Raw genomic sequence first — 274,456 nt, forward strand, 5'->3', positions numbered from 1 at the left:
TAACTCCATAGGATTGGATACATATTTTTGAATTGATCCCGAAAAAGCAGCACCCTGACGTTAAATATTTAAGTTTTCTTTGACGCAAAAATTGGATTTTTCGATAGAAATTACGAAATTCCTGTGTTATTTGTTTGTTTTCTTTTACGCAAAAGTCAAAAATTTAAAAAAAATGTTACGTTTTTCTTAAAAAAATTGGTAAAGAGATAATTGTTTTAGCTGTGATTTCAAATTATTTTGTATGTTTTATCTTGTTTTCCAAGTAAAAAAAAAACTCTGTTTATAATTTCCAGTGATCCTTTAGAAAATGTTTTTTCCTTTCATTCTTTTCCGCGAATTCGTGTTTTCCTTTCGAGTACGAAAAGCGTAAATATTTACCCAATTTTAGAATTTGAGAAAACTCTTAACAAAAAAATATGTATACAGATTTCTGTCATTGTTAGTTAGATCTGAATTTTTCATGGTTGTTGTTTGGTTATGTCTATTTTAGTGACATCGGCAAGATTTTGTTATCTATTAAACTGTGAAAAACATACAGAAAACTCCCGATCATCCGACACTCACGGGACCGTTTTGGCATACTATGAAATAGCCTTTTCTCTGATACGCATTAGTGCCAGACTTGACAAAAAACTAAAACATCGTAGGCCTACTATCAACCTCGAGAATTTCCTCGATATCTTCCACGAACATTATATTTAAAAAATATTTGATTCGTAGTTTTTTCGATATTTAGTGTGTGCAACCGAGTAATTTGCTGATTTTGTTTGACATGTTATATATTAAAATGAATGAACACAGGTTGTCTATAATTAAAGTTTGCATATTCTGAGCTGTCTATAACCTTAACTACCCATCAGAAGCTATGAAACTTGAGAAAAATTTCTAGCGAAAAAAAACCAGTTAGATATTCGCTACTATGGGATGTTTTCTGTACAGATTGTGGTGTAGTATTTTGCAAAAATGTGGTACCAAACCATTTCATGGCTCGGGTGTTCAAACATCGCCAGCAGAACCATTTTGGTTCGTATTTCTAAACTGAAGAATTTGGTGAGAGTCTTATGAATACGGTGATTCCACACCTCAAAGCTATGCAGAGATATGTTGACTTTTAAAGGGCTTTGAAAATTTTCCCCATCCCTTCACCCTTCATAAGACATTCCTAGAGTTATATAATTTTCTGATGGGTAGTTAAGACTGTAGACAGCTCAAAACATGCCGGCATTGATAATTGGCACCCTGAATTTTCAAAACGTATATTGGAGCTGTGGCGCTCACTGTGTGGAAACCGGCTAGCGGTGTTTTCGCGTGGAAATCCTCTTTAGATTATTCCTCCTTATAGGAAGAATAAACGAAAATAAATTAATCAAAAGGGAATAATTAATTAACGAAAATAAATTAATCAATCTATATTGAGTTCCAGAATCGCGTGGTCACGTCTTGTTGATAGTGACATCGATCGAACAGCATTTTACTGCTAAACTTATATACAGTGGAACCTCGTTTAACGAGCATAATTTGTCCCGTGAACGTGCTCGTTGTCCAAATCGCTCGTGTACAACGAATCGAACATACGTATAGGGAATAATGTAAATTCGGGGATGATTCATTCCACAATTATTATTCACTCACATAAAACGGACTAATAAAAACGGCTTTCATCAAATATAATGCAATACAATAAATAAATTTATTTAATGCAATTTAATAAATAATGCAATAATACCATAAAATAAATATACAATACAATAATTTTGCAAATTAACCTACTCTTAACGACCAGAGAGAGGAGGACTATTTTTTCGAACACATTGTACTCTGCTGTCTCACCAATATTTTTCTTTTTGAAAAGGAATTTGAATCAATGCAATGACGCTTGCTTTTGACTCCTTTTGATAAATTTGATGGAAATGGGAAATTGCATTATCATTGGACAAATCCATTATACGCACACCGCTACATCTTTACTTGGGTGGTTCTTTTTTGCTCGGTTTCCCTCATCTCTCTAATCTTATTTGAAGTGAGGGACTCTTCCGCAGACGAGAACCCGTCCATAAGCTCTTGGACACAATGGAAATCCATCAGTTCGTCTGTGATCAACTCCTGGCTATGTTCCTCCATTAGTAGTTCTTGAACATCGTCCTCATTCACCTCTAGTATCATGGCCTTTTTCAAGAATGTCCAACCTCTTCGACACTTGAATGTTCATGAGCTAACCCCGTCAAAGTCACGTTCAATAATGCAATCAGCCCACGGTTTCACGGTTTTCTCCAAGCAGAATTAAGGGTCTTTTTGATGACCCCTCCTCTCAGGCTATATTGATGATGTTGATGCAGTGTTCACGAAGTTTTAATGATTTTTCCAAACTCTTCGGAGGGTAAGGTTTGGTCGCTCAGTCATCTCGAAGCATCGCTGAAATAGTGCCTTTGGTGCAAAGCTTTTTGAAATTGAAAATTACATATTGGTGATTGTCGATCGGAAATTTATGGAGACTGTAGGAGAGAATATTACCCACACACAATTTCACAGTACGTGTGTGGGGGAAAACGGAATACCATCGGCTCAGTTGTGGTGAAGTGAAACTAAATAAACAAAGTGCAAAATTTTTGCTCGTAATGCGAATCAGCTTTCGTTAATCGAATCAAAATTGTTTCAATATTTTTGCTCGTTATGCGAATTACTCGTTCATCGAATCACTCGTTAACCGAAGTTCCACTGTATATTATACATTATAGAAATCTTGAGTGCGAGTAAGTAAAGACGAGTCCGAATTGCAAATGAAACATATCCTAGCGCGACATGCAACCACAGAAGGTTTCGAGTTTCTTCCTCGAATTCCGTCGAATTTGCAGAAATCTCTTCGCTATCTCTCGAAACTCGAGGCAGCAATTTCCACTCAAACATTTCTTGATATACGAGTAGATGCCGGGAATTCTTAAGCACATTTCCAAAGGTCCGAAATTGCAACTTCTCTTTAACAAATCGATGTAAATTTTCACAACTGCCACGTAGTAGATAGACCAAAATTATTGAATTTTGCCGATGTAAAACATACTGTATTCGTTCTCCTATTTCTATTTTTTAAGTGTTATCTAGTGATTATCTAGTTTTTAGCAATAGTGTTAGTATGCCTCGACCTTGATTGGTGTTGTGTAGGGCTTGCGACGGGAGTTTCCCTATTCTAGGGGGATAGTAGCTTATAGTTTCAAGTGTAAGAGGTGTTTGGGTAGGGCAAGGATGGAACTCGAGGTCGAAGCGTAAAGAAGAGACTTAGGGTTGTAGAGGATTCGTTTATAACGGAGCCACCTATCGTCGAAGGAACAATCTCTACGAACAACGACAGTTTAGAGGGTGTATAGGTGGTCGAGAATGATGTGGAGGGGGATAGTGATAGGGGTTTAATCATCGGCGATTCTATGGCTAGGGAACTGGTGAACAGAGTGCGTAGGGATTTTCGGAGTTTCGAGCGCTGTTGTCTTCCTGCGGGGGGGGGGGGAGAGATTAGCAAGTCATGACGGATAGAGAAAACATATCCATATTTATGCCTTTAGTTTGAATCTGGAGAAAATTTCACACGTTTGAAATTTATATTTTCATACCCGTAAGGGACGGTACTGTCAATTTTTTTCAAAAAACTTTTTTCGAGGTATTAAACATTTTCCATGTTTATTTTGTAGAGCTGTGGTTCTCAACCTTTTTTTGACTCGCCCTTTCAAGTAAAAGAATTCTATGGTGGAGCCCTGTAGGCCAATTTTTTAATTATTCATCAAAGTGTTACTGATTTATTTTTACTATTTAAAAATATTTACAATTATTTTTTTAAATTTTAGTTTTTTTTTAATTTTCTTCGAGCGGCCGCGAAGTCCCTGGAGAGTGCACAAGGAAACCCTAAGGGCTCCGCGGAGCACCGGTTGAGAACAGCTGCCATACCATATATAATTCATGTCTAACACTTCAACATGTTAAAAGTAACTTAAAGTAATCAATTAGTATGGAATGCCTGTGAAAAGAAATTGCAATCGGATAGTAAATTTTAGTTAATCAAAATATATAATATAATATATGACATCCATTCAAACTAAAAATAAATCTCAAATAAAACATGTATTTCTCTAAAGAAAATGCGGTATTTCACACCATCGACTCGAAAGTGTTTGACATGATAAAAATCATGATATTTCTTCAAAGTGATCTTTGCCCTTGTATTAATGATATCTCACCCCATCCGATATCTCTAGAGAAACCCTTTAGAAAGTGCTTACTGAATAATATATTTCATTCCGTTATAAAATAAGTATGATAAATTACGGTCAAATCCCCACATACATCACACACCACAGTGGAATAGGACGATATATATATATATATATATAATATCCATGTATCTCTTGCATGAAGTATTTGCGGGTATTTCCATTTTCTGGTGTGTAAAAATTTTCACTTTCGATCCTTACATTTAAATTTCTAATGATATCTTTCTTTTGAATTTTCTACACTGTCTAAAATATTTTCTAGAGTTATAAAATTTTAATTTTTAAAAGAACCTTTCCTCTTTTAAATATTTTACATCAATGCCATAATATGTCCTGTGAATGTATTAATAGTGTTCTTTAAGCTTTGCTGATGAAAGAAACAGATATGTTATTGTTAAATTCTCATGTGTCGCACATTAACGAAACTTAAAAGGATGAAAATCGTAAATTTTTAAAACATTTTAGTTCCGTTATCAACGAGTGTTATCAATGCGATGATACAGACACAAAAGATTTTACAAATGAAATTATTATATGGATTCTAGTGAAAATTAAAACCGTCTAAAAAACAAAATATAAATTTACGTTACAGCTGCTATTGAAACCTGAAACTAAAAACATGTGCATAAATATTTCTTTTAACACTCCAATAACAACGCCTTCGCACTATCCAAGTAATGATCGAGAAAAGATTCGAATCTAATATCATTAAAATTATTTGTTAGATCTCTAGCAGCTTGGTATATGCTTTAAAACCAAGATAATGAAAAAACTCAAATATATATTCATTCACTAATACGCTCTTAAGACGGAAAATAGTGTCAATTTTTTTCTATTTTTACACGTGGGAATAAAAGATACTCATCTACCAAATGAAAATGAAAAATCTTTCAAACTAAAACTTCAGGTTAGCATTTGTTTAGATTTTTTGATAGAAGTTCATGTTAAATGTCGAAACCTGGTCTCTTGCAATTGCATGCTTTTCAAGTGGGGGAATCAATATCATTGTATTCGTGAAACCCGTGAAAGCATTGGTACAATTTTTTTTGAAATTGGAAGCCGTTTGACAATATCTTTTTGAAATGCTTGAATTTGTTATTTTATTGATGTGCAAAGATTCATTACCAAATCTGTGGAATAGCTGAAATGAAATAAGTGATGGCATGGTTCGTAATTGGGTTTAAATGTTTGAGAAAGGCTTCTAGGACAACATGTATAGTCAGCCCGAGAGAATCGTTCGTTTTTCTCTCCTGATCTTCCTAAATGCTTTAACCGGCCAGCAGAAGTCACTATACCCCCTGTAAGATGACCTATCCTTTTTAAAAAAACTAGGCTTTCTTCCGACTTTCTGTATGTGCAAAGGGGGGGGGGGGTAGGAAAGTATGTTTCATTGAGAAATCAGTTTTGCAAAATACCTGGGCTTGTCATTGCTACAATAAAATGCTTTTAAGAAGGCGAGATATCCCATCAATGCCGCTGGGAAGGTTGAACTGTCTCAATAAAAATACTGTCCGCAAATGTCACCACTCCAAATTCTCACTATATCTTTTCCTTATAATATGAAGGCCAAAAAATATTTTTGAACTTCTACTCTTTTTCTGTTTGAATCACTTTTATACTAAAATGATCATTTTCAAACGAATTAGATTCTAGAACAGCAGCAAAGATACCATGGTAACAATCGTAAACATAAATTATTAAACAGATATAGATTCTGAAAAAAAATGTCTAATTGCATGCATGTCTGATAATGCAATGGCTATATTTAAACGCAAGAAAGTGAGTCTTTTATTATCTTTGGATATGCGTGCTTAAGTGTAATAAAAGACTACAGCTCTTCAGTCTTATCTATTCTATATTTAACTCTAGAAATTTTCGAAATGCTACTTATATTCGTCGATTAATAGATTCTCCTGAGCAAGTTTATACGAGTAGTTCATTAACAAAGACGAGACAACATTCTCTCTACGCTGATAAGAAAAAGAGTTCAGTTCGGATGATAGATCGGGCATTATTTCTGCAGAACAAAGAATTGAAACTTATTTTCTATAGGCATTCAGCATTAACCAAGAGAATTTTCTGGAATATAAATCATAAAAATATCAATTTTTTAATATCATTGACGTTATCTATGATGATATGATCTATGATGTTAGAAGTTTGTTTCCTGTAATTACCCAACGCCTGGGCGCAAATGCGAGCAGTCTTTTCTTACGAAAAAAGTCTTGCCACAGCGAAAGTACAGAAAAGTATTCAATAAAAATTTATTATGTCATTTCCTTATTCCAATTGGTAGCACAGAGTATAAAACTATCCTTTTCGGAAAGCGAGGGATTAAAACTGTAGCAAATTGCCTTAAGGGGTCTCATGCCTTTTAACATGGTGAAAAACTATATGCTCTAATAGAAATATGATTAAAAATGCTAATTAAGTATTGATTTATTTCAATTTTTTTACACATGTTCTTGATTGTATGTGCTATCCTATGCTAGTATAAAGTTTTACATATCTTAGATATTTATTTTTTGTAAATTTTCGAAAAAAATCCATTAAAAACGGCTTGCGTATATGATGAAATACCATGACATCATGTAGTTCGATAAAAATTGATTTGAAATAAATTATATTGTCCGGTTCATGAAATGAAGCAAAAGGTTGATATTTCATTGACTCAATCTTATTCAAAATTAAATTTTGAAATTCAAATTTTAAATTTTAAAATTTTCTAAATTTAAAATTTAATTTTAAATAAGATTGAGTCAATGAAATTTCAACCTTTTGCTTCATTTCATGAACCGAACAATCAAATTCAAATTTTAAAATTTAAAAATTTCTAAATTTAAAATTTAATTTTAAATAAGATTGAGTCAATGAAATCTCAACCTTTTGCCTCATTTCATGAACCAAACAATATAATTTATTTCGAATCAATTTTTATCGAACTACATTGATGTCATGGTATTTTATCATGCGCGCAAGCTGTTTTTAATGCATTTTTTTGAAAATTTACAAAAAAATAAAAATTTCCAAGATATGTAAAACTTTATAATAGCATAGGATAGCACATAGAATCAAGAACATGTGTAAAAAAATTGAAATAAATCAATACTTAAATAGCATTTTTAATCATATTTCTTTAGAGCATAGTTTTTCAACTAAACGAAAGACCCCTTATGAGACCCCCTTAATGGCGATAGACAGGGTTTATAGACAGCTTAAGAAAGTTTGTCGTTGTATATGCGTGAAATCCAAAGATATTTGAAATATTTTTAGAATATGAGAAGCTCTCCTAAAAAATTAGGAAAAGGAAGGCACGTGTGACTAGTTTAAATAAGTAATGGATGTGATATCTTAAATCAGAATCGGAGGAAAATCTGATGAGGGTTCTCGTGGGGGAAAGTGATTTCGGTAAAGATATTATAGTAAATACAGAAAGTGAACCTTGAGAAATTCTTTAACTCTCTATTTGAATGTTATGGGTTATATGTGGCTGTTCATTTCCTCAGAACTTCGAGCTCTGACAGTTTTGGCGTGACGATATTTTCTGCGACGACAAGGTAAATACAAGTCTGCAACAAAAAATTCTTCGGAAATTTAAAGACAAGTTCAAGGATTCGAATCGAGAAACTAAAAAGAACTTTTCATTTGGAAAAGAAGCGATCAAAGTTTCCAACTTAAACCGTTTTGTTTTCTACATTTTCTTATCTCGAGTGTATTGCACGGTGATTGTAATATTTAAACGGTTTTTGGATTACTCTAGATAGGAAGCTTGTGGAAACGATATTTCTTATGAAAGGAACTGTTGTCATCAATGACCTTCAGGAGACTAGATAAACACTTCCGACACAATTTTCCAATAGTAAGTTTCTCTATATCAATGTGATTGGAAGTGAAGAACGTCTAGTATACGTTTATAATTAAAACAGTTGAGATGAGATACTGTGAAAGTGTGTTGAGGGAATGCCAGTTTACCCGTTAACTGCTCAAGCAGCATTAGAACTTGTTGCTCAAACAGAAAGGTGGTGTTTCGGTCTATATTTCTTCCCTGAATGCATACACGGTTGCGCCAGTTTGAAGCAATTACTTCCCTGCATCGAAATAATTTAGTAGAAGCCTTGCATGTCTAGGTATGTGCCGAAAAGATGTGCTGCTTTCAATTCTCCAAATTCGCAGGGAATGAAGTAATGTTAAAATGTATTTTTGTAATGTTGTCGGTCTGCAGTGATAAACTTTCTCTATACCTGCCAACAAGAGTTTGCGTTGAGGTGCAAAATGCTACAAAAACCTGTCAGTTTTTTAATGAAAAAAAATTTCACTCGCTCTGGCAAACAAATGCAAAATAGAGAACGAAGACAGGTCAAAAATATTCAAATACAAAAGCTTTACACGAAGTTCCAAGTTGGTGTTACGTGTTTTCGAAGTGCAACAACAACAATAATAAAGAAGACGTGAGATCCAACGCGTTTTTTATCAAAGAAAATTTCCGAAATAACAAACGTATAGGATTTGCATAATTCTAAACCATCCTGTTGAAATATAGCTCTCCCCCCCCCCTTTTTTTCACCTTTTCATGATATAAAGGGTACAGTAAATAATCCAGCTGTTTTCCTATAACTTCAAATATCTTATGTGGTCTTTCCACTCCACATACTTCTACGCTAAACACGAAACAAGCATCCGGTATTTTATTAGTTTTCCGGGACCAAGCGACAATTTTCTGTGACTTAGAGACTCGAAATATTTCCTTTTACAGCGATAAAATACCTTCCTGCGTAAAAGTACTTTGTTTGAAATATTTTGAAAGCTAACATTTTCTTTTGTTAAACCAGGCCATCGTTTTGAAGTTATTAAAATCCGGAAGATTATCATAAAAATTTTTAATCAATAGCTTGAACTTTGGCTTCAGTCACAAGGATAGTTATCATCAATGTAAATATTAGACTTGAGTCGAAACTAAATTATCCAACCCTCTTAGAAAATTCAATATATTTTCCTCTATTATTATCCTTTTGTAAAATAGTAAAATATTAATTAAATTCGGTACTATGCGTTAACATCGCTTTAGAAAATTTTTAATTTTTATCTAATGACTGCGATAAAGAGCAACAAAAACAGAAGTTTGCTTTTGGCAAGTTCGAGTTGGTTTCTTCGTTGTATCTTTACAACTCCTAGGATATTAGGAAAATATGTTTTACGTGATTTTTTATACCCTGAAGAAAATTAAGAATTTTACTTCATGTCACAACATGCGTTCGTTATGAATACATCAGTGTAGGTGAACAAAAGTGGAATTAGCTACTAATTGGGTTCTTCGGAACTAAAATAATGTCTTTATATTGTATCACATAATTCGAACCATTTATTTTTGGTGGTAAGAAGATTTCTTTCGTCGACAACAAAACAATAACCTCCAGACTCACATTGCCTCTGTATTTATTTGATTTTCACTTTGGTTGCGGTTGGTTATTGCTGACTAATTTTCTAATTGAAGAAAAATTGTTGTGCGCTGGAATAACTCGTGATATATTTCTCCCAACAGGGCAGAGCTTGACAGAAAAATTATAGGAACAAAACGCCAACAAGGAAGTTCAACCACTGCTACACCACACATGCACCCAGCCCACACACCCCGCGGAACCCCCAAAGAATCGGTACATGCGGGAATGTGCGTGTACATGTAGTGAAACCTGACGTGAAGTTTTTTTTTGTTTCTCTGTAATGCTTCTTATGTGTAGTGCTGCCATCTGCCACCAGTTTTTCTAACTATGAGTGAAGTGTTATGATTGAATGATTTATCGTTGTAGGACTGTTGCTCTCTGTGGCGAGACTTTTTAACGGGGAGATCGGCTCGCATTTGCGCCTTGAAGTTGGGAACCACAGAAAACCAACTTCAGCCGACCACCACTGTGGGATTCGAACCCGGATCCTCGCATCGCGAGTCCGTCACTATAACCACTCGACCACCGCAGCGGCAAATGTGTAATTATTTGGAGGTGGGTGGGTTTGAACCCATGTAACCCATGTAACCTGAACTCTTCCCATCTCTAATCCCGTATCTTACCAACCCACCATTATAGCACTAAATAGATAATAACTATAGATAATAAGTAATTCTTTTTATCAATATACAGGACGGACGAGAAGTCGTGGCACCTTTTAAAAATTAACAAATCAAAACCAATTTATATAAAATGGTGAAATTCGCACTAAAATACTTATCATAGTGTAAGAGAGTTTTTTTTCATAAAATTTAAAAAAAAAATTCGCATTTAACTCACAGGTGCCACTCTAAAAGGAAAAAACTCAACATAACATATAATATGCAACACGAACAGTGCAGAATTAATGTTTATGGCAATGTGCATTGCAAAAAACTACCATATGTCAACATGAGCACCCTTTCACCCGTTTATGTAGTACTAGAGCCCAAGTACCCTTTATGTAGTCTGAGCTGAAAAAAGTGCTCATATTGAAATGTGATCATTTTGTGTAACGCAAATTGCCATAAACATTAGTTATGCACTATTTGTATTTAATTTCATGTGTTATGTCGAATTTTTCGTTTTGCAGCGCCACCTGTGAGTGAAATTTGGACATTTTTTAATTTATCAAAAAAAAACTCCAGGTCATGGTAAGTATTTTTAGTGCAAACCGCTCCCTTTTATGTGAATTGCTTGATTTGTTATTAATTTTTTTTAAATACGTCCAGGACTTCCCGTCTATCCTGTGTGTGTGTGTGTGTGTGCGTGTGTGCGCGTGCGGGCGTACCTGATGATAAAGTCAAGCCATCAAAATGCTGGGTTACATTATAGTAATTTATGCGCGAAAAGAAAACTTGAAAACTTTGAGCTTTGAAGTGAAAAATCTGAAGCAGAGTTTCATTATGCAAAACCTTGACTTGCTCCTGTATTCTTCGGTTTTCTTTGCCTCACTTTTCCCAAATCATTACGCTGATGTCGATCTGGTTTTGTGTCTCAAGAAGGGGAAGTGCATCAACAGCTATTTCCTATTGTTGCTTCAAACGATAAGAAAAGACGGTAGAACAAAACGAGACTAGATTCCTTGATCTTTAAGAGTCTTCCGTTTTTAAGTTTTGTGAACTTATTAAAACTCCGCTCTTCACATACAAATCTCACACGACAGACATTTGGTTCCAAAATGTAGCTGTTAAGCGAACGGAACACGGAAAATTTGCGCTAGAAATTAATTGCTCGCCCAGATAACGCTTGAGCAAAGGAAAGAAGCCTTTTGGCTTAGAATAGTTCATATGAAAGAGTCGATGTTGCTGGGTAGGATCCACGATTGTGCAGTTATCATATTAAGAATCAGTGAGAGATTCATTAAAGTTCCCTCCCACTAAAGTCTTCACCGTTTTACCCCGAATTTCAGTAAATAACCTCCGGGTAATCTGCATTAAAGTGAAAATATTTCAAAAACTACATGACTACTCTCAATGTATATACGATCGAAATATTTGAATCGGAGTATTTATGATGGAGTTCCTAACTTACATTGAGCAGCTCACATTCCTACTCGGGGAATATCAGGCATGCATATTCAAATTGCCTTTTGTAGGTTTATTGATAAGAGAGACATTTAAATGTAGCAGCAAAGGTCAAGCACAGTTTCAATGTTGAATACATCTGGAGAAAATTGATATTTCAGTTTCAGTAACGCAAGGTATTTCAGCTAATTAGATTTGTCCCTTAAAGTGAGGCTGTAAAATCTTGGTGAAACTACTTATCTTACAGCCAACTATTACCTAAATGATAGAAACGCAACAATACATCAAGTTCTGAGTTAGAATTCCATTAGGTGGGGAACAAAGTTAAACAACAATAAATTTCTTACCAGAAATTTATTGTTTGGAAAAAGGATACAGAAAAAAACGCAAGAAATATCTTTTCGGAAGAAAGTCATAGAAGATTATTTCACGATCATCCCACCAGGCAGACAATATGACCTTTTGGGTGTCAGTATGCGTCGGGCGACCCTTTTTTACCCTCGCACCGGGCAATTTCCAGCTGGATTGTCGAAGGGAATGTTCATAGTAGAAACTGTTCTGGCACTTACAGAGTGGACTCTTCTAAGACGGAATTTATCGTAGTTGCACACCTGAAAGCACTAAGTTTGGATTTTCCGTGGAGCCAATTAATGTGACGAATTTACGATTTTTCAACAGACATTTTACACATCCCATATTCTACCTAAATATTGCAAACAATGAACAAAATTTCGCGTACTACTCTAGAACGCACTTTACCGTTTCCAAAACTATCGCGATTATGCAAATTAGACTGTAAACACGACTACTGCAGCTCGTCTGGCGCTACCTATCATTTCAGGCTCACCTAATATTTAGACGTTTATCTATTTTTGAAACCATCGAAAGCAGCTTTAAATTATCAAATCCTTAAAATGCACTTTTCAATATAATTGTGAATTTTTTATATTTTATTGAAAAGAATGTACTTCTATAATCCGATTATTTGTTAATTATTGCCTCGCTCATTCCATTGGGGAATTAGATTAGAAGAAAATGGTAGTAAATACCTATCTAATTCAAAAATATCATACATCACTTCATGGGCTCTAATTACAAATCGTTAGCAAATGACCTCCGAAGATATAATTAAACATGTTTTTTTGGTAATTTCTGTAGATTAGTGAAATACCTGGCGATAGAATGTTCTGTGTATCAGAAGTCTTTCCTAAAGAATAAGACTTTTACCCCATTTGTTTATCGAAAAGTCACTCGTTTTAATTAAAGCCACAATATCTCTTTAATGCAACCGCAACAAATAATAATAATAATAATAATCAATAAAAAGGGGATCAGCTCCCCAGAGAAATTAATTAAAAGTAAATTTTTTTTGAACTGGTAAAAACTGGTATTACAACAAATGATGCTGAGTAACTCAAGCTCATATTAAAAGTATTATAATTATACGAGTTGGATTTGTGGTTGCAGGCCCAGTCTATGAAAAATAATGCCAAAAAAGTTGTATGAAAATTTGTACACTCAAACCCGTTTTTGTGCGATTTTTTTTGTGCGGTCCCTATCCACCGCACAAAAAACAGGTTTGAGTGTATTTATAGATAAAAAGTATCTCAGAATTTGATCGTTGATCATTTTTGTCGCACCACGGTCATTTTCTGCACACGAGGGCTAATTAGACCGGGACCTACAATTTATTGCTGATTCCGAACGGCAGGCTTGTCTTTCATACTCATCGAGAGGTTGGTGCGCTAACCCCTCGATGGGGGACTCCCTGCGGTAGCAATTTTTGCTGCGGTCAAGTCGCCGTTTTTTGTTGTACCCCTGTGTCAGGAAAGTTTTCTGACAAGGACGAACTGGGTATCGAACTCGCGACACCTCTAAACCTCCTTTGGTACTTTAAGCGAGCATCTTATCGACCGGGCTACCGCGCCCCTCAGAATTTGAAGAAATTAATTTTTTATAAGCAGGAGCTGTTTTAAGTTATTGACGGTGAGTGTGCCTCAATTTTCAACTCATTAGAATCAACCCTCGGTTTACGAACGTATACGTTCCTTAAGTCCATTCGCAAAGCGAAACAATTTCTCCCACAGAAAGCAATGTAAAATATTTTAATCCATTCCTGGATACCCCGAAAATTCCAATTTCTTTGAGTGTCAGTTAATTCTGTACTGCATATTAGTGTTAAACATCTACGAAAAGATTCTTTGGTGTATAGCTTCTTAACATTTAAAATGACCCGTTGATCCTTGGGATGGAGAACAGGAGTCATTTTGGGAGGTAGGAGCTTTACTCAGATGAAATTTAATCATTCAACCAAATCTTCTGTCAAATAAAAAAATCGACATGTGGCCACAGGCATCTAAATTATGGCTTTTTTGGGATTTAGTCCGTTTTGCATGTTTGTCAGGCTTGCGGTCGCCTGTATTTTAACAACAAAAATATAATACGCAATAGTTTAGAGCTTTTAGCGAGAGAATCGCCCCATATTACCTCTTGTCAAGAAAACATAGTCTTATTTCAAATAAGTCCAGTGATTATGTGCCACATACATTACTTTATATAGAATAAACTTATTTTCCGTATTTACTCACTTTGAAATCAGTCATCGATAATGACTCTCTCTGTATGAAGAGAGAGAGAGAGAGACAGAGTATATAGAGAGTTTATATATATATAGATGAATTGATTTCCTGAGAAGAGAGACGAATTCACGCCAAAGCGATTTCATTTAACGCTTTCGGTGCTTTTCAAGGTTATAAGGGACGGCACCAAAAGCACCTTTTGATTATTTGATTCGTCTCCAAAATCGAAGAATCTCCTTGGGAAATTAAATTCACGGGTGGGTCCCCTGAGCAAAGCAGCAACTCAGGTCTCCTACGATTGACTGACGTGCCAAGGTGCTGTTAAGTTATTTGAAAATTTCCAGGAAATTCCACTGTTAGATTTTCATTCGAACTGAAAATGAACTGGATAAATGAAAAGTCAAGAAGATATGAAAGTCATCATCGCGGTTTTAAGCTCCGGGAGAAAATGGAAGAGATCTTTGATCGCGAGATTACCTTGCTTCAATAAACTTGTAAATTCGGTAAAGGTTTTTGAAGGGATTTTAAGATATCAGTATTTTAAGATATTTTAGTGTTTCATAGGCTGCTTGGAGGGATCTCCGACAGCAAATATTCGTATAAATCACGTCTTTTTCAACTTATTTTGATTTGTTATTGAAGTTTTTTAGAAATTTTCAAGTTTTTCATTTGAACCATACATGAACTTATATTGAGCTATGCACGAATGTGTTCGTAAAATTAATTTTTTTGAACTGCAAACCTATAACTTATTTATTGAAAAGTTGTATTAATTTTGAAACTAAAAGAAAATTATATATAATAAGTAACAGAATTGAGAAAAAAAATATTTTACTTATTTTTAGAGTCCATTCATTCATATGACTCATGAGTTTCAATAACTCATTACCTTTTTCGTTTTGATGATATGTTTATCTTTCGAGATTGCCACAAGACGTAGCATGTTGAGCCAAAACCGGCGAGGAATCGATTGAATATAACGTTTCCGTAAAAAGCGGAGAAAATAACACCAATTAACGTCATTGAGATTTACTGCTAACTACACCTCGATATAAAAGCTCATGAACAATTAACTTCCTCAATCTAAATTCGTCTAATTATTTAAGAAAATAATCCTAAACGTTATATAAAAGGCAATAAAATCTGTATGGAAAATGTCGGAAAATCTTGAATGAACATACAGGGTGATTCTGAATTCATGGTGCAAACATTAAAGTGGGATAAAGCCCACTAAAACAAACATTTCTCGTCAAATGCTGCATTGGAGCAAGTATTCAAGTATTTGGGCTCCAGAAGCCTGTTTCCATGCTATTGAATTAAGTTACATTAATGAAAACAACAAAGAACTGCAACCAATTTCTTATTTAGAGCAATCCTTAAATGCTTTAAAAAAAGTTACACGTATGGCACGCCACTTCAAATTAATAAACCAGTCGAGTTGTATGCTTCCGAATTCGGAAGAAAGATGGCAACACTATTTAAATACATAACAAGCATTCCTACGAAGTAAATTTCACGTTAGGTTCACAACACGTACATTTCAACATCTACTCATTCATTAGAAATTCCACAGAGGAATATGAATATGGACGAGGTGCGTGAGTGGTTTAGTGTAGCATTCCTTAAAACTCATTACTTAAATGCCGATAGATGGCGGTGAATAACACGCTTGGCAAATTTCAAATAGCCTGTCTTTGCCTCATCGGAATTCGTAAATAGGTCCATCATGTATTTTTCACTTCAACCGCCCCTTTGGTCTACTCCCCTCCTCAAGGGACGATATCACCCGCCTTGGGAAACACTGCATTTAGAGGTACAACAGTGCCTTTTGAAATTTAGAGGTACAACCGTGCTTCGTGTGAAAAAAGACGCCTTGTAAAGAAGGCACATATTGATTAAACGCCTATAATTAATGCTGGGAATTTTTCGCATTTCTTGTGTTCTTTCTTCCTAGAAGCACTCTGATTGAATAGGGCTTAAATAAGCCCTATAAACGCATCACTTACGTCCACATACGAGAAATTTTTGTTTTTTTAAGCGTGCTCTCTCGCCTCCTTGAAGTTCGTTTGTACCATGAATTCAAAATCACCTAGTAGAATTGTATTGTGACTTGGCTGATTCAGCAATTTCGAAACCCTTTTATTATATTCAAAAAAAAAATATAAAACAATGTTAAGAAAAGTTTGAAATAAGAAATAGACAACGGCGACAACTTCGGAAACTCCCCGGAGACAAGGCAACCTAAGACACTTCCTCCCAACCAAAAAAACTATACATATATACTCTACGAAATCAAATTTTTACATTTTCTTTCTGGGTCAGTGAATTTATTGCAGCAAAAACATATTTATTCCATTCTATTCTTGACTCTGGACCTATCCAGGAATAAAAAGAAGCTTGGGGAAACTTTAGAAACCTGGACCAGCAGCCATATTGCCTTGGAAAATATTGCCTCGAGAGCACTTTTTGAAATATCCCAGGGTTTTCTTTTGTTTTCTGTTTTTTAACTGCTGGCAGCCATGTTTTTGAATTTCTTGTTTATTGTTTGAACTGTCTTAACTTTTTTTTGAAATAATGGAGCAAAATGGAGTCCAAAGTTTCTTTTTTTTTTTTTTTTTCTGAATCAGATTTTATGGAACTATAAGCCGCTGTGGTGGTCGAGTGGTTATAGTGCCGGACTCGTGATGCGAGGATCCGGGTTCGAACCCCACAGTGGTGGTCGGCTGAAGTTGGTTTTCTGTGGTTCCCAACTTCAAGGCGCAAATGCGAGCCGATCTCCCCGTTAAAAAGTCTCGCCACAGAGAGCAACAGTCCTACAACGGTAAAATCATTCAACCATAACACTTCACTCATAGTTTGTAAAACTGGGGACAGATGACAGCACTACACATAACAAGCATTACACAGAAACAAACTTTACGTCAGGTTGCACTACACGTACACGCACATTCCCGCATGTACAGATTCGTTGGGGGGTTCCGCGGGGGCGGCGGGGGGGTGCATGTGTGGTGTAGCAGTAGTAGGTAGGGGCTTGGGGATCCATGATGTTCTTAAGTCAGCCACCTCGTTGGGCAATTTGCCTGTTGTGGCGTTGTATTTGTATAATACGCATGTATTTAGATATTTTACACTCTATTGGGTATTGATTACGCAGTATGGCGTTCATAAATTCTATGCATTCATCACAAACGCTGCTGTGTGAGTTAACCATGAAAAATGATTATTCATGAAAAACAGATTGACTAACCGATAACTCATTCGTTGCCGAGTTCGTGAGTATGAACACTATGAATGTCATGAAACCCTATGGCGGTCTAGAAGTACGAGTATGAATTTTTGTTTTGATCATTCAAGGTACGAATCTGGCGGACACCAGTCTTGTCCTCGAATTATCTCAAAGTTAGCTATCAGATAAGAAATGATTAATTTGAATTTTCAGATAATGTCAGTCAACCAAAAAATTGTTGGATTTTTTTTAGTTTTACATCATTTCTGTTCTTCGAAGGAATTTCATGCCATGGCAAGTCAGCCTTTTTGAAAAGAAAAACCACTCGAATATCTGTGATTCGAGTGGTACTAAGTGGTACTATATACAGAGTGATTCAGGAAAGATAGGAAAAACTCTTTAAGAGGTAATAGTACACACCAATACAAACAATTTTCATCAAAGAATGCATGGGCTAACATGAAACGCGAACACACTAGTGAGTTTCGAAACTGCCGCTCCGCAAATATTAAAACGGCATTCCTGTTGAAATTTATCGGGAGAAAAAGAACACCATACACACACACACAATGCATGCAAATGTAACCTGAGGAAGAAGAAACCGTATGCAAATCTGCGCCACAGTGAATAAGAGGCAGGGATGCAGCCCTTTGTGACAGTACAACGCCCGAGTACCGTGGTGGTAAGATGCTCGTTTACAACCGTGAAAGTTGCTGTCACGAACCCAAGGTAGGATATAGATAAGATATTTCCCTATCGAACTTGAGGCAACCACCTATAGACATTGTCTTCATTTCCAACCCAGCTCGTTAATGTGCAGTAAATTGCAATATAGCGATATGGACAGAGTTGGTGTTTGGTGAAGTAGCCCTGTGAAGTTATTCCAGCCTGCAACTATTCTAACAGTTGTAACGTACGGGATAATGGCGCACTTTAGTAATACTGAAAAAGCAGACATGCATGAATGAAATGGATGTATGCGTGAAGGAAATTCATGCCTGCTTTTTCAGTATTACTAAAGTACGCCATTATCCCGCACGTTAGAACGGTTGCACGCTGGAATAACTTCACAGGGCTGGCGCAGCACCTCCTAGAGATAGAAGTCCTCTGCACTGTTTGCCATAAGCGTCATTCAGACTACCTAACAAGTTTGCCACATTTTGAAACAGAGCATCCTATTTCGTTTCTTCTTATTTTGGCGTAGAATCTTCCTGATTAGCTCACAAATACCGCATAGTGATTGGATGTGGGGCATCGAAATCGCCAATTTTGAGCCGATCATTTCTTTTCCTTACAACGATGATACTGGCACAAGCAGGGAATTTTTTCCCCTGAATATAGTAATATAATATGAAGGAAAATGAACTACTGACATCACAAGCCGACTGCGGAGGCCTATCTCTAGGAGGTGCTGGCTGGTGTCCGCGCCTTTTATTCACTGTGACGAAGATTTGCATACGGTTTCTTCTTCTTCCCCAAGTTACATTTGCATACGTGCTGTTCTTTTTCTCCCAATAAATTTCAACAGGAATGCCGTTTTAACGTTTGCTGAGCGGCCGTTTCGAAACGCGCTAGCGCATTTGCACTTCATGTTAGACCATGCATTCTTTGATGACAATTGTTTGTATTGGTGTGTACTATCAACTCTCTCAAAGTTTCTCTCATCTTTTCTGAATCAGCCTATATAAGTAATTCCAAGTAGTATCGTTTAAGGCTGCCGGCACACTACGGTTCGGCTGGCGCGGTTGATCTTATCAGCAACCGTGGAATTTCGCGTGAAACACACACTGCTGTTAGCAACCGGGGTTTTTTATTTTTTAATGTCACGTGACATCTCGGGATTGGCTAAATTATTTTCGCCAAGCTGAAGTTGGCTCCAGTTAGCATGCAAATTCGTGCTCCCCCTCTTAACGAATACTCCCTCTTTAGGTCTGGACACACATATCCGCACCGTGCCCGACACGTGCGTCGGCCGAGTGTAGGTCATCACGCGGTCAAAGAATAATTCTTTGCTAAGCAGTGCAGCCGTTCACACATATCCGCACCGTAGCCGAGCACCGTCACCGCACCGCGTCCGCACCGTCACCAACTAGTTTATTTTATATTTTTACGCTGACGGTGCGGTCTCGGGAGAGAGAGAGAGCGCAGATTTTTTTTATAAAAGAGGAGAGAGCTCATTTATTTTATGTCGCTTCTCAATTTTCATCAATTGCTGAATTATTAATTCCATTTATTTCTTGATTTCAATCAATTTCTGCATTATTTCTTTTATTAATTCTGAATTTTCAATAGTTCTGGAATTATTTCTTTCAATTATTTTTAATCCATCGATTCTAAAGTTTTCCTTAATTTCGGAAACGGTTTCTCACATTCGTTTAAAATTACCTACATTAATTTTTGTGTTAATTCACATTTGTGTAGTTATTTTTTTTTGTATGGGGGTATTTCTTAGCGTTCGTGTATATTCATGATGCCGATTCCCTCTTCCCACAAAATATATGAAATCTTGTTAAAGAGAGGGGGTGTCCTAAACATTTTTCGTGCCCCGAAATTGTTTGGACGCACCTGGCCCCGCTTCTGTGGTACTAGCGTAATATGTAGAAAACATGTGGATAAGCATATTCACAACTTTGATGGGAAAACAAAGTTTAAAATTATGTTTCACATTGCATATAACGAAATTTTGCCGGGGAGATTTTTGTTAAAATAATAATGTAAACTTGGAAAACTAACTGGGTTTAATTTCCGATGCTCTATAAATGAATCATTGTTTTGGTTTTAACATAAATTATATATATAAATAGAAAACGGTTCGAAAATTTATGGGGTTTTTCTTATGGGGAAATATAGGAGGCATTTTAAATTTGGTACTCACATCAGATGCAACATGTTAAGCCATAAATGCTTAACCCATGTCCTGTGCTCCAAATGCGGCCCTCGGAAGCATTTGATGTGGCCCGTGACAACAAAAAACAAAACAAGGCTCTCGAGTGGCCTCAAGCACATTTCAAAATCACTTGAGCGACTAACGGCACACCTCCAGTTCACTTTAGTGGATCGTGATACATTTGCAGATTATCCTATTTGAGTGGTTAGTGGCACATTTCCTGATCTCTCGAGTGGCCCGCGGCAAGCTCGCAGATCACTTAAGCGGCACGTGCCACTTCTTTTTAGATAATTTTGGAGGATCGAGACTCATTTCTGGATAACTTAAGAAGCCTGCGAAATATTTCAAAACAATGAAGTGGCCCACACCTTCCAAAAAGTCGAGCACCTTTGTGCTAAATATCTGACAAAGGTGTTTCAGCGACTGGGACTTTGGCAATGAGTGCTTTAAATTACTATCGAATACTGGTGAGGCTTTATCATTGAATCAAGCCCCGGCAAACTAAGCACCCCAATTGTTATTGATTTTAATATCCATTTGCCATCTGCGGAGCAGCCAATTTTCAGTTTAGAAGATTCCGCGAACACACACACACACACAGAGTAAAAGATATGCTCGCTCTTTCGTACAATATGCTCCTACTGAGCTGAGATACACTTCTCCGAGGTGTTATCGGAATTTGACACCACCTGCCCCTACAGATGATTATATTTATGATGGCCGTTGACTCTGAATAAAAAAAAACGAGTGTGTAGGTGAGGAAGAGAGTACCCCTCTCCCCCACAGATTGTTTTAATTTCTATATGACCTTTTTTTTTTCTCTCTCCATTTTTATCACTCCGTAAATAATCTCCTCTCTCCAAACTATAAACAAGAATGCATATAGTCAAACTAAGCAAATGGCCGTCTTTTTATTTTCAGCTGCATTAAATAGATCCTATCCTTTTTTGCGGGTTTGTCACATACAAAAAATCTATCGGAGATCAATCCAAAATAAAAAATTTATATACATGTATAGATTATTTACAGAAATATTTAGAACAATTAATTATTGTTAATTTACGCTAGGGTTATTATATCCAAATCACTCTTATTAATTAATTTACTGAACATTTTGATTACACCGAACCGGCTGCGTTAAAGACTTGAAGCAATCGACACAGCTTCGTAGTCAGCATACGGCAGCGACACGGGCAACACACGGAAAGGTGTGGTCTGAAGAGGAACGAGCCGAGCCACGGCCAACTGACGCCCGAGCTACGGTCCTGGCACGGTGCGGGTATGTGTGTCCAGACCTTTTTACGGACAAATAATAATTTAGTTGTATAATATATAAAAGTATGAATTTCAAACCTCTTTTTAACGGTCACCCATTTTACATGGATTTAATTTTTTTGTCCTGTCCGTGTTCACAAAATGGAGGGGGTTTTACTGTATATACTAATAAAAATATTCATGTAATGAAATTTAATTTTCTGTAACAATATTTGCCGTTTGAAATTAATTCAAAGTTGAAGAAAGACAGCCTACAAGTTGACCCATTTTTGATGCTTTTACGATTCGTGACCAAATCGCACAAATTTTTTTATATATCATGACTGGAATCATCATAATTAATTTAAATAACATATATTAAAAACTATTTAAATAACATATTTTTGAAGTTTAAAAAAATTGGCCATGAATTTAGCACGTTTTTCTTCGTAATTAAAGTGAATTTCCAATTAATTAAATTTCTAATTAATGGAAATTAAACATAATAATTGTAATTTTGGGAAACCCCATATGACCAAAAAAAAAAATCAAGAAAAAAATTATTTTCACCTATTTAAAAAAATATATATTTCTTTTGATGGTCAGGAAAAAAAAATTCAGATGGGAATCGAAATAAAATTTCTGAAAATTTAATGTTTTAAAAACTGTAAAAAATCAAATTTTAAAAAACATTATGATACAACATTATGAAGGGTCGTCTTAAGAGTATAATGGGCCCCCCCGGGCCAAGTGGTTTTTAGGAGGCCCTACATGGTAAATCCTTTAAAATTTCAATCGGATCTCATTTTTGGGAGGCCCCTCTTCTCTTGAGGCACCCGGGCCGTGCTCGGGTGGGCCCATGCGTTAAGACGGCACTGACTGATGCCCCGAACTCCGAGCCAGACAGGAGCGCAAATGTTAACCCTTCATCTCTCCTTCAATATTAAAAGGGGGCGCCAAAATGCGTGCTTGCCCCGGCTGACCACGCATGTCGTTGTGGCCCTGTTCATCAGTATGTATGTTGCAAGGTTTAAGGTACATACAGGGCCGCAGCTGGATACTTTTTTAACTGGAGCTAGCAAGCTTTTGGCGTCCCCGTATAAGGAAAGGTTAGAAGGAGTGGTGTTAAAGGGGCAATTCGGCGCCCCCTCTAGTTCAGCACTCGATACAGTGGACCCGCTCTCCCTAGATGCGACTTTGTGTGTGTATGTAAATTAAAAACTGCTTGAAAAGAACGGTAGGTGTGAAAATTGTCTTGGTGCACTCTTCGATATTACCCGCATACAACGTTTTGTCTAAATCAGCGGTTCTCAATCTTTTTTGACCCACGGAGCCCTTTCCAGTATGTAATTTCTATGGCGCAGCCCCGTAGGCCTATTTTTTATTTATTCATCAAAGTTACTGATTTATTTTTATTCAAAAATATTAATAATTATTTTTTTCAAATTTACTGGTTCTTTTTTTATTTTCCTCGAGGGCTGCGGAGCCCTTGGGAGTTCACACGGAGCACCGGTTGAGAACCGCTGGCCTAGATGGTTTTTTTTTCATTGCAAAAACAACAGATAGACAGCCACATTCATATACGATACAAAAATAAATAACAAAAAGACAATAATGAAAGCAAAACACACAATGCAGCTCTTAGGGACATATTTCATCCCCGGTTCATACTTAGGCTTTTAATAAATGTTTCAAAAGTTTGATACGGGAAATTTGCAAATATAAAAATATATTCCTTCAGATGTCTGATTATTTTTACTTCTAATTTTTTATGAATTTATTATAAATGGTTGGGCCCCGTGGTAATTTGTACTCTTTTGGATGAGATAACTAATTGGTTTTTTGTTAAAACGTTATAATCGGGATCCAATGCATTTCATTCAAGTGTTCTAAAATATACATCTCGGTTTTAGCGTAATCACGTTAGTTTATGAATGTCATTATAACCGAGTTTCAATGTATGCTCATGTAGGAAAGCAAAAAAAATTCACTAGTTAGAAAAATTTAATTTTTTCTTCATTGGTTTTTTTTATTGTTATCAGTGCAAAAGCGCCAAACAAAGAATTAGTTTCCGTCGCATGGAAATTCACCATACAGTTCCTCGAATTTGTCTTCCCCTCTCATTTTTTTATGGCAGCCTGAGAAGGAGAGCAATTCCTTTGTCCAGTGCATCCGAAATCGCATCACCCTCCTTGTCAAACCACTTAATAGACAATGGAAGAGAGCAACCGCAGGTCCAGCCGAACCGTCATCAGGGAGCTCAAGCCTTTGCAATACATGATGGCAGCTTTCCGGTTACCCCAACCGTCCCAAAAAATGTGGATTTTCTCGGTTGAAAAAACCGCGCTCAGCGGTTGCAGTTGTATCTGTGCGTTGACAGAATAAAACTATAGATGATGCCTTCCCCCCCAACCTCAACCGCGTGCAACCGCGCCGTAGTCAGGTCCCAGCCTAAGGCTTGTTGTATCATATCAAAGGTCTCTGCTGTAGTTTTTCCGAAAAAAAAAATTTCTCGACGCCAAATTCTTGCTCTTTGTGATGACAACGTCTCAAAAATTGCAAGACGCTGGGACTAGGAGTATAGACAAAGGAGCACGAAGGACAAACCTCTCCATAGACTAACGACACTTGATGCGCTCTGGGTTTAAAATTCTTCCCAAACCAAGACATCTATAAAGGAAGTTATTTCTCGATGCTTTACGCGAAGGTAACAATCCTATTAAAATAACAATCGGTAGCAAGATCTCTAAATACATAACGCGCGTGTGTGTAGGATGTTGCTATTTTGGTTCCCCTTACGTTATTAAAACAGCATAGAAATGTAATTGGACAGGTTGTTTTCTTTAACATGTAGGCTATTTTAACACAAACTCGTCAGTTAACTGCGACACGGTGAATACGGCTCTCGCTGTGTTACTCGTAAAAATTGCATTGCAGAGAACACGTTCTTATCTATACGAATGTTTTTAATAGCTGGCTGATGCGAAGAGATGTATTTAGGAAAGAGAGAAAATTCAACTGCCCATGTGCGGGGAATCGAACCCACATCCTCTCACTTTCCGGGTGAGCGCCCTAGACCATTATAGAGGCAATCATTATCTTTCCTTGCAACTCGTGTGCACTGAACGGTTTACGGAAAATTCACCGCCAACAATTCACCGCCGGAAAATTCACCGACAAAAATTCACCGCCATGCAATTCACCGCCGAAAAATTCACCGCCAGGAAAATTCACCGCCAAAAAATTCACCGCTAGGAAAATTCACCGCCGAAAAATTCACCGCTAGGAAAATTCACCACCGGAAAATTAACCGCCGGAAAATTCACTGACTAACAATCCACCGACAACAGTTCGATGAAAGCGATTGAGCGATTGAGTTACTGAGTCAGTGAGCGAGGGAGTGAGAGGTTGAGTTACTGAGTCAATGAGCGAGGGAGTGAGCGAGCGAGCGAGCTACTGAGTGAGTGACCGAGCTATTGAATCAGTGAGTGAGTGAGCTACTGAGTGGGTGAGTGATCTAGTGAGTAAGTGAGTAAGTGAGCTACTGAGTGGATGAGTGAGCTACTGAGTGGATGAGTGACCCAGTGAATAAGTTTTAATTTATTTAATAATAGATTTTTTAATCATTTGTGACACTACTAGGTTAAAACTAATTCACTCACTCCCTCACTCACTTACTCACTAGGTCACTCACTCACTCACATACTCACTAGGTCACTCCTTCACTCACATACTCATTAGGTCACTCACTCACTCCTCTCTCACTGACTCAGTAACTCACTCACTCACATACTCACTAGGCCACTCACTCACTCACATACTCATTAGGTCACTCACTCACTCCTCTCTCACTGACTCAGTAACTCAATCGCTCACTCCCACGCTAACTGACTGGCATCGAACTGTTGTCGGTGAATTTTCCTAGTGGTGAATTGCATGGCGGTGAATTTTCCTGGCGGTGAATTTTCCTAGCGGTGAATTGCATGGCGGTGAATTTTCCTAGCGGTGAATTGCATGGCGGTGAATTGTTGGTCGGTGAATTTTCCGCACACGGCACTGAACGGGACCGTACATAGGCGGTCGCACCTAACTCAGGCCAAAGCTCCAAGGAAAGATTGCGGTATTCGTTACCTCTGTAGTCTAATGGTCCAGGGCGCGCTCACCCGGAAAGTGAGAGGAGATGGGTTCGATTCCCCACTTGGGAAGTTGAATTTTTTTCTCTTTCCTGAATACATCTACACATCAGCCAGCTGTTAAAAACATACGTATGGATAGCGGAGAGCGACATCATCCTTGGACGTTCTTGTCTTTTTAAATCAAACTGGTAAAGTAGCCTTAAAACTGAGTTTTATTACCCTAATACAGTTTTGAATTGGAAAATAAGCATTATATAAAAAATGCATAGTAATTATGTCAGAAAATTCATAATCATTTGATCATTCATCCCAAACGTATAATATCGAGATAATGAAAAATGTTTCCAGAGTAATGCAAACACAGATGTCGCGTATATATTTCTGAGTAAAGTATTCACGCGAGTATAAATAATGTACAAGAAATATCCGAGGCAATGTCATTTCTAATTAGTCAATGTAAGAATTCAGTATTTATCAAAGACATTCCTAAAAGAGACTGCGTCGATGAAAATAACTGCGGGGCATGTGATTAAATGTAAATTAGTTCAATCAAAATGACTTGACGAAGATGAATCGTTATAAATACTCTCAATCTGGTCTCGAACCCGATAAAGAAAGTTTTCTCGCCCCAAATTGCAATAAAAATAATCATCTTCATCTTATTATACTACTTGATAATTAATTCTCCCGAATTAACTGGGTTTCAATTTGATGCAAAAAGAGATAATAAATCATCTTTTATGTCATTTATTTCGTAATTCATAATTGTATTTGAGGTTTTTTACTAATTATTGTTCACCGTTTGACGACATTGGCATTTAAGTGTCCGATTTGATTACTTTCATTAGTTTTTCATTATAAAAATGCTTGAGATATTGTTGCCAATTAATCTTTTCTTGAAATAAAATGTACAGTATAATGGAGTCATACATAATCCATTATGATGATAAAGTGGGTATAGTGTTTGGTTGGGCTAACAAAGTGATAGTGTTTTCATTGTTATTATTTTTATTACTTTATGGACCGTCCTTGTCGGAAACTTTCCTGCCGTGGCGGTACAACAGAACCGGTGACATTACCACAGAAAAGATTGCTGTCGCAGAGAGTTCCACACCAAGTGTTTAGCGCACCAATCTCTCGGTGAGTATAAAAAGGCTGCCGTTCGGAATCGGCAATAAATTGTAGGTTCCAGTCTAAGTAGCCATCGTGTGCAGAAAATTGCCATAGTGTGAAAAAATAATCAAATTATAAACTTTATGGACTTATTTTTAATTGTCTGGAAATATACAATTTCATGGAATTATAAACACAGAATATAAATTATTACAGAGGCATACGTGGGGAGGGGAATTATGCCCCTCCCCAAGCCAACCAAAAATTGATATTTCGGTAAAAAAAATTGAAATATCTAAAGAAAATAAGTTTTATATGTGCTACTTTAACTAATTTCTGTTAATTTCAATGCTTTTTAAAGGGTGATAATTCAAAAATTTTCAGGAATAAAATTTTTGTGCCCCCAAGTCTTTTGTGCCCCCCCCCCCCACAATGGTCGATCTCGCGTATGTCCCATATTTATTACATTAAACATGTTGTGAGATTATGGGTTTTATTACGTCGTCATGGAAGTTCTCGGTAGGTACTTTTCGCAGATACATGTTTCAGCTGCTGATGTGCCTATGTTAAAATAAAATAAAAATAGTAAATAAATAAATGTTAATATAATCGTTTCTATGTGTGGAAAAGTTGAAACCAGTCTGTGGCTTTTATCGTAATCGTTGTATTTGGAATATTTTTTCAGGGTGATAAATAACAAAATGGTTGATAAAAATTTAAATTTTGGTCACTTATGTATTAATATCACGGTTTTTTTTCTTCTTTTTTTGAAAATGATATTGCTTAAAACTTGTATAAAGGGGGATGTTACTGTACGTGAATTAACAGTCCCGTAGTTTTGCGATATTTTAAATCTGAGAATTCCAGTCCGGAAGATCAGAATCGAAGTGGATGACCTGTCATAAGAGTCATAATCGAAGAAAACTGAAATTGACCATTTGAAAAACTTAGTATATACTGTATATATTCTCAGCATTTCTAAACTATATAATTCTTAAAGCTGGTCAGAGAAAAACTGAATTTATCGATATAGTAGGTGGCATACATCTGAATCGAAAAGGACTTTTTAAACCCTCTATATTTTTTTGGTTACCTAAAACCAACTCAATGGGATGTTTTATTGCATCTAAAGCTAGGCATCTATCTTTTATTTTGTTCTTCTCTTTCGAAATTCCTTATATGGAATTAATGCTGCCGAAAGTTAGATAAACGATGTTTTTGCCTGAATTCAGGCTGAATTCAACGAGAATGGAATTTTGCAAACATCTGAAAAATAGTTTAAAATTGTGGGGGGAAAAAATATAGTGTACCTCTCGGAGCACAACCAACTGAGGCAAAGTCTTAAACTTTTTTCTCTCACAACTCTCGAGAAAAGCTCTCTGGATGATCCAATAATGTGAATATGTCAGTTTGAAGATATCATTATTTCTAAAGATGACACCTACACAGGAGTGACATTTGTGATTCCTACGTGCAATAAATTCTAAGACGAAACACCCTCCAGGCTTTTTGCTCCTCTTCACGCTTCAGGAACTCAATTGCATCTCGAAATTATTTCTTAAATTCATTTAAGATACATCTTACGCATCTTTGAGAATCAAAACTCAATATCTACCATTCGAGAGAGAGAGAGAGAAAGACAAGATCCTTCTCGAAACATTTTATTTCTTGACTTTTCCAAAACACTGAAAAAACTTCACGTTAAGGCCGCTGTCGAATTTCAGATATAGATTTATATAAATAACTACGTATTTTCTGAGGATTTATATCTTCAAGTATTTCAAGGAAATTTTGAAGAATTCTATTGATCGAATATGGTATATGTAATTCGAGACAGTTGAAATAAATTGTTATTAACTCTATTATATTTTATACACGACATGAAATCTTTGAAATGAGCGCTGTGTGGAGAACATGTATTTCTCTTTCCATGGGCGTAGATACGGGGGGGGGGGGGCATCGTATATGTGTATATATGAATTGACATCATCATCATCATCGTGCCCCCCCCCCAGACTTTCAAGTCTATCTCCGCCTATGCTCTCTCTCTCTCTCTCTCTCTCTCTCTCTCCTCACATGAAATGATGATTTGATAGTTGGAATATGATATAGTAGGTAAGGTCATTGCGACAGTGAATTATATTTATCTTTTAAGTACGAGCTGCAGTTATTTCCATAAATAGAATCACTCTCATAAAATGGCAAAATCATTTGAAGATTCTGATTTCTAATTTACTTTGTGAATCTGTATAATTTTATACGATGAAATTCTCTATTCAAAATTTGATATAATATTCAATAAAATCGCTGAAATTGCTCACATGTTCAATTCGATAATAAAGTACAGGATGATTCTGAACTCATACTGCCAACTTAATTAATTATAGAGCACACTGAAACAAACATTTTTTTTTATCAAGAATGCATGGCTGAAGTGACGTGTTTAGGTTCTAGCCATATTTAGGTGCTATTAGATGAAAACAGCATCAAAACTGCAACAAATTCCTTTATTTGTAGCATTTCTCAGTTCCTTATCCATAATGTCTTATTAACCCTTTCACTACCAACTTTAGAACCTGTATGGGGCATATATGTCTCAGTGGAAGTGAAAGGGTTAATGATGCTTTATTTCACCGATAGAAGGCTTTGTTTTTCTTGGTATGATTAAAAATGGCATCACAGAATTCATAAAGACATTCATCATGTGCGAAACTACAATTCTTAGGATTAAAATTCCAGTAGAGAGACATATTTTAAGAATTTCCAGAAGAGCAGTGTTTTTATCGATAAAAATAACGCACAATGTGAATAATGAAGTTTAAAGAATTGAATATGTGTTTGTGGTGTTGCTGTCACCTAATAGTGTCACTAACAGCTATACATTTTTGACATAAAAATGTTTGTTTTGGTACGCTAATGATAAATTTCTTTCAAAACACGCCATCTCTATACATCTCGATTCTTTCCTGGAATAGTGCAACAGCATCCGATCAGCCCACAAGCACATTCAAACGGCCATTTACATTACCAAGCTATTCCCACACTCTAATGATGTCAACGCCACTGCAATACTCTCTCACAAAGACGTCACAGACAAATTAACCGTATCCTGTGACGATGAAGCCAAGCGTTCGTTCCATCGGAAGTCCGATAACAGATGGAAGATTCTGAAAACGGGATTAAGAGAGAGAGAGAGAGAGCTATTGAGAGTAATTGTTCAATTCTGTTTGAAGTGACAGTCATAGAATTAACCAGGAACAATTTCACGCACAATGTAATTTACATGATGTACGGAATATACGTAGCACTAGTCACACAGCCCATATAAACAAATTGAGCTTTTACACATGATATAAATAATATTTATTCTGTTGCAGCCTATATTTCTGTCTTCCTAGACATTCAAAAAAACTAGGACTTACAATTTTTACAGCCGATTAAAACTCACCCGGTTGAAAACGTAGGCTCGTGTTCCAAGTATAAATCGGTATGGTGGACTAATAACTATTCCGCTGAACCATATTAATGTATATAAAAATATTTTGTTAGATTATTTATTAAGGTTTATATGCTAGCTGCTGGTTAAAAACTCCTGCCCTAAATGGGTCTCAGTAATTTGGCAGGCATCCCAATATTGGGAACCATATGAAAACTACTAAGAGTTGGTGGTGGCTGAATGCAAATGAAATGGAATGACAATAACACCCACGTTGCTTACTTGTGAGAATGAAAATATGACGAGTAGCCCACACCACACATAGTTCATTTAATTTTTGATATATTATGTTGTTAAAGGTTTTCAGTCTTTAACACCCGCCTACGTGCTAAGCCAGTTTCAGACCGACCGCACCGCGCAAGAATAGGTTTTGGACGGCAACATCACCTTCAGCCACAACTCAAAACCGGTTTTTGAGTGGCTTGGTGCCCGTATCGCTACGGGTGTGGAACCGGCTTTACAATTAGGATTGTACGGGCACTTGGAAATTATTTTAGTGCCTATTGTTATAATTGGGAGACGTAACCACAATCCTGAAAATGACGATGAATAGTTGAAGTGGTCAGAAAGAGTATTGATCAGAAAGGCTGCTGTGGCAAATTCTTCAACCGCTTGACGAAAATTATCCTTTAAACGGCTCTTGGAATGTTATTATCCAGTTCGACAGATAACCCTTGGCATGACAGTGAGGTTAGCGTTTCAAAACGAGAATTTTGTGAATCATCTTTGGAATCCACTTTCATCAAGGGTTTCCATGGCCATACGCGGCACACCCCCTTTTATGCCACTACGGTCACTGAAAGTCCCTGATGATACACATAAAGCATGAAATGACACATCTTCAAATTCTGTCATATTTACACATGTACTACTGCCGTACAATTAGTTTCAGTCCCATAGCATTCAGTGCCCAGATACCTAAAAAGCTGCTCTATAGAATGTTAATCTCGCGACTATGGAGAAACTTCTGATTCTTCATTTACAAAGATGCCCAACAATGTCATGACAGCCCAACGATGTCATATGGGATGACCTAATCAAATATTTATTAATATCTAATCGTTACATAATGTTTCAAAGAATAGATTGAGTAAATTTCTGATAAAATACTCAGAAATTTTTCATTATATTTATTATTATTATTATTTTGCGTCAGTGAAGATCAAAAACGATAGAAATCGAGGACATATAGATAATAAAAATAAAAATGATAACTCCCTCTTTTGTTTTAGCAGCTGATAAACACAAAAAACCTGATAATAGATATGAAACGATTGTAGAAAACAGTGGTTTGTGTTCAATGCGGAATCATTTGAGAATATTGGTACTCGAACCTGTCACACATTCCAAGAAAACGTAGCATTTGTTTTCAGGCGCGCAAAGGATTTTCACTCCTCCATAAAATAAAGTGTGTAGCAGAAATGTTGCCTTCGTTACGTGTGACGTTTCTCCTACAGACGTTATGGATTATCCACATTACAGGTCTGTATTTAGAAATGTGTACGCAATATAATTTACAGAGCCATCACATAATAAGTTGAATATATATACGTACAGTATATTTCATTTTTTAATTTTATCTTGTCAGCCCAACGCATAGAGCCACCTATTCCAGACACGTTTTCGACATTCGTCGAAGCTGATCTTGCAAACAGAGAAGCTGATGTTGAGCTTTACTTTGACCGGAAAAGCAACAGAGCGGCTGTTCACTTTTTATCGCAAAATGAAATGTTCATTCAAATCTTTTACTTTGATCAGGATATTTTCATTAATCTTGAAGGTAAGTGAAAATAATATTATTTTGAATATTTTCACCTGTTTTTGATCACAATATAAAAAATCGCCAAGCGAATCAGGTAAGAAATTTTTGACGTGCCAAATAAGCTTCTGGCACTAAAAGTGGTAAACACGGATCTTTGTAGCAACATCTTGAATATTGATTATTAATTCAATTAGTTAATATTTAATTGGTTTTTGTTGTTATTGTTTTTTTACAAATCAGACAAAATCAGATGCTCTGTGAAACCTATCAGTTCGAATCCGAATGAACTTTTCTTTCCATACGAATTAGACCGTCAAACAAAGAAGAAAAAGTTACTTTCTGCGAAAGAATTTTTCAGATTCCCTAGTCCAGTAAGTACCAAAAGCCTTCTAACGTCCATAAATGAGTTCTAACTAAACGTTTCTTATAAGACATTTTACATATATTTCAAGACATAGGGTGGCTTGTTAATCTCTCGATGTGGGAGACATTGCTCATATGCTGTACGGTCATTTTGGTATATGCTGCATCTCCTCTCACACAAATACAGTAGAACTTGATTAATTCGAACGTTGTTAATTCGAAGTTTTACAAACTCCCTTGAGTTAACTCAACTTAATGTTTATATTTCTTGTGTTTAATTCGAATTTTTTGGATAATTCGAACTTGAAGGGGAAAAAAATCATGATTTTTGTACTAGAAAATTTAGTTTGGAAAAATTCTACGAGAAGTCAGACTTTGGTTTTTCTTGACCAAGTTGTTAGACAACAAATCCTTAAAGACAAATAAAAATTTGAAAATTTTGTTTTCCCCTATTTCTTTGATAATTTAATGCCTATTTTGACATTGTTCAGCTGGATTGTGCATCGAAGAATGCATACCACTTAATACCGATTATTTTGTTCAACCTATGGATCAAGGTGTACCATTCAAAATCCGAATATTTTTATTACTTTACATTGTAATTAGTTAACGAAAGTATATTTCCCTGATAGTATAAAAATGATAAGCAAGATTAGGGAAACAGTTTTGTAACGGATGATTATGAACTGTTTCCATAAATCATTCTTTGAACATGGTCAAGAACTTCTACAGTGACGCTGATTGTAGAACAGTGAAAAAATGCAGCAGCTAAGACCAATTATATATATTATAATTATAAATTATTAAAAGTTGGGAAACAGTTCGTCACTGATGATAAAATTTTTAATAATTTATAACTATTATATATCCTGTGTGAATGTTGATGATTAAGTTTAAATTTATAGTCATTTTATGGATCCAGGATAGATTAATTGGATAATTCGAACTTTTTTCCAGTGACTTTGGACTTTGTTAACCAAGTTCAACTGGAGTAGGGTCTCTCGGAACATCCCTTAGTACATTCGACCATATCGACCTTAGTCAGCACCTTACAATCTTTTTTCGTCTTATCAACTCTAAATAATTTGAGAATTTATTGCGGATCAGAGATGAACTATTGAGATATGGCGGCGCCAATCGGCCAGAATATTGCCGATCCAGCAGCTCCATCATCAATAGTGGGTGATGGCAAAGCTGGCCATTGCTATCCGCATATGCTTATTTATTATTTTATAATATATTGAGATAATTTATTTCTTTCAGAGTTTAGTCACAGTGTACCGACACTGCTCAAATTCTTGCCTAAATATCACCAATAACCGAATAACTCTACGTGAAGGATGTAATGTGAATTAGTTCATAAAAATTAAAGTTGTTAACTTGTAAAATGTTCTTATTTGAAGACAACAAAATAAGGCATATACATAGTTGAGAATTTTTTCAGAAAATGGTTCAGTATGGTGGTATAAAGCTCTGATTTCGTGTTACCCAATGAATATTTCCTGACAAAAATCATATAAGTTAGAGCCACGTAAAAGATATGAATACAAGAAAGGTCACGTCAAATTGCGAGAAAACATAAACTGCATACTATTGGATCAAATTATGAGCCTCGAATTCTATTTGAAAAAAAAAATCTTTGTTTTTAAACCACGAAAAACGATGGAATCTATAAAACGTCTGAAGAAAAAGCGATTATCTTGAATTTAGAACGTTCTTTTCTTGATAAAACATGCGTTTTTTGAACAAATCGAAGGCCATTAAACCACAAAATCATTAAATTACCTTTAATTGACGTTTTTAGGTTTTTCTTTCTTATGAGGGTATTGCTTCAAGTCTTGAGATTCCTTTTAATGGATGGATATGTTGTCGAAATGTTTCCGTAAAGATATCGATTCTATTTAGTTTTGGATAATCGGTTTATTCAGAACTATAGAATAGCAGCAGATCAAATTGTTTTACATCAAATTCCGATCGATTACTCGTCGGTTTTTCCTAGTTTATACACAATGTACTTTATTCAGTACATTTCTATGTATATAGTATAGATATCGATCATAAAGTTTCAAGTTTTCATTCAAAGTTATTTTCTGCAAGCTGGAAAGATATGCTCGAGAACAATGGCCTTATTTGGTTTTAAATGCTATTACGCCATTGGGGGTTAAGTTCTTTTTTTCATTTAATGCACTTCAAAGCTTTTAGAGATGAATCGTTGCTTCAAGCCATGGCTTTTAGTGCGGAAAAGCTTGCGGTTAGTTCGTATCTTTTAGAACAGAAAAATACTTTCAAAGATTAGTATTATTTCTTAGGCCAGTATTACACTATAAAAGCGTTGTAAAACTATTTTATAAAACTTTTATAGTGTAATCTCGGCCTTACTATTCTTTTCAATCTACATAAATCTCATTCTTTTACTGAAGCAATTGTTAAATTCAATTTTATTTATCAAGACACGAGAGCTACTTAATTTTGAATTTTTGCGATTACAGAACTGCCATGTTTGAATTTGTCAAAGATCATATTAAATTCGTCAAAAGAAGATTTCTAGAGACATCTGCAGCGATATTTCTCGCAAACGGAAATATCCATCATAATTACCCGAAAACTTGCGTGCTTCAAAACTGAGTAGTTAGGATTGAAAGTTTTCTGAGGGTAAAGTCTCAATTTACTGGTTATAGGTCATACTACCATGACATGGGATAAATGAATTGACATTCTAGATCTTGACAATCACGTTATTCCTACACTCTGACAGTTTTACTTAACTGACACTTGAGTTGTCCAGTTGCAAAACTCGTTAAACGCCAACCAGTTTTTTTTTTTACAGAAAGTGAAAAAGGAACGTTTTTAGAGTGTATTTTTTGAGCTGACACTTGTTAAAATGTTAATGTTATGCTGTTAAAATTTGAAATTTCAAGCAGTGAGCTCGAAAAATGCACTTTACAAAAGTTCCTTTTTAACTTTCTGTAAAAAAAACTCATTGGCGAGTTAACGAGTTTTGCAACTGGACGACTCACTTGTTCTTAATCATTTTATTAGCAGGCATTGAAGAAAAATTTTGAGGGGTAATTTGAGGGGTATTAAGCAAATTTAAGCAAATTTCCCTATTGTCAATATTTATAAAAATATAGGATGTTGCACTTCAGCAACACGCTGTACTTATATGATTTACATAGAATAGAACAGTATAAAAATGTCATTTGTTGTTTGCCAACTTACTTTTTTACCATTGTTGAAGAAAGCTCAGCAATACGTGTGTCCTCCACACATGGTATTTCCCTCGAAAATTCATGGGTCAAAAATCGTGTTTGCTTGGCTTGTCAAGAAATAGGAGACGAGTACATTTGAGCCATTCTGTTGGTAATTATAGAAACTTCATAAACATATCACAAGTAAAGATCGCATGTTTAAAGTTGCTTAGAAGCATCAATGCAGAAAAGATCTCAAAATATACAATGCTTTTATTTGAAAAATATAAGAAATATGTTGCTGTTTTAAGAGCAACACCGCCAAAGAAACTATTAAAGGAATTGCAATGCATCACCGTTCTGTAAAAATGGTGCCTTTATGCAGTGATACCATGACAGGTTTTAAACAATTGTGGCCCGTGATGATTTCTGATCTTGACCCAATTGACTAAACTAGAACAAAAATTCAGTTCAGACTGAATCCAGCAGCTCATATGGCATCGGCTTTGCAAGAAATATAAAAAAAATCGAGCCGCTGAACCTATACGAGTTGGAAAATATGTCGCACCACTCAGTGTCGCGGTTGCCTTGAAATCATTCGGAATCAAGTAGGAGTGCTTTGAGAAATTCGATATTCTCTTACTTAGATTTTTGAGAAATCCCTATTATTTTTATTTATTTATACAATATTGTTTGGCCGAGGCCTATACAAGAGAATGCGGTGATGGGATTTGACATAGGAGACGATTGATGTCACATAAAAAATCAAAAATTCAAGAACAATCTACAGTATTTGATGGAAAGTTATTCCATTCAATAATTGTTTGGGGGGAACTAAAATTAAGCAATCTGTGGATGCAAGGAAAGGTCTCAATTTTTGAGAGTGATTGAGCCTATCGGAAAAATGTGAAGACTTGATTAGAATATGGCAAGCGTCAATGTTGAAATAGCCGTGGATAATTTTAAAAAGTAGGGTTGGGCGAGCGATATATCTACGGGAGGTAAGTGGTAGGATATTAAGTTGGCGTTTGAGATGTGTGATAGAAACAGAGGCAGTTTAAAATAAAGCGGGTAGATTTATTTTGGATAGATTTCAGCTTATCTATATTGGTTTGAGTAAGGGGGTCCCGAATTTCGCAGGCGTATTAAGAGGCCAGGAAGGATATAAGTTTAGAAGCATAGATGCCGGAGATAGTGAGTGGAATAGTTAAGGTTACGACGAAGGAAAAAAAGTTTTCGGAGGCATTTTTGAAATATATAATCCGTGTGGAGGTTCCAATGGATGCCGCCATAAATTATCATACCCAAGTACAATGGGAAACCTCTGTGATTAAAGAATTATTAATTGAGTAAGGGAATTCAAGGGGAGATTTTTTGCGGCTAAGTTTCGTGAAGACTGTTTTAGACATTTAGGGGTAGTTGCCAATACGAGCACCATTCCATTCGGGTATAGAGTTGTGCTGGAGAAAATCTTGTTGGGTCTGCTGTAAATCGTTTGATAAATAACGCAATCATCGGCCAAAAGTCTGATAGAGCAATCAATTGATATTGGTGCGTCATTAATATAAATCATAAATAAAACAAAGGGGAGAGGACCGATACTTGAGGCGTGCCAGACTTGACTCAGAGCTATGGGGAGATTTGGCCCTTGAAACAGACAAACTGACTGCGATCAACAGGGAAGGCCTCCACCCATTTAAGTAATTGAACACATAGGCAAAGGTTTTGGAGTTTGAGAAGTTTATTATGGGGCACCCTGTCAAATGCTTTGGAGAAATCCAAGTATATGATATCAGTTTGTAGGGTGTTGTCAATACTATTAGATAAGTCGGGAATGAAATGGGCTAATTGGGGGAAAACAGATTATGATGATCTAAAGCCATGTTGGTTGGGAAAAAAAGAAGTTGATTGAGTCAAGGTGTGAACGGATTTTCTTGGCATTTATGTGCTTAAAAAGCTTCCCTCTATTCTAAAGGGAAATGAGAAAAATAAACCACTAGAGAGTATTGTTTTTTTTTGCTATTTTAAAGATGAAATTTGGTGGTGTTACTTCATGTGGCTGTATATCCTCGAATGACGAAATGTACTAGATAAATTTTATCACATCCCGACTACATTGTTCAAGGTTAGAAAGAAAGAGGAACTACTGTAAGAAATCACAAACAGAATAAACTATTCTGTCATTGTTGTTTCAAGCTTCAAACAAAACAGTTGTGTGCAACTTGTTGAAATCTGTATTGTGTTAATGATTGTGCTTACGAAAAATTTTCTAATGAGCGTTTGACAACGTCTTTTTGGAATGATATAAGAGCCGCCACGCTCTCTTGCCAAACTAAAAAAAGAGGAGTCAAGTTCATCGATCAAAGGATAAAACTTCATTGTGTGAATTCATATATGCTTATTATTAATCCTAAAACTTCAAGGATTACGGCTGGAACTTCACTATAAGCTTGATATTTACAGAGCAGTTGAGGAAAATGGAGGCTATACGGTATCATGAAATTATTGATGAAAAACACCATAAAAGAGATGATTTTGATCATTTGTGTAAAAAACTATTTATTCAATTCGACTTATTGTCAACTCACACGTGCAAACCCATGAAAGAAAAGCGAAATATTCTGTCTATATCGTCTGTCATATTTCTTCTTGAGCTGAATGATCAAGAGTTTTCTGGAAGAGATGAGAAAAGTTTGTGTCAGAAGACACATTAAAGCATTCATCTCATCAGTGACAGTGAAGCACTACTACTGAGTAATTTACCCATGTTTAAAATGCACAAATATTTCCATGAAGTGTGCAACACAGGTGAAAGTCAAGACTGGTCGTCCACTGGAAGCTACTACAAACGATTATAAGTCACGGAACAAGTTACGTATATGCGCAAGATAACTATCCCAATGCAATATTATACAGGGTGTCCCATGACTCCAAATGCAGCCTTTATCTCATCAACCGTTCGTCGTAGAGGCATGGTTTTAATTTTAAAAAATGCTCAAAATGTGTTCGAGAATCAGTACCAGTTTCGACAGTGAAAATGCAGTGTCATAAAATAAAAAATCGAAATTTTTAAACGGTCCCCCTGTCCTCTAACTTTTTATCAGAAAGCTGTTGCCCTTTCTCCTCTGAGGCCAACAAAAAAATTTTACGTTCCTAAGTGCAGTTTTAGTTGAGATATTTTAATTCAAAAATCGAAGAAAAGTTGGGAACATCGTAAACTCACGGACAACGCTTCTTTCCCTCATTTATGCTGTTCTTTTCTAACTTTTCTCTGTAATTGTGAATTCTAATATCTAAGCGAATATAGTACTCAGAAACTTTGATTTCTTTTGTTTTTGCGTCAGGAGAGACATGGCAATAACTCCCTAATTGGAAGTTAGAGAACAGGGGACCGTATAAAAATGAAGATTTTTTATTTTATGGCACACTGTATTTTCACACTCGAAACTGGACACAGCGATTTCTGAACACATTTTGAGTATTTTTTTAAATTAGAATCATACCTCTACGACGAACAGTTGATGAGATAATGACCGAATTTTAGGACTTATAGGACACCCTGTATATATTATATCCTAATGCAACTACTATCAATAGGTAGACGAAACATGAATGTTTTCTGTAGATTGCATCATCTTGGTCTGCTTTTGTTTCCAAGTCCAGCACAAAAAGGTTACAAATGCGGCACGATATTGGCGCACTCCATCGAATTCGCAGTTGCTCGTGAACCATAAGTCTGATCAGGAGGAAACAAGTGTAATACGATAGCTTTAGAACCCCCTCTTAAGCGCACATGTCTTCATAATCTCAAAGTACTGAATCTATCCAATATTTTTTGATGAAATCTGTAAAATTCCTATCTAGAGATAAATCGATTCTAGATAAATCCAACGACAGCAGATCCAGGTGAATACGTCTTCCATTTTAGTTACCAGAACAGCTGGATACTTCAAACCCCCAGAAACGAAAATGAATCACACTTGAAACTCTTAAGCCTCATTTACATGGGAAATAAAAAATACCGGGAAGTCACCAGTTACGGATATCCGCTTCAATCCGTTTACATGGCGTTTATGCCGGTATTATTTTTTTAAATTTAAATTCTAATTTTATGATTATTATTATTGTTACAAAACATACAAATCAAACAAAAAATATCTATCAAGGGATCCTATAGGATCCATACTGGTGGACACACAAATTTCATAAGGGTACAGTCATTTTCAGTAGTTGAATCAAGTATATAATTTATATGTATAACGATAAAAAAATGAAAAGCTAACGAGAAGGAAAGGAATTATAGACACAGAAAAAAAGAGGAGGGGGAAGAAAACAGAGAGTAATATGTATGAACAAATAGGTAATGATTTGCACAGATAATGATATTTATTAGTGAATCTAGTGTATGCAGTGAAATTAGTGTGTAATCGTGATTAGCAAAAAAATAATAACAACATTTTGTTAGGTGTAGGTATCCCCTCCCCCTTCTTTCCGGAAGTTGTCACTGATCACGTTGGTTGAACGGAAGTGGTTATATAAGCCCGGATCCTGGATGGGACTCTTTTGACCAGTGTCCGTCCTTCCTTTTTTTTCCCTCATGAGAAAAAAAAGTTGCTATGCAGGTAATAATCACCAAAAAAAGAAACCCCACCCCCAATCTTACACATGTAAACGGGGCTTTATATCTTTGAAATATGAAGCTATGTCGGTGTTAATAGTCACAATGGATAGATGAAAGATATAAAATTTTCATAGATTGCATCTGCAGCTCTTTACATGAAAGTAATTAAACATCAAAAGAATTTGGAATGCTATACATTTCTTACTTCTCGTACAATCCACTAGTTATGAATAGATCGTACAATAAGCGTTACCCCCACGAATAATGCTGTGAATTTCATTGATCCAACACCTACCACGAAAGACGATGGCTCTCACGTCAAAATTTACGGCCATGTCAACGACACAACCCACCCCCATTATTTTATTTTATTGAATAGCATATAAATGGTACAAAAAAACTCTTAGACAAATCAGTAATCCATTGCCGTATTTTTTTTCACGCGTCTGTAAATTTTAACTATCTAGTTTTATTTCGTTTTTTAATGCTCAAAATAATTTTGTATTCTGAAAGACTTGAAAATATAGGTTCGAAATATATTTTTAACATAATTTCTCTCTTTCCATTCATTTTTCATCAGCACTTCTGACAGGTACTTCTTTAAGAATCACAGAACAGTACACGCCCATTCCCAGTGAAGTGAACCACAATAATGAATGGTTCGCAAGTTGATATGAAACTGCCAATTCCTTGGGAATTTGTTCTCGCGATGGCGACTCGCTCTGAGAAACAATTACGCAGTTTTATATTTATCATACCGCATTGGATTTTGACAGAATGAAGTAGAGTAATGCCTTTTTCATTGTCACAGTGAAACCTCTCCATTCATTTCTTAGAAAATTGACGACAGGTGGCCTTCCGGAGAGGTAGGTGATTCTTCAGAAAGAAGAGATATAAAGGTAAAATAACACACATAAGCAGACATTTACATGAGTGGCCTTTCATGTGTTGGTTCCACTGTATTATCATTTCCTTTAATTTTTTAACAATGTTTAGTTGTTTAGAGCTTAATTTTGTTCTTAATATTTCTACATTTATTTAATGCCAACGATATTGCCTTGACATTCGTTGAATATTTCGTTCATTTAAGGAAAGTACAACTAACACGCATATTCTTTACCGAATATCTTCAACCTGTTGCTCACAGAAGTGCCCAAAATTGCCCAATACGCTTGAACTTGATTTTTTTTCCTTTCGTACTAATCGGCATCCCAATCAGACATCTTATTCAAGTGTTGTGATGATTCGATTTCAATCGTATTGTATCAGAGTTGCCGAAGATTATGGGTTATGATGATGGGGCTAGGCTAGACACATCTGCAATCTGTTGCTTGCAATCAGAGAGACGTTTTCTTTGATGTAGCAATAGCCTGATCCACACCAAAGGCTCTACGCCACGTCGAACCGCTCAAAAACCGGTCTTTGATGGTAAAATCACCTCAGCCACACCTCAAAAACTGGTTTTTTAGCGGTTCGGCGAGACGTTGCGCTGCGGGTATGAATCAGACTTTGGGGAAACATATTACTTGGGTTTGTTTTCTGTATTCTCAAAAATGCGAGGGTGCTTCCTGCAACAAAAAAATCTTGTAGCAACGGGTGAAGTCCTGTAATCATTTCAAAAAATTCACACATCCACACTCAATCGATGCTGATTTGAAAAATAGATGGTGACATATATCAAAGATATCAACAGCATTTCAGCACACCGTATTAAAAATGTTAGACATGATTTAGGTTCTTGTGGGGAAAAGACTGAAGTAGTAGCAATGTCGATACATCGGGTTTTGTGCGCTTCTTATATATTCGTATTGCTGGTAACGCCTGAGTTGAAAGACATGTATAAATATTCAAAATGAATATATACGAAGCCAGAACTATACAAACTATTTGAATAGTTATTATTAATAATTTGTTTTTAAGTCATATCAAAATGACTTCTCACATTAAAATTTTCATTTTTTGAAACAATTATTTTTTTTAATAATCAACTATTAATAAAATAATTTTTATTTAAAAAAAATTATTTTCATCCAATGTTTAGGCGCCTATACCCTCTGAAACAGACGGTAGTATTCCAATGTACATCTACACAGTGAATATGGACCTTCCGTTTTATGAAGGGAAAGACTGTGAAATCAAATATATGTTTACACGTTAGTATTTTTATTGATTCATTTTATCGATTTATTCATAAATATTGGAATTCATTTTAGAAATAAATTCATATCATTGAAATACCATCTATATGAAAAAAGTAAATTTAAATTTGTCAAAATGATTATTGTAGTAGAGAAAGAGCTAGAGCTGCTGCTGCCATCTAGTAATATATTTCAGAGCTGATATTTCTCTGTAATTTCGTATATTTCGATCTGATTATATTTCTGCTAATAATTACAGGTGTATTTTCACGGCTGTTAAGCGAGCTATTACGTGAGTGGAGATACGCCCTCCCCCATCGTCAATGACGAAACCGACTGATCTAATGAACAGGGCGTCCATAATTAAAAGACCCTATTTTAAAGTAGCCTACAGACGAAACCAGTCATCCGAAAAGTTTGAAATTTTTTGGAGGACTTCATTTTTTTTAAGGGAAAAAAAATTGGTTGCACATGTCGCCACCAGAGAGCGTTTCACTTTGAAAATACCTGCAGTAAACATGTAAATTCATATGATGTCACGCAGCAGCAGTTATAAAACCTAGAAACATTCGCGGAGATCTTGTTTCTCAATGTGTTTGCTGCTCGCCATGACGGTAAGTTTACAAGATCGCGCTTTCTTGGTCAAATTGTTTTACCGAAACAGCAATTCCGCAGTAACTGCTCTACGGAAATATCGGACTTGGAAGAGGATTCGAAAAGGTCCAATGAATGTTAAAACCTTCGCAGTATGATAACAAAATTTGAAACCACAGGATCGTTGGCTGTTCGTCCTGGAAGAAAACCTGTTTCTATTGACGCAGAACAGGAGGTTTCGCTTCAGGTGGAAGAGGACAGAGCTTCAAATTCTTGTGATAGCACTAGTGTCAGGCGTATAGCACAGGCATTGGATAGGCCACGTTCAACTGTCCATAAGATCATGCGGAATATCCTCCGATATTATCCGTACAAACTTTCACTTGTGCAGCGGTTGCTTCCTCATGATTATGACGCTCGACTCCGGTTCTCACTGGAGTTTCTAGCTGGCGTTGAGGTCGATTCAGAATTGTTTTGGAATATCCTCTGGACAGACGAAGCGCATTTTCACTTGGATGGTGCAGTCAATACTCACAACTGCCGAATTTGGGAACCAGAAAATCCACACGCTATCTCAGAGGTTCCGTTGCATTCACCAAAAGTGCGGTATGGTGTGGATTTACTGCATCATTCATTCTCGGTCTCTACTTCTACGAGGAGTTACGTTCTACAGGTCCAGTGACATTTCCGATCAACGGGAAGTGATATGCATTGCTGTTACAAAACGAAATTGTTCCGGCTCTGCAAGCACGTCACTGCCTTTGCAGACACAATCTTTATACAAGACGGAGTTCCTCCACACATTGCGGTGTGTGTTAAGAATGTTCTTAAAGTGCATTTTACAGAAGAACGTGTCATCAGACGGCACTTCCCTAATCTATGGCCTCCCCGATCTCCGGACCATTATCCATGCAATTTTTGGCTTTGGCGGCATTTGGAACGTCTGAAAAGTCGGACAATCCAAGAACTTGAACTTAAAGGCAGCATTTCACGCCACGTGCTGAACACTCCCCACACACACTTCTGTCAATTGTGGATGGCCATCATGTGGAACATGTTTTGTTGTGGAACATGTTCGTAAAGTGTGGCTCGTTATTGTATAACCACTTCTCTTGCAAGGACGAGTAAGAGAAGTGTCGTCCAGAGCTGTTTGAAATAATCATATATAAACTTACTTCATTTAACACAGAGGTTGTGGAAAATTTCTTCCACCTGGAGTAACCATTACTTATTCTTTTCAATTTAAAATAATACCATAAGGTGTTGTTTGATGAATTAATAATACACAAAACAGGTAAAAGGAAGGTTAGTGAATGCTAGAGAAGAGTGTTGGTTAACAACAAAAGAAGCTAATCTTTTTTTTTCCTCTTCAGTTTAACTTGCAAATACAGATTCCAGTTTTAGAAATTTATCGCTGGGACTTGAGCTGTATATCGTGGAAATTTATGGCCAAAACCATCTGTTGTTGAAAATATGTCTTCTCGGAATCCATAAATAATTCCATTATCTGCGAACTATTGCCAGATTTATGAGAAGGGAAGAAGTTTCTACGAATCGTTATATATCTTTAAAATCTTTACGCACAGGGGCGAGATGTCTTGGCCCGGACCAAATGGAAGAAATACATTCGAACTCTCCCCTTTTTCCTTTCCTCTTATCAAGACACACTCCATTGGTAACCCTATATATAAACGTTTTTTTATTATTTTTTTTAATTGCTTTTCTTCTTCCCTTACCTCAGTTTTCCTTTACATTTCTCCCTGGCTACGGTTTCTCGAGTAAAAAAATGTGTTATATACAGGGTGAATCCGACCTATTCTGCCAAACGAAAGGGGGCTGATAGGCGAGCCCAAGTGGATCATGAAACATCCCACCAACCTTATCCTACTCCAAACTGTTTTCGAATTATGGAGGATAATCGATTATGAAAAAAATATGCGTTCGCACTTTTTTACGAAATGCTCCGAACAGCACGCCATACAGTTAATATTAAAATCCACTCTATCTTAAGAACTCTCTCACATTTCCATCAACTCTCTATTTTATGAATTTCATTTTTCTTTCACTATTTATTTTTATTTTTAATTCTATCAGCCACCTCCCAGTTCGTTGTAATCAAAAGTAAACTTCAATTCGGACATTTTAGGAAGAAGGGTTCTATCGTTTGCGGGGTTGGCCATGGACTGCAGATGCGTTGACAACGCAATTCACTTTTTGTGCATTATAATTGGTTAAACTGGTGATTTCAGAAATGGTATGATGCATTAGGTTATTGATAGACCATTTTTAAGTCGAGAGTTGATCGAACTCTATTTCAAACAACTGCTGTTCGTAGACTTTCCTCTTCGTAATGTCAACAAAACGGATAGTGCTAGACAGTGGACTGTGACTGACTCTCTCTTCTTCAACACACACACACAGAAAGAAATTACCAAAAAAAATTACATTGAGTACGCTAATCAAAGTTCAGCAAAAGATTGTTTCTATTACGGCAAGTAGTTCCAGCGGCGTTCCACCATCCTACAAATATTATTTTCAGAGAAACGAGATTCACGTGAAATGTACGTGAATCTCACGTACTGTAAAACTACATCATTTCTATGGAATCTTATACTTACCAAAATGTTGCGATGAAGCGAACAAAAATAAGTGATTTTTATGGAAATCATCAATAGTGACTAGCTCATTTTTTATTGCCCACTTTTTTTTCATCGTATCTCTTATGTTTACGAACTTTCGATTTTACAAACAAATATTATCAAGTCGTAAAAACGAGCGTCGACTATAGAAGGATGAGGACTCTTCCACTACTTGGTCAAAAGTAAGATCGCGGGCTAAAAAAAGTGATAGGCTATTATTGTTGTATGCATCAAATTTTACATGCATTTCGTAGTACAGTAGGAGATTGAATCTTTAGATTACAAGTAGAATATTGTTCATAATTTTCAGGAAATTATGGCATGGCAAACTGTGACTCTGAAAAATGCAGTTCAACTTTAATAGGTATTTCTTTGAGTTGTGCCTCATCTGGAGATGGTCCCATACAGCATTTGTACAGGTTCTTCAGATTCGAAAACCGAATTATAGATGAGAAAGTATTTGAAGTAAGTCGTTCCCTTTTTTATGTATACAGTACTTGCAAATTTTTAATTTTTTACTCAATAGTGTTCAGCCGATTCTCCAACGAATAAGCAAAATCATCAATGTTTAAGCTCAGATTCTACTCCAGACTTGAACAACCGGAAAGTTCCAAAAGTTCATTAACCCCTTCCCTCTCACGCCGGACTGAGTTTTCGCCCTCTATTTCTAGTGCCCGAGATATTTCCGGGCTGGCGTGTTTAAAGTAACGCACCGAAAAGATTAAAAACAATCCATTTCTTATACCCGGAAAAATTTTTATTTCTTATTTTACACGCCAGACTGTTTATAATGTTATCTACTGTCCGTACAAATGACATGGTAGATGTACAGTGCCATAGCAAAGTTGTGAAAAAACCTACAGTTGTAACAGGGTTACAAATACAAATACAACGCCACAACAGGCAAATTGCCCAACGAGGTGGCTGACCTAAGAACATCATGGATCCCCGAGCCCCTACCTACTACTGCTACACCACACATGCACCCCCCCCCCCCGCGGAACCCCCCAACGAATCGGTACATGCGGGAATGTGCGTGTACGCGTAGTGCAACCTGACGTAAAGTTTGTTTCTGTGTAATGCTTGTTATGTGTAGTGCTGTCATCTGCCCCCAGTTTTACAAACTATGAGTGAAGTGTTATGGTTGAATGATTTACCGTTGTAGGACTGTTGCTCTCCGTGGCGAGACTTTTTAACGGGGAGATCGGCTCGCATTTGCGCCTTGAAGTTGGGAACCACAGAAAACCAACTTCAGCCGACCACCACTGTGGGGTTCGAACCCGGATCCTCGCATCACGAGTCCGGCACTATAACCACTCGACCACCACAACAAAAATAGGGGAGCAGTAGATAGTGTAGACAAATATCTTGAAGATTACTTTATTGCTCGAAAAAGGGAAAAGAAATACTATAAGAAAATATTTTTTCATCTGTTAGATCAAATTATTTTGAATTCCTATCTTATTTATAGAAAACAAGGTGGGGAAAAATCCCATTTGATGTTTCGTTTCTCTTTAGTAGATGAACTTATTGAAACGTATCGGTCATCAGACACCATTACAAAAAGAGGCCGACCAAGTTTAGAGGATAACCCTAACGGTTTGATTGAAAGGCATTTTCTTAAACAAATACCTCCATCTGATAAGAAAAGGCAACCATCAAGAGAATGCAAAGTCTATTGTTCGAGAAGCGATGCAAACAATAAGAGATTAGGAAGGAAACTCGGTACTACTGTCCAGATTGTGACGTTGAACTTTGCATTTCATGCTCTGAAATTTATCATACAAAAAAATAATTGATATTTATTTGTATTATGTGTTTCATAAAATTTTCTTTTAATGTTAAAAACACATATTGTTTATTTTTCCTACTTACTGGAAAGCCAACATTCAGTCACAATAACCCTGATTGTTGGTTTTCCCTGAAAATTGAAATTTTCTTGATTTCAAGCTAAACAAAAATTCCAAAAATTACAAATGAATACATATATTGTTCATACACTTATTATTATACAATTTTCCTTGAATAAAAAAAATAGACACTTTTATTACTGTTTTCTTGAAAATTATGCGATCGTTAAAGGGGTAAAACCAGCGCCATCTTTAGCTCTGCTTTAGAAGGTGATGGTTAAACACGCGACTCATATAAAGAGGCCATTTTCTAACCCCCCTTAACGTTAGTTTTTTAGCTGCTTAAATAATGCTGCATTTTTCCAACTTCTTGCGCATGAGGTGCCCCAGTAATCATTTTTATCATTAACACCTCTTCTAATAGAAGTTCCCTAGAACACATTGCTCAAAATATTTACAGAGCTATACGATAGTGTTCCTCGTGGAATCTTTTGATGATGCCACGCAAAAACTCCGTTGAAAAATGCTGCTTCGGGGTTAAAACATCTATCAGCGTACTGTATGTTGGGCGAAAATGAATAATACATACTCCCGAAGGTCTTGGTGTGATACACACGCAACTGTGCAAACTACCATTATCACTTTAATGAATACAGCGAGACAAAAAATTGTAAAAAGTGAAACGTAGCGACTTCCTTTTGTTAGTCGTAGATGCCGCTACTTTTAAAGAATTCAAATTTTGTATATACGAGAGAGAAATCGAAACGTAAATTTATTTATTTAATTTTTTTTAGATACCACCAGGTGTTTACTGCGATATGCCAAAGACTAAACCATTTCCAATGTTTCCTAAAAAATTCAGTTTCTTTTATGATGTCAGAGAAAGAGAATATGATATATCAGATTGGGTCATAAGTACTCGAATGACTCGAAAAGCAGTAAGTTTATTTAGTCATCTTTTTTAAGTGCATAATGAAAAGCCATTTCTCACTCGTATTAGTAAAGTTGAATCTTTTTCGTCTAATTTTATTCATTTCCTTTATAGGTTTCGTATGTGTATAACGAATCATTTACCGTCGATACTTATGAAGATTCTACTCTGGCGAAACGAAAAGTGTGCGATTTAGCTTATGGTATGAAAAATTTAAAATTTTTTGAAGTTTTTCCCCTAATTTGTGGGAATCTTATCATATACAGCAATACCTTTGCGTTTCAATTCAGGATTTTTTCTGTAGGATTCGGTTACGAGATAACCCCAAACTCAAGCACATGTAATCGTGGGGCTTGCCTTACTAACTTCGACTTCAGAGAATCGAGTCAGCTTCCAAATATTCTGTTTCCTTGTGCAGGCTGCAAAAACGATGTCATTACAGAAAAGACAGTGTACATTGGCAATGTAAGTATCTATAGTATAAGTATGTAAGAACAGATCACATCAACATTGACTTATTTTATAGCTCATGTGTTTTTACGTATTTATTTTCATCATTTCATCCCAAACACTACGGTACGTATGCACGACGGTCAAGACAAAAAAAATTGTAAAAAGTGAAACATGGCAATTTCCTTTTGTTACTCGTAGATGACGCTAAGTTTAAAGAATTTAAATTTTGTGGAATAGTACGTAATTGAAAGTAAATTTATTTATTTAAAATAAATTTTCGAAAATAATGCACAAGGTATGAAATCGTTGCGGAGTAGATAATAGCAGTGTCGTCTTAACGCATGGGCCCACCTGGCACTGCCCAAGGGCTTCATAATAGTGAGATCCATATCGATTTTCAAGAGTAATATGTTAGATTGAAGGGTAGGTATTTTTAGCCAGGTAGGGGACCTAGAAAAATCACTAGGCCCGATAATCTATGATGCTCTTAACGCGGCCCTGTATAAATAGGCTGCTGTTTCTGTGAAATTTATGTATGTTGTCGTTGAAGATTTGAGGAATCACCGTAATTGCGCGCCTTTTTTTTCTTTGCTTTCTTAGTACGCCATTTTGAACTACGCAATTTTAGAAATGTCGTCCGCATGCAACTGGAGGACTGTATAACTTTTTTTTGACACAAAATAAAGTGTTCTGGACATCCGGATTCTGCCACGAAGCTGGGCTGGAAGAGTCTCGTCAACGGGATAAGTCCAGTGGCAAAGTTCTGGCGTTCATTCATTCATGTATAATTTACACTCATGCCCATAAATTGAAGATAATGCCAGCTCCGGCAAATAAAGGTTCAGAAACAAAACAAACGTTACTTATTCATAAAGCCCATTTATTAAACAAAAGATAAAAGAACAAAAACGATGGTGTATGTATAATACCATTCATAAAAACTACGATTTTTGCTCCCTGGAGCAATTGCAAAAAATATCTCCTTTACAAAAAACTTACTATTACATGGTTGGTATGATGGTTAATACATTGTATGTCTCCCATGCGATGAAATACAACGCCTAGGCATGCTGAGTATCAAATTATCGATCTGATCTTGGGGAAGATCACTCCACTCAGCAAGCAATGCTCTCCGAAGTTCCGGTACACATGTAGGAGGTGGTTGACGGGCTGCAACTCGTCGGCCAAGTATGTCCCACACATGCTCTATCGGATTCAAGTCACGTGAGAATGCTGGCCATTCCATACGGGTTATATCCTCAGATTCAAGGCATTCGTTTACGATGTTTGCTCGGTGAGGACGGGCGTTGTCATCCATAAACACAAATTCTGCGCCCATGGCACCCCTAAACAAGCGTACATGTTGTTCCAGAATGATGTCTCGATAAATTTGGGCTTTCATGGTTCCGGTTTGAACATGCAGATCTGTTCTGGAATCCAGTATAATTCCACCCCAAACGAGCAATGCTGCACCACCGTAACGGTGTCGTTCAATGATGTTGTCTTGGTGGTAACGGGTACCTGGTGTTCACCATATGAAAGTTCGACGTGAATCAGACTGCAAGCTAAACCTGGACTCGTCGGAAAACATCACACAAGCCCACTGTGACGATGTCCACATTGCATGCTCTCTACTCCAGGCTAATCGCTGCCGACAGTGAGTTGTCGTGAGCGGAACACATCTGACAGGCCTGCGAGCATATAGACCAATGTCTCCCAAACGTCTGTACACGGTTTGCCTGGAAACTGTGGTACGCGTGGCTGCAGATAGCTGACGAGACAGGTCGGATGTTGTGCTCCGTCTGCTTCTTTTGGCAGTTACTGCCAAATACCGGTCTTCAATCGGCGTTGTAACTCGGAGGCAACCTGTACTGTAACGTCTACTGACATTTCCGTCATCTTGGAATCGTTGTCAAAGCCTTGAGATGACACTTTGGGCAATTCCAAGTTCCTCGGATACTTCCATCTAAGTACGCCCACATTCCAGGCGGCCTATAATTCCACCACGTAAAAAATCATCCACATGCGTCCTCTGTGCCATAACTATTCGCTTATGGCACTGAGCGCCTTACACAACTCTTGTGAACAATTTTACTTCTTTGTCACCATTCCTTATATACCCCCCTCTTACACTCTCGTCATTGTGACGTACTATCGGCATCATCTGGTGGCTTCCTGAAATTTGCATATCATTCTTGCAGATGTGTGTGATAATTCTACAGGTGAAATTTTTACTTTAGATTTCGATTTCCGTGTGATTCTGAATTATCCTTAATTTGTGGACATGAGTGTATTTGAAGAATTAAAGAGATCACCTGGAAAAATGAGCACATTACTGAAAGAAGGTTCTGACGTTGAAGGTCAAGTATCTCTCTGTTTTACATTTTTATTACTGATGAAACGTGAGAAAATGGCCTGAAAATTACAGGTAAATGAGAGAAGTACTTCCCATGATTATCATCCAAGTATATTATCGGGGTTTTTGCAATAGCAAAAAAAATATAAAAAATAAACAAATTCACAAAAACCAATCATACTTTGCTCGAATATAGTCAAATCCCTTTCTCATATCAATGCATATACGAACTGTGAGAACATTGTGACTTCTCTTAGTAAGTACGAGTGGAAATTGCCTCCTCATGCATCATGCCATCCAGGAATGATTTTCACTGCACTTCGACCTAATATTATAATTAAAACAGCCTATGCGATAACCCAACTTTATCTCCCTGAAAGAACTTTCTGTATGCAGAGTGTACTCAAACGATTCACGAACTGAACAAATAATTTTTTTTCCTGAAAAAAAAATTCCGAAACGTAAATAACGTGTTCAATAAGAAGAGAGAGTAAATAGAAAATATAAAATTGTGTAAAATATCACATTTTTTTCATTACAGGCAAGTAATGCCTGTTATATAATCTACACTTGATAAAAAGCTATTATGCATTATTTATGAGATATCTTACGTACTACATAGGAATATGTCGTTTTGCATGACTGCAATTTCTAACAATCATTTGTCTTGTTGTCTAGAGATCATCAAATAACCTGTGGTACGATGTTTGGTCAACATCAGAGATAGATGAGTCGAGTTTCCATATTGTCCGAGATATGTATTTCACACGGGTGAGTTTTCTTCTCATGCTCTTTAAATAAAGTTACTCGAATTCATGCAATTCAAAAGCGTTATCGTAAAAAATAACCATTGATTACAATTAATGAAAAGTAATGAGACGTAGAAAACCATTGATGAAGATGCTGCACGTTCTAGCATATTGTAAGAAAATATTGCTATACACATTGGCATTTTTTTTTCAGTCACCGTTTTTGGTCAGCACCATTGGCGTTTGGTATTTTGCCTGTTGTGGCCTTTGTATTCGTATTTGTGTATAAATAAATTTGTTATTTTTTTCTGCAGAATCTCATGAAGAAAAATAACGACACACCAAACTATAGGTTATCTCACTTACTGGAATACGCTTATGCCCAAGACAGCATAAACAAACAATATCAAGTAAGACGTGATTATTTATTTTTATTTTTTAATAACGTGATCCTCACGTATTCCCAAGGGATCAGCATGATCCGTCCAGAGAATTTGTTAGCGTCAGTAGACATTCATGCCCGAACCCAGACCTGCACAGTCAGAAGCTAGCTCCCTAACCACTCGACTGAAAGGCGGCAGGAAATTTCAATTAAGAAAGAATTCGAAGAAATATAATAGTCAAATTCGGTTGTAACGACATCGAAGATTCCGTGAAATTTTGTCGTTATAACTAAGGAGTCGTTACAACCAAGGTTGACGTTTTCAAGACATTTTTGATTTAAAATGTAATAAGATGCTGTGCAAATACTGTGCATGAAGTTGCAATTTCATTATGACTAGGATGACCATATTTGATCGATAAAAAATACAGGAAATTAGGATCATATATACGGAGCATATATACGGAGCATCGCTGACTCTCACCAAAAATGTTGCCAACTGTCGGCAAAATTACCAAATATTGCTTATAAACAACCTTTATAGAGAAATGCAGTGCCACAGCTAGTCTGCGGTGATCTAAAATGTATTTCGCGGAAGGAAAAATGAGCATGGCAAATATGTCAGATGAATTAGTCATATTCATTATAATGCAGTTTGTAAATTATGCAAATTACTTTTTTGCCTCTCTCATTCTGTTAAAAATTTGAATAAGAGCAATCCCCTAATTAAAAAAACAGGACATTTTTATTTTTAAAAAAGAATCAGGAAGGGAAAAATTACCGGAAAATATGGAATTATCACGTATACGGGTTGTGTTAATGAGCTTGTTGGAGCGTCAAACATGTAATAAATCTTTTTTTGATGTGAATAGTCTTTTAAATCATTTGACGATATACCGTACCGCAAAAAAGTTGTGTGACGAAATTCTTTAAACACTGATATATCAAGAAATACGCAACCCAAAGCAAAAGCAATACTATCGTCAGATGCAAATGACAATGGTGCAGCCCCACTTCGGTTTCAATATCTCTTCCCGTCTGGGCACCAGGCCCGCTGCCCTGATTCGTAACAAATTGTTTTCCTCTATATCTCGAGCAGTTAACAACGAAAATAAAAGATATTTGTATCGTTTGTTAGCTATTCCAAACACCAGGCACCTGAACCTAGGGGCTGAGACCATTTGACGGCCCCCCCCCCAATAATTTTTGAAAAACAATGCAATGCACCTTCCTTCTCCTGCGTACGCGCTTAGGTCCCGTATATACGGGACGACCAGCAATTTTCAGGCCATCCAATGTTTTCTTCATGCGCGCCCCTGATTCCAAAGACAAAGCCGATGACAGTGACATATTATGTCAGTACCTACCTCGCGAATCAAGGCACAAAAAACGTATTCACGTCAAATTTAAGGTTGGTAAAATATATACATTATTAGCTGTTACCCACGGCTTCACTCGCGTGGATTTAGTAATCTGAAAATTGCCGGTGATGATTTCCCCGTATACCATTTCAACCACTCATAAACCCATAGACTAAAGATATAAATCTGAGATCTTAACTCAGATGGTCCTAATGAAGATATTGACTGAAAATTAATTAATCAATTAATTAATTGATTTTTGTTATTTGAGGGCAATTTCACATACAACAAAAACAAATTAATCAATAAAAAAATTTCTTTTCTTTAATAGTTTTATCTCAGGCGTGAAGAGGGGTAAAAATACTATTTTTAGAGGTAGTTATACATTTTTATGCAAAACTGCCATTGTCTAGAGGGTGCGTTTTCATTACATTATATTTAAATAAAATATTTGCCATAAATTCCTCATTCTGAAAAGCATATTTTCTTCAAGTTGAGCGAAACTCGAATAAACTCACTAGCTCGCCAAATCTCGCCAAATCTTGCGGAGACGTATATTTCAGTTAAAAATTAATAAAACTCATTACTTCAATCATTTATTGCCAAAAATTCTATTAAAACATTTAATAATGGCTCATGACATTTGAATTTTACCAAAACTTGGAACTTTAATTGAGTTAAATCCAAAATGGAATCGTTAAAAACTGAGACTACGTCAGAAATCCATTGAATCGCCAATTTAATATTCCAATTTTTAATTTATAAGAAGGGGAATCAGCAAAAAAGTATTCCCTTGTGAAAGGATACTGGCCCCCCCCCTTTCCTAAACCGTTCAGAACATCCGAAAGCTGCGCAAGTGTTGGCCATTCTAATCAAAAATAAGACAGCGCGTGTAGATCGTCATACGAATAGCCATAAGGAAAGCATTGAAAGCGAGATTCCCTGACCAGCCTTTTGACCGGAGTCACGTGACTCAGGATCTTTGCTTCACATTGTAACCCCTCGCGCGCTCTCTATATTATTCTTACTCTGTGCATAAACCCCTCGGGGATGAATTTTTAGAAATCACGTCTTAGTAGGTATCTACATTATAAAATTTAATATTGACTAAATTTCATATTTATCGTTTTTGCGATTTCGGCTCAGTGATGATTGCCTCCATATAAACCATGAACCCCCTCCTCCTCTTTAGGGGGAGTGAATTTTGAAAAATCAATTCTCGACGTGAGTCTCTACATTACAATACAAAAATACTGACCAAATTCCATATTTATAGTTCCAGCGGTTTTGACTCGGCGTGAGTTCTCCATCTGAACCCTCCATGACCCCTCACGGGCCAAATTTCGAAATAAACTTTCTTAGTGAGTCTTTACGTCATGAAATAAAACCACTAACTAAATTTCGTGAATGTTACCTTTGAACACTTTAGGAGCTGCATTTGAAAAACACGTCCTTAGCTAGTTTCTACGTCACGAAATAGAACTTCTAATAAATTTCATGAATAGCTTAAGCGGTTTCGGTTCGTCGTGATTTCTCTATGTTAACTTTGAACCCCTTTTTACCCCTTAGGGTTCGAATTTCGAAAAACTCTTTCTTAGTTAGTCTTTGTGTCATAAAATAAAACATCTGACCAAATTTCATCGGTTTCAGCGGTTTCAACTCAACGTTATTTTTCAGTTATCTTTCAACCCCCTTATGACCTCCTTAGGGGTCGAATTTCGAAAAAAAAACCCCCCTTCTTAGTTAGTCTTTACGTCATAAAATAAAACTTCTGACCAAATTTTATGAATTTCAGCGGTTTCGGCGTGGCGTGATTTCTCTATGTTATTTTTGAACACTTTTTTTTTTGTCCCCCTCAGGGGACGAATTACGAAAAACACCTTTATAGTCAGTCTTTACGTCATGAAACAAAACGTCTGACCAAATTTCATGAATATAGTTTTAACTGTTTCGGCTCAGTGATTTCTCCATTTTAACTTTGAACCCTCTTTTGACTCCTTTAAGGGGTCGAATTTCCAAAAAACCCCTTCTTAGTGAGTCTTTACGTCATGAAATAAAACTATTGACTGAATTTGATACTTATAGCTTCAGCAGTTTCGACTGGGTGATGATGAATCAGTCAGGACATGTTACTTTATATACACTGAAGAGCCAAAAAAACTTGTACCCTGCCTAATATCGTGTAGGGCCCCCGCGAGCCCGCAGAAGTGCCGCAACACGACGTGGCATGGACTCGACTAATGTCTGAAGTAGTGCTGGAGGTAATTGACACCATGAATCCTGCAGAGCTGTCCATAAATCCGTAGGAGTAAGAGGGGGTGGAGATCTCTTCTGAACAGCACGTTGCAAGGCATCCCAGATATGTTCAATAATGTTCATGTCTGGGGATTTAGGTGGCCAGCGGAAGTGTCTAAAGTCAGAAAAGTGTTCCTGGAGCCACTTTGTAGCAATTCTGGACGTGTGGGGTGTCGCATTGTCCTGCTGAAATTGTCCAAGTCCGTCGGAATGCACAATGGATATGAATGGGTGCAGGTGATCAGACAGGATGCTTACGTTCCTGTCACCTGTCAGAGTCGTATCTAGACGTATCAGGGGTTCCATATCACGCCAACTGCACACGCCCCATACCATGACAGAGCCTCCAGCAGCTTGAACAGTCCCCTGTTGACATGTAGGGTCCATGGATTCATGAGGTTGTCTCCATACCCGTCCATCAGCTCGAAGCAATTGGAACCGAGACTCGTCAGACCAGGCAACGTGTTTCCAGTCCTCAACAGTCCAATGTCGGTGTTGTCGGGCCCAGGCGAGGCGTAAAGCTTTGTGTCGTGCAGTCATCAAGGGCACACGAGTGGGCCTTCGGCTCCGAAAGCCCATATCGATGATGTTTCGTTGAATGGTTCGCACGCTGATACTTGTTGATGGCCCAGCATTGAAATCGGCAGCAATTTGCGGAAGGGTTGCACGTCTGTCACGTTTAATGATTCTCGTCAGTCCCGTTCTTGCATGATCTTTTTCCGGCCGCAGCGATGTCGTAGATTTAATTTTTTACCGGATTCCCGATATTCACGGTACACTCGTGAAATGGTCGTACGTGAAAATCCAAATTTCATCGCTACCTCGGAGATGCTATGTCCCATCTCTCGTGCGCCGACTATAACACCACGTTCAAACTCACTTAAATCTCGATAACCTGCCATTGTAGCAGCAGTAACCGATCTAACAACTATGCCAGACACTTGTTGTGTTATATAGACGTTGCCGACCGCAGCGCCGTACTCGGGTATGATTGGTTCCATATCTCTTTATTTGCATACGCATGCTTGTACCAGTTTTTTTGGCTGTTCAGCTTATATGGATAAAAGTAAATGCAATGTCTGAATTTTGTTTTCCCACATATTTTAAGCTAATCAAGACAACATACTTCTCCTTGAACCATTACTCATTTACTCGAGATTGGAAAACTTTCGATTTGAGTGTGTGCTACCCCAAAGAAAACAGGAAGCCAATTGAAATCAAATTTTCTGGTAAGAAAATAAACTATACTCATAAATTAAGGACTGATTAATTTGCCTGTCAAATGAAATTTACACATTTCACATATATATATTTACACATTTTCAGGTGTCACCACACCGCTTCTATGTGAGACAACTCGAAATATTTTAAAGCTACTGGTTATTTACATTGTTCATGTTTCCAGCAAGTGCATTTCTGTTTTGCATTAAAAAAAGGCGACAACTATATGATGTGCATATGTCAAAGCCCGAAGTGCGCCCACTTCGCGAATTAGCTGAGAGTTTTGGAAAAGTACGAATTGCAGATATGATTCGAGCTTTGGCCGGCCAATTTGCGAAGTGGCCGGAGAACCCTAGCCAAAGTTTGATTATGCTGGTTTAAGCTTTTTTTCATCGCCAACATGTGATGCATGGCCGTATATAGTAGCTGTATTGGATTAGTTCCTCGTGACGAGAGAAAAAAAGGGAAATTTGAGAGAAAATATATATAGTAATATAGACATGTAGTTTTTCTGTCAAATTTTGAAAAATAATGATTACCGCATCGTGACTGCGGTTTGATAAGTTGTCATAGCTAATGTGGACATGATTATCACAAAAAATACGCTAACTTGGTGATGACCCCCCCCAATCGTGTCTTTTGTTATCGGACTTTGACCGGACCTCCTGCCACTTCGTGAATAGGCTGGCTAAAATCCGAAATTCGGGATTGCCGGGTCAATTTACAACAGAATAAGCCAATTCGCGAGCTGGCCAATTTCTTTTTTTTCTTCTTCCGTTTTCGAATTCGAATATCTCATTGAATATTGCACTTGGAAACGTGGAATGTTTTAGTTGGCATGAGGAGATACAGGGCACCAACTCTTTCTAATTGGATTTTTGGGCACGTGAAGACTGTATAAAAAGTTAATTTTTGTATTATTTTGATAACTATGCAGCCCCTTGCAATATGAATGATGTATCTGAGTACTACACGTCATTTGCGTACTTTTTATAACTGGAAGTATGCCTCTAGGATCAACGGTTTGCCAGTAAAATGCCATACGCAATGTTACCTATGCACCCTGTATACAGGGTGTTCTGTCAATGGACCGACAAACTCGGAGGGTTATTGATAGACATTAAGAGGAACAAAAATTTTCAATTTCACATGGTGTCGCAAACCACGTTGAGAGGATGAAAATCGCGAAAAACGCACGCAGTCTCTGAGTTCAGAGGAGACGAAAGGTGGATGCCAGTTGATCACTGAATGCGTTCGTGAGTTCACTCACCGTATCTGACGTAAGCAGCATCGCGAAACGCATGCGCTGGGGTAGGATCACGCACTGCGGACGACGTAAATTAGCGCCATTGCGGTAGTAAGCATATGTAGCAGTTAGTTGTCTGTTTCAATGAGTATTGTGATGGCTGACTATACAAACGACTGTAGACTGTGCAATGATGTCAGCGGCCACCACCTCCAACAACTCTTGCAATTATTAATCAAATAATCTACTTGTAGTTATTGTACTTTTTGTCGTTCCAACGTGACGTCGAAACCTACATGCGTTTATCGTGATTTTCACCCTCTCAACGTAGTTTGCGGAACCATGTTCCATTGCAATTTTTGTTCCTTTTGATGCCTACTAACAACCCTCTGAGTGTCGGTCCATTAACAGAACACCCTGTAGTAATACATACAGTTATTACTATAGTTGAAACGGAGGCATGACCACAGAAAAAGATTGCAACGCAGGAAGTCCCACACCGAGGGGATAGCGCACAAATCTGAGTATAAAAACGCCGCCGTTTTGAACCAGCTATTGTATGTACTGGTCTAATTAGCCTTCGTATGCATAAAATGACCGTGGTGCGACGAGAAAATTATCAAATAAATATAGTGTCATTCTTAATGCAAACAGAAACACTCTTTTAGAAACATGAAAAGTGTCATGTATCACTTCACTTGTTCAGTAGTGTCACTTCAAAAGTGGGCGTATAAATATGCAATAAAAAGATTACTTTTACTTAATCTTTTATGTATCATACGTAAGCTATGTAAAATTTATGCACTTTTAAATTTATCAGTAAAAAATACACTCTACTTTTTGTGTGGTTTTTTTTTGTTTTTTTTTAGATTCGTCCTCTGTTATTGTAAATTCGTTGCTTTACCAGAAACTTATTGAATCTTTGACTTCCACGCTTTTGTCAGTTACGGATCTTCCAGCTACACGTCTGTCTGAATTGAAAGTAAGTTATACAAATATAGTAGTAATCTACATCACTAGCGCGGTGCGAAGCATTTGAGGCATCAATAATATGCCCTTTGAATAGTTATGACAGCTTGAGACATGGAGATTAAATTTTAAAAATGGATACAGTATTTATATATGGTCTGCATTTGTACATATACAGGGTGATTACTTAATTCCTCTTGCCGCATTTTACTGGCGAATCGTGGATTCTAGAGGTATACTTCCGATTAGAAGAATTATCCAAATAACGTCATTCATGTTGCAAGGGGTTGTATAGTTATTGAAAGACAAAAGTTAACTTTTTATTCGGGCACCATGTCCTCAAAAACCCAATTACAAAGTTATTGCCTTGTCTCTCCTGAGGCAAAAAAAAAATTCGTGCCCTATGTGCAATATTCGCAGAGATATTTGAATTCAAAAATCGGAGGTAATTTGGGAAAGAACAGCATATAAACTAATGGACAACGCTTCTTTCCCCTGATCTATGCTGTTCTTTCCCAACTTCCCTTCGATTTTGTAATTCAAATTTCTCTGCGAATATTGCACTTAAAAACGACAATATTCGGTTGGCCTCAGAAAAGACAGGCAACACAACTTTCTAATTGTACAACCCTTTGCAACATGAATAACGTATCTGAATTCTACAAGCTATTTGTATGTATAATTTTCTAATTGTAAGTACGCCTCTAGGGTCAACGATCCGCCAGTAAAATGAGGCAAGGGGAATTAAGTGATCACCCTGTATACAATTCTATGCAGACAAAACTGTTCGCTCTCGTATTATACGGAAAACATAAATATACAGCAATATATTGGACTCTTCAAAGTCTGATTTTTAGGATATATTTCATGACAGTGAACGAAAGAGTACAAAAGCACAAATTATTCAACGTAACGGGAATTTCTCATAATGCGCCACAGAATTGAGTTTAATTACATAATCTGAATAGTATTTTATATATTATTTCGTTCAAATTCCCATCATTATATGCTTGCCAAAAATAAACATTGATTTGATTCATTCGCAGCCTCTACCGGCCTCAGAAGATCTGATATTACGAGGATATATTCTTGAAGATCCAACCGTGCTTGGTATAATTATGAGACTTATCTGTTGTTTTAGAATATAATAAAAAATATATGAATTTTATTTTTGTAAATAAGTGAATATGTATACAGAGTGCATAAGAAAGTTAGCATAGCCTATAGCAGTGGTTTTCAACATTTTTAAGCCCGCGGTCCGGTTTCATTCAATTTTGTGAGTCGAAGGCCCGGTCAAACACACGACCAACGGGAAATGAATGAGGAAAAATTAAACGGTTAATCACTTGCGGCCCTGCGCTTGAGAAACACTGGCCTATAGTTATTAAAATAAAAAAACAACTTTTTAATATTGTCACACCCTATCATAAAAACCCAATTAGAAAGTTGTTGCTCTGTCTCCCCGAGCCCAACAAAAAAACTTCCATGTTTTCAGGGGAAATATTCGCTTAGTTATTTGAATTTAAAAATGAATGAGAGAGAGAGAATGAGAAAAAGAACAGCATACATGAAGAGTAGATGGAGCTTATCCGTTAGTATATGCGGTTCTTTCCTTCTTTTCAGCGATTTTTAACTTCAAATATCTAAGTGAATGTTAAAACACATGGATTTTTTTTTTTTTTTTTTGGTCTCTGGAGAGACAGGTCAACAACTTTCTTATTCAGTTTTTTTAAAAAGGACTGCCGTTTCGAATCGGCAATAAACTGAAGGTCCCGGTCTAATTAGCCCTCGTGTGCAGAAAATGATCGTACTGCGACAAGTAACAGGGTGACCGAATAAAAATTTAATTTGTGAAAGTTATTTGATAAAAGTATCTGAGGTCTATACATTATTTAGATACTTTTTCTAATTAAAAGTATGCTTCTAGGATCAACAGTTCGCGATTTATTCCAGAATAAAGGGACTCTCCTATGCACTCTGTATATGTCGATCGGAATAACATTAAATTTACTGTGAAAATGAAAAAGCTACCTTTTGACGAAGATCAAAATGCGGTATCCGTTCTTAACTCAGCGTAATATCTCAATTAGGCTGGGATTACACTACAAAAGTTTCATAAAAGTTCTTTATAAAACTTGAAAAATGAAACCAATGAGCGCATCGGTTACATTCGAATGTAATCAATTGGTTTATTTTTATTTATTTGGGTCTTTCAGAAACAACTCCTCGTGTTCCACAGAGTATGCCACGAGGCTTACAAACGTAAGTAACAACAACAAACATGTACGATTCAAGAAACTCAAATTTGCAATACAGCGTAATACAAAAAGAAAGTATAAATCAGATCAATATGTACAAAAAAAATAACATACGGATGCAATTCGAAAGCGCAATATAGCACCAGTGGATGCCACATGGTGTCAATGCAATGTTAAAAAAAAAATTACAATACATACATGAATAGAAAATATACGACCGTACATAAATATATATATATATGAAAATAGTGAGAAAAGAAAAAAAGGAATTAGTAGTTAAATGAGAATTTGATTAATTATTCAAAAATCAAAAACAGCACTTGCAAAGAAAATGAGAATGTACACTAGTACAGTGTACTAGTACGCACTATGCGTACTCTTGTACGCATTTTTGCGAAAGTGGCTACTACTTTTTTCGCATTCTACGATTTTCTTTCGCATTTTGCGAAAAATGCGACCGTAGCTTAAACCCTGTAGTACACACTGTATATACACTGGATATACAAAAAATAAAATAGAAACCAATTATTTTTTCGCAAAGATTTTTTGTACATATGTTTTTAGAATGCGAAGGACTTCCTTTGATCTGACCAAATCGAATTGGTTTATTGGTTGTTTTTTTCAAGTTTTGTAAAAGATCTTATGTCAAACTTTTATAAAATTTGAAAAATTCAACCAATAAGATTATTGGTTGCATTTGCTCGAATGTAACCTATGAACTTACTTTATTGGTTGGATTTTAAAATTTTATAAAAGGGATTTTATTAAACATTTAGGCCCCTTTCACACGGAGCGGATGCGGACGCGGGTCCGGATCCCCATGCCCTTTCACACGAGCACTAAAGATGCTCGTGTTGAAAGGCGAGGGTTTTGTGTTTTTTGAAATTGACAATTTTGAAATTTGTCCATAAAAACTATTTTTTTTTACAATTTTTGTAATTATTTCTCCTTCACCACTGATTCAAAGTGCTCATAGGCAGCCTAGAGCCATTCTTTGGTGGTTTAATCTAGAACCTCATAGAATATGGGTATAAAGATGCCTTCAGTTCGATCCTCACAAGCAGTCGACGGTAGAAAATATCTTTAAATATTTTCAAAAGATTTTGAAAAAAAAATAATCGAAGATGTCTTTTTGGAAAATATGAAAGAAAAATTCCAAAAACATCCAATGATGTTCCAAAACAAAAATTCAGGAGATATCAAAGACTGCAAGTAGAGAAGGGGGGGAGAATATATATTTCCCATTTTTTTTGGCAGGTTTTGTTTTATAAAATTGTAAAGTATGGACAAAAGGCAGTTGAAGTTGCTATATCTCCTTTACCTCAGAAGGAAACGGAGGGATAGAAGTATGTGGGTACATCCTATTGATGAACAGGGACCTTCATATGGTGTTTGTAAGGGTATTTATGGCAAATAATTAAAGAAAAAAAAATTCCATGCAAAATCATCTTTAAAAGTAGCCAAAGATGCGGAAGAATTCGACTCGGACCCGCGTCGTGTAAATAGCTCCATATAACCCAATGTACAAAACTTGTATGTGCGGATCCCGCAATTAGGTTTTGACACAAGCGGACGCCATCCGCACCCGCATGAACACTTCGAAGATGCGGGCGCATTCCGCATCGTCTGAAAGACTCCGTATATACCGATTGTTAAAACTTCTTCCGGACCCGCGTCTGCATCCGCATCCGCTCCGTGTGAAAGGGCTCTTATAGTGTAATACCGGTCTTAGGGAAGGTTCACACTGGTGCGATACGGCAAGCGTAACTCGACGCGAATCGGTTAAAAACTTAAAATTCAAGTTTTTTAACCAATCCGAGTCGAGCTGCATGCTGCACCGCTTGCCGTATCGTGCCAGTGTGAACCCTGCCTGAGTATATATATAAAGAGATTTCAAACTTTTGATTCCGTTTGTTTATTTAAAAAAATTAATTAGAATTATATGATATTGTTTTTGTAGCCATTATTCCACTACTTGATACGCATAAAAGCATTTATTTTCTGTGACACCGAACAAATCATTTTCAGTCCAATCAACAAATCACTCAATTTTCATACCTCTTCGTGTATCTTTCTTCCTTCTAAATATGTGTGTTAAATCTTATTTCTTATTCTATTCACTGATTTTTTTTCTTCTTCAGGATGGACAAAATTATCAAAAAACCCAGTAACGATGGATCAAGCTTTTTCTAAGATTCAAGATTTAGTGCAAAATAAAAAATTCACCTTTACAGTAGAAGCTGATAAAAATGTAAAATTTATGTATATTTTTCTTCTTTGATGCTTCACTCATAATTTAATCACACAGATTTTTTTTCTGATAAATCATTAGATTTGAAAATATTAATTCGATGGAATTCTTCCTTCCCCAGAACAAACTCACATATACAGTAACAGATTTCAAGGAACCAGAAGGAGGAATTTCGAATGACGGTAAGCGTTGATTTTAAATTTACACATCTTAAATCATGTTCGGAGTGTGTGTATATACTGTTCCGTTTAGATTTTTTTTTTCATTTACAGGACAACCGGGGACATTTTACACCAAAGGTAAGACAATTTATCTATTTTGAAATTTATAAAAAAAAACAAAGCATCTTTGTCAACCAAGGCAACTCTATAAATTCAAATCTTAATAAATTCAAAATTGATAGCATGTATGAAATACTGTTTCCCTATGACTAAGAACAGTTGACTTGAAATACTGTATCAAGCATTCCTCTAGTTCCAGGACAACTTTTTTACACATATACATTAATAAAATGTACGAGAAGAATCAATTTCCCAGAGTTATTTAGGATTACATAAGACGAGAATATAACATTCCAATAAAACCAGTAATTACTGGATTTAATAATTTCACTGTTTTTTTCGAAGAAATGCTGCCTGCCCTGAGTGGATTTTTTACCTTAATAAAGGAAAAAACCAATGTGTGATATAAAATATTAGAATATACAGGCTGTCCAAAATTGTTTGCACGGCGGATATCTCTGCAAACGTTTGACTTTAAAAACATACTTTCAATTACAAAAAGTTTTAAAAAATGACGTGAAATTACTTAAAATTTCAAAAATTGTTTGATTTGTCGTATACATAATAAATAGAAAATTTAACTTCTTATCCTGCGTGCTAAAGCTTCCAATTAGTGAAATGAAATGCGGCTCTCTGAGAAGTCATTTGCAAAAAATTTCATATTTTTAAAGGCAATATTAACAAACTTTGAATTTTCAGTATTTATTGCCTATGGTTTACAAATTGGACAAAACAGACAAAAAAAATTATAAACGAACACTTTTCGAACCAAAGGGATATGAATAACCTTCCATGGGTCGTATTGATAAATTATATAGAGAAGTTCTGGGCAACATACAAAGGTATATTTTACAACAATTGCTGCAGGCAAGTCACACCAAATATTTTGCTTTAAAATGTTATACTATAGTCTGATGTGTTAAAATACAGATATATTTTCCTATAACAAACATATAAACAAATTTTACTCCTTAAAATTTACAATTTCATTAACCATCGAATGAAATGAACCGCTCAATATCTGCTATTTCCAGTATACGATCTTTTATAGCCTTTTTAAACATATAAAATGATTGCTGCTGTCTAATAATGTCATCAAATTCTCTACATATTCTTGGAGCAAGAAAACATATTGATTTTTTAGGTAATGGTATATGATATAAATATTGTGATCTCATAGCGTGCTGCTTCTTTGTATATATATATTCACTCAGGAATACCAATCAGGATTCTTATACATGAATAGTAAAACTTTATACAGATAAAGTTGACGTATATTAAATTGGATTAATGATACATTATTATGTGAATAACTGTTGGTTTGTAGAATGTCACGTCGAAAACTATCATAAAGATTGTCTATAGCATAGACTGAATTTTTATATGTCCCCCCCCCCAAACTTGTAGTCCATATAAAATATGTGGGAACACCCATGCAAATAACACTTCTTTCAAACTTTGGTGTGAGATGATGACCTTTAATTTATACGTCATTGCTGTAATTGCTTGTAATTTATTGACAATTTGATCAGTATGATCATTTTAGGTTAGCTGAAATAATAATTCCAAGATATTTATAATCCTGTACTCTTTCAATGTATGAACAGTTACAAATAGTATTTGAAGGAAAGTCGTTACATTCATGAAATTTCATTAAATCTGTCTGTATGCTTGAGTTAGTTAAATTAAAAAGAACCCATTTAGTTTTGTTAGCATTTAGCCTAAGTCGAAGATTTCGAATTTTTTTATTTATTGTATAGATGTCTTTTTCCAAATTTTTTATCAGTTCTTCAGTTGTTTCAACGGAGGAAACCAGAACTGTATCATCTGCGAGTGAAACAAGTTGACCAGAAATATTGATATTATGAATTTCATTAATGTGAATAGAAAAAAGTATTGGGCTCAGGACCGATCCCTGAGGTACGCCTGTATCTATTGCCCTTACCTGACTTATCGCATTGCCTACTTTAACGGCCTGTCTTCTATTTGTTATAAAAGATCTGAACCAATCGAGCGGGAGACCTCTCACTCCAATATTTTTTAGTTTTTCCAATAAGATATCCCAGTTTACCGTATCAAACGCTTTACTGATATCTATAAACACAGCTGCTACTTTTTTGTTTTCATTTATTTTATTTTGTATATATAATCCATTAATTTAATCTCTCTCTCTCATAGCCATTTCAGTTTTCCTTTTTTCCCTGAAACTAAATTGATGATGTGAGTAGAAGGCAATGGCATGTAAATAACTATTAAGTTATTGTTTTACCCATTTCTCTAATAATTTCGACATAATAGGTAAAATCGAAATTGGTCTGTAATTGTTCATGTCATCTTTGTTACCTTTCTTGTATATATAGGCGTAACAATCTACTTTTTTAGTTCATTATAAAATATTCCAGTATCTAGAGATTTATTAATCAAATGGGTTATTTGTGATGGGTGGTGGCGATAGATAATTTTAATCATTCTTGGTGTTGGATCATCACTTCTTGCCGGCTTATTAATATTAATTTAGTTAATTAAGCTTTCAGTTTTTGGCAAGTCAATTTCATGAACAATTGAATTGAGTTGAGAACTTTCGTTATTTACAAAGTCATTTATTTGATTGTCTACTTCAGTATCCTTCACTCGATTTATGAAATTATCCTTAAAATCGTTAGCTAGTTTGTTTTGATCATCGCAATTGGGTAATTTCATAATTTTTTTGTTGTTTACAAAATGGTTTATAAATTTCCACTGTTTTCTTGTATTTGATCCCAAACTGATAAACTTTTTCCTAAAATAATCATCTTTCTGTTTTTTGATTACTTTCCTTTAAATTAATATTATATTGTTTATATTGGATTTCATAATCATGTCTGAATGGATTTTTACGATGCTTCATATATAGTTTTTCCTTAATATTTATCACACACACACATTTCAATTAGGTCATCCGTAATCCATTCATTAAGCTTTTTTTATCCTATTTCTATCTTTAACATAGTTTTTTTATAAATAAGTTTGAATTCAATTTAAGGATGTCAATAAAACGTATATAAGCCTGATTTGTATCGATTTCATCGATGACCCGCGTGAAATCAACACCCCTAATAAATCGTTACAATAATTCATAATTTATCCAAGTTTTTTCTATATAATTTGAATTGTTATCGTTATTATATGGTGAACATTTTTTTATGTAACCAACTAGTAGATGATGATCAGTAATTCCCGCATCATATACGCCCATTTTACACTGAAAATTATTTTTTAGCGAACGGTAAAAAACATGGTCAACGTCAGTTGAATCAGTAAATCCGATTCTTGTAACACATTTTTCAAATGAAGAAAAAACCATTTAAACAGAATAAATTCAAATATTCATTAATATGTATGTCAAATTAATGCGAAACGTAAATTAAATTCAAAGTTGAAAATGAAGCTTTGGTGCTTTTTTCCTTAGATTTCTTCAAAAAAGTTCTATAACTTTTTTGTAAAACATACCTATATACTCTATGTCGCTTTTATACAGGTGCCATGGCCGGTTTAGGAATAGCGATGACACTTATTGGTGCCTTAATAGGAGGAATATCCGGATTAATTTACTTAAAGAGCCGCTCAAAGTGATCCTGTGCTTCAAGTGAAACTACGAAGACATTTATTTTCAATAAATCGTTTATTTTGTTTAATTAAATGACTCAAACACTTACTGTGACGTGCATAATTATTTTGCCAATCTATACATATAAAATAGCATGTCCTTAGTGATTTGCCTGACGGACTAATCCATCATCGCCGAGCCAAAACCGATGAAGCTATGAACACGAAATTTGGTCAGTAGTTTCATTTCATAACGTAAAGACTCTCTAAGAAGGGTTTTTTTTTAAAATTCAACCATATTAAGGGGTTCATAAGAGGGTTCAAAGATTATGTAGAGAAACCATGCCTGTCGAAATGGCTGAAATGAAAGAGATAAAATTTGGTCAGTATTTTTATTTTGTAATGTAGGGACTCAAAAAAAAGGGGTTTTTCAAAATTCAACCCCCGGTTTTGTTCAAATGCTATATGGATCAATCATCGCTGAAGCCATAAATATGAAATTCAGTCTGTTGTTTTATTTCATGACTCACTAAGGAGGGACTTTTCAAATTTCAACCTCTTTGGGGGGTCATAAGGCGGTTCAAAGGTTATATGGGGCAATCATGGGCATCGAACTGAAACCGCTGAAGCTATAAATATGAAATTTGGATAGTATTATATTTTATAACGTAGACACCCACTAAGACAAGATTTCTGAAAATTCAACCCCCAAGGGCATCATGATAGTTTTAAATACCATTGTATGGGGAATCCTCGCGAGCGAACCTACGGGTAACAGCCAGTTTATATATACAGTACCTTCATAGTAACTTATTCACCATGGTCATCTATTAATGGTACTTTTTCCGGAAACTGATGTTACTTATCACCAGGATGGCAAGTAGTTCTTATGAGATATAGAAACACTTAAATAGCGCCTAAACCAAAATAAAACTGCAGGCAACGCTTGTTTTTACAAACTCCGACGGAATTGAACAATGAGTTCGTAAATGGGAACACGTTCTAAGAAATGGCGTATATGTTTGCGACTAGAGGACAAGTACGCAAAACGTGTCGGTTCGTAAAATCGAGCGTCGACTGTTCTTGTAATGGGTAAGTGCACCTAAGGCAAATATCCCTCCTCCATCTTAGAGCGACCGTTTGGTTTTTTTTTTTCAATGTGGCGTTCAATCATTAAAAAAAAGTAGGATAGGAAACAGCGATTGTGGCTATAGCGATAAGCGCGGGTTTCAAGAAGTCCTAGAAAAAAAGTAATTCCGGAAAAGGCGTATACATATATAGTCATCTCTTGACGTCATCTGTATTCCTAGAAGGAAAATGCCTCTGATCGGACAAGAACATGACAAGAAATGAGCCAGCTCTGAACTTACCAACCTGACTTCCCCCCCCCCTTTATGAAATGTTTGTTAGCTTGAGAAATCCGAAACCTTTTCTAGTTCGAGATTTTGGTGATTATGAATCCGACTGCCTGATAACTCCATTTAAGTTCACCTCATGCATTTTAGAATTCAAACAATACTTGAAATACATTAGAGAACACAAACCGCAGTAGAATAAATATGCTTTTAAAGTTTAAAGGAATATATTTGATGGTGTGTAAAAGTTTTAAACCATACTATTACTTCTAGCTCATGTTCTAATGGTTTTCTTCAGTTTTATCCATATTTACACACTGCATAGTACAATTGAAACATGACTCATTCGGCCAGTATGTGAGTGTGAGACGGCCAAACTTTTCCGAGCCCATACCATTATCAGGACACATACGTGTCATTTAACATCATCGAAATCCTCATCATCCCCCAGCTTTCGTAGGGGACGGACGCACGTTTCATGCGCTCCTGAAAAAAGCCAACTTCCAGAGAGAAGGTACGTTTGAGAAAACGTACTCAGTCGGATCCAAATGAAACTAAATGTTAATTCCTCCTTATTTAAAATTAATTCCCCCTTAACGTGTAAATAGTGTCTTCCTGCAAAATGTCTGACTTTAATCTCGACGAAATTCCCGTCTGCTTCTACCACGAAATAGTGGAAAGGCCTGACAACAGTGGCTGGCAGAAACTAACAGAGGATTTCCGGAGCTTGAAGTCAACAGCTGAGCACGTCAACAGTATGCGAAAATTCTTCGACACCATTGAAAAAACCTACGAAAGCCTGCTATGCGCTAACAACATGGCAGCAAAAGTTTGCAACATAGGTTTCACGTAGCATTGCTCTCATTTAGGGTTGCCAGACGTCCATATACATGGTTGTTACATAGTTTGAGGAAAATCTCACAGCGTGCCAGAAACAAATTTTTAATTAAAAATATTGAATTAAGGTGCACCGAGATAAGTGGAGTCCAGTATGATTTGTAAACTTCAGTTAGTTTCTAGAGACGGTCCTTAGAGGAATTTTTCTTTTTTTTACTTTATTTTTGAGTAAAAACGAGCTTGGTGCTCTATAAAGCTATAAGACAATTCCATATGGAAACGTTGGTTTTGTGATCATTTTTTTTTTTTTTTTGCTACCTCTTGTGCTATTTCTATTTTGACTACTGTATTTCTGAAAGCACGCATTGGCCTAATATCGATATTTTGTTACCCAGCGCAAGAGTCCGACATTAGGCTTCAAATTGATCACGATCGGTCGCATGATCGGCTATCGCGCCCGAACGGCATTGCTGAAGTGTTGAAATGTTTTATTTGAATTAGGGCCGTATTCACGGACATGGTTTAAACTGCAGTCACAATTTTTGGGTAAGAGATCAACATAGATTGATTAAAAATATGGATTTCACCAATCCGTGTCGATCTCTTATTGAAAAATTGTGACAACAGTTTAAACCATCTCGGTGAATACCGCCCTTAACAATATATAAATGTACAGACCTGTCAACCTTCAGGAGGTAAAAATCCTGTAACTTACGAAAATCCCACAATCCACTTAAAAATTCTGCAAACGTACTTTCGCGTGCCAATTTTTTTTATGGCTATAATAAGAACTAACATAAGAAGTAATACATAAGGTGAACATATTACCCGTATTTACGGTAGCATTTATTATCTGACTATTCTAAAGCAATATCATTTTTTTTCGAAAATGCTTCCTTGAATTTCTGATGTTTACTCGACATTTATGTTACAAATTTTTATTGTTGTTAACCTTTTTTTGTGAAATCATTTTAATTAATCGAGATTTTTATAGAAGCCGCTCCCCCAATTTCCCTCTCATCGGCAATTTTTAGCAATAAAATAGGAATTTGGCCTGCAACTGTTGATGTCCCGAGCAGTGAGCCGTCATGACAAATAAAAGAACAGATTGATCAATTTATTACTAATAATAATAAATGATAGATAATAATAAACGACTGAATTGATAGCATTTGAGAAATAACATGAGAGCGGACATGCGCCAAAGGGTGCGGTGATTACTAGATTAGTTCTGATACTATTATTTTTCAAAAATAAGTACCTAAATATGGAAGGCTGTAAGCCAGGGGTCTTCAACGCATGGCCAGATTTGGCCCTCATAGCTTCCCGTCGTGGCCAGCCGATGATTTTCAGAAAATGGTTGATATTAGAAAACATTGAAAAACTATTAATTCTAGAATTGATGAAAGAAACAATTTCGGAATTGATGAAAGAAATTATTCTAGAATAAATGAAAGAAATTATTCCAGAATAAATGAAAGAAATTATTCCAGAATTGGCGAAAGAATTTCTGAAAGAAATATTTATAGAATTTGCGAAATCAATAAGAGAAATAATTTCGTAATTTCTGATAGAAATCATTTCGCAATCAACAAAAGTATAATTACATAATTATTGAAAGGAAAAAATTTCAAGATATTTTGAGAAAGAAAATAATTTCAAAAAATTACCAAAATAAATAATTAAAGAATCATTTAAAGTGTTTTCAGATTAACATTAATCTCGTAATTAATTAATTTAATCAGCAATTAATCAAACTTTTTTAGAATAAGTGAACAAAAAATAATTTCAGAACTAATCAAAATTGATAATTAATAAAAAAATAATTTCAGAACAAATAAGTCTTCAATTATTTTTCTCCGGGTTTAACTCGGGGCCCTATTGGCCACTTCTATTAAGATGTTACTAAATCACAAGATTTGGTGGCCCGCAGGCTTAATGGGAAGTTTAAATTGACCCGCCGTGTCTGAAAATTGAAGACCCCCCCTGCTGTAAGCTGTTACTTCTACCTAAGTACGGAACCCCTAGAACAACACTTTGCCTAAAGACCCATGCCATGTTTTGAGACAGCCTTGAATAGAACCAGGACAATTAGAGGACAACAGGGGAGTGTAGGGAAGCTCAATAAACTCGAGAACCCAGGGGTCTCATGACAAATAAAAGAACAGATTGATCAATTTATTACCGGAGACCGAACTAATTTATAAAATTTTTGTTCACTATAAATTTACTGAGTGAAATAAGTAGTGAGTGTATTGCTCCTCGATAACAGTGGAGAGGCGCCTGACAATAAGACAAGGGAACACGAGGAGAAAATATTGTCTAAAGGGGGAGGGGACGTGGACAAAAAAAGACACTGTATAGCGCTGCGATTCCTAAACTGTTTTAGTTCACGATGTCGTTTGTGTGTATCAAAATTTTTACTTGTCCGAAAACTTCGCTCTAGTTCAGGGCTGGACGAAATTTCAGGCGCCGGGTCACCACGGTGACAAGAAAATCTGTATTGCCGCTTAAATTATACTCTGAAGAGCCAAAAAAAACTGGTACACCTGCCTAATATCGTGTAGGGCCCCCGCGAGCCCGCAGAAGTGCCGCAACACGACGTGGCATGGACTCGACTAATGTCTGAAGTAGTGCTAGAGGTAATTGACATCATGAATCCTGCAGGGCTGTCCATAAATCCGTAGGAGTAAGAGGGGGTGGAGATCTCTTCTGAACAGCACGTTGCAAGGCATCCCAGATTTGTAGCAATTCTGGATGTGTGGGGTGTCGCATTGTCCTGCTGAAATCGTACAAGTCCGTCGGAATGCACAATGGACATGAATGGGTGCAGGTGATCAGACAGGATGCTGTACAGGACGATGATACAGGATGATGATACAGGACGTACCTGTCACCTGTCAGAGTCGTATCTAAACGTATCAGGGGTCCCATATCACGCTACCTGCACACGCCCCATACCATGACAGAGCCTCCACCAGCTTGAACAGTCCCCTGTTGACATGTAGGGTCCATGGATTCATGAGGTTGTCTCCATACCTCCATACCCGTCCATCAGCTCGAAGCAATTGGAACCGAGACTCGTCAGACCAGGCAACGTGTTTCCAGTCCTCAACAGTCTAATGTCGGTGTTGTCGGGCCCAGACGAGGCGCAAAGCTTTGTGTCGTGCAGTCATCAAGGGTACACGAGTGGGCCTTCGGCTCCGAAAGCCCATATCGATGATGTTTCGTTGAGAGTGAGTGAGTGAGAGAGAGAGAGAGAGAGAGAGAGAGAGAGAGAGAGAGAGAGAGTGTGCGTGCGTGCGTGCTCTAGTTGAAATATCATTAAAATATTATTTAACCATGATGAAGAAAAATGTTTGAGATTTCGTTGACTAAATTTTATTTAAAATATTTTAATAAATTTTAAAAGAAATTACCTTTTTTTATTATAACCCAAGTACAGTATTTTTTTTTATTAACGGATATCCAATCTTTTAAGAGCGGAACAGTTACCTTCGTTTTGAATCAATTTCTATTTAATTACATTGATATCACAGAACTATAGCTGTAGAAGAGCATATTTTTCTCGTCAGAACCTGATTCTGTTTACATAGGACATGCGACCAGGGCCGCAACTGGAGGAGGAGAACAGGACAGTCTGGTACCCTGGGCGCTGGACAAGAAGGGGCAACAAATTCATCCTTTAACTGTTTCATCTACATGCAAGGGGCACCGAAATTCCGGCCTTGACAAAGTGTCTAGTAGCGGCCCTGCATGCGAGTTCCGGATTGTGGTTCCAATGCAGATATTATAGGAATCATCACCACGCTTTCGAAACTGTAAACGATCTCTGCAAGGAAAGACATCTAGGCCAAAACAGTTTTCGGCAACAATAAGAAAATCCCTAGAAACTAGCAAAACCTGTGCTGACGATCTTTCTCTGCAGGGTTGGATCTTCATTCCTACATACTACGCAGTCGCAGAAGGCGTCAACTGAAAGGGTCCAATTTTTAAGGGCGCCAACTGAAGGGGAGAGGCGATTTTTTATCACCAAAGTATTATTCGCTTACACTTGAAAAATGTCCAGAACCGGCTCTGTTTCTCCGGTGTCTGTTTGTTAAATCTGGAAGGTACTTCCCCGAGGATACTGCCCAAGAAATATCGAAGTAGTACTTTTGGTTTGCACTGAGGTCTTTTTTTGTCAATTTCGAGCAGAGACAAAACTTGTTGGAAAATGGCTGATGTCATAGGCACCGGGACCTAGGGGCTGAGGCAATTTGAGCCCCCCCCCCCCCCAGTAAATTTTGTAAGGGGGTTGAGTCCCCCAATAATTTCTGGAAAAACAATGCAATGCTGCACCTTCCCTCTCCTGCGTACGCGCTTGAGTCTCGTATATACGGGACAACCAGCAAATTTCATCACCCCCTATGTTTTCTTCATGTCGGCGCCTCTTTCTGATCTATAGGGAGAATAACATGTTTGTCTTATAATTCTATCACTTTGGTCCCCCTCCAAAATAAATTTCTGGTTACGACGCTGACTTCAATAATATACCTTCTTCTAATTACCAAATTTCGTCCTTCTCAGTCGTTATTCTAAGGAACAATTATTTTTCTTGGCACTCTTTTACTTCCAGTGAAGTTTTGACATTTTCGTATCCCGGTAAATCCGTCTCCCAGATAATCCACCCCCGGATAATTGAGGTTCTATTGTACTTTGATTAAATTTTGTTACAAACGACACATATACAGTGCAACTTAAGAACTGTTTCAATAAAAAAATGATTGTGTGAGAAGATAAAAATAAAAAGCTGAAATCATTGTGTTATATATTGCATAGATATCCAACTCGAAAGTATATATATAGGCCCCCATCTAAGAAAAAATTATTTTATATTTAATTGTGTGTCTGGGCTTCACATATCTCTAAGCAGACGGCTTTTAACCACTTTGCTCAGCGGAACCCTTGAGGCCCCTTGGCTGCTCGAGGAAAATATAAAAAAAACAGTAAATTTGAAAAAAATAATTATAAATATTTTTAAATAAAAATAAATTAGTAACTTGGATGAATAAAAAAATAGGCCTACGGGGCTTCGAATAGAAATCATATATACCAAAATTATTCATACACTTTATTTTGCTTGGTTCTACTCACTTATTCAGTTCGCTGAGAGTGTACATCGCATTTCATTCCAATCCGCCATGTAACAAAGCGTAATTGGCCGTCGGCCGTATAAAGGTACAGTCGTCCCTCCGTATTCGCGGGGATTACGTTCCAGCAATGACCCAAACCCTAAAATTTGGTGTTCTTTATGCATTTCATTTTTACGGTATCTGCTTTGTGTGGAAGTAGAGAGGGGGGAGGGATCCAGTGGTTCAAGGCGATGCTTTCTGTGTGTGTGTGGAAAGATCAATATAATTAATGTCTGTTAGTCGTTTTTCCTAAATTCCAGTTAATTTGTTAGAGTATAGTAACAAGGCAACCTTTATCAATTTTTGTACTTGTGAAAAACGTACCAGAGATGGGCCTATATTTCATGGAAACAATCCAGTGCCGATTTAAACTTACGAAGCCTTTGCTATGTTGCTCATAATGAACTTGTCTTACAATTCTAAATCTTGATCATCTTCATAAGGTATCGCTTCGGTTTCAGAAACAGTCAGCTCTATTAATACCTTCCGTGTCGATTTCTGTGAATTTCTATTAATTAGTTCTCTACATAATTTATTTTATCATACATTTTTCTTATATAATTTCTTTTATCTACATTAGCGAACATTAACAATCCAGAAAAAGTGTTTTCGTAGTCCAAACCAAGCCTTTTTTAACATGTTAACTGGTTGGGATTTTACCCCACTAGTGGGGATAAAAAATGGCCACTGGTGGGCCAAAGCCCTTTTTCTGTTTTCTGAAGCAGCTTCAATTTCAATCCCTACTAATATGATGGATACTACTACGCCACTATTATGAACTATGTAGCGACCGTTTTGGTCGTAGCAATTGAAACTTCGTACATACGCTATATGGTCCATGGGAAAATGTAAAATGCAGTAAAAAAGCTCCACTTTTTCTCACCTGTTGGTCGAAAAAAAATTTAACTGTTTTTTTTTTTATTTCATAAATCTCTCTCCATGATCTCATTAAGATATCCGAAAAATTTGGTTGCATTCGGATAAGAAAAACTACTCAGAGTACACACACGGGAACTTCAATTATAATCACATTGTACTAGAAAAGTTTTCGCATAACTTTCACACCATAGCTATCATTATTTAATCTGCAAATATGTGAGGTATTGATGAAAAGAATAAATCACATCTCCCAGTATTTTGTATGAACAATAGAAAAGCTTGGACCAGGCCATTTTATAAGAAACTTTCACTGGTCGGTCACTTGGGAAAAAGGGCACTGAAAGGGGAATCAACTATAGAGTCAAAAGCGTTCACGTGGGGGGGGGGGGGGGGGTACCATTCCAAACCCCCCAGATAATCAAATTAAAGTATTCTCAAGTATTTTCGTAAGAAAAGGAATATCGAATGTGTGTGTGAAAATGATTTTTTATGCTACCTTAACCAATTTTTGTTAATTTAATACTAGTATTTTTGAAGGTTAGAAATTCAAATTTTTTGAAATTACATTACTTGTGGCCCCTCCCCTCCAAATCTAGAGGCTAGATACCTGTCAGCACATGGGTAAAAAAAGGACACCTATGAATTGCTAGAATCTCATTAACCCATTAACGCCGGTTGATAAGAAAATTTGCCATTCTAAAGTTTAGGTTTTTCTTTGCCAATAAATGGTGGAAGTGGTTCCACTCATTTTTTGTTTTTAAAAAAAATCAGTCGTCGTTAATGGGTTAAGTTTGTACCTAGTTGGGCAGAAACATTAAATCATCAAGTTCCATAGATTTATTTGGTTGCGATACATAAAAAAATATTGAGGATAAATAATTATATGAAACCACACACTCATTTCGAAGTTTGAAACATTCGTTTTAGAACTCCTTGAAATATCAGGCTGACTCATTACCATTTTTGACAAAAGTATGACATAAGCATTATTGCTATGCTGTTCCCTATCCTCCAGCTTTTCCATGATTTCCGAGACACCACTTGGAGCAGCAAATCTGTTTCTTGCTCAAAGATGGATGACAAGTTCACTCTTCTTCATAGGAGCATTAAGACGCCTTGATGTACCGCCTTGGTATATCAAGCGTATTCTGTGGCATCAGTCAAACTGGGCCGTGAATGGTTAACCGTCTATTTTTACCCATTTATTTCCCATTAGTCGTGTGTATTACGAGGCCTTTCACTCTCAAAAAAGAAATTAGCTGGGCTGCGGGCTTCAGAAGGTTGACAATCACGGTAATATGGGGCAATAATTTGCTTTGGATATGGTGATGTAAAAATGAAATACAATTAGTGTATATATCGTAGTAGCTCGTGTGTTGAAAATGTCTTTATGAACAGGGCCGGAACTAGGGGGCAACTTCTCCAGGCGGAAGAATTTTGGGGGCAGCAGTTATAAAATTATCGAATTTTATAGTTGGGGGCAGCAAAATCCTGTTATCAGAGGTTTCGACATATGAAGAAAACATTGAGGGGGGCATGCTGAAAGTTGTTCCATGTATATGGGACTCAAGCACATACGCGCGGGGGGGGGGGGCATTCCATTTTATATTAATTACAGGGAGAGCAGTAAAGCAGTGGTTCTCAAATATTTACTCTTTTGATATGATAACGTTTATCCCCAGAATAGTTCGAAAAGAACCGATTCAAAGTACTGAACAAGCCCACATCAATGTAGATTAATGTGTGCTGACCCATCTCACTACGACACCCTTTAAAAATTTTACGAATTTAACTAATTATTGGCAAAAAGATTTTTGGAAAAAAGTAGTAATAGAATCAATACATTTTTCGCACACTATATAATCTAGACCAGATTCTTTAGTGACCCTGGAATATTCTAAGGGGGCTGATGGATGCAAACCAAGTAGAAGTAAAGTTACAGCAAGTGATTAAGTGGCCTCGCAGAGACTTTTGAAAAAAGCATAGATGTGAAGAGTTTAAGTGGAAACAAAAAGGAAAAGTATGACTGCTTTTAGAATCTAGTCTAACAACTTTTAGAAATCCCACAAGAGGGAGCTTGACGGGCACCGGAGGATTCAGGGATCCACTCTTACATATAAAATTTTTCTACAAGAAATTTATTAAAAAATCAAGTCGATGAGTAGCAAAGTTCCTTGGTCTTGGGTCTCTTGGATCTGGGGCGTGGGAGTGGGCGGGCAAGAAACATTGTTAAGCATGCTTCCCCTGAACGCCTCTAAAATTTCCTAAAAAAAAATCGAAACTCTGTTATTAGCTTTTATTTAGCATTACTGTACCTTGATAAATTGATTTATCGCATAAAATATAGATATAAATACTGTAGATTTATTGAGATCTTCAACAGAAAATACAGAGGAGCGAGGAAATTTTGGATGCTCATAAGAGCCACCGATTCAGATCATTTCAGACCATTGTTGTCTAATTAGTGCTCTGCAGAAACCTGGGGTTCCAGATTTTTTTTTGGGAGAGGGGGTAGTGGTAGTGGGATGTTCTGTTGTATTAAAAAATTCTCAATTTTTCATTTGCGCAGCAGCAATCTAAATAGTACAATATGATTATAATTAAAGTTCCCGTGTGTGTACTCTGAGTAGTTTTTCTTATCCGAATGCAACCAAATTTTTCGGATATCTTAATGAGATCATGGAGAGAGATTTATGAAATAAAAAAAAAACAGTTAAATTTTTTTTCGACCAACAGGTGAGAAAAAGTGGAGCTTTTTTACTGCATTTTACATTTTCCCATGGACCATATAGCGTATGCACGAAGTTTCAATTGCTACGACCAAAACGGTCGCTACATAGTTCATAATAGTGGCGTAGTAGTATCCATCATATTAGTAGGGATTGAAATTGAAGCTGCTTCAGAAAACTGAAAAAGGGCTTTGGCCCACCAGTGGCCATTTTTTATCTCCACTAGTGGGGTAAAATCCCAACCAGTTAACATGTTAAAAAAGGCTTGGTTTGGACTACGAAAACACTTTTTCTGGATTGTTAATGTTCGCTAATGTAGATAAAAGAAATTATATAAGAAAAATGTATGATAAAATAAATTATGTAGAGAACTAATTAATAGAAATCGACACGGAAGGTATTAATAGAGCTGACTGTTTCTGAAACCGAAGTTTATACAAAACTTGCATACGTTTATCGCACTCACAGAAAAAGTGCTTTTTACATGAGACGTGGATTCATTGCTATATGTGTAGTAGCAGGTGTAGTGAGTGACAGCAACGACTGATCAAATTTTAAGTTATTTCTTGACTGTAGACTCATTGATACCATAACAATGGGAAACTGAAGCAATGAAGCAATATTTCTTTGTCAATATTTCTAATTTTCTTTGCAAGTTTTTCACTCTCAGAAACATTTAAACGCAGTCTTGAATAAATATTTTCAGAAGCACCAGAAAAGTATTTACAGGGATTTTTTTTAAACGTAGATAGCATTCTATAAATAACTTTAATTGATTTGCAAATGTGTTTATACTAGTAAATCGATTGTATTTAGCTATTGGGGTAATTGTGAGCAATACCTTTTGAAAATTGACTTTTGTCTGTTCTTTTTGCTATCTGTCAACTTGGATATACATAGATAAAAATCTGGGTTTGCAACTGGGATGTGTTGCAATTTTGGTGTCATTTGATCTGTCATTTTCATAGTATAATTGTATTTATTTAGGGGAAAAGAAAGAATCAAGAGACTTACTTTCCCAAGTTTTCCTGTGCTGGTGCAAGTGGAACCCCCAATGAATTTACACCAACCCCATACCTACTTGCATTCAAGGTTGTAAAAAACACGGGGTTTTTGGGCAAAATGGGGGAAATTGAATTTCCTATTTTCATAACCTCAAAATATCTAATTTAAACATGTACATCCTTTGTTTGCATCTTACATTATGTCTAAATATACATTTTTGGTCACATTACGCTATGTATTTGATTAATAAAATTGACCATACGACAAAGGAACAATTATGAAGTACGAAAGCCTGGTTAACCAGGCTTTCATACTGGGGGGGCTAACGTCGTAAGAGCTATTAGCTGAGCTAGGAGGCTGTCCATGCACAGTCCTGTTCCGCATTCATACAAATGCTCTAAGTAAGGAAAATGTCTGTCCTCCGTAGTTCAATGGTTAGAACACTCGCCAGGAGAGTGAAAGATTGGTGGTTCGATTCCCCACAGAGGAATGTGAATTTTCCGCTTGGTTATCCAGGCTTTCGTACTTCGTATGAACAATGGAGAGTGACAGTTTCTCTCTATAAAGGGAATAATTGCTCACACACACCCACTGCTGCATAATTGTATCTGGACCTCGAGTTATATGCAGAACTGCATAAAGAAAATTGTTTGTGGTAAAATAAATGAATTTTGATAATGAAAATTCTGAGAAATCAGGATGGTGCCTGAATTTTTTTTCTCTAAATTTTTCAAACCCAGCAGATAATATATTCAAAAGTGTTCTGATCCTTCAAAAATAAAACCTTTAGCTATGTAACCAGAACCATAGTTTTTTTAATTGAACCCAAACTTTCAGGAGCTAGTCACATGCTTCTCTTTTCCTTTAATTCCTCACTGTTGAATATCCCTGCTTCATTAAATTCTGAAATATTTTTAAAAGAACAGTAATAATTAAAAAATGATCTGGTTAAGAGGAGGAGATAGCAGACATTCTGAGGATTCATCTCTGGAGGTGTTTCCACTTGTCCAAATTAGCCATTTTTGGGGACTTGAAACTACACAATAACTTGAATTATCATTAAATACAGATGTCAATATTATTGTATATTACTATCACTTTATACAAGACAGCCTGTCATGTATAGCAACAGACCTGCAGAATGCCTTCATCTGGCTGTCGATTTTAACAGGCCAATTTTCGGCGTCTGGCTTATATTATGGGCATCTTGAAAAATCAAGCTAAGGCTTATTTTCTGTTTAGGTCTTATTTTCATAGAAAAGCTATACTTTTTGTTCTGTTTCACTTGAAGGTGTTCGTTACCAATGTTCACAATTCAAGAATCCCACAAAGTTATTTTCTTTTCTTTATAAGCTAATTTTATTTTTGTCTTTTGATATTTCAGTTATTAAAGTCTGATGTACCTTTATAAAACTTAAAAAAGTAATGTAAACATGTAAATATTTTTTGTGTGAATGAAAATTCAGTTTACATACGTTGGTTTACTTTTTCACAGATGCTTCAATTTATTTATACAAGGATTTGTGTGTGTGTATTAAAATTATCGTGTATTATAAATAAGCAATAATTTCTTTGGATATGTTTATCACATATTAGGTGTAATATATGCATTATATATCTAAGTTCATGGTTCATTTTGTTTGTGGTTTCTTGTAAGATTTTAATATGTGAATCTCATACATAAATGTTTACATAAAAAAATTATAAAAATTATAAAAATTATAAAAAGTGTTTGTGATTCCAAGAAATTATTTATCACATTTTTGTTCCCAAAAAAATCTTTTAACAATAATTTAAAATATACATATTCTAAACACTGCCCTATGCAGCAATTTTTGGAATACTATACATAAAAACTAACCTTAAAATAAAATTTTAACCTGAAAGCAACACATTTTCTTCGAAAACAATTTTTCCCCAAAAACCTGGGTTTTTTAGCCTAAAAAACCCAGCCCGGGGAAATGGCTATCTACCTGGGGAGCAAATTTGACAACCCTGCTTGCATTGGCTTTATCAACTGTGGTACGAAACTGAAGAACGGAATATACAAAGCTCCTAAGTCAACACAAGTTATTTCTATAGACACAAAAAATGCGTGTCTGTAAATAGAGGAAGAATGAAACTTCATAGACATAGTGACAAAAACCATTTCAGAAGCAAAAGTTGTAAACTGAGTTCTTGTCAAACTTGCAACTAAAAAATCAATAAAGATAGCAACTAACGAAAGTTGTCTCGTCTGGAAGAAATTTCGGAAGAATCGCTACGACATCCACCTTTCAATGGCCCAATATATATTGATTGGAGATAAAAGTATAATTATAAGTGAAGTCCTGACATTTTCATCATCTCCGAAGTTTGAGTGTCTAGGAAAATTCACATTTCCTTCTGTTTATTTGCCTCATATAATGTTCGTTGATATTTACTGGATGAAGTAATTACATTGAGTTTTTACATACTAAGGTTGTTAATTAGCTTTGTACTTTGAGAATAAAATGTTTGGACTTTTTATGGTTCAAATAAAATTTTTCACTTTGTTCACGCTTTCATTTATGATCAACATTTTGTGAATGGTTTCAAAGTACAATCAGACACAGGTTCCACTTGCCAAACTCATCAAAGTGGAACCTAATTAATCTTGAAAAACTGAAGAAAAATAAGTTTGAGCCCGAAAAAAAAAAACCATGATTTACCAAACCTGCTGTCATATTTTCAAACATTTTTATTGAATTTTCCAACGTGTGCTGGATTGAATTTGCCCTAATGAAATTAGCAGTTTCACTTAACCCAGTTGGTGTGTGTGTGTGTGTGTGTACCTTAATTTTTCCAAATTTTTTTTCTAACTGCCATTTTTTACACTGAACTGTCACTAATTTATTACGTTGGCATGAAACATCAATCTGATGTAACAGCAGCATCATACCAACATCAGAAATATCGTAATTGTCAGCCAAAATTTTTTTCCTTGTAGGGTGATACAATGCATGAAAATTTTTTTTTATTTTCAGAATTTTTCTTCAAAATTCGTAATTGTCAAATTTTTGCTTTTCATACAATGGGCTGAAAATTTTTTATTACGATTTTTTTAAATTAAAATTTGTTAATTTTTTGTAGAAAACCTTCACATGCCACACTTGGTGCCATGATGTGCCACCAGAAGGAGGTTGGTCACTTCTATTACTTCCAATTTCTTACACTTCTGGTATGTTTCATTTTGCTAATTGCATCCATGTTTTTGGCCAGTGTGTTGTTGACCAACTTATCATGCCGCACCCCTTGCAAAAATTTCAATTCAAATTTCCACACCACCTTTCAAAAGTATGTGAAATCAGTAACTCGCATCAAATATTTTCCAGCTCACACCTGATTAAGAACACTAGCCTTTAGGCAAAGTAGAGTAACTAAAACTTCCAACTTGTAACACCTTAGGAAGAGTAAAATCATTATTTTGAGGTTGTGATTAACATACAGGCACAGAAACTAAAAAATTCGTTAAATTGGATCTTATTACATCTGTGTCTGACTACATCCACACTTGCTTAAAAATATTAAGGGAAAACAACAAACCAAAGACATCTAATAGACCACAGAAGCCAAGACACCTTTCAAGTAGTGTTAACTGGAAATCCCAGTAAATTCTGTATTTTACACAAGCAAATACACAAGATGTATACCAAAAAACTACATGCAACAGTGAATTTTATTGTAGTTATTTTACAGCAATGAAAAATGTAGGGCTTTCGCACAAGTGATTCTTTCCATGAAGCATGTACAATGAAAGCTTGTTACTGCTGAGTCCCTTGAGATGGGAACTGTTGAAGAGCAGTTTTGACCCTGCGAAGAAAAAAAAAATTGATAATGAATAGAGCTGGTTTGATTAATCAGGACGATTGATCGATCAATTGTTAATCACAGTTAAAAATTTTAGTTAATCGACTCAATCCATCCAATTAAAATTTGCATAAAAGTTTGCAATTTAACTTGATTTGTATAATGAAATTGATTATATGTCTCAAATTATGTACCTATAAATATTGAATTAGCCGGCATGCCGTAAAACTTGAGGGACAGCAGCTTTTTGAATGTTACGGGTCTGGTTCATTCCCAGCATGCCAGGAAAAGTGACATTTAATAAAGATCACAGTATGTATTCAGCCAATTCAGTGACTTTTTAAAATAAAGATAGTTAAATTTTTCAGAATCTTCAACTCAAATTTCTCGGCATGCTGGTGTTCCTTGGCTACTATGTTGTTCATAGTCAGCCCTCAGTATTCACAGAGTTCCTCGCAAATAATGAAAACCATAAAATTTTATTTTGTACACATATAATGAAAAGAGCAGGGTGTGCTCGAGGTACAAAGAAGCATCACGGAAGGGGGCGATTCTCTGATATAGCTTAATACCTCAGTAATGTCTTATTGCCTCATTTCTTTATTTAATTTAATGTGTTGGAGTATATTGGCAATGTTTCATATACCAAGTTTTCGACATGTAGAGAATCTGTGTTACCATGTGTTATTTCTATGTTGTGGTAATAATCCCTTGATCATTCAAACTTGCAAAGCACATCTGCCATGTTGCTCATAGTGAACTTGTCTCCCACTTCTTTTTTGATCTTCCTATGAAATCTGTGAATACCGAGGATCAACTGTATTCTCTGGGCTACCATAACATAGCTGCCAACTTTTGAAAATGAAAATTCGGGAATAAAATCCCTATTCAAAAATTTAAGTCAAATAAAATAGGGGTTTTACACATATGGAAGTTAAACCCTTGGGAATAAAATCCCTATGCAAAAAAAAAAATGAAATTGAAGACCAAAACTTCAATGGTGATCTAAAAAGAAAAAAAAATAGTGTGTTCAATCAGAAACAATGTGAACAAAAATTCTGCACGAAGAATGACCCCAAAATCATCGGAGGATGGACAAAAAGCGTCAATTTTTGAAGAACACAGACTTTTTGTGACACTAGCTTGATGTTTTTTGATTTCGCATGGGTGATGATGTCAATCTTTCCACCATGACCGACGTTTATGTCTGTGACACAACTTGTACAAAAAAAAAAAGTCAGAATTTTCTGGAACGTTTGATGAAAGGAAATTCATCGGGGAATAAGTATCTTTAAAATTGATTAAATATTTTTTTCTTATCAAGTATTCATGTTTTGTTATCACATGTATGGGATTCTTCTTAAATGAAGTTGGGAATTTTTAGGGACAATTAGAGGGATCTTGTGATTTTCGTAAAAATTCAGGAGATTTAAGAATTTTTTGGGAGGTAGAGAAATGAAGCTAAAATTCGGGAGACTTGGCAGCTATGCCATAATTTCTAGTATTCAAATAATGTAATCATAAATGAGTCACCATTCATCTTTCTATAAATGCAAAAGATACTGCAAAAATTTAGAAAATTAGAACATGTATCAATTGCTTATTCCAAAAATTGTGCAACAAAACTATAAACAAACAAAAAATATTTTTTGCATAACTATCATTTTACATTTAAATCACTGAATGAGAAAAAATTCTCCCCCCCCCCTCTGACCATCACTCATTAAGTTAAAGCATTGTGTCATCCCACCCCATTAGATAATTATTTCAAATCAATTATTTAATAAGAAAAAAGGATAAAGGCATACTTATCAAATAAAGTTGTATCAGTTGTGGTAATAAGTTGCTGAAGCAACTGCTGAACTCCTAACTCTTTTAATTTTGCTTGGCGTTCTAAAGCCCCTGGAAAAATAGTAAACCCTGATTTAAATTGTTTGTCTCTTCATATACATTACGAAAAATTCAACTTAAAAATGTAGCATCAAATACTACAACATTTAAAAACATAACCACCAAGAACGCATTAGAAAGTAATAATTAATACTGTGTATATAATAGAATCAAATAGTCATCACAAAAGTCTCACAAAAATTTTGAAAAAAAAAATGTATGTATACACTAATAAAATTTCAAACAACCCAACTCAGTTTTAGGTAAAAACAACTATTTGTGCGTAAATATTTTCATGACAATGTTCACAAACGTACAACTTTTTGTCGATAAATCGTTCAAAACATCATCAGGTAATAATTCCCATAAGGTTTTTCTATTGGATGTGTAAATTTGGGTTCCCCCCCCTAAACATAATACAGTAAAACCTCTCTAATCCAGATAGATCCATCCGAACACTCTTGCCTTTTTTTTCTCAACCAAGAACTCGTGTTTTTTCTATACCTATAAATTTCATTTATGCCATTTTCTTTCTTTTTTGTACCCCCCCCCCCCCCCAACAAGATACCCTCTGTGGCTTTCAGGCTTCTGGGAAAGATGAAACAATTTTGAAGATGAAAAACAACACTCATGTGTCTCAATGAATGATTAGTCAAAGTCAGTGTTGATCAAAAAGAACTTTTCTTTCTTTAACCCTTTAAGTGGCAGTTAGAAAAATCACTAAACACTCCTTAAAAATGCCATATCTTTTTTAATGAAGCAGGCTTTCTTCTGATTTTCAGCAGGTGCAAACTAAAGGGTATAGAGAAAAGTTTTCCATTGAGAAATCAATTTTACAAAATGTCTGGACTTGTCAGCACTAAAGTAACAGGCTTTCGTGGAGACGCAATATCTCGCCATTGCCACTTAAAGGCTTAATTTGTTTCTCTTCGCTGTGTAGTTAACCTTAGTGTTCTAAAACTTATCCAGCACTTCATTATTCTTTGTGATTAAATGTCAAGAGATATAGCAGGTACAAGAACAAGCGGATACAGGCTTTTCGAACAACAGGGGAGTATCCCGCCTATGCTAACACAAACTTTTGCGGAAAATGGAAGTCTCTCTGGCAACCCCCCCCCCCATATTCACTTATGGGTACAAGCTGCAAACAGAAACGCCAGTATAAATGTTGTGAGAATAATATGGAATCAGAAAAACTTTTTACAATCTTCAGAAAACAAAAATCATGCTCAAAGAGGCATATTACCACTTTAAACATGAAAACTTAGAAAATAAACAAAACTGGATCCATAATCCAGAATGACCTAGGTCTTGAGAGTCCAGATTAGAGAGGTTCTACTGTATTATTAAAAATTATAAGAATAAAAGAAATAAAATATACTATATGCACATAAATAAAAAAGTAACCTTCATCTTCCTTCCATATCAAGTTAGATATACAGAAAGTTGCAGCAATCTGCAGTTTCACATTTGAATGCATCTGCAACAAAAGAAGAAAAAAAATATATATATATAGTTTTTTAATATTCAATACTCAATTATTAAATACAATCTACAATTGATTATTATTATTGAATTATTTTTATTATTTTCAAACTACCAAAGTGTCTGATATCATTAGAGTGAAGCATTTTTCATAACATGAATACATGCTTTCAATGTGCTTTAAAAAGCAGCTGAATTTGTATGATTTTAAGTGAAAACATGAGGGTGATAAATATTGGTCATTCATAATTATACCCTTAACATACAGGCTTTTGGCTATAAATTTCAATGATATACAATTGAAGTGACAGCAATACATCTAAAAAAAAGTAACTGTTAGCAATGAGATTATAGAGAGGGAAAAGATTAGTGCAGCAAAGGATTTCCATTCTTTTCCCTCTTCTAGCTTACCTTCCTCTATGCATGTAATACTGTATTATGTTTTACGTAACATCCCTCAACGAGGGAGAAAAAAAATTATAATGCTGAGGTAAAGGGGGGAACAATTCCAAAAAAGCAATTTGCTCAATAGAGTTACTAATGAAGCGTCTCCCATACGAGAAGGGAAAGGAAAAGAGTAAGAGCTCGAATATATTTCTTACATCTGGTCCAGGCTAAGATATCGCACCCCTGTGCATAAGGGGGGCTAGTGGTTTATTCACATACCAAAAAATTAGTCATTTTAGTGCTAAAAGGGTATAAAACACATTGAAAATTTATCATTGTTCAAACAAAACTTCTGATCGGAAAACAGTATGTTATAGATGAATAAATAATTAAAAAGCAGACTTTTTATTTTAACTTGTGACTGGTGATTAGCTTCAATTTTTTTATATTATGCTTTTAAAATCTAAGTAATTTTAAAAAATTCATGATCATATACTTCTTAACCATACATACACCTTGTAAACATTGTTCTAGAGAATTTTCAGGGTCATTATACTGTAGAACTGGTTTGAACAAGTTACACTGCTTTAAAAAAATGTTAGAAATTTCAACATAACTCAAACCCACTTTTTTTTTATTTAACATAAATTTCACAGAAAGACTGAAATTTATGTTAAATAAAAAAAAAGTGGGTTTGAGTTATGTTGAAATTTCTAACATTTTTTTAAAGCAGTGTAACTTGTTCAAACCAGTTCTACAGTATAATGAACAGAGAAGTACTGAATATACAGTCATGATATATGAAGTCATGAATATACAGAACAAGTACTATAGCACTTGAAGCTAATGGAAACCATAAGTTACTTTTTTTTTGAAAAAATAAAATCTTAAATGAACTAATGGCAATATTGTAAAATTCTCAAATATCAATTAATTTATTTATATTTCAACAATAACATGATCAGCACGTATTCCCAAGAGATCGTTACGATCTGTCCAACGAATTTGTTAGTGTTAGTATAGACATCCAGGATTCGAACCCAGACCTGCACAGTCAGAAGCTAGCTCCCTAACCACTAGACTGTCAGCCAGCATTTAAAACTATTTCTGATAATTTAGCAAATATTTTACAACAAATATTTGTTTATGAAATACCAGACAACAGTAATTTAGAGGAGAGAAGTTAAGTTTTATTCTTGAAAAATGTGGCACATATATTAACCCCTTAATGATCAGGAACAAGATATCTAGTCCTAAAGCAAATGCAAAAAATTCATTGCAGCTCTCCCATGAACGGAAATTGTGTTTTCCCCTCCCCGTTCTTTCCATACTCCTGTGTGTATGTTAAGTGGTTTTTTCTCACATAATGTATCTTTCTGTTGTACATAAACAGTAAAAGTTTGTTATAATAATAGTTCACAATAACAAGGAAAATTGTTATTCCTTCTCGTTAAAAGCAAATTCAAATCTATTTTTTGCTCTGTCAGGTTACAAAATTGTAGGAAATTTCTACTTTATCTACATTAAAACAGCTTTTGGAATTAGATCACTGCATTCTAATGTTAACAAATGAACAGAACTCATCATGAAATTGATTTATGGTCTCACTGCAGTTAATTCCCTTAAGACATTTTTGTGCATTGAATTTCATATTATAAAACTTTAATTGAGGATGATGTCACTCCCGGGTTAATATATGTGCCACATTTTTCAAGAATAAAACTTAACTTCTCTCCTCTAAATTACTGTTGTCTGGTATTTCATAAACAAATATTTGTTGTAAAATATTTGCTAAATTATCAGAAATAGTTTTAAATGCTGGCTGACAGTCTAGTGGTTAGGGAGCTAGCTTCTGACTGTGCAGGTCTGGGTTCGAATCCTGGATGTCTATCCATATCAGCTGGCTGATATGGAGATATATTTTGGAAAAAGAAAATTCAACTGCCCCTGCGGGGAATCGAACCCACATCCTTTCACTTACTGGGTGTGAATCCCCTAGACCACTAGACTACAGTGGCAATGAATATCTCAATCTTTCCTTGGAGCTCATGTGCACTGAAACTCAGGCCAAAGCTCACAATTGCTGACAATGCCACTTATCGAGGATGATGATATCCTCGGATGAGTCGCCATCTGGTGGCATTGTCAGCAATTGTAAGCTTTGGCCCGAGTTCGGTCCAACAATCCATGTATGGTCCCGTTCAGTGCACACGAGCTCCAAGGAAAGATTGAGATATTCATTGTCTCTGTAGTCTAGTGCGTTCACTCGGAAAGTGAAAGGACGTGGGTTCAATTCCCCGCAGGAAAAATAATATTTTCTCTTTCCAAAATATATCTCTACATCAACCAGCTGTTAGAAACCTTTGTTTCAAAGCTTTTAGTCGATGAAATAACTAATTATGAAGGATAACTTTTTGCAGAGCAGTTGGAGAAAATTAGTAACAAAATGATCAGCTCTTCAAAAAAAAATGAATTCCATAAAAAAATATTTTGGCCAAGTCCAAAAATTATGCCAGCTACAGTGTATAAGCAATATCTCTGTTTTCAACAAATCCATCCATCAGCAATATTCTACTCAGACAAGCATTATCCAGAAAAAAGTCTATGCACCAATATTATTGAAACCTGGTTGCAAATCATTCCTTCTTTTACAGACCAGAGATGCTGATGCGATATAATGCATCAAATACCCAGAATTTCAAAAAGGACGAGTTCTTTCCAAGAGAAGAAAAAAGCATGGAGAAAACCTCTGTAAACACACATACCTTTCCTTCCCCCCCCCCCCTTCCTACCATAATCGCATTGCACTAACTCATGATCTTGAAAAGTAATTTTACTACTTAAGACATAAGAACATAAGCACATAAGTACATAAGAAACCCACGAACTATCAAAGAATAGGCTGAAGAAATATCTGGAAATGTCCCTTAATAAGAGGATATATAATTTTGAGAGGCTAATTTTTCAATTCCTGAATTTTTTCTTCTCCAGTGGGTTATATATTGCAAATTACTGTAATTCTTGGCTGTCTACCTGCATTCAAAGACAGCATATTTACAATGTAAATTGGCTTTGCTTCCACAAAATTGCAGATTATGCTTGTCTGAGATGTTATGCTAATTTCCATGCCATTAAATCTTGAAGCTAATTGGCTCCTGTGATCACATATGACCAGGAATTTCCCTCTAAATACTAGTTTTGTGCTGTGAACATTTGCAACTTCACTTCCTCTTGTGCTCTCTTCTAGTTATGATCTGAGCGAAATCAAGGGGCTTTAAGAACTTCCCAATGTTTAGGACGTTGAAACAGATTGAATGCAGTAAATCTAGCCTTGGTGGTTGCCTCACCACTCTTGCTGTGAGATCAAATGAATATAAATTCCTCACTAATAATCCCTCTGATGCCTCCATTGTGATCATGACTTGCTTATGCTGTATGTTGATCATAAAGACACAACTTCTAATAGTTTTCCGTTCAATGGTTTCCAGAACTAATTGCGGATTGATTTGACTACACTATATCTCCTCCTGAAGATTCCTGTTCTCCATGTGGTGTCTGTGAAAATGTGATGCAAATCAGCGTGGACTTTCAAGCCATTTGACGTGGTTGTGGTGCCATGGAAAGGTGGTTCCAGAGCAGAAACGAACTTCCTGAAATGTTTTAGTCAGATTGATGTTGATTGGGTGAGATAAGTCTTAATTTACCGTGATAAACTTGTGATATTTTATTAACGCTAAGCTCTAAAATTACTGCATTGTGTTTTGATTATAGAAAGAAAATTTAAATTGTTGATGTGACTTCATTTTTTTTATTTTTTATAAAAGCCCTATTTGTTGTGATTCCAAAACGGGCCTTGTTTTGTTTATATGATGCTTAGAATCAAAGTTATGATCACTTTAGTGTTGCGTTTTTACATACAAGTAATACGCAAATAAAGACTTTGAACGTGTTTTACGAAGAATGCTATTTTTGACATTTTACTTGACTTTGTGACATGATTTGTAAACATTGGTGCATTGTACCCTTACAAAATTTCAATGTAATATTTTGCTATATATTGTTGAGGTTATGAACCAAAATCTAAGGTCTGTCACATATATTTTTCGAATTACAGTGTTTTATAGACAAAATGTAGGATGAAATTTCAAAAAATTCACACGTACTTAAACATATATCAGTGTAACTTATGAACTTATCATGCAATCTTTTAAATTTTGGTTCATAAGCTGCAACATTACTAGCTAAATGCACTTTGAAAATCTCAAAGCATTTCATTAATAAAATTTTTTGCAATCGTGTTTCGAATATCACATGAATTTTGCCTAAAATTTGACATAAAAACGACTTTTTCATAGAAAATATAATAGATAGACCCAATTTTGTCAATGTTTTCATCATTTCAAGACACTTTACGTCAAAAAATGTATTTAAAGTTCACTCCAGAACCATTTTAAAGAAAAGTGACAAGAAAGGTAGTCGGATACCTTAAATTAAAGGTAATAAATATGATTGGAAAATTTTGTGTTATTTTTTGTTGCCGTTTGTCAATGATCTAACTTGGGGAAACAAAATTAAACTGGGAGTTCAATAGTTTTGTTCACTAGGTTGTTGTCATATGCAGTTGCTGGTCATGACAGTTTCAAAATGCAAAAATCTGGATTTGACACCCATGAGCAGTGGTGGTTGGCTAAATATGTTTTTCTGATGTTTCCCATTTTGAGTTGTATATCCCTTTGAAAAAAATTCTGGGATGACAATCAACAGACCTGCACTATCAATGTACATTAAATTAGGAATCTACACAATAATTATGAGGATAGATGGCAACACCTATAGAATACAGAACACCCCTAACAGACCCCTCTCAGAGTTGTGTACTGATGAAATGCATTTGACCCATTATTCATGCCAATCTGGTATAAAGGCAAAATGGGTAAGAAAAACAATCAATGGAAAAATTGTGGTAGCCTAAGAACATCAAATAAATTTGACATAATTTTTTACTTAGACAAAAAATCTTAAGGTTTTTGGCACTTCTCATACTAATATAGCTTGTCTTTAAGGATGAAAAATAATTACACTGCTCAAAACTGATTTTGTTCTCAAAGATATATCACTGATTTTAAAATGATTTTGGGGCACTGATTCCAAATCTGGCATTGGCTTTGTTAGATTGGCTCTAGTTTTTGAGATAAAATGAAAATTAAATTTCAATGGTAATACATAAAGGGCATACATAGTTGATAGTATGCATTACCTCAAAAGCTAGAGCCAATTCGGCTAAACCAACACCAATTTTGAAATCAGCACCCCAATATACCTAAAACTCTGCTCTTAATTAAAACTCGTGTTCTTAAATACCTTCTTTAAAAACTTGATTTTTTTTAGCAGTGTTATCAATGACACTATATAAAACATTTCAAATGTATTTCATTCTGACCATATATGAAGTGAGTTTCTTGAGCACATCTTCATTAGACATGATGAAATTTTTGGCAAAATCCCCATCAGCTATATTAGCTAAGATGCACAAAGCCTGTTCCTTGACTTCAGCTTTCTCATCACCTTCCAGGATAAGAATCACAGCTTGCATCACTTGTTTTCCATGGAGACCCATGATATGGTCAATATGCTATAGAATCAAACAAATATATTTGAGAGTGAAAAAGAAACTCAAATTTGTTTCCATGATTCTTTCATAATATTCTGTTCAGGTGAAATTTGAAAAAAGAAATATGCACAATTTTTTTTCCAATATTCAAATTATAAAATGCTTACAACCATCTGCAGTGTTATCTTGTCTTAACAAAAATGAAATTTCTAAAATTGAAAACAGACACACATAAATTTATTCCCCAAAGAACAACTTTGAAATAGAATAATTAAAATAATGCTGCACCTCCAAAGACCTGAAAAACAGTTATGAATTTGATTGAATGTTTGATCTAGAAATTTTTAAAGGCATCAAAAATCAATAGCAAATTGCCATTGTGTCCATAACTCTATATCGGTATCAATATTTTTCCAACCCAAATAAGAACATGCTACTGTACACACAGCATGTGTAATATTTTTCACAAGTGATTAATGGGAGCCTACTTAAGTTGTCGACTTTTTAAAGGCAAATGATATCAATGGTCCCTCTACAAGGTGTATAACTAAGAGGGTGTACAGTATTTTACTGGCAAACTGTTGAGGCTAGAGAAATACTTCCAACTAGAAATAGTATCCAAATAACGTGTAGTACTCAGATATGTCATTCATATTTCAAGGGGTTGTACAGTTATTACAATAAATATGTTAACTTCATATACGGACACCCTGTGCTCACCCAATCACGAAGTTGTTGCCCGGTCTCTCCTGATGCCATCTAAAAAAGAATTCCACATTTTTAAAAGCAAAATCCGTTGATATGTTTGAATTCGAAAGATGGAGGGAAGTTGAAAAAAAACAGCGTTAAATGCTGATAAAACAGTTTACCCGTATTTAACATTGCTTTTTCCCAACTTTCTTCCATTTTTCAAATTTGAATATCTCAATAAACATTGCAATTAGAAACGTGGAATGTTTATTGGTGACATCAATAGAGACAGGGCAACAACTTTCTAATTGGGTTTTTGGGCACACAGGGATGATATAAAAATAGTTTGTTTTTTTTTATTTTGTATATACTATATAACTCCTTGCAACATGAATGAAATATCTAAGGTCTACACATTATTTGGATTTTTCTTTGATTTCACTTTTTCTAACTTCAAGCATGCTTCTACGACCAATGGTTCACCAGTAAAATGCCATATGCCCTGTTACCTATGCACCCTGTATGAGTGGCAATGCTTTGTTTTATCGTGGTTATGAAAAATAGTCATTTTATAATTTGAGGTTGAGAAAAGTTTTAAACTACAACTTTTATAATTTCATAATTTCTTATGGCAGTTATGGGAAAAGGGGAAAATTATCTTGAGAAAGTACTGAAAGCTGTAAAAGTATCATATAACTGCACATGTAATAAACACTCGCATTAACATTTAGTAAACAAATGAGAGACTAAAATTTTAGCGGACAAAAACACGTACATTAATGAATACTACAATACTCAATATTTAAACACAGAAATCAGTTACATAATAAGCATCCACATCAACAGCACACAACATAAAGTATATGAAATTATGAGCTCCCAGGGGATCTATTGTCTGTCCGAAGCACGTCCAAGATGCTTCACATTTAAATTTCTGCTTGCAACACATATTTTATTCCTAAATGTAATACTCTCACACAATACGTCTTCCAACTTTTTTCCCCTGCACAACTTGTGTGTGTGTGTTGTCACTCTACACACAAAATTTTGATGTCTGCACAGAATCAAACTAATATGCTATCATATATATATATATATATATATATATAGCATATTGCTCCCAATATCATTCAACTTCATGTTTACAATTACAAACTTCTGATGCGAGTGGTAATATCCATGTTTTTAAACTAATATTATGAAATTAACAGATGTTGTGCAATTGAATATTTTTGAACATACTTCAAGTTGTATATTTTAAAAAAAAATGTATATACTGAACCAAATACTTACTGGCTTGGTTGAGAGCAGATTACGAAGCAAACCCAATGTTTTCATCAGAACATTAACATCAGAATCAGTCAAAAGATGGAATATCTGGTCACTCCCAAGTGATGAAAGAATTTGGGACTTTATCTTTTGATCAGCTTGAAAAGCCATGTTCATGAGTGCCCAAACACCATTCAGTCTCAAGGCTGGTTCTTCTCGACGTGTAAGACCACAAAGCAGCTCCACTGCACCACACTCAAGGATAGGCTGAGTAGAAAACCACTGGAATAATTGGTTTTGCCTTCATACTTATGCACAATCAATACCACAAAAGAACTTACGTAAAACTTATTAAAAAAAAATACCCAGTTATTTCTAAAAGATGGATACATATAAAAACATTAACTTGAACAATATCTTGATTTCACAAACACGTACAAAAAACCCCTTGTCCTTACACCAAATCAATGTATAACATATAACAAAAAAAAATTATCTTCCTCACTGACTGTAATCAGAACAAAAAAATTGCAACAATAGAAAGATCTGTTAAGTATTGAGAATTTATAAAAGTATTTTTTTACATTTTAATAATTTTTTAGAAACTTTCTTTTGCATCAATCAGGGTATAAAATAGTACATTCTAACACTTTAATGCAAATTTCACAAAACTAAACTTTTGTCTCATAAAATGACCTTTCACTTAAAAGTTAAAAAATCATGCTAGTAAGTTAACTCATTTTTCACAATCAATGAATGAAAAAACTATTTGCCAGGTTTTAAAGGTAATGAAACAGTATGATCAATATAAAAACTAAAATACCAAATGATAGAGAATCTAAGTCTACAGAATCACATATAAATGAAATTTTCTCTGAACTCTAATTGGTGAAACACATAAAAGTAAAAAAAGAAAACAAAAAACACTTCAAATACAAATACAATTGCCATAACAGGCAAAATGCCAAATGAGGTAACTGAGAGATGCCCAAAAAAATATGGATGTTAAATATATCTAAACAGCAACCCAATAAAAGAAAAATTATATTGAAAAACAATAATTATGATAAAATATAACACTCTGTGTATGAAAAAAAATTATGATTGCAGAGATGCCATTGATGCATTATAACGCGTCAAATACCTGGAATTTCAGAAAAGGATGCATAAAAATTTCGTTCACACATCCTCAGGGACGCGTTCTTTCCTAGTTCTAAGAAAAAAAGTAGAGAGAAAAACCCCCCTTTATTTTTTTTTCTTTTTACCGTATATCATGATCGTGGGACTTTGAAAAACTGGTTTTACTGCTTTGTAGACTACTTGTATTGATATACAGTCCGGTTGTTGGAAAATAAAATGAGGGATATCTGGTGGCTTCCCTGAATGGGGGTCATGTACAGAAGTTTCAAATTTCGGATTTTTTATTACCCTGCAGATTTTATCCCTTCTGGTTATATACGGGAAGTTACAGTACTTTCGTGGCTATCGGCTGGCACCGTGTCTATACGGCGTAAATCCGTCTTGTTCCTACAAAATTGCGAATGCATGTTTTTTTTTTAATCGTAAAGGATCGGAACACCCGTTCAAATTGTAAAACCTTCCCGATATCGTGGACAAAAACCAAATCTAAAAACTTGACCTTGAAGTCCACAGTTTTGTCATCTAGCTGCTATGCTGTAGTCACCGTTTCATACTGCTAAAATCATAGGTGTATAAGCAGAATCGGCTTTTGGAGAGGCACAAGGATCTAATTCTTCCCAGATAGTATAAAAGAAATTATTTTATTCCAATATTTTAATTCTCTACAAAAATCTTTTTCATTTTTGATCTCCGGGGAGGAAGAAGCCCCTTATAACCTTCTCCAAATTTTGGTTTTGGTTAAAATCCGTGTTTGGAACTTGCAATTGCGCAATGGTAATCGGCTAAAAATGTGATTTTCTAAAGATTTCAAATTTCGAGTTGGCTATTCCTTTGGAAAAAAACTTCTGGTTGCCATGGCGATCAAACAGACCTACAACACAAATATGCATACATTGAACTTCAAATACATGCATTACCAGTTTGGAGGATAGATGCATGGCTGCAACTGGGAGGGGGAGGAACAGGCGGGCCTAGTGTCCTGGGCTCTGGACTAGAGGGGGCACCAAATTCACCCTTTATAACTGCTTCTACATTACATGGGTGTGCCAAAATGTGTACTTGCCCCATTTGAGAAAGTAGAATACTAAAGCAATAATATTTGATAATTAGACTGAAATCCCAATTATTATGCAAGTCAGGCATCTTCAACCATTGCCACACTGAGGGCTACATCCGACATTTTAATGAGGCCTGCAGGCAACTAAGCTATAGTACACGCATTATCAAACAGCTCGGTGGGTCAAAAGTGGCCTGCAGGCCATGCATTGAAGACTTCTGATGTAACAACTTCTTAATAACTTATATAAATAATATTATGAAATAAAACCCTAATAAATTATTCAGATTTAAAAATTAAAGCACTCAGAATTGATATGAATATACCAATACAATTTGAAAGAGCAAGATTTAGGGAGTAGATTCATTTTCAAAACATTTTGCTTCTTAGAAAGACATTTTCATTAAAAAAATTTATATGTTTTACGAGTTTCTCAGCATCAGCTGCACCATCAATTACCAAATTTTTTGACAAAATAATCTCTAATATTTACTCTTTCATTTAAATAAACCTTATCATGTTTTTGGTCTTATTGATTGAATTTTCCTAAAAGAAAAAAATTAAACCAAACATATTCTTTTGCCTGTTGTGATAAGCACATTCTTATTTCAATATTCACAATCAAAATTTCTAATATATTATCTTTTAAAAATTCATCAAATTGAATAAGAAATTTACTTCTTTGCTTGGTGAAAACTCCAAAAGCAAATTGCACAATGTACTTGATGCAACTGTTAGCACATCATCTGAGGCATTTTGTAAAAGTTTCATCAGGGGCCTCCAGACTGCATGGTCTTGAAATGTTGTTCTCAATTGTTGCACAGATCTCGACAAGCTATGAAGACACCGTACAGCTGCTAATCTCACCTGATCATTTGGATCAGATAAACCACACACAATATTGTCCATTATAGGATCTGTGTCAATGATCTAAACAAAACAAATACATAATGAAAATTATACCTTCATTTAAATGTTGGTTTTTTACAAGTATAAAATTCATTAACACAACAATCAGAAAAGTATATAGGGATTTCTGTTCTTTTAGATTCCCTCACACACTATGAACAAATTATCATGTGAATGGTAGGTCAATTAAGTTCTAATTAAAGCCTAAAAACAACCGCAGTGGTCATAGTGACTGACTCGCATCACGTGATGATCTGGGTTCGAACCTCACCAGCACCACAGTAGTGTTCAACTGAAGTTGGTTTTTTGTGGTTCCCAAATGAATGCGAGACAATCTGGCCATTGATAAGTCTTGCCACCGAGAACAACAGGCTTACAACAGTACAAGCATCCAATTATTAGACTTTACTCCTAAGAATTTGAAATACAGATGGCAGCTCTAAAAAAATCAAACACAACATTGATTGCACTCGGACTGTTAGGTACCAACACACACTTCTGGCACAACTCAATCGGTAGTAAATTTTCTTTGGCAATAGACCGGAGTTGTGCTTGTATTGAGAGAAAGAAAAGCCTAAAAACAAACCAAAAAATTTTCAAAAAATCATTTAGTACACAAAAAATTAATTAGCCTGGTCATTTAAAGTTCTATCAGCACTATAACCTAAAAACCCAATTAAAATATGTTGAATACAGTTGCATGAATATTTATTTTACACCAAAGAAAAACTAATTCATTTTATTCATTTATTAGGGAACATTTTGTGGGAAGCAGTGTTTTACTGTTTACAAAGACAAAACATCTAACAGAATTTTATTAATTAACATATTAAAAAACTAGTTGTACCAAACTTGTGTTGTCATCTTGTAATTGTAAAAAAGTTATAAAGCCTTTATACTCTTCAAAATACTGACACCCAACAATGTATGTAAGGAAAGTGTGTTACAGGGATGAAAAAGAAAGTGGTAATTTAAAATGTTATTAGTAGTTAAAGGGGTAACTGAATGATTATTTAAATAAAATTTTTAAATAAAATGTAAATACTTTGATTGGAAAACAATTTTGGCCCAATTAATTTTATTGTCCACCTGTTTATACAGCATACCACAAAAACATGTCTATAGTAGAAATGTACTAGTTACTTGCGTAATTTTCCAATTGAGTACATAGTAAACAAATGATAATGAAGCAATTTGTGTATTTAGCATGGCTGGATAAGTATATAAACTACTGAAATGGATATTGTGCTTTTGGTCCCAACAATATCCACATACACAGAAAAGTTAAACTTTGCATTAATAACTTTTCACATAATTCTGTTTGCATGTATTAATTAAATTAAAAAATACATAACTAAGTATGACTATATGTTCTAAATATATATCTAAAATATGATTAGGAGGTTGCAATTCCAATGAGTTTCAAGTATCAAGGTATTAAATTGAAAATAATCAGTGAGAAATAATGACAATTTAATTAAATTAATAACATTTATTAATTAAATGAGTAACAATATTTGAAGGTAAAATAACAGATCAGAAGGATAGTCTTATTATAATTAATTAATATTATATACATATAAGTTAAAATCAAACTCAAACAAATTAAATGGAACTAATAATTTTTTTTAAATTAAAGTTACCTCTGTACATGATTTTTTATAACCTTCATTTCATGTACAGTTCAGAGATGTCATTGACGCACTATAACGTGTCAAATACCCGAAATTTTGGGAAAGGACGCATAAAAATTGGGTCACACGTCCTCCGGGACGCGTTCTTTCCTAGTTCCAAGATGGAAAAAGTATAGAGAGAAAATCCTCCAACCTTTCCCCCCCCCCTTTTTTTCTTCTTTTCAGTCTTGTCACGATCGCATGCGACCTTGAAAAAGTGGTTTTACTACTTCATATACTGTACTGTATTGATATACATGCAGATTGTTGATATTTATTTTCCCTTAATGAGGGGCTGCGTACAGAATTTTCAAAGAGAATTTCGGAAGTACTATTCCCCTACGGATTTTCTCCCCTCCTGTTACATATTGGAAATTACGGTACTTTTGCAGCTATCTGGCGGCATTCAAAGACAGTGATCTATACAGCATAAATTTGTATTTGTTCTAACAAGATTGCGAATGTGCATTTTTGAAAAATCTTAAAGGATTTGGAACGCCTGTTCAAAGTGTAAAACATTTTCCGAGATCGTTCAAAAAAAAAGTGAATCTGTATAAAAAGTCTACCTCGAATACTCAGTTTTGTCATCTAGCTGCTATGTGGTATATATATATAGTCAGTTTCGCATCGCAAAAATCACTGGTGTTTACGCAGAATCTGCTTTAAAAGGGGCAGAAGGATTTTTTCCACAGAAATTGTAGATTATTATCACTCAAAAAGAATTTTAAATTAACATAGTATAAAAGACTATTTTCTCCAATATTTTAATTTTCTACAAAAATATTTTTAATTTTCTTGGGGCTGGGGGCCTCCATACTCCTACCCCCCACCCCCGATTTTGCCTTTGGTGAAAATCCGGGTTTGGAACCCACAATTGCGTAGTGGTAATCGGCTAAAAATATGATTTTCTAAGGTTTTCCTATTTTGAGTTGGCTATTCCTTTGAAAAAAGCTCTGGTCGCCACGAAAATCACACAGACCTACAACACAAATATGTATACATTAAATTTCAAATCAATGAAAAACCAATTTGGAGGATAGATTCAGGGCAGCAACTGGGGGGAGAGCAGGCAGGTCTAGTTCCCCAGGCTCTAGACTAGAGGGGCACCAAATTTACCCTTTATAAATGCTTCTTCTACATTACAAAGGGTGCCAAAATGTGTGCTTGCCCCATTTGAGAAAGTATCTAGTTGAAACCCTAGATAGATGGCACCACCTACTGAACACAAAACACGCTGAATGCTGGGGGGCACAAACACACTTGAGTTTCACCAACACAAATCTGACATAGCTCCCATATTCAGGTGTGAAAATATGTGGCAGTTAAATGACAACAGATCAGAGTGGTGGACCAACAGGGAGGAGAAATAAAATCATTCTACCAAGAAATCGCTTTGCAAGGATCTTTGCTCGTATGAATAGGGAATCGGAAGAGAATCTGAGAGTATGTACTGAGAGAGAAAATCTCATGCTTTTTAAATTTAAATCAGAAGATATTATTGAAAGAGCTAAGATTTTTTTAAATAAATGAAAAATTAGAGAATTTATAGATAGATTTATTAGTAAATATATAAACGTGTGCCTATAACTTTTAATTATAGTGGATCATGCTTATAACGTTCTTCAAAAAACTGTCATAAAAAAACATTGTAACCAGGAAAATACATTAATTCTTATTAAGATTTCCCGTTTAAAGTTGAAAAAATGAAAATCATGGAAATGAATTACCTTTTGGGTTAGACAATACTATTGAAAGCCGACGTAGATGAACCCAAAATTGCAAAATGACCACAGCTATACACGTTTCGGAACTATATGAAGTTCCTCCATCAGTATAGCAGAAACAAAGAAAAAAAAACTCCTTATAGCGGGAGTTACTCGCTGTTGTACAAGAAAGAGTCAAATTCAAAATGAACCGACAACAAAAGAGTAGAGGAGGAGGATGGAAAAAGAAAAATGGCAGAGCCAATCGCAAACGAGAACGTGATAGTGATGCTGATGGAGAAGAACCATTTAACAGCTCATCCATAGCCCAACACTGCTGGTCCTTTGACCATAAATTTGACTTCCCTTCTGCCAAAATCATTCAAAAATGCCCTTCACTGGCTGACTTGGACTTCAGGCCTGTTTACACGAGGCAAGTGCTTTAGTTGGTAACTTAATTTTTAGTTGCCAAGTACGATACAATGTATGCAGGCGATAAGGGCTGTTTACACGGCTTTAGTTGGTAAGTGCACAAGTGATTTAGTTGGTGAGTGAGATAAGAACGGTTCTATTTTTTCCGGTTAAGTAGACGTATGCGCATGCGCCAGTGGGCATGACCTGCCGCGCTGGAGGGGTCTTTCTGCTCTCTCACGGAGGGGTTTATTTTGATCTCAAGCACGAACCTGTTCATACTCTGTCTTCTCCTGAAGTTTCGCTAGAATTCCGCGGAAATATTGGATGGTGAGGTGGCCAGAGGACACAAGCTTCAAGTTTGTTCAAAAATATCTTCGCCGTGAATGTTTGTTGAACTATTGAAATGAAAATTACCATAACAAACAAGCTAAAAATTATTCAATGTTGGAAAAAGCTATGGAATATTCTGTCGATGTGATGTCAGGAGTTGAAAAAAATTGAAGATTCAAAAATATATATCAGGTGGGGAGGATTTATATATTAAAAACTGGAGGGGAGGGGTGTTTCGAATATTTCTCTCGTCCAGAACGAATTTGCTGCCATCTGTTGTAAAAATACATGATCAAATATTTAACATAAAGATGTCATCTCTATAGATTAAATTAAAAAATGATATTGATTTCGAAAATTTGGAAATAATTTTTGTTTAATGAATTTTTATTATTTAATTTTTAACCCTTAGAATTTCCTACGAATGCCAAGAATCTTCTCCCATATTTTCGGCTTACATAATTCATAATTTATCTCCTCTTCAACTTCGATTAAAATATCATATAATCAATATTTAGAACTTAGAGGAGAAATAGAGAAATCTTATATTTCTTCTCGATGACTTACATAAGTTTATAATATGTTGTGTATTCTTTTTTCCCCTGTGGCGTCATCTCTCGCCCCCCTTACGTGCACCTCCTGATGAGTGGGTGGCAGAGGCAAAAAAAGGGGACAAGCGAACTGTTTCCCTTGCGTGACCTACTTCTTGCTCAGTGTGTTGCTCTCGCGCAAGTGAGAAAAAAGTTTCTCCTTTTTTATTGAATAAATTTATATTCTTTAAAAAATATATCATATAATGTGGCTCTGATCACAGTATTCTTAAGTTCTACCTGATCGTCTTCATCCATTGTTACGAAAGCTATGAGCTTTAAAAAAAGCACCTCTCTGAATGCCAGATAAATAAAAAATTATTACTATTATACTCCCGCGCATTGCGTCTGTGTCTCTCTGTGGATTTGAGTAGACTGAAGCGCGCATGCGCTAACTGCGCCCACCTCCGTAAAAATTATCCAATGAGCGTCTACTTACCACTTATCGTGTGGACAGTTTCAAGAAGAATCGGTAAGTTAAAATTAAGTTACCAACTAAAGCACTTGCCTCGTGTAAACGGGCCTTTCTTTGAATCATTCCACATCAACAAAAACCAGTTGGTCAACAACCTAACTAGCGCACCACCCTTCTCAAAAATCTGGCAACAGTTTCTTCTCCATCAGCATCACTATCATATTCTCGTTTGCGATTGGCTCCACCATTTTTCTTTTTCCAGCCTCCGCCTCTACCTTTTTGTTGTCGGTTCATTTTGAATTTGACTCTTTCGTCTACAACAGCGAGTAACTCCCGCTAAAAGGAGTTTTTCTTCATTTCTGCTACTGTTGGAGGAACTTCATATAGTTCTGAAACGCATATAGCCATGGTTTTTTTGCAATTTTGGGTTCATCTACGTCGGCTTTCAATTGTACTACCATGAAAATCAGTTGTACTAAGTGGAAAAATTTTCTAAATGGGAATGTTATAAGTGGGATCAACTGTATATTTGGTTTAGATTTGTTACATGTGCTACATTTCCATATGTTAAATCCTCATTAATGGGCTTCTTTGTAAGCTTTTCCTACTAGTAGACAATGAAAGTAAATGAACCTTTGGATAGAACATGTTTTTAGAAATGAATCATTTGATTCACAAAGATACCTCCTTTTCCTACCCAGAACATGGTTTGCTGCTGTGTCTCAACGAAGAGATATAAGTAGGTGATGAAAAGCCTGGGGTATGATAGAAAAAAATTCATAGAGATTACCAGTGAATTATGGGGAGGGGGCATACTTTTTTTCAAGATAATTTTTTTTGAGAGGGACCCTCTTTCACTCAAAAGGGACCCAGATTTTTTTAATACCCTGGATCCTGGAACCCAGGTAAATTAAAGTACAGTGGCATCTCTGCAGTTGCATTCATAAAAACTCAGACGACCTTATTTTTATTAAAATATTTTAATATGCATGGGTACAATCTATATAAAGCATAGATTCGATTCTTACCTACTAATAAAATATACAGCTGAAAATAATCCTGTAATTAAATCATATACTTTGTTTATAACAAAATCACTCAGACTTACCAGATCAAAAAAAAGAAAATCTGACGATTCGCAAGAATTATCAAACCATAAAAAATAAACATGATAAATAACATTTTTCAGTATTTGGTATTGCACCTCATGGCTTTAATTATTGCACTGCATCTGCAAGGCATTGAGTCCACCGAATCCGTCAAATTTTTTATAAGTATTTTTGCCATTCTCGCAGCAAAAAATTGAAATTTTTCATCTAGATTAGAGAGAAAATTTTGTAGCTTCACAGTGACGTTTAAGCACCTGTCATAGGTTCTCCAATGGATTTAGATCAGGTAACATTGATAGCCATTTTAGAATTCTCATTTTTTTTGGCAGTAAACCACGACTCCGTGGTTTGAATCATTATCTTGCTGGAAAATTCATCCTTGAAGCATTTCAGTTCTACTTTAAGGTAGCATGTAGGTATTTAGAATTCCCAAATATAGTTTTTGGTCCATGATGCCTGTTATTCACACCAAAGGACCAGAACCGGATGATCCAAAGAAGCCCCACACCATGATGTTACCACCACTATGTTTAACTGGAGGAAACATATCTCTTGTTGAATCGCTGGTTAACTGGCTGCCCAATATATTGTTCACTCGATTCAAACATTTGGAACATGGACTCATCACTCCAAGCAACCTTTGCCCATTGTTTAGGAGTCAAACTTTGGTGCTTCCAAGCAAAATCAAGTCGGCTTATCTATTTTTAATGAAAGCAAAGGATTCTGTGTGGGTCTTCGACCAAAAAGATGAGCTTCATAAGAGGTCACTTGATTGCAGTGATACTGATAGAAACTCCATAAACTGGCTTGGAATGCTTGGTTTATCTCCATTGCACTCTTTACCAAATGCAGGGGTGGGAAGTAACTAAGTCCATTTCGGAGCAGCTTTGGAGCAGCAAAATTCAGGATTTGGAGCAGTTTTGGAGCAGCAAATTCAGGATTTGGAGCAGCAAAATATGGGATTCGGAGCAGATATTTATAAATTGGAGCAGTGAAATTAACAAGAATATTTTCGTTAACCCTCAACCCTTTTCAAAATAAAACTGCACTGTCTTTTGTTATCAAACATCTTTTCGTCAGCTTGATTTTTGTGTTTTATGCTTTTGACACCTTGTTTGAAAGAGCGGCTATCATAAAATTTTTTGCACCCGTCTATTTAAGATGATTTTTGCTTACTGTGGGCACTATTTACTGCCTTGAACAGCAGCACTTCAAATGAGCTAAAAAAATTTTATAAGTTTTTAATTTTTTTATACTTGGAAAGAAATTGTTGCAAAATGGGAGAGAATTTTGGAACAATCAACTCGATGTTTGGCGATTCAGAACTCATTATCTGGCGAGATTGGCGATCGGACATTCGCTATTTAGCGAGATTGACGATTTAACGTTCGTTATTTGGCAATATTGACGATTTAACGCTCGTTATTCTGCAACATTAGCAATTTAACGCTCGTTATTCGGCAAAATTAGCGATTTAACGCTCATTATTCGGCAAAGTTTCTAAACTAACATCCGTAATTCTGTGGACATGCGCTTTTTACTCCCGGAATGAAAAATTTTTTCACGAAACATCGGGATTTAACACAATGACAATCGACTACAGTAATTTCTGCTGCTTCCAGTGACAACTTTTTTTTTTAAACGGAAACACTAGAAACAGAAACACTGAAAGGCATTGCAAGCCATCTTCAGTTCCACGATCACGGACAATATCGGGGTTTCGCGATGGAAAACCCGATCAGGGGCCGATAGTTTAAGTATAGTGGAATAAAACACGCTCTTCTCTCTCGTAAAGAAACGTTTCGTGGCTAGCAGGAACAAAATTTTTTTGGCGTCCTTTCCGAAATTCCGGGCATACTGAAGCAAAATTCGTTATTTGGCGCAGAAAAATGCGAAAATACGCTATTGGAGCAGGATGGCGCAAGATATTAGTTTTGGCGCAGTGCGGCGCAATTGGCGCAGAGTTCCCACCCCTGCAAATGTTGTTTTATCAAACAATCGATTCTGGAACAAGTTCTTCTTGGGTGACCAGAACCAGACTATGTTTACCTCACTTGAAACTGCTTCCAAACATCACATATTGTCAATTTTAAAACACTTAGAAGTTTAGAAATAAAAATGTGGCTTTGTCCATCTTTGATAAATTTCACTATCTGTTCTTTTGTTTCCAGAGAAATTTGTCTTTTATTTCTCTGGCTGTTTCCCTCACTTCCAAAGTTGCAAAAAAAAATATTTTAAATTTAAAAAAATAAAAAACAGCTCCAGAAACAAGAAAAAAATCACACTGTTCTTATATACCCTTTCTTTTCCTATAAAATTGACTCAGTTGTAAGAGTTACGTAAGTAGACATACAACGTAATTTTGATTTCCATAACATGATTTGCCTTTCATTTCAAGGGGAAGAACCGATCATCCGATTTTTTTTAATGCAACTCTATCAACTGATTTTCTATGCACTCATAAGACTAATATGGTTCTAAAAGTATGAAAAAAAAATTTATGCAAATATTTATTAACTAATATAACTAATAAGGATTATCATAATCAAAACTACCCATAATTTCTAACAGTCTTCAATATCCGTCAGAAAAACAAGATACAATATTTACAAAATTACTCCCCTTTTTCCTTATTTCTTCATCATTAGCTGCCAAGGAAGAGAAAGCTTTGAATGCTGCCCTCTTCATAGAATGAGACATTTGGTTATCATCCTCTGCCTGTATAGTACAAACCAAAAAATATGTAACCACAATATAATTAAAGCAAAGTAAAATTATTTTTTTTAATTAAAAAAACCATATCTGAGGGGAAAAGAATAAAAAAAATTAGGAAATTCAAATAATAATCTAATGTATAATGTGCCATACTTTTAAACGTACAAATTTTGAAAACACCAAACAATAAATTTTGTGTTTTCGCTCTCATTTTTACATTACTCTTTTTACATTAGAATGACATTATTAACAACATGTTGGAATCCCATAAATGAATCATATGAAAAAGAACACAAAATTTGATATATAAAGTTCATACTTTTGCAAAACCATTTGATGGACTAGTTGCTTCTTCATTAGATGACTGGTACTTGAGAAGTTCTGAGAGAGTTGGAATAAGGTGGTTGCTTATACTAGCAATCCTCTGCAGTTCTGTGTCCACTTCAGTAAGATAGGCCAGTGTTTCAGCACCTTCAACTCGCTGATCATCAGGAATGTCTTTTTGACACATTCTAACAAGAGTTGGCAAGGCCTACATTGAAAACAATAACTTTTTCTAGATTAAAGAAAAAACTTTCAACTTTATTTTTCTATTCTCATTTTTTTTCAACAATTTTTATGGGAGATGGTAAGAATGATTTACAAAATTACTAAAGACAGACATACAGTAACACCTGTCTTTTAATGGAACCTGTATTAAGCAGAAACCTGTTTTCAACAGAAAAAAAAATTTTGGTCCTGTGATTCCAATGTCAAAATACATACTGGAAAACTTGGATAAAACAGAATGTGTCTAATGTGAAAATGGAAAGGAAAATCGTACCCTCTTAATGGAAATTTTCATACAAACACTTAGTGTTTCACTACCAATAGATCATACAAAATATGTTACAGTGTTCTACCGAAATTTTTCAATTCCAATCTCTGCTTGCCAATGCGAATTCAACATCATACACCCCTACACTAGCAAAAAACTGTTCTCAGCTATAGTTGCTTCCTGAAACTGCAACAAAATTTTTCAGAAAAGCATACTTTTCTGTGGGAGAAACCAGTGCAAGGGTTGAATTTCCAAATGATATGGAAGACTTAAAAAATTGCATTGAGGCTGCTTTTTGTGATTGCAGCGCTGAGAATTACATGAACATGCAATAACAATGTACAAACTGAATCTGACACGACAGATACTGACACTCTCAATGAAAATTTTAAAGAAGGTCAAAAAAGAGTATGAAGATAAAATAACTGTCATTTCGGAAGAACAGCGTAGGATGAAGTCTTATACAGATGCTGTCAAAACCTTGAAAGAACTGCAGCATGTTGCTTTACAGCAGGGGTGGCCACTGTTCAAGGGAAAACAATAGTCAGCTGCACCAGAGGTCTCAGCCACACCAGTAAAATGACCCATAAAACTCCTCGATTTGTGTCCACTACAAGTAATGTGGTGGAAACTGGAAATTTAGTCATTAAAATTTTACCACGGGCTCCACTTTTTTCATAAACTGATATGTATCCATTATTTTTCCTGGTTCCCAGCAAGTAGATGCAATGTGTTAAAAATTTGTTTCTTTTGCAAATTAGTGTATTCAATTACATCTATAGTCTGAATTTTACAGACAAAGCATTTTTCTGCAATCATTTTTATCCTTTACTCCTGATTTAGCAACAGACGGGACTACACAGGTCAAATAGATGCTCAAGGAATTGATTCCTGCAGCGGTAGACTTCAAGGAGTTTTATTACTGGGATAGAAAGCGTGCGAAAAGCCAGCCATGTAGATAGTATTGACAATCAGGGGTAAACACGTGATGGCACCAAGATTAAATGGACAAGCTTCGCCCGAATCAGGCAGAATACCTGCAAATGTGAAAGGATGAGCACATGCACCATTGATAGCCTCAAATGATTGTTTTACTGTTTGATACCAGGGAAATTTTTTTTTCTTTCAGTTTGTTAGATTTTGTTATGTGTGATTTGTTTTCAGTTTTTATATAAGGCTGGAGTAGAGATAGGCCTAGAAAAAAAATGCATAAGAACAGTCAAACAGAGAAATCAATACTACCTTAAATACAATTCTTGAATCATCAGCAGGTAAAGCCCCAGCACGAAAAATATATGCCATACTGAAAAATATAAAAAAAAATCATGTCATATAAAAATAAGATTTGAAACTATAAGTAACAAACATTACGAAATATGTAAGTGTACTTTAATTTGAATACTTTGCACTTGATACATGGAACTGTAATTTGAATACTTTGCACTAATAATTTGATAAATTAGATGTTTAAAATTTATATATTCAACTACAACCACATTAAAAGGGTCTGCTAGTTATAATTTTTTAATAATTATAATTTGATAAAGAACTCTCTCTCTAATGCATTAACCAACCACTATAATTGATAAATTTATTCCGAACATTAAAAGCCAGTTTTTAAAAAAAATGAACCAATTCAACATCATGAACTTAGCAGTTTCTGAGACTTATACCAAGTGGGTGTCTGACATATACCAAAAGCAAAATTATGTGACTTTTCTGCTACCTTTTTCATTCAACAAAATGAATCATGCTGAACTGTTTTCTTATATCAGTGGTTCCCAAACTGTGAATCGAAATCCCAAGGGGGTTTGTATTAATAAACCAGGGTGTCTTAATGAAATGGGGGCACGCAAATGAATTCACAAAAATGTTTGATAAAAAATCAATTTTAATCTTTTGCAATTTTCAGCGAGGCCTGCTGATGCCAATACCCATATACATATATATGTTTTGATCAACTGTACAAATCTTTGACACTGGAGGGGTGCTGCAGCTCCCGTCATGTTTCCATGTATCTCTTACAACACAAACAGAAAGCAAATTTCTCTGAGTCAAACCTTGTTACTAAGAAGATAGAATGAACTGAGGAAATTATTTCACTTGGACCAAATTTCTTATCTGATAAAATTTAAAAAATTTATTTTAACGATTTATTTATTAGCAAATACAGATTTTTTTTGTGAACGAGGGACAAAATGACGATTGTCTACCTCCGCTCATCTGGATCCAGTCCCAGGACTGGAGCCCTCCCTGTCAGCCCTACCCTTGTGGGGGCTGTGACAATAATACTGCAATAGTAGTTCAGTTACTGTTACTTCAAAGACTTCAGAGATGCGTCACAGCCAACCCTTCCCCCCACCCCTCCTCTAGGAAATAACATGTGATTCTGAGACCACCACTTTAAAGGAAAATAACTGATGTTGGCAGATCCAGACAAGCAAAGAAAAAACAAGTTATTTTTTGTTAATCCAGGCTAAATAGCTTTTTCTCTCCTCACACATATAATATCTGCCCCAATGTAGCCTGGCTACAGATTTACAGATAACATTGTTTTCTTTTGCTCCTCGCCCATCTATCCCCACAGGGCAAAAAAAAGAGAAAAAAAATCGAGAGAGAAGAAAAAATATTGAATACTACAGCTTCTGAAAAGACTAGATTTTAGGGGGAAAATCAAAAAGTACTCTGGAGAATCAAAAATCTCTGACCTTGGCTCAAATTTTGTGACTTTTTCTGACTTTTGTCATATTTTTCTTCATTCCTTGACTTTTCAGTGATGGTAGACACCCTGCTTATTAATAATAATTAATTTATGATATATTATCACATTTTAATATAAATTCTTTTGGGTTGTTTTTTAACATATATACTATCAACATAGAGGGTGGGTAAAAAGTTTAAAGGAACTTTAAAAATTCATAAAAACTGGAAAAATAACCGAAATAAAAACGGTTTGCAGGGTTAGCATCGCTAGGTCACTGGAATTTTTTAAGACCGGAAAAAAATAAAAAAACAACCAATAGGTGACGCTGACGTACACAAGTCAAAGAAAAGATACGCAAATAACGAACAGAATGCCTCCAAATCGTTTATTACAGTTGCAGAGATGACACCGGACTTTAATTTACCTGGGTCCCATTGAAAAATTATCCTGTAATCCAATAAATACAGATACTTTGATGCAAATGATGCTATCTTATGTATATTTTTTTTCTTTGTTCTTTCCAAATATAAACTTCCAAATAGAAACTTCACAAATGCAAGTTTTTCAAGGCTGGGATTATACTATAAAAGTTTAATACAAGTTCATTTATAAAACTTGAATAATTTAACCAATAAGGTTATCGGTTAAACTTGAGAAAATGCAACCAATAGCCTGAATGGTTGAATTTTTCAAGTTTTATAAATGAAATTTTTATAGTGTAATACCAGCCTTAGACTTGACACATTTCTTTCTTAATCGATTATCCAAAACTCAAAAATGGTTTGATATAGGACAGGGTGTTGGTGGAGTGTTTCATGATCCACTTGGGCTCGTCTATCACCCCTTTTGTTTCGTAGAATAGGTCAGATTCACCCTGTATACATACTTCCCACGTTTATCGGGATAGAGCCCTACCACCCTCCACAAAGAAGGGCTATGCTAGATATGTTACAGTGAAAGTGATAAAGAGCTGTTATTGTGAATAATCACCAACTATTTTGGTAAATTTGATAAATTTTGCTCATATACTGCAAATCTATCACATCTGTAGGTCATTATGCATAATTGTCAAAGATGGTAAATGTGATAAATGAGTCATTGTGTTTAAATTATGTGTGTAAATAAAGTTAACAAAACAAGACCAACAATAATTTTTTTATAGTATGTTTCCCATTTACTTAAATTAGTTTTCATGGTAAAATGAATGTAGTACTGTACATTTATCGCTTAACTGCTTTGTGGTCGAATAAAAATAATTGTGATCAAATAATACAGCAATATTAAAAATTGATATCACTTCTGTAATGTTGAATTTTTTTTGCATATTTAGTTGATCTATGAAATGATTTCGTTTCTATATTTACACTTTACTTACAACGGACAATATTTACACAATACAAACGGGAATGCTGGTAGAGGAAAATGTGGCCCGTGCATGGCGAGACACAGACACACGCATCTGTGAGTAGGACATAAACAACATAACGAGCCAGATGCCTTTGACTCCCGATTTCTGTTGTGATGCCACCAGCAGAAAATAGACTAATAATTATACAAGCTGGGAAGATACGCCAGCGCCATCGTGTGGGCAGCACTGCAGTACCCCCCCCCCCCCTGCAGTCCGAAGGACGAGGACAGAAGAGAAAAAAAATAAAAGTTTAAAAGTCACGTGCTTCGATGAACGTAGACGGTTTTTCCAAATATTTTTGCAGGTCGTTGTCTTTTTTAGGATGCTTTTCGGAACGATGGAGGAAGTTTTTGGCACGGATACATCTGTGTTTTTGTTGGTTGGCTGAGGCGCACTGCCGGTGAGCAGAAAGGCAGGTTTTAACCTGTCGACCGATACAGTGGAAGGTTTTCCTTTTATGAGAAGGCAAAATGTCTTCTCACCACATTTCAGCACTTTGTACGGTCCGTTGTAAGTGGGGACGAGTGCTCGTTTCACTGTGTCTGACTGCAAGAAGACGTGGGTGGTGTTCTTCAGTTCCGAATGTATGTACAATCTCTTTTCACCATGCGCCGTTGCAGGAGTTGGTTGTAGCTGCTGCATCTGGTCCCTTAGAATGGACACAAATTCTGTGGGACACGGTATGTTGTTACTGCTGTTGATCAGATCGCCAGGCAATCTGAGCTCTGTGCCGTATACGAGTTGTGCTAGTGTGGCTTTGAGGTCTTCTTTGTAGCATGATCGGAGCCCTAACAGGACTGTTGGAAGTGTGTTCACCCAGTTTATGTTTGGCCTAGCTATCAGAGCTGCTTTCAGTTGTCGATGAACTCTTTCTATCATCCCGTTAGCTTGAGGATGGTAAGGTGTCGTCCTGATGTGCTGAATGCCAAGGAGTTTGGTGAGTTCGTGAAAGATGAAGCTTTCGAACTGTCGACCTTGGTCTGTTATTTTGTTTTTGACTCTGTTATCGGTTTCGGAGCAGCTAACTCAAAAGTGCTTTCACACATCACGAACCATAACGATACATCACGCACGTTTGAATGGTGGTATAACTACGGCACTCACCTCTGCAATGGTGGTTTCTTTTGCTTCACGTCCGATGTCGCCAATCTTTAGTTGATCTATGAAATGATTTTGTTTCTATATTTACACTTTACTTACAACGGATAATATTTACACAATACAAATGAGAATGCTGGCAGAGGAAAATGTGGCCCGTGCATGGTGAGACACAGACACGCTCATCATTGAGTAGGACAACATCAACAATACGAGCCAGACGCCTTTGACTCCCGATTTCTGTTGTGATGCCACCAGCAGAAAATAGACTAATAATTATACAAGCTGGGAAGATACACCAGCGCCATCGTGTGGGCAGCACTGCACATACATTGAAGTGTGTGGAAAAAAACAAGCACAGCAGCAGGTTAATAATGATTTTTATATTTATATACAATTATATTTTGGTTTCTTAGAGCTTTTCCTCACAAATTTGTGGGAGAAATTAAATTTTCTCCCAGTTTTTAAACTAAGAAAAATTGTCAAAAATCTACAAGTTCCCATAATATAAAAAAGTTGAGGTATTTACAACCCATTGTGAACATGATATTTATGGGTTGAAAACGTAAAAATTATGTATAATCACTGGTAAATGTGATAAATGTAACAAAATTTATCAAACTTTATCGAGATGATCCAATATTTTATCACTATAACCAACATTTTATATTGAGACATGGCCTTTGGGAAGGGGGGTTAAATGCATGATTTGTTTTCAAGCTTTTAGGCCTCAGGCCCTACAGAGCCTTAAAAATTACATATAAAATAAATGCATTCAAATAATATCACTTTTTAAATATATAACTACCTTCTTTGTGATTAAAACTACAGTTACAAAAACTCAAGTTGCAAACTTCAAGGCTAAAAAAAAGAAATGCCAACAAAACAAAAACAAATTGGTGAAATCACTGCCACACTTGTTCTGCAAAAAACAAAGTTGTCATTATAAGTGGGACATCCACCAGCAAATTGAAAGTATGAAATGGAAAGAATGACATCACCTTATATACAAAGGAAATTTTGAATTTTTATCATGAAATTGGCTGCAGTACTGAATGTTTAAAGGACCCTTTGCACATATGCAAAGCTATGCATTTAAAGATTAAGTTTTTCCCTCCACAGAGTTTTTTCCGGACTTGATCAAATATTTCCATATTTCCCTATATTTTGCCAAATATTTTACATTTTCCCTGACTTCACTTGGCTATTTTTCATTTCCTTGAATTTCCAGGTCACTCAGGTTATGAGTTTACTACTTCTATGTGAGTTAATTTTTCCCAAATTTGTAAAATCAGATTTTTTGTCTGTTGTTCAAAAAATAGGTTTTCTAAAATTTTTCCTGGAGTTTTAAGAAAAACAAGATCAAATTATATAAACAGAACACTTCCTGTTTATGTTCTTCTGTAGCTGGTATCACCCAGCTAAAAACATACAGGGTGGGCAAAAAGTCTGCAGAAACTTTAAAAATGAATAAAAACTGGAAAAATAACAAATAAAAAACTGTTTGCAGGGTTAGCATCACTAGGTCACAGGAATTTTTCTAAGACAGGAAAAAAAATAACTAAAAAACAGTCAATAGGTGGCGCTGATAAAAGTGACTGGTGGAAACATGCAAATGAGATGACGGTTATAAGAACTTACATTCCTAATCCACAACCAGTTCACCGTTGTAAACCGTATATATGTGGACCTGCTGCACTCTGCTGTTGCTGGATTTGTGACTCGCCTGCAATGTGTTATACCCTGTGGTGGTGGTCATGTGGAACACATACTGCTGTAATAAACAATTTGGAGGCATTCTGTTTGCTATTTGCATATCTTTTCTTTGACTTGTGTATGTCAGCGCCACCTATCAGCTATTATTTAGTTTTTTTCCTGTCTCAAAAAATTCCATTGATCTAGCGATGCTAACCCTGCAAACCGTTTTTATTTCAATTATTTTTCTGGTTTTTATCAATTTAAGTTTCTATAAACTTTTTGCCCACCCTGTACTAAGTGTTTTTTATGTGGTTCACTCTTATAGCTGAAGAATAATTTCACCATAATTAAGACTCAGATTTCACTTACATAACATTTTTCCATTACGGATAAAAAAAACTAATGTCTTTTAAACCTACCACTTCGCAGATGCCAACTGTATATCACTTGGCTTGTCTCGCCCCATAAGCTTTATCAATATATCTGGAATGCACTGACCATTGTTTTGAGCTAGAAAAAATAGTAAAAATTTTTTTAGAAATTATAAAAGTTAGTTATATATGCCATCAATAAAGTCTGGAAACTTTGCTGATAAATGCTTTTATGAAGATAGGAACACAGAAATTTTTAAAAAAATAGTCAAATTAAAATATACATATATATTCTCAAATTTATTATTTAGTTTTTGATTTACACGTTTCAGAAAAACTGGTCTCTTGTTTGCAGAACAAGTGCTCTACCAACTAAGCTATGAAGAAAGAATTCTCCCCCTTTGAGCATATGTATATGGTGAATGGCTCCATGCAATGGGCAGCAGCAACATTCTTCTAATAGCTCACAAATGACATCAGGGCCACCAGATGACGACATGTATGCAGAAAGACATCACTCTCCCCTGTTAATACAACAGATATGGAAAACTGGCTCAATGAAGAGATATTGGTTTTACAGGGAAGAAAAATTCATCCCTGTCTTCACGGGGACTCAAACCCCAGTCTTTCATTTGCTGATCTGATGTCCTCTGCGAGCTATTAGCAGAATGTTGTCGCCATCCATCGCATGGAGCCATTCAGCATATATATACTCCAAGCATTTTATCTGTTTTCATAGCTTAGTAGGTAGAGCACTTGTCCGTAATTGAGAGACCAAAGTTTGAGTCCCCTTGAGGGCAGAGATGAATTTTCGTTCCCTGTAACACAGATCTCTTCATTGAGCCAGTTTTCCGTATCTGTTATACAAAATTATGACAATTGGGTACTGTTGCGATTTACTGATTTTGTGCTGATAATAGACAAAATGGGGGTGGGAGTTGTTATGGGAAAAATTCTGTTGTTTTGTTAAGAAAAATGTACTAATATAATAGAAACAAGATTTGTTATTTTACAGGTACCATATTATATACAGGGTGATTATAAAAAAACTATCCCGACATATGGGCCCCTAACTATCATACCATTCACAGAAACAATGAAATTTTGGCATAAGGTATTTTGAGGTATGCGCTCAAGAATGATATGGAAAACAACAGTGTCACTAACAGTTACGGTTACAGTGAGAAAATTTCGAAAATATCAAATGGCAACACCAAGTTTTTTGTATTGGAATGTGATCTCCATTGTGAAAAACCCTAAATAGCGTTCGAACAGCAACTGTAGCATGAAAATCACCGGCGGTAGATAGGCTAAAAGTGAGGACAACCAATAAGGACAGTGAAGCAGCATAAAATAAAGCATTTTATTGTGTTTCACAAATTTTCCACATGACCTTGTGGAGGACTAATCAGGCTGGGATCTCAGCCAAAGAAACGGTGTGACGAATGAAACGAACATTAATGCTGTGGTGCACGGCAAAGTCCTTTTTACTTTTTCCTTGCCTAGCTCCGGGGATTTTCGTGCTACAGGTGCCATTCCAACGCTATTTAGTGTTTTTCAGTATGGAGATCGCATTCCAATACAAAAAAACTTGGTGTTGCCATTTGATATTTTCGAAATTTTCTCACTGTAACCGTAACTGTTAGAGTGACACTTTTTTTTTACATATCATTCTTGAGTGCGTACCTCAAAATACCTTATGCCAAAATTTCATTCAGTTTCTGTGAATGGTATGATAGTTAGGGGCCCATATGTCGGGATCGTTTTTTTTATAATCACCCCGTACATAGAATGCATAAAAATTCTAATTTGTATAATATAAAATGTTTACCAGAGCCAGTCATCTTGCTTAACATCTTGTAGGTGAGCAAATGAGGTTGATTGTGTTAATTTCTGGGCTAGAAGCTAGCAACAATTTTATTGGGTTCAGTTTACTTGTTCTGATGGATCAGATAAAAATAGTAAAGTATAGGAAACAAATATTGTGGAGGGTTCCTAGAGTATATATACAGAATCAATCATTTAAACTTAAAACAAAATAGTTGGTTTTTCCCCCCCCCCCTCTTTTTAATAAAATTCCCAGTTGGGAATTCAGAGCTATGTGAAAAATTATTTTTTCTCTGTTTTCTTACATGATTAATAATGGTTATATAATTATTTTTTCTATTTTTTTCTTATGTGAAATGGCGTATTGCTAAAACTTATATGAATGCACAAAAACTGATAATCAATATTGATGTGCAATCCATGATCTGTATTCCTAAATTTTTCAAAATTTAGGAATACTTTCATAAATTTTTCAATAATAATATTTCAGGGCTCCCACTCAAAAAATGAGAAAAAGTAGGAAAATGCAGGACTGAAAAGTAGGATGGGGGAGGGTAACCCCCTTAGACAGCATAATGGAAAAAAAATCCCTAAAAAAAATTTTTTTTGCAAAAAAAAAAATTTAATTTTGTGTGTGTAAATTAACTTTTTTTTTCAAAGCACTATTTCAGCTTCCTATAAGATTGACTCAAGCCAAAGCAAAATGACAAATGACTTGGTTAAAAAACCAATTTTCGGCCAAAACAGTGCACTAGCAACCACAGATAATTCTTTGCTGTCTCTCTCCTCATATATATTACATTCTTTTTTGGAGTCTTCCAAAGTGCAGAGCTTGTCAACTCTCTTCGACAATGCACAGCAAATTTTGAACACGTACATTTTTTAAGAATGATGCTCGTTCGAGAACACTTTAAAAATGCGTAGATTATGTGTAAATGTAAATAAGGCAAGGTGAACCAGATAGTTTTACTGCATTGTCCATTATTTTTTAAAGGAATTGGTTTACATTTTACTGTTCAATATGCCAGTGTAATCATTTCTGACAAATGAAGCACTTCCATTTCTAGCTCTTTGCTGAGCATTGTAAATATTGTTTAAGCCTCAAAAATACAGAAGACAACTGGGAGAAGACTATTGGGAGCATCAGAATCACGAAACCTAGAATAGGCCTATGTATCCAACTGCTTTGAAATGCAAACTGTTGTTTCACCTATTTGCACTATAATTTTGAATGGTGAATGTTAGTTAATGTCCAAGACCATGAAGTGATAAATACAAAATTATTTTCCCATCCAGACAGAAGTTTTTAATGACTACTATACTTGTTGAACCCTCAAACTAAGGCAAATGAAAAATTAATCAACCAAATGGTCCTCCCTCCATAAATAAACTTAAAAATGATAAAATTTCTGCTTTGGCAGAATCATTAATTGCATTCTCTAACATTTGTAATATATTTGGCAATATATGAATGATTTCCTGCTCAATTCAAATCAATTACACAAATTTTGTCGATAGGATTTGGTAAAAAAGTAGGACAAAAACTAGAAAGTAGGACAAAAGTAGGACATTTTACCAAAAAGTAAGATGAGTGGGAGCCCTGATATTTTAATAATTTTTCATTTGTACTGGTTTTTTTAAGCCATTAAATTTAATGTAGAGAATAAAAAAATTGAAAGCTATTTTTGGAAAAAAAGTTATACAAACATGTTGCAACAACTTCTGCGACTTCTGCATTCTGGAAGCACAAATTTGCCAAGCACTTCAAGCTAGGCATCTGAGCCTGTAAGAAAAATGTTGAATTAAATAAAAAAAATTTGTGCAGATATTCTTGAAGCAGCATTCAAAAAGTATGAAATACAAAATATTGATGAAATGCACACTCATTTATACAGACAACATAATGTAGCATCCTACTTCATTCATTCTAGAAATCTTCCACACTTTTAATTAAGTTATTCAATTTTGTTCAAACTAAAATGTCAATCAAATAATCATAAATTACAGTAGCCATCGCTTATAAGAATCAAATCAGCAAAACAAAAACAAAATGCTGTTTTAAAACAGGAAAATTATAGGATATAACAATCAGATTTCCGTATATAACAACCAAAAAAATTATTTTTTTTCCTCAGAAACTGCCACCATTCATCTCAGTAGTGAGAACTTTTTATATTATCCATAAGGTTATTGAGAGGACTATTTATTGTCACTTTTACCTTCATCATAAAACAATGCTATATTGACTGTAGGATTTCTTCCCCCCCCCCCCACCTCCAAACAATGATTACAGCTTTGTAGTGAAGTGAGCTACTCTACCTTCCATGAATGACAGAACTTATCCGCAAAGAGGTTCATGGTTTAAAAAAAAGTTACTGATAAGCGGATCTATCTGGAGCAGTGTTTTCCAAAAGTGAGCAATATCGCCCCCTGGTAGCGATAGAAAGGTGCAAGGGATGGTAGAAGCTATGGGTATAACATAGGAGTTGGCTTGAGTTTGAGAGCGATGATTGAAAACATTCTGAAGAGGGGGTGGCAATGGACCAAAAAATTTGACAACCTTTGATCTACAGTTATGTACTTGGACAATAGTCATGCCCCCCCCCATATCCTAGAGCAGAGCCCCTAGGGGTTGGAAACTTTGGTGGGTCCCAGGACCAGACACATCAAGACTATAAAGAATTTATAGTGTGAAAAACAAAGTGATGAGAATCATTCCGGGTCCCAGGACCGGAGCCCTCCCTGTCAGAGGGGGGGGGGCGGGGTATGACAATAGCACTACAATAGTAGTTCAGTTACTGTGAAGCATTTTAGTCAATCTACATTGACAACGAAAGATCTCTAAGAGCAATCATATGCTATTGCTATAGATTTAAAATTTTAGGTATTAACATATTTAATAAAAAAATTATTTTTTTCGGTTTTCACATGAAAAACAATTTCACCTGAAGGCTACCCCACCCCTTGCATATTTCAGTGGTAACTGGAAGAGTAACAGCAAAAATTCCTGAATATAAGAATCAACCACTTATAAGAATCAAAATTGCTGAAAAAAACGTGATTCTTATAAGTGGCGGCTACTGTATTTCATAATTTTGCAGTCTGAGGGTTAATATTCCAGTTTGCAATCATGTGTGCATTTGAAAAAAAATAACGCTAGCATTTCATGAGAACCAGGTATTAAAAAGAACAAAACTTGCCTTATAAATGTTTGAACACAAAATTGAAGAAACTGCTTCCACAGCGCCATGAGAACACAGAATATTCTGCTGATGAGATGTCTAACAAAAAAAAACTAGTTAAAAATAGAAAAACTCTTAATTCATATTTTGTAACTCTTGAGTTATAATTTATTAACTAAACACAGAAAAAAGACTTAATGTGTTTCATATTCTATGTTAATGCGGTACATAACGTGATTCACGTTTCCAAAAAATTACGCTCATTTCTTCCATATGCATCCATCTTGCTGAATTTTCTGAGCTTTTATGAAGGAAAATACTCATTTTGCTGTAATGATAGCATAAAAACATATATATACAGAGGAACTTGGATAAATCGAACTTGGTTAATTCTAACTTTTTGGGCAATTCAAATTTTAGGAATTCTCCTTGAGCTTCCTATTTAATTTAATGTTTGAATTAATTGTTTAGTTTGAATTTTTTCCTCAATGTTTTGGATAATTCAATGTTTGATTCAGGTATGTATCAAACAAAATGTCTCTTATCTTTCAGAATTCCTGGCTAACTTTGTCAACTTTTTCTTTATTCCCTGGTTTACTGATTTTTCCAAAATATAACATGTAGCCAACATTGACAAAATTACAATTAACAAAATCTAAACCCCATAATTACTGCTGTTGGGGCTCTAAATAAGAATCAATGTTTTCATTACCAATTCCACACACACACTGGCTTTTGTCTTTCTGTGAGCTGCTGGAGTTACACCGGATCTTCGATGATTTCATTAACTCCTGCCAATGGTAAATGCCCATGCTACTATACTATTCAGGAAATATGAAAGTGTGTTTGTGGTAATCAACTTCTTAACAAACGGAAATTGTCAAAAGCCGGAGTGCGGTAATCCCAGCCATTTGTCTGGTCAAAATGTTTTGGAGATTCATACCTTTTATAACATCATTGATCATTTATTTTGGAATATCAATGTAACTTAGCAATATTTTTCACCATTTCCAAACGAGATTCTCACACGCATGTTCAATTTTATAAAAAAGAAAAGTTGTGGTTGACTGACAGATGCACAGTTAGAAGTAAAAAATAAAGTCACATTGAATCTTCTCATGAAAAGGATGAAAACAAGTATAAGAAAGCAGCAGAGATCCCTATTCCAACACTTTCACAAGCTACAGACATTGTTAGGAAAAATAAGCTGTTGAAGTTTGAAAATCACATCTTTCATTCTCTGAACCAATCTGAAAATTTTGTACAATGTTTAAGAGCATCCAGAAAAAAAACAAATAGAAATTACAAATTTACAAATGAAATTGTTTCGAGATCGTTTACATTTTATGTGAACACCAGTTGCAACAAGGAAATTGGCATAATAAATGATAACATTCGATGCATTTTTATATAATTGTCAAGAGTTTTTGTGAAAGTCTACTTATCTTATATGAATGAATTGGATAATTTAAACTTTTTTGCTGTCTTCTTCAGCTTCGAATTCACCAAGTTCGACTGTATATAGACTGTCAAAATTCTATATAACTGATACTGTCAGAAGAACATTTGCATAGGAGAACTTTTTTTAATTAAATAAAACATCTCAATTTCTCCTTTTCATCCATTCTTTTCTTTGCTCCATTTTATTGACTGATCTTACTGTGGAGCAAATCTTTTTGAAATTTGGTATCCCAAATAGCCAGATACTGTTGACATTCTTTTCTCACTGTGAAATTACATTACAGCCTATTTCCCCATGAATTACTTACATGTAACACTGATTGAAAAATTTTGAAGCTGATTTCTCATAAAGGAAAGACATAAGTAGAGATATAACAAGGTCTTCATGGCGAGAAATCAATAATTAAGGCGATTTCTAAATAAGAAAGTATCAAAAAGTTTTATTTTGTAATAATAGTCTGTAGGAATTAAGATATAACACTATTACAGAGCTGCCATAAGGACCTTAAGTGGCAATGGCGTGTCACAGTAAGAGTTTTTTTTTTTTTTTTTTGGTGATTATATGTGTGATATAGTTTAATGTTTTTGATTACTGTTATTCTGGTACATTTATGTCACTTCAAAGTGTATAAAAATGCCATTGTGTTCGGCAGTCAGTATATAAAAAAAATCAGCAAATAATATTTTATCACTCTTAAAAAATATCTTTATTCAGCATGCTGTGACAAAACTTTATAGGTTAACCTGCATGATGCAAGATCATCTCTCTAATACAACCATATATTTCTTGTTCAATTAAATTAGAAATTTCACACAAGGAATGTTTTGGATTACCATCAAGTTATTTTTGTTCAATTTCAACATTCTAAAAGAATATTTCTATTGTGTGTATTTTCAGAAATTTTGTTAAAGCAAATGATATGCAGGGTGAAAAAATTGTCATACCTTGCAAATAGAAGACATTATTGCCATCACACTCTCTCTCATAGCAACAGAAGGGCTATGAGCCATTTGGATCAAGCATGGAATTACTTTATGATCTGTGTACAAGTTTTCAACAGGAGCTTTATCATACGAGAGAATTGTACGCAAACATCTCAAACAAGATTCCACAAATTTGGAATCGGAATGAAAAATTCCTGAAAAAATTTAGATAAAAAAATCGTTATTAAAAATAAAATATTATTTCATGACTTTCAAGCTACATATATTTCCTTTAATTTCATTTGCATAAAATTATACTTTTCCATTATCCAATAATTTCCATAGCATCTCAGATTTATTTGCCGTCTCTTCAACCATTTCCATCAGTTATTTTTTAAAATTCTTAGACTACTGTCTTTTTCAAAGTATAAAAAAAACTTTACTTTTGAAAAACTCATATCAATCATTTTATTGCAGGCTGTACCCAGGGAGTAGTTTTCCCTTAGACCAGGATTATATAAGAGTTTCAGAAAAGTTATTTTATAAAACAAAAATTCAAGCAATAAGTGCATTGTTTACATTCAAGTGAATGTTAGGTTGAAGGTTACATTCAAGTGAATGTTAGGTTGAAGGTTACATTCAAGTGAATGTTAGGTTGAAGGTTACATTCAAGTGAATGTTAGGTTGAAGGTTACATTCAAGTGAATGTTAGGTTGAAGGTTACATTCAAGTGAATGTTAGGTTGAAGGTTACATTCAAGTGAATGTTAGGTTGAAGGTTACATTCAAGTGAATGTTAGGTTGAAGGTTACATTCAAGTGAATGTTAGGTTGAAGGTTACATTCAAGTGAATGTAACAAATAGGCTTTTCGGATATTTCAAGTTTTGTAAAAGATATTTTATCAAATTTTTATTGTGTAATCCCGGTCTAATACATAAGTCAGATAAGTATTGTGAACAATACTGTATGGTGTGTATATATACACTTCTGGCACAACTTGATAGTAAATTGCTCATGGCAATAGATGAGAGTTGTGTTAAAGAGTCTGTTAGACTAACTGAGATAAGTATTGTGAACAATACTGTATGTCAGTTGGTCTAACAGACTCTTTAACACAACTCTCATCTATTGCCATGAGCAATTTACTATCAAGTTGTGCCAGAAGTGTATATATACACACCTAACAGTTTGAGTGGGTATATACAGGATGATTCTAAATTCATGGGACAAACTTTCAGAGTGATGTAAAACACCTTTAACAAGCATTTTTGATTGTAGAATGTGCAGTCGAATCACAATAGCATAGGTGATAGAGGGTGTTTTCGGTGAAGTGCACTTCACCAAAAACAAATGTCATTTTTATGACAGATTTGTAGCTATATGCACCATCAACCATTCATGGGCCATTTATATGGCATTTGGTTTTTATCGTGAGTATCAACGGCCATGAATACAATGGCTCCACGCAAACTTCATACTTTAACTTTAAAATCAAAAGTTGAAATTTAAAAAAAAAGAATATGGATTGCAAGGAGCACTATTTCAACATTTGCCAAAAATAAGGAAAAAATTTTGTCAGCATTTGAATCTTCTTATGAACCAAGCAGAAAACGCATAAGAAAATCAGACTTCAGTGCATAGGCGGAGATACGGAAGGGGGGGGGGTTACGTATCAGTCGACGACTGATCTAATGTATATATATGTATAGATGAATTGACATCATCATCGTGCCCCCCCAGCAATAATGACCTTGCCCCCCCCCCCAGACTTCCAAGTCAATCTCCGCCTATGCTTCAGTGACGTAGAAGAAGCAACTCTTTTGTGGTTCAAATCCGCTCGATCTCACTCAATCCCATTATCAGGACCAATAATTCAAGAGAAAGCAAAGGTTTTCGCAAAAAGTCCCAATCAAGGTGATTTTACTGAGAGCAGTGGATGGTCGACCCGATTCAAAGAGCACCATGGCATTGTTTTTAGGAACGTTTATGGAGAGCATATCTGCGTCTCAAGAAACTGTTGAAAATTGGAAGAATGATATTCTGAAACCAATGATAGAAGGGTATAAAGATGCAGATGTGTGTGCAATTGTCCTTGTCTTATCAAGAAAGTGAGTTTACGTGAAACAATGACGTGGATTGTAAACTATATGCAATTGTAAAAACCAATGGCTTTGATGAATTTAAAAATGCGAGATGCATCGCAATGGGCATTCAAAATGTCGCGAAGTGAAAGATGACTATGACCAAAAGTGGTCGTAAAATGATGACAATGATGTGAACAAGTAAAACATGAGCAATGGTCAATGGACTTTGACAATGAGGGCACTCTGGTTGACTATCTCGTAATAATAAATATGATTGCCTGAGGCGACTGTGTCCTATGCATAACCGGGCAAGCAGAACTTCCTCCTTTCGGTTAGTTCTGCAGCTCGAATGCCAATGGCAAAGTGTGGGCTTGATGGCATGAAGTTTATTATTTATTTGATTGTTCCAATGATCCTGCCAGTGGCGATGCAACACTTCTCGGAGGATTGAGAAGTGGTCAGTGGCAGGTACCAGAAGGCTATTGTTGTTGTCGTCGTTGTATTAGTTGTTTGAGCTGCGTTGTCTGTTTCTCATTGCCCGGTATTCCAACATGACCTGGTACCCAGTAAAATTTTACTGTGGTACCGTGATGGATGAGGTGATGCAGTTCATGAAAAATGGCATGAATAAATGGATGAATGTGAAAAGTAAAAGAACACAGTGCCTGCAATGCGCTGAAAAATTTGTTTTAGATGCTTTTGAAATGATTGATTCTGCATGGAAGTCAGTCATGAGTGGCATGATTCAGAACTGCTTTCATCATGTTGGTTTTTGTTACGAGTCTTTTGTAAAACTATAATTTAACGGAAGATTCCTCTCAAATTACGTGTGAACAAAGCATAAATAACGCTACAGGTGATTTTATAGAGGATGAATTTGTGAACATTGACTTTGGTCTTGTAACTTCAGGGCTTTTAGAAAACGACAATATTCTAGAATCAATCAAACAGGAAGTGCTTCATGTTCCAAAGAAATAGAATCACAGAAAGTTCAGATGAAGTATCTGCACCATCTCTCCATAATGCATTAAAAGCTGTAGATATGATGCATTGATTCCTACGTACTCAGAAAGAAGCCAAACAATCGTGGGATAAACTGAACAGTGTAGAAGATTTTTTTTTTTCTCTACGGAAAGAAAAACAAATATACTTGATTATTTTTCCATGAGGTAAATTTTTTATGTTTTGATTCTATTATGAAACAACCCTGAATTAAAATTAATGAGAGAATTAGCATTTTATTTAATGGAATTGTTTGAATGCATATAATTATGCACACAAGAAAGATCTGACAAATATTGAGAGCAAAACCCAGCTAACTCGACATCCGCTTAAGTCGACATGTTTGTTGATACTTTTAGAGTGTGGAGTTACTGAGAGTCTACTGTATTTTGAATCAGCAATTAGGGCATAGAATTCAAGGCTTTATACAAAAAATAATTTGTTTTTAATCAGGGGAACACTTGTGCCACATTGTAATGCACTGAAAATACTTAGTGCAGTTTAAGTTAAGTGCTAAGTTCAACTCCCTATATTATTCTGCAATTTCTTTCCATGCACAAAATCCAGAAATAGAGCAGTTTTCTTTCTGCGACTGTATCTAGGGATTAAGTTCAAGTCTATATTTACCCGTAAGATCTTCTACACTTCTTTTAATCATGAACTTTACCACATATCAGTAACATGCATACCATACCAGGTTACTTTTACTTCAATATCATTAAAGTTATGTAAAGGAAAAACAGAATTTAAATATTTTGATTTAAATCAATGATTTTTTTTTAATCAAGTAATTTAAATAGTGATATCAAGCTGATTTAAATAGTGATATCAAGCTGATTTAAATAGTGATATCAAGCTGATTTAAATAGTGATATCAAGCTGATTTAAATAGTGATATCAAGCTGATTTAAATAGTGATATCAAGCTGATTTAAATAGTGATATCAAGCTGATTTAAATAGTGATATCAAGCTGATTTAAATAGTGATATCAAGCTGATTTAAATAGTGATATCAAGCTGATTTAAATAGTGATATCAAGCTGATTTAAATAGTGATATCAAGCTGATTTAAATAGTGATATCAAGCTGATTTAAATAGTGATATCAAGCTGATTTAAATAGTGATATCAAGCTGATTTAAATAGTGATATCAAGCTGATTTAAATAGTGATATCAAGCTGATTTAAATAGTGATATCAAGCTGATTTAAATAGTGATATCAAGCTGATTTAAATAGTGATATCAAGCTGATTTAAATAGTGATATCAAGCTGATTTAAATAGTGATATCAAGCTGATTTAAATAGTGATATCAAGCTGATTTAAATAGTGATATCAAGCTGATTTAAATCAGCATACACTGATGGGAAGCTGTCTTTTTCCCACACAGGTGCCATTTTGTTTACTCACATAGGGACACTAGGTTAGGTCGTTTTGCTCATGGTTTTTTATAGGCTAATTGTTTATCTTTGAAATTGTCAAAAAGGTTCTTTTTAGGACCAACTAAACTTCTCTGCACGGCTGGAGTATGTTAGATATATCTCAGTATCCAAAATTTCATTGCATGTATGTACAGCTTTCCAAAAGATAAGTTGAAAAGAAATTGCCCTTATTTCCCATTTTGTTTTTTTTTCAAGAACTTGCTGAACGAGTTCATTATAGTTGGTCATCCATTTGCAATTACCTTTTTACTGAATGGAACCTGGATAATTAAGCAGACATTTCACAATTAATTTGCCCCCGACAAATTATCTTAAATTAGACAAAATATACCATCTTAGAATTGCATTAGACTGCCAACAGAAAGCTTAGGTGAAAATAATATATTTATAATAATAAATTAATAGTAAATTACATATAAATTACACATAAATTACATATTATATATTTGCCGCTGATGGCTAGTGAATCTGTGCATTTTTCAAATTTTTTATGGCAATTTTTATTGTTTTTAATCCAAGATGGCAATCACAAAATGCAATTCAGCTATTTCCATTGGAACTGGAATACTGATTAGTTCACTTGTTTACATTTTAGACATTGCATCAAATAATCAATTTTTAATCATAAATTTCCCTTGTTGTATTTTGATATAAACGCTGTTTGAAAGGCTTCCTTTGATGAGTTGGTTCTCATATCATTGTGGCTAATTTAGCAACGCCGATGATGACCTGAGTCATGACAGGATCCTGAGTGAGTTGTAATCAAAATACTGTTAGTTTTTAGGCGATTCTTTTAGTGTAAAATATTTTTGGTATTTTTTTTAACTTTGTCTTAACAAGGTTTAAATGTATTTGATGTTATTGTCATTATCTATCTTCATATTATCCCGTTAATTTTTTAATCTAATATTTCACCCTAAAACTTGAATATTGAATAACAAAACTTATTTTTCTTTTCGTCATGATTATTTTATCTCAGAAGCTAATGATGAAAAAATTATATCAAACATTTATTAAGAAACTAATGTAGTTGTACAAGGATTAAACAAGAATAATAGTAAACCCCCTCTTGATAATCACCCTTTTTACCCAGGGCCAAATAATAGCTTCCCTTGTATATAATAAAAGTATGTGTTTCAAATACCTGATTAACAGTCACTTTTTTTTTATGGATGAATATTTCCATCCCTGGTGTTTCCAAAAGAGTTTTATTGTACTATGTTTCTTTTAGTATGTCTACGTAAAAAATTAATTTTAATTAACTATGGGCATAAATTATTGCAAAACATCTTATCTATGTTCATAAAACATTCACATCCATTTTTTTTAAACTGATACAACTCTTTATTTGGGAAATTTCTTAAATCATCGAAAATATTTGTTTAATAAACCCACAGTTCACTGCAAGTTAGCAATAAAAAAGTATCATGGTGCTTATATTTCAATAGCAAATCACTACTCAATAAAAAAAAAATTGCTAACTTTTTTTTTGGTATAAAACTTCAAATTTACTGAAACAGAGTTAATATTATTGAAGTAAACTACTGCCTTTGAAATCACTCAACCTTTGAGAAGTGTGCTTATAGCTCCAGCATCAATAACTGCTTTCACATGTTCTTCTGTGCCTTTGGCAATACTGCCAATAGTAATAGCTGTTTCAATGAGCAAAGCGGGTTCAGAGCTTTCATCTGAAAGAATCCGAATCAACCTGTAGAAAATAAAACAGATGTTAGTTATAAAATGAAATATAGAAATAGAATATTAGTCACAAATGAATTTAGATTAGTCACAAATGAATTTAGATTAGCCAACACACTCAAGCTTACACACAAACTCTTTGCCAATGCACTCAATCTGAACTATTTATATTAACTACTTATTGAGCAATTCTGTACCTCAGAGCCAGAGGAATGCAAATTAAAAAGCCTAATCATTGCAGGAGAGGCAAAAAACATTTAACTTTGAACATTGAATTTGACAGAATTTTAATCTTTTCTGTAACAAAAAATACTAATTATCATGCTTTACGCTTCATGACACAGACAAAATTTTAAAATTCAATGTGCAATATTAAAAACCTGAAAATAGCTGTTATGTTTCGGTTCCCAACAATGAGACATTTCTTTTTAAATTTAAAAAAAATATCAACATGCTGCATCATAATTAATGCTGTGTCTACAGCCATAATTATTTATTGAAAAGCTATGAAACTTTGAGATTATCTTGATGAAAATGTTTGAAGCCCATTCAAAAACTGAAAGCTGAGCATATGGCTTTTGGTGTAAGTGTGGTGTTCATAAAAAGATTCATCGGCAAAGCAAGATCTTGTCAACTCTGCATCATACTCATTAGAGAAGAAATGATGAAAAAACGCATTTTTGAAAACATTTTTCTTTTAATTTCTTCCCATTTCTTACATTAAGCGGTTATCAAAATTCATTCGAACTTTCTGATTTATATTTAGGACTCTAGTTAGCTCAGAACAGGGGAACTTTGATCATGCACACCCTGGTATAATATTAAATATTATTAAGCTATTAAGATTCAAAATAACTATAAAACTAAGATAATTTCTGATCCTGGATGAAATATTTGAAATGATTAATGAGTGAGCATCTATCCTGCATACAGTATCTAAATTTTTTTAAGCATAAAAATTTTCCAAGCAATCAATGAACGAAATTTCGGGAAAAGTTTTTCTGTAAAGTATCTAATATTTACAAACAAAGATAAAAAAATGACGTTCATGACCATTGATGAATAAATATTATCACCCTCTTATGCCGTGAATGTGCAAATTTCAGAAAATTGAAAAATTACATTTGCATGTTGACTCCATTCATGTTACTCTATGGATGTCATTTTCCTAAAATGTTTTGCAACATGTTTTTCAGTAGGGGATACACATTCACTTTTCTTGAAAAACTTAGCTTTAGATAGCAAAATAAGCAGCCACCCCAGCTGATAAACCAAAAATTTTATCCAATTTTGACCACACCAGCTGATAAACCAAAAAAGTGAACATTTGCACATTCATGCCTGTCATAAAGGGGGATGACATCAGACATACTTGAAAAGAAGCCCTTGTTGAATAATCATTGATTTCTGTTTGTTACTACCAATTGCAGAATTCTTCATAATCCTACAAAAGAATGAAAAACTCAGTTAAAACCAATAAATTTCAACTTAAAATTTGATGGCAGTGATGGTATTTATACCATGTGGATCATTAGGGAAAAATATTCATGTTGATAATAATCATTCCACATTACTTCATCGATGTGTTCATGTTTTTGCTCTTCTGTATACGTCAATTTACTTCTGTATTTTTCTGTGTACCACCTAATCACCAAAAATGCTAATGAAGTTATCTATACTGCTACTTTCTGTGTAATATGTACAGCATAGCTGCCAACTTTTGAAAATGAAAATTAGGGAGATTTTCGCGCAGACCCGTATTTTATAGTAAAACCACTCCCTAATAAGGAATTTTTCCGAATAAAATAGGGATTTCCCACACATAAAATTTAAAACATAGGGAATAAAATACTTATGCGAAAAAACAAGTGAAATTAGGGCCAAAACTTCAATGGTGATCTAAAAATATATATACGGTAAAACCTCGATAAGTCGTCACCTCAAGTTATCGAAAAATTATGACGGCTTAAGCGGAGTTCCGTCAGTTTTAATGTGCAATGTTATGAAAATCGTATAAATTTAAAGTAATATGGCATTTATTAAAGTATATGAATCAAAATAAAAATACTAATAAAATTTATAGATTTCGAAAGAAAAAATATCAATTTTTTACATTTTTTATCTGTTATTACTTGAATTGTGGTAAAATGTACTGGTACACTTTCATATATACTAGTAATTTTTAATTTAGACTAACAGAGCAACTGTTTGAATAAGTAGCGTTTCTTCATAACAGAACTCCCTATTGCACATTAATTTTACATATACATCAAATTCAATTTTAGTGTTTGAATTCTTCATCAGTAGTTCATGATGCAACTGCAAAGTAATCTCGAACACTTTTGACTTGGTGGAGGGGCCCTGGGCAAGGAAAAGTAAACAGAAGACCTCACCTTGGGAAAGAATGTCTAATTTTTTTTCAGCAAAGATATTTTGTTTAAATTTCAAGGCCTAAATTAATTAGTGGAGCCCATGCTTTCTATGATTATTTACTATCTGTGCCCGTTGCACTTTGACTTTGATTAATTTGATTCTTCGATTTACATAATTTTTGATTTCCTTGCAGTATATGTAATCTTTGACACATCAATAAATTTTGGTTTTGCTGGAGATGCCTTGGGGGGGGGGGGGGGGCAAAGTGCTTACATTGCTTCTTGGGACAGAGCTTGGGTGTCTCACAGTTTGTCCAGTTTCTCCAATGGAGCCCAGGCAGAAATGAGATCTAGCTTGAACAGTCCCCAACGTTCCAAAAACCTTAGTCGGCAAATGAACTTCTCCAGCGTAACTTTCATTACTTAAACTGTTCTGCTTGGGTATTCATAGGATTTTATGGTGACTTAAGCATATGGCAATGCTGTTAACAAGCTCTTTTTTTTATATAATAGGGGCCATAAAAATAGTCTGTGTTCCTCTTTCTCAAACTTTTTCATAGTGACAACTTAACCGAAATTAGAGACGAGTAAACGAGGGTTTAATAACATTGTGGTCTATGAGAGCTGGAAGGGTCTGAAGAAAAATGACAACTTATCAGGGTGAACACTTAACCGGAGTGATGATTTAACGAGGTTTTACTGTATAGGCTATATTGTGTCAATCAGAAACGATGTGAACAAACATTCTGCGCGAATGACCCCAAAATCATCGGAAGATGAAGGGAAAAAGCGTCAATTTTCGAAGAACACTGACTTTTTGTGATGCTTGATTTTTTTTTAAATTTCACATGGGTGATGTCAGTCTTTCCACCATGACCGATGTTTATGTCCTTAACACATCTTGTACAAAAAGAGAAAGTCAGCCTTTTTCTGGAACGTTTGATGAAAGGAAATTCATCTGAATAAGTATCTTAAAAATTGAATATTTTTTTGCTTATCAGTATTTGTGTTTTGTTATCGCACGTACGTAACTTCAACAAAAGAGGAAGTTTTGACCACATGCACGTCACATATAATCTTCAATTATCCAGGACTATTTTTGGCTGCTAAGCTATTTTCCTGCACAATAAGACAAACAACTTTTCTTGTTACCATCAGAGGGTTTATATTATCCTAAAAAAAGGAATTTCCCACTATTCCCCCCATTTACGAAGTGTGACGTCATTTCGAAAGGGGAAAAAACAGAGGTTAAAGACTTTTTGCCCCACAAGAAATTACTTAGCAATTGTTTTCAGAAGCGGGAATTCTTTTTAAATGAAGTAGGGAATTTTTAGGGACAATTAGGGATTTTTTGTGATTTTCATAAAAATTCAGGAGATTCAAGAACTTTTTGGGAGGTCGAGAAAGGAAGCTAAAATTCGGGAGACATGGCAGCTAAGTGTACAGGGTTGGCAAGTTTTTGCAGCAGTGGAAAAAACCACAGTAAAAATGGCGTAAAAACCGCCCCGGCAAAAATAGTTTTTGCCACATTTTTGCCAATGGCAAAAATTCATAGAATTAAAAAATTAGATTTATCTGTTTTGAATTTTATGAATAAATAATTATAAATCCTTATGCTTATCAATTTTTTATAACAAATCTGGATGCATATTTTATTGAGATAAAGCTAAAGTTTTTGCCACCTGGCAAAAATTCATAGAATTAAAAATTTGATTTACCTGTTTTGAATTCTATAAATAAATTAATCATAGTCTTTTGCTTATGAATTTTTTTATAGTAAATCTGGATGATGCATATTTAACTTTCTGAATATTCATTTTTATACCATGTAATTTTATGTTTCATGTGATTTTTAAATTTTATATTGAAAAGAATATTTTGTAATTAAAAAACCAAGCTTGGTATGTCTTGAGTAAAAATTTTTTTACCAATTTTTGCCTGACTTTTTGCCACTGTCCCGGCAAAAACCCAACCCTGAATATGTAAAAATAAGTTGGAAAATGTTCAATTATGCAGTTTTTTCCCATATCAGGTTCCATAAAACAGATCCCCCCTGCCCTTCAGCTAAAATCTTGCTTTTATTTAATTCAGGAATGTAACTGCCTAAAAGTTTCATGAATTATGATATTCACTTTTTTTAGCGTGCGGTAAGTTCCATAGATCCCTTGAGAAAGTGTTTCAGGTGAAAACTGTGAATCTGTACAACTGAAAAGAAATGACCAAGAATTGAATTTTTTTTTCAGCTTGCATTTATTTGCCTACACAAGTGTTTCCCAAAGTGGGCGATGGGACTATTCAAGGGGGCGATACCAGCTACAGACGCGATTGGGGGTCTACGAATTGGCATAAGGGGGCGATGGCAGGATGAGAGGAAAAAAAAAGTTTTCGAAAACTAGGACCGTATTCCGAAAAAAGCTTTCGTGAATATCCGTGCCTATGGGCGAAAAACAAAAAACTAAGAATTGCACACAGTATAGTTGTACTTGTTTCATCTGCTCAGAAGGAAGCAGAGCTAAAGTGTCCCCCCCCCCTTTAATATGCGCTGTACATTCCAGTTGTATTGTAAATGTAATTGTATTGTAATTGATCGATAAAAGCTTCTGTCGCAGATTTCAACACCATCTGGGAATGACTAGTTTTGCTAATGACTGTTCATTATTGGAGCTATCAAACTCCCCCAAAAAAGTGCAGCTGGTATCAGTGTTCTGGTTTCAGGGCCCCGAGACGATTCTCTTTTTTTTTTTCGCATTATAAATTCAATACAGACTGTGGCCCGCCAAAGAGCCTAGCCTCGGGACCCTGCGGCAGGATGTGGGTGGGGGGGGGGCATGATTTTAGCATCACTGTTCATTCACCTACGGCTAAGGTCTTTTTGTGTATGCTGGTTTTTTTTTATAAAAGAACCGCTTAGGAACAGACATAAACATCAATGGTCAACACCTCGTACGACATCACTAGGAATCCCGACGCTCACTTCGAGGAACTGCCGTAATAGAAATTTTTTTGTAATGTATTCGTTCAAGTTCGTGAATTACTTAAACTCAAAGATAGCATGTGTGGAAGTAACAAAATATGAATTACAGACGAGCAGTGTTGAATTTTTGTGCAAAAAAGTCACATATCTAAAGTGTTTGTTACACAACGGATGGACCTCCATTTCATGGGTCAAACATGCATATCAGCTTCAGCCACCTCTTTGGGCGATTTGCCTCTTGGGGCCTTTGTGTTTGTATTTGTAATTTCGATGGTGTCCGAAAAGAAATGAATGTAATGCGGAAGATGTTTGTTGAATCCATACCGTAAGTACAATAATGTATTTTTTTTCATCAAAATTTTGATGCTACTAAATCCTCTTATATTGATCGATTTTCATGACTTGAGTAAGGCACTTGGGCAATACTATGTATCAGAGGCACCGACATGAAAAAAATATTGGAGGGGGGGAAGGCATAAAGTCGTTCCGTATACACGAGACTCAAGCGTGTACGTATGACAGAGAACGTGCATTGCATTTTATTTTTAGAAATTAATTGCGGGAGGGGGGGGGGGAGTTAGCTCCGCCTTAAAAATTTTATTGGGGGAATTAGCTCCGCCTTAAAAATTTTATTGGGGGAGTGAGGCTCAAAGGGCTCAACTTTTAAATTTCGGTGCCTATGCTATCTATTAATGCTTATCAAGAACGCTATCCATAACCGCACTGATTATGACAATAAGGATAATTTTTATGCATTCACCGGAACTTATCATCAAAACCTTATTTTGTGTTCCATGTCAAAGTAGAACACTCAACTCCAACATGCGTTGGTGCGAATAATTTTGTATAAAATAAAATTTCTGGATACGCGATTTCATAGGAGTACGTAACACATGTTAAATGTAGTTTAAATTGTTTCAGAAATGTGTAAGGTGCAGTTGACAATGGGGAGAGGGAGATTAAAATAATATATTTTTTTTTATGTAACCTCTCTGATCATCACGTACTCCCAAGAGATCCTTACAATCTGCAATGAAATAAATAATCTGTACTGAATGAAAAAAATAACAATTTTCGATACTTTTCTTTTCAATCTCCAACAATATCAATTATCACATTTACAAGAAAAATTGACAGAAATAGCATTAAAAGACGGTGTGACATTAAAATTTGAAGATAGCTATTAATTTTTCTTTCTGTAAAAGCAAATACTGTGCCTGGAATTTATGGGGATATACAGAGGAATCTCCCATAACGGACACTCCCTGTTTTTAGCGGACACCTCCGGTTATCAAACACTTTTTGAATTACGTCAACGGGACTCCGGACTCCATTGAGACTGATTATTTTACTATTCATTAACGGACACTCCTCGTTAGCGGCGAAAATTTTCGGTCCCGTGAGTCAGTGCCGTCTTAACGCATGGGCTCCTGAAGAAAACAGGGGGCTCAGAAAAACGAGAAGTAGTTGAATTTTTTGAGAAGTTCCCAGGTAGGGCCTCAGAAAAATAACTTGATGGGGGGGGGGTCCATGATGCTCTTAAGACGGCCCTACCGTGAGTGTCCGTTATTGAGAGGTTCTAATGTAGCTGAACATTTTTCATGTGCGAGACGTTTCAATGCAGTCACAAATCTTTCGACAAAAATCGAAATCGCCTACAGATATTCAATTGTGAGGATTTGAGAACGCTGCTTAGTAAACCCAAGCAACAATCATCACACTTAGAAAACATCTATTAATAATAAAATTATTTTAATTAAAACTAAGTAACAATTGTAGTTTTGTGTATGTATTTTTTAATAATTTTAACATTAATGGATATGTTTTGTGTGATGCGAATATTACTTTGACCACAATAAATGCAACTAAATGCATATGTTTTGTGTTATATGCATATGTTTATAATTTTATAATTCACAAATTTAATTTTTTTTGTTTTGCAATGAAGTTTACTGTAATTTTCTTAATTGTAATTATTTTAGAATTTTTAACCCTTTTTATACTAAAAATGTTTCAGGAAAACATTTATGCAAAAAAATCGAAAATTCGCCACTGCATCTTTCAACTTTTTAATATGTGGGTTTTTAACATCTCTTCCAGGGGGGTGATGAGAAATTTTGTTTTGAAAAGGGGGCAATGGGCTGAATAAGTTTGGGAAACACTGGCCTACACTGTAGAAAGTTCATTGCAAAAGCAGCTTCACACATACATGGATGAATCCAAGTGGTTACTGTGGGACATTATGAACAGAGTATGGAAATGTTTGTCAACAAGGGAAGGCAGAAGAGTACACCATGTATAACCTCCTATACCTCGATATAGCCTTGCAGGCTGATAACTTAGAGAAAAAAATAAGTTTGGTCAGACCTTAGCTTCAATGCTATGTTCAAAAAAAACTTTGTTTTGTTATCAATTGTTTTTTCCATCCAAAAGTCCAGATAACTATAAATAAATTTTTTCCCATGTTATAGTATTGGTCTATTTTGTACTTTGCAAAAATGATAATAATACCAGAATGATAACATTAGCTGTGATTTCAATAAGTATTCTCTACTGTATATAACAATCCTTCTACAACAATATTTTTTTCTTAGTCTTGCAGAGTATATCAGGAGATTTCATTCTATAGAAGGTTTACTACTCACATTGCCATACTAGTGGGTTTGATACTTACGTTACTGCCTGGAGTATTGACTGGCTGTCGGTTGCACAAAAAAAGTTATCTACAATTTCAGGGTTTTCAAGAATTTTCTAGAAAACAGAAATATATTCAATCAAATAGAATTTTATCTTAGGCCAGGATTACACTATAAAAAAGTTCTTTTTATAGGCCTAAACCTTTAAAAATGCAATCAATAAAAGTTTTGGTTACATAGTGTTTATATATCTGTTTATATTGTTAAAAAGAAATTGCATTATTGATTCAAAAAATAAATGAATAATCAAAATTTTAATCTTATTATATGTTAGCATGCTTAAAATAATGCAAGTTTTAACCACACAATTTAATTATTGTTTTTCCAATGCGCTACCAATGAAATGAACTAAGCATGTTTTGATGAAAATTTTTTGTTCAGGTTCGAAGACCGTCGTTGGTTTGAGTTAGTTTTCAATGTTTCCCCAGCACTAGTGGTTGGCATCATCAGGAGAATCGATAAAACTGGATCAAAAGTCAAGTTTTCCAGAGTCTCAGGTTGTATTTACATACATGAGTGAATTGACATACACTATTGTTTTGCGATTGGTCAGTTGATCCTATGGCTGGCAATGAATTGAAAACAGTTCTTATGCTGGGAGAGCCTGATTGGCCGAGAAATGTGGATGTTATCTGATTAGCCGTTGTCATGCTGTTGCTGGATCTTAAAGGGGAAAGTTCTCGTTTCTCTGAGAGCTCTGCTCAATTTCAAAGTTTCTTCTCTTCTATTATTTTTTTTTTTTGTGCTTGTATATTTCAATAGCCTCTCTGCTGATTTGTGAGAAGAAATCTTTGAAATATTTTAATCAATGATAAAGGCTGTCTGATAGCTGTATTGCTCGTACACCAATCTGGTTTTTTAGGTTTGTATTTGAATCCTAACATTGGCAGGAAAATGTTATATATCAGGCAACTGGTATCTGTTTTAACCAGGGTTGTCAAATTAGCTCCCCGGGTAGATACCCATCCCCCCCCCCGGGCTGGGTTTTTTTGGGGAAAATGGGTTTTTTTTTAGGGAATATTGTTTATTTTCGAAGAAAATGTGTTACTTTCAGGTTAAAATTTTAGTTTGAGCTTAGTTTTTGTATTCCAAAACTTGCTGCATAGTGCAGTGTTTAGAATATGTATATTTTGAAATATTTTTTAATGATTTTTTTAGGAACAAAAATGTGATAACCTTTTTTATAGTTCTTCTACCTTTTTATGTAAGCATTTAGGTACGAGATCCACATATTAAAATATTTTACAAGAAATCGCAAACAGAAAATTCAAACCATGGACCTTAGTTTAAAAAGTATACCCGATGTATGTGATAAGCATACCTACAGAAATTTATTTATAATACACAATAATTTTTCACACACACACACAAATCCTTGTAAAAATAAACTGAAGCATCTGTGAAGAAATAAACCAATGTATGTAAACTGAATTTTCATTCAAAAAATATTTACATGTTTTTGCAATACTTTATAAGTTTTATACAGGTACATCAGACTTTCATAACTGAAATATCAAGAGACAAAAATAACATCTCATAATGAAAAGAAAATAACTGTGGGATTCTTGAATTGAATATCGGCAACGAACATCTTCAATTGAAACAGAACAACAAGTATAGTTTCTCTTATGTGAAAATAACACCTAAGCAGAAAATAAGCCTTAGCTTGATTTTTCAAGATGCTGATAATACAAGCCCGACCCAGAAAATTTTCCTGTTAAAATCGTCAGCCAGATGAAGGGATTCTGTAGGTCTGTTGCTATACATGACAGGTTTCTTGTATAAAGTGATATTAATGTATAATAATGTTATTGACATTTATGTTTAATGATAATTCAAGTTATTCTGTAGTTTTAAGTTCCCAAAAATGGCTAATTTGGACAAACGGAAAACACCTCCAGAGTAATGAATCCTCAGAATGACTTATCTCCTCCTCTTAGCCAGATCATTTTTTAATTATCACTGCTCCTTTAAAAATATTTCAGAATTTAATTTAATGAAGTAGGGATATTCTTTAACAGTGAGGAATTTAAAAAGAAGAGAAGCATGAGACTTTAGCTCCTGAAAGTTTGGGTTCGATTATAAAAAAAAACTGTGGTTCTGGTTACATAGCTGAAAGGTTTTATTTTTGACTTATCAGGACACTTTTGGTTACATTTTCTGCAGGGTCTGAAAAATTTGGAGAAAAAAAAAATTCAGGCACCATTCTGATTTCTCAGAATTTTCATTATCTCCAAATTCATTTATTTTACCACAAACAATTTTCTTGCTGCAGTTTTGCATACAACTCAAGGTTCAGATATAATTACACAGAAGTGGGTGTGTTTGTGTGTGAACAATTGTTCTCTTACTTATAATCATGGTCAATTTTATTGATCAAATACATAGTTTAACATTCACCAAAAATGTATATTTAGACATAATATAAGATGTAGGCCTACACATAAAGGATGTGCATTAGAGTGGGTCGAAAAAAATATTTTATTTGCAAATCGCTATAGTGCGGAAAAGTAGCCTCCTTTAATAAAAAGAAAAATGACGTAAAAAAATTTAAAATCGATTGACATCTTCCAGTCATGCATCATACTTGAAGTTTATGAAAATTGACAAAATTGAACATTTTTCTTAAATTTTTTTAATATTACTTAAAATAAAAGTTTCTTATGCTTATTTTATGGTTCAATAAAGTAAAATAAATTAAAACATCATTGATGTTTCAATGTTTATCGGTCACACAATGTGTTCGAAAAGCTGGAATTGACCAAATTTTTGCAAGTTTCATTGTGCAGCTCTTCGCATGCTTTGTCAGAACAAAATGACCCAGAATTTACCATGAAGAGGTGTGCGCACATCCAGTTCCACCTACACTCTATCCAATCAACCATCCAAAGTAGGAGAGAGTATGTAATTTACATTATAGTTACCAAAATTGTGTGACTAGGATTTACTGGTTTACAGTTTCTTCTATTGTTTCTTTTCCAAGTGTTCACGTTTAAAGTCTAACTTTTGCACAATGAAACTTGAAATATCAATGATGTTTTAATTTATTTTACTTTATTGAACCATAAAAGAAACAAACTTTTGCATGTCGATCGTTCACACCTCAAACTTGGAAAAACACAGAAAACCACTGCTATGCCATTATAGGGGTTTGAACCTGGGTCCTTGCGATGAGAATCCATGATGTCCACATAACTATATCACAGTGATTGGATTGGATTTAGGTTTTTTTTGATACAAGGATCAATTAAGAGTATGGCGCAGTTTGACCAATTAGGTCAAACTGCACCAAAACAAATCGTCATATAGTTATAGTTAAACTGACTATTTACAATAGGCCTATTACATTAAAATGGACAGGATTATAACAAAGTAGGGAAAAACAATGAAAATATTTGTTACATGCAAACTTTGTTATATCTGTACTGGATGATAAGGGCATAAATAAGCAATGTGATTTTTAATGATTCTAGTGATTTTCTAAAACAAAATAAAAATATCCTAGTTGAAGAAATTCCAGGAGATCTGAGGGTCAAAAATGTTCAGCACACATTGCTTCAAGCATTTAGTCTTAATTTTTTTAATCTATTCTAATGTTTGTTTACATCTAGCGAATAGGTGAGAGAGAGAAATTTTTTAACATCAATTAATATAAAAAAGTTGCCTAATAAGTTTGTTTACAAAGTAATAAATACCATATGCCCCATATAGGGCGCTACTTAAAAGTATTTGATTAAAATTTGATTATATATAATTGCCCGATTAATGGATTAAAATTTTTTGATTAACCAGTTAAAAATTTTAATCGATTTCAGCCCTATTAAAAATTCATGATGAAAGAAAATAAAATTTAATCATGTTAAGAGAGGTTAACAAATCTGATGAGGTACTTTGTTTCAGCACTTAACTTTTTATTTATGCTTGACACTTGTAACATGTTCCTTATATTTTGCCAGTTTATTTTCAACTTGGGCAAGCACATACTCTGAATAGTTTTTTTGTCAATTACATTTTTATATTTCTTTTCTATTTGTATTTCCCTTTTCTTTTTTTTTTTTTTTTGTTAATTTTATGAGGACAACAGATTTCTAATTTGTCTCCGTTTTGTTCTCTCTCTCTCTCGAGTTTTCTCAAAACAAAGTCTTTAGATGGAACATTATTGCAGCTTGATGTTGTAACCAAGAAATTTGGATTTTGTTCGCTTTTCCCCCAACTTATATATATATATGATCAAACCTTTCTTTCGGTTACCTGATGCCAGGAGTAAGACAGCTGGAAGAAAGACATTTTTACATGTTTTGCAACACTGATCAAGCAAAGCATGTTGAAAGCATGTGCTTTTCAGAAATAATTGATCTCTCAACTGAAACATGTGTTATAGTGAAAATTTTCAATTACATATTTCTCACACAAAAAAATAGCCAGGAGAAAGACATTTAATGAAGACAGTCGCCTCTTTTCTCCCGAATAAATTTACAATTCTAACGGTTGTATTTACTGACAGAATTTAAGTGCAATCACAGGTTAAAGGATTAGAGATCAACACGGATTGGTTAAAATACTGAATTCAACAAATCTGTTTCGATCTTTAATTCCACTGGTAAACAAAATTTCACTTTTTTCGTGTTTCTTTGATCAAATAGGGTCATTCTTATAGTATTTTCCCCACTGATTCTGAATCTGCTTTCGGAATTTGTGTGTCAGGCATAGTTTTTGAGCAACTAGTGTTTAAAATTTTTAAAAATGTATATTTTTCGCATTTGCTTACAACTTAAAATAGCTCAAATTCTAATATTAATGGCAGTTCAAAGGGTATTTTTACATGATTTTCTTCTGTATTTTGCAACAGGAATATCTCTTTTTAATGCCAACAGTAATCGGCCAACATGTTTGGGCACCACTTGCCTTGATAATGTGATTACATGATGGATAATAGGCTGTCCTGGTGGAATCGCTCACTGTGGTCGCATCTCACCTAGGTTTTCTGGGAAAAAATCCAAATGTGAATGAAGAAAATGTATCTTCAGTGACATATTGCAACCAAGAGCTTTATAGTTCTGAAGTAATTCCTCCACAAGGTCCTTATATTTGTCCGTCTTATTTCCAAGAAAGTTCTCGACTACTTTCTTGAATGACTTTCATGCTAGTGTTTCTTGCTCATTTAGGGTGGCATCGAACTCAGCATCGTTCATTAATTCTTGAATTAGAGGGCCAAAGAATATACCTTCCTTGATTTTAACGTCACTGACACATGGAAATTTCTTTTTTAGAAAGATAAAACCGTCGCTGTTTCATTTCATTCCTTTAACAAAATTTTTCATCAATCCCAGTTTAATGTGTAGAGATGGCGGGTAGACTTTCTGGGGATCCACCGGGGACTGACTGATGACATTTTTGGTTCCCTGAACGAGCTGTCTTCTTGGTGGTCATTGCTTTTTTACATAATGGTTTTGTCTATCTCTGCTGTCCCACAAGCGCAAGAAATAGCAAAATTTGATATATCCTAGTTGAAGACCAAGTACACGGGCAATGACTTTCAAATCTCCGCAAAAGTGCCAGGCATGTCTTTCATATATTGAAACATTCGTAATAAAACTTTCATATTTTCATGTCTCCTTTATGTGGAACCCGGTAAGCGATGGGAATGGAGGGGTTTTTGTTACCATTGTGCAAAAGTACTGCTTTCAAGCCGGTTTTAAAGAAATCTATGAATAACCTCCACTCTAGGGGATTATACTGATGTCCTAATGGAATGTACAGAACATAGACATCATTGCAATAGACTAAGTCATCTTCCTTCGAAAAAAGGTGCTCAAATTGCTTTGGTCGAGGAGCATAGCTTGGACAGTTTGGTCAGGAATTCCCTAGAAAGGGTGAAAGGGACTCGTAATTCCCTTGTCCCCATGGCTAGCACATGATCAGAGGTATCTCAAAAGAATCTTGATGTACTATTCCATAATATTTAGTCAGATGCCCCAAAGCAGAATGTTTAGTACTGTTCTGCGACGAGCCCTCGGATGACTTGAAATGTTCTGCGGTAAAAATCTCCATACATGTAATAGTGTTTTTTGCACTTTTTCTTAAAATTCTTCCAAATTGTTCTGCAGTAGCGGTAATTGTTCTGCGATGTATGACGCAGATTTCAGCACATTCTGCTTTGGGGGTCAGATGAGGCAAGTTTTAATATTCATAATACTCATTATTAGGCTAAAAATGTTGATCTAAGTATAGAGTACCCGTTAACTGCCAAATGGTTTTTTTTTCCTTTCTGAAATTTTTGGTCGGATAAATTATATATATGCACAAAAAGTTGTAAACGTAAAGCATGTAAAATTCCAAAATCCCTAAATGGGGATCTTGGCAGCTAAGGCTGGTTAGGCTAACCTGCAACAATGGAAAATGCAATTGTGGAAAACTGGTGCCTGATGGACAATTTCTGACGACGGATTCAGAATCAGCCTCGAAAAATACATAAGAAACAGTACTCAGTGTCCAAGAAACAAAAACCTTGTTTACCAGTGTTCTTTAACCCCTGCGATTGCAGTTAAACTATGTCTGTGAATACGGCAGCAATTGATTTAAAAGAGGTTCAAGTGATGGCTACATTTTTCTTAACTTTCTCAACACAAAATTTGATAAGTTGCAACTGGTGTCATAGGATTTGAACCAATGTTTCCCAATTGTCACAACAAAAAGCTAGAGAAAATTTTCATTTGGCTATACACTATTGATAAAAAATATTTAAAATTTTAAAAAAGATGAAATATGAAAGTAACTGGCTCTGAAAATATATATTGAAAAAAAGAATACACATTTTTATTTTAAGATAGAAAAAAAAAAGTTATATTAAAATCTGAAAAATACCCTGGGGACAATGAGAGCATTTCCTTAACAAATGAAAAATTTTTCCAAGAAAATCAAAAAAAAGTACTGATTAAAACAGGTGACTTTTTAGAAACTGGAATATAAATAGAAAACAATGAGAAAAAAAGGTCTGTGGCAAATATATTTAATGTAAACTACTGGGGACACAATTATATAGGGCCTATATATATTTGCCACCTACTCCATAATACTTATAGAAATATTAGGTTTGAGCCCCTCCCCTGCCAATATTTACAAAAACTTTACACCTATGATTATGGCTCCAGCCTTGTGACAATTCTCTTTTTTTTTTCATGCTATAAATTCCCTTTTGAGAGGCCCGTGAAAAGTTTGGTCTAGAAAACCTGCTCTAGAATGTGGATGGGTTGGGGGCATGCCTATGATCATAATAACCCAGTGTTACAGCACTTGTATCCCAATAATACTGCATTATAGCTAATTTTTTGGATTTAATTTTTACGCTGAATTATAGGATCAGGCCAAGTATAAGTAGACTATGATGCAACAAAAGGGAACCTAACTGGATTACATACAAATAAATGCATTGAAAATTGAATTCATGAAATATATGAATCAAGTAAAAAAGTCATAAATTCATCTCAATTATGACATTAAGGTATCCGACTACTCTTTAGACACTTTTCTATAAAATGCTACTTCACCAACTCTGGCCATATCACTATTTTGCAATTTACTGCTGTTAAGGAATTCGGTTGGAAATGAAGGTGCCATCCCTCTGTGGTCATCTAAAGCTTGTTAAGGAAAATACTTTGTTATCAATATTCCTCCCAGATCAAACCTGGGACCTGAGGGCAAACTTCATGAATATTTGGGACATGATTGAAAAAAAAATCTGAAATGAAATGTTTTATTTTCACAGTATGTTCAGCTAGTGGTTATGCCGGTTATGAACTAAAATTTAACTCCCTTTATGATCACGGTCGATAGCCTATATCTTGTTTAAACGCCAGTGAGGGACTCTCCTTCCAGCTATCCTCTATTTCTTTCACCGCTTTTTAAAGCAGCTTTGGCATAGAGATTGGAAATTTTTGGAGACTTTTATTTACGCCAAACACATCCGACAGCTGCACGAAAAGTCGCCAAGGAAAAATGTAAACTGATGCCAGAAAAAAAAAAAATCAGCAGCATAGAAAACATAATGGAAAACAACAAGCATAAAAATGTCACTTTCTCAAGCATAACAATAAAAATGTCACTTTCTACACCACTGTTTCCAAAAGTTAATACTGCCTCCTGGGGGGCCATGGAAGAGTCCGGGGTTGGTTAGAGTTCAGGGGCGATAAGAAGAAAAAAATTTTGAATGGGCGATGAAACAAAAAGTTTAGGAAACTATGTTCTAGACCAGTGGTTCTCAACCGGTGCTCCTTGTGCACTCTCCAGGGGCTCCACGGCAGCTCAATAAAAATTTAAAAAATTATAAATATTTTTAAATAGTAAAAATAAATTAGTTTGATTAATAATTATGAAATGGACCTACAGAGCTCCACCATAGAATTTTTTTTACTAAAAAGAGTTCCGCAAGTCAAAAAAAATTCAGAACTGCTGTTTTAGACTAAACAGGAGAAAAAATGCATAAAAAATAAATATTCTCTGGTGATTTTTAGGTTAAAAATAAATCTCTGAGTCCAAAATAAATATTCAGAGGTTTTTTAAGTTAAAAAATAAATATTTACCCAAAAATAAACTAAACAATCCTAACTATCTCTAAAAAACATTGAATCTATCAATTTCTTTTTTTACACAAGAATAAGCTAAAACAGAGAATAAGACACTACTACTACTTTTATTGTACACCAACTTCGGTAATATATCGCCATACAGCAATTTTCAACCAGGGGAGTTGGGTAAGAAATGAAGGCTCTATCCATCGGTGGTCGCCCCAGGCTCGGTAGATGATGAACTTACTTCTAACATTCTATGCCCGGATTCGAACCCATGGACCTTGATGGTAACCTTCATAGTGGAAGAATTACCACAGAAGATCTTACCACGGTGCCACACGGGTACTTCAGAAAATAAGACAGAAGGCATGGAAACAAATGATAATGAAAAATAATAAATTTAATAGAATGATACAATATGACCTGACGATGGGAGAATAATCCATGGCTACCGATACACTGGAAAAAGAACAGCGAAATAGAACTGTTTAAAATATCAAAAAATGCAGTTGAACAAACAAAGGAGGAACTGGTTTGAAAATCCTGTATAACTAGCGCTACCTGCAGAAAAGTCGAGAATGAATGAAAGCAACCAGCTCTTCCGATAAGGAACTGTGCAAAAAAGTCACCAAGGGAATCTCTGGATTATATATAAGCTGTTCCCTCTTTTCTTATCATGAAACTTCATAGTAACCCTACAGAATGGAAATTTTTTTTTCTTTCAATAGCCTACTTCTATTCAGGACTGCAACTAGATGCTTGGCATTCCCTTATAATGTGGAAGGAGAGGTTAAAGGATAAAATTTGCGACTCCCGCCTGCTTCCCCTAGTTGCAACCCTGCTCTCCCCAAAGCAGAATGTTTTGCAACGTTCTGCAACGAGCCCTCAGCTGACTGGAAATATTCTGCGGTGAAATTTCGCATATACGTAACGTTTTTCTACACTTTTCTTAAATTTCTTCCAGATTGTTCTGCAACAGCACTGGTTGTTCTGTGACGTACGTAGCACATTTCAGCATATTCCGCTTTGGGACCTGCTCCTGTTTACTAATTTTTCCCCAATATGTATCCTTCCATGAAAGAGGAAAATTAACACATGGGGAGATAAAAGTTATATGCATTTGGTTGAAATAGGGGAGGATAAGAAAAAAGGGAAGGGCAAAAGAGAGATCTTTTTCCCCCTTTTATTTCTAAAATACATAAGTAAAGGAACCAGTTATTGCCAATACTACTAATACAGATAATCCACATTTGTTGTGAAAAACCTATAGAATCCCACATGAAGGTTAAAGGATTGCTCGCTATACTCATAAGTTACACCCAAATCTGTTGAGTGAATTATTTTTTTAATTTTAAAAGCATATCGTATATAAAATGCAGCAATTAGACATGATTTTATTTCATGACCTTAGATCAGAGGTCTTCAACCTTTTTTTTGGTTGCAAGCACTGTCTGTACTCACCATACAAAAGAGCACCCTTTGACATAGGAATGCATGAAATCAGGATGATTTCAATGCAAGTTGTTTAATTGGAACATTGATCGAGTGCTAGTGGGCATAAAATTAGACACAAGCATGAAACACTCTGGGTGTTTCAGAGAATACCATGGTGTTTGCAAGCAATGGATTGAAGATGCCTGCCTTAGATTTTAGTTCTTAACCTTAACAATATACGACCGAATATCATAATTTTCTAATGATATGATCAATATATTTTTAGAAATCATGCTTCAAACTAAAGTAAAATATCAAAAATAACATTTGTCATGAAACACATTGAAATTTTTTGTTCACATATTAGTTTATTTAAAAATGCAGCAAGCAACACTAAAGTGTGACTAACTTTAGTTCTAAGTGTCATACAAACAAGAAAACGCGTTTTGAAAATAAATAAAAAAAATCGATATTTTCTACAAAGATGACATTTTAAACGTAGTCAGATACTTTAATACCAACTGTCAAAAAAATTCATGAATATTACAACAATTAATGACGTGTTAAAATGCAAAACATTTTATTCTTGGGTCATCCTTTCCCTGGACAATTAACAATTTGTAGGATATTGTAAATTTGAAATTCGTTGAAAAATGGATTCATGCATGCTTGAACATGAACACAATCTTTAATAATACAAAACAAAGTGGAATCACAGAAAAATCTACTCTAATTATCATTGATATTAACTTTTGCACAGAGCTAAGGACAATGTCAACACGTGTAATGACTGCAGCCATACAAGTAATTCACTAAACTTCTAAAACTCAAGTAAACAACGGGCATAAAATAAAAGGAAAATTTCGCTACCGAGCTGGGAAATTCCATCACTACCATCCTTGGAGGTTTAAAACGATTCCTTGTTGACCGGGTTTTGCTTTTTTTAACTTCCCGACTATGACGGCTTGAAATTTGATGCATACCCGAAAAACTCCTACAAACTATGCTATGTAATCCGTTCTTCTTTCTCTTCTATTATACAGGGCTTTATGCTTGAGGGCCATCCCCTGTTTGGCAAAAATATGCAAAAAGCATAGGGAATGTGAAAATTTTGCGGAAAAATGGCGATGAGTGACCGTCGGTAAGAACGGTCGGTTTTTCTTTTTGGCTTGCGTGTCATATTTACGCGTATTTTTTTTCTTTTTTGAGCACAGTTGTGCGTGAACTCAATTTTTTAGTTAATTGGTGTTTTTCACAAATCTAATTAGTGAGTAACTATTAGAAAAAAAAATTTTTTTTTTGTTAGAGTGCGGCGTAAACGGTCGTTTTGTGGAGGCTTGGAAGTCAGTCTTCACTTTTTCTTTTTCTCCTCGCTGTCTTATAGATGTCATCGCTCTCAAATGGAAATACTTCAGTAATAGCTAATTCATCTAACATGGAAGTAGATTCTGTTACCAACGTGGTATCAAACAGAACAAATTTTGACATTCTTAACCAGGTCTCGAATTCTGGTATTGTAAAATTTAACATTTCGCTAATGAATGAAAATGGAGATTCTTTTCCAAAGTTAAGACCGAAAATCTTCAACAATTTTTTGAAAGAAAACGTTCGTTCGGCCAAGGACATCACTTCAGTACACTTCACATCGATAAACCATCCGGTTGTGGAAACATCAAATATAAATACAGCTTTGGATATTCTGAATTTAAAATCTTTCTTAGACATTGATATCAAACTACAGTTACGAACGATAGTTGAAGAACTATCCAGCCGATTTTTACTCAGGGACATAGAAGCACAAGAACATTTGAAATAATTGTTAACAGAAATAGAAGAAAGAAATGATTGGAGGTACGAAGATTCTCTTTCAAAGGTAAAGCAACTACCAATGTTCTCGTCACCATCTTGGGTCATTATGTGCCAGAAAAAAATCATAGTATGGCTGATCAGACGAAATATCAAATTATTCATAGATAGACCCAAACAGTGCCTAAAATGCTATAAATTTACCCATCCTGCAAAATATTGCTCTCGTACAGCACCCATTTACATCAAATGTGGTTCTGAATCCCATTCTTCAGATCATTGTACATCCGAAAATCTCATCTGCTCGAATTGCAATGATCAACATATGGCATCTGACCATAACTGTGAAATATATCAATTGAAACAAAAAGTTCTGGAATTCAAATGCCAAAACCATGTTCCTCTATGTGTCGCCAGGAAAGACAGTAACAACTCTCTGGGTAAAAAAATCTCGCAATTAAATCAGCTCGACATTCCTAGGAATCCAGAATGGATCACAAGATCAGAAATTAAATCCATGTTTGATCAATTACACAAGGACTTGGACATAATCAAGGACAATAGTATCACTCATCATGAACAAGACTTCCTCACAAAGACTGAGTTTGTTAAGATAATTAATGACCTCAGAAATGAGTTTGCTAACAACTCGAAATCTATGGTTGCAAGTTAAGTCTCAGAATTACGTGGCTTAAATCACTTACAGTTGCCTCGTCGGGAGAAACTTGGATCTCCAGCCGACTTATCTTCCCAACAATAACTATTAGAACCTTTACCTGTTTCATCTATTGTGGATCAGTTTACTCAATCAATATCAAAACGTGCCAAACTAAGACATAGTTGATTTTTTTTTTGCATCTAATTTCTGTTTTCATGTCTTCACATCATAACCTTTTGCAGTGGAATGCCAGAAGTATAAAGCATAAAAAACATCATATTTTAAGATTCATCCAAGATTTTGACATTCTTTGTATTCAAAAATCTTTCTTAAATGTGAATGATCACTTTTATTTACCGAACTTCCAAATTTATAGTAGTGATCGTAATGATGGTGAAAGGGGTGGAGTGTTGACAGCTGTCAGAAACAATATTCCTTCTCAAGAAACTTACCATTATTTTTCTTCAGGAGTTGAAGCTCTTATAACAAAAATCTACTTACAAAATAATCCTATTGCCATTTTAAATTTATATTTTGCTGATACATCAGATATCATCTCAATAATATCCATCTTGTTCCAAAAGATTTCTCCTCCATTCATCATTGTAGGTGATTTTAACAGCTCGCATTTTGCTTAGTCTTCATCTCGTACAGATACAGCAGATCGTCGTTTGCATAATTGGTTCATTCTAAATCCTGTCTGTATCATACAACCACTTTTTTCTACACATTTTTCAGCTGTTTCTTCCAATACAATCGACCTGTTTTTCCAGTACTGACCTTCTTGGACATATCACATGGTCATGTGGAGATTCACTTTATGGAAGTGATCACATACCTATCACTTTGTCAATTAAAATCCAAGCTCATCGTTGTCCTGAAAGGCGTATTGTAACCTGTTGGAAAAAATATAGCAATAATTTGATGAACTATGACAATAGCACCTACTCTGAATTCATAAAGACGACCTGTGTCAATTCCTCAAATCACAGTAACTTTTTTTTTTATCAGAATCAAATAAATTTGATTCATCAATTCGTTTACTTTTGGCATCTAAGAAAAGAGCATAACGCAAGTATAGAAGTTGCCCATGTCAAACCTGTTGGATTCTTTACAAAAAAAGATCTGCTATTTTTAAGAGATCCCTTAAACAACGTAAAAATGACTTCATGACTAATCAACTGTTTACACATGCATCTTATCCTAAAGTCTTCACAATATTAAGAAGACTCAAATTCATTCAATCAAAGGGTTATGTGGACAATAACCTCATTTTTCACCACAATAACTCTTTAGTGTCTGATCCCGATGAGCAAATAGATCTTTTGCAAGAAACACTCATTAACCCATACATCCAAAAAAATTATGATTTTTTGTGTGGTCTCCACAATAGTTTCTTACCTGATCTCAACAAACCTTTTACTCTTCAAGAACTGTTATCAGCAATCCAGAAAACACCTGATACTGCACCTGGTCCGGATGGAGTTAATGCCAAGGCCTACAAATTAATTTCACGAGAACGATTGGAATTTCTGTTGGATGAATTCAATACCATTTGGTCGTCTGAATCCATACCATCATGATGGAAAGAAGGAAAACTTGTATTTCTATTCTACTGAAACCAAACAAAAACTCAAGGCATCCATCCTCTTATCGACCACTCACTTTAACAAATATTATCATGAAAATCTTCGAGCGCATTATACTTTCTCGTTTGAACTGGATAACTATTAAATGCAATTTATTCCCCTCCAACATGTATGGCTTCAAACCGAGAAGGGGCATGCAAAATTTACTTTTAGACCTTAAATGCAATATTCATAGTGTTTTCAAGTCAAAAAATGTGGGAGTGTTGGTCTCTTTGGACATCAAAGCAGCTTGCAATGCAGTGATCCATTCTGCTCTCCTTTATAAACTTCATATGATTGGTTTTCATGGTGATTTTCTTAAGGTGGATTAAAAACTTCTTATCTAACAGAAAGTATTTTATCAGTTGGAAAAAACAAGTCATCGTGGATCAACTTTAATCGCGGCATTCCCCAAGGATGTGTCCTCTCACCATGGTTGTTGAATATATTTTTAAATTATTTGCTTGTTCATTTACCTCATTCAGTTCACCCTTTCATATATGCCGATAACATCTTGCTTTGGTGCAGTGATAATGATCCCAATTATGTCAACACTGAGCTCAACAATGCTTTATCCATAGTTAAAGATTGAATGGATCACTGGGGTTTCACTCTTTCAATCGACAAGTGCTACTTCACTCTTTTTACAATGAAAAATAGTTTTAGTATTCCTAATCTTCATATTAATGAATTTCAACTGCAATTTGTAGAAAATATGAAAATTTTCGGTGTTATCTTTGACAGGAAGCTGACATGGAATTCTCATATTGATCATCTTTTGAAGAAAAGTGTTAATGTATTGAACATCACAATAATTATTGCTGGCAGAGTTAAAGGTGCTCCGGGTCATAAACTTTTATCTATTTGCTATAATGTCATCTATAATTTTTTCAACTATATCTCAATGCTTTGGAACAGTTGCTCTTAGAAAAATCTTAAAAGATGTTCAGCTATCTATAATCAAGTACTAAGAATTGCTTCAGGCCTTCCCATATCTACTCCAATTCCAATTTTACTTAATATTTGTGGCGAATCTTCCTCCTCTTTACTCATTCTGAAAGTTTCCTCAAGACAAATTATTACGGCTAGGGTATCAAAATATGGTACTGTTTTCAAGTTTGTCTGCACGAATATCAGCAACATATCTCAAAACACTATTTTACCAGTTTGCATTCCCTCACATATCCAGTTTTTGCAAGAAAATCATTTATTGATTCCACTTCAACCTATCATCATTCCAGACCCACCATGGACAATATCGAATATTAATTTCATAACAGACTCTCTCCCATTTCAAATGACATCTGAATCAAATCTGATTCCACCTTTGTTCAAACAGTATGAACAACTCCACTGGTCTAATTGCACTATAATAGCAACAGACGTTTCGAAAAACAACATATACAACAACAACTATACATCCATTGGCATTTTTTGTGTGAAAAATTCAAGTTGTATTCAAGCTTTGGTTCATAATTGTTCATCTGCATTCTCTGTAGAGTGTTTGGCGATTGCCAAGGCTGCATCTAAATTTATTTCTGAAAAAACTAATTATGCGATCCTGTCAGATAGTAAATCTGCCATCGCAGCACTTTCTACAATTAATCTTAAATCTCATTCTGTCATTTTAACCACTTTTTGTGCATTGGCACATGCCTCTTATAAAGCCAATTCAATATCAGTTGTCTGGTCACCAGGACACAAAAACATCTTATACAATGAAATTGCTGATCGACTCGCACGTTTAGCAGCTAACAACCCTGTCACTCCACTTCCAGAATATGCATATGTGGAAGATGTTCTGAATTTGCTCCAAAATAAATGGAAACTTCATGTTTACCAATTCATTAGGGATAAATTAAATTACCCTCAGGCTGTTGGTTTCTTCAAATCAATTGAAAAGTTTTCACATCATTTTTCAAGACGCAAATATGAGGCATTATTCTACTGGTTGTTAGCTAAGGCTACGGACACATGGGCGTGAAACGGGAGAGGGAAAAAACTGCAGAAAAATGGACAATAGAGAATTGTACGGGACCGGTCACACACAACACGCGTTCCCCGCGCAAAAGGCGCGTTCTCAAGGTCGCACGCACAAAAACGCAACTGGTTCCATTTTTTCCGCGTGTTTTTTGTCAGTTCGGTGGGCACACGAGAATTTTATCACGCTGCGGTTCTTTTTTTTTATCCCCTCCATTTTTTTTCTTCTTTTTGCCAGAAATGTAGCATTTGGATAGCGAGTTGATTATTATAACTAGAGCCCGGATTATATGCAAATGCATATGCACTTGCATATTTTGGCCGTTTTTACCATTAATACGTATAAATGCATAAAATGAGAGAATTTTCAGGGTTTTTTTTCTTGAGGTAGGATTTAATGAATTATAGCAATTGCAATACAGTATTTTCAAAATATCAACCGTTTTATTGTACCGCGTTTTCCTGTGTATAATCCGCGGTGGCGCATAATTCGCATGCGAAATTTGAAGAAAAAAACCCACGTATAATTATATATAATCCGCGGCAGCGTATTATATATAATTATTATATATTCCTATCCACAGGATTTAAAAAAATAAGAATAAAAACTTGTGTTTCAATAATCAGTCCATTGATACGCTAATTAATGGTCGCACTGTAATAAAATCACTCTAAATAAGGCTATTGTTTCTTTACGAAACAATAGCCTTATTTACAGTTCAATCGAACACCTTCAAATTCAGACTCATCAGTTGAGCCCGGATTATATTCACTAAAAAGTGGCAAAATATGCACTTGAAAATGCCAAGATATGCATTAAAACCCAAAATATGCACTAAAATATCCTGAAAAACGAAAAATTCCGAAATATGTACCAAAAATGAGAAAATATCCTTTAAAAAGCTGCTCCAGTAACAAAATAATTTCGACGTTTTCTAAAAAAAATTAAACATTTTTGACATATCTCTAAAAATGGCGTTACAATAAAATGATTGATATTCGGAAAATACTGTATTACAAGCATCTCTATTAATTCACTAAATCCCACCTCCGGAAAAAAATGTTATGAAAATATTACGAGCAATATTTACTTGAAACATTATTAAAAAAAAGTGATTGGTTTAAATAAACTTTTAAAAATATGCAGTTATTCTGAAAATTCTGTGATTTTATGCATTTATATGCATTAATGCTGAAAGGCACATATGTATTTGCGTATAATCCGGGCACGGTATGAAAAAATCATTTTTTTAAATTAAAAAAAATCTTATTTTTTTAATTAAAATTAACTGATTGCTTATTAAGTTCAACAAATTAAATAAATCAATTAAAACAAACTAATTATAAATGGCCATAATTATCAGAAAAAACACGCCAACGCTTCGATGACCCCGAATCATAGGAATCGATATAGGGATATATAAGGATCGTTATATAGGGGCCGGTGAAAGCTCGAATTTTGGACATTGGCCGGGTCAACTGGGCTGGCCCCTTAGTGAAGGGGCAGCGTCTGCCTGTCATAATAATGTCGTAATGGACATAAGGCGCTTATGACAGACAACCAATAAGGAGCTGGCACTGTGACGTCACAAAACTTGCGTTCGCGTCCGAAATACGCTCTCGTGTGACCAGGGGGTAAAAGCTGCTCGAAAACAGGTTTGCGTCCAGCGGGGAAAACTCTCCCGTGTGTCCGTAGCCTAACAGAGCCCCAATCAAAAGTTATCTTTTCAGAATAAACCAGGATCGTTCGGCTAATTGTGATTTTTGCAGTTCTGAAGATACAAGTGATCACTTCATGTTTGCATGCTGCAAGTGGGACATTCAGAGAAAGCGATCATTTAAAAATATTGGTATCACAAATATTCAAGATTATAACTGGATTTCTATTTTTAAAATTTCGCCTAAATTATTAATTGATGAATTTGAATTATATCTGTCAGCTTGTAATAGATTTCAAGTTCTTTCCTATTTTTCATTTGTTGATGTTTGTCCTTTCCTATTTTTCATTTGTTGATGCTTGTTCTTTTTTATTTTTATTTTATTTTTTGCTAGCTATAATATCTGTTGCAGAAATTTTGTGAGAATTTATATATATGTTTGCGTATGTGTAAAAAGAAATATATATATGTATATATATTTTTTTCTTTTCTTCATCCTGTGCAAATTGTTACAGGTTTTTTGCTTTTTTATTTTTGGATACTAGTCGTATATATTTTTTATTTAATTTTGTTAAAACTGTTTTCTCGGTTTTTTATTGCCTTTGTCTATTCATGTTCAATTAGATTTCTATCATATTTTTCTATTTTCATGTTTTTATAATATCTATTGTTGTTGTTGTTTATTCTTCCTTTTTTTTCTTTGCATAAGTCTGTATTGTTTTTTTATTTTTTTTATTCAAGTTCTTTGGATTGTTCTCTGTTATAAAATGCCTGTGTTTTTTATCAATTGTCCTAAACATCGAGAAGAAATATAATATAATATGTATTTCTCCTCTAAGGGTACGTCCATAGTGCACCGCTTCCCGCTTCTCGCTTTATTGCTTAAACCGCGGCAGTTGTAGAAGACGAGATGATCCCCCGCGATTCTAGCTGGTGGTGGTTATAGTGCACCGCTCGCGGGAGCGTCTGCCTGCATGGGCAGTTGGCATCATGGAGCTATCACGTGGGGATCTATTGTGTGTTTTTGTTGACAACAAAAAATATTTATTATAAAATTAAACATGAAAGAATAACGAATGTACATGAAATTAATAGGACTCGCCTTGAAGTTGCAATGGGTTTAGTGTAATCGCTAATTATAGTAAATAAATTAATTGATGATAAATCAGCGATTTCGCTTTTAGTGCCACAACAAATTTTCGATTAGAAAAACGAAAATTAATCATTACAAAATTCCGTTTGATTTAGTTTTATCGTTAATTAGTTTATATTAATGATAAAACTAAATCATGATCGATAATTAACTAATCAACTAATAACGATAAAACTGAACTGGCCGATAATTAACTAATTAACGGCAAAATCCGTTGGATTTCGTTTTATCGTTAATTAGTTTATTAACGATAAAACTAAATCATGATCAATAATTAGTAACGATAAAACGAAATCCACCGGTATTTTGATTAATTAACGATATCGTTTTCATTACGTCAACTAATTAACGATTAGTATTAACAATAATTAGGCGTCATAAAAACTTCGTTGGATTTAGTATGATAATTAATGATCCTTAATTAACTAACGATTTCGCTTATTATGTCATAACTAATTAACAATTAGTATTAGCAACAATTATCCATCACAAAAACTCCGTTGGATTCAGTATAATCGTTAATTAACCTTAATTAATGATTAACCAACGATATTGCTTTTATTATGTCATCTAGTTAACGATTAGTATTAATAATTAATCGTCACAAAAACTCCAATTGGATTCACTATAATTGGTAATTTTCTTTAATTACTTAATGATTAACGATTTCGCTTTTATTATGTCATAATTAATCAACGATTAGTAATAATGATAATTGATCGTTACAAAAACTCCGTCGATTTACTATTCCATTATAAAACGAACACTTAGAGGAAAGTATCCGTTCAAAACTGCAAGCGGTGAGCCGGTCAAGCGAGAAAAAGAAATACACTGCTCAAAACAATTAGGGGAGCAAGCAAAAAAGTGAAGAAAACCGTGCGAAACAGCCACGTATTGGCATACAATGAATAGTACACGCGTATCAATGCGCAATGCAGAAAAAAGACATAAAAAAATTTGGAATTAAGCTTTAATTCTTTGAAAATATGGAAAAAACATGAAAAGATGATTCAGGGCAACAATTTGGTTACATGTAAACGATAAAAAAAAAGTACTGTTTAGACATGATGCATGAGTTTTAATAGGGCGTGTGGTCTCCTCGAACAGCTAAGACTGCTGCACACCTGTTTGCCATGGATGCGATGAGGTTATCGATCAGACTTTGGGGAATACTGTTCCACTCCTCAACAAGTGCAATCTGCAAGTCTCGGACAGTAACAGGCGGCCGTGGTCGCGCAGCAATGCGTCGTCCGAGCATGTCCCGAACATGCTCGATTGGATTCAGGTCAGGAGAGCACGCTGGCCATTCCATACGCTGTATTGTTTCAGCTTCAAGCATGTTCTCCACCAGACGAGCTCTATACGGTCGGGCATTATCATCCTGGAAAACAAAGGAATCTCCAATGGCTCCAGCGTAAGGGATGACATGAGGTCGCAGTATCTCGTCTGCATACCTTCGGGCCATCAAAGTGCCTTTCCGAATGATATGCAGGTCCGTACGGCCGCCTATGCTGATTCCACCCCATACCATCCAACCAGCTCGTCTGTATTGTGACCTTTCACGAACGAATGCGGGGTTATTTCGAGTGCCCCTGTCCCTCCATACCAGAACACGTCGGGTGTCACACTCCAGACTGAACCGGGACTCGTCTGTAAACAGCACTTGGCTCCAATCATGTTGCTCCCAATCTCGATGTTCAGCAGCCCATCTTCTTCGGGTCGCACGGTGGCGTGGGGTCAACGGAATGCAGACCATTGGCCTACGTGCATAGAGCCCTCCCTCATGAAGCCGATTACGTACTGTTTGGCTGGACACCCTTCGTCCTGTTGCCAAGAGCAACCGTCTTTGCAGCTGCGTAGCATTCTCTGTTCTGTTTCGACGGGCTGTTAACCATACATACCGGTCATCAGTTGCTGTAGTGGCGCGTGGCCGACCTTGCCCTGGTCGACGTCTAACATTTCCTGTTTCTTGGAATCGATTCCACAGCCTTGCAACAACACTTCTGGCGACTCCAACAGCGTACGCGACACTACGTTGTGTTTGCCCGGATTCCAGTCTGCCGAGACATCCTCAAGTCACCTTGTCTCAAAAAAAAGTACTGCGCAATCGAATTTCTTAGTTACGGCAGTAAAACAGACGTTTCTGCAACATCCCGATTTCTGCCCTTATCTCCTTTTTCTGGTTTTTGACGTCATGAACTTTGATTTGCATATGAAGTTTTCTTCTTCCGTTTCCTGCTATGCTTTAAATTATGGGTGATTCATTTTATGTTACTTATCGGTATACATCTTTGCGTAATTTTGTTAAAACCATGTGCTCCCCTAATTGTTTTGAGCAGTGTAATAATTCATTCCGGTTAAAGCGGGTAAAAGCAGTTTGAGCCGGTAAAAGCAGGTAGGCGGGCGCACTATGGCCGCCCCAATGAGTTTTCACGATCTTTTTTCAGCCGCGATAAAGCGAGTAGCGAGAAGCGGTTCACTATGGACGTACTCCTATGGACGTGGTCCTAAAGCCCCCCCAATAGGTATAGAGGACATTAATCATTCAAGTCCAGTCAAGTCATACAGAATGTCTCATGCACTCTGACCATATGTCCTCGAAAAAAACACGGGACATTGAGATTCCAAACACTGAGCTATAAGTAAACTTTACTTATAGCTCAATGATTCCAAATCACTGAGTAACTGAAGTGAAGACTCCCTAGGAGGCAATGAGTTGGACTTTCTCGAGAAATGCGGGACGTATGGGCACACTTGTGTCGTTCAACGTGTAGTTTGACGAAAAATTTCAAAAGTTTTTGACAGTTGGCAACACTTTTGCGATTTGCAGCTTCGCGGTTTTAGAAATGGAGTCGTGCTTGGTTGTCGTCGAGGGTATGAAACTGTAATTCTCCGAAAGTAAATTAACGTTGTGTTTGACTTTCACCACAGATATTCGTTGATCTATCTATCGGACATAGTTGATGTCATCGAGAGTTTTCTGATTGTTGAACTGAGCTTCGATCAAAGTAAAAAACATTTCAATACTCTAGTTTCTCATCAGCACGTTTTCTATAAGCAGGTTTTTCGAGTTTGGGTAAGGTGTTCTCGTAAATACATGTAATAAGTTATTAATTTTATAAATAAAAACTCCATCAATAACTATACGGGGTGTAAGTGTACACGTTGAAGTTAATTTTTTTCGAATTACTAAAAGAAAAGAAGCACTGGATGAATTGCTCGGTAGGTAATATTGGGCATGTAAACGTAATATGGTAAAGTCGGATATAACGAATGATTTGCAAGCGATTGTCAAAGAGTTAATGTTAGACATACAAAAAATATTTAGTTTTAATTTGTTGAAAATTAGCATTTGATATAAATTCCTGGAACAGCTTTGATATAGGGGACACGCCAAGTTGGCGACTTTTTTCCGGCGATAAGTTGCCATCATTGGCGCGCTCTATGCCCCTGTATCGTTATTATTTTATTTATTTATTTTACCGTTGTTTATTTATAAGAACCCGGATTCCCGAAAAGAGAGTCCGGGTTTTAATTTATAATACATAGAATGTATTTATTTATACAACATGCAGGACCGTTGTTTATTTATAAGAACCCGGATTCCCGGAAAGAGAGATTTTTCACTTTTTTGTAAAAAATATGGGTTTTTTTTTACCGAATAAATTGATTTTGAAAATTTGTAAAAGTTAGGACTACACATTCTCTCTCCTCGAAAAACGGCCCAGAGATGGCCTTGAGTCTAGGCTGTCTTAAAAGCATCATGGGGGCCCCGGGCAAATTGATTCTTCTCAGCCCTCTATCCAGACTGCAAATGCCTACTTATCAATTCACATGGTTAATCTCGCAAATCTTAACCATATCACATTTTTTTCACCCCCCCGCCGTTCTTCATTCAAGGCCTCCGTGACGTGCCGGGTTGTCCTATGCGTCAAGACGGCACTGCCTCAAATTATGCATAGGTGCCTATGAAATTTGGTACAATAATTTAAAAATTAGGTATGGGTCTCAGACCAGATTTTTCACGGTCTGGTAAGCAAAAAATTTAAGAACTCTTCTGGGTTCCTGGCAGGGCCGTTTTAAAAGCATCATGGGCCCCGAGAGCCAAGTGATTTTTCTGATTCCCTACATGGAAAGTCCCCGAAAAATACAACTACCTCTCGTTTTTCTGAGGCCCTCTTCTCTTGAGGCTCCTGGGCCATGCCCGGGTGGGCCCATGCGTTAAGACAGAACTGGTTCTCGGGCTTGAGTCCTGCCAGCTCCACACTTGTGGAGGCTACGGTTTCTTTCACAGGCTTCTGTGGTCTAGAGACTGTTTCCCAACCGTCGGGCCGGTGCAACACCTTCTATAGCAGAAGGCCTCCGCGCGAAGCTCGTAACATCACTGAAGTCTCCCATTTTCCTTATAGTGTTGGATTTACTATATACTTCCCTTATACCACATTGGATATATTGTAACCGATTGGCCGCTGTGAAAACCACCGATCTAGAGCCTAGGACAGTTTCCCAAGTTTTTGTTTTACGGTCCCTTCAATTATTATGTGGCAAAGGCATTATGGTTGAAAGTTCTTGCTTTCCATAATTGGGTGAGATGCCCCCCCCCACCCCTTCTGCCTTGTCAGGAAGAAAACACAACATGAGGTGGGAACTGAAGTGAAAAAGAAAAACTTCTTTGCTCGCAAGCAAAGAAAAATAAAAAAAAATAGGGAGAAATTCGCCATGAACATAATATTGGAAAAACCGCCACCCGCCAAAGCCAAAAATTTCCCGCCGAACCGTTTTCAAACCAGTCCAATTTGGTGGGAAAACCGCTAATCTGGCAACTCTGGATGGGGGGCTCTGTCCCCTGATCTGAAAATATTGACTCTGTTTTCCCCATCCCAAGTATTAATATTATCTTACTAAGCAGATTCAAAGCACTAGCAGACAAAGGAGTCAGTATAATTCAGTTGGAGCAGGCGAGCACATGGAAATTGTAAATGTTTCCAAGGTGCCACATTTGGCGACTTTCTGAAAGTTATCTGAAGTCAATGCCACCCTCAATAATAGCATGTCGCTGTCACATTTTATGCAATGCATTTGTGACTTCAGGAAAATTTCAGATCGCGAAGTCGTTAGAAATAACTTCCTGATATTTCTTGACCACACTAAAAACAGAAGGCATGATTTTAAAAAAGGGCAGAAGGAACAAAAAATAAGAATAATAATCTTGGTGACACTTTAGACAACAAAATGATGGCTATTTCAAATATTATGCAAAAGAGAACGTATAATAGCCTTGCGGTACCTGGAATCAATTCTAGAAACCAGAGAGTAAGAGAAAGATCTAGAAAAGAGAGAGATATATGTACTGCAACCCATGGTCATTACGTCAGCCTTGGCAACACGTCAAGATAACGATAATAACAGCTCGCAAAGCTGGGCTCTGCTATCATTTATTGATTCACAAATTTTCCAATATATATTTTCTTTGCGGTAGCCTCTACATTTCTTGTTCATTTTTTTAGTGTTTATATTTGGGGGTCGGGTCATGAGCCGTCATGACAAAATAAAAGCGAAATCACGTTATGGTTATAGCTGTAGCAATTTTACTGGATTCTCTCTTTTATGTCTCATTTATATATTTATATGCAGGTATGTTAGTGATTGAACAAAGCATTTCCTACACTATTGTAGTTCGTGAGTGGTAAAAAGCTCTATTTCCCTACATTTTGGGTTGGATGAAAATGGAGTTTAATTACCCTTAATGAGGTGCCAACACCTCGGGTTACAACCCTAACGCATCGCATCCTGAGGCATGACGTGGGGAAGAAATAAAAATTTTAAAAAAAATTTATCCTCCACGGCACAGCAATAGTTCATGGAATAAATCGGAAAAATCCTTGAGGCACACTTACACGTGCTTTAATACACACGTGTAATAATCCACAGGGAATTGAACAGACAGTGCATTGATACTACCAAATTTAAAAAAAATCAGGGAAATGCAAAATTAAAATTCACAGAAAAATTAATTCTGCAGGGTTTGAAGTTGCTAGACCTCTGCCCAACAGAAGTAGTTTAACACCATGAATAATAGGGAAGAAATCTGTGCTGAAACGCAACCATGGGACCAGAATATGCAGCACCGCTGCTCACACAATCAGAGCAAAATGACACAAAGTTCAACAATGCCATAGTGACAGGATTGGTCTGATTTTACCCAACCCGAGGTAAAACATTTACACAGGTAAAAAACCCAACAAAAACTACACCTTAAAACTGCACTTACTTGCAAACAGTATACTTTCTAATGATATTGTATTGTCACACTCTATCTCAAAAGTTATACATAAATAAATCTGTGTATTCTATGCTATTTAGATTATAGGGGTTAGAAAAAACCAAGTAAAATTACACCTTAAAACTTAATTGCAAACAGTATGCTTTCTAATGATGTTATTGCATTGTCATACTCTATCTGTGGTCCCACCATAAGGGTGGGGCTTGCAGGGCTCCAGCCAGGGACAAATCTTATTATTTTTGATTTTTTTTACATTATAAATTCATTACAGAGGGGCCCCACGAAAGATCTCTGCCAAGCTGTCCAGGATGCTGGGGGAGGGGTGATGACCACAAATAAATCTATGTATTTAGTGCTATTTAAATTATATTTCTTCCCATTATTTTTCAAATGCCTTTTTTTACAAGTAAAGAAAATAAACATTTTCATGAATGTTTTCTAACTCACAATTACTAGTCCTTTTCAATAACACCTTTTGATTTGAGTGATCTCGCTAATCACTTTTGCCAATTTCTTTGCTTTTTCACATCCAAGTTTGTTTCTCAGTTTTGACCATACTAGTGCAAAAGTAGAAAAAATACGCCAAATTGATGCAGGTGTGAATGTAATTGAATGTGGGTCTTCCAAAAAATTTTGCAAAAGTCTGCATTTAAAATATTTTTTCTGCCTTACAATGCATGATTTTTGCTTCAACTTTGCCACCTCCTTTTTGTTTCAACTGAGACTATCACGTTTTTTGAAAACATTGTTCCTGGATAGAAATTTGCATCTTCTATTTGAAACATCTGTAGATAACAAATTCTGTATTCAGTTTTTCAATCCATTGTTCAGCGGAAGCTTCTTGTTCCTTAGTTAATCCTCTTTTCTCAAAACAGGATCAGTCATATTTGCAAGGAAATGAAATGGAGTAACACACATCACTTTGAAACACACTCCTATACAATGATAATTCTTTACTTTTCAATACATCTAGCCATATTTCTAGACCGAAGGGCACACCGAGCGCGCCTTTGGCCCCTACTTTACACTTTTTTCCTAATTTAAAGGGCCTAATATTAATTTTTTTTTTTTATGCCCGGGCCATCAACTGACCTTTATCCGCTTCTGGCCGTAACTTAATTTAGAGCATCTTAATACGATACTGATTGTTGACTTAATATCGACATCTTGCGCTCCATTCTTGGCGTTGTGTAACAAAATCCCATTTTTAGACCTCGGAAGTTGTTAAAACGTTTTTGTCTCGAGTCGCTATTACAACCGCAATAGGAGAGGGCGGGGGTCTGGTTCCACGGGTATTGAACGAGGAAAGGTGCAGAGTTTACTCTTTTTCTGTTAAAAAGAGTGGATAAAGGCCCCGGGCGATGGTAAATTTTCGTTCATACTTGCGACCCGGGTTGCTGCATACCGTGATCAGATCTAAAACTGGGAGTGGGGGGGGGGCAATGCCTCGGACGGCGTTTTTGATGGGATCGGATGGTATATTTAAGAAAAGGCAATAAAAATTCCTTTGCAAAGTTATGGAATTTCACAGTCAAGGGGCAGTAAAATTATGTTTCCCCTTCAGAAAAACCAATTTACATATTACTGCCATGGTAAATCGGGTGCCTTGGGTGGGGGCGAATTCTTTGTTTTTGTTCATTGAAAATTACGGGAGGAGTCAGCGCTAATGTGGCGACTAATGTGGCGCGCTAAAATAGGTAACCCTGACAGCACAGCATCCATAAACTCTATCAACCGCATTTATAAACCCCGTATGTCGTTGATTCGATTTTTGTGTTCATTTTACCCTAATTTTCCGTATTTCCCCGATATATTTCTATCGATTTTCGCATATTGCCGCATATTAGGTTGATTCATATAAATTATATATTTTTGTAATTTTTTATGTGCCCTTTGTCAGCCGCTGTGGTGGTCGAGTGGTCATAGTGACGGACTCGCATCGCGAGGATCCGGGTTCGAACCCCACCGGCGCCACAGTGGTGGTCGGCTGAAGTTGGTTTTCTGTGGTTCCCAATTTCAAGGCTTCTGGCTTGAAATTGGGAACCGATGCGGGCCGATCTCCCCGTTAAAAAGCCTCGCCACAGAGAGCAACAGGCCTACAATATTACAAATATTCAATCATTACACTTCACTCCCAATTTGAAGTATAGATGACAGCACTGAAATATCAGGCACAACACTAGCTACACACTCAAACTGTTAGGTGCACTCACTTTGTTCCAGACTCTGCCACGAAAGCTAGGCTGGAAGAGATCTCAGCAACGGGATAAGTCCAGTGGCGAAGCCCCTGGCGTTTATTCATTGTGCCCTTTGTCAGCCATCTTGAATTGACTACCGCAAAACAGCGATTCTTTGGCGCAAAAAAAAGTTGCCACGTTGGTGCTTTCAAGGTTCATGGGAAATTTACCGGGTAAGGCCGCGGAGAGTCTCTTTTTCTGTTAAAAATTATGGGGTGGGGTGGGGCAGGGGCCAAAATTATACTGTTTTCAGGGGTGGGAACACTGCGCCAAAATTAACATCTTGCGCCATCCTGCTCCAATAGTGTATTTTCGTATTTTTCTGCGCCAAATAGCTAATTTTGCTTCCATATGCCTGGAATTTCGGAAAGGACGCCAAAAAATTTTTGTACCTGCTTACCGCGAAACGATTCTTTCTAAGAGTGTGTTTTATTAAACTGTACGCCTTATTTAAACTATCAGCCTTTCCATCACAATAATATCCGTGATCGTGCAACTAAAGATGGTTTGCAATGGTCTTTCAGCTTTAAAGCGCAAATGTGAGTCAGTTGCCGTTTAAAAAAAAGTCTCCTGGAAGCAGCAGAAATTACTGTAGTCGATCGTCACTGCGTCAGATGTATGTTGTGTGTAAAAAAAAGAAAAATATTTTTAAAAAATTTTCTCTCAAAAACCAAACAATTTCAAAACTGGTTTATTTTCTCCCTCACCCAAGAGCAGTATTATTTTGGTGCCCCCCCCCCCTGTAAAATAGTAGACTCGCCCACTTTTCCCAGTCCAGCCATAGGAGATAGACTTGAAGGTCTTAGGGGTGTGGCACGATGACAATTAATATACATCATATATATGTATACATCAGTAGATCATTGACGCTGGGGGGAGGGTGGATTGCCCCTCCCTCAAACATATAATAATTAAAACAATTTAGTTAATTTAATAATTTAAATACTTTATTCAATTTAATAATTTAAATAATTTATTTATAATTCAGTAATTTAAATAATTTATAATTCAGTAATTTAAATAATTTATTTATAATTCAGTAATTTAAGTAATTTTTTAATTTAATAATTTAAAATATTGTTAAAAATTTAATTTTATATTTTTTAATCATTATAGTAAATTTCTTAAAATTTGTTAGAACGTATTATACAAACCTAGGTATGTAAATCAAATTTGTACTAGTTAAAAAAGTTTTAGTACATTATGTATACTGTCATTCATGGCATAACATGAATGAAAAATCCACTGAAATGTAGATGGGACAAATTCTCTCATCAAATTTTGTGTTATTTCATTTTTTTTCCCTTCTTTGAATGTGAAAACTTTTTCCCGTTTTGAAGTTTTTCCTGCTTAAATTAATTTTAAGATGGGTTGTGAAAAGCAGTATGGGGGAAGGCATTGCTACTGTTACTCAGAAAGGATATAATGTAGTTATTCTCTCACACATAGTTGTTGATAAATTTGATAAGTTATTCAAAACTTTTCTGGTTAGCAGAATGCGTTTGAGTTTGATTTAATTATTTCACACTATTATGTAAAAAAAAAAAAGCAATTTCAATGAGTTCTATTGAAATGCAAAGTTAAAACTAAAGTCAATTTCAATTTGGTAATAATCAAAATTCATTGTCCATTTGGTCTCTTTTTAAAAATATTTTGGTCACTATTTGGTCACTTTTTAAACATTTTGGTCACTATTTGCTCACTTTTTTAAACATTTTGGTCACTATTTTCACTAGTTTTGAGGCCATGATCCGTGCTGCCCCTGAAATTGTTCTGCAGTAGCGGTAATTGGTCTACGACGTACGTCGCAGATTTTGGCACATTCTGCTTTGGGGCAGCGCATATAACTTTCTTTCCTTATGCTTCAATATCAAAAGCACCCAAGTTTTTGCCAACCCTGCATAGTGCAGAAAACGTTTCATCCAATCACTAATATGCATGCATACAAATAAGAGGGGATGTAGTAAAATTGCTACAGCTATAACCATAGATGTGATTTTGCTTTTATTTTGTCATGACCCCTCGCCTCTAAATATAAATAACAAAAAAAAATGAGTAAGAAATGCTGCGACTTACCATAATGCAAATGTATTGGAATGTTTGTGAATCAATAAATCAGGGCCCAGCTGCACGAGCCGTTATTGTCATCTTGATGCACCTAACCACATTTGATTGAATCGGATAAAAAGCATTTTTTAGTGAATCAATAAATGATAGCAGGATAATGATCATGAATCATTATAGCATCAATAATGACAGCTCGCTAAGCAAGCCGCTATTATTGTCATCTTGATGCACCTGAACTGCATTTGATTGAATTAGAAAGAAAATGTAATTTTCTTACAACTGTCCTATTAATATTATTTCACTAAGCAGGTTTAAAGCCCAAGCAGACAAAGAATGCAGTATAATCCAGTTGGAGCAGGCAAGCATAGCTGTTAATAAATGTTTCCAAGGGATTTTGGCGACTTTCTGAAGGGTACCTAAAGTCTGCCACTCTACAAACAGCAGTTGACCAAAGTAGAGTTTGATCGACTCAGAAATAGCCTTAGCAACAAGCTAATACAGCAGTTCTCCAACCTCAAACTTTTTTGACTCGCAGAGCCATTTTTAGTCTATAAATTCCTATGGAAAAGTCTTGTAAGCCACTTTTTTAAAATTCATTCATCAAATCTACTGATTTATTTTATTTTCATGGAGTCCCTGGAAGGGCATGTGTAGAGCTCTGCAGAGCAAAGGTTGAGAACCCCTGAGCTAATGTATATTGTACCATTTCTCAAACCACCAGTTCAACCAATCATAATGCACAAAAAGTGAATTACATTTTCAACATATCTTCACTTCATAGTCACCCCGCTAACAATTGAACCCTCCTCCTGGCATAATTTCACAAAAAACCTGTATTTTGGTCATGAGAAATTGGTGAACTCCTCCTTTTCCTCTATTTTCTCTTAAGACAAGGCATATAGAATGTCCAAATTGATGTTTTGTACAACAAATTTGGGGGTGAATAAAATATTCGGAAATAAAATAGAGTGTGTGTAAAAACAAAATTTGTAAAATAAAGAGTTGATAGAAATTAGAATTCATAAAATGGAGCAGATTTTAACATCTCTATGGCATGCTGTTCGTGGAACAGGACCAGTTCGTAAAAAAAAATGTGTTCATAAAATCGAGCGTCGACTGTAGATTAAATCGTTCGTAAAATGGCTTTGATGAACTTACAGAACTTTTTGGGATAATTATTTGCTCGGTAATAGTATTTTCAATTTTAACCAAGTACTAAGTGTGAGTAATTCTCCAAAATCAATTTATTTTTTTCTTAACTGCTGTTTGAGACATCGTCTTCGATTTTAACATTAGCTCTATGATATACTGTTCAGGACTGAGGAATAGTTTGTAAAACAGGGCGTGTTTGTAAATTGAAGGTTCGTAAAATTGAATGTTGGCTGTATTAATAAAATCTCTTTTTAGTGTTATAACTTACAGCAAAGTACAATGGCATGACATATTAAAAAAAAAAAAGAATTATTTGTCAGCCAAATTTCTTAGGAGCCAAGCATGATTTTTTTTCTCAGGAAAAACAATGTTTTTGACTTTTCAGGGATATGATACCCTTTCCATTTTTGAAGCCACATAATTATGAAATCAGAATTTTATGTCATTCTTAGACTCTAATTCAGCAATCACATGTAGAAAATTTTAGGTGCCAATATTGATTTTCTAGTTACCATGGTGACCTTCTTCACCAAACACCAACTCTTGCTATGTCGCTATATTGCAAGTTTTGGGTTGGAAATAAACCACTGTCTATTGGTAGTTCATTAGGGAAAATCTTATCTATATCCTCCCTCGGGTTCGAACCAGGCACCGTGACAGCAACCTTCACAGTGGTAGCATGAGCATCTTACCACCACTCCACTCGGGCGCTCACCATGGTGATCTGGCACCTGAAATTCATCAATCCCGGAAGTGTAGTTATTATAGAGTGATGAAGTAGTAACCAGGGTTGGTAAAAAAACAGTTTTTTTTTTTTTGAAAAAAAAAAAACGGGTTTTTTTTGGTTTAAACCAGGTTTTTTTGGTTTAAACCGGTTTTTTGTTTTAAATAGTATTAACATTAAAAACAATGAAATTTCTGAAAAATCATTCAAACTTCTAATAATTAACTAAAATGAAATGGTTATTAATGTAATTAACACTATTCCCATACTAATTAATCAATAAATATTTATTACATTTTAACAAAAACCAACTTTTGCAATTTAATTATTTTTTGCTCAACTCAATGGATTACTGTGTGTTTGAAAATTGTTTCAATGTTATTGTTAATCATATAGTATATAAAGGTTTTTCTCCAGTTACTTTCAGTATGCTTAATTAGGAAGCTATTTTGAAAAAAGTAATAAAAATTAAGTGAATATAATGTATTTAATGAAGCATAAATAATGCAGATTAATTAGCAATGATTTATGATATACAGGGTGATTATAACTAAGGTTTTGATTTCAAAACACTGTAAAAAAAGAACGATTGTCAAAATGACTTGAAAATTGACATGAATATTCCTGAAAAAATGCAATTTTATTTGGTAATGGGGAAAAAATACTTAAAAATGTAAAATTAATGAAATCATCCAACATGTGGGAAATTTGCTCGCAGAATGAAAACGATAGCCAGTCATGGCAAAATGATACCTTAATTATAGCATTCCACGATTTCATAATTCATGGAAACATCACAAAAAATGAAGTAATTGAACAAATAGCTACAACTTACTTAAGAAATGTTAAATATGTTGTCCAACCTGAGGTTGAAAGCACAAAAATTGTTGTTCAACAACAGAATCGGAGTATGCCATGGTCATGATGTGGATGTGCTTGCAATTCATTATGTGCAGCTTCATTAAACCAAACGCTCCCCCATGTTAATATTCCTGAGGAACTTCTAACATATAGGGGATGTGCTGGAGATTGCAATTCACCAAATCTTGCAATCTGACCACTGTTTATGACATTTTGAGGTACCCCTCACAGCCAGAAGTTAAAAAGGTTAAGGTGCATCCTGTCAATATGGGTTTTCAGCAGCTGCTTTGCTGGTATTGCAATGTGCATTTTGATAGAAGTTGTTCTATCCACACACTGATGCTGTGGAAGTACCAAAACAATGTGGTTGCACAAAATAGATTATACTGCTGGCCAAGTACAGCATCATCTACCTGCACATTTTGCACTACTTGCATTCTTTTTCCTTTTGCGAAAGAAACTTCCATTGCTTCAGGAATATTCATGCAAATTTTCAAGTCATTCTGACCAGTAGTTCTTATTGAATAGTTATGGAATCAAAACTTCAAATTATAATCACCCTGTATATAGCTGATTATTTTTCATAAATCTGTTATTATTCAGTAGAACCCTTATTAACTGGGCTTAACAGTGTGAAAATATAAAAAAAACTACTATTGAATATTAAGACTGGGAGATATACACAGAATGTAGCCAAAGGGTAGAAAATGTTGTAAGAATGAGAAATTTTGGCTTTTGTATATAACTTTAAATAACTAAGATACTTCATATGAAAAATATATATATATTCTGGTCACTTTTATGAGACTTTTTGAAAAAAACCGCTTATAAAATCTTATGTCATTTAAAGATATACCATCAGAATGTACCCCAAGGATATAAAATGTGGTAAAAATGAAACATTTTGGGTAATAATGAACCAATATGATATTTTTCAAGGAAAAAAATTATATTTAGGCAACTTTTATTTGATTTTTTGAAAGAAACCACTTGGTTAAAACCAAGGTTTAAACCAAACAACCCTGGTAGTAACCATCTCTAAATCAATAGGGATGGTTATAGAAAGCTTCTGTGAAAATGGATTTTAGTTACTCTTATGGGGACCAAGATTTCGGGTTGCAACCTGACACATAACATAGAGAAAAGTTTTTTTTAGTGCTGACCCCTGTTTTTTCTTTTTATCCTTTTTTCTCCACAGCACAGTAATAATCCACGTAAAAAATCGGAATAATCCAAAGGGCATCCACTCTTGTATCCATAGAATTGAACAGATTGTACACTGGTAGTACCCAATTAAAAAAAATCACGAAAATGCGAATTCGCTGCAAAAATTAATTCTTTAAGTTGTTACAAAGCTTCAGATCAAACAGAAGCAGTTTAACACAGTGAACAATGGGGGGGGGGAAATCAGTACTGAAAGCTGACTGAGAGATACAGCACAGCATGATAAAAGCAAAATGACAAAGTTCAACAGTGCAGGAAATGTTTCGTGTAATTGCTAACATACCTACATGTGAATGTGCAAATGAGACATAAAAAGAGAGCGTAGAAAAATTGCTACAGCTATAATCATAGATGTGATTTCGCGTTTGCTTTGTCATAATCTCCAAATATAAATAATAAAAATGAATAAGAAATGCAGCGACTTACGGAATGTATTAGAATATTTGTAAATCAATAAATGCTAGCCGGACCCTTCTTCACGAGACGTTATTATTATCTTGATGCACCTGAACCATATTTGGATTAAATCACAAAAAATGTTAGAATTTTTTAGTAAATCAATGAATGATAACCGGGCCCAGCTTTGCGAGCCATTATTATTGTTATCTTGATGCATCTGAACCAGGGTTTAAGCTACAGTCACATTTTTTTCTAAATGCGAAAGAAAATCCTAGAACACGGAAGAAGTAGTAGTCACTTTCGCAAAAATGCGTACAGGAGGTACGAAACAAGAAGACATCCAACCTTAAATCATTAGCATTGTAGCATTTTGCCAAAGGAATTTTTTTATATAACTTAAACTCTGATCGGAACTGAATTAGGATTATATCGGGGAGGGGTAATCATTTTTTCTAACGCCGCCATTGTTATCATTTCACTAAGCAGAAACCCTAGTAGACAAACAAGACAGTAAAATCCAGTCAGAGCAAGTAAGCCCAGAGAAAATAAACATTATCAAGGTGCCACGTTTGGCGACTCCCTGAAGAGTATCTAAACTCCATGTTACTCAGAGTTTCTGAATGAACAAGATAATATTTGCTGCTATTTTTTATGATAAAAACAGAAATAATGTATCTTTATTATGATGAATTATGTAATTGGAAGCAAGATGGTAATTTGTTGCATTGATTGAATTTTTTTTTGTACAGGTATAAACGATGAAACGAAAATTGCGAAGGCTGAAGAAAAAAAATACGACCCCTTCTCGTATTCGCATAGATGATGAGGTAGAAATATGTGTTAAGGAACCAGTTTCTATCAAGATTGAGGCCATATCTGAATACGATGCAGAAGAACCTCAAATGCAACCATGTGTGAGCAATGAGGAATTCAATTGTTCACCTCAGCAACTTGATGTAAGTTATGACACTCAAAAAACCCTTTATCCTTATAGCTCTCATACAACAAGTGATGGAGTAGAAGTAAGTCAACATCTAAGTGAGCCCAAGTATTCAGCATCTAAGTATGAAAATGCAAGTATGAACTGCGATGATTGTAGTGTGGTTAATACAATGATGAATAAGGATTATGCTATCAAGTCAGAGTTACTAGAAAATTTAAATAATGCATATGTAGCTGAACAGCAGTTTAATCTCAGTGGCTCCCCACTTATTTGTCAAGGAAGTAGTGAAGACCATACTTCCACAAATATTTATGACAGCAGCATTGCGAAAAAAATGAAATATGAAACAGAAGAATACTTGAATGTGAATTTGGATAGCAGTGTTTCTCCTTTCACATCCAGTAATAAAGTAAATTCAATAGAAGAAGGGCCATGCACAAAAATTAAATCTGAGCCTGATGTATATGACCCAAGCACAAGTTGCCAAAAAAATACTGAGAAAATTCTCAGGCAAAGTGAGAAAAATGTTTCTAGCAAAATGAATCTCAGGGATCACCGTAAAAAGTCTAATGAAATGCTAACACCTAAAACAGGAAACAGGGAAATTGATCAGTTGTATAGAAGCTTGCAAGAGATATCGTGGGCAAATGACAAAAGCTTCACTAATCTCCTATATTCCAAAGGCAGTTTGAGACATTCAGACAGGTTATCAGTTGCAAAAGCAAGTAAAGGCAAGAAATGTACAAAGTCAAAACAAGAGAATGATTCAACTAAAAAAAATGTAAGTTCATGTAAAAAATCGAATTCTGCAAATGTTACGCAGAAGCCACTTACCAGAGTCAGGAAATGCAAATCAACCGATACTAAGAGAAACACAAAACGCAAGAATGATGAAACAGCTTCATCCAAAGTACTCCCAGCTTTGAAAGTGCGAAAATCGGATGTGAATACCAGTGTAAAAACTCAATCAAAACAAGTTAATTTTGAGAAATGTGAACGAAAGTCTGATACAGGTAATTTGAAAGCCTTGTCTAAAAGAGGTAAGAAATCTGTAACATATTCAAGAAAAAAGTGTGAACGAAAAGGTTCGAAAATAAAAGCAGGAGAACAAAGTGTGAAGATTAAAGTTGAAAAAGATATTCCAGAAAGCTGTACGAATGGTAATTTACAAGCTGCTAACAACAATGAAACTTCTGCTGGTCAAATAAATGAGCCAGCCAATCTTCAACCCTCTGCAAAGTCTTTGAATCAAGACCATGCTGAACACAAAGGATATGTACATGGTACATTACAGGAAAGAATGCTTAGAGGTAATTATGTTTTTCACATCTTTTTTCTTTAAATATAAAAAGATTCTTTAGCTCCTGGAAGTTAGATCTGTTAACTTAAAAGGACTTGAAATAGAAGCAGAGAAGGTCAAGTGCAATGGTAAAGTCATTTAATATTTAGCCAAACTTCTGTCATAAAGAGAGGTAGTGTCCAAAAAATACATTAGTTGCAAATATTGAATAAAAAATCTTATTGAGAATATAGAAAGCATGTCCAGGTCAGGGCATGTTTTCTTTTTCTTTTTGTTGCAAAGGGACATTCCCTTTCTTTAAAAAGAAAAAGAAATTGTGTGGCATATAAAATGAGCATTTCTGTACATTTTTACTTCTCTGGTCATTTTTCTGAGTGTGGCGCATTTACTGGAAATTATGGTAATTATTTTGTTTTTATTCAACTTGAAAGAGAACTTTCTATATTTCACAACACTGTATGGTAGTCTACCTTGGCCTACAAATAAATGAAAGCTAAAAGTAAAACCTGTTCAATAAGAATGTGACTTATAAGGGAATATTTGACTTATAAGGGTGAGAGAATTATACAAAAAGAAGTCGTGACATAAAAACCTGGGTATTTCTGACAGCATTGTTTAACTTTCCAATTTGTACTGTATTTATTTTGTAAGCAATACTATTTTCATGCTGCATAGAATGAATTATCCTGCTTCATGCTGGTTAGTTTTTGTTAGGGGGAAGAGGGGGGGGGGGGTTTAAGAGAGTGGCACCTAGTGGATTTTTGATTATAAAAATGAAAATTTTTAACAACTTTAACTCTACCTTAACATAGTTTATTTAATCAGAAATAAAGGTGCAAAAATATGAAAGAAGTAATTATATAAACAAATAAGTTATAATTTTTCTAATAAAAAATAGTGGATGCATATTTTTTCCTGCCTTGTCGGGTAAAGAACATGTACTCAGTGTATTTATAATTATATATATACCGGGTTATTATAAAAAAAACTATCCCGACATATGGGCCCCTAACTATCATACCATTCACAGAAACTGAATGAAATTTTGGCATAAGGTATTTTGAGGTACGCGCTCAAGAATGATATGGAAAACAACAGTGTCACTCTAACAGTTACGGTTACAGTGAGAAAATTTCGAAAATATCAAATGGCAACACCAAGTTTTTTGTATTGGAATGCGATCTCCATACTGAAAAACACTAAATAGCGTTGGAATGGCAGCTGTAGCACGAAAATCCCTGGAGCTAGGCAAGGAAAAAGTAAAAAGGACTTTGCCGTGCACCAGAGCATTAATGTTCGTTTCATTCGTCACACCGTTTCTTCGGCTGAGATCCCAGCCTCATTAGTCCTCCACAAGGTCATGTGGAAAATTTGTGAAACACGATAAAATGCTTTATTTTATGCTGCTTCTCTGTCCTTATTGGTTGTCCTCACTTTTAGCCTATCTACCACCGGTGATTTTCATGCTACAGTTGCCGTTCGAACGGCTAAGGTTTTTTACAATGGAGATCACATTCCAATACAAAAAACTTGGTGTTGCCATTTGATATTTCCGAAATTTTCTCACTGTAACCGTAACTGTTTGAGTGACACTGTTGTTTTCCATATCATTCTTGAGCGCATACATCAAAATACCTTATGCCAAAATTTCATTGTTTCTGTGAATGTTATGATAGTTAGGGGCCCATATGTCAGGATAGTTTTTTTATAATCACCCTGTATATATATATATATATACCACTTTTTGGTGTATTTTCAAAAGCCAGGGAGGGGGGCAGCCCGACCCCTCCAAATGACGGGCCTAGTGTGGTTCCCAAAAATTTCTCACCTGATGTCAACAAACCTGTTACTGTTCAAGAACTGTTATCAGCAATCCAGAAAACACCTAATACTGCACCTGGTCTGGATAGAGTAAATGTCAAGGCCTAAAAATTAATATCTCGAGAACAATTGGAGTTTTTGTTGTCTGAATTCAATGCCATTTGGTCGTCAGGATCCATACCATCAAGATGGAAAGAAGGCAAACTTGTTTTTCTACTGAAACGAAACAAAAACCCAAGGCATCCATCCTCTTATCGACCACTCACTTTAATAAATATTATAATGAAAATATACGAGCACAATATACTTTTCCTTTGAACTGGATAACTATTAAATACAATTTATATCCCTCCAGCATGTATGACTTCAAACCGAGAACTGGCGTGCAAAATTTACTTTTCAATCTTAAATGCAATATTCTTAGTGTTTTCAAGACAAAAGATGTGGGAGTCTGGTCTCTTCAGACATCAAAGGAGCTTACAATGCAGTGATCCATTCTGCTCTCCTTTATAAACTTGTGATTGGTTTTCATGGTGATTTTTTTTAAGGTGGATTAAAAACTTCTTATCTAACAGAAAGTATTTTATCAGTTGGCAAAAACAAGTCATCGTGGATCAACTTTAATCACGGCATTCCCTAAGGATGTGTCCTCTCACCATGGTTGTTGAATATATTTTTAAATTATTTGCTTGTTCATTTACCTCATTCAGTTCACCCTTTCATATATGCCGATAACATCTTGCTTTGGTGCAGTGATAATGATCCCAATTATGTCAACACTGAGCTCAACAATGCTTTATCCATAGTTAAAGATTGAATGGATCATTGGGGTTTCACTCTTTCAATCGACAAGTGCTACTTCACTCTTTTTACAATGAAAAATAGTTTTAGTATTCCTAATCTTCATATTAATGAATTTCAACTGCAATTTGTAGAAAATATGAAAATTTGGGTGTTATCTTTGACAGGAAGCTGATATAGAATTCTCACATTGATCGTTTGAAGAAAAGTGTTAATGTATTGAACATCACAAGAATTATTGCTGGCAGAGTTAAAGGTGCTCCGGGTCATAAACTTTTATCTATTTGCTATAATGTCATCTATAATTTTTTCAACTATATCTCAATGCTTTGGAACAGTTCTCAGAAAAATCTTAAAAGATGTTCAGCTATCTATAATCAAGTACTAAGAATTCCTTCAGGCCTTCCCATATCTATTCTAATTTTACTTACGTTGCAAACCTTCTTTCTCTTCAAGACAAATTATTAAGGCTAGGGTATCAAGATATGGTACTATTTTCAAGTTTCTCTGTTTGAATATCAGCAACATATCTCAAAACACTATATTACCAGTTTTCAGTATCTCACATATCCACTTTTTGCAGGATAATCATTTATTGATTCCACTTCAACCTATCATCATTCCAGACCCACCGTGGGCAATATCATATATTGATTTTATAACACACACTCCCATTTCAAATGACATCTGACTCAAATTTGATTTCACCTTTGTTCAAACAGTACGAACAACTTCACTGGTCTGATTCCATTATAATAGTAACAGACACTTCAAAAAACAACCATACATCCATTGGCATTTTTTGTGTGAAAAATTCATGTATTCAAGCCTTGGTTATTGAGCATTATACCTGCTCATCTGTATTTTCTGCGGATTGTTCGGCAATTGCCAAAGCTACTTCTAAATTTATTTCCAAAAAAACAGATTATGTGATCCTGACAGATAGTAAATCTGCCATCTCAGCACTGTCTACAATTAATGTTAAATCTCACTGTCATTTTAACCACTTTTTGTGCATTGGCACATGCCTCTTATAAAGCCAAGTCTATCAGTTGTGTGGTTGGTCACCAGGACACAAAAACATTTTATACAATGAAATTGCTGATCAACTCGTATGTTCAGCAGCTAATAACCCTGCCAGTTCTCCAGAATATGCATATGTGGAAGATGTTCTGAATTTACTCCAAATCACAAATAGAAACTTCATGTTCGCCAGTGCATTAGGGATCAATTAAATTGCCCTCAGGCTGATTCTTCAATTCGATTGAAAAGTTTTCATATTTTTCAAGACGCAAATATGAGACAATCTATCGGTTGTTAGCTAATAGAGCCTCAACCAAAAGTTATCTATTCAGAATAAACCAGGAAACAGGGTTCGCTCTGCCGATCGCCATTGCGTCAAATCGCGACACAATATTTCATTTCGCGAATAAATAAAAGATCAAGTTCGCAGAATTGTGAGTGTCCATTCGTCCTCTTGATGGTCAAATCGGCCATCTGATTCATATGCAAAAATTCGGAAGTGAAATTTTTGTTGGCCAATCGCGAACAATGTTCAGCTACTTTTGGTTTGGTTCCAGAGGAGGGTGGGGGGTTGACAGGGATGATCAACCTCATCCAGAAGCGTTACTGGTTGAGCGCACCCCCAAAAGCCAACATGCAAAAAACAACCTGTTGTCTTAACGCTTTACTTGATAATAATCCTTCCCTCAGCAGAGATGCTGCCAAATGCGTGCCAAATACCCAGAATTTTGGGAAAGGATGCATAAAAATTTTGTTCACGCTTCCCGTTTCACGTCACAGAAATCCGGGTTTTGGACCTACTAGACTGCTAATGCGCATACTAAATACGATTTTCTGAAGTTTCCAACTTTCAGTTGGCTATCCTATGAAAAAAAATTCTGTTGCTACGACACAGAAGCGGCTCTTGGGATAAGTGACTCACAGGGTGCCGCTTGGGGAGGGGTGCAAAATCCAAGATGAAAGAGTGAAGAAAAAATTCCATCACCCACTGGGAGCTATATTGCCCACTTGGGAAAACATTGGTTTAAACTACATACCACTGTGTGGTACCCATGTTATTGAGATGCTGTAAAATTCTTGATTAAAAGAAATATATAAGTAGACTTTTGAACCTCTAATCCTTAGATGCAGTGGAGAAAGATAACTGTTTTATTTCTAGCTTTTGTGGATGGAAAAAATTGCAGAAAATGTGGAGAGTTAAACTTAGATATAATTGCTCTAAATATTCGCAATGGGGCATTAGGCTTTCCCTGATAAAAAATATAGCAGAGAATTTAGTTTTTGTGTAAAGCATTGAATTCAGTTCTAATTGTTGATTTAAAATAATAGATGTGTTGTACCAACATTAGAAGCATTTGACTTGCAATTTTAATATGAGTAGTGAAAAGGTCTAGAGTTTGCTTGTTTTTTACCAAAACTCATTAAATCTGTGAAATAAAAATGTGCAAATTATTAAACATCATGCAAGTCTGAAACACGTTAATAAGTGCATCCACCAATTGCGCAAGTCAATAGAATGTTTTCCATTTAGTTGATGCTGAATGACCCCATGGAAAGGAGGAATGACAACTCCCACCACACAATAAAATACAATCAGTAAATTTTTAATTTATGTGAAAAATTCCAATTAATATAATTTTTTAAAATTAGTTTCCTGTAGATTTACACAGATATTTGGCCGAACTGAATATTTGTCCCATCACTAGTTTGTTGTTCATTTTGCATTGCTTATTCATTAGTGTTGAATTAAATTTGCGAGATTGGGTGAAAGAATGCAATGGATTGCATGGCCCATCCCTTGTACTCTATCACAAGGGGGCAAGTGTGCATTTTGGTTCTCTCAGTTAGTATTTGTTCCAGAACGGTCAAATGAAGGCAAAGGAAAAATTCGGCTTCTCACTTGTCCGGTCCCTGGAGCACCAGAAACACCTGTGAAATAAATTTCTTAATAAAAATCAACCTTGTATTATACATCATCTTTGAAGGATAAGTGCAAGTGATGATGGCTTACAAATAAGTGCTGTCTTGAGGATCAAGTAATCTGGCATTATTAAAAACAATAAAATAATACTGGACCAAAAAGCAGAAAAATCTGCTTTAAAAGTGGATGGAACATTTTTCACGATAAACAATGGTGTGTGGCTTTCTTCTGAAAAAAAAAACCAGGTTTATCTCTATGTCCTCCAAGACTGGAGCCCTGTCAGCCTTCTGCCAAGGTCCCCTGCTCAGAAGTGCATTTATGTATGGTTCAGGAAATAAGGGGAAAATGATACCTTTTGAAAGTTTGAGATCAATAAGAAGTAAAATAAGTTTTTTTTAGTAGAAAGTGTGCTCGACTTAACATTTTCAGATATTACAGCATCACGGCTAAAATAAAAAGTTTAACCACTTTGTTTATTTTTTGATGAAAAAAGTACTGGTAAAAAAACTAAATAGTTTCCAATAGAAAGTGTTATTACCGACATCCCTATTAAACTTGTATTTTTCTTCCTTAATAGCGTTCTTTTTTATAGTTATGTTTGTAATAATGAAGGTAAGATATAAATTTTTATCCTTTTCAATTTTTGGGGGGGCCCATTAATAGCACATCAGGAGTTAAGAGTGGCCTACTACGATATATAGACTAAATGTACATTTTTATTTGTTTACAGAATTTTGTCTTCAAATTTTTATTTAATAACATGATGGGTAAGAGTTCAGAATATGTTAAAAAAATAATTATCAAATGAATGGAGCTCTGTGTATGTAGTTTTAAATATAATGAATGAATGTTCTTAAGTGGCCCACTACTGGTGCATTTACAGTATGGCCCTTGGTAAAATAAATGAAACTTCTCTAAGATGGGCACGTTATTTAAATTATTTTTCTAATTTAAAGTATGTTCTATATCTGATGGTTTACAAGTTATTTGAGGTGAAACAGGCTTAATTTTTTACCCTGTAAATGTAACATATATGTGTGTGTATTCAGGGTGCATGGGGAAGTGTGCTCTTGTCATAAATTAGGCCTGGCAAACTCTGTTGATCCTAGAAGTATACTTCTAATTAGAAATAGTATCCAAAAATAATATGTAGACTTCAGAAATGCCATTCATATTGCAACGGTTGTATAGTTATTGAAATAAAAACTTTATATGGTCACCCTGTCTTAAAAATCCCGATAATAAAGTTGTGTTGTCTTTCCTGGGGCCAACAAAAAAGTTCTAAGTGCAATATTCGCTGAGATATTTGAATTCAAAATCAGATAAAAAATGAAAAAGAGCAGCATAATGAGCTTGTCCATTAGTTCAGTGTTTCTCAACTGCCGGGCAGCGGCCCAGTATCTGGGCCTATCACTAGTCACACCTGGCTGTGAGTGATTCAGTTGCATTTTCCCCATCAATTTTTCGTTAGTTGTGTGTATGACCAGGCCTTACACAAAACAGATTTACCTGGCCACAGGCTTCCAAATGTTGAGAACCACTGCATTAGTTTATGCTGTTCTTTCCCTGCCTTTTCTCAGATTTTAAATTCAAATATCTCACTTAGGAACGTGAAACTTTTTTTGTTGGCGTCAGGAGAGACAGAAAGGCAACAGTTTTCTGATTGGGTTTATTATTTATTGTAGCTGAAGTCTATGTGTTATTTGGATACTTTTTCTGATTGGAAGCATGCTTCTAGGATCACAGTTCGCCAGTTGATTGCGGCAAGGAGACTTCCTTATGCACCCTGTATATCTTGTTATTTGCCATATCAAAGTTTGATTTGTTGCATATCTATTTTTTGGTTACAAGCTTGAAAGTAGCAATTAAGTTATTTAATTTTTTCTTAGTTTTTAGTTGTGTGGATCAACGCCATATAAGCCCAGTTTTACGAGAAGCTTATGATTCTAGGTCTTCGAAAACTTCTAAAAATTCCAGGAAAAGAAGATTTGAAGAAGAAGCTGCTGTCAGATCTAGTGTTCGACAAAGTGAATGTGCTTTCAGATATAAAGAGATAGTAGTTAAAAAGCACAATCAATACATGCAAGTTGTCTTGGTACCCAACACCCATAAACAGAACTGTTTGACCTTGGGGGTAAGCTGCAAATGCAATTTTAACCTTTTTATGCATGCACCTTGATGTACTTTGAACTCCATTTTGATATTGGGATATTTTGTTAAAATTAGGCCGATTAAGAATATTCCAAGAGATTTTTTAAATACATCAGCAGGAAGTATAACACTGGACAGTGTCCAGACAACTGTGTGTCCAGTGGACACACACACAATTGTCCTCAATCGAGGACACATACATATTTGAAAGGAAAAAAGTTGAAGTGAAACTAAATTGAATTGTGTTAGTTATTCGCATTAAACTTTAATCTAAATAATCAATTACAAAAGAATCACTTTCATGAAAATAAAAAATAATATGTGGGGGAAAACAAGTTCCCATGAGATGATAGAATACACTCACTTCAAGTGTTAATTTCTAAACCAGAAAGGGCTTCTCAAATTTTTTCGATGCCGATCTCTAATTAGGATTGTCATATACACGTGCTAAAATATTATACACAGCCAAATCCTTGCTGTACTCAAATGGGTAAATGGGTACAAGATTTTACTTTCTCATTATTATGTATTAAATCCAAAGTTGCCGACTGCTACGGATTGTATGCAGTTTTTACAAATGGCTGCACTCAACTACAGAAGGTACTCTCAATAAAAAAAAATTTCAAATATGTATACAGCTATATATATATATAATGTATATGCGCTATACACACATTTGCATATAGCTTTTTTTCCTTCATATAGAAACATTCCTTTTTTTTCAAAGTAAAAAAATTGGGTCTGAGTTTCTTGCGGTATTTTACTAATTTTTCTACCAGTTTCAGAACCAATCAACAGAAAATTTAGATGAGTGAAAACAAATTCTGAGTTTCTATTTACTCACTGTAATTAGTTCTTAAAAATATTCTTAAAAAGCACTTAGCTTTACGATTCCAAAATTCTATAATAATCTACCCAGAGAAATCACTGAAAATTCTGCATTTACTCCCTTTAAAGAACACTTCCAAACTTTATCTGCTTGGAATCACTAACACATTGAGTCCCATTTCAGATTTCATCCTCTAACATCATGCTTAATTAAATCATATCTTTAAATCACCTTTCATAAGTACTGTACAAATTCATGTGCCAGCTCCATATTTATCATGTATATCGTTAACATATTTATATTTTTTTGTATTTAAGGTACATATTAAGTCTATATTAAGAATTCATGTTGATATTATTAATATGTAATTTTATATAACACCTCCACCATTGCATGAGATTTTCCTTTATTATTTGTATTACAATTTTTAATATATACAGGGTGGTGCAAAATGAACGTTATGGTTTATATGCTTTATAATTTTTTATTTAATATTCAGACCTGCCAACTCTCCCGATTTAGGCGGGAGACTCCGGATTTTTCATCCTTTCTCCCGCTCTCCAGATTTGTTAAAATTTTTCCGGATTTTGGCAGAAAATTAGATTTTACACGAGCTTTCACATTGTTGTGGCGTTAATAATTACTGTCGTCGTTAGGGAAAACACCCATAGAGGACAGCTGTGGTCATTTCCATCGAGCAGCCGTAAAAAAGTCTCTGACCACATTTAAGCAACTAGCAAAGATGCGACTTTCTTTTCGTAGCATTTATTGGCAATCATTAATCAGGGGCATGGCCTTGGTTGCCAAAATTCCTGTATAATCGTTATTGTATTCCATTAACAGCCGCGCGGTAAACACGTTTTTTCGTCCGCAGCTTTGTAATTTGAATTTTTTTTTTTTAATTGTTTCTTCCAATTAAACATCTTCAGAAAGAAAATATAGAACTTTAAGCTATAAACAGCTACATATAAAGCTTTTAAGAATTCATATACCCAAGATTATCAATCACTGATAGCATCCACAAAAGGAAACATACTTTATAAACAGTATGTGGATGTGATTTCTCTATTCTGCATGGAAAGACTGGCATGGAATTATATTCTTCTCAGGGGCAATGCAGAACCTGCCTTGGGGGGGGGGGGAATGTAACTTTTTTTTTGATCAAGTCTATGAGTGTCGGTAGGGGGGTACCCCCCTTGGGAGAATCTCCGGATTTCTGGATTCCAAAAGTTAACACGTCTGAATATTGAATTTTTTCTTTTGCTTCAGAATTGTATAAAGAAGGCTTGGGGAATTTGAAATGGAACAGTACACAATAGAACAACGAACAAAAATCATTGAATTTTATTTTTGAAATGGAAACTCGGTTATTCTGACGCAGCGTGCATATCATTGATATTTTAATGTGCGGACTGGACCCTCAGTGCCAACAATAAATCAATAACTGCAAGAGACACAATGGTTTTGTTATGGGAGATCTTCGGCGAACACATTATTTCGCGTAGGAGCGATTTCAATTCGCTGTTGCGTTTGCCGGATTTGACCGCTCCAGACTTTTCTTTGGGGCTATTTGAAAGAGAGAGTATACGTCAATAAACCACAGACCATACCTGAACTGAAAAACAATATTCACAATGAAATCTGTGCCATAACCCCTAAAATTGTGCGAAAAGTCATGCAACATGTGTTGGAAAGAGCATGACTTTGTGAAGCGGAAAATGGGCGACACCTGCGAGACATACTTTTTCACGTTTAAGTTAACAATATTCTCCATTCATATGCTGTATTTTGACAAAAGAATGTTAAAATTTTATTCAAAAATAAAGTTATAAAGCATTTAAACCATAACGGTCATTTTGCACCACCCTGTACATATAGAATGAATTAAAAAATATACTTTTTTATTCATTCTATTTTTATTGCAACTTTTTCTTTTGTAATTTTTTTCACCACATGTCTGAAAATAATATTACTGAACTGTATTTTTTATAAACCTATTTATTGTAACAACCGGTGTGGGACATCGTCTCTTTAGTTGCCATTAACATCATATAATTTGTATTCACACAAATTGTAAAATAAATTTGAAATTGAAAATTGAAAAAATTCACGTCTTTGCCATGTTTTTCTTCCTTACGTCATGACACCAAATCATGGTAAGCTATTACTCCATTGAAGGGAAATAAATTGTGGAACAACAATGCAGAATGGCAACCTTACAATGGTTTCGGCACTCATACAAACAAAGTTCCCTCCAATTTTAATTTTTACAATTGAAACTCTATAACAGATACCTGTAGGACAGAAAATTTTGTACACTAACAGGAAGTGTACATTAATAATCAAGGTTTCACTGCATTTTACCTTCGCTGATCGGTTTTATCTGTGCACAAAATACAATCCATAAAGTTGAGTCCCGACCTGCTTCTCCGCTCTATGCTCTCTCTTTGCCGCAGAAATGTGCAAAAACATGTTTTCTTTCAAAATCGCCTCGTGCTGTGAACTAAAATTAGGTTTCTAAGTAGTTCTCAAAGCGGCTAGTCTGAACCGGGCCTCATTCCCACTAATAATACATAGTCCCATGGAACTTCTTTGGAAAAAAATATTTTGATGTAGGTATACACACCATTAGGAGCTCTAATATGAAGAAAATGGTGGGGTTCTAGGGGGTTGGCAGACATCCGTATATATAACTTGCAAGGGCTCAGCGACCATGGAAAGTTGTTTGGGGGGGGGGGTCTCATTGCGCCCCTAGGTTCTGGTGCCTATGAGGTGTTATATTTTAATGAAATTTAAATTAAAACTTTATAATTTTTTATTAGACATTATGATCTTGGAGGGTAACCCCTTCCCCGCTGCAAAGCTCTGCATTCTTCACTACTGAGAGACTTCATGCCAATATTGGCGGGAATGTCTAATTCAATCGTTGAAACTGGATACGGTGCAACTAAAAATATGTGCAGTAACTGAAAAATGCAAGGTAACAAAAAAATTATGAGTACCTAAAATTTTATTTTTCACACTGCTGATTTATGGTTTTAGAACCAACACAATAGTATTATACTGATATCAAGGAAACAGTTATTTTCAAGGAAAATAACTGTTTCCTTGATATCTCTGGCTGAGAAAAAAGCCATCTATATCTCTCTAAACCGTCCCACCCGGGGGCCATTTCCTGAAGTTAAGAGAGGCTACTAATGCCTCTACTTCAGCGCCTCACGACACAGTGCGTGAAATTAGGAAGGCAGATTCATGTGTCTCCAGTGGTGTAGATGGTAGCATGCTTGCCCGGTATGCAAGAGGGCCTGGGTTCGAGTCCCGGCGGAGACGTGATGACTTTTCTTTCCGAGCTCACCTCAGCATAATATCCGGAAAATAACTGTTTCCTTGATATCTCTGGCTGAGAAAAAAGCCATCTATATCTCTCATTATACTGATAGCTAAAAAAAAAAACTGGCTAATACATATGAAAAGAAAGTAAAACATATCATTATGCTTGGTTTCTAAGAAATTCACAATTTTCATTCATTCTAAGGAAATACATTTGCTTATGATTTTAGAAGCAATTTTCAAAAATTCTCTTTCAAATGACTTACAATAGAAAATTACACCGCTTGTACTATATAGTCACTCTGACTTGCAAGGCATTTTTTCCAGCATTTTGATGTTTTTTGCTGATGGAATTTAAATCTGGTTATTTTAAATTTTTTCCTTAACTGTCCAGCGAAAAAAACTGATTACTAGGATATATATGGTTATACAGCAAAAAAAAAAAATTTTTTTTTTAGGGCTTGTAGCAAAAAAGTAGAAGCTCATTACAGTAAACCCTGTAATGAACTCTTATGATTTTGTTTTGCCTTGTTGACAATTTCTGATTTATTTTATTTTATCTGTGTCATGTGATGTTTAAAGAGATTTGCTGTTTTGGTTTTAAAATCAAGTTTAGTGCATATGACAATATTACATGGGCTTTTATAAGATGGTTGATAAATAGATTTTATTTCAATGCATGGATATAGGCAATGAAAGAATTGAAAGAAGCTCTGCAGTCTGCCCGGCGAGATCCTAATTGCAAAGCCATTCTTCTGAATAGTAGTGGTAGTTTTTTCTGCACAGGCATTGATATGAGACACTTATGTGCAAGTGCTAAAAAGCACAATGCAGAAGAGATGGCAGTCATGATCAGGTGATTATTGAAAAGTGTTATTACTTAAGGCAAATGGTACAAATAATTGCAGGATTTGAAGTAAAAATTATTTTATTAGAATGTAATTGATATATAATTGTTTCAAATAGCAGTAATATTGAGACTTTTTTTATTAACCCTTCAACTGACAGCAGAAATCACTAAATTACCTTCAAAATACCATAGCCTTTTTAATGAAGTAGGCTTTCTTCTAATTTTCAGCAGATGTGAAGTAAAGGGGATGAGAAAAACTACTCCAACGAGAAATCAGATTTGCAAAATATATCTGGGCTTGTCATAATGATAAAATGAAATTTACTTGAGTAAACACTTTTAAAGGGACAAAGCATCTGAATTTTATCAATTAACATATTCAAAAAACTAGTTGTACTACACTTGGGATGTCATCTGGCAGTTATACAGCCTTTATGCTTCAAAATACCAATACCCAACAACGTATGTGAAACAATTTATGGGGGTTAAAAAGAAAGTGGTACTTTTTAAAGTACCATCCATTGTCAAAGGGTTGAAAGAAATGGCATGTTTTTCTGACATGAATTTATCTAAATCTGCAACTGATGTTTTTTAAATACACCTGCCATTGCAAAACTTACTTGCTTACTCGTCCAAAACTTGCCAAGCATCACTAACAGGAAAGACTTTGTTAGGCAAAATATCATATGCCAAGTGGCATAATGTCATTTGGAGTAATAAGAAAAAATTTAATTTAAATGCCCCAGATGGCTGGAAATATTATTTGTATGATATCACAAAGGAAAAACTAAGCTACATTAAGCCTCAACAAGGAGGCAATGAAAGATGCCTCCTTGATGAGGTTTAATGTAGAAAGATGATGTAACTATCTGCGGTTCTTTTAATGCTAGTGGAAAAGTGCAGCTATCTGTTTATACAAACATCTGAATGTTCAGACATATCAGGAACTGCTGAATCAGTGTCTAAAATTCCATTTTTTGAATCTCAAATTGGCTCCACAGCTCCATTTCAACAGGACAATGTGCTGCTTCACAATGCAAATTTGACCATTAATAGTGATGGACTGACCTACATATTTTCCAGACCTCAATCAAATAGAAAACATGCAAGCTCAGTGTCACATAAAGTATATGACCATGACAAGCAATAAAAGTGTTTCAGAACTTGAACAGATGGTCTTCAAAGTATGGCTAGGTATTCCACTGCAGCATTGCCAAAAACTTGTTGAATCAATGTTTGGGCGAGTGTTGGACGTTATATAAACAAAGGAAAATTTATTGGACGTTAAATATAATTGCACTCAAGTTTATTTAAGTGACTATCATTTTGGGAAGCACTTGATTCCACTATGTGATCTTCCTTCCTCTACATAAGGAAACTACTATCTTCTACCTGCTACCTAAAGGCTACCTTCCTCTCATAAGGAATGCAGATATGTGTTAAATTAAAATAATATCATTGTGTTTCTGTGCACTCAGGGATTTATACTAAAAAAGGGATTTTTTTTCACTTCAAGATAATAAATTGTGTTATTTTTAGAATATTGCATGTGGCTTTATCATTTTGGGACACAATAAGAGTGGGTATGCTGCATATCGTCCCCCTCATGCTAGAATGTGTAATGTCCTTGTAGAAAAAGAACATGGGAAATAACGTTTGAATGTTTACTTTACCCATGTTACTATGGAAGTTTTATTTTCCTATAATGTTTTGCAATAGGGATACATATTCACGAAGTTACAGACAAAACTTATTAAAATAAGGTATCTAATCAGGTGATTAAAAAAAGTTAAAATTTGCACATTTTTGCTTCTAGTATGAGGGGGGGGGGCAATATAATGTGCATCTAACATAATTCTTTTGAATTTCTGTATAAGTGCATTTTTAAGTACATAGGTGTGCAAGGTTTTTTTTAATAAAATCATTTTTGCTTCATAACCGTTAAATTTATTTTTCAGGGATTTGATTTTGACATTTGCTATATTTCCTAAGCCTCTTGTTGCTGCTGTAAATGGTTGTGCTATTGGGCTTGGTGTAGCTTTGCTGACATATTGTGATATAGTTGTAGCAAGTGATAAAGCTACCTTCAGTATTCCTTCTACTCTCCTGGGCTATATTCCAGAAGGTGGTGTCACTTTAACTCTTCCTCAAGTTGTTGGCTCTACAGTGGTAGGTTTATATTATATTTCTTGTCACAATTTTGAAATGCATACACAAATAAGGATAAATTTGGTTAAACAAGAGCTCTTGAATTTGAATCCAAATTGATGTATTCAGGCATTTAGTTTCTCATTTTATCGTGCAATTTAAAAATTATGATACCCACATGTAAACTTATTGATGAAGTGGAAGAAACTTTTTCTGGATATTATACCGAGGTAAACTCGGAAAGAAAAGTCGACACTTGTCTCTTTCCCCCCCCCCCACAGGAATCTAACTATAATTGTTAAATTGTTAATAATCTAACCTCTTGCAATCCAGGCTGCTAAGTCTCTACTTTGGTGCATCATGCCACAGTGTATGAAATAAGAAATACAAAGTCATGTCTCTCTTGTTGTATACAGATAGTGCACTTTCACGGATTGCAAGAGGACCAGACTTCAATTCCCAGCAAAAGACTGGTGGAAATTTTTTTTTCCCAAGTTGACCTCAGCATAACATTGAGAAAAGTCTCTTTCCTTGATGTATTGCATTGAGAAATGCCGTCTCACTCTTACTATTAAAAATTTTAAGACTGTAAAAAACTAAGAGAATTACTATAATTTCCTGTGATGAAGCCATAAATTATACAACTTCAAAAGTTAATTTTTAGTTCTTGCCATTAATTCAAATTAGCTACCGAATCAATAACTTTTTCCTGTCATTCTGGTTTTCTCAGGGATTCAATAAATTTTTACTCAAAATAATTGTTAAAAAAAACTTGAGGTAGTGTGTCAAAAGCATGCAACATTTAACTACAGTAACCCTTAAATGCATAGCTTTGCATATGCACAAAGGGTCTTTTAAACATTCATTACTGCATCCAGTTTGAAGATAAAAATTCAGAATTGCCTTTGCACATAAGATGAGATCATATTCTTTCCATTCAAAATTTTGAATTTGCTGGTAAATGTTCAAATTAACGACAAGTACTCTTTGTTTATTGCGGAGCATGTGTGGCTGTGATCTTCCAAAATGTTTTGTTTGCATCACTTTTTTTTAGCTTGAAGTTTACAACCAGTTTTTTTTTCTCTACAGAAATCACAAATAAGATATATATTTGGAAAGTAATGTTTCAATACATTTATTTTATGTGATTCTGAGGCTCTACATCTCCTTTAAGGTCCTGTACAAGTTGTACAATTCAAAATAATTTTTTAAATGATTTTTCCAGCTTTCTATACGTGTCATTAATTATGAACAATTTATCAGCTCGAAAAAAAGTATGCATGTAAGGAATAAGGTTTTAGCAAGGGTGGGAACTCTGCGCCACACTGTGCCAAAATTAACATCTTGCACCATCCTACTCCCATAATGTATTTTTGTATTTTTCTACTTGAAATAGCTGAAGTAGCTAATTTTGCCTCAGTGCGCTAGGAATTTCAGAAAAGGGCACCAAAAAATTTTGTTCCTGCCTGCTGTGAAACGATTCTTTCCGAGAAAAACGTGTTTTATTTATTCCTCCGTACTTCACCACTTCCTCCCATCTTCCGTAGTCGCACTATCTTGTGACCTTGAAAAATAGAAATCTCTGTTGGGAAGTAGTTTGATTACTACAAAGTACAGTACTGTATTGTCAGGGCCGCCACTCATTCTACTTTTTGGTAAAATGTCCTACTTTTGTCTTACTTTTCATAAATCCTATCTACAAAATTTGTGTAATAGGTTTTAATTGAGGAGGGAATCTTCGATATATTGCCAAATAGTGCAAATGTTGTAGATTGCAATTAATGATCCTGCCAAATCATAAATTGTATCATTTTCAAGGTTATTTGGGCGGAGGCGTATGTGGATCTTTTGGTTTATTAATTTTTCATTTGCTTAGTTTGAGGGTTCAACAAGTACAGTAGTCATTAAAAACTTCGGTCTGGATGTAAAAAATTTTGTATTTACTTTTCATGGTCTTTGACAGTAACTAGCAATCATCATTCAAAATTATGGTGCACATTTTGTGCATAGGTGAAGCAACAGTTTGCATTACAAAGCAGTTGGATACATAGGCCTATTCTACGTTTGGTGATTCTGACGCTACCCAATAGCAATCCATTGTCTTCTGTGTTTTTAGGGTATACAGAGGCATAAACAATATATACAATACTCAGCAAAGAGCTAGAAATGAAAGTGCTTCATTTTTCAAAAATAATCAAGCTGGTATTGAACAGTAAAATGTAAACAAATCCCTTTAAAAAAAGGATGGCAGTGCAATTGACTTATTTACATTGGAACTTGTAATTTACTTATTTTGCGCACACACTGCTTGTGAAAGTCGTCTCGAAGGAGCGTCATTCTTGAAAATCTTACATGCCTCCATAATTTACTTTACATTGTTGAAGAGAGTTGACAGGTTGGACTGTGAAAGACACCAACAACAAAAAAATGTGATTTATAATTTGAGGAGAACGGAAAAAGAATTTTCTGTGGTTTCTAGTGTGCTATTACCCTATTTTGGTCAAAAATTATTTTTTGTAACCAAGTCATTTCTGTCATTTTGCTTTGACTTGAGGCAATCTTATAGGATATTGAAATAGTGCTATAAAAAAAATTGATGTGGGTGGGGGGGGGGGGGCTTTTAAATAAAAAAAAAAGTTGGAATTTTTTCCTATGTTATGATTATGTTGTCTAAGGGGGGTACCCTCCCCCATCCTACTTTTTAGTTCTGCTTTTCCTACTTTTTCTAATTTTTTGAGTGGGAGGCCTGGTATTGGGGAAAAAACTTGCGGGCTATATATACCTCATGTATGTTTTTCACGCTTTGCGAGTACTGTAAAGATTTTTTTTTTTTTTCATTTGAACGAAAATTTTCAATCCCAAAATATTTTTTTATCTTTTGCAACTTCACCACAAGACAGGCTTTTTTATAGAACAAACATGTCGAACCCAGATAATCCATCTGATCTCTCTTTGAAAGAGTTGTCAGAAGTTCCGATAAATTTACGAAATTAGAGAGAAAGACGTGGAATTTTTTAAAATCGATTTTCGGATTTTACCGGAAATATCCGTGATCATACAGCTGAGGATGGTTTACAATAGTTTTTCGACTTTAAAGCGCAAATGCAAGTCGGTTTTTTTTTTTCCAAAGAACATCAATGCAAGCAACCAAAATTACTATGGTCGATCGTCATTGTGTCAAATCCCGATGTTTCATGAAAAAGTTTCTTTCTTGAAGTAAAAGTGCAAGTCTGCCAAATTACGAATGCTAATTTGGAAACTTTGCCAAAGAACAAGTGTTAAATCACCAGCGTCACCAAATAACGAGTGCTGAATTGCGAAACACTGTGTTGTTTTTTCTGAAATTTTCTCCCGTTTCGCAACCATTTCTGTTTGAGTAAGAAGCCAGCAGGAATCGTGCCCATAAAATTGGGGGATCAATTGTTTATATTCGTCTATCAGTGGTGGTCGAGTGGTTATAGTGCCGGACTCGTGATGCGAGGATCCGGGTTCGAACCCCACAGTGGTGGTCGCTGAAGTTGATTTTCTGTGGTTCCCAACTTCAAGGCGTAAATGCGAGCCGATCTCCCCGTTAAAAAGTCTCGCCACAGAGAGCAACAGTCCTACAACGGTAAATCATTCAACCATAACACTTCACTCATAGTTAGAAAAACTGGGGACAGATGACAGCACTACACATAACATGCATTACACCGAAACAAACTTTACGTCAGGTTGCACTACACGTACACGCACATTCCCGCATGTACCGATTCGTTGGGGGGTTCCGCGGGGGGGGGGGTGCATGTGTGGTGTAGCAGTAGTAGGTAGGGACTTCAAAAAAATGGCTCGGGGATCCATGATGTTCTTAAGTCAGCCACCTCGTTGGGCAATTTGCCTATTGTGGTGTTGTATTTGTATTTGTAAGAGTTCTCACTTGCCATTTGAAACATAACACTGCCTAATTTACCAAGGTTTCATTCAAGGTTTAATGATTTCGAAACCATACTCATTCACTCCTTGTTAACAGGGGTGGCTCAAGTGCCAACCTCTGCATGGCATAGGCACCAATGCATAGCTACCAAGTCTCCCGAATTTTAGCTTCCTCTCTCGACCTCCCGAAAAGTTCTCAAATCTCCCGAATTTTTATGAAAATCCCAAAAATCCCTGCTTCATTTAAAAAGAATCCCCGCTTCTCAAAACAATCCTTAAGAAATTTCTTGTGGGGCAAAATGTCTTTTGCCTCTGTTTTCTTCCCCCTTCTGAAATGACATCACATGTCATAAATGGGTGAATTACTTTTTTAAGGAAGGTTTACAAACCCTTCTCAACAAGAGAATTTGTTTGTCTTATTGTGCAGGGAAATAGCTTAGCAACCAATAGTCCTGGATAATAATTGAAGATTATAGTGTATGTGGTCAAAACTCTCTTTTGTTGAAGTTACGTACGTGCGATAACAAGACATGAATACTGATAAGCAGAAAAATTTAATCAATTCCGATGAATTTCCTTTCATCAAACGTTCCAGAAAAGGCACTTTTTCTTTTTGTACAAGTTGTGTTGAGGACATAAACATCGATCATGGTGGAAAGATCAAAATCACCCACGTGAAATCAAAAAACATCAATCGTCACAAAAAATCATGTGTTCTTCAAAAATTTACACTTTTTTCTTCATCTTCCGATGATTTTGGGGTCATTCGCGCAGAATGTTTGTTCACATCGTTTCTGATTGAACACAATATTTTTTTTAGATCACCATTCAAGTTTTGGCCTCTAATTTCACTTGTTTTTTGTGTAGGGATTTTATTCCCTCTGTTTTAAATTTTATGTGTGGAAAATCCCTATTTTATTTGGAAAAATCTCTCTAATTTTCATTTTCAAAAGTGGGCAGCTATGCCAATGTATACGTGGTAGCGATTCTGGATCCGATGGTATTTCTTCAATCAAAGCAAGAGCTTCAGCAGCTGTTAGTCCTTTTCGAGGCATTTTGAATTTTCTTCTACTTTATAGAAGGACCATTCTCTGTACTGAAGAAGACACACAAATTAAAAAAAAAATTGCCAGATTCAACAGTATCATGTTACAAAACACGCATTCCAAAGAGATTTCCCAAGGGGGAGGAAATTGGTGCTGCCCTCTGTAGGGGGGATGCTGTAGACGGGCGGCGGGACCACATGTATCCCACCCTTTTCCTTCAGCAAATACGTTCTAAAAAAAATCTTGTGGATTCAAAAATTACTTGCAAGACAAAATTTATAATACTATACATTGAATTTGTATCATTTCACCCAGTTGGTGATGCAAAATTTGATAAAAATCTGCAATCACTTCTTTTTTTAGTGTCAGCAAAAATATTTGAAAAAAACTACCATTAGTGATATGAAAAAAAGATTGTGGACAACTAGAGCCATCTTCTGATAACTTTTGGAATTATAAACTACATTTTAATTCGATTTGCAGCAAAAAATTCCTATTTTTTGTGGAGTTATGAATTTTTGAAAAAGGTGGGATAAAGGGGTTCCCACCGCCCTTCAAAGGGTTAAACTGCTGCAGTTTTAGAGAGCAAATAATGCTCTTGGTGAACAAAGAGTATGTCATGTCATCTTGAATAGACTAGTGTGCAAAAAATTTGTCTAGAAAATATGGCTGCTTTTTTTTTTATTAATCCCAAATATTGTTGCTTTAATTCATTGTTTTTTTCTTGCAACAGTAATTTTCTCTTCAATTTATACATCCTTGCTCTATAACTTAATTTTTGCTTTTCTGAAAATAAAATGTTTCTTTGATATCTTGGGCTGAGAAAAGGCCATCTATCTCTCTACACCATCCCACCTGGGGGCCAATTCCTAAAGTTAAGAGTGTATCACGCCACAGTGCGTGAAATAAGGAAGACAGGATCATGTCTCCAGTGGTGTAGATAATAGCATGCTTGCCGGTATGCAAGAGGGCTTGGGTTCGAGTCGTGGCGGAGACAAGATGACTTTTCATTCCGAGTTCATTTCAGCATAATATCCAGAAAATAAAATGTTTCTTTAATTTTTGCTGTTCCAAAACTGCTCTTAATCCTATATTTTGCTGCTCCAAAATAGACTTAATCCCTTCCCACCCTGTGTTAGTGTTTTTTAAATTCAGTTTTTGAATCGAAATATGTACAACAAATGCAAAGATGTTTCATGTAAAAAGCTGTGGCATTTCTCAAAAAACAATTTTTTTTCTCTGGCCATTTCTTTGGGTGCAGCTTATTTACCAGAAATTAGTGGGACCGTGAACTGGACCTAATTAAAACTCTCTTTGTTGCTATAGAATTAGTTTATTCGTATGTGTATGATATAATAGGCTAGATTTTTATTCCCCTGAACCATGAAAGAAGGGACATCAATTTTTTAAGCAAAAGTAGAAGAAAAACTGAGGAGATAATTCAGTTCTGGTATAAATGAGAGGAAAAAAGTTTCTAAAATTCTGCATGCTTCCAATCATGTTTCTGTCCAGCTAGCAGCACGAGATAGGCTCATCTGTACTGATTTGGTTTTTTAGTGATCGAGCTCCATGAAAAGTAAAATGCCTTGCAGCAGCAGAGGTAACCAACAGCAAGCCTGTGGGTCACGTAGCCTGCAGCAATATGGAATATTTAATTTCATTTGTAATAATTTTAGCTGTAAGTTTTGACTGCTGCAATTTTGATTAGTATTCTAGTTATATATATCATTTCTGATGATGAAAAATAATGTATATTCTCAATGTCCAATTTAACCCATTTGCACAAGCAGAATATTGTATTAAATTTTTGTGTTCCCTTATCACCAAGTGCACGGAGGTCAGCAGAATGGTTATTATTTCTTATCAGAGGAAACAAAATAGTCTGTTCACAACAGTTGTCAATTTTTACCAAAGTAAAGCAATCTGCAATTATTTCTTGAATTAAAGAAAAATACACACCAAATGTGAAGCAATCTCCAATTGTTTTTTGTGGTAAAGAAAAAATACTTGGAAGTTTAACTAGTTTAAATAAGTTCACTTACTCTGCTTTAGTTTTGCTCACCACATTTTTTATTCTTATCATGTAAAAACTTGTTCGTTATCAAGAATGTTGGCAAGATCAGAATTGAGTTGAACGCATTGAATTTAAGTGCTGTGATGTAAAATAATGAATTTGCTAACTACAGTACTTATTTTGAGAAATTTAATCTATGAAGGCTTAGTATATTTAAGTTAGTCATATTTTTATATTTTATGGTTTCATGATTGCACAGTGTAAAACATTTTCACAGGCTACGGAAATGTTATTGCATGGACGAATATTAACTGCTCCACAGGCTTTAAGGTGTGGCCTGGTATCTGAAATCGTTTGGCCTACAAGATTGATGGAAGAAGTAATTCCACGCATTCAGTGTTTAGTACAACAACCATTGCAGGTATGTCATCAATTTTTGGTTACGATGTGTTACCTGCTAACCATTTATGAAAAATGACATGTTTAAAGTATTTTTTCTTGTATTCTTTGCTTTGTTGATCAACTTCCTTTAAAAAAAATACTTTGAGAGTTAACCTATTGTAAAGGGACGCTCGATTACTGGACAGCAGACCTGCATGCCCACCTGTCATGTAATATCTTATATTTAGTGTAGAGGCAGCCAACAGGGTTCTACAGATCTCTTTTCTGTGTTCCTGTTTGTGTAATAAATTATTTTTTTGCTCTAATCAGTGAAATCTTGGTATAACAATTCTCTGCTGACCACAAAAAATATTGTTATAGAGGGATTATCATTATATACCTAGAGCCGTGATTCCCAACATGAAGGGTATTTAATTTTTTATGGGAGCAATCATGATTTATAAAAATGCATATTTGAATAAATAATAAATTCTCAGAATTAATAAAAAATTTATATTTAGTTGGATAAAATACTTTGAAAAAGAATGAAAAATAATATCCAAATTGAAGAAATTTATATCCAATGACAAAAATGATTCACAAATTAATGAAATGTCATATTTAATGGCCAAATATTTAAGTATCAATGAAAATTCATCTATAATAAAAAGTTATCTCAAAATAAATAAAATTTTCCAATGTAGGGCTCCCAATTTGCATCGAAGCCCTGGGCCCCGTTATGTTTATCCGTTACGACCCTCCTGTGAGAATCCAAACACCACAGTATGACTTATTGGCCATTGGGCTTCATGCAATTTTTTTTTTCGCCCACACTGTCTTTAAGATTGAAAATTCATGCTTTGGACTTCAGGTTATAGGGCTTCCTCCACGTGTACTCTGAGGAGGGGGAGAGTACAGAGGCAAATTTAAGGTTTCAAAAGAGCGCAGAGAAAATCTCTCTAAAGAAATTTCAGTTTTTACCTTCAAAAATAGTTTCAAATTCACAGAAATGGATTGAAACAGCATTTAAAGAATTTTTTAATATTTCACTTTTTTTTCACTTTCCCATTATCTTGGGCCGCATGTCTCCTCCCATCTCGTTCGTGTTTGTGTGTGTGTCTTATAGGGAGCACCAGGATTTTACAAGATGCTTAGGTAGAGCATAGCGAAAAAAATGTTGGGAAGCACTAATCTGGAGGGAGCGGGTTAATATTAGATTATAGACACATATCCAAACAAGACTTGCAAAACTATTGTTGTAAAGGGATTTATTGTTGTATCAAGTATCATTCACAGTAATTCATGAGAATGAATTAAGTCTCTACTAGGGTTGGGTTTTTGACCTGACAAGCGTCAAAAACTGATTTAAACCATCAAAAACTGTCGAAAACCTAAATGATTGCTTTTGGATAATATTTTTAACATAATAGGTTGATAATGATGAGAAACTTTCTTTTTTTATATTAAGTTGTATTTTTAAACACTAATTCATTACAATAATTAAAACAAAATATTAATTGTAATTTGCTGTTTTTAATTTTTGACAGAATCTAGAACAGATATTATATAATTTTATGGTCCATTTTATTTAAACTACTGATTACCTGTGTTCAATTTACTAAGCAAAATAAAGCTGTTTTTTCAAAATATGTGTGACAAGTAATCACAGGGTTGGGTTTTGACCTCGGAAACTTACTCAGTATTAAAAGTCAAAAACCTTATTGTCACTGTTGTCATTCTTACTTTTGCACTTAGAATAAGTTACAGGAGCTTTTCTTAAGCATCACAATGCAATCAGCACTGCTAAATTAAAAGACATTTTAGTCATACAATTTAGTATTTTGATTGCTAGATATATTCTAATGTTATGCATAATAGGGGTATCATTTTAAGTATCAATATCTCGAAAGTTTAATAATAACAAAAATCAACATTACATACATAGCATGAAAACAACTTTTTAAACACCTGTTATGAAAAGAGTATAGCAGATGGTTTATATCAATGCACATATATAAGCAGTTGAAGAAATTTTGGAAGGTAGAGAGTCATTGTGAATTGAAGAGTATCAAATAGTTTTTCCTTCAGCTTTCATGCTATGCTCTATTCAAATTGGATCTTTTACATGAAAAAATTCATATATATTGTCCAAAATAATTCTGAGCAGAAAATTATTTTATAATCATATTAAGTATTTATTCTTTGTATAACATAGTGACTTTAAACATTATTATGCAATGAATGTGTGTGTATTTTCAATGGGAATTTTTATAATGGAAAGCAATATTTAAGGTTTTTGACGTCAAAAACTGCCATGCATCAAAAACCTACCTAACCAGTCTCTACGAAAATACACTTTTTTACAGCTAATATATTTTTCTTTATAGATTTATGTTTAGCATTTTGATTCTGAATTCACTTTATTTCTGCAAAATTTGCATTTATTAACATCATGAAGTTGGACAAAAATCTTGTGATTCAGATATATTTTTTTTTCAAACTGAAGTCACACACATCAATTTTTTAATTAATTCTACATTCATGTCTTTTTTCCCTTTAATTTTCTTTTACTCACAAACATAATTTTTAGTTGATTTTTCCAAAGGAAACTTTACAAAAGATAATCAAAAATTATATGAAAGAAAAAAACACAAACCTGAACTATATATTATTTGAAGCATTCACTGTCAAACTTGTCAGTGAAAGAATGAGAAATGAAGTGTACAGTTTTTATATGAAGCTCAATACCTTTCTTCTAAAACTCAACATTTTTTTCCCCTTGATATCACAGTTGGTACAGAAATGTATAGTACTCAAATGGTTCTGATAAACTATGGTCTGTAAAAGGTACAGACACCTCTATACACTGTCCCTTCATATAGAGGCTGTAGGATGTGATAAGTTTGTCTGCTCTCCATGATACAGATATTCTGAACTGGACATGTGCATATATGATATGTTTCATAAAATGTTGTTGTAATATAGCCACAAAACTCTCCTTCAGAGCAAGAGTGGAGCTGAAATATAAGAAATTTATATCATAAGGTGAACAGAAGTGTGTTTATACAATATTGTAAAATTATTCTAAAAAATTCCCACACCCCCCATGAATGAATGAACGCCAGAACTTTGCCACTGGACTTATCCCGTTGCCGAGATCTCTTCCAGCCCAGCTTCGTGGCAGAGTCTGCCCCATTCCAGTGAATTTTAATTATGGTGAAAACACACACAGCAATATATCAAAGTATAGTTGAAATTTGTCAAATTTATTTTATTACTGAAAAAAATCACTTATGAATCACTGTATAAAAAACACAATGTATTCTAATTTTACAGCAAAAAAATATATTAAATCGATAGCCTAGTTCAAAAAAACAACTCAGAATTTGCATTTTTAAGTTTCACACTCCTTGAGAACAGTGGAAAATTCCTATACATATTTCAAAACAGCAATAACTCCCAACTCTGCTTATACACTTTCTATTGGAATTCAGGGCTCCCACTCATCCTGCTTTTCCTACTTTTTGGTAAAATGTCCTACTTTTCCAACAAAACCTATAGACAAAATTTGTATAATTGATTTTAATTGAGGAAAGAATCATCGATATAATTTCAAATAATGCAAATGTAGTAGATTGCAATTGAAAATTCTGCCAAAACAGAAATTGTATGGTTTTTAAATTTATTTGGGGGTTGTATGTGGACCATTTAATGGTTTATTAATTTTTCATTTGCTTAGTTTGAGGGTTCAACAACTATTAGTGATTAAAACTTCTGCCTGGTTGAAAAAAAGTAATTTTGTATTTACTACTTCATGGTCTTAGACAATAACATTCATCATATTCAAAATTATGGTGCATATTTTGTGTATAGGTAAAACAACAGTTTGCATAACAAAGCAGTTGAGTAAATAGGCCTATTCTAGGTTTTCTGATTGATGATACCCAATAACATTCAATTGTCTTATGTATTTTTAGGGCATGCAAAAGCATAAACAATATTTTCAATGCTCAGCAAAGAGCTAGAAATGAAAGTGCTTCATTTGTCAAAAACGATTACACTGGCATTGAACACTAAAATTTAAACAAATCCTTTTAAAAGGGGGATGGGCAACGCAGTAAAATCATCTGATTCACCTTGACTTATTTATATCAGACCTTTTAATTTACATATTTTGCGTTGTGCTCTTGGAATGATGGTCTTTCTAGACCATCATTCCAAGAGCATGAAGACACGTAAGTTTTTTAAGAATGATGGTCTTTCTAGACCATCATTCTTAAAAAACTTACGTGTCTTCATAATTTGCTATGTACATTGTCGAACAGAGTTGTGACAGACTGGACTGTGGAAGACTCCAAAAAAAAAGAAAAAAAAAGAATGTAATATATACTGTGAGGAGAGATGGAAAAGAATTATCTGTGGTTGCTAATACCCTATTTTGGCCAAAAATTGTGTTTGTAACCAAGTCATTTCTGTCATTTCGCTTTGGCTCGAGTCAATCTCACAGGATACTGAAATAGTGCTATGAAAAATAAATAATAATTTTAAAAATTTTCAGTGATTTTTTTTTTATTGTGCTATGATTATGTTGTCTACGGGGGTACCCTCCCCATCCTACTAATTTTTTGAGTAGGAGCCCCCTGCTGTAATTGAATCTGATTTAATTCCCATTCTGTTCCATACAAAGGTAATCTTAGAAATGCAGGTATCTCAAAATATAGAATTTTGAGTTGTTGCCTTTTTGAACTGGGTTGTCAAAATGTACAATTTTATTTTCCACCAAATTTGCATATCAATTTAGGAAGAACTGAATGCTTATTTCATCTTTGATTAATGTTATAATTTTAAATTGTTTGCTTTGCACACATTTTCAGAAATAATTAGGAGGCTTCTGTATTTCTAAAAGTGTGTTTTTTAACATAAAAGGCTTGTGTTCTTCTAATGATGAGTAAGAAACTTGCTTACCCCAAGACATGCATATGAGGTGCATTTACTCTTGAAATGCATATTCATAAGACATGCATCCCCTTAGAAATGTGTGGTAAATGTTAGTATTCTGGGAAATTATAGGAAGCTTTTATATCCCCATGTAATCCATGTTATGCCATAATTAATATTTATTCTTTTACTAGTTTTTCTGTCATTGCTGATTATTTTTTGCTTACCTGTGAATAGCCTGTCACATATCCCCACTTTTACATATACAAGTTAGAAATCACTGTTAGGAAAAGAAATGGTTTCGCCATGTTTTGTTTTAGTCTTTTTAATCGTGGGTGTTTAATTATTAGTGTATTACATCATGTATAAAATATCTTGATGGTTGTAATTGAAATAAAGGAATATATAACAATTTTAAAATTTTAAAATCTATCATGAACAATGTGAATGGCATTACTGTATAAAACAAAAAACTAACCCATGAGTTGTAAGGTGGTGTTTTGGAAAAGTAAAAGATAGTAATGCAACTCCCTGAATTATATCAATTCTACTTTATAGCTCTTTTGTTTTTAACCTGCTCATGGAAAATTTAGTACTCTTCAGTCTAATGCATTGAAAAGAGAATCTAATACATTATAAATTTCAGTTCAATCTCTAAGTTGAGATTGCGAAATAATATCTGCATTTGAACAGTTTGTCCATTTATATAACCATAAAACTGTTCAATTATATTTGCTTCATTAAATTCACAATATAGTATATTCTTGGTGTACCTCTTGCAAGACAAAGCACAACTGAATTTTAAAATTATGCAAATATCACTTTTTACATGTAAAATTTTGCTGTAAACACACTTGATACACATTTTGTGAAAACAGTTAGACAAAAAAATACAGTATAAACCTCAATGAGTCGTCACTCATATTATCAAAAAAAAAATTATGACGGCTTAAGCAGAGTGAAATTTATTACGACTCATGCTCTAAACCATATAGGCTATATCAAACCATTGGCCCATGGACCAAATGTATCTTACCCCCCCCCCCCCAACAACCTAATTTTTTTAAAACTCAACTAAGCGACACTTTTACAGATCGCTCAAGTGACCTGTGGCACAATTCTGGAGAATTTAAGCAGTCTGTAGCACATTTTCAAATCACAGTGACCAGCGACACTGTTCCAGAACACTTAAGCGATCCTTGGCACATTTAAAGATCCCTTGAGGGACATGGCACAGTTTCAGTACTTAAGCAGCCTCTAGTGTGGTTCTATATCACTCAAGTTACTTGTGGCACATTCCCAGATTGCTTAAGTTACTTGGCACAAATTACGGGTCACTTCAGTGATGCGTACCACGGTTCCAGAGCGCTTAAGCGACTTGAAACACATTTCCAGGTCACTTGAAAGATCCACGAGCATTCAGAGGTCACTGAAGTGGAACTGTAGGGGACTTATTAATAGGGAGAATGTTAGTTCAGGTACCTACAAACTTTTTTGAAGAGATTTTTCTCATATTTGGCACACCGAGTAAGATACCATTAAGAATATTTCAAATATTTCATATTTTTTATAAAGGGCGGTTGATGACATAAGCATTATTCAAGCCCCTCCCCCTTGTTATCAAAAGTCAGCAAGTCGGGAACCCCCATCGATGCTGACGTAATACTTGGAGGACCCCTTATGATAGAATAATACTTATTATGGTACACCTATGATTTTTATACTATTAATTTTAGACTAATCGGAGCAGCTGTTAAAATATAGTTTTTTTTTTTTGTACAACAGAACTATTGCACATTAATTTTACATATACATGACATTTAATTTTAGTGCTTTCAATTCTTCATCAGTAGTTGCATAATACCATTATAAAGTAATCTTGACACTTGGTCTATTTGAGTGTCCTGGGCAAGAAAAAACCGACATTAAAAGGCCTCAACTTTAGGAAAAATGTCTGGTTTTTCAACAAAGATATTTTATTAAAATTTGAAGCCCCAAATTAATGGGGCCCATGCAGAAATATGGTCCAGCTCAAACAGTCCCTAACATTTCAAGAACTATGGTTATTTTAGTCATCAAATTAACTTCCTCGGTATAACTTTCATTATTTAAGTTGTCAGGTTTGAGTCATACATTTTGAATAATTTTGAAATATCTGGACTCTAAGAATCAATCAAATTGGTAAATGACTCCAAGTGAATTTTTTCAATGGGGCTTCTTACTTGTAAATATATACTGTTTAAAAGAAATGGAAACTGACTTTTTGAGAATTTTGTTGCCACTTTTTAGAATGTTTTTTTTTTCCAACTCGCTATAACCAAGTATTTCTTTTATCTTCAATGTTAGGTATTTGACAATCACTCGATATATCGAAATTCTTGTAAAAAGCCATACTCATTAAGTTAAACTTTTACTGTACTTTTTCTTACTATATTTTCACTTGAAAACTTTATTTCTTCATATTTGTCGTTTTTTATGGCTCTGTGCAGTCTCTTTAAGCATTTGAATAACTTGAACGTGTATTATGAAAGAATGAATGAATATAGAGATGTGTTTCTATATTTTCACACATGAAAATCCATGTGGTATTAGCTACTTTTGCTTAAAAGTGTAAGTAAGTATAATATGAATGTCTTACTTTGGAACATAAGTGAAATTCCTTTCGCACTACATTTCCATCTGTGTTGCTGGACACATTAGAAAAACTTCTCTCAAAATAGTGCATCTTTGGGCAGTAACAATTTACCTCTGCTGCTTGTATTAGCTGTCGAGAAGAGTCGATGTGACTTTCTGTTATCATTGCTGTTTCTGTTGACGTGCAGTTCAAAAGCTTCCCAACTTGGCCGCAAAACTGAAAAGAAAATCATCAGATTTTTTTGTTTCCTATCATTTTTATGTCTGGGAACTTGGTTTATGTCTTGCCTAGTTATGTGTCAAGTTTGATTACAATTCTATGCATTTCAACTATATTTTATTTATGTATAAAAAATATTAAATGATAAATTATTTCATTTATATGATGTGCAACTTTCATTTATATGTGTGTACAGCAATACTCTAAAGCAGCGGTTCTCAACCGGGGCTCCGTGTGCACTTCCCAGGGGCTCTGCTGCCACTCGAGAATAATAAAATAAATCAATAAATTTGATAAACTAACCCAAAAAAAAAAAAGGCCTAAAAGGTACCGCCATATAAATAATATACTAATAAAAGGCTCCTCGAGTTGAGCAGGGCTCCGCCGAATAAGTTATTCACTGAAAAGGGCTCCGCGAGTTGGAAAAGGTTGAGAACCGCTGCTCTAAAGTAATGTGATAGCGAGGTCCAATGATAGCCATGTAGGTCAGGGTACAAATTTAAGTTCAACTTCTTAATTAACTAGTATTTGTGGTAAAAATAATAGTTGATCAGAACTAAAATGCTTGATAAACATTGGTGTTGTGGTGAAAATTGTAATCAAAACTGAAGCCACTACCTCTGCCACACAAAACTTTGCTTTTTTTTATAGGACCAAAAGAAAAGTCAGGTAACACATTACAAATGATACTACAGTGCACTGCCAAAGTTTAGACACTTATCAAATTCACTCTTAAATTAAAAAAAATATATATATATATATATATATATATATATATATATTGAATAAGTATTAACACAGAGAGATACCTCTGTCTCTGAAAATAATTTTTAAACTTTTGAATATCGAAAACAGTGCTGTAATTCATAATAAAAATAAGTTTCTGCAAAAAAAGTAAAATTTTTGTTTGCAAAAGTTTAGGCACTATATAAAGTAGCAGTAGTATTTTATTTCTTGCTCACGGCCGAAGCCCATGAAAAAACACATACATTAAAATTCAACCATCTTTCATCCATCAATTTGCTAAAAATTTGACTGTCTAAACCAGGGTTGCGTTCTTGACATCAAAAACTGTCAAAAATCACCAAAAACTTAAATGAATGTTTGGCTGGACTGTTTTTTTCTGTTTGAAACAAAAATTTTATTTAAAAGAATAGGTATATAACAGGATGAAAAAAACGTACTTGTTCGCATATTAAAATGTTTTATTTTTAAAAATTAATTTATTACAATAATTAAAACAAAATATTATAATTTGCAATTTTGAATTTTTCAACTTAAAAAGAACATGTACAATATAATTTTATGGTTTATTTATTTAAACTACTCATTACCCATGTTCAATTTGTTGGGCGAAATAGAGCAGTTCATTCAAAATATTGGTGACAAGGCATCAGGTTTAGGTTTTTGACTTCACAAACAACTAATATTAAAACAGTCAAAACCTTATTGTTTAGTTATAAGTTAGTGAAACTTATTATCAATGTTGTCAAATAGTTTTTTAACCTGATAGATATGTTGAATAACAAAACACTTACTTTTATGTAGATTTATATTTGAATTTAATTACAGAGAAAAAATATCTATTTTGATATTTTAAATTTTCTGATCTGCCCAAAATTTTATTCCATATAAAAATTCTCACACAGCATCTGTTAATACAATAATTGAACTAATTTATTTTCACCTAAAAATTTTTTAACTCAAGTTGTATAAATCCGAAGTTTTAACACGTTCGGGTCTAAGCCCGAGCCTGACTCTTGATGCCGTTTCTGTTTAAGGGAACTAAGCCCGAATCAGACTCGGGCTTAATTTTTAACTCGTGTAGCTATAAAATGGCTGAATATATATGTTCCCAGTGTTTTTAAACATAATCTATAAATCTTCTAGTTCCAAAATATATGTATAGTAGGATAAAAATATAAAAGAAATGAACAGTGAAAAAAGTATCTTTTGAATGACAAAAGCGCTTGTGCTGCTCACTTGTTCTTTCAAAAATATATATTTACAAAAAAAGAATTATTTTAAGAAAAGGGAAAACAAATGAATTTTATGAGTGAAATAGAACCTACGCAGTGGGTCGTCATCAGGGGGAACCCCATGCATGGTTTGAAAAATGTAGGCATTTCTGAAGGGTGGCTATGCAGCCTAAAACAGCCTAATTGCATTAAAAATGCTAACCCTTGTTCCCGATGCCTGCCTTCTCAAAAACATGGACAAAAAAAAGAGAATGAAAAAATACTAAATATGGTATTTGAAATATATATACAGAGCTTCAGATTATAAGCTTAGATAAGAAGCATGAGAAAAATATATACAAAGTTACAGGAATATAATTACAGTGAATATTTTACAAGGATTATGAAAAATGTCAAAAATAAATTAAAAAGCAAATTAATGTAGCAAAATGTAGTCAAAAAATCAGCGGACATACCTCAAGAATGGGGAGATTGTTGTTTGAAGATTTTTCTGGAAATGAAGGCGATTGGAATACTGCTGCCAGATGCAATTTTGAAAAGATTGAGGAGTGCTGTATTGAATTCCTGTTTATTATTACAAATGTGTCTGAATCTAAAAATTTGTGAGTGTTTCTGAATATTTTGGTGTTGATGTTTGAATGCCAGTGACTTAAACTGTTAACAGAAAAATCAGTCTTTTTTTTGTCATAAACACCTGTTTCCCATTTATTGTTGTTTTTGTATATTTTTAATATCCAGGAACATTATTATGTCTTCTTTTGTGGTTTCCTTCAGAGAAAGCTCTCCAGGATAGAAGTTTGGGAAAATGCTTTTAAAATTGCATTTGTTGGAAATGATTAGATCATCAATGTAACGAAAGCCAGCAAAGTTCTATTGCAGTTTGGATTCTTGTTCATAGAATCCTTGTAAAATATTCACTGTAATTATATTCCTGTAACTTTGTATATATTTTTCTCATTTTTCTTTGAGCTTATAATCTGAAGTTCTATATATTTTTTCAAATATTGTATTTTTAACATTTTTTCATTGTCTTTTTTTTTGTCCAACATGCTTTTGAGAAGGCAGGCATCGGGGAACAAGGAACAAGGGTTGGCATTTTTAATGCAATTAGGCATAGCCACCCTTCAGAAACGCCTACACTTTTCGAACCATGCATGGGGTTCCCCCTGATGACGACCCACTGCATAGGTTCTATTTCACACTCATAAAATTCATTTTCGTTTTCCTTTTTCTTAAAATAATTATTTTTTGTGTGTGTGTATATATACAGTAGACTCTTGGTAACTCGACACGTGGATAACTCAACATCTATTATTCCCTTGGTTCACCCAATACTAATTTCAATGAAGGGGAACTCTCTAACTTGACACATGTTTGGCTTAACTCTGCTTAAGTTGACTATGACTTTTGTCCCTTTACTACGACTGATTTTTACAATTGCCCGTGTTTTACCATTCTAAGAATTTTTTGACGTTGTCCGTGGGTACTTCGATAATCCTTTGTTACTTTGTTCTATATGATGGGTCCCTTTTTTGTGCTATGGGTGGTGGTGGGGGGGGCGTGCATGTGAAGTATTAATGTTTGAAGCCTTTTAGCCGGCTTATAATTTTAGTGGCGTTTCCAAGCAGGTCTTTCATTCTTTTCATGGTCTAAAGAAGTGTGATGTGATTGATCCCTATTGGATGTTGACAATTTCAACATCCAATAGGGATAAAAATCTTCTCTATTGTAAGTTTTGATATTGTCTGTTGCGGAGAATGTTTTTGGTGGAACTCGGTTTTACGATTTCTTAGAAAAGGAATAAAAGAAAAAGAGCTAAAGCCTGGTTAGACGCTGAATATGTCATTTGGTTATCATTGTGAGTATCGACGGCCGTGAATGCAATGGCTCCACACAAACTTCATACTTTAACTTTAAAATCAAAAGTTGAAGTTTTCAAAAAACTAGAATAGGGGAAAAACTCAGAGTGAACTCGCCAAAGAATATGGGGTTGCACGGAACCCATTTCAACATTTGCTAAAAATGAGGGAAATTTTTTTTCAGCATTTGAATCTTATAAACCATGCAGAAAACTCATAAGAAATCAGAATTCAGCAATGTAGAGGAAGCAACTCTTTTGTGGTTCAAATCCCCAATCTCACTCAATCCCATTATCAGGATCGAAAATTCCAGAGAAAGCAAAAGATTCTGCAAAAAGTCTTAGTCAAGGAAATTAAGAATTATCCTAAGTATGAAAACTTTTTACACAAAATTAGACAAAAAAATTGAATTTGTAGATGTTACAATTGACGCAAAAATTTCTATTTTAGATTCAGTTGAAATGATTGATTCTGCATGGAACTCAGGCACGAGTGCCACAATTTTGAACTGCTTCCGTTCGTGTTAGTTTTTGTTCTGAGTCTTTGGAAAATGATTATTTCTCTGAAAATTCTTCCCAGATTATAAACACCCAATATAAACAATCCACCCCAGAAAGCACATTCCTCTGTGTCATATTTCCCAGAATTTGTCCCTATACACATGTCGAATGATGACAATACCCTGTTGTTCGAACGGAAATCAGTGCACTGCATATTAGATATCCCTTGAATCCTGCTCTCTTGAACAGCCAATGTTCCATAAATGAAACATGCATTTTTTTAGCATTATTCTTAAAAAACGTACACGTTTGTAATTTGCTGTGCATTGTCGAAGAGAGTTCCGACTGGACTGTGGGGGACTCCAAAAAAAAATGTAATATATACACTCAAACCTGTTTTTGTGCGGTGGATAGGGACCACATAAAAAAAGTCTCACGTAGAAAATAACTTCTTACGATAAAATAAAACCTTACGACATAACTAAGAATTGCTTTTTTAAATGAAATCATGACACGAGGCTTGGCAGCAGGGCCGCAACTAGATGCTTGGTCAGCCGGGGCAACAAAATACATTTTAGCGCCCCCTCATAATATTGAAGGAGAGATTAAAGAGTGAAATTTGCGCCCCCTGTAGTACAGCACCCGGGGCACCAGACCTGCCTGCACCCTCCCCCTCCCTAGTTGCGGCCCTGCTTGGCAGATACTTGGAATCTCGCCAAACCTTTTGGAATCTGATTTAGAAAATACACATGCGAACATTTTTTTTTTTTTTTTTTTTTTTTTTTTTTTTTTTTAAAGGTTGGGGATAAGCAAGGGCCCCCGGGAGAGGAGGAGAGACAATGATGACGATGTATGGCACAGCTCTATATGCAACCATTTCGTACCACTGATATAGGGACATTTAATTTTTAAAGAAAACATCTTGAGCGGGATTGCTCACTCAGCGTCAGATTAACAGATCTTGTCGTATAGCCCAATGGGCCAGGACGAGGCTTAGATGATTACATGCGAACATTTTTAAATATTTTATTTACATATGTAATTATTTTACACATACAAAACGTTCTTGTATGCCTCTTATAGTGGATTCACCTGATCCAAATTCTTTACCAAGAGCTGCAGTTGCTCCTTCACCTTCTGCTATTTGTTTTAAAATCGTAGTCTTAGTTTCTAAGGAAATTGCCTTTCTCTTCGCTTTGTTTTTGCCCTTATTCATTTTCAGGGATTATGTCAAAAAATAAAATAAAAATCGTAAAAATTTATATCTAAATGGAAAAAATAATAAATTTACCTTCAATTTACTCTTTGAAATGATGGCTTATCTTAATGGTCCAGGAATATGAAAGCACTTTGAAGGACGTCAATTAAATAATGTGATTATATACTTCAATACATATGTAATGTAATTGGCTGACACAATACTTATGTGATGAAATATCAAAAATCGAAAAAACCTACTGGCAGATCAAACCTACTAATTTTTTTGTATTGATAACTTTGTCAATTATGTTCTAATTTGATTGAAATTTTCATATACCGCGCACAAAAAAATCGCACACACAAAAAAATCACGCAAAAACAGGTTTGAGTGTATTGTGAGGAGAGACAAAAAAATTATCCGTGGTTGCTAGTGCACTGTTTTGGCTAAAAATTGCTTTTAATATCAAGTCATTTTGCTTTGGCTCGAGTCAATCTGGCAGGATACTGAAATAGTGCTATGAATTTTTTTGGGCGATTTTTATTATACTATGATTATGTTGCCTAAGGGGGTAACCCCCTCCTACTTTTAGTCCTACTTTTTCCAACTTTTTGAGTGGGAGCCCTGTTGATATATTAAGTGGTAGACACACACAAAATAAATTTAAATTTACCAAAATTGAAATTTTGGCAAATTTTAATCAAAATGGGAAAATGCCCAAAAAATGTTAAATTTGAAAATTTTGTAAATAAAGTTTGCATTAACCTGAAGTTTCCTCATTTTTTCCAAAAATTCTTTGAACTCTATATACGATAAATTAGAAATGTTTGAATTAATTTTTATCTGATATTTTTGCAAATAAAAACTATGTTCCACATTTATGGAACATTGGCCTTTAAACAGTTAAGCATCGTATACAAGCCAGCACTGCCAAATTAAAGGACATTTTAGTCCTACAATTTAGTATTCTGATCGCTAGATATATTCTAATGTTATGCACAATAATTTTAAGTATTTGTGTTTTAAGTATCAGTGATTACCTAGATAATTTGATAGAAATCAGCATTACATATATATTGTAAAAGAACTTTTTAAACACCTATCTGTTTTAAAAAAAAATAGTACAGTAGATGTTTATGTCTATATATATATACACACATATATAAGCAGTTAAAAATTTTTGGAAGGTCAAAAATCATCTTGAATATATCAAATTATTCCGTAGTTTTCCTTCATCATTTATACTATGCTTTATTCAGACTGTATATTTTATAAGAAAAAAACATATTTGTCCAAAATAATTCTGTAGAGAGTTATTATACAATCATATTGGGACATTTGCTCCTCACTTGGGGTCACGTTCTTGGAGCTTCTAGCATTTACCGACAGATGGCTTCGTTGGGATGGGATTCATCTGAATAGGAGTGGGGTCTGGAAGGTTTACGATAGGCTCAGGTCAGGTGTTTTACTCCCAGACCTCGTAGACGGAAATGCAGGTTAGTTATTGTTAATAATAACAGCATGGACAGAATTACCCACCTCTGACTTGGATAGCTTCTCGATTCACACAGGGCAAATTAAAATGTGTGCTAATAAATGCTAGGAACTTGGGTAATAAAGATTTTTTTAGAAACTATGTGATAGCTGTGGAGGGCTTGGATCTTATAGCCATTACAGAACCTTGGGCAAACAATGGGGGAGGAATCTTTCTTACACATCTCAAGATATACTTTTTAAGAAATAGATCAGATAGGAAAGGATGTGGAATCAGGTTTGAAGGCTAGAGAGGGTTACGTGCAGAGAAGTGATATTGAAACTATATGGGTTGAGCTTGAAAACAGGCGTCGCAAACTTATTGTAGGGGTTTGTTATAATCCACCAAATAGGAATACAAACTACATCGCCAAACTTCATGATAAAATTTCCTACATGTGTAAGCATAAGGGAGTTGTCATATTACGTCATGGATATTCAATATTTTGTCGTAGATATTTCAATTACTCGGGTATCGATTGGGTCAACCTTTCAGCTAGAGATCAATATGAAAGAGACTCTTAAGTTGGTGCTCGATAATTTTTTGTATCTGCATGTATCAGAAGCCACTAGAGCTACTGCTATTTTGGATTTAGTTCTCACTAGTTATGATCTTGTTGAACATGTTTTGGTGGGGGACATGTTTTCTTCCAGTGATCATCGTGTTAGTTTTTTCTGTAACTTCTCTTCGAATAAGGTTGATAACAAAAGACTGGTTCCTTGTTTTTGGAGAACTTTGATGTTTTGAGAGAATTGTTGGCGGAAGTTTTCACAGACCAGTTGGAATCAGTCGGGATGGTAAGTCAATTGGGGAGAATTTAGTACGAAGCTGTCCTCTGTTTTGCACGACGTCATACCCTTTGTTCGAAAAAAGTGTGTTTGTATATTGCGCTTCCCCTTATGGTTCACTGATAGTGTGTGTTATCTTGAAAAGAAAAGAGCATTCAGAGAGTATAAAAGTCGACGAGGTGACCTGTCATTGTTTACTGATAAAAAAAAGCGGCATTGAAGAAAGCGATAAGGGATAGTAAAAAAGAAGTTGAATCTAGGTTGGCAGATAACATTGGCTCTGCGAACCTAGATTCAACATTTTCCAAAATCATTTTTAGATACATCAGTAATGAATGTAAGGGGACTGTTGCCCCCCCCCCACCCTCTCGATTGGAGAGTCTAGGGTAGAGAGCAATGTAGACATGTGTAGTGCTTTCATTGACTTTTAAAAATAGCAAAATATGCAAAAAAAATAAAAAAATATATGCAAAGACACAGAAATCTGAGCCCTAGTAATAATCATGTTCAGTGTCTCAACCAATAGAAAAAATGTCAAGGTGAGAATTTTATTTATCAATTATGCTGCATCTTTCGTTGCAATCTGCAAGTTTGTGCCTTCAGTTTTATAAACTTGCTACTTATGGTTGTACTGTTTTGATTCTATTTCTTCATTACTTGCCTAACAAACTTTTTTGGAGTTTCTAATTTGAATATATGTAGGATGTGATTTTTAACAGATGCAAATTCTGATACTTTTAGAAAATTTATCTTACAACCCTACCAGGGTTGGCAGGTTTTTGACGCATGGCAATTTTTGATGGTTTAAACAGTCATGTCAAAAACCGTGCTGCTTATTGCTTTTCAATATAAAAATTCCCATGTATATTGTTTTCTTATGAAATATACAATTTGAATAGAGCATAGTATAAAAGCTGAAGGAAAAACTATCGCACTATACTATTTGATATTCTTTAATTCCAGATTCTGAACCTTCCAAAATTTCTTCCACAGCTTATATATGTGTATTGATATAAATTACATGCTGTACTCTTTTCATAACAAATAGCTGTTTAAAAATGTCATGTAATGTTGATTTATGTTATTAAATTATCTAGATAATCACTGATACTTGAAAGAATATCCTTATTGTGTGTAACAGAGTATATATCTAGAAATCAAAATACTAAATTGTAGTACTAAAATGTCTTTTAATTTGGAGTGCTGGCTTGTATATGGTGCTTAAGAAACTCTTGTGACTTATTCTTAGTGCAAAAGTAAGAATAGGTTTTACTATGATATGCAGGGCTCCCACTCAAAAAATTCGAAAAAGTAGGAAAACGCAGGACTAAAAAGTAGGACAAGGGAGGGTAACCCCCTTAGACAACATATATAAATTGAAGAGCCAAAGAAACTGGTACAGGCATGTGTATGCAAATAAAGAGATATGGAACCAATCAGAGTACGGCGCTGCGGTCTGGCATAGTTGTTAGATCGGTTACTGCTGCTACAATGGCAGGTTATCGAGATTTAAGTGAGTTTGAACGTGGTGTTATAGTCGGCGCACGAGAGATGGGACATAGCATCTCCGAGGTAGCGATGAAATTTGGATTTTCACGTACAACCATTTCACGAGTGTACCGTGAATATCGAAAATCCGGTAAAAAATTAAATCTACGACATCGCTGCGGCCGGAAAAAGATCATGCAAGAACGGGACGACTGACGAGAATCATTAAACGTGACAGATGTGCAACCCTTCTGCAAATTGCTGCAGATTTCAATGCTGGGCCATCAACAAGTGTCAGCGTGCGAACCATTCAACGAAACATCGATATGGGCTTTTGGAGCCGAAGGCCCACTCGTGTACCCTTGATGACGGCACGACACAAAGCTTTACACCTCGCCTGGGCCCGACAACACCGACATTGGACTGTTGAGGACTGGAAACACATTGCCTGGTCTGACGAGTCTCGGTTCCAATTGCTTCGAGCTGATGGATGGGTATGGAGACAACCTCATGAATCCATGGACCCTACATGTCAACAGGGGACTGTGTTCAAGCTGGTGGAGGCTCTGTGATGGTATGGGGCGTGTGCAGTTGGTGGGATATGGGACCCCTGATACGTCTGGATACGACTCTGAAAGGTGACAGGTACGTAAGCATCCTGTCTGATCACCTGCACCCATTCATGTCCATTCCCACGGACTTGGACAATTTCAGCAAGACAATGCGACACCCGACAGAATTGCTACAAAGTGGCTCCAGGAACACTCTTCTGACTTTAGACACTTCCGCTGGCCATCAAAATCCCCAAATATGAACATTATTGAACATATCTGGGATGCCTTGCAACGTGCTGTTCAGAAGAGATCTCCACCCCCTCTTACTCCTACAGATTTATGGACAGCCCTGCAGGATTCATGATGTCAATTACCTCTAGCACTACTTCAGACGTTAGACAAGTCCATGCCACATCGTGTTGCGGCACTTCTGTGTGCTCGCGGGGGCCGTACACGATATTAGGCAGGTGTACCAGTTTTTTTGGCTCTTCAGTGTATAATCATAGCATAATGAAAAAATAATAAATTCCTAAATAAATTTGTTTAAATTTTTTTTCATAGCACTTTCAGTATCTTATAAGTTTGACTCAAGCCAAAGCAAAATGACAAATGACTTGGTTACAAAACCATTTTTTGGCCAAAATAGGGTATTAGCAACCACAAATAATTCTTTTCCGTCTCTCCCCACAGTATATATTACATTCTTATTTTTTGACTCTTCCACAGTCCAGTCTGTCAACTCTCTTCAACAATGCACACAGCAAATTATGAAGACACGTAAGTTTTTTAAGAATGATGGTCTTTCTAGACCACTTCCAAAAGCACAGTGCAAAATGTGTAAATGACAAAGTCTGATATAAATATGTCAAGGTGAATCAGATCATTTTACTGCGTTGTCCATCCCCTTTTTAAAGGGATTTGTTTACATTTGACTGTTGAATGCCAGTGTAATTGTTTTTGACAAATGAAGTGCTTTCATTTCTAGCTCTTTGCTGAGCATTGTAAATATTGTTTATGCCTCTTCATGATTTAAAAATACAGAAGACAACTGAATGCTATTGGATATCACAAAACTTAGAATAGGCCTATATATCCAACTGCTTTGTAATGCAAACTGTTGTTTCACCTATTTGCACCATAATTTTAAATGATGAATGTTAGTTACTGTCCAAGACCATGAAGTAATAAATGCAAATTTTTTCCCATCCAGACAGAAGGTTTTAATAACTACTATACTTGTTCAACCCTCAAACTAAACAAATGAAAAAGTAATAAACCAAATGGTGCACATACTGTTCCCAAATAGTCCACATACCATTCCCAAATAACCTTAAAAACGATACAATTTCTGCTTTGGCAGAATCATTAATTGCCATCTCCAACATTTGTAATATTTGGCAATATATCAATGATTCCCTGCTCAATTAAAATCAGTTACACAAATTTTGTTGATAGGATTTGGTAAAAAAGTAAGGAAAGTAGGACAAGAACTAGAAAGTAGGCCAAAACCAAGCAAGTAGGACATTTTACCAAAAAGTAGGACGAGTGGGAGCCCTGTGATATGGTATATTTACTAGCATTTATATAATGCAATGTTTTTCCAATTGAAGCTGTATTTAAATGTGCAAAACAATGATTTGGGTATATCAAGTCCTGCCAGCTCTGCTTTGATTGAAAATACTCTACTTTGGAAACCTAAGCTAAGAAATTTTTAGGTGAGAATAAATTAGTTTAGTGTATTGACAGATGCTGCTTGAGAATTTTTATATGGAATTAAATTTTAGGCAGATATGAAAATTTAAAATATTGAAATAAATATTTTATGCACAGTAATTATAATTCAAAATACACTGAAGTGTCAAAAGTCATGCAATACCTCTTAATATTGCCGCACTTCGTTGGGTAAAAGGGGGGTCGCACACGATATTAAGAGGTATCCCATGACTTTTGGCACTTTAATCTACCTGAAAGTGTTTTTTTTTTAAATTTAATATATCTATCAGGTTAAAAAAACTATTTGATAACATTGACAATAAGTTTTTCACTGTTTAAATACTGTGTTTCTGAGGTCAGAAACCTAACCCTGATCAGACATATTTTGAATAAACAGCTTTCTTTGACGTAGTAAATTGAACAAAGGTAATCAATGGTTTAGATAAAATGAACCATAAAATTATGTATTTCTAGATTCTTTGTCGAAAAATTCAAAATCGCAAATTATAATTAGTATTCTGTTTTAATTGTAATAAATTAGTGTAAAAATGAAGCATTGTAATATGCAAAAGTAAGTTCTTCATCATGTTATATACCTATTGTGTTCAAAACATTATCCAAAAGCATTCATTTAGGGTTTTGACAGTTTAAACCCGTTTTTGACAAAGTAACGTTTATATACAAAACATGTTATCAAAGAGCTTGGTATATCTCACTCTTCTGTGGTGTAGTCAAGGCCCCCCATGGTTGAGCCCGGTACCAGTCTAGGAGGCTTTGGCACAGCTTATTTAATTTTTCTGACAAGGGGGGGGTGGTCAGAGCTTTAATTTTACTGATGGGGGGTTAAAAATGGTCAAAATTCTGCTTATATAATACTTGAACGGCTTCTAACAATTTCTATTTAATAATAATATTCTTCAGTCCGAGCACACTTCCCATAGTGTTAATATTTCCCTTTATAATGATGAATCCTGTATAACGACACTTTTTGCCAATCGTTTGAGCATCATTATATGAGTGTTTCATTGTATTTGAAGAAATGTAAAGCAGCATTTGAAATTTAGTTCCTGGTGTTTCAGACATTTTATTACATACATCATATATGCATTTATGTACATGTCACTTGGTCTCAAAATTAGAAGTGGTGATAAAATGCAGCTTTTAAAGAAAAAACCCTCAATTTTCTCACCTTCAGTTGTGCTCGACTGTTTAAATTTATTGTGTGCATATCTTCTGACCATGTTTGAGGGCAATCTGATCTATCTGGACATTTGCATAGACGTTTAACCATAGGTGAAAGCCAGAACCTTTTCTTTACAATGTTGCAGGCTGTCCTCAGACTGCTACATACTTGGAGATTCCTTTCTGATGTAGCCTTTTAAAATATAAGAATAAGGCAATCAATCAGCAAAAGTTCCATTTCTTTTATTTATTACGTCAGATGAAAGAAACCAAAACAGTAAAATAAATAATTATTTACAGAACATACCCAACTGTGCTTAAAAGTTCAGATGCTATTTTCATTTTAGTGTAAAAAAAATATTAATTTGACGTATTTATTTGTTTAAACGAAGATTTTGTTCTTTTTCACTCTCATATGAAAAAATTAGACCTCTTTAAGGGTCATTATTGAGAGCACGAAAATGTGACCCTGTAATCAAAGTAATCCAATGAATGGAATAATTCATGGTCCATTCATGCTCAGAAAACCATGTTTTTGTTATTCAAACAAGTTCTGTCTTGTAAATACAGGGTATCCTTACAAATACCCTGTATTTACAAGACAAACGGTATTTAACAAGTATTTACAAGACAAACAGTTTACAAATACCCTGTATTTGTAAACTGTTAAGAAAAAATTAAAGGAGTGATAGTACCCATCAAGATGAATAATATTTACTATGAAACTTATGGAAGAATCCATATAACTATAAATGCATCATAAAACTAAATATTAAGTTTAGATTTATCTCAGTAGATTAGTGTATATATTTTGTGCCATCTCATCTTAAATTAAGCAGCTTTTTGGTGTGATATTATTTACTATCGTTGCATGGACTGATTTTGAAAATATTTTTATGAATTTCTTGAACCTCTTAGATGGGGGAATTTTCCCCCCAGTGATTATAAATCCGGTAGATTCTACAATGCTGATGTTTGTTTGCTTCTAAGAATAGATTTATATCTTGCTTGCCTAACTATCTCAATAAACTTTCGACGGCTTTTGCCGTACGTTACCGGAAAATTAAACTTTGTTATTGTTCCTCCATGCATGTGTGCATGTGTACTCACCCCATTTGCGTAAACAACATAAACTTCCTGGCCGTGAACAGCTGAATTTCCAGTTAATAACACTAAAATAGTAAAAAAATAAACATGAACGCTCGAGATTCTCCTATCGGCCATGACCGGCGTTGCAATTGGTAAAAGTGCTTCAAAGATTTTTTTTTCCTGTCTTTAGCGACTTCCTCATCCTGCTATCATCCGCCGTTTCCCATTGGGGTACCTATTTTTATTTCTGCTGGCAGCAGCATGCCTTTTTTTTTTTTGTTCAATTTCTCTCAACGGCACTCCACTCCTCTCATTGGAGCGATTAGGAGAAAATTTTACATGTACTCTATATAAATTCTTAAAATAATACGAATTAATAAATATTCTCATTCAAATAACCGAAGTTTAGAACATGATTTTTTTCATTTCATCCCAATTTTCTCATCGATATTTTTTCTAGCGGTATTATTGCTAGAGTTCTGAATGAGTGACATCTTTTTTCCAATAAATTACGGACAACTAGTATCGCCTATTTGTATGTACTATATATATTTATTTATTGCCTGTTGAAGAAAAACTTAGATTTATCAAGGGGACAGTAATTCCATTAGGGCTACCGGGAAATTTATTCCTACAGTCCCAGGTGAGTTAGAAAGATCAACAACCAGTGCCCGAGTTATGTTAATTTGTCGTTTAGCCTCCTACAGCCCGCGGTAAGGCCTTGGGGCTCCGGGCAACCCAAAGTGATTAAAATTTTTAGAATATGTTTGTTCTTTCAATCATTTTTTCAGTTTAAAATTCTAGTTTTGAAAGTTAAAAAAATCTGTCTGGAAGAGATTTCCATTGGAAAGGGGTACTAAAAAAATTATTGGCATTGGTGGGAGGGTGGAGGCGTACGTGCCCCCCCCGTTCGAAGACCCTGTAACCGCTTATGCACCCGTAAATAAGTTATCGCTGAGTGAGGGAGGGCGTAGACAAATTCTTGTTGGGGTGAAGAAACTACTAGTGAGATCGGTAGGGCGAAGGAACCACCTATGTAAGTTGTTGCGGTTTTTTGCTCGAAGAGTTCGGTTCTGGGTCTCGGCCGATTGACTGGCTATCCCAACGTTTCGTTCAAAATGAACATTTTTGTAGCTATGTAGATGAATAAATGTAGAAAAAAATTTCTCCCTCACAGGCGATGGAAACTACAAAAACTATGTTGAGATGCCACTTATGGGAGAAATTGGCTGTGGTACTAAACAACGAATGGCACATTCTGACACGCCAGTGGCCGAGCAGCTCATGCCAACAAAAGATGAAGCAACATCTGAAGATTGGTTGGACGGTGTATTGAGGAAATCGATGATGTAATAATATTCATTCGGTCAAGTCGATCATTATTCCCATCTGTAATGAACATAATTCATTTTCATGTAACAAGTGGTATTTATGATGGTCGTTCATTTCAGCTTTTTATTTATTTTTTCATGAGTTTCCCCCCTTTTACGATTTTTTATTTTTCCATTTCTGTTTTTTGTTATTTTTTCAACCACCTAAATTGTATACATAACCTAGATTTTTTTTGTTTTAATCAGGAGAACGTTTCAAGTTGTTATACGTAACTAGTTTTTTTTTTTCTGAATGAGGCAAACCTTTGATTGTTATACATATAATCGAGATTTTTTTTGTACCCATGATTGTGGAAATAAAATTCCAATTTTCCAATTGCTGTTTGTTGTCATTGTATTTCGGGTAGTGATATTTATTGAGTTACAGAAGTTTGATTTTTGTGCTTAAAAATGTGAGGAAAAGAAAAGCTGTATTGAACATTTTGAAATCGCGCAATTTCGAAATAGTCAAATTGAATAAAGACGTTCTTTTTAAAAACTAAACCCGAATGTATCTAGAAAGAAACTTGGACATATTTTTCGGAATGGTGGACTCAATGAAATGAGAAATTTTGAATAAGTGCTATCGATATCATTCTGGCACGTACAGTATCTTCATAATTTCTTTTCTTAATACCTAGTGGTTAAGTGTAAAGCCGTGATTACACTATAAAAGTTTGATAAAAACATCTTTCTCAAAACTTAAAAAAAAAAAATACGCCTAGTGGTTACATTCGAGCGAATGCAATCGATGAAGCTTATTATTTGCATTTTTTTTTGTCGAGTTCTATAAAAGTTTATTTTCCTAAAACTTAATAGTGGACTATTAATCTCGGACTAAGCCTATTCACTCTGTACGGAACGTAAAAATATTGTTTATTGTAATATGAATTTTAGCGTTCGCATAGACCAGAAACGTCACTTATCGCCAACGTAATTGAAAATACCAAGCTAATTTGACGCTACGTATAGTGTGAATCGATATTTATTCCGCAACTGTGTTTTGATAATGATGCTACAATGAAGAAATAATTCCAAAATCTTGGAAAAGTAACTGCAGGCTCCCTAGAGGTGTGCGGCGCCGCTCTAAGAAAGGGCGAAAAACTTTTTTTTGTTGGGATGGGGTGCAAAAAATAGGTCACATCAGGGGCGTAGCCAGAAATTTCGTTCCGGGGGGGGGGGACCAAAGTAACAGAACAATGGATTTGGCCATTTTTTCCCTTTTTTCTGTCATTTTCTCACATTTCGGGGGGGGGACCAGACCCCCCAAGTCCCCCCCCCCCCCCCCCCCGCTACGCCCTTGGGTCACATATATATACGGGCAGAGCTTTTCTCGAGCCACCCCGCACTCGTGCTAATAGGAATGAACAATTTCGATTTTCAAAATATGTGATTTTTCTTTTGAAATTTTAATAACGTCAACTATGGAAACTTTCGTACAAAACTATACAATAGGGAAAATTATTCGTACCCTAAAGGGTTGCCGCGTTTGGCAAGGGTGGCTTTGAGATTGTGGACCAAGTATTCTTCGTGCAACTCCGCTAAATGCATCAAAAATTTGAATGATGCATCAATATTGCTAAATGCAATTAGGAAATCCCGCAAGAATCACTCTATATCGGTTCAGGGATTTATATTAAGTCAAAACTTCGTATTTAAACAGTTTTCCGTAGTCCGCGCAAAATTGAAAGAGATGCATTATTTTAAATCGTGCAATTAGAATTTCACTATGCAATTTTTTTACTCTTAAATTTTTCTTAATTATGCACTCCAATTAATATCCATGGCCGGCTGACAGGGCTCCAGCCCGGGAGTCAGGGGGGGGCCCGTGGAAAGAACTTTTTGATTTTTTTTTTCAGATATATCCCATAGGAAAATAGGACTCTTTAATATCAATCATATCAATTTGTACTCGTATGGACGGATATCTTGAACTACGTACCTTAGATCTCATTGAAATTTTTTTTAACTATACACATGTACAAGTAAACGAAAAAAAACCCCGGAAACAAAGAAAAGAACATTGTCCAAGGACCCCCGGCTCTCATGGCAGTCGTTCTCCTAGGAAGGAAGAAGAAAAGACACTGTGATAGTCATGGTTACTGAGACGTCAAGGACACCAGCATTTTGTGTGTCCTCAGGGCTATAGCCACTAGAATAAGGGAGGCCACTAGAATAATCCTCTTATCTAGTCGTCGAGCGTGTGTAGGGGGCTACCGCGCGACCCCTGCAGTTTCAGTTCATAGAAAGCCATAATGTCTTGATAGAATGAAAATTGGAGTAAACAGACGTATTCCACAGTGAAATTGCCTCTGGGTGCCGATAAAGCACATGAACCCCCCCCCCCCCCAAGAACCTGGAACAGGGGCCCGTAGGCTGCGCTCTTCAGCGGACCCCCTCTATAGTGAACTAATAGTGTGGAAAAAAGACAAAAAATAACAAGAATGGTCCAGGCCTGAAGCTCCGCCAGCCCCACTCTCGTAGGCGGGTTACGATACTGAGACAGCTTTGCTGCAAGCTTTTGTATACAGTGGATCCCGCATTACTTTTTCCTCCTTGGGTCCTGCGACTCTCTGGTGCCAACTCTTATTACTGATACTCATCCAGATTTCTCGTTCAAAGCGTTTTCCCGCAAAAAGTATTGTACGGAATGGCTGTAATGACGTGTGTACTGAATCACGTGATTTCGCTCACGGTCCCTCTAGTAACCCCTCCCTCTCCCAGTCCGAACAAATCGAAGGGTATTTTCCTTGCTTCTGAAAGAAAAGGCTACATTCCGCATCGGCCTTTTTTATTCGCTGTACTGTCTTGAGTGAGGACACATCTCCCCTCAAAACTTCTATTCACAGACGATCTTGTTGAACAGAAAAATATTTACGGTTCGCGTCTGCAAAAATACAGTTGTTCGAAATCTTTTAGTAAAATAATTGAACGAGTTTGCGTACATAAAGGATTAATTTTTTTTCCCACGTGGATGAATCCTAAGGTTCTAGCCCAAAAGAGCGGTAAGCAAAGCTAAAAATTGGAATTTTTGTTAAATTTTTATTTTGAGCATTAAGAGTTAACTATAATAAATCTATGTCAGAAGAGTTTGGCCCTGCATCGAGGCTAGTTGCGATGTTTGTTGAATTGTGTTTCAATAAAGTTTAAAAACGATTATTTTTAATAGGGCATATGTACAAATTACAGAGTAACCTCGTTCATACGTCACTCAGTTATACAACTTTCATGTTTATACAACGTTTAACTTGGGTAGCAATACATTTTATGCAACAAATACATTTTAATGTTAAAATATTTCATTCATTTATTTAACGTAAAACCTCAATTATTCGACGTTTTCACTTCGACTAAAACTCGGAAACTTTTGAAAAAAGAAAAATGTAATTTATATCCATCAAATGCGCACAAAATTTTTGTATGCAGTGAAAAAGCGTTGCTGCAACAGTTCTAGCATATTGTCACCGCAAAAGACATAAATTTTAGGGTGATTGCTGACATATACGAAAATTGCCAGTGAGATGGTTGACGGCCATATGACCTTACAGAATTTTTTCTCTCCCTATGTTTTCAACGTTATCCCGAGAGGGGGAGAAAGTCTGCTGTAAGCATTTGGGGGGTACAGGGCTGCCGAAAATAGGTACACATGCACAATAAGTTCTTTCGATCATTTCCTGTAGAACTTTCTTTCGATGTGGTGCTTTGCTTGCTGGCGGACCGTCTTAAGAGCATCATGGGCCTCCGGGCCAATTGATTTTTCTGAGGCCCAACCTAGAGAATTCTCAAAAATTTCAATTACTTCCCATTTTTGTGAGCCCCCCCCCCTCCCTTGAGGCGCTCGGGTGGGTCCATGCGTTCAGACGGCACTGCTTGCTAACTGTGTCAAATTCGTCGTTCGTAATGTCGGAAAAACAAAAAACGCTCTCTCTAAAAAAACTGGAAATTTTGGAAGAATTCAAGAATTTTAAATTGATAACGAAAGTTCATCTTGCAAACGGGTCCGCCATTTAGGGGGGCGAACGCCCCCCCCCCCTGGCTTTTGAAAATACACTAAAAATGGTATATATATATATATATACAAATATATATATATACATACATTGAGTACACGTGTTTTCCCCCCGGAAGAATTTTGCTTCCCCCCCCCCCCTGGAAAAAGTTGCAAATCAGTTGAATATGTTCATTTCAACTTTTTGAAACGATTATAAAGTAAAGAAACAACCAAAGCGCAAGGTCCTGATTGAAAATCATCTGCCAAAAAAAAAAGTCCAAGATGAGGAAAGTCGAGAAGATTTTGTTGCAATTTTGTACCCAATGTCATGTCCCAAAGGTAATGTTGTGCCAAATTTTATTTCTTTCAAATGATTTGAAATGTGATTTAATTTCCTCTCAAGTATGAAATATTTTTTTAGAACAGAATTGGAATGCAATTAAACACATACAATTTTATAACATTTTATGTGTATGGGTGGGGGATAATTTTTTAAAAAGGCACTTATTCACTTCGACTTATACATAAAACGTTTTGACTCGGCCTCTTAAACGTCGTAAGTAGTATAAACGACTGTAACAGAATTGTAAAGTTGCTCAGTTGAATAGATGAAGTGAACATAAATATTTGAATTATTTCAGTTCACACCATGGCCCCCACATGCTAGTGCCGGGCCCTCAGGCCAGGATTTTTCGCGGGCCCCCTACCCCCCCCCCCCCGAAAAATTTTGTGCACCTCCCTTGAGAAAATATTATGGTGTATTTTTTCAGTAAAAAAAAGAAACCCCTTTCGGGAAGAAAAAAAATGTTGAATACCCCCACCATGAGGAAATCCTGCATACGATACGGCATTTGTATATGCAGCAAAACATCGCTACAACGATAATCAATACATCTACAATGATATTTTTTTCAAATCTTGTTTGGAATTGCCTGGCTTAATGTTAAACTCTCGGTACAACGACATCATCTACTATGATAAACCCCTCTATAACACGATATACACTCATGTCCATAAATTAAGGATAATGCCAGCTCCGGCAAATAAAGGTTCAGAAACAAAACAAACGTTACTTATTCACAAAGCCCATTTATTAAACAAAAGATAAAGAACAAAAACGATGGTGTATGTATGATACCATTCATAAAAACTATGATTTTTGCTCCCTGGAGCAATTGTAAAAAATATATCCTTTACAAAAACTTACTATTACATGGTTGGTATGATGGTTAATACATTGTATGTCTCGCATGCGATGAAATACAACGCCCAGGCATGCTGAGTATCAAATTATCGATCTGATCTTGGGGAAGATCACTCCACTCAGCAAGCAATGCTCTCCGAAGTTCCGGTACACATGTAGGAGGTGGTTGACGGGCTGCAACTCGTCGGCCAAGCATGTCCCACACATGCTCTATCAGATTCAAGGCAGGTGAGAATGCTGGCCAAACCATACGGGCTATATCCTCAGATTCAAGCATTCGTTTACGATGTTTGCTCGGTGAGGACGGGCGTTGTCTTCCATAAACACAAATTCTGCGCCCATGGCACCCCTAAACAAACGTACATGTTGTTCCAGAATGATGTCCCGATAAATTCGGGCTTTCATGGTTCCGGTTTGAACATGCAGATCTGTTCTGGAACCCAGTATAATTCCACCCCAAACGAGCAATGCTGCACCATCGTAACGGTGTCGTTCAATGATGTTGTCTTGGTGGTAACGGGTACCTGGCGAAAGTCGTCGCCAAAATTTGGATATATACCAAACTGGGTCCGGATTGAACGATAGGCTACTTCAAAAGTTCGTCAGAGAAGGGCAGATACCCGAAATGGACGAAAAATCGTCGGGCAACAATGGTTTCTGGGCCTCAACAATCACTTTCGGAATGTTTACTTTGATTACCGTGGTTCCCTAGTAATGCGTTTTACACGTGCCTTTACAATGGCTTGTCACTTCTTTAATCCTGCCAGTATTATATATTTATTCCTTTGTAATGTTTTGTCACTTTTCCAATCCTCCCAATAAATGAAGAAAACACGGGCAGCGCCGGGTATTGTAGCTAGCATTATGCATGATAAAACTGCAGTGAAATCTGAGTATAACGATATTCTGCGGACGAAGAAAAATACCATAATAGAGGTATTATCGTTAATCGAGAGACTTTGACATTGAACTCTAGCCATCAGGGCCGCAACTAAATGCTTGATCAGCTGAGGTAAGCACATATTTTGACAGTATTTATCACACACATACAATTATATTTTATTATTTAGTTTAAATAGACAGTGAAACCTCGATATAACAATATAACAAAAAAATATATTGTGGTAGAGGGATTAAAGAGGTAACATTATCCTCACGTGTGATCAAATTTATGCTATTGTGATATTTTCTATATCGGCATTGTTAATATTATCGGAAAATACGCTTTTATGTATTTATTCGTTACAAAAAATTGTAATTGATTAGTTTATTTATAAAATTCACTTAGATGTGTATTGTCCCTGTACAGAAGCTTACCGCATAGTGCTTTTGTGTGTCGTACACATAGTGCAGCAATACAAATAACGTTAGCTTTCGGTGATCATTTAGTGCAAAATATTGTGGTAGCGATTTCGAAATTCTTCTAAGAATATAGCGTTTATCATAGTAGATGATGCCGTTGTACTGAGAGTTTAAGATTAAGCCAGGCAATTCCAAACAAGATTTGAAAAAAATATCATTGTAGATGTATTTATATTATCGATTATCGTTGTAGCGATGTTTTGCTGCATATACAAATGCCGTATCGTATGCTGGATTTTTTCATAAGGGGTTTCTTTTTTTTTTTTACTGAAAAAATACACCATAATCTTTTCTCAAGGGAGGTGCACAAAATTTTTCGGGGGGGGGGGGCAGGGGGCCCGCGAAAAATCCTGGTCTGGGGGCCCGGCACTAGCATGTGGGGGCCACGTTAATATCCACATTTTATTGAAACATGCACCAATTATTTCTTGTTATCGGAAACAGTCTACACTTATTTCTATAACTTTTCAATGTTATATTTTAATATTTATAAAATAACTTCATATTTTATCTTGACTTCCTACTCGCATAAGCCCAATTCACCATTCAGTATTTTGTGTTTCCTCAATATTTTGTATTTCCTGATTAGTATTTCCTAAACTCGTGCTAAGGTGATGCCAAATTAAAGTTTCATCCTTTATGAGTTATTTATTTTCATAAATGAGAAATTTATGTTTTTGAAGATAGAGAGCAATTTTGATGTTCTTCAGTCAGAAGCGCATTTACGGTTTTGCCGCCTTTCTTCCATTCTAGTCTAATTTTCTTGACGACTATTTCCTCGAATTCACCACCCTGCGCTATAATCCTCTCGCCCCCCCCCCTTCCTGCAAGTACACATGCGTTAAAGTCACCCTTTTAGTCATTCACATGTTTGCACACTGTTTTGGTCACTCGTGTTTGAAACTGCTTGGTCACTCGTGTTTGAAACTGCTTGGTCACTCGTGTTTGAAACTGCTTGGTCACTCGTGTTTGAAACTGCTTGGTCACTCGTGTTTGAAACTGCTTGGTCACTCGTGTTTGAAACTGTTTGGTCACTGGTTATTTGCATACGCTCTAGGCAATGTTGTCTTAACGCATTTCCCCCCCCCCCCCATGGGCGGAGATACCGGGGGCGTCCCTCCTCCCCCATCGTCAAAGGTGGAGTCGGCTAATCTAATGTATAAATGAATATTTGAATTGACATCATCGTGCCCCCCAGACTTCCAAGTCTATCTCCACCTATGCCCCCCACCGGCAGGAATCTTAAGTGCGGGGTGGGGACTCGTGAAGATGATATCTAAGATTCATCGAAAGACTGGTTCTCGTCCGGCAAGCGAGAGACCGGAGTTCCAGTCCCCGTGGGGGCAGTGATGAATTTTCTTCCTTGTAATCTTCATCTCCACAAATAAGCAAGATGATATCTGGTTAAAAGTTTAGTAAGCAAACATATCTCGCCGGGTAGGGAGTCTCAGAAAATCGCTTTGCCTGAGGGCGAGGGCCCAGCATGTGCTTAAGAGGGTTGACTCTAGCCCACTCACTGAACAGGTCTTTCTCTCCGTAAGTCACTCGTTTGGTCATTCACATGCTTACTTTCGCTCTAAGAAACTTTTGCTCACTCACGTGCTTGCAAACACTCTAGGTTACTCCCTGACCTACAGGGGGTGGACAAAATAATGCGCACACCTGTGCAAAAAACAACACTCGAGGGAACCCGTCGTATACGCCCGCCCTCGAGAAAAATTATTGTTCAAAATCACCGAAAAATCGCCATTTGCGGGAAATGTAGCACTACCGCAAATCATGGGCACAGATACTGTAGGGCATGGGGAGCATTGCCCCCCAACGTCAAAGGTGGAGTCGACTGATCTGATGTATATGTGAATATATATGCAGACCTGATAACTCTCCGGATTTGTTAAATTTTCTCTGGATTTTGGCAGAAAATTAGATTTTACACGAGCTTTCACGTTCTCGTGACATCAATGGCTGCCGTCGTCGTTAGGGAAAACACCCATAGAGGACAGCCGTGGTAATTTCCATCGAGCTGCAGTGAAAAAATTCTTGGTGACCGCATTCAAGCAACTGGCAAAGACGTGACTTTATTTACGTAGCGGTTATCGGCAATCATTTATCAGGGGCATGACCTTGGTGGCCGAAATTCCTGTATAATCGTTATTGTATTCCATTAAGAGCCGTGTGGTAAACACAAGTTTTTTCGTCAGCAGCTTTTGAAGTTTTAAAATTGTTTCCTCTGATTAAATGTCTTCAGAAAGAAAATATAAAACCTTAAGCTATATAAAACAAGCTAAAGATTATTAATCACTGATAGCATCCACGAAAGGAAACACTTATGTTTTATGAACAGTATGTAGATGTGATTTCTCTATTCTGCATGGAAAGACTGACATAGAATTATATTCTCTTCTCGGGGGCAATGTATAACCTGCTTTTTTTTTGGGGGGGGGGAGAGAAATGAAATTTTTTTGATCGAGTCTGAGTGCCGGGGGGGGGGGAGGTTGTCACCCTCCTCGGAAGAATCTCCGAATTCCTGGATTCTAAAAGTTGGCACGTCTGTATATGAATTGACATCATCGTGCCCCCTTCCCCAGCAATAATGATCGTGGCCCCCCTCAGACTTTCAAGTCTATCTCCGCCTGTGCCGCAAATTGCAGCTGCAAATCGATCAACATGAAATAAAACGTTTAAAAAAAAAGACAAATGAGATTGCAACAATCAGCTTTTTATGTATCATAGACAACACAACATATTGAATCAACATTCTGCTTCGGTCTGTAGAGTCACAAATTTCGACTCGCGCTGTCTCCGCACTAGGCGACAGTTGGCCACAGTCTTTGGTGAGCCGCCGCACACTCTTCCCCCCCCCCCCCCCCCCAGAAGCGAACTTACGGTTCGAGACGGTCCGGGAAATGGACAATTCGTCCGGAACGTGTTTTTCTTGTCTGAGGAACGGGAGGCGTAGGCAAAGTAATTCTTACGAAGTACGAAAGCCTGTATAACCAAGCGGAGATCGAGATGTCGGGTGCAAGAGCTGCGCCAAACTGCGCCGAAACGGTTCTCTTGCTACATGGTGCGCCAAGCCGCCGAATCCTTGTGCATTTGCGCCAATTCTTGTTTGTGGTTTGCGGAGGTACCGCTAATGCACCCCTCCTTGAGCGGTGCCCAATATGGCCGCACGGTCCGCCCTTGCGTTGGTGTGGGAGGGGCATGCTCTTAATAATAGTCAAAAGAAGGAATTGTACTAGGATCGCGCGCTGTGCGTGCGTGCTCATTTTATATACATAACTTCTGTGATACATTTAGATATAATAGATACCTGTTATATTTAAATGTACTACCTTTCCAAAACATGCTGGAAAGAATGAAATGTTTGCACCCTCTCTTGTTTTTCGTTGGTGATACAATGTTAAGCAACAGAACTATCAATTATGGGTGATGATGATGGATTGAGAATGGAATGAGAAGTGAAATCAATTCAGAGAACAGATAGATATTGGGCAGATATATTCAAACTTTGTAACCTTGAAAGCAGCCCAAAGTTCAAAATTTTGCCAGTTTTGGTGAAGGCTTTTTTATCTTTAGCACATGGTAACGCAGACAGTGAAAGAGAGTTCAATGTCAACAAAAGTATGTTTGAGCAGTGAAAAATCTGTCCATTCAATGCTTTTGGCAAAACTTTTGGCATTTCACAGAAAAATTACTCCTTATATTGCAGATATAGTTAGTTTTCAGTTCTGCTCCATTTTCAAAATTTCTGCTCCAAAAATGAAAGTTTGCTGCTCCAAAATGGATGAGAGGTGCTTGCACCCTGGAGATGTAGTTCGGAAAGAAAATTCACATGAATTTTGATTTGTGAATTTTCTTTCCGAACTACATCTCGATCTCCGCTTGGTTATCCGGTCTTTCGTACTTCGTATGAAAAGCGGAAAGTGACATCGTTTCTCTCTATATGTCGCCATCTGGGGGCTAACGTCGTAAGAGATATTAGCTGAGCTAGGAGGCTGTCCATGCGCAGTCCCGTTCAGCATTCATACATATGCTCTAAGGATTGAAAATGTCTCTCCTCTGTAGTTCAATGGTTAGAACACTCACCCGGACAGTGAGAGATTGGTCGTTCGATTCCCCACAGAGGTTTGTGAATTTTCTTTCCGAACTACATCTCGATCTCCGCTTGGTTATCCAGGCTTTCGTACTTTGTATGAAAAGTGGAGAGTGACATCGTTTCTCTCTAAAAGTAATTCTTGATAACGGACTGGAATCGTTCACGTCTGAAGGCGGGTTTCAGTCTGTCCAGAGAAACTTCGTTTTTTCCACGGACATCGATGTGGAATGTCTTCACGTCGTTGGATCACTTAAAACGCGGTCCGTCAAATGGAGCTTGGAGCGGCTTCCGCACTCCGTCGTGCTGAATAAATACGTGTGAGCAGTCCTTTAGATGAGGGTGGAAAAATATTTTGTGGTCTATGACAAGATGTTGATCGCGGTCGTAATTTTGAAAAATGTTCTTTGATAGTCTCAACAAGTTCTTTTGATGATGTTTCCCTCGGAGTGAGATCGAATATTTCTCCGGGAAGTATGAGACTAGTGCGGTATACCAATTCTGTGGTGGTAGCTTCCAGATCTTCTTTGAAGACGCTACGGAAACCGAGTAATATGGCGGGCAGGGCAGTACACCAGTGCTCTGTGTTATATGCCTATATGCCTCGATGGCAGCTTTGAGTGGTCTGTGTAGCTCCTCTACGAGGCCATTTTCTTGCGGGTGATATGGTGATGACCGTATTCGTTGAATTCCTAGTACTCTTGCCAGCGCTAGAAAGAGGGAGCTCTGGAATTGACGGCCTTGATCTGTTGTAATCTTGGAATGGCACCCCGAAGCGAGATATCCATGTTGAGTAGAATGTGTGAGCTACAGTCTCGGCGCTGATGTCTGGAATCGGGACCGCCTCCGGCGAACGTGTGAACCTGTCGATCACAGTTAGACAATAGGCATTGCCACCAGAAGGAGGAAGAAGGGATCAATGATATCAAGATGGATGTGATCAAATCACTCAGTTTGGTCAAGAAATAAACCTAACGGGGGTTTTCGTATGTCGTGTTATTTTGGATTTTTGACAAGGTATACATTGTCTAGACCAGTTATTACAATCTTTATTTAATGAAGACCAAATGAAGCGAGTCCGAATCAATTTAGTTGTAGCTTTAATTCCAGGATGGCGAATATTATGAATAGTCTCGAAAATCTGCTTGCGAAATTGTTCTGGTATACATGGTCTAGTTGTGCCAGTTTAGAGATCACAAAATAGTGAAGTATTTGAGTCTGGCAAAGTCACTTTTTTGAGCTTTAATCCTCGTGGATTTTGTGAAAGATCAGTTAAAGTTTGGTCGCGCGTTCTTGTGCTTTTGAAATTTCGTTATAGTCAATAGGATTGGGCATTGAAATTGATGCAATGCGGGAAAGTGTATCCGCGGGTATGTTTTCGCTGCCCTTTATATAGTGTATGTCAGTAGTGAATTGGGCAATAAAATCTAATTGCCTGCATTGACGAAGAGATATCCTTGTCTAATTTTTGTGTGAAGGCATATGTCAATGGTCTATGGTCCGTGAGTAAAAAAAAGTCCCTAGCTTCTACCATATGCCGAAACTGCTTTATAGAAGCATATGCAGCCAGCAACTCGCGATCGTACGCATTGCAGTTGCATTCTGCGGGAGATAATTTCCTAGAAAAGAATGCAAGAGGCTGAAGCTCATTGTCAACCACCTGAAACAGTGCACCGCCAATGGCAAAATCGGATGCATCTACTTGAAGTATGAGTTTGGCATCGGGTTTCGGATGTGCTAAAAGGGTTGCGTTGGACAATAGTATTTTGGAATGTTGAAATTCTTTATTTGCTATGTCAGTTTAAGCAATTTCTCTGTTGTTTTTTTTCGACCCTTTCAAATAATTATTCAGTGTAGTTTGTGTATGTGCTGCGTGTAGTAAAAATCTGCGAAAAAATTTAAGTACTCCAAGGAAACGTCGTAGTTTTTTAATTGTTTTTGGTCTTGGATAATTGAGAATCGGCTCAACTTTCTCTGGCAAGGGTTTGGTGCCTTGTTTGAAAATGGAGTGGCCTAAGAATGAAATCTCCGCAACACCGAAGACGCATTTGGAAACATTAATTGTGTTATTGGCCATAGTTATTGAGCCGTTGCAAAACAGTGCGTAAGTGAACCTTATGTTCAGTTTCACTGTAACTGAAAATCAAAGTGTTATCTAAATAGACACACATAACAAAATTCCAATCACCAAGAATCTCATTCATAAATCATTGGAAAGATTGGGCAGCATTACACAAGCTAAAATAAAATTCAGGTAAGCAAATTCAAATAAACCGAAAGGTGTACAAACAGCTGTTTTTGGAATGTGGTCGGAATGAACAGGAATGTGAAAGTACGCCCGCACAACGTCAAGTTTTAAAAAATACTTTTACCGTGTAATGTATTTGAAAAGTCCTGAATGTGAGGAATGGGATGGGGTACCTATCTGGAACCGCGCAGGCATTGAGTTTGCGGTAGTCACCCACTGGACGAATACTGCCTGAACTTTTTGACACGACACGTAATGGTGATGACCAGGGTGATTTAGAAGGCCTGCATATTCCTTGATTCATCATAAATTGGAATTCCTCCTTAACGTCATCATAGAACTTGGGATTTTTGCTATGTATAGGCGGGCCGCATGGCCCCCACAAGGGGTGGGCTGGCAAGGCTCCAGCCCTGGGGCCCGGGATGATTTTCATCATTTTTTTTGTTTTTCACGCTATAAATTTATCATAAAGGGGCCCGTGAAAGTCTGGTTGGGGGCCCGTAAAATATCCCAGCCCAGGGGCTCTGCTTCAGGATGTGGGGGCCATGGCGGGCCGGTGGTTTCGATGTAATGTACAGTGTCATGCTGAACAGGTTTCACTTTGTGCGACACTTTTATCAGTTCAGGAAATTCTGTCGGAATTTTGTGATATTCCGACGTTTCAGAAATTACCTTAATAGAATAGTTTTCAGATTTATATTAAATTTTTCCAATTTGCGAAAGTTTCGTGACGCTGTCCATTAATCTGCGGTATTTGAGATCAATTAAAAATCCAAAGTTGAGAAGAAAATCCTCTCCTATGATCGGTATTGGTACGCTTGTAATGAGAAACTTCCACTCAAAACAACGTCTTTATCCAAAGTCAACATTGAGAACTTTGGCGCCGAAAGTGTGTATATCTTAGAGTTATGGCAGCAAAAAATTCAAAAGAATCGGGAACTATTTTTGTGAAACGTTTTGTGAGTGGTGATGCAAGAAACGTCAAATCCTGAATCAATTAAAAATCTCAAATGGGATCTTTTATCAAACACATAAAGGCGACAAGTTTTCGCGGCCATCGGTGTTGACGTCGCCGATATATTCTGCCGCCATATGGGCGGTAGTTTCAAGACAACGCGAGAAATTTGTAAGTTTTCCGGTGATGTGTCAGATGGCGAAGGGTTAGGAGAGTTATCGTTAGGCATTTTTGGATACAAACTATTATGCGAATCCAGTTATATAATTGCGAAAATAAAAATATTTGTTATCCTGACCAAACAAAATAGAACGATTAAAAAAAGGTCCTACCCTGATCCTAATGGCATCGGCGATGCTGCACGCATTGGGCTTCGGCTGAGTAGATTCTTCGTCTTTTTGTTATTAGAAGGTCGCGTCGGTGTTCGTCACCACTGCGACAATCAGCTTTTTATGTATCATAGACAACACAACATATTGAATCAACGAATCAACATTTTGCCCGGTCTGTATAGTCACAAATTTCAACTCGCGCCGTCTCCGCGCTTGGCAACAGTCTTTGGTGAGCCGCCGCAAGATGAATATTCATTCATGTATTTATAGTCATAGATGATAAAATAATTTTTTAATCAGGACCATCATTTCAACTCTTTCCAGGGGGCAAAGAACATATACTCATTGTACATATTGTTACGAACTATGGGCGATAGATGGCGCAATCCTTTATCGCAACCTTCCGTTGGCAACGGGGCTGACACCGGTTTCGGTTAAGCGCACAAATGCATGATTGGTGGAGAACTGGCAGGGCGTGTAGAAAAAAATCCAGGAAGTCCCGCCCCCTCCAGACATTGGTTCAACCCCTCCGTGCGGTGGCGCTGCCGACTAGGAAACTGTAAAATAGAATTTTGTGGAATGTTCTTTTTCTCGAAGTTTCTCCGGGGTTATAAATACCGTGGCGCTCACAAGATGGGGGGGGGGGGGGGCTCAAGGAGACTCGAATAGAGAGATTCGATGAAAAGTCAGTCGTGTTTAAACGTTGAGAGAAAGTTGTTAGCTCTCTGATTAGGCTGTAAATAAATCTGTGTTTGTCCGTCGAACCGCTTCTTGTTTTGCAACCTCGAAGTCTTGTGGAAAATTATCCGGAACAATATGTATATAAATATAAACCATTTCTAGTGTATTTTATAAAGCCGGAGGGGGCGGGGTCCCGATGCCCCCCACCAAATGACGGGCCTGATTTTAATCATCGATTTCAATAACTTTTCTGTCGATTGCACGAGCAGTAGTGCGTTTAAGCAACATCACTATTGTGGTATTGTTTTTTAAGTCATGATCGGAATAGGAGTGTGGAGAAATCTCAATTGCGTCTAGCACCATCTGTTGGCGAAAATCGGAAATTGAAGTGGTTTGGGGAAAATCGTGATGCTTTTCAGGCGGCCTCAGACAATCTCCCCCCCCCCCCTACCCCAAAATATTTTTCAATTCGAGTTTACCTCCACCACGATTAGAGTAAAATGAAAACGTGATAAATATACCTCCAATGAATGAATGAATGAATGGTATTAATAAATGAATGAATATACCTCCAATGAATGAATGAATGGTATTAATAATGAATAAATATACCTCCAATGAATGGTATTAATAAATGAATAAATATACCTCCACCAATTAATTGTAACAATATGTTACAGATTAATTTATTTATATTTTAACATTAAAGAAAACCCTCAAGGAAATCATCATCAACCGAAATCAAAGCGAAATACGGACCATGTGGTATTACAAATAATGCCCCGTTTTAGCCATCCCAGTTTTTTGACTCAAAATGAAACTAAGGTCGGGAGGGGGGGGGAAGTTGTCCCGATTTTTCGCTATATTTCTCACCCTTCCAATTTGACTTTTACCTACTGTTATGTATCTGGCAACACCAGAAAATAAGCAGTATTATGTTGTACGAAGGTGGCAACACTTCAAGGGAATGACAACATACCGGGAATATTGTTCCGTAATAAATTAGTTAAGAATTATCGTTCAGCTCATGATTCACTACAGAAACGGCTCATAAAATACAATAAAGTTGGCGACGAGTGAAAAAAAAATCGGAAATGGCAGACATCGACAATCTAGTAACCGTTTTGAGTAATTTCGTCTCGAAGCTAAACGAAACTCATCCAGCACCTTCAACCGGTATCAATGTGAAAACGCTTCTTCGATCACAATCGATCTCGTTTGAATGCTACGACGAAGCTAAGTGAATATGTACAAAGACTCGGAAACTACTTCCAGCTCAAAGGACTCACGGATTCAATAAGAGACGTCGCCGAAGCCAAGAAAATGGTGCTAATCAACTGTCTCGGATCTAAGTACTATCACCTGCTTTCCAGTCTCACTTCACCAGATCTCCCTTCATCGAAGACGTACGATGACCTGCTGAAAATCTTGAAAGATCATCTCTGCAAACGGGTAAACATCCTGACGGAGCAACACAAGTTTCTTTGCCGCACACAACAACCAGGTGAGCCGATTTGGAATTATATCGCAACATTAAAAGAACTTTCGAAAACCGCCGAATTCAAATTTAGTTGTGAAAATGCTGAGTGCTCAAAATCTGTCATCAACCTCATGCTACGTGCTCAATTTATACGAGGATTACAAGAAATCCACGAAAGAATTCTACAACAAGCTGAACTGACGTTTGACGAAACACTCGAAGTCGCATTAGCGATTGAAGCTTCGAAAATCGAAAATAAAGAACTCTAAAAGAGTAATTACGGTTCCAACGTGAATAAAATTGCGCAATGTAATAACAGCGGGAGTTCGCGACGGAAATCGACTCCGCATCGACGCGACAGATCGGCAAGTCGGAAGCGAAACCTCAATTTGAGAGACATTGGGTTAGAAAACGTGTGTCTCCATTGCGGAAAAAGCAACCACCAAACTCAAAACTGTCGAGTGAAACACAAGCTCTCATGCCAGATTTGCTTCAAAAAAGGTCATATCAGTAGAGTATGTATTACAGAGCTTCTGAAACGGAAAAATAAAATCGGATCTGAAGGAAATACTGTTCAATATGTGGAAAATCCAGATCACTTTCAAGTAAGTCAAATTGTTGATATATGCACTAACAATGCTGAAAAAGATGATAGAATACTTGCAGTCACTCAATTAAATGGAAAAAATTGTCGTTTCGAATGTGACTCTGGTAGTCATATGAGCATCATGAACATAAGTGAAGTGACTACAGGCACTTAAACCTAAATCTTCCAATCCTGAAAACAAATATATTTTTCCGAGGTTATACACGTGAAATTTTCAAACCCATCGGATACGTCAAAGTGACTGTATGCTACAATGCTAAATCCAGTGAAGAAGAATTATACCTTGTAAATTTGAAGAGAGAACCTATCCTTGGTCGAAACTGGATGCGTATAAATTGGATATCAACATAAATAACATTCATGATTCCACAAGTGTCAAGCGTATACCTGTGTGTGCTGTAAAAAGATCTGTTCCTAGTATTGTCAATGAATAGTCTGACGTTTTTGAACAAACTGTGGAAAAAATTCCAGATTATATATGCTCCCTGAAATTACGGAAAGATGCCAAACCAGTGTTTGTTAAACCCCGTCCAGTACCATATGCTTTGCGTGAAAAAGTTGAAAAAGAACTGGATAAATTGGGTGATCAAGGGATCATAGAAAATGTGGATCATTCAGAATGGGGAACTCCACTTGTCATCGTGCCAAAATCTGATGGTTCTGTAAGACTTTGTGCTGATTATATATACAAAGTGACTGTAAACAATCATCTTCATGATGCCAGACACCCAATACCCAAGATTGAAGATATATTCAACAAGCTACGTGGTGGATCATATTTCTGCACCTTGGACATCCACAAAGGTGCATTTAGCAGTCGATGACGACAGTGAAAAAGTTCAAACGATCTTTACACATCGAGGTACCCATTTGGCAAAAAGATTGTGTTTTGGTATTAAAACAGCACCGAACGAATTTCATTCTTCCATGGATCAGTTTGTTCAAGATTTAGATGGAGTAACTGCATATTTTGATGATTTAATTATACAAGGCAAGACTTATGAGGAATGCACAACACACTTGTTGAATGTTCTAAATAAATTACGAAAATATAATTTGCATGCAAATATCAACAAATGTAAATTTTTTGAAAAAAGTGTAGAATACCTTGGACATGTGATAACTTCCAAAAAACTGAACAAATCTCTAGCTAAGATTCAAGCTATTCAAGAAGCACCCAGACAAAAATAATGTTGACGAATTGAGACAATTTTTGGGCTTAGTTATGTATTACTCGATGTTCATCAAGAGTGCATCAAGGTTACTTCACCAACTAAATAGTCTTCTCAGGAAAAGTATTCCGTTCAACTGGATAGCTGATTGTGAAGCAGCATGGATAGGCTGACCATATTTCCTCGAGAGAAATACGGGACATTGGGATTCCAAATACGGGAAAATACGGGACATTGCCAATTATCGCCAAAATCAAACAAAGTTGCCAAATATTGCGAAAATTACGGGAAATTACAATGGCGGGAAATGATGCATTACTGCAAATTGCAGTGGATCAAAATGTATTCCACGAAAAAAAAAACGTTCACCAAGGCAAATGTGGGAGATTAATATTCTCATATATAGTTGTAATTATAATAAAATAATTTATGAGTTGAAAAATAATGTCAATCTTTGACTACAATAAAGAATAAAAATTCAAGTAGGCTTCGTGTAAAATACGGGAAAAACCGGGACACTTTTGTCAAAAAGTCGGGACGGCCAAAAAAACAGGAAATACCGGGACTGTCCTGGGAAATACGGGACGTATGGTCACCCTAAGCATGGATAAAAATCAAGTCTGAAATTGCTAGTGACCAAGTCCTCATACCATTTACTCCAGAACTTCCAGTGACTTTGGCTACTGATGCTAGTCCACATGGTCTATCCGAAATATTATCGCATATTATGCCTGATGGAAGTGAACGTCCTATTGCATTCGCTTCAAGATCACTAACAGTTGCCGAGAAAAATTACAGCCAGCTCGATCGAGAAGCTACAGCTGTATATTGGGCATCCAGAAAGTTCTATGATTACATCTGCGGTCAAAAATTCACATTGGTAGTGGACAATAAACCAATGATGATGACTCTTTCATCCAGAGAAAAAACTTCCAGCATTGTCAGCTACAAGAATGTTGCGGTATGCACATTTCCTTTCCAACTTCGACTATGACATCAAACATCAAAAATCATCCGAACATGCAAATGTAGACTATTCGTCGAGAAGTCCCTTACCATTGACAGATGTACAAGTCAACACTGTTGATGATGAATATATCCTGCAAGCATCAGTGATCAGACACATATCCACAGACACAATTACTTCTGAAGAAATCCGAAAAGAAACAGAATTGGATGATGATCTTCGTGAACTAAAGAAAAATGTGATGGAAGGAACTTTATATGACCGAGAAATAACATTATAAGAAGGAATTCTACTTCGTGGACAGCGTGTAATAATACCTCTAAAACACTTCAACCAACCATCTTGCAAGAACTACACTCAACTCATTACGGAATTGTGAAGATGAAAGCCCTTGTTCTAAATTACTGCTATTGGAAGAATATCGACTCTGACATAGAAAGTCTAGTGAAAAGTTGACTGTTGTGACGTCAAGAAAAACCCCTAGATAGCTCCAGTGCACAATTGGGAAAGTCCAACAAGAAATTGGTAACGTGTTCACATGGAATATTCGGAACCCTTCATGGGTCATTTTTTCTTACTTGTCATAGATGCGAAGTCTAAATGGCCAGAAATCTACTACATGAAGAAAGCTCCAGATTCTGCTATTACAATTCATTTCCTGCGAGAAATATTCAGTCGACATGGACTGCCAGAAATTCTCGTTAGTGACAATGCTTCAATTTTCAAATCACAAGAATTCATGGACTTCTGCAAACGAAATGGTATTCGACAACGAATGATAGCTCCTGGTCATCCCTCAACAAATAGACAAGCAGAACGTTATTGCCAAACCCTGAAGACAAAACTGAAATGCATGGAATTCGAACAAGGAACACTTCACGAAAAATTATGTAAACTACTATTTCGGTACAGAGCTACACCTCTTTCATGTGGAAAGACACCAGCAGAATTATTGTTGGGAGAGAATCTCAGAACAAAACTAGATCTCCTCAAACCTACAACTCCTGAGTCATACAAGAACAATGCAACACAGCCAGTCTTTGACAAATTTTTCAAGGAAGGAGATTACACTCATTCAAGCCTATGTCAAGGAATTACACTCATTCAAGCCTATGTCAAGGAATTACACTCATTCAAGCCTATGTCAAGGAATTACACTCATTCAAGCCTATGTCAAGGAATTACACTCATTCAAGCCTATGTCAAGGAATTACACTCATTCAAGCCTATGTCAAGGAATTACACTCATTCAAGCCTATGTCAAGGAATTACACTCATTCAAGCCTATGTCAAGGAATTACACTCATTCAAGCCTATGTCAAGGAATTACACTCATTCAAGCCTATGTCAAGGAATTACACTCATTCAAGCCTATGTCAAGGAATTACACTCATTCAAGCCTATGGAAGTATGGAACTGTTGTTCAATGATTGGGTCGTGTTCATTACCTAGTTGAACTAGATGATGGATACATTATCAAGAGACATTTTGAACAGCTTCGATGGTGTGAAGTCAATCGACCGTCTTCTCCAACTCCTATTCGACTATCTATTCCTATGAGACACTTCCCTCGGAAGAAATCTGTCACTTTTAGTGATCATGTAAGTCAACGAGAGATTCCTGCAATTTGCCAACACAAGACTTCATCTATGGTATATGCTTCTACTGAAACAGAGCAAACTTCAAATGCAACTCCTCGATCAACAAGAATTATTTTTCCTCCAGCTTAGACTACTCAACTGAGACGCTCAACTCGCTCCAGAAAACCAGTTCAAAGATTGAACTCGTGACTGTTCAAATGTTGATTCTTGTGTATAACTTTTGATTGTATCATTAATCATCTCTTAATTTAGTGTGGAAGAATTGCAGGGGTGGGAACTCTGCGCCAATTGCGCCGCACTGCGCCAAAATTAACGTCTTGCGCCATCCTGCTCCAATAGGGTATTTTCGTATTTTTCTGCGCCAAATAGCGAATTTTGCTTCAGTATGCCCGGAATTTCGGAAAAGACGTCAAAACATTTTTGTTCCTGCTTGTCGCGAAACGATTCTTTCCGAAAAGAGCGTGTTTTATTCCACTGTACTTCAACTATCGCCGTATTTAAATTACCGGCCCATCATCAGGCTTTCCATCGCGAAACCCCAATAATATCCGTGATCATGCAACTGAAGATGGTTTGCAATGTTCTTTCAGCTTTAAAGCGCAAATGCGAGTCAGTTTCCGTTTTCAGGAAAAAAAATCGCCACTGGAAGCAGCATAAATTACTGTAGTCGATTGTCATTGCGTCAAATCCCGATGTTTTGTGAACAAAAATTTTCATTCCGGGAGTAAAAAGAGCATGTCCGCCGAATTACGATTGCTAATTTAAAAACTTTGACGAATAACGAGCGTTAAATTGCCAATGTTGCCGAATAATGAGTGTTAAATCACCAAATAACGAGTAAGATCGCCAATCTTGCCAAATAATGAGTGCTGAATCGCCGAATATCGTGTTGATTCTTCCGAAATGCTCTCCCATTTTGCAACAATTTCTTTCTGAATATAAAAAATTGAAAACTTGACATAGAAAATAATTTATAATATCTATATAAAGGCTATAGAAAATCTTTAGCTCATTTGAAGGGCTGCTGTTCCAGACAGCAAATAGTGCCCTCAGTAAGCAAAAATCATCTTAAATAGACTGGTGCGAAAAATTTTATGACAGCCGCTTTTTCAAACAAGGTGTCAAAATCCTGAAACACCAAAAACTGATCAAAAGATGTTTGATAACAAAAGACAGTGCAGTCGTTTTATTTTGAAAAGGAGTGAGGGTTAACGAAAATATTGTTGTTAATTTTGCTGCTCCAATTTACAAATATCTGCTCACAATCCTATATTTTGCTGCTCGAAAACTGCTCCGAATCCTCAATTTTCTGCTCCAAAACTGCTCCAAAGCTGCTCCGAAATTGACTTTGTCATTTCTCACCCCTGGAATTGTTATGTATCTGGCAACACCAGAAAATAAGCAGTATTATGTTGTACGAAGGTGGCAACACTTCAAGGGAATGACAACATGCCGGGAATATTGTTCCGTAATAAATTAGTTAAGAATTATCGTTCAGCTCATGATTCACTATAGAAATGACTCATAAAATGCAATAAACCTACGTTAGATATTATGCTAGGAATTTGTTATTTCAGTGTTATATTTTTGCGTACTACATTGCTAATAGCTCTTATCGATATGGCAGTATACTTATTGATTATACAGGGTGATTCAGAAAAGATGGGAAAACTTTAAGAGGTGATAGTACACACCAATACAAACAATTGTCATCAAAGAATGTATTATCTAACATGAAACGCAAACGCGCTTACGCGTTTGGAAACGACCGCTCCGCAGACGTTAAAATGGCATTCCTGTTTAAATTTATCGGAAGAAAAAGAAAAACATGCGTGAAAATATAATCTGGGGAAGAAAAAGAAACTGTATGCAAATCTGCGTCACAGTGAATAAAACGCGCGGACGGCAGTCCTGTGAAGTTATTCCCGCGTACAACTGTGTTCTAACAGTTGTAACGTGCGGGATAATGGCGCACTTCAGTAATACTGAAAAAGCAGGCACGCATTTCATTTACAGGAATTCATTAGTCCTTCCGTAAATGAAATGCATGTCTGCTTTTTTCAGTATTACTGAAGTGCGCCATTATCCCGTACATTACAACTATACAAAATACGGGACATTGCCAATTATTGCCAAAAACGACGCCAAAAGTAAACAAAGTTGCCAAATATTGGTGAAATTACGGAAAAATCACAATGGCGAAAAATGAAGCATCACTTCAAATTATAATGGATTAAAATTAATTCCACTAAAAAAAAAGTTCATCGAGACAAGACAAATATTGGAGATTAATATTCTTATTTATAGTTGTAATTATCATAATATAATTTATGAATTGAAAAATAATTTCAATCTTTGACTTCAATAACGAATAAAAATTCAAGTAGCATTCATGTAAAAGACGGGACGCTTTTATCAAAAAATTGGGGCGGACAGAAAAATAGCAGAACTGTCCTAGAAAATACGAGACGTATGGTCACACTATCACAAACACTGACGTCGCACTTCGACGTCATTCTGTATGTTTACTTATATTTGCTGCAGTCCAAATCACACATTAAAAAAGAAAGATGAAAACTCTAGTGCCAAACGTCGCGATTTTATTACGAGATTTGTTTGTTTTGTGGGGTTTTGATTTCTTAAGTATAACAGGGTTCAAATATTGATTGAATTCCAATTATATTCCGAGACATAAAAAGGAAAAAAATGAAACAGCGTGTGCGATGCTTACTTATGATTATTATATGATTTTTTTATTTTATTGTGATACATAATTAAAATACATAGAAAAAATATTGCACTATATTTTTATTAATACAATTAATTTCATGACCATTGTAATCCATACCTATGAAATTCACCATAATTTTCTAAAGTTTCGAGAAATACGAAATCGGAACAACTAACATATTGAACGGTAAGATAATCTTTTATTTATAGTGTTACTACGAATTAAATATTGCATTTTTCAAGTTTTTCTTTTCATGCATAATGGTATTGTATAATTTTTGTTTCATGAACTTCTTGATGAATTTCGCTCAAAAGAGAAAAAAAATATTTTTCTTCATTCTGAATTCATAAATATTATTAATATATCTAATCTATTAAATTTATATTTAAAAATACTATTAAATTAAAAATATTCATAATGAATTTACATAGCTACATCAGCTAACAAATGACTCAGCATATGAATTTTTTAGCTCATGAAGATTTTTTCAATTTTTCAGCCTCTGTTAACGAAGACGGGTTTGGCTAACAAAGATTTTTTTTATATGGATGCACATGCTAACATGACATTGTGAGCTGAATTATCGCATTGTTCCTGCCTATTTTCATCAGAATTAATGTCACCTGATCCCAATTAATTTATGTCCACAGAATTAAGTTATCCCAATTAATTTGTGTTTGAATCTCTCTCTTCACAAGTTTACCTTTACTTCTCTTTCAACAGTTTTTGAACCATTTCGTGTAAAATGAAGAATTGAGCCAAGAAAAAATACATAAAAAAAGGACTTAGAATTGAATGTTTTCAGTATACACGTGCTTTTGAGAAATCTGACTTAACTGAATGGTCCAGACATTCCAAGCGATCTTATCTTTTTCATCTGCATGTATCAAGATACAGATGAGTTGACCACATCTCATCAACTGGAATGAGTAGTAATAGTAATTTATAGTGTAAAATGAAAAGATATTTAGTTTTTCAACTTCAATGGAATGTGCACATAGTGTAAATTGTTATCGGATTATTGCATTCACTAGTAAAATGATGCACAATGGAAAGAATCTGTTATTTACTATTTTACCCATGGACAGAATTCCAGCTCAGAGGCCTAGATGATTCTTATAATTTTTTTGTACTTCCACACTATAAATTCACTGTGAAAGAGTCCCCTGGCCCCACCAAAGATCCCAGTCTAGGGACCCCTGCTGAATGATGTGGGTAGTCATTACTTTACCACATATCATGCTTTTTGGGTGAGTAAAAAACAAAATTCTGCAATTTATAAGCAGAGAAAATCTAGATCTTGAGTACCATGCACACACAAAATTGAAATCATGGACAAAGGAAATTTCTGTTAGAAATTATAAAATTTTATTGCTCAACTAATGAGTGTCGTTGTGTTTTTGACAAAATCAACTTATTCAGTGCGCAATGCGATCAGCATCAAAAAGCAGTCTTACTTACGTATTTTATATTGCTAAGGATTTTGTGGCTATTGGCGATTTTTTTCATTCCACATGCGCAATCTCCGTAGATTTATCAAGCGTATTATACTTCAAACCTTGTCAATTGACTGCCAAGGGAAAATGAAGCCACGAATTACAAGAGCTGAAAAATTCATAGCCAGTCTTCTTTTTAAAGTAACAAAAAACACTGTATAAGTTTTTGTCATAACAAACCCTTTGTCCAAAAAAAATTGGTATACAAGCAAGGGTTTATTGTAAAAAATAAATCAAAAAGACTGAATAGATACTGTTTTGAAAAGTTTCGGTAAATAAAAATAATTTTTGTTGATTTTTTCGTCGTCATTCTAGGTAATTCAAAATCCCCATCATTCTAGTGTTAAATTAATTCCCATTTTTCATTGGGTTTGTTTTTTAGTGAAATTTTTGTTTACATATTCGCTCATGCATATAAGATGACCTAGGTTTTTAAAGCACTGAAAATTGGTAAAAACCTTATCCTATACTCAAATAAGCAGTAATTTATAAAAGTATGAAGGTTAAATGTGTTAAAACAACCAATATTGCAACCTATGTCAGTGTTTTTTTACCTTTTGATTGCGATTTACCACAATAGATTACCATCCCAACTTGAATTGATTGTGGCACAACTTTTACTATACTGTGTTTTCTACTGTACTCTGAAAATGCTCAACTTATAAAGAAAAATATAAAAACCTAAATTTTTTAATGATATTGGTAAATGCACTCAAAAATTGATTATTTTCTCTTTAAAATATAAATACAAAACATATTTTAAGAAAAATTTACTAATGATATAGTAAACTAATGATTTTACTAATGACATAATAAACTAACGATTTTACTAATGATTAGCAATGATATTACTAATGATTATAACACTTGTTATAATGATCCTTGTCGTTCCACCAAAATTTGGTTGCTGACTCCTGGCTTACATATTCTCTGTTTAGCATTTGAGAAATTTTTGTTATTAATATTCTTATTTATGAATTTTGTTGTTATTTTGTTTTGATCTGTTTTGTAAGAATAATTTGTGTTGCTAAAACAGTAAAGAAGGTAAAACCAGAGGTGTATCATGGCAGCTACAGTGAACCTAACTTTCCGAAATCTCACAGATGTGTTTGTTTTAATGCGCAACAATTGCTTGCAAAATAAGAATATATTCTCTGAAAAGGTGAGTTAATCCTTGCAAAATCTCATGTCATTTTACATAGTTTCAATAATTTAATTTTTATATGGTTTTAATTAATTTCATAACCCAAAAATTTCCTCTATTAATGTACTTAATTTTCTACTAACATATCATATATTTAACATTTTATAGAAAATCTTAAATACTCACACACCATATTATATGACAATCATAAGTTTGTCAAATATCAGAGGAATTTTAAACATATTTTTATAAAAGCATTTAATATCTGAAATTTGATTTTTTTTACTTTAAAAAATGGATTTATCAAGTGATTGGCAGAAGAGAGGGTCACAGAGGGTGTGCATAGGTATCTTTACCCTCCTTCCTATGCCACATACTTTTTGTGGGGGGGGGGTTCGCCTATTCCCCTTCCCATACCTGCTTATGACTAGTATTATGAAGGTAAACTTTTACTAAATTGTAGTTTACAATTCCATAAGAGTTTTGAATGATTTCATTATATATATATTTCCATTAGATATTGGATGATAAAGTAGCACTGGTATCTGATGGAGATATTGAAAGGGGTCAATCATTTATGAGCAGCAATGATGCTCCACCATCTTGGTAAGTTTATCCAACTACATTGCTACTTTAACTGAACAATTCCGAATTTATCAAACATTTTTGTAGTTCTTTTCTTTCTTTAAATGTGCAGCGAAACCTCTCTACAATGATACTCAATATAATGATAAATCTCTCTATAACAATATTTTTTCAAGTCTTGTTTAGAATTGTCTTTACACTAATGCTAAACTGCTGCTTCTTGATATAATGATAATTCCCTGTGCAATGATATTTTTTCTTGGTTTGAGGAGTATCGTTATAACGAGGTTTCACTGTATTTAAAAAAATTGCTTTCACATGTGAAGGTAATTGGTAGGTTATTGTAACTCAGCCTTTTTTCACGTAATGCACCATTACTTTCCACCAGAAACTGCACAGGCAAGCCACCCAGGGCCGTAACTAGGATCTTTGCCACCCAGGCAAATATGATTTTGCCCCTCCCCCCACAACATTAAAATTAAATAATTTTGTAACAGTGTTCTTTGTTCCCACCTAAAACTGCTGTCCCCTAAATTTTGCCGCCTGGAGCAGTTGTAACCCCCCCCCCCCTCTAGTTCTGGCCCTGAACCCACCCAACCAGAGGTCCAAGTAGACTGGATGCTTGGTTCTCACAGAATAGGTCTTCCCTCCATCTATCTCCAGGTTTACTGTGAGACCCCCCCCCCCCCCCCTGCTTGAAGTAGTCATGCTAATTTGTTTAGAAAGTCTGCAGTTAAAAGTATTCGAACAGAAAATTTAAATTAAATAATTAAAATAAAAATTTTATACTCTTTATGATGAAAACTGAAAAGAGAGCATTCATTTTAAAATATTATAATACACTAATACATAATAATACAACCTTCTACTAATTCAATTTATTTTGCTTTCAACACTTTTTAATGACATCTATGGTTAAGTACTTAGAAATACTGAAAATAACTATTCTAGCAGTTGCATATCTCATAAGTTGTTTCACTATAGAAAAAACCTAATTTTAAAAATTTGTAACATGAGCCCCTTCTTCTAGACCAGTGGTTCTCAACCTTTTTTGACTCGTGGAGCCCATTTTGGTATATAATTTCTATGACTGAGCTCCGTAGACCTATTTTTTATTTATACATCGAAGTTACTGATTTATTTTTATTATTTAGAAATATTTATAATTACATTTTTCAAATTTACTGTTTTTTTTATATTTTCCTCAAGCGGCCACAGAGCCCCATGGGCTCCACGGAGAGAACTGCTTTTCTAGCCACTTCTGCGGTTGAGAACTGCTTTTCTAGACACTTCTGCGGTTGAGAACTGCTGTTCTAGACACTTCTTTAGTTATTTGGTTTTTAAATAATTAAAGCATATCTCATATAGCCATGAACTTCTATTGGGCCAGGGATCTCCCCTCCCCCACCACACATGATTTTTTAAGAGCCGCATTATGATGTATATTTTTTCATCGTTTATCTCATTGCCTATAATATATTCTCGGACAGCCAAATTTTCCTATCAAGCACATTTGGATGGGATAAAATGTCATCTGTGGCCTTACTGAATTATTGAAAAACACTTCTATACATACACTGATTGAAGCTCATTTGGCAAGAAATTTGTCAGGAACTTTTCATATTTAAAAATTCATGCCATGTGAAGTAATAGCTTGTATCTTAGAAAGAGGTAGACCAGTACTGTATTTATTTGCCAGCATTGTATTTATTTGCCAGCATTATACAGCTCTTTCTGTTCAATAAATTATTCATTGTTCTGAGAAATTATAATTTTTTTTCTGTACATGTTTGCTGATGATGAAAATTTTTTCTAATTGGATAATTCTTTCACAGTGCATAGATTTTTTTTTAGTCAAAGAATTTATTTTCATGAAGAAAATTGTTTATTTAAAAGTATTGCAAAATAGCATTGTATATTCTCAATTATCTGTATTTTAGCTACGATAATATTATTCTCGGACAATTTTTAATTTCAGGGCTGAAGGAATTGAAGATGTGAGTATTCAGTCACCCAAGTTTTTCCCACAATAGAGTTTCAACCCCTTTTTGAAAATTCTTCAATAGTGAAATACATTTATTTTAGTATAATTGTGAAATAATCTCAAACTGATTTTTTATCTAAGCATATGAAATGTTAATGAGCATCAACTAGACCAGTGGTGCGCAATCTTTTTGAGGTGCGACCCCCCTTTTGGCCAAAAAATGTATCTCGACCCCTAAATAAGCTGACCATGTGTCCCAGTTTTCCGGGACATTCCTATTTTTTGCCAGTAGACATGCTGTTCTGAAAGCTCTTTTCAGAACACTTGTTTCAATTTTAATTAGGTGGTATTGACTTCTGAAGATATTCATTTTTTTTAATATCATATAAATATTTACTTTGTTTTTTAATGTACTTTGTGTCCCTTATGCAAGGTGAAATTGTAGCGAGGTGTATGGTCCTTGATTTTTGTATACATGGTGATTAAGGGTGATCCAATTCCAAAATGATTCTACACTTGAAATTGACCATTAACAAAAATTGTTCAGGAAACGTAGACACATTTTCCCCTGTATATTCGCATATTATTTATCATTCTATTCTGTGTTTTTAATTTTCAAGAAATATACAATTTTGAAATTGGATGATTCTCACCCTGTAAAAGTAATAACTTGATATTGTCTGCTTCATGCCAGAAGCACGAATGTACAAATTTTCCATTTTTTATCTGCTGTTTGGATACCTTATTTTGCTATCTAAGTTGTGCCTGAAACGTGAATGTGTATCCCTATTGAAACACACGTTCAAACATTTTAGGAAAATAAACTTCCATAGAGTATCATGGGTAGAGTAAACATTCAAACGTCATTTCCCACGTTCTTTTTTTGCAAAGACGTTGCACATTAGTGATTCTGGTATGACAGAGCTGATAAACTGATTATTGTGCAAGTAGAATATGATAAAATTACATTGTATGATATATGTTAATTAGCTCAGCTGAACAAAGGCATTCTTTAGTTTTGACATTTTTAAATGAAAATCAATTTCTTATTTGGAAGTTTTTATTTTGGAGAATCTTTTGCGACGCACGGTTTGCGCACCTCTGAACTAGACCATATATATCTGTGTTTTGTCTGTTTAATATACAGTCCCTGCTTGGTTTTATGAACCTCCAATTTACAAACTATTTTGTTTTTGCAAACTAGTGCTCCAGTCCCAAACAATATCCCTTTCAGACTCAAGAATTCTTTTTTTTTCAAGATTTTTTTTGCATTATTCATACTCAGCAAATATATATATATATTTTTAATTTTTTTTTTGTCAAATTTTTCTGAGTATTTTCTCCTGGAAGTCATCTTGAAAAAACATAAAGTTCAACTTTATGTTTATCCTGCCATCTGATGAAAGCTCCCAAAGTTCATATTCACCCATGGGCGGAGATACGGGGGGCGAGTGGGGAGCTTTGCCCCCCCCCCCCAGTGTCAAAGGTGGAGTCGACTGATCTAATGTATATATGAATTTACATTATCATCGTGCCCCCCCCCCCAGACTTCCAAGTCTATCTCTGCCTATGTATTCACCATATTTCTAACTCAAAACACACAATTTCCAAGTCAGGACTTAACTCCTTGAGATTGAAAAAAAATCTACAGTGAGAAAAAGCAGCCACCTCGTTTGTGGCTACAGGGTCTGAAAGGACCATGCTATTTCTTTGAAACACTACAACCATTTACTTATTTTTTTTCAATTTTATAAACTCATTGTTCAAATCTGTTTGACTTTATAAAAGCAAGCTTTGACTGTATATTTTTTATACAGGGTGTTCAAACTACTGCCAAAACGAGAGGGTTAATAGTGCACATCAAGACAAGCAATTTTTGTGGTGGATAGGTCACAAATTAATTTTTTGATCAGCACATATTAACATGCAATTCAAGCTACTAGGACCACTAGTTCCTAAAGTAATGCTAATAGTGAGTGGAAAAAATATTTTCCTGCACAGATGCATACATAATACCATTAGAGTGAAAAAGAAGCAATATTTTTCCTGTCTGTATTTGCCTTTGACTGGAAAGAAGAGTTTTTCCTCATCATGTATGAAAACTACTCCCTACAGAAACTAAATTTTTTTGTGGCTCTTCGGGAGGTGAGCAATGTTGCTATATTTTGACTACTTCTAAAGTGGGATCATGCATGTATTCCTCTTAATAAATGAGTTTCAACCTTGGGTTCTGTTACAAAAATTGTTAGTCTTGACCTTTCATTTTGGTGGTAGCTCTGAAATGCCCTGTATAATACATTCAGATATAGTCTCTTAAACAAAGTAAGTGGGTTTTACATCTTCTGTTACTACCATATTTATTCAGTTACATTTTTATATAGTCCTTTGCTAATAAGTACTTGAAAGCACTGTCGTATAAAAATTATTTTTTCTTTAATTTTAGGTTCAGTATGAGATGAGTCGTGTGGCACAAAAGTGTAAGCAAATATTTCATGTATTCAGGTTGGATAAAATCAGACCAACAATAATTACAAATCTAAAGTTATAATATCAAGTAATAAATATTTTGACTGATTTACCTATCAAATTTGGAAAAATCACCATGATTTAGCGCATCATTTGTTAATATTTCATGAAAAATGCATAGTCAAACATCACATGGAATCTTTGTTATGTACGTATTATTGTATGTAATTCCTGAGTTTCTGTTGCTATAACTTATCAAAGGTGTTTTTTTCAATTATTTCAGTGCAAGAGCTAAAAGTTCTCCATGAGAAACATCTTACGCGCCCATCTCTTGATGACGTTATGCAAGAAGAAAAAGATATTGATATTATTACTCAAGATATTACAAGAGTAAGTGAGTGGCGATGTACAGAAAAGCAACTTTCGAAAAATACCTTAATGAATGTGAAATTCTTGAAAGCTAATAGAATTTTTGATAGAGAAATATCATTTCTGCAATGTTCAAATGTCATCTGGAGTGAGTCATGAAGATGCTGACTTGACGCTTCAAATATTACATTGTAATGAACTTTTGATTTAGAGCTATTAAAGATTTGTTTCTGTAATATCCCAAAAATATGAGAGGGTTTCTTATACATGGATAGTATTATAGATATATCTTTTCAACTTTTTTCTAAATTTTATCTCTAGGAGGTGCTGTGTAATTACCATATAGTTACAATCGTAAAAGTTACATTGAAAAGTAACGTGAAACTTTTTTTGATTAAGGAACTGATATATTTCTTCTCAAGAATTTAACACAATGTTATTATTGAATTAATTTTATATTCACATTACTTTTATAATGCTGTTTTATAAAATAATTTTTCAGTCATATTTCATTATGAAGTGCTGAAATTATTCCCCCCGAACCAAATTCAGATATGTTCATACCCAAAACCATGGCAAATTATTTTGATTCTTCCTTTGCATCTTATAGTATACTTTTCTATATTATTCTGATGAGATATATCTATAAGCTTGATCATGGCTCTAGCATTCTGTGAAGGTCAGGAGGGGAAAGACTCCCCCCTCATTTTTTTTTCTTGGCAAATTGATTTTCTGGTTAATTCAGTGTATAGATATTTTTAAATAAGGTAGGCCTATTTTTTAAGCAATTTTGTTTTAGCAATGAGCCTTTCAGGCTAAACTCCAGTCAGTCCCTCTGTTGTGAAAACTATGAGCTTAATTCAACAACAATATGTTAAACTATTTTTTATTGATTGATTATCATTATTCTTTTGCTTATAGATGTTTAATCATTGTAAAAAAGTCATCCAGCAAATTCAACATAGAAGTTTTGGAGCTTCACAACATGAGCAACAGATTAGTAAAAATGTCATCAACTCTTTGGTGTCTTCGTTACAGGAACTATCTTCATCATTTTATTCCGCGCAGCATTTGCACTTAAAAAGTATGGAACACTCTGATATTTATGTGTGTGTGTGTTATTTTTGATAAATTTTTGAAGTTTTATTTATTTTTTATTTAATAATTCACACTCTTTCTGTTTTTTATGTGTAAAATTAATAAAATTATTTTTCAGTTGTTTTACAATTAATGTATCAAGGATTTAATAATTTTTTTTATAAATTCTTAATATTGCTCTTATAAAACATGATTAGTGGGAACGCAATACTTTTTGTAGTAGTTAAGTAGTTATCACTATTTGCTTGCAAAGCTATCACAGAAAGGTGGGGAGCCCCTTCCACATTGCAATTAAAAAATTATGATAATGGAAGTGGAAAAATAATATTGAGAAGTATTTTGCTCACCTAACATTAATGGGTTCATATTCAAATATTTCGAAACTGTTTGGGAGATAAGATGGGAAAATGAAACTGTTTTTATATTTTGGTTTAATATTTGAATAGTTAATTTATTGTTAAATATTTAATCAATCCTCTCTGCTTCTCTGGAAGAGGTTTCTTGTATCCCCTACCCCAACCCATCAGTGTGCCCCAATCAAATGTAGGTTCTGTGTATGGCTCTGCTCACTCAAATGTAATTGTTCTTTATTGTCACCATAATTTAATATTGTCTATTATTTATATATAAAGGAATGTTTTGTTGTATTAACAAAAAAAAAAAACAAAGTCAAATATATCCCACCATATATGCCAGACCTTCTTCGACTCAGTTGTTAAGCAATAAATCCAATGGACATAGCAAAATAGAGCAAACAAGTATGCCAGTAATTTTCCATTTATTTGCTGTTTTTGTTGAATTTAATGTTTTAAAACTTGGTAAGTTTGAATCTTCCCAAGATTAAATAAGCATGGGATGTGTAAAATATAATCTTAAAGTTAGATGCTTGTGGGTGAAATTCATTTGAAGTGTGTTATTCATTATTGGGGGGCTTTCTAATATCATAGTATTCAATTTTGAATAGTTTTTGCCATTTGTATTTTCAATTATTGAAACCCTACAGTGTGCTTCATATTTAATAAGCTTGTATGAATGTATGCAGATTGGGAATTTATGAAAAGTAGCTTTCTTCATTGGAAATGATGCTGGAAGTAGTGTATTCAAAATTTCAAAAATTAAAAACAATTTGTAGATTGAATTGTTGAGTTTTTTATTAACCAGTCATCTGGCTATAGTGGAATAGCATGTCACATCAAAATTGTCTGTCTATTTATTTCAATTTAGAAAACTAATTAGTAATTACTTCAATTATTATTATTATTTATTTATTTATTATTTTTTTTGATAATTTTAAAAAACAGAAAAGCACATGATGAACTCAGTTTCAATGTATTCATAAAAATTTTTAATCAAAAAATATATTTTATTAACCTCAAACTTACAAAAAAAGGAAGAAAAGGGAAAAAAGGAGAAATTAATTGGCCAGATGACTGGTTCAGTTAAAAAAGAATAGAGATATTTGTTGAATAAATATAGGGGAAATAAGTTGACAAAAAATTTGAAGGAATGGAAAAGGAGAATGAAATTACAAATTATTCTAATTATCTACTTGTTAATGTATTTATTTCCTAACTAATTTAATTTTTCTTCTGATTATTTTCATAGAATTACGTTTTAGAGAAGAAAAATCGCAGCAGTTTTTTGGATGTCATCAAATTGACCTAAATCCAGATAATTGTGTTGATATTACTAATGATTATAGTCTTGATGATAATGTCAATGAGGTAAAAAAATTTGTTGTCAAAAAGTATTTTCACAGATTTTCAGATTCTTAAAAATATATATAAATTCAAGTACATGAATGTAAAGTTGAATACAGTTGTCCAATCACACCAATACCAGTATCATAGGCAGCCGAAATATGCAGTGTGATATATATATATATATATATTATATTTTATGTTGAAATTTGATATAAACACCTGATATAGTAGAAAGTTTAAATTTGATGATGACGTTATACATTTTAGATTAGAATCAGCACATAGCTGACCGATGATGACAATAAAAATTTGAATGCAAAATTTTGAAGGGATAGTTACAAGCAGAGAATATTTATATCCACAAAGTTGAAAATCAAAGCTAGCACCTGAGCTCTTATTGGGGAAAACACCCAATGCGCTGGCAAAAATGTTTCTGAGAGCAGCACTTTGGCAATGCTAAAAAAACACTCTACCCCCCCCCCCCAATGTTTCTTCCATATGATACTTTGGATGCCCAGCAACACAGACATTAGAGATTTGAATGAAGAATATAATGAATTTAAATCAAAATATTCAGTTCAGTTAAAGATTATATGATAAATGCAGTTCAAAAAACAATAATGCAGTAGTTGAAATTATGTACCATATGAGGTTTAGGCTTAGCAGAATACCCAAGAAGAGCTCTGTGCAAGTATGTCTCTGTGTATATAAAGTTTGCCTATGATCATATTTTTTTATAAATAAGAAAGAATGATGACATTTGATACATAAATTTTCTAAATTTTAAGCCTTGGCTATAAAAAAAATCAACTATGTCTTGTATCAGATGCCTTGTTTTTTTAAATGAGATAGTGTAACTCATCCTATTTAATCTTGGTTTATGACTGTGATCAAAGCCATCTGACAGGTACTCACCAAAAATGTGTGTGGGGTTAATATGCTGCTCAAAAAAAATGCTCAGAGTTAAAATGGCAATGAATTGTATTTTCAGTATTTTGTCAAATTGACTTGCTTTTGTTATCATTGTTGCAAAATAATAAAATGATATACTAATTTTTTTTTTTTTTCTTTTGAACGTCACTTGAAAAAAAACTGATTTTTTTAAAATCGAGTAATTTATCATATTTTTGCTAATTTGGTTACATGTTTGATTTATCCAGTTGTTATTGAATCTGGCTTCACAACAGACAGTAGCTGAGAAAAATAATGTTCTATTGGAACAGCGTGAACGTGAAATAAGACAGGTTGTGCATTCATTGGCAGAACTGAATGACATATTCAGAGAATTATCTTCTATGGTAGTTGATCAAGTAAGATATGTCGTCTCTAAAAATTTTCAAGTGGTTTTTCTTCTATGTTCTAGAATTATTTCATATAGAATTTAATAATGTAATATTATCTGAAAAATAGGAGAAATTAATATGATTTTGCACTGCTTTTATTTGTTATTTATATGTTTCTATTTGTAGAACACATTCAATTCCAAAAATTGTATCTATGATGTGAAGATATTGAAATAATATATAAGATGAGGAATGTATATTCACACAATTTAATATATAAATTAATTTTGAAATAGTTTTATAATTTGAGTATTTTGAGTTCTGAGTTAATGGTAATGCAAATGAAAAGCAGAGAATTTGCCTTATATTAATTATAACAAATGTTTCAATAATATCTGTGTTTGATTCAATACTCAACTATGAAATGCTTATTGTTTTTCTTTTTTTAAATTAAAAAATAAACATTTGCTGTGTAAGTGTAATGTCTCTCTACAAAAATTGGCAACTCATTTAATGTAATCTTTTTTCTGTTTTTAACATAATACAAATATTAATTTTTTTCTTATGATATTGTTTCTTTTCATATTATTATTTTTAGGGGTCTGTGCTGGACAGAATCGATTATAATTTGGAAAAAGTTCAAACACATGTTAATGGAGGTTTAAGAGAGTTAAAGAAAGCCGAGAACATGCATAAGAAAAATCGTAAAATGTTCTGCATCATTTTGATGGCATCTGCTACAATTATATTAATTACTATTTTAGTTTTTGTTAAAGCTTAGTTTTTTTCTATTTATATTTATCTTTCAAATCCAATAACTTCTATTGATCTTTTCTTGAAATTATTCAGATGAAGTTATGTAAATATTTTCTTTTTCTTTCTGTATATATTCAAAATTATGACATTTCTGGCATTTTTATATTATTTACAAGCTCATCACCTGTACAGATTTTTTTTATTTGTAGCTTTTTTTTCAAAAAAAATTACTAAAATGGTTTTAATTGAAAAACTGTTTTTTGTCTGTGTATGTATATATATGTTTCAGTTCATTGTAACATTGAAATTAATAAAATTCATATAATGGAAAGCATTGCTTTAAAATTAATAACATTTATTGATTATGCATTAATATGGCTGGGCTTACTATAATTGAAGGTATCAAAAAAGATGGACATTAACGTGGCCACTATTGGGAAGTGGCTGTTACATTTCTGAAAAAAAAAACTAAAATGTTTTGCTCTATTTAACATGTAAAATGATAATCTGTTCTGTAATTGATTACAATAATTATATAATTGATTACATTAGAAGGTGTGATTATATTGACACTGTCATAGGCGGAGATAGACTTGAAAATCTGGGAGGGCAGGGTCATTATTCCTGGGGGGGGGGCACGATGATGATGACGTCAATTCATATATATTCATTAGATCAGTCGACTTCACCTTTGATGCTGGGAGGGCAATGCTCCCCCATGCCCTGCCCGTGGACACTGTACTATTATAATAAAATTGATTAATCGAGAGAGAGAGACAGGGCTGGCAACTTGAGAGGACCAGAGGGGAGAAGCCAAAATGTGTGCATGCCGACCAAGCATCTAGTTGCAGCCTCGTTAACCGATATTCAGCCCTATTTTGGCATATTAAAATTCAGGCTTGCAGTGCAACACAACAGAAACGACTGGTGAGAAAAAGTGATATGTACAAAGACGGTATACCAGCAACCCCCAAAATAGTTATTTATTCCCACTCATGATCAAACCATACATGCGGGTCAAATGTGACACTCTGAGTCATCTGATGTGGCCCGAAATCTCAAACCTAATTTTGTAAGAATGAACTAAGCAGCACATTTACAGATCACTTTTCACATTTACAGAGTGACCTCGGGTACTGTCTCTAGATCACTTAAGTGACCCATGGCACATTTATAGGTCACATCTAGCATTTATACCAAGGAAAAGAAAGCATACATAATCCCCCCATAGAGTTCAGGGGGAATATATATAAATCAGCTTGAAAATTATTTTTCTCAGTGATATATATGCATTTTTTTTTTCATGTTTCATAACTCCAGGTTCAAAGTGACCGTTATTCAAAAATCATTCTGAGTTTACCTGCAATGTTAATTCTATGGGATTCGTTTGGTCCAACAAAATGTGGCTGTTGTTCTGAGATTACCATTGTTAGGAGGTGGCAGTTAGAGGAGGTTTTACTGTATATCCTTACACTCAAAACAACACAGATAAAAAAAATATACAATTTTATATCAAATGGAATAAAAATGAGTATGGAAAATATTATCTATATACTTTTGTGTGTGTGAGAGAGAGAGAGATACAGACTGACTGACTGACTGGAAATTTTAAATTTTTTCCCCAAATCATTATGTGTTTGCAACATATTTAAATGGAATATTTTTATGGGAAATAAGTGTTCTCTGAATAAAAAATCATTACATTGAAAAATATTTTCTGTGTAAGGCCAGCATTTTACATTGCATAAAAGTTGAAAATGCAACCGCATCAGTTACATTTGAACAAATGGTCACACAAATCCTATTGGTTACATTTGAACAAATGTAACCAATAGGCTTATTGGTTCTGTTCAGAGTTTTGTAAAAGATCTTTTATTAAACTTTTATAGTATATTAATCCTGGCCTAAAATATATCTGAAATTAACATTAAACCGGGATTACACTATAAAAGTTTTATAAAAGATCATCTTTTACAAAACTTGAAAACAACTAATAAGACTATTTGTTACATTCTCTCGAAACGTTTTGACAGCATCAAAATCATATGTAAATTTTTTTCTCAAGTTCCTTTTTTCTCTCTCTCGTTTAGATTTCATCAAAAATAAAAAATTTTCTAATAAACGAATTGTTCATGAATCGGCTAGGAAAACTGGCGTTATGGCCAAGGGTGGGGCTGGCAGGGCTCCGACTTGGGAGCCCGAGACGACTCTTACCATTTTTTGTTTTTTCAAAGAAATTCGGTATTGAGAGCCCCGTGAAGCATCTGATCGTAGGGTCCTGTTGCTAGATGTGACATCTTTTAAAGATGTCGCTATTTTTTTGTTCTTCGGTATTTAGCACCACTTGCCCCAAAAGTGTTGATGAAGTAGCCGCGCGGTGCTGTAAACGGTGTTTCATAGGGTGAAACGCCTCTGACTGAATTTTATAAATTAATTGTGTGTGTGGCCACAATAAATGCTCATAAGTGAATTTTCTGGCGGTGCTAAACCAAGGCTGCAACTAGGAGGGACCAGGGGTGGGGGAGACCAAATTTCGCCCATCAATTTTTTTAACATTACAAGGAAGCCAAATGCGTGCTTGCCCCGGCTGACCAAGCATCTAGTTGCGATCTAGTGCTAACAACGCCGATTCAGAAGAGATGTCGAGAACAGCATAAATTTGCTACCGCTATGGTGGTCGAATGGTCATAGTGACGGACTCGCATCGCGAGAACCCGGGTTCGAACCCCACCGTTGCCATAGTTGTGGTCGGCTGAAGTTGGTTTTCTGTGGTTCCCAACTTCAAGGCGCGAATGCGAGCCGATCTCCCGTTAAAAAGTCTCACAGTAACAGCCCAAGTAGCACAAAGATATAGATCTATATCGTAAAATTTCAGTTTTCAATATAGATCTATATCGGGCCACGATATCGTTCTGGCTAAAAAAGGCATAGTCGGAGATAAATAGATCTATATCGTGAATGCGATATATTCAAATACTTCAAATTTTGGACGATAGATGGCGCCCTTTCGGAAGAGATTAAAAAAAAAAGTGTAGCTATTCGGAGGTGGGTGGATTTGAACCCATGTACCCTGAACTCTTCCCATCTCTAACTCCTTATCTTACGAACCCACCACTACAGCACTGGTTAGAGTTTCTTATTATAACATTAAATTACAAGTAATCTTTTTTTTACTTGTATTTTCAATCAAATTTATTCATTTTCATGTATGCACAAAAATTACAAAATAGAAATTGTGAGACATATTTATCATTTTGAGGCAGATAATAGAAAAATTATATTATAATTGAGGAAATTATATATAATACAAAAAACACAAGAAACAAATTAATGTATTGTGTAGTATATTATTTATTTAAAATTATTAATTTATATGCTAATAAAACAAAAAATACAGAATAAAAAATATGCATCACAAAAGAGTTAAAATTCTCAAATTATGGTAAAAATGAAAACATCAAAGGAAAAAAATAAATAATTTTAAGAAAAACACACAACAAAAACAAAAGCAATTTTTTTTAATTAAAAAATATGTGCAATTATAAAGTGGCAATTAAAGTTACAGTGGATAAGTTCTCGCTCCTTCTAAAATACCAACATCTACGATGTAAAACATACACAGTAAGGATTCAATTATAACTGACGAAATGATTTTGATATATCAACATAATTAATCCTATTAAAATCAAAATTTCATATGAAAAATTATTCATTCAAACGTTTTTAATTTCAATTCAAACAAAAAATTGTACACTCGACTTTAAATTTTCTCCAAATTTTTATTTGAAGGCAATATTTTTATTTAAAGGCACACAATATGGTGATATACCAGCATATTGTGTATCTGATATATATCTTTGTCAGGTTCACGATATAGATGTATGTCATGCTCAGGATATAGAGCTATGTCGTCTTTGATAGATCTATATCAGGTCTATATCGAGAATCTGATATAGATCTTTGTCAGGTGCACGATATAGATCTATGTTTTTCAAACTATATTAAAATAATTTATTGTCCCAAGTTGTTGTCCTTCAAAGTAGAGATTATTCACATGGAATCAAATACATATTCGGCTGAAAAATTAAAGATTTGATCAATTAACATCATAAATAATTTGCACCATATAAGACGAGATCGTTCTATATCATAGTTATGACATCTGATATTCCTCTGACATTTCGATATATAACGATATGGTCCAAATATTGTACTATATCGTTGTGCTACTGGGGAGACCTACAAACAGCGAAAAAAAAAAAAAATTAATCATAACACATTACTCACTTCACTTCTGAAATATAGATGGCAGCACTGAAAAATCAAACACAACGCTACATATGCACTCAGACTGTTTTAGGTACACGCACAGTTACACCTCCGGCACAACTCGTTAGGTAGTAAATCGCCCATAAATGGTGATAGACCTGAGTTGTGCTCGGTTTGAAGGAAAGAAAGAAAGCATAAATTTGCTGGTGAGCGATGATGATACTGTCTATAATGCCTCTGGTCAATACCATGAACTCAAACACACACCTGTGTTTTTAAACTCAACAAATTTTAATTCTGTGAGAAGGGTGATTCAATAATGCGTGACTGAAAAACGCTGGGGGATTACATAAGACAACCTCCCACTGGAGGGTTGTTACATACACTCACACACATTTTTCCCCCAGAGAGAGGGAGAGAGACATAATAATAATAAGAAATACACAAGAAAAGAAAAGCGAAAGTTGACATCAACTCCATCTTGTGTTGGGAGCAAAAGATAAAAATTTAGGCGTTGCCATCCCGCCCGGCGTTGTAATGCTAATTACAACCAATATCAATTTAACACAATACAAAAGAAATTAAAAAATGCTTGAAATCAAAACTTGTACACAATACATATTGAAAAAGTAATTATGAAGAATCATGAGCATATAACTATAATGGTAATAATACATTTGCAAGATAAATGCATCTTACTTGTGCAGGCATATCCTATCTTAGGCATCAAATGAACTGAAACAAATCTAAACACATAACTGCTGTAATCAAACACGCGTTGCAATTGATTCAAAATGCAACAAACATATGTACAGTCAATTCAAATTAATATCCATTCTGAAAAGCTTAAAAAAAAAACATCATCATCAACATAAAATGAAATTATGCAGCTAAAATGCATAAATAAAAATACTAAGATATATCCGCTTAAATATGATAAACACAAATACTAGATAAAAAAGTACATGAAGACCCAGTCACTTCATTTCTCTTGAAGCGGGAGCAAACAAATTTTTGCTATGGATCGTTTGATTAGTCCATTTTTAGTTCGTACAGTCACAACGCGAACCTTGTGATCTGGGCCTGGAATGATTTCTTCGATTCTTCCAAGTAACCAGTTACACGGTGGCAAATTATTATCCTTGATAATCACCATGGCACCTGGTTGCACATTAGATTTTGAGAAGTGCCACTTATTTCGTTGCTGGAGCGAACTTAGGTAGTCCATCTTTTCACTGATACAAAAATCGCAGTTGAAAAAAAGCAAGTAACATCACATATGGTAATGAACGGGCCGATCAACTGGCCAAATCAGCGACGACCAGAGCTTCACCAGATTTCACGATATTTCTCCCCGTGTCATGGGCAACCAACATTCTTCATGAAGAAATGATGACCAAATGGCAGCATCGATGGTCTAACGAGAGAAAGACTGGTCGCAAAATTTTCGCTCTGCTCCCCACCGTTAACTGCAAGCTTAGGAAATGGACTAGGAAAATGATCCTCTTCTTTTCCGAACACGGTCCATTTCCCGCCTACCTTGCCAGGTTCCACAAGAGAACAGAAAAGTGCAAATGCGGGGAGGAGGGCACATCGTACCATTACGCGACCACTTGCCCTTTGACCGCGAATCTACACATCCGGGTCCAGGAAAATGATGTTCAATCGTGGATGACTTCAGTGCTCAGTACCTCTGGTCTCCACGATCAAATTAAAATGCTCATCAATCAACTTGAAAATAATCAAGACTCTTTCATCCATCCTAGACCAGTGACTGGTATTGTAGAGGGTCATGATGTAGGTGATTCTTGCTCAGACTCCGATTACGAACCATAAACTTTTCATTCTTTCATCGAACAACGAGGTTTCACATGAATTCCCATTGTCAACTCTTAGTGAAATTAGGACAATGATGTTCTTCAGATTTCCGTTGCCTTTTTTATACTTTTTCACATATTCATGTATCTTTGTAATCTTTTCTATGTATTTGCATTTACTCACATGTATCCATATATATATTTGTAAGCTCTACGATCTACTGTAGTGAACCATGAATTACCACAACGCTGGTTTTGTTCTGGAATGCATTTTGGACTGTGATGTTTGTGAGACTATTTTGTGTCTAGTCTCTCGAACTCCCACTGCTCTGTAATCCTGGATATTCATCGGATGGACTGTGATGTTTCATGGGAATATTTTTCACCATATCACTGTACATATATTTTTTTTTTCTCTTCTGTCCCGCTCATTTAACAGAACTGCGATGTTTGTCATGTTCTTTCCTGACAATTTCCACTTGATGTTAAGCACTTGCTGTCATTTCTGTTCAGTGCTTCCATGTGCCAATATATGCATGTTTTCTTTCAGGTGGCAAAGGAGCTGAAGCGAGTGATTGGCAACCGAGATCCCACGGGTCCATCTGCGGATGGATTGGTAGGGATGGAGTGCGGTGTTGGCATGGACGGGCGCGGGCTGCCGGAGGGGGACGGACGTTTGGTTCCGTTCTGTTGCTCCTTTGAGCGATGAGTGGCGGACGGGGTGTTCTCTCGTGGACTAGGGGAGCCGAGTGCCTCGGAATGTTTTTGCTGGGTCGGAGATCTGGCGGGCGGTCCACCTGTACTCCTTCTTGACCATCGGAGGTTTCCGGGAGCTTCCCGGAGTGTGGCTGCTTGGAATGGAGTGGAGTCCCGGCGGGACGGACCCGGTGGCTTGCGAGTCGGGGGATGTTCGCCGGGCCCGGATGTCAGGAGAGTTCTTCCAGCATGGCCCAGCCGCAAGGTAATCCGCTTATATCCCGCAAGGGACAGAGCGGGGGCCATGTTTGGTGTTATGGTTATGACCAAGGTGGCACAGGTCAGGCTCAACAACGGTGTTAAGCGATCGTCCAATCAAAAAGTGAGCTGTTGTTAGGACATCAAAGTCATTAATGTCTGGCGATAGAGGTGTAATTGGTCTGGAGTTCAAAATTCCTTCAATTTGGGTCATAACAGTATGAAACTCTTCTAACGTCAGTTTAGAAGACCCAACAGTTCTTTTGAAATGGTGCTTGAAGGACTTGACACCAGTTTCCCACAAGCCTCCAAAATTTGGAGCTCTTGGAGGTAGGAAATTGCATGTGATTTCCTCGAAGGCGAAAAAATTAGCCACAGATTCATCAGGTTTCACAACCATCTGATGAAGACGTTTTAACTCTGTGTTGGCACCGACGAAATTAGTGCCATTGTCGCTGAATATTGATGAGCATTTTCCACGTCCAGCAAAAAAACCTCTTTAGACATGCAATAAATGCGTCTGCTGTCAAATCTGACACGAATTTTAGGTGGATTGCTTTAGTCACAAAACACACGAATAAAGCAACATAGATTTTATGCAATTGACCCCTTCTCTGACCCTTGAATTTTACGTAGAATGGGCCACAAAAATCTACTCCACAAACGTTGAATGGAAAGGTTCTGTTTACTCTTTCCTTGGGCAAGTTGCCCATTATTTGCTCAAGAGTGGTCGGTTGTGCACGGAAGCATGTTACACACTCATGAACTATTTTTCTCGCAAGGTTTCTTGCACCAACAACCCAAAAAGTTTGGTGAACGAGATGCAGTAAGGTTTGAGAACCTACATGCAAGTGTTTACGGTGATAGTATTCGAAAATCAGTCTCGTTAGTCGGTGTTTGGCTGGTAGAATTACCTGGTGTTTTTGATTGTAGGAAATGTCTGCTTCATTTATGCGATCACCAACGCGAAGCAATCCTTCCTGATCGATGAAGGGATTAATTAAGATTTTTCAATTTGCTTTTAGTGGAGACTTGAGCCCCTTGCTTCAAGTTCCTCAATTCCTCACCGAATTCTCCTTGAACTTTTTTTTTTTTTTTTTAATATCAAATTTATTGTTATCATATAACAGTACAAAAAGAAAAAAATTTACCAAGGAGTCAATCAAAAAATGACCCATTCTGGTAAATGCTAGTAAAGATTAGTATGGAAAACAGAATAGTCAACTAAAAAAAAAAATCAAAATTATTCAAATTAAAATAAAAGTTAATGGCAGCAGAGGAGTGCAATTTAAAAAACAGTTCTACATGCTGCAACTAAAAATATAATTTTTTTTAGATGTTGGAATGAAAGCAAAAACGACTAGATGCAGCATGTAGTTAAATTAAACTGTTACGTTATTTAAGGATTATATGAGCAAGTGAAAAAAAACATTAAAACAAATTTTCTATACCATCTAGTGAGAATATGTATTGCTTGACACACTTTTTAAAGGATGATAAATTAGTATTGTGAGTGATTTCTGGTGGTAATGTATTGTAGAATTTTGGGATAAGGTAAGTAAAATGTTTCTTCAACAGTGTTTTATGAGGCAGCGGAAGTGAATACATATTATTTAATCGATTTGAAGATCGAGATGTATTTAAAGGCAAGGAGAATTGACCTTTGAATAGGAGGAGAATAGATTTATAGAAATATAATTGACGTAATGTAAGTATTCCAAGATGTTGATGAAGTTGTATTGATGGTGTAGTAAAGTTATTTGTGATGATTCTAATTATTCTCTTATGGAGGCTGATTATAGGGTAAAGGGTTGAAAGGTAGTCAGAACCCCAGACAGTTAGACCATATAGTAGGAGTGAGTGAAACAAGGAATAATAAAGGGTTAATAAAAACGACTGATTCAAGTAGGATTTGAGATAGTAAAATTTATAAATTGCTAGTCGTAGTCTTTTTTGCAAGTACTTGATATGACTCTTCCATTTAAGATTGTGATCAATATATACTCCAAGGTATTTAATTGTAGTAACTTGTTCGAGACATGAACAATTACAATCAGAATTAATAGTACAATTGAAATTATGGAAAATTAAATTAGGGTGAAAGTGAGTGTTAGATTGGGAAGAGAAATTTATAAACTTAGTTTTTGATGTATTTATCTGAAGGTCGTTAGCAACAAACCACTTTCGGATTTTAATTAAATCAGTATTGATTAGGTTAGTAAGAGATTGAAAATCATCAGATGAGTAAAGTAATACTGTGTCATCGGCGAAAGTTATGATATTGCCATTTATGTTTAAATTACATAAATCATTTATGAATATTAAAAATAATAATGGTCCCAATACAGATCCCTGAGGGACGCCTTTCACTATTTCCAATGGGGTGCTAAGGCTATTGTGAATTTTGACTGATTGTGTTCTATGAGTTAAAAAAGAAGCAATTAGATTCAGAGTATTACCTCTGATTCCGATATATGACAACTTATTGAGTAATATATGATGATTCACGCTATCAAATGCTTTTCTTATATCAAGAAATATTGCAATGGTTTTTTTAGATTTATCAATATTTTCAGCGATAAATTTAGTAAATGTTAGTAGAGCAGTTTCTGTGTTTTTATTAGGAAGGAATCCAAACTGGTTGTTAGAAAAGAAACTGAAATGTGACAAGAAAGAAAAAATTCTATTTTTGATAATTGTTTCAAATATTTTTGAGATAGAGGGTAGAACTGAGATTGGTCTGAAGTTGTTAAAATCATTGGGATCTCCAGATTTATAAATAGGTGTTACGATAGCTGATTTTAAAGACCTCGGGAATATACCATTAGCCATACATATATTTATTAAATCTGAGAGAGTATTCAAAATATTATATGGTAGAATTTTCAAGACCTTGGTATTGATTGTTTCTGCAAAGGATCCAGAAGTGGGTAATTTTTTAATAATTGTCAAGATTTCATCAGCAGTTGTTGGAAAAAGGTATATTGAGTGAGAATTCGATTTCATGTATTGCTTAAAATCTTCATTTATGTTGATATTGAGTGTGGAAATATTAACAAAATGGGAATTAAAGTTTTGAGCCAGAGAAATAGGATCAGAATCGGAGGAAAACAGTTTATTATGACCATCAGTTTTTTTAATTATACCATCAATGAATCTCCAGCGTTTTGTGGGAGTGTTACATTTTGAAAATTGGTAGGAAAAATATTCAAGTTTAGCAGATTTTATTTTGGATTTGACCAGCTTTACAACATTTTTATAGGCTATATTTAATGGGATATCGAATGGAAATTTTCGTGTTTTATAATACAGTTTTTGCTTAATTTTTGTCAGGTGTCGTAATTCATGAGTGATCCAAGGATTCAGCTGCGATCTATTGTTTTTACAATTGATATATCTAGCGTTGTTAGCCCGTTCGAGTTTGAGGCCGTTCTCGTAAGTACGTAAGCGAATGCCGTTCAATGATTTCAAATTGCGTTGTGTACATATAAAGTATAATAACCCAGGCAAAGTTTACACAAAGTAGTCATACACGAGATGCTGGAAGTTAATTAGTTTATTTACACTCTAGTTAATTGAATTAATGCAACTTGTATTTTTCATGCCATATCATCATCCTTATTAAAAATTATTAATACATATTCCATTCAAGGATACTTAACAAAATCTTCGGTTGGCCCCCAAAACAATTAAGCTCTTGGCCCTGAACATTATATGACCCGTGATTTTCCATTACACCTCAGTTAGCCCCCAAAACAATTAATTACTAGTACCTACACTATATGTCACATATGGGAGAGAGAATATAATCCATGCATCACTCACCAGGTGAGACCCTTCTCCAGTCTTTAGCCCATTAGACACTCATCGCAGCCAGGAAACCGATTCCTCTGATTACAGCTCTCGTCTTCACAAGTCATCTCTTTTCAGTCTAGTTTGTTACTGCATTGCTCTCTAACTCCAACAAAAACTCATTTTCTCGTATCCAGATTTTCTCATCCCTTTAAGATTTCATTTCGGACGTCCCCCGTCCCTTGGAAAACTCCACCCATTTCATTTGATTTGATATTTACCCATCATCTCTAAGTTTCTATTCGTTTCTTGAAGGTTTATTCATAAGATTGGCCACTGCCGATCCATCCCTAATTTCTTTGTCCAAGCGACTCTCCCTTCAGGACCCCGAGAACCCCAACGGCCATGGCCTAACCCTTAACCTACATCGAAGCTTCCCATGACTAACACTCGGCATTTCAGATCCTCTGTTATACTTTAATTGCACCCCCTAAATAAAGGGATTCTATTTCTACTTAAATGGCCGTCATCTATTCTCAATCTTGAAATTTGTCTATTCATTCGTTGGTCCCCTTTATTTTCTACGATTCCCCGCTTTCTCTCCAAGAAAACACTCCTCGGACGATCCCTTTTGCCTAGGGCACCCCTGAAGTACAACCGACCAGATGCTTTGTGACGGTAACTAAAAGATTCCCTAATGAATGGCGATTGCCCCATCTACTTACATCGGCCTGTGATTGTATTTCTTTTTAATTGGGACTATGTTCCCACCGCTTGGACAAAGCTTCTTCCATCGACATGACGCCACTTACTTTAAACCCCCAAGAAACATGTCTACCATCATAGAGAAACAACCATTCTTATTTACGTTCCTATTGTTCAATTATTTGTTTGCTGTACTATAGTATATCGGTTACTGTCGCCTGCTATCGGTGCCTGACCTACAGTTCTAAATAGTTAAATCCAAAAATCAAATTAAAATACTCCCAACTATCAATTTTAAATATATCTGAAAATAATAATTTTAAATATTCCCTCTATTCTATATTTCTATTTTAACTAGCACAAGCTAGTTAACAGCGTGATTGTGTACTATTGTTTCAAGTTTAAGTAAAAATTCTTCAAAATTATTAGAAGGGTCAATATTATTGAATGAAAAATTGTAATTTTGAAGAAAAATATGAAGTTTCCGATAATCAAGTTTTTTAAACTGACGGTTAGTTAGTTTTGATCTGATAGTTGAAGTGGATATACTAAAACATAGCTTACAAATTATTGCATAATGATCTGTCAAATCAGAGAAAAAAATAGAAGAATATATATCAGAAATATCAGATGAATTCCGTATGAATATGTGATCAAGACATGTGTTTGATCGAGGTCTAGTTATGCCTTCGATATATGGCTGAAATCCTTTACTACACAATAAGTTTAAGTATTCAGTAGTAATATTAGAGTTAGAGTCAAGAAGGTCAATATTGATATCACCAATAATTAGAACATTTTTACATTTGATTCGATCAATAGCAGTTTTCAATTCGTTAATGAAATCGGTAGATAGAAATGAATGAGATCGATAAACAGATAAAATAGTAAACTTCAAAGATTGGTGAAACAATACAACAATCTCAGCTGTTTGCATGGTGATTGAAGTTAAATGTTTCAGGCTTAGGAACTATCTGAATTATTTTTATTCTTGCCACGTCAAGTTCTTGGGCAGTGAGTGGACCTGATTTTTTGTCTGTCTTAGATCTCGCATTAGAACAAAATCTAAGCACGTAAGCAACTATTTTAATTATGGCTGTGGATGGCTGGCTTTCGTTATTATGGGTGTTATAACATCATCAACACTTGCTACCAATGAATGTTCAACAGATTTCTTGAATTCACTAGCAAATGTCTCATCCCTAGCTGTGAACGTAGGTGAATCAAAATCAAAACTAAGTTCTGATCTCAAATAATCAGGACCGCTCCACCACAATTCATTGTGAATTAATTTGTCAGGAGACAAGCCACGTGACACCAGATCTGCTGGATTGTCTTCGGATCTAACGTGGCACCACTTATACCCACTAGTTATTTCCTGAATAACTGCCACTCTATTGGCTACAAAAGTTTTCAGCAAATGAGGTGAGGTGTTGATCCAATTTTTGAATCTGACCACAAAATAATTTTCTTAAGGTCTAACCTTAGAGATTCTACGACTTTACTGATCAACTTGGACAGCAACACTGCTGCACACAATTCTAAACGAGGTATAGTAGTCACCTTGAGTGGAGCCACTCTTGACTTACTACACAAAAGCTTAACGCTGTACACATTTTCAGAAAGACACTGCGCCATAAGCCTCAGAAGAAGCATCGGCGAATCCATGTATTTCAATTGAGTGACCTTCACCAGGTAAGCAATAACGATCAATGTATACATCATTAACAACATGCAGGGCAGTAATAAACTTGCACCATTCGGTTGCTTCCTTTTTTGGAAGCGTATTATTCCAGTCCAATTTCAACAGCCACAAACGCTGCATGAATATTTTTGCCTTAACTATGATAGGCCCTAGGTCAAACAGTCTCGCTATATCCGAGAGAACGGTGCGTTTGGTGTAATCGGAAGATAGGTTTGAGCTTACCTTGAACGTGAAATAGTCCCTTTGGGGATTCCAAGCCAAGCCCAACATTTTCACACTGACATTGTCCTTGGCATCAAAACTGTATCCATTCTCGCCATGGTTGACTGCGTTTAGCAGTGTCGAATTGGAACACCACTTGTGAAGTGTCATTCCACAAGTTTGGAGCATCTGTATCAATTGACGCTGAAGCTCTAGAGCGTCATGTAGCTCATGTGCACCAGATAAGATGTCATCCACATAAAAGTCCGAGAGTGCAATCTTGGACGCATAAGGAAACCGAGATTGTTCGTCTAGCGCAAGCTGTTTCAGCACACGTGTAGCTAAATACGGAGCACAAGCTGTACCGTAGGTGATAGTCAATAATCTAAACACCTTAACAGGATCGTTCAGATTTTCTTTCCACACGATTCTCTGCAAATCACAATGGCTGGATTCAACCAGAATTTGCCGATACATTTTTACAATGTCGGCGGTGAAAGCATATCTATGTTGACGAAATCTCATCATAATTGAGAATAAATCCTGTTGAATAGTTCCACCATTCATGAGCAAATGGTTAAGAGACACCCCTGAAGAAGAGACGGCGGATGCATCAAAGACAACGCGAAGTTTTGTACTCGCACTATCAGGTCGGTGAACGCCATGATGTGGCATATAGTAGGTGTTGTGATGAACTGCAACAGAGGCGAGTTCTTCCATGTGTCCCAAATCCTCATACTCCTTCATGAAGGACACGTAAAGCTTTTTCATATCTCCATCCTTGTCTAGTCGTTTGCACGTTGCGTTCAATCTTCTACTAGCCATGGCCAAGAAATCTCCCAATTGTGTTTGATCTGATTTAAGAGGTAGTTGCACTACATATCTACCTGCCTCATTTCTGGAATGAGTTTCACAAAAATGCTTTTCACAAAGAAATGCCTCAGTACTTTCAATAAGCTTGTTTTCGTTTATGGATTCCAAGTCCCAGAATTTTCTTAAGGTGTTATCTAAATGTTCTAATTCATTCGATAAGTGACAATATCGCACATTACTTTCGGTTTGGTTTTGCACCGCACCGCAAACTATCCAACCAAAAACAGTTTCTTGCAACGATATTTTAGATGTGGTAATCCGATGTTCGCATAAAATCTCAAAAAATATTTCGGCACCCAATAAAATGTCGATTCTATTCGGAACATTAAAGTCGGGATTTGCTAGCCGTATATTCTCTGGAGGGGAAACTTCAGATTTGTTGATATATCTGGAAGGACTGAAACCCATCACTTTCGGAACTATTAGCAACTCCAATGAGCGCCTAAACTTGTCATCTGAAGATGAAATTACCACATGCAGTTTCTGGTTTATGTTTACTGGTAAGCCGCTCAACCCAGACACAGAGACGAAAGTTTTATTTCTTTTCAGCCCAAGTCTCTTTGCGCATTCAGCAGTGACAAAGCTTGACTGCGATGCACTATCCAACAGCGCTCTACATGGTTGTAAACAACCTCGTGAATCCCTCACGTATACCACCGCTGTAACCAGAAGAACGTAGTTATTCGTCACTTGTCGAGGAGTGCTGTTTATGAGGGTCGATGTGTGACTGACTTCCCCCATCTCATCAGATTGTTTATCAGCAAGCGGGAGTATGTTTGATGCTTGCGGAAGCGACTTTCCTTCTTTTTTTGTTTTGTCTTCTAACAAGTCATTTTTTTTAACTCTGTGAAGGAGGGTGTGATGTTTGTAACCACATACGTTGCAGCCCTTGGACATACATTCATTTACTGTATGGGAGTCATTTAAACAATTGAAACACAGGTGTTTCTTTTTCACTATATTTTGCCTCTCATTAATGCTTAGCCTATGAAACTCAGAACAATTATAGATGGAGTGTTCTATTTTGCATACAGGACATGATTTCCCGTAGTTAGAGGATTTTACAGCAAACGTCCTCAATTTATTTATAGGTGAATTGCGAGGCTCACGGACGGGAATGGTTCGCGTGACACCTTCCAAAAACTGACATCTGCTTTCCAAAAACGAAATCAAACTGTCCCAACTAGGAATTTCTGTAGATTCTAGGGTCATTTCAAATTGTTTTCTTGTTTCTCTGTCCAATTTTCTGAGAATTAAATTGGATAATATTACTTCACTCAGAACATCTGTTTTAAGATTTGCAATGTTTAATGCTCTCAGGTGCTTTAGAACGTTGTCTAGCAAGGCTTTCAAATCTTTAGCCGACTCTTGGGTGATTTTAGGGATTGAAATTAATGCATTGATATGTGTATTAACAATTAAACGTTTGTTTTCGAACCGTTTCTCTAGTGCAGAGAATAACGAATCGAAGGTGTCTTCAATGCTTTGGACTTGTCTAGCTTCACCCTTTAAGGCAGCTTGTAAATAATACAGTTTTTGTACATCGGAAAGGTTAATATTTTCGGTGATCAAAGAATTGAATTGATTTTTGAACAGAGTCCACTCTTCATATTTACCACTAAATTGTGGCAGGGGAATTTCTGGCAGTTTTACGTTTTGCTTAGAGGCATTAGTTTCGATTTTACTGGGAACGAAATTCAACAAATTCAAACGGATTTCAGCGTCCTCTAATTTTTCTTCAATTTCACAGAGCTCTACATTTAGAACTTCGAACTCATCATCTTTTAACACTTCATAATATTTCAATTTCAACTCTTCAAAATTGTTTTTTGTCGTGTTTAATGTTTCTTTTCTGCATTTAATTACTGCCTCACTAGCACTTTCATTATCTGACAAGAATTTATCAAGTCTGGTGATTTGGGCCTTGACGTTGCCCTTACGTCGACTCAACATAGTTAAATTCGCCATCGTGCGAATCGAAATATGAATTTGGTGAAATTGTTTGTTTAGTTCGAATACAGTTTCTTGTAATGTCTTGTGTAGAAAAGTTGAGTATCCAAAGTTGAGCTGATTCACTAATCAACTATTAATCTATAGGTTGACTGATGCTCGATTCACTAATCAACTATTAATCTATAGGTTGACTGATGCTCGATTCACTAATCATCTATCAATCTATAGGTTCACTGGTGCTCCGGCTCGACGGACCACAAATCCATGGTCACTACCATGAACTCAAACACACACCTGTGTTTTTAAACTCAACAAATTTTAATTCTGTGAGAAGGGTGATTCAATAATGCGAGACTGAAAAACGCTGGGGGATTACATAAGACAACCTCCCACTAGAGGGTTGTTACATACACTCACACACATTTTTCCCCAGAGAGAGGGAGAGAGACATAATAATAATAAGAAATACACAAGAAAAGCGAAAGTTGACATCAACTCCATCTTGTGTTGGGAGCAAAAGATAAAAAGTTAGGCGTTTCCAGCCTCTTCTAGTGATACTTTTTTTTCTTGGTTCGACGAATATCGTTATAAGACAACATAAATAATTTTATGAGCATTGTATAATATTTTGTCATGTACAGTATGCACCACTTTTAACCGAACGATGGCGATATCTTGGGTTCTATTTATGGTAGAAAAAAAAGAAAGCATTCTTCTTCGTTTAAGATCTCCCATAAGTGTATTAAGTTCATTTTTTCTTAAGGAGTCTAGATACATACAGTTGAAACTACATACAACTTTTGAAAGTTCAATGGCAACCCCATGTTTTTCTTCCACAATTGAATTCATTATCTCAAGAAATGCCAAAATACCAAATTCCATCAATTTTGAACGAACAGTTAGTGAAATATAAATTATTGCAAAACAAGTGTCGTAATGTTAAACAGAAACATCTTGTTTTTGAGCATATAATTGTTGAAATAATATAGGTATCTTTTATTTTAAATGATGGATTCTAACGAGCCAAATATAATTTTATTACTCATTTTGAATTTGGCTTTTTTTTTAAATATGAGTTACGAATTATTAAAATATATTTTAAAATTTATGAATAGAAGCATACATTAATTTTTACTTCATTCGAATCAGCATAGTCGAAAACCAAACAGAATCAATTTTATTCCAATCTGACCTCTTCCAATTTCGCAAGATATAAACGATTATATGGTAAGTCAATGGGAAGAATTTAATACAAAGCTATCTTCTGTTTTGTACGACGTTATTCCCTTTGTTATTCCCTTGGAAAAAGCGTGTTTGTACATCGTGCCCCTATGGTTCACGGATAGCGTGCGTAACCTTTATCTTGAAAAAAAAGAGCATTCAAAGAGTATAAAAGTGGACGAAGTGATCTGTCATTGTTTACTGATAAAAGAAAGGCGTTGAAGAAAGCGATAAGGTATAATAAAAATTAAGTTGAGTCTAGGTTGGCAGACAACATTGGTTCCGACCAAAAATCATTTATAGATACGCCAATAATGGATATAAGGGGACAGTAGGCCCCCTTTCGATAGGAGGGTCTAGGGTAGAGAGAAATGTAGGAATGTGTAGTGCTTTCAATTACTTTTTCGCGTCGGTTTTTAATAGGGAATACGATATTCAATGTACGTTGCATGGAGTAATAAAATCCTCAACGATATTCAAGTGGAAGATGTGGAGGTCCTAAATCTTCTAAATAATGTATGTGCAAGAAAAACACCAGGAACAGATGATATCTATCCTAGGGTCCTCAGGGCAGGGCCGTCTTAAGAGCATCATGCGTTAAGACGGCATTGCCTCAAGGAATGTGCTAATGAATTTTCGGGGCAAGTCGCACAAATTTACAAGAGTAGTGTTGCTGAGGGTATCGTCCCAAGGGATTGGAAACTTGCTAATGTTGTTCCGATACTTAAAAAGGGTAGTAGAGAGACTGTGTCCAATTATCGTCCAGTGAGTTTGACGAGCTCCCTCTCGAAAATTTTAGAAATTATTGTCAAAAGGCAGTTAGTTGGTGAAGTGGATAGAAAAGAATAATGTATTGTCAAATAATCAGCATGGGTTCAGGAAAGGGAAGTCATGTGTAACTAACCTCCTTTGCTTCTATGATCACGTGACTAAGGCTATGGATAAGGGCAAAAATTTAGATGTTGTTTACCTTTATTTCCAGAAGGCATTCAATCGGGTCCAACATGGTAAACTCTTGAAACGTTTACACGAGATTGGGATTGGGGGAAACTTGCTGAATTTGATAGAATCGTGGTTGAGAGATAGATCACAACGGGTTATGGTAGACGGGGAATTCTCTGATTGGACAGGCGTCACTAGTGGAGTTCCTCAAGGAAGTACCCTGGGCCCCATTCTTTTTCACTTTCTATAGATAAACTCGATCAGGGTATCGATGGGATTATTAGCAAATTCGCAGATGACGGGAAGCTAATGGGGGTAGTTGGGAATCAAAGCGATAGGGAGTTGCACCAGACCCAATTGAACAGGATTGGAACATGGGCAAATGAATGTAGCATGAAATTTAGCGTTGAAAAGTGCATGGTCGCTCATTTTGGTTGGAACAACCCACGTTTCTCTTACGAGTTGAATGGTGTCACTATCCCGGATGCAACTAGGGTGACCGATTTGGGAATTCTCGTTGACGAGCGGCTTAGGTTTTCTGAATATTGTTCAGCGGTGGTCAAAAAATCGAATAGAATGCTCGGCTTCATTTTCAAAAAGGTCTCTTCGGGTTCTCTGAAAGTAATTCTTCCGCTTTTCCGAGGCTTGGTTCGTCCTAGACTGGAGTATGCTGTAAGGTTTTGGAGACCTTACCTACAGAAGGACAAAGACTTGGTTGAAGGGGTGCAGAGAAGAGCTACGCGTGTCCTTATTAGTATACGGGGCTTAGTTATGAAGAATCTTTTGAATATGTTTACATTGGATGAACGCAGGAACGGGGAGATATGATCGAAGTGTTCAAAATTTTGAACGGGATGGATAGGATGGACCATGATTTATTAATTCGCCGTCAATCGACTGCTTTTACAAGGGGACAGCAGTATCGATTGATAAGGGACTATTCTAGGTTATGGTGTCGCAGGGAATTTTTCTCTAATAGGGTTGCTAATAAATGTAATAGCTTACCCCCAGTGGGTAGTAAATTCTAACACAATTGACACGTTTAAAAAGAAATACGATAAACATGTTGAGGTAAATCGAGAAGCTATCCATACTTAGAATAAGACAACCATAAATGCATTATGGGCATTGTATAATATTTTGTGATGTATATATATAGTGTTTATAATTTTTTTGATTGCATTTTTAATTGGGTTGCTGTATTTTAGTAATATATGACGTCCATACTTGTTATGGGCATCTTTTTCTCAGCCACCTCGTTGGGCATTTTGCCTGTTGTGGCCTTGTATTTGTATTTGTATTTATTTGCTTATATTTGCATATATTTTGCATATATGAAAATGACCACTTTTAGGGACCATGTACTAGATATAAATTTGAAACTCATTGAAAAATTTCTCATGACAAGCTATGCGAAAATGTTTAAATATGAAGCTCATAACTTTACTGAAATGGGCAATTTTTGTTTTAAGTA

At 35.3% G+C, this 274,456-nt stretch overlaps 6 protein-coding genes across 15 annotated transcripts; 3 read left to right on the plus strand and 3 right to left on the minus strand.

Moving 5' to 3' along the window:
* The first annotated feature begins 31,754 nt into the window (after positions 1-31,754).
* On the plus strand, positions 31,755-68,051 carry LOC149072140 (uncharacterized). Of its 2 annotated transcripts, none has more exons than XM_089246732.1 (17): positions 31,755-31,930; positions 32,037-32,228; positions 32,451-32,581; positions 42,424-42,535; positions 46,064-46,218; positions 48,398-48,541; positions 48,649-48,736; positions 48,839-48,999; positions 52,022-52,114; positions 52,407-52,502; positions 57,239-57,359; positions 59,467-59,579; positions 60,613-60,676; positions 63,966-64,075; positions 64,197-64,257; positions 64,348-64,374; positions 67,874-68,051. In XM_089246732.1, exons 1-17 carry the CDS (start codon positions 31,870-31,872, stop codon positions 67,966-67,968), a joined length of 1,824 nt encoding a protein of 607 aa, XP_089102858.1. In that variant the 5' UTR covers positions 31,755-31,869; the 3' UTR covers positions 67,969-68,051. The 2 variants fall into 2 exon arrangements, with proteins under 2 accessions (XP_089102858.1, XP_089102859.1); XM_089246733.1 differs by having other exon boundaries at positions 31,777-31,930; positions 64,328-64,374.
* A 15,548-nt stretch (positions 68,052-83,599) lies between these two features.
* On the minus strand, positions 83,600-148,042 carry LOC149072141 (armadillo repeat-containing protein 8-like). 3 transcript variants are annotated; one of them, XM_089246729.1, is made up of 17 exons: positions 147,764-148,042; positions 136,871-136,947; positions 130,223-130,294; positions 128,718-128,860; positions 122,647-122,840; positions 120,259-120,339; positions 118,766-118,841; positions 115,280-115,370; positions 109,195-109,255; positions 107,455-107,667; positions 107,031-107,138; positions 97,956-98,207; positions 95,105-95,362; positions 92,951-93,142; positions 87,046-87,118; positions 85,557-85,650; positions 83,600-83,751 (listed from the first exon to the last, which is right to left on the minus strand). In XM_089246729.1, the coding sequence occupies exons 1-17, from the start codon at positions 147,872-147,874 to the stop codon at positions 83,703-83,705; spliced, it is 2,145 nt and encodes a 714-aa protein (XP_089102855.1). In that variant the 5' UTR covers positions 147,875-148,042; the 3' UTR covers positions 83,600-83,702. The 3 variants fall into 3 exon arrangements, with proteins under 3 accessions (XP_089102855.1, XP_089102853.1, XP_089102854.1); XM_089246727.1 differs by having other exon boundaries at positions 107,043-107,138; positions 147,764-147,939; XM_089246728.1 differs by having other exon boundaries at positions 95,105-95,347; positions 147,764-147,938.
* A 10,560-nt stretch (positions 148,043-158,602) lies between these two features.
* On the plus strand, positions 158,603-218,574 carry LOC149072142 (uncharacterized). Of its 2 annotated transcripts, none has more exons than XM_089247142.1 (7): positions 158,603-158,852; positions 171,473-172,976; positions 180,422-180,666; positions 185,532-185,698; positions 187,651-187,861; positions 195,090-195,233; positions 218,047-218,574. In XM_089247142.1, the coding sequence occupies exons 2-7, from the start codon at positions 171,482-171,484 to the stop codon at positions 218,203-218,205; spliced, it is 2,421 nt and encodes an 806-aa protein (XP_089103268.1). In that variant the 5' UTR covers positions 158,603-158,852; positions 171,473-171,481; the 3' UTR covers positions 218,206-218,574. The 2 variants fall into 2 exon arrangements, with proteins under 2 accessions (XP_089103268.1, XP_089103269.1); XM_089247143.1 differs by having other exon boundaries at positions 158,603-158,784.
* LOC149072143 (uncharacterized) lies at positions 196,445-217,099 on the minus strand. Of its 2 annotated transcripts, none has more exons than XM_089247144.1 (4): positions 216,891-217,098; positions 215,788-215,973; positions 202,770-202,982; positions 196,445-198,210 (listed from the first exon to the last, which is right to left on the minus strand). In XM_089247144.1, the coding sequence occupies exons 1-4, from the start codon at positions 217,002-217,004 to the stop codon at positions 198,025-198,027; spliced, it is 699 nt and encodes a 232-aa protein (XP_089103270.1). In that variant the 5' UTR covers positions 217,005-217,098; the 3' UTR covers positions 196,445-198,024. The 2 variants fall into 2 exon arrangements, with proteins under 2 accessions (XP_089103270.1, XP_089103271.1); XM_089247145.1 differs by lacking the exon at positions 196,445-198,210 and adding an exon at positions 198,654-198,748 and having other exon boundaries at positions 216,891-217,099.
* Positions 218,575-241,494: 22,920 nt separating the features above from the next.
* On the plus strand, positions 241,495-254,878 carry Syx16 (syntaxin 16). Of its 5 annotated transcripts, none has more exons than XM_089246254.1 (11): positions 241,541-241,852; positions 242,166-242,916; positions 244,199-244,324; positions 244,824-244,912; positions 246,870-246,888; positions 249,319-249,352; positions 249,625-249,731; positions 250,632-250,794; positions 252,414-252,532; positions 253,672-253,821; positions 254,393-254,878. In XM_089246254.1, exons 3-11 carry the CDS (start codon positions 244,226-244,228, stop codon positions 254,573-254,575), a joined length of 963 nt encoding a protein of 320 aa, XP_089102380.1. In that variant the 5' UTR covers positions 241,541-241,852; positions 242,166-242,916; positions 244,199-244,225; the 3' UTR covers positions 254,576-254,878. The 5 variants fall into 5 exon arrangements, with proteins under 5 accessions (XP_089102383.1, XP_089102379.1, XP_089102380.1 ...); XM_089246255.1 differs by having other exon boundaries at positions 241,763-241,852; positions 242,166-242,236; XM_089246253.1 differs by lacking the exon at positions 242,166-242,916 and having other exon boundaries at positions 241,532-241,852.
* A 12,827-nt stretch (positions 254,879-267,705) lies between these two features.
* On the minus strand, positions 267,706-269,607 carry LOC149072145 (uncharacterized). The gene has a single exon (XM_089246756.1). The coding sequence runs from the start codon at positions 269,605-269,607 to the stop codon at positions 267,706-267,708; it is 1,902 nt and encodes a 633-aa protein (XP_089102882.1).
* Between the last annotated feature and the right edge of the window lie 4,849 nt (positions 269,608-274,456).

Source organism: Pholcus phalangioides, unplaced genomic scaffold, assembly GCF_987345545.1.
Source record: "Pholcus phalangioides strain wild (caught in Gottingen) unplaced genomic scaffold, Ppha-v1.0 ptg000017l_1, whole genome shotgun sequence".
Lineage (NCBI taxonomy): Eukaryota > Metazoa > Arthropoda > Arachnida > Araneae > Pholcidae > Pholcus > Pholcus phalangioides.

What these genes read in the sequence shown, in the direction of transcription:
- LOC149072140 (XM_089246732.1), top strand. Translation starts at nt 31,870, where the DNA reads ATGTTGCCTTCGTTACGTGTGACGTTTCTCCTACAGACGTTATGGATT. An exon ending in AATTGAAATCAAATTTTCTG is followed by an intron (nt 57,360 to 59,466) that starts GTAAGAAAATAA and finishes GTTTTTTTTTAG; the next exon opens with ATTCGTCCTCTGTTATTGTA. An exon ending in GGGGACATTTTACACCAAAG is followed by an intron (nt 64,375 to 67,873) that starts GTAAGACAATTT and finishes GCTTTTATACAG; the next exon opens with GTGCCATGGCCGGTTTAGGA.
- LOC149072141 (XM_089246729.1), bottom strand. Translation starts at nt 147,874, where the DNA reads ATGCATCAAATTTCAAGCCGTCATAGTCGGGAAGTTAAAAAAAGCAAA. An exon ending in AGTTTTCACCAAGCAAAGAA is followed by an intron (nt 95,363 to 97,955) that starts GTAAATTTCTTA and finishes CAATTATTCCAG; the next exon opens with TGGTTTTCTACTCAGCCTAT. An exon ending in GATACAACTTTATTTGATAA is followed by an intron (nt 83,752 to 85,556) that starts GTATGCCTTTAT and finishes TTTTCTTCGCAG; the next exon opens with GGTCAAAACTGCTCTTCAAC.
- LOC149072142 (XM_089247142.1), top strand. Translation starts at nt 171,482, where the DNA reads ATGAAACGAAAATTGCGAAGGCTGAAGAAAAAAAATACGACCCCTTCT. An exon ending in ACAGGAAAGAATGCTTAGAG is followed by an intron (nt 172,977 to 180,421) that starts GTAATTATGTTT and finishes ATTTTTTCTTAG; the next exon opens with TTTTTAGTTGTGTGGATCAA. An exon ending in AAGTTGTTGGCTCTACAGTG is followed by an intron (nt 187,862 to 195,089) that starts GTAGGTTTATAT and finishes ACATTTTCACAG; the next exon opens with GCTACGGAAATGTTATTGCA.
- LOC149072143 (XM_089247144.1), bottom strand. Translation starts at nt 217,004, where the DNA reads ATGGCCGATAGGAGAATCTCGAGCGTTCATGTTTATTTTTTTACTATT. An exon ending in ATGTTGTTTACGCAAATGGG is followed by an intron (nt 215,974 to 216,890) that starts GTGAGTACACAT and finishes ATATTTTAAAAG; the next exon opens with GCTACATCAGAAAGGAATCT. An exon ending in ACAGTCGAGCACAACTGAAG is followed by an intron (nt 202,983 to 215,787) that starts GTGAGAAAATTG and finishes TTTTCTTTTCAG; the next exon opens with TTTTGCGGCCAAGTTGGGAA.
- Syx16 (XM_089246253.1), top strand. Translation starts at nt 244,226, where the DNA reads ATGGCAGCTACAGTGAACCTAACTTTCCGAAATCTCACAGATGTGTTT. An exon ending in AGAATATATTCTCTGAAAAG is followed by an intron (nt 244,325 to 244,823) that starts GTGAGTTAATCC and finishes TATTTCCATTAG; the next exon opens with ATATTGGATGATAAAGTAGC. An exon ending in GAGTCGTGTGGCACAAAAGT is followed by an intron (nt 249,353 to 249,624) that starts GTAAGCAAATAT and finishes CAATTATTTCAG; the next exon opens with TGCAAGAGCTAAAAGTTCTC.
- LOC149072145 (XM_089246756.1), bottom strand. Translation starts at nt 269,607, where the DNA reads ATGGGGGAAGTCAGTCACACATCGACCCTCATAAACAGCACTCCTCGA.